Source organism: Malaclemys terrapin, chromosome 20, assembly GCF_027887155.1.
Source record: "Malaclemys terrapin pileata isolate rMalTer1 chromosome 20, rMalTer1.hap1, whole genome shotgun sequence".
NCBI lineage: Eukaryota > Metazoa > Chordata > Testudines > Emydidae > Malaclemys > Malaclemys terrapin.
Genome location: NC_071524.1, coordinates 8,427,133 through 8,715,490, shown reverse-complemented (window position 1 = coordinate 8,715,490; position 288,358 = coordinate 8,427,133). Strand labels below are relative to the sequence as shown.

General features: G+C 43.5%; 2 protein-coding genes across 11 annotated transcripts; both read left to right on the top strand.

Annotated features, from left to right (window-relative positions):
• The first annotated feature begins 123,816 nt into the window (after nt 1–123,816).
• On the top strand, nt 123,817–159,854 carry LOC128826652 (butyrophilin subfamily 1 member A1-like). Of its 6 annotated transcripts, XM_054010053.1 has the most exons (15): nt 123,817–123,883; nt 124,849–124,967; nt 131,872–131,907; nt 132,980–133,000; nt 134,532–134,636; nt 142,011–142,124; nt 142,840–142,875; nt 143,735–143,848; nt 150,832–150,945; nt 152,238–152,351; nt 153,636–153,671; nt 155,092–155,112; nt 155,529–155,549; nt 157,012–157,038; nt 158,840–159,854. In XM_054010053.1, exons 3-15 carry the CDS (start codon nt 131,883–131,885, stop codon nt 159,367–159,369), a joined length of 1,278 nt encoding a protein of 425 aa, XP_053866028.1. In that variant the 5' UTR covers nt 123,817–123,883; nt 124,849–124,967; nt 131,872–131,882; the 3' UTR covers nt 159,370–159,854. The 6 variants fall into 6 exon arrangements, with proteins under 6 accessions (XP_053866028.1, XP_053866031.1, XP_053866029.1 ...); XM_054010056.1 differs by lacking the exon at nt 134,532–134,636; XM_054010054.1 differs by lacking the exon at nt 153,636–153,671.
• Nucleotides 159,855–167,225: 7,371 nt separating this feature from the next.
• On the top strand, nt 167,226–280,898 carry LOC128826533 (butyrophilin subfamily 3 member A1-like). Of its 5 annotated transcripts, XM_054009860.1 has the most exons (22): nt 167,226–167,331; nt 177,325–177,360; nt 183,172–183,213; nt 185,671–185,706; nt 192,993–193,106; nt 203,241–203,339; nt 213,952–214,050; nt 215,962–215,982; nt 218,946–218,969; nt 230,430–230,528; nt 233,686–233,784; nt 235,911–235,931; nt 237,385–237,408; nt 238,133–238,153; nt 240,837–240,860; nt 241,459–241,485; nt 261,914–261,934; nt 266,943–266,963; nt 269,335–269,355; nt 271,693–271,713; nt 278,305–278,331; nt 279,841–280,898. In XM_054009860.1, exons 2-22 carry the CDS (start codon nt 177,348–177,350, stop codon nt 280,365–280,367), a joined length of 1,401 nt encoding a protein of 466 aa, XP_053865835.1. In that variant the 5' UTR covers nt 167,226–167,331; nt 177,325–177,347; the 3' UTR covers nt 280,368–280,898. The 5 variants fall into 5 exon arrangements, with proteins under 5 accessions (XP_053865835.1, XP_053865837.1, XP_053865836.1 ...); XM_054009862.1 differs by lacking the exon at nt 192,993–193,106; XM_054009861.1 differs by lacking the exon at nt 261,914–261,934.
• The last annotated feature ends 7,460 nt before the right edge of the window (nt 280,899–288,358 follow it).

Below are 288,358 nucleotides of genomic sequence, written 5' to 3'. Positions count from 1 at the left end.
AAGGAACTTTGATATTGATTTATTGTCACAGCAGCATGGAATGAAAACTGAAACTTATGAAAAGCTGTGGGTATTCTAAGTTGCACACAGCTGGGGGTCGCTGCAAGGGGCATTACATAACATTTTATTGCGTACATTGCACATTGCTTGTGAAATATCTAGATTAGAAAAAATGAAAACTATGACCTTGACGTGACACATTCTTGCAATAAACCAATATATCAAGGCACAAAGCAAGCTATTATAATGCATTATTTGGCAAGTCTGGTGTTTCTATTTTATTTACATGATATAAATATATAATACCTCCAAACCCATTATTTTTTTCCATGTAGATTCTAGTTCCTTTAGCTAAAGAGGTTAAATTTGTTAAATAAGTCTTGATAGAGAACAAGGATGGTTTCTTTCAAAAGAAATCTGCCATTTTCATCTTTAAAAATTCTCATTAGGACCAGCTGTGAATGGGTGGGTGCAAGGTATTGCTGCTTTATGCTCAATTTGTGGCATGTCATTCAGGACAAAACCAGGGGACACAATGAAGTCTGTTATAATTAGACTTACTGACATGATACAAGTATTTTATGAGTGTGAAGTGTCTTTGTAACTGGTGTTATACAGCACTGACCAACATGAAGTTTGAATGATTTACAATGTATGTTCCTAGACAGATCTTTTTATTTGCCTCCTGGTGTCTGAATTTTAGGGTCCCAAGGGGCCATATGTTTCAGCTTTTCTCTGAAACCATGAGGGTAGAAACTTTTTTTAAAAAATGAAGCTGAAATTCTCATGATTCTAGGAGCTGGAACTTCAAGAAGAACAGGAAATATCAAGGGACTTGTAATAAATCCCGAGAGCTGGCAATACTGCACTAGCTCCCTTTATTGTCAAGAGACAAAAGCCTCAGGTTGTCTGCAATATGACCACTATGCCCATTCAATCTGTGCAAGTGAAATTAAGTCTTTGTCACAAATTGAGGATCCCCATCCACCATTGTTTCTAATAGGGATGAAACAGGCTACCCTCAGGAATGATGGTGGGTTCCTTAGTCACTTGGTATGGAATGTCCATGCAGAAGTGTTCAAGGCACATTAAAGATGATTTGAAAAAAAAAGTCATCTTATTTTAGTGTAGGAAATGAAATTTCCAAATTAAATCAACGCTTCTTGTAACCAATGAACAATTCTAACACAGATTAATTTACTAGCAACAAAATACTGACTTTATTTCTAACAATCATTTGATACACTAAAGCCAGAATATTACAAGCTCAATTGACAAGAGTACAATTAGTATAGCACACAGAACTTTGAGTTTTTCCACTCATCACTTTTTGTTGATGTGATTTTTATATCAATTTCCCAAAGTTATTGTTAACTGGAGACTTAAAAACCAAACGTGTGTGTGAGAGAGAGAGAGAGAGAGAATATTAATTTCCAATTTCAATAACTTTTTTAGATGAAAATGATACGTTGCCGAAGTTGAAAAAGCAAAGGCAGTCAGGCATCAGGTTTTATACAGTGCACTATAATGGATTTCCCCTCCTCCACTTGCTGAGATGCAGTTGGGTGGGGTTAGAGAGCTGTTGGGGGAATGGTAAATGAAAGAGAAAGTTGAAATGGGTGGGTGCTGCTGAGCACATGTGTACGAGAGCTCTGACTGCATTTGAGAATTATTGGATTTAAAGTCAGCATGCTCTCACCTCAGTCATGCAGAGATCTCTGATGCTACATTATCTATTTTACAGTATGGTCCATTTCTGATTCTGTTACATGCATATAGTAAAGAAGTTCATGAGACTCTTGCGTTCATCCCTAAAACACTGCAACTGACTTTGAATTGAAAATGTGAGCCTGTACATCTGAACTGCTTTTAAGCCCAATCCAATATGCATGTAAATATGCATTATGCAATATGCAGTGAAAGGAATCCCATTGATTTCAATAGGCACTGGATAGGGCCTTCAATGGAGAATTGACTTTTGCATTATTGTAAGCAGCAGATGCTCAGTCACCCCAATATGTGCAGAATAAAATATTGGTCATGTAGCCTGTGTCCATTGACTACCCACGGATGGCCCCTACTCTAGCACTGAATGTTGTGTGCAGGGAGGATGTGATGAGGAGACTGTGGATGCACATCATCTCCATCAACCTTTCACTTGTTCCACCTGCTGCAGCAAACTCAGTGGCTCTGATGTCTCAGTGGTCATCTGGTATCACACCTGGTTCATGTGAAAATATCCTGTAGTGATGCCATGCTGAGTGAAGCTGTCACTTCCTCAGTGTGTCCTGCCTTCAAAACCTGCAATTTCAAATGTTCAAATATCATCAATGAGACAGTCCCCCCAAAATCCAGCAGTTGGTTTAAGAGTAATAAAAAAGACTATTGTTAATAATAGTAAAATAATGTAAGGTTTCAGCATGAAGCAGCAATACTTTGCACCACCCACTCACAGCTCATCCTAATGAACATTTTTAAAGATGAAAAAGACCGATTTCTTTCTTAAAAGAAACCACCCTTGCCTGCTATCAAGACTTATTTAACAAATGTAACCTCTTCAGCTAAAGGAACTAGAATCTACATGAAAAAAAAGAAATAATGGGCTTGAGATATATATTTACATCATGTAAATTAAATAGAAACACAATTCAAACTTGCCAAATGATGCATTATAACAGCTTGCTTTGTGCACTGCTATACTAATTTATTGCAAGAATATATCACATCCGGGTCATAGTTTTCATTTTTTCTAATCTAGATATCTCACAATCAATGTGCAATGTACGCAATAATAATGTCATTTGAGAGTGGGACAAGGTCACTGCCAAGCTGCAAAAGTTTGGATAATCCAGTCTATCAGGGGTACATTTCCTTTGGGAAAATATTTATCCAAACTGGCTCTGAGAAAAGTCAAGTGATTCTTGATTGGCTCCACAACACTCAATAGTTCAGATTCTGTTTCAGCAAGAGCATCAGTTAACAACAGGAATGGAATGCTTAAACCATAGATCTTTGTTTTCAAGAGATCTAGCTTTCTTTTGAATGCTGATATCTTGTTGTGCTGGTCAAAAATAACACTTTCCACTTGTTGCAATGAGACATTTACAGAATTCAATTTGTCAAAAATATCAGCAAGGTAAGCCAAAAGCACAAGCCAAAGGGGATCACATAGTGTGTCTACATTCTGAAATTCAAATTCAAAAAATAAAGTTGAACTTCATTTCTCAATTCATAAACACCTTGCAACAATTCCCCCCGGATAGCCACCTGACTTCCATGTGAAACAACAAAGCTTTGTGCTTCTCTCCTATTTCTGCACAAAGAATTGCAAAGATACATGTCTTTGTGGGCTGTGTCTTGATAAAGTTTACAATTTTAATAACAGAATTTATAAAATCAGTAAGTTCCAGATCCATGTTTCGAGTTGCAAGGGCTTTGCGGTGTATCATACAATGAGTCCACGATATATGTGGAGCAATTTCAAATACTTTGGCTTCCAGTCCTGCCCTAATGTGACACTCTGTACCTCGGGAACACCCTACACCCCCATGTTCATCCTTATAATATGATTGTGTGGTATCCAATGCAAAGTTTCTCATGTCGGGTGTCTTCAGAAGGCTCATGATGCACTGAGCATTGTTGTTATAGTGATGCTATAGTAATTGTTGTTGCAGTAATGTTATAGTAATGTTACAGGTTATAATTTCATGTATGAGGCTGAAAATGCATCCTCATGGTTTAAAATAAGCCCAGGCAAAAACACTCTAAGAGCAGAAGGGCAGTTCACACCTCATCAAGGCATGTATGGGACAAACCCAGTCCAGCCTCACAGGAACAAAGGCTATGTCCAGACTACCCGCCGGAACGCAATCAATCTATCAGGGATCGATATATCGCGTCTTGTCTAGACACGATATATTGATCCCCGAACACCTCCCAGTCAACTCCGGAACTCCACCAGGGCGAGTGGCGGTAGTGGAGTAGACGGAGGAGCTGCGGCTGTCGATCCCACGCCGTGAGGACGGGAGGGAAGTCGAAATAAGCTATTCCCGTAGCTGAAGTTGAGTATCTTACATCAACCCCCCTCCCCCCCCCAGTGTAGACCAGGCCAAAGGACCCTGTCCTAGGCAGCAACAAAAGGATCTGTTGGACTCTCGAGTTGTTTTGGTCAGTTTGGGACTAAAATGAGGAAATGCTCACCTGACTCTGAAGGGGGTGGGCAAATCCAAGAGGGAAGAAATGAGGAGGAGAGATTAAAGAGGACTCTTCAGCTTGGAAAAGAGGAGACTAAGGGGGGGATATGATAGAGGTATATAAAATCATGAGTGATGTGGAGAAAGTGGATAAGGAAAAGTTATTTACTTATTCCCATAATACAAGAACTAGGGGTCATCAAATGAAATTAATAGGCGACAGGTTTAAAACAAATAAAAGGAAATTCTTCTTCACGCAGCGCACAGTCAACTTGTGGAACTCCTTACCTGAGGAGGTTGTGAAGGCTAGGACTATAACAGAGTTTAAAAGAGAACTGGATAAATTCATGGTGGTTAAGTCCATTAATGGCTATTAGCCAGGACGGGTAAGGAATGGTGTCCCTAGCCTCTGTCTGTCAGAGGGTGGAGATGGATGGCAGGAGAGAGATCACTTGATCATTGCCTGTTAGGTTCACTCCCTCTGGGGCACCTGGCCTTGGCCACTGTCAGTAGACAGGATACTGGGCTAGATGGACCTTTGGTCTGACCCGGTACGGCCTTTCTTATGTTCTTATGTTCTTAACATGATAAAAGGGAGAGACGTTTGCCATGCTCTTCCTCTCTCTACCACCTCCATCTACAGACATCACCACCAAGTGACTGAAGCGCTGATCAAATGGGACAGCCTGGCTGAAGGGCAACCAGACAGCCTGTGGTGAGAAGCATCCAAGTTTGTAAAGTCACTGAAAGTGTTGAGATCAGCTTAGAATGTGTTTTACTTTTATTTCATTTGACCAAATCTGACTTGTTGTGCTTTGACTTATAATCACTTAAAATCTATCTTTGTACTTAATAAATCTGTTTGTTTATTCTACCTGAGGCAGTGTGTTCAGTTTGAAGCATGTCAGAGACTCCCCTGGTGCACATCAATTTATTTGTTAAAATGACAAACTCATATAAGCTTGCAGCATCCAGCGGGCATAACTGGACCCTGGAAGACAGAGGTTCCTAGGGTTGTATCTGGGACCAGAGATATTTGCTAGTGTCATTCGATTGCACAATCCAAGGAGCAGCTTACATGCCAGAGGCTGTGCATGGACAGCCCAGGAGTGGGAGAGGGATATCACATTTTTCATTGTGTTTTTTTGTTTATTAATTTATTATACCTTTTGTTAGAAAAAAAATTCCCCTCTTTCCTACCAAATCTCAATGTTTTGTTTCTAAATGGCATCTTAATTTTGTTGGCTTCAGGCTATTGTTTGCTAAAGTTACTGCACACACTGAGGCCTAATTTCTTCATTAACTGCAATGGAAGTGAAACCAAAATCCAAATATGCTTCATCATGGTTTCATGTTTTATTGGATTTTTTTCTTTGTGTCAACTTTAGCCATTTCAAGCTTCTTTAGTTTTTGAACACTACCATGGTTTGGCAATAAGTACTCATCCATTTTTCACCACACAATTATATAAAAAAAATCAAACTCACCAGTGAAATGCACCAGTGGACAGCACATTATACTAAACTGGAAGGCAGGAAAGGTAGTTGTTGCTATAGAAATGATGGAATAGTGGCAGAGCTCCCGTTGTCCTCCCCAGGTGGCTAACTGTGGAGCTCCCACTGTCAGGTCCAGGGTGGCTCTGGCTGTATCTGTTAGCCCCAGAGTGGCAGGGGCATCTGCTCTCAGCCCCAGAGTACCGGGGCCTCCCGTTCTCAGCCCTGGGACACTGGGGGTTCCTGCTGTCTGCTCCATGGTTGCAGGGGTTGTCACTGTGAGCCCTGGGAGACTGGCAGCTGGGGTTCCCACAGCCCCCAAGCATTCCTCTACACCCCCCTGGGGGGATGCGCCCCCCACTTTGAAAACCTCTGTGCTAGACTGATATAAACATAAGGGAACTGAAAGCTGTGTAAAGGCAAATCTGCTGTGGACCATAGTCCATGAGTCTTTAGAGAACCCAAGTGGGCCCTCCAACTGAGGGCAGATGAGATCATCACTAACATGAGTGTTGGTTGAGGGTGGGCAAAGGAGTCATCCATGTCTTCATTGGCCAGACTTGTTCAACAGTCCAGGCAGGCAAGGACACGATTGTTCACCCTCACCAGCAAGTTTAGGTGGTGAGCTGAAGAATAGCTCTGCCTAAGCTTTAACGAGTGTCCCTCTCACCAACCAATGTTGGTTCAATAAAAAATATTACCTCACCCACCATGTCTTGCTAATATCCTGGGATTGATGTGGCTACAACACCACTGCATACAAGTTTAGATGGTGACAGCTCAGTGAGGAAAATGAAGCCAGCCAACTCTGTAGCACTCTAAGATGCAGCCTGGCATATTAGACCACATATGTGCAAGAGCCATATACCCCAGGAGCCTCAAACAGTTTTGTTCTGTCATAAGCAGGTGAAATTTGAGATCTATAATGATAGTGTGAATTGTCATAAACCTCGACTCTAGAAGGAATGCTGTGGCTTGAGATGAGTCCAATATTATTCTTATACACTCTATTTTATGGATCTTGTAGAGGAGAAATTTCTCTGTATTGACTCTGATGTTGTCCAACCCAGGACCAGGGCTGAGGGAACTGGGATTGTTTAGTCTCCAGAAGAGAAGAATGAGGGGGGATTTGATAGCAGCCTTCAACTACCTGAAGGGGGGTTCCAAAGAGGATGGAGCTCGGCTGTTCTCAGTGGTGGTAGATGACAGAACAAGGAGCAATGGTCTCAAGTTGCAGTGGGGGAGGTCCAGGTTGGATATTAGGAAACACTATTTCACTAGGAGGGTGGTGAAACACTGGAATGCGTTACCTAGGGAGGTGGTGGAGTCTCCCTCCTTGGAGGTTTTTAAGGCCCGGCTTGACAAAGCCCTGGCTGGGATGATTTAGCTGGGAATTGGTCCTGCTTTGAACAGGGGGTTGGACTAGATGACCTCTTGAGGTCCCTTCCAACTCTGATATTCTATGATTCTATGATTCGGAGAGAATGAGGAGTCAGTCAGGTCAGGATGTAGCTGAATATCTTTTGCAGGCTGCTCTGCTGGGTGTTTAGGCTGTTCCACAGAGACTTCCAGGTGCTTGGTACCCGGACATAGCTGGCTTGACCCTGTGTGATGATCCACATTACCTGGATGAGGACACAGAAGAAGGGGCATGGGGATGATGTAGAATCTGGGAGAAAACCCAGAGGCTCCAGAAATACCAGTGGTAAGGGACCAGACCCCAAGGCCTGCTGGCCACAGTCCCACAGCATGCCCTACTATAAGACCTCAAGTGTATGCTGGGTGATAGAATTTAAGGGGGAAATGTCAAGCCCTGCTGAGGGTGGGAGATATGTGATCCCACTTTAGAGTCAGAAGAAGGCTGTCCATCTGCTGACCGTGAAGGGGCCAGCCCTGTTGGCACTAAAGACTGGTGCCAGGATCTGGGAGACTGCTGAAGTCATGCCACCACAGCAGGCTTCTTCCTTCCCTGAATCGACAGGCAGACAGTCCTCAAAATCAAAGAGTAGTAAGGTACCAAATGCAGACTGCGGAAGGTCTCTGTTCCAGGTGATCTGTTATCACCAGAACACCTGTTCCCTATAGCACTGGAGGCACTGATACTGGCAGCCTTAGAAGGTCTCTCATCATGGCAAATGCCTCTGGTGTAGTTGGCACCTAGATCGTCTCTGGTGGTTGCAGTGCCAATGAAGTTGAGGGTGCCATTTCTGTCTCTGGACTCAATGCAGCCTCTTCCGGCACCAGAGTCAATGGTGCCAGTATAGCCACTGGCATGGAGGAGCAGTGCTTTGAACTGGCAGGCACTCTGTTCAACTCCTTTCCTCTGCGCCTAGCTGCCCTGGAGTGTGATGATCTCCCTTGAGCTGAAGATGCTTTAGAAGGCTTATGCCTCTTCTTAGGCACTGGTGAAGGAATCAGGTACCAGGATGCAGACAGTCTTGGAGGCATGTGTGGCAGGGCGCTGCTGGGGAAGCCCCAGTCAGCTTCTGCCACTCCAGTCGCAATCAGGGGAAATGGATTGGGGCTGCATAAATAGCCTAGGTTTGCCTAATCACTGACTGCACCTGCCAGCCTCATCAGGCAGGAGCTATAAGGCGGTGAGGAAGTGTGTGAAAGAGGGTTGGGGTGGAGTGCAGGAGGGAAGGGGGGCTCTGGGAGAGGTAGGGGCCTGCTACTCTGTTGCTGACCAGGCCTGTGTTAGGCCAAGATACTGTAAATAGCTTCTATATAGTAGGAAATGGACACGAATAAAGAACATGGGTGTTGCACCAGCTTGGAGCCTCCCTGAGACTGCGAGGAGCGGGCCAAGGGGCTAAATACACAGGAGCGTGGTATGCATCCCATCACAGCATGCTTCTGGCTGAAGCAGCAGCACTTGGTACCGATTCAGATTGGAACAGCTCCAATAGTGTTTTATTGACACCTCCATTAACAGGATTAATGTTCCCTGTCTTTCTGAGTCTTAACGTTAAAGTCCCCAGAAATTTTGCAGCTGTACTTTACATGAGTCTCACCCATGCTCTTGAGGCACAAATGTGTGGGTCACTCATGGGTATAGGCTTCTTACAAGAAACACAGGCTTTGAAGCCTGGTGACCTGGGCATATCCTGATACTGCGAACAGCATCCTCAGTGGGAAAAACAGGAAATATAGGGGATGGAGATTGTTTTCTTTGTTTTACTAACAACTACTAATAAAGTCAGTAAACTTATATGCCATCTATGTATAGGTAAGCACAGAACTATCCACACAAAGTCTGAAAGATATTGCCAGAGCAATAGAAAGCAGTTCTAACAACCATCACAGATGGTCAGAAGGAACTAAAAGGGGATGGGGGCACCTCTGCCCTTTATGCCTGGGCACAGTAGCACTCATCAGACATTTGAGCTTTCCTGTACTACTGAGGGGAAAAGATTCAAATTGCTGTATTCTGGGTATGCAGACACCAAGAGTGGAATGCACCTATGCAACAAGTCAAAGAAGAACTCGCTCTTTCCTCAATTGTTTGCAAGTCAAATTCAGATCTGCTGCACAAAGGACAGTCTCCAGCTTGCACTCTCAATGCTTAGCTGTGAAGAAGGAGTTCATGAGCCAGGACTCAGCACCAACAGGGGGTCCACAGTTGTGTAGTTTTAACCCTCATTTTGTGTCTTCAACCCCAGCAACTCAACAAAAGGGCTCTGTCACAACTTCTTCTCATCCCAGACCCCAAAAGGAACAGCAGCTTTCTGTTGCATATCCTTGCCCACAATTGGAACCAGCCAACCCCCTCCAGCAGTTTCTGACCCAGGACACTCAGTCCAGTCCCAGAGGGTGCCCACCACTGCATCATGGTGCTGGTAGTCCTTCAAAGTCAGCATACTGTGCATAGAAGTCTGTCTAATGACAATACATCTGAAAAGATTCAGGGGCTCCTCAAATAGGGTGGCTATGCCAGAATCTGACTGTAGTGCCAGGACCAGGTAGCAGCATGCTTGGCAAAGGACCTTTTCTTGTTGCTGGCCATAGCTAACTGTAACCAATTAGCTCATTTTATCATTTAATTGTGTTATCTATTGTCATTGTTAACTCATATGTAATTTCATATGTAATCAATGTGTGATGAATAGTTTAAATTGTAGGATTATAGGAGTACAAAACTGACAAGTCTTTAGGAGTGATGAGTGTGTATTAGGTATATAACTAAACTAAAGTCATAATGCACCCCTACAGGTTAAGGCCTGTAAGATTTCAGTTTAGCCACACTAAGCCTCAGGCTTCAGGAGACTTGATATGAGTGGGTAACTTAAGACTGACCCTATGCCATAAAGCATAAGATTACTGTAAAGGATGTGCTAATAGGTGATATTCTAAGAAAATATGTCACCATGTACCATGTACCAGACAGCAAGACACCTGATTGTAACATTACAGAAAGTTCTGTTCTGACTGCAGGTTACCATGGGAACATGTTTATGTCAATGTTAATAACTTATTAATAAGAAAAGGGGAACTAAGAGAACAAGCTATAAAAAGTGGTACCACAACATTTATTGAGTGTGGAAGTACAGATAAGGAAAAGGAAGTTGGAATCCTCATGCATATGCATAGGGTATTAGGCGTGGTCAGAACAACAAGATTAAAGAGGTTTTCTAGTATGGAGAGGGTTGGAAGACCCCAAGGGAAGTTCTCATTGGGAAGATACCACCAGGAACCATCCCTCTGTCGCTGACCACTTGTTGAGAGATCTACCAGACTCTAGAATATATTTGGGTGAGTATGAATATGCCATTGGCTATTGTTTGGTTCTCTCAGGTTGTGTAGATGTGTGTGTGTGAGTGGTAACTTATAACACAAACAACATTTTTTACTTGTAACTGTGTTTGTGGTCACTGTCCTCATTCTTTGTGTACTCCTAGAGTCTCCCAAACTAAGAAAATTGCTCAGGATACCACTCACCCTGTTGATCTTTAAACTGTAGCCATAGAAGTTGGACTCACTATAATCTACCACAGAATTATCAATTCACCCAATTAAATAAAGACTAGATAATACAGGAAACAGTTCACTCTGTTCAAAGATCAGCTAGTAGAATAAAGTGGAAGAGTTAAACACCAAGCAGCTGTACTTGAACTAGGAGGATTTCTTCCATTTCCTTGGAGTCAATTGTCTAGCCATGGGATAGAGAGGACAAGGAACACTGGCTCATGGGATTATGACATAAAACTGGTGGACTCTCAGGACATAAGTCTGGGGATCTCGGATCGAGTTGCAGCTGCACTACCAAATGATGGAGTTTGGATGAGAGTCCCAGTCGGTCTCTAGTTCAGACCCCCACCCTCTCACACAGTCCTAAGGCCCAGATCTTGAGGGCTTACTGGCCCAAGTCAGACAGATTTGTGTGTAGACATAAGGCGGGTTGGGGCTCAAGCCTGAGTCTAAGCCCAGGCTTACACTGAAGTGTAGACATACCCAGTAACACTGGGACTTCATGCCAACTGGGTCTAAGTTGGGATACCAGCCAAAGGCATGTTACAAATGGGAAGAAACCAAAGCAAAATCTAAAACTGATGTTTGAAACACAATTCACATATCAATAATGAGCTACCTCTGGGATTTCAGTGGTTAAATTATAGTCATCTTTATATGATCACATAGAATCTTCCAATAAAATTCATAATAATACAGCTTGTTATATTTAACTAGAAACCAATTGTAAATAAAATGACAATTTCTTATATTTTAAACTAATTTCTAGCAGACAAGTGACTCGAAGTTGAAGCTAGATGAATTCAGGATGAAAATAAGGTGAATATTTTCAACAGTGACGGTAATTAACGTTGGAACAATTTATCATCAGTCATGGTAAATTCTCCATCACTAACAATTTTTAGATTGGATTTTTTTTTGATACATGCTCCGGTTCTAAGGGAATTCTTTTGGGGAAGTTCTCTAGCCTGTGTTATACAGGAGGTTACACTAGATGACAACAGCCTTGCCTTGCAATCCATAAAAAAAAAAGACTGTCCCCAAGATATAACATATACATGTGTGATCTTTTAGACATGGAAGAAGTGAACTTAGGGCTGATTTAGATGTTTGAAAACCTATTCCTGAGGTGTCATTCTTAAATAAACTCTGCGTATTGTATCCTGCACTTCTACATACCCGCATGCGCTTACTCACTACCAGTAAAGACCAGAGGTGTTAGAAATAACAAGGATAAGAATGCTGAGCAAGTAAAGGCACCCCTTTGCTGAGGAAAATAAAAACAAGAAGTTCTGAGCTTCCCAGGGATGTGTCTCTGTGATGTCCAGTCCCTGGCACTGGGCATCCTCAGACAATATCAAGTTTGATGCCACCAAAGAGACAATTAAATACGCAGAACTGTTACGATTTATAATAAAACCATGAGTAAGTTTATTACTAAAGGACAGAGATTTGTAATACCAAGCAATAGTAAAAGAGACCCAATGGTTACATGTAAAACCAAAGTAAAACACACTTTTTGTTGTCTAAAATTTAATAAAGTACAACCCATGTCTCGGACAATTTCTCACCTAGAGTCAGTTCTCAGACTATTCAACCTGCATGGCTGGGAGAAACCCTTTCACAGGTTGCAAGAGCACTGGCCTCTTTGTCCCCAAAATGTTGGACCACAAATGAGTCCCATGTCTTCTCTGTTATTGTAGAACCTTGGAAATGGATTCTTTGTAAAGTGAACCCAAAGTTACACTTCCCAGCTGCTTGTTCCTCGGGGTGCAGTTGCCAGCTTCTTCCTCATCCTCTGGTCAATGTGCTTTTTTAATTGACTTGATCACTTTGTTTATCTTAGATGCAAATGCATTTTCACTGTCTTTAACTTTTTATCAAGCCCTCCTGTTTTCTCATCTGCCTGTTAGCTTGGACCTTGTAGGGAGGTAAATGCACATCCCTTAGTCTAGGACAGGCTTGTTTATCAACTGCCTCCAAAACATATTTTAAGAACACATTTCCAGAACATGTTCATAACTCTGTATACATACCCCATAGATACATCATTCAATGATATTCATGGCCAATGTATCACCATTTCATAGATACCTTACAAGACACTGTTTGGGTACATATTCTGACAACAGTGTGTTGGGTGTACTGAGTTTGTCAGAGCAGCTGGGATTTACTTTTACAGAACAGTGTTCCCTTTGCCAGCTAGCACAAAGTGGCTCTTAGGGTCACACTGCAATTAAAAAAATTAGCTTGGTGGTCTTCTTGGCTCAGCTGATTAACAGGCCTGTTGAGATTCTTGTGTGTATAAAATCTCCAATGAATAATGATTATCTACCTTCCTCCTGGGAAACTGTGAAGATTTCTTAGGAATGTTGGCACAGTACTTTGAAGAGCTATATCTCCAGTCGTGTTACTAATAAGTGTGTCTCTGCTGCTTCAAGAAGCCAAGAGCACAGAGAACCAGGCCTGTCTCTCTCCTGAGTCTTCTAACTACAGGAAGTGCTCCCAGGTTAGAAATTTGATGTCTCAATCAGAGGCCACCAAAAAGTCATCTGAAGTTTTTTAAATCAGATTTCTCCCATTCAAATGCCCTATCATGCACATTAGAGGCAGGTAAGGGCCCATCAGTTTTTTCATAGTCTAGATTTCCTTTTTTTATTTAGCCCTTAGGGCCGCCATGATATTGTCCTTTATATGGCCTCATGCAAGGAAATAATTGTAAAGCTGTTATTACTATAAATCTTTGAGCAGCATTTGCTGACAGTAATCATATATCCAGTGCCTTTCCTATTCTAGTAATGAGGGGAGTGCTAACAGCAGTGGAGCTGCACCAATGATAGTACATGGTTTGAAAATTTTTGAAAAACAAACAAAACTTTTGCAGACAAAGCCTAAAGTTCTCTCTGCAAAGTCCAGTTATCCAGGATGTGTGTGTGCAGACTGGGTGATGGCAACAGCATTTGATCCTAAAAGAGATTATATCTCATCAGTTGAAGTTGATTCTGAAGACTAATTATGACTATTGACATGTAAGCATTTGTCCTGCTAGATATTTTAGCCCAAGTTTCCAGTACACTGGGGTGGCTAGTGGATCTTGGGATCCACTTGGCACAGTTTGGATACAGTACCAACACTTTAACACCACCCTCCCTAGCACCTAGCAGTACAAAAAAGTGTTCCATGAAACAGTCAGGCTGGGCCTTGGCTGTGTTTCCTTTCCTGGGCAATTTCAGCAATACTAGGAGTGGGGAATAGTGTAGCTCCCAGCCTGCCTTCCTGCTTCCCATTCCAATCAGATCATTTCCTAATTCCCTTCACAGATCCAGGCTCACAAACAGCTGTTCATGCATTCCTGGAAAGGGAAGAAAGTCAATGAAAGGATGACATCAATGAATTTTTGCACTTAAAATCCACACTTGTCCCCATCTGGGCCCACATGTCTACATACTTAAAGAAAAAGACCAGAAGAGTATTCTTATATTTTGAAGGACTGGAAATCAAAACAGAAAAAATACAGCCCACCTGCTTAAAAAGAAGACCCCCCCCAACTTCCATAAAAGATAGTTAACTCCCCTAACTCAAGAAAGTTAAGTCCCAAGGAGACTGCAAAGAGCTACAAAGGAGTCTCACAAAACTGGGTGAGTGAGCAACAAAATGGTAGATGAAATTCAGTGTTAATAAATGTAAAGTAATGCACATTGGAAACATAATCCCAACTATACATAGAAAATGATGGGGTCTAAATTAGCTGTTACCACTCAAGAAAGAGATCTTGGAGTCATTGTGAATAGTTCTCTGAAAACATCCACTCAATGTGCAGCGGCAGAAGCAAACAGAATGTTGTGAATCATTAAGAAAGGGACAGATAATAAGATAGAAAATATCATATTGCCTCTATATAAATCAATGGTACAGCCACATCTTGAATACTGCATGCAGGTGTGGTTGCCCCATCTCAAAAAAGATATATTGAAATTGGAAAAGGTTCAGAAAAGGGCAACAAAAATGATTAGAGGAATGAAACAGCTGCCATATGAGGAGAGATTAATAAGACTGGAACTTTTCAGCTTGGAAAACAGACGACTAAGGGGGGATATGACAGAGGTCTATAAAATGACTGGTGTGGAGAAAGGAAATAAGGAAATGTTATTTACTCCTTTTCATAATTCAAGAACTAGGGGTCACCAAATGAAATTAATAGGCAGCAGGTTTAAAACAAACAAAAGGAATTATTTTTTCACACAATGCACAGTCAACCCGTGGAACTCCTTGCCAGAGGATGTTGTGAAGACAAAGACTATAGCAGGGTTCAAAAATGAACTAGATAAGTTCTTGGAGGATAGGTTCATAAATGACTATTAGAAAGGGTTCCTATCCTCTGTTTGCCAGAAGCTGGGAATGGGTGACAGGGGATGGATCACTTGATGATTTCCTGTTCTGTTCATTCTCTCTGGGGCGCCTGGCATTGGCCACTGTCGGAAGGCAGGATACTGGGCTAGTGGACCTTTGGTCTGACCCACTATGGCCTTCTTATGTTCTTATGTAATAAAAACAGCAAATAAGTGCCAGTACAGAGAGAATAGTGTATGCAGGCTGCTTTTTACAAGGTTCTGTTAAAAACTTCTGCAACCTAGAATCCACCTAATTTTTGCCCTCCTTCATAATGCAGAAAACAGTTTGCTTTTTAAAAGAGCCTTTTAAAGTGTGTGGAATGTACATATAAAATTGTTCAAGATTAAATTTACCTGAAAATAACAAAAGAATAATGTATTTGTACATTATACTTTTGTAACTTAGTCATTCCTCTGTTCCCCTTATAACTCAGTTATGATAGAGTTACTTGCTAGTTGGGTTTGTGGAGGTGGCACATCCACAGACAGTCCCTAAAAGGGTATGGCTTCTCCAAGAGGGAATGATCCATCTCTCAAGAAGTAACTCTGAGAGGAAGCTCAGGATAGGAGTGTAATTCCTGCTGCGGGGGGGGGAGAGAACAAAACTGGTTTGTACCAGCAGCAGGAACAGAGCTGCCTTTGTATCCTGTTCCAGGAGTAAATGACTGTTGGTGTCCTGTTCGCTGAGCTTGTACCTGTGTTGTCATTCTGAGGACTCTGCCTGTTTGGACTAATGAGATCTAAAACTGCCCTAGTTACCACTATAAATAAAACTGTTTTTTAAAGGTGCTTTGATATCTGAATGCATAATTTGACACATTACCCAGTGTGCAATGAACTTTGCACTTTTGTACCTTTTCACTTCTTACTTATGATGTTTTTACTTTCTTTTTCCAAAGTTACCCATTAACTGGAGCCTCAAAATGAAACCTGATTTTGTCCAGGGAGCAACCAGTAAATGACTTAATAGTATCATAGTTTCCAGCCCTGGTTAACAAGCACCTTCATTATTCCAGGCTTCACAGGGAAATCCTTAGCGCTGCCCCAAGGCGTGGTCTGTTCGGATGTTGCAGGTGACATTGCTCTTTCCCTTATTATTTACATCTTCATAGTGATCTCTGTCATGGTGACAGCTAGCTTTCCAGTCCCTCTTACCATCCAGACAAACTAGACTTTGTGATAATGGTCCCTTCTACCAAATATCACATCACATTAGGTTACTCCCAACCCCAAAGGGTCAGTCACTCACCCCCAGATCAACTGGTACTCTGGCTTTTACCAAAGACAACGCTGGCAGCCAATTTCTCTATTAAACTAAATAAAGCTAAGAAAAAGAAATGAGAATTGTTGGGAAGCTAAAGCTCGTAAAATACATTAACAGGTGAATCTAAGTTTGCACGTCCAAGATGATGACTTTTCCATAAGTCTCTAAGGGTTACCCAAAAATAACTTTGGGGATCTCTGTCTGTTCATTCAGCATTCCACCCTGCTAGAATCCAACAGGCCAGAGATACATAATCCTTCCCTGGATCCATTCTTATAGCTGCTTTCAGTGGAAAGCAATCTAGCAAGTGTTTTCATCACAGCATGGGCTTTTCCTTTGTTGACTAAATGCAGACTGACACCAAGGATTTCCATTTTTGAACACAATGACCCATGCTTTGAAGACAACATGCTTCTTCATTTACAGTTCCAAAGCTCCAATCCTGTTTCATGGACAATTCAATTACGGAGATATACGTAATGCAATTGCCTTCCATTACATTATAATAGGGATAGATAAGTTAAATCAATGCAAGTAACATTTTGTTCATTTTCATGCAGTTTACACATCGAACATCTTCTCATGTGTGCAGACTGAAAAATCTATGGGTGCAGGGACCTCTAAGTCAAGTCAAAGAAGATTACACTGTATATTGTGATCCTGACCCTACTGCAAAGGACTCAGAAGGACAGGATAACGGAATTATTCCTGTAGGACTGCATTAGGGGTTGTGGGATTTGGGAAATGCTCTGTACCATATCTGAATTTGTGTGTTATATGAAATGTTTTATAGAATTTTTTATTATGTTAAATGAGTGCAGGGAATATTTTGGGGGGAAATGTGGGGGTTTACTTTGAGGGGGAACCTGCATAATTTTAGGAATGTTTTGTGAAATGGCTGTATGGAATGTGAAGCATCTCACAAGTCAAAAAAGCAAAAAAAAGATTTTGTTCTGAAAAGGGGGGAGGTGTGCCACACAGAATCGCTGTTCCCTATGAGTAGACCAGCCCAGCACCCCTGTGTCAGAGCAGGTGGGCCCAAGTGAGTTAATTAAATGGGGCAGGGCTACACCTGCAGCTAAAAAGGCATGTCAGAAGGCAGGAAGAAGGGAGTAATTGAGATGAATTGTGCCAGCGAGTTAAGCCATAGATGAGTGGAGTTAACTCCTGTGGTGGGGCACTGGACCAAGATGCCAGGTGCCCACTGCCCAGGAAAGTTGCCCTGGTTCTGCTGTTCCAGAAGCTGTTCTGCTGTTGTTTGGGAGCACTGATGGTTGAATAAGGACTGGCTGAGAAGGGTGAGCTGAAGAACTTTTTGTGTTTGTTTTACTTATGTTTGGACAGTAAACCTGGGCAAGGCAGGGCAGTGTATGCTTGAAAGCTGGGGAGAAGCCCCTTGCATGGTAGGATGATTGCAGGCAGTCCCTGAAATAGAGTTGATGGGAGGGTAGTACCCAGGGAGTTTGTAGAGAGATATAGGGAGCCTCAGGAGTGTGCATTGTCCTCAGCCAATGACAGATACTACAATCAGTCATCAAGAAACAAGCATCTAAGATTGTGAACTCGTTGGGGTGAGGGTTTCCCTTATAATGCGAGTGCACAGATCACCGCACAATGGCACCCTAATCTCCACTGGGGTCTACAGGTGGGAATATCAAAATTACAGTCTGTCAGGAAGTTTTCAACCAAATGTCTTTTAATCAGAAAATGCCACTTTGTTGTAACCAAAACTTTTAATGGGAAATGTTCAGTTTTGATAAATTTGTCTATGTGATTTTGTTTAAATTTTTCCTAATATTAAATTTTTTTGTTTTGACTTTTTTAATTTAAAAATTTCATTTTCCATTCCAAAATGACTTTTCATTTCCAAATGGAATCTAATTATAATAAAATAAAATGGTCAAAATCAAAGTAAAACAGTTGTGAATTATACAAATGAAACCCTTTTATTGTCCCTAACCAAATTATTTGGGGGGGTGGTGTGTTATTTTTGGTTCACAAATATTTCAGAGCTTTTGACTTTTTGGCCTGATGCTGGACTTTTTGAACTCTCAAATATTTTCATGGAATAGGAAAACCAATTCCTGCTGAGCTTTAGCAATGACAAAATAATAGACTTCTGAGAGTTTTGAAGACTACATTTATTCCATTATTGGATCAGTGGTTAAGAAAGCTACAAGCAACATGATGTTCATTACACAGTGTCAATGTCCTCCTTAGTGTTAATATCCTGCAATAGTTTCTGGCCATTCTGCTCCTCTATTACTCTTTATTCTTCTTCATTTTACTCTTCTTTATTCTCTTTGGTGAGGTTTTCCTGTGACCTTGGCCACCTGTTCTGAATTTCCCTCTTCATTTTCCCTTTCCTATTACTGTAAAAGAGGATGCGTTAAAAGCAGGTTGGCATAGGGGCTTTCCTAAGTTAATACCCTTTTAAACTTAGCAGGTACCCCACAACTTGGAACTTGGGAAGAACCAAAATAACCAGCTAGGACAGAAATAACAAATGTGATACTTAATCACAACAGGCCATGGTAACGAATTGACGTATATGATAAGAAGTTGAAATCATTGATATACTAAACTATAGGAAAAAGACACTCCAATGTTAGTAAGGTGAGAAAATACAAATAAGGAAAAGGGGGAAAGTTCCCTACTGAATATGCATTAAAGATAGCAGCGTCAGCCTTACATATTATAAAAGTGGCATCCTGGGGGCACTAGGAGAAGAAGATGTAGTCCTTGGGAGGAGACAGAAGGATGGCCACTGGTGATGATAGGGAAAGTAATGGTGATAGGAAGATGATGGCTAGCATTTCAGGTTGTTCTAAAGGAGATGGTGTCAGTATAAGGATGTGCAGATGTACCCATTAACCAGCCTGCCTCTGATATTTTCATGTTATGCATTCCCAAAATCACAGTTTTCAGCCAATTTATACACAGCTCCTAGAAAACATTCAACTTTTTGGCCTGGTTTTTTACTTCCCTGGTGGAAACATGGTTTTTCATAAGCCACATGTCTCTGAGGTATAAAGTATGCATCAAACATAAGCAGAACCCTTTCATAGACTTTGTGACTGTCTTAAGAAAATTCCAAGGATTTAAAGATATGCTCAGCCTCTCCCACCAACATAGCACTGGTGTGGACAGAGCTTAGCTTGCCATAATTTGTGTTGCTCAAGGCAGTGTATTTTTCACACCCCTGAGCGATGTAAGTTAGATTGACATAAGTGGTAGTGTAGACCTGCTCTGAGCTGGGATGCCTCCTTTTACCTATCCTTTCCATCTGGAGTATCTGCAGCAGAGGTGAGGGGCCCATGCTCAGTGCATCATGAGCCTTCTGAAGACACCCAACATGACAAACTTTGTATTGGAAACCACACAATCATTTTATAAAGATGGACATGGGGGTGTAGGGTGTTCCCCCAAGGTACAGAGTGTCACAGGGTGTTGTGCATGTAAGCAGAGTCCATTTGTATCTGTCTTCAGATTTTAGCACTGTACACACACACACACACACACACACACACACACACACACACACACACACACACACACACACAAAAGGAATACTTAAGATTAACCTGTTCCCTCTTATTTTCAGGCTTGACTTGTTTTCCCTCCTACCTTTCCTGGAGGGCCATAATCTGAGTCTTCTTGCTTAGAAGTAGCTTGTTTGCTGACCAAGTATATTTATTAATTGCAGTTCCTTTGTACTGCCATTTATGGACAGTTCTCTCCTTCCCCTATCAGCTAGGTAATTTGCATCCACACAGATGCTTTCTGGCTTGCTTTTCCATCCAAAACTATTATCAGCTCAGCGACTCTGTCTTAGAGGGATAGTTTAGTGGTTTGAGCATTGGTCTGCTAAACCCAGGGTTATAAATTCAATCCTTGAGGGGCCCACTTAGGAATCTGGGGCAAAATCAGTACTTGGTCCTGCTAGTGAAGGCAGGGGGCTGGACTCAATGACTTTTCAAGGTCCCTTCCAGTTCTAGGAGATAGGATATCTCCATTAATTTAAAAGGGACACAATTAATTTCCACCAGAGTTTTGATTACTTTTCACTTTTAATTCCTGCTTCTAAAACACACAGCCATCTGAAAAAGAAAACACAACCTAATGTGGCTCCTTTTAGAGCCCTAATAGGATTTTAATTAAGTAGCATGTTTTGTTTGCATTTCTTTTACCCTTTCTACAATATACACTGCACATGTTCTGGGAAAATGCACACCACTTCCACAGTTCAACTACAACATTACATTAGCCACATCAACTTTCACACAAGGTGTAACTGACTCCCCCGTGCCCACAGAGTTCTCATGCACCCCTCCCCAAAGCGACAGTCTGATCACCCAGAGCCACCCCAAGGCTCAGTGTTCCCATCATTGCTCCCCTTTTCCATCTCTTTTTTCCTGTGCACACATAAGAAAAGATCCAGAATGTCTCCCCCATCCCCTTGCCTCAGTTGCCTGCCACCACAGCCACGACTTTGATCTTTATTTAAAAATATATTAAAATTTATAAAGCATTGAGATACCTTAAGTGTTAAATGCATAATACCAAAGCCAAACAACATTAGTTACCTGTGTCTGGCAAAATGTGTCTGTCAGTTTTGCAACTTTCAATGAAAGATTCAAATGGATTTTTAGTGGTATTATTTAAAAACAAAACAAAATTAATTCTTAAACCTATAAAACAAGAGTTTTACAAACTCAAGATTTAGGTCCTTAAAACCTCACATATTAACACAATATATATTTACACACACACAGAGATACATACATATTCTTTCTCTTAACATTCCTTGTACTGCTATTACTTTTTACATAACTGTACCCCAATTAGACTCCATCTTGTACAATCAGAGACAGTCAAGTTCCAAAAGAAACCCCTTATGTTCCTTTAGTGATTTTGATTACATCACCCAATAATCAAATAATTTTCATCACAGTATCTCTCTGCCTGCTGCCTGTAGCAGTCCCTTACAGACCATTTCTGTGGGAAAAGGACCCCCTTTCCCCCAGAATAGCTATAAAGACTCCTGGGGACAAAAACATAATGGTGGTAGTAGCCACCTGACCCCACTGTATAATGCGTTTAACTACCAGGGTCCCACCCAATGTGACTGTACTAAGTTGCACAAATAATTACATGTACATAACTGGGTTTTATCATCAAACCAAAAACTTCCTTCTTATAACACCACAACTGTTACTCTTTAACACCTTCACAACCATTATCTTTAAAAAAAGAACAGGAGTACTTGTGGCACCTTAGAGACTAACAAATTTATTAGAGCATAAGATTTCGTGGACTACAGCCCACTTCTTTGGATGCATATAGAGTGAAACATATATTGAGGAGATATATATACACACATACAGAGAGCATGAACAGGTGGGAGTTGTCTTACCAACTCTGAGAGGCCAATTAAGTAAGAGAAAAAACTTTTGAAGTGATAATCAAGATAGCTCAGTACAGACAGTTTGATAACAAGTGTGAGAATACTTACAAGGGGAGATAGATTCAATGTTTGTAATGGCTCAGCCATTCCCAGTCCTTATTCAATCCTGAGTTGATTGTATCTAGTTTGAATATCAATTCCAGCTCAGCAGTCTCTCATTGGAGTCTGTTTTTGAAGTTTTTCTGTTGTAATATAGCCACCCGCAGGTCTGTCATAGAATGACCAGACAGGTTAAAGTGTTCTCCCACTGGTTTTTGAATGTTATGATTCCTGATGTTAGATTTTTGTCTATTTATTCTTTTGTGTAGAGACAGTCCGGTTTGTCCAATGTACATGGCAGAGGGGCATTGCTGGCACATGATGGCATATATCACATTGGTAGATGTGCAGGTGAACGAGCCCCTGATGGTATGGCTGATGTGATTAGGTCCTATGATGATGTCACTTGAATAGATATGTGGACAGAGTTGGCATTGGGCTTTGTTGCAAGGATAGGTTCCTGGGTCAGTGTTTTTGTTCTGTGGTGTGTGGTTGCTGGTGAGTATTTACTTTAAGTTGGGGGGCTGTCTGTAAGCGAGGACTGGTCTGTCTCCCAAGATCTGTGAGAGTGAGGAATCATCTTTGAGGATAGGTTGTAGATCTCTGATGATGCACTGGAGAGGTTTTAGTTGGGGGCTGAAGGTGACAGCTAGTGGTGTTCTGTTATTTTCTTTGTTGGGCCTGTCCTGTAGTAGGTGACTTCTGGGTACTCTTCTGGCTCTGTCAATCTGTTTTTTCACTTCATCAGGTGGGTATTGTAGTTTTAAGAATGCTTGATAGAGATATTGTGGGTGTTTGTCTCTGTCTGAGGGATTGGAACAAATATGGTTGTATCTTAGAGCTTGGCTGTAGACAATGGATCGTGTGCTGTGTCCTGGATGGAAGCTGGAGGCATGTAGGTAAGTATAGTGGTCAGTAGGCTTCCGGTATAGGGTGGTGTTTATGTGACCATCTCTTATTAGCACACTAGTGTCCAGGAAATGGACCGCTTGTGTGGATTGATCTAGGCTGAGGTTGATGGTGGGATGGAAATTGTTGAAATCATGGTGGAATTTCTCAAGGGCTTCTTTTCCATGGGTCCAGATGATGAAGATATCATCAATGTAGTGCAAGTAGAGTAGGGGAGTTAGGTGATGAGAGCTAAGTAAGTGTTGTTCTAAGTCAGCCATAAAAATGTTGGCATACTGTGGAGCCATGCGCCACCAGGTGGCATTGCATGTAAAATACCAAATTTAATGCAACCTCAGACATACCAGTCAGAGCATTAAAGGATCTTATGCTGAAGAAACTCGGTGTGGATAATAAGCAAGCTCTGGGACCAGTCCATATCTGGTACAGCTGAACAGGACCAGAGATACATATCAGAGATTGAGGGGTGAGCGGTGTATGAGGTGCAATAGAGGTACACTGGTGGGTCTCAGTGGATAGAAGCATATGCAGACACTGATGGGGGTCAGAGGCAGGTGGAGGGTATTAGGGGTTTCTCAGGACCAGTCACCTTGTACGGGACAGGGCGAGTTTGAGGACTCTGGGGTCCTCATCTCCTGATGTGTGCCTCTTTGACAGAGTCCAGGGCCTTCCAGTGGGGTAGGTGTCTGGAGGAGTGAGCAGCTTGGGTGGAGTGGGGTGGGGCTGCTGAGGATCTTTGGGGGCCCAAACTTAGCGGACTTTCATGGCAAGGGGGTAAAGTGGGGATTTAGGGTTTAAGGGGGGATTTTCTGGACAGGGAAATATGACCCAGGCATTAGAATTGAGAGACCACAGTGATGGATGGTGCAATGAAGGTAAGTCTTCCTAAGGCATGATGGAATGCAATGCGGCGAACCACTGGCCAGACGGTCCGGGCAAAGGGCCTTCAGAGGTAGTACAAGCTTGAGAGTGCACTCCTGAGCACATGGCCCCTTCCCCTGCTCCTCATGGCCTGCAACTAGAGATGACTTGGCCATGTCTGGTTGGTCACACTCCACCTCGGGTAGTGTCCATGCAGTGTCCATGCACTGGGTGTGTGATCACTGCCTAATTAGAGTCCCAGAGACCTCGTCTACCTGGAAGCTCTTCTGATTTTCCAGCTGTTCAACCAGCCCATTCATCCCACAAGCATTCCGGGGGGTGGGAGGGAAGCCACTTCACAAGTATTCAGAGAGGGAGAAGAGACAAAAGGAGGGGGAGTGTAACAGACCTTTTGAGCATACAGGTTACACAGAGCATACAGGTCACTGGTGCTCCTACAACAACTATGAGATATTCCAGTGTGGGGCTCTCTCATTCTCGCCTGATGAAGCTGTTCCACTGTGGATAGCTAATGAGTTATTGGGTGAGTGAGAATGAGAGCGCACCCACACGTGAGAATGACCGTAGCTTGGTGGTCAGATCACTCACTCAAGACATGGACAGCCCAGGATTCAGTCCACCTGCTCTGATGATGCTTATTTTGGCAGAGTGGAACAGCTTCAACAGGAGACACTGAGGGTGGCCCCCCAGTGAGAGTGCTCCACATTCTGGTGCTTGGGGCACTCTCCTGAGGGGTGGGAGACACCTGTTCAAATATCTTCTCCTATGAGTTGGGGGGGGGTAGGGTCTTCCACATCTCAGGTGAGTGCCCTATCCACTATGCTAAAAGTTAGGGGGGAGGGCCTCTTTCTCCCCACACACCAACACCTGTTTGGAATGAGCTCTCTTGCATGGCTATATCTGGTAAGTGGCTGTTGAATATGCCTACTGCATCAGGCCCTGTACGTGATTTGCGGGAGGAATACTTATCTTCCCCAAGTCCATGAAAATCTCTGGGGTTTGAGCATCTGGTGCCTGGCATGGGGCTGCAGTGTGACTGTTCAGAGGCAGAAACATAGGCACCTTGACAACTGCTACTGCAAAAATTTAGGTACCAAGTGAATTTAGGCAACTACAGGGTTTGGCAGCAGTTGAGCAGGGGTTTTGCAAAACCTAAAGGGACCTGATTCTGGGATGTTGGTGCCTAAAAAGGCAATTAGGTGCCTAAAGCCTTGTGTGCCAGCATACGTTCTGTAGGATAGTCATAGGCTCAAATTTTGATCGGGGGCCAAATTTTAATCTGAACTACTCCCAAAGTAGTTTAGTTCTCACTGCCATGGCCATTATGGAGACAGGTCTGATTAGAGATGGTTGAAATTTTCTCATCAGACTTTATATAGAGAGAAACAATTCATTGAGAAACTGGAAATTGAAGACTGACGGGTTTATTTTTTCTTTAAATAAAACAGCTTTTGAAAACTAAATATTTGGGGGTTTAGATTAGGCAGCTTCTTGCCTAGCATCATGGTTTGTGTGAACCCAATTCTTTGGTGCCTGTTTTCCCTACCATTCATTGTGTAGGTGATTAATACACTAATGTTTAAAAACCAAGTGCCTGCGAAAAGGTCACTTACATTTTTGGAGCAAAATTCATCCTTCATATTCATGTAATCATCATTAAAATTAAATATCTGAGGGCATCGATTGTTGCAACAAATCTGCTGTGAAGATAAGTTTTTTTGATAGAGCTGATAAAAAAAATGCATGAAACATTTTCAGTTACAAAATGTGGTTTTGTCAAAATCAAAATTGTTCATGAGAAAAATGTCATCTTTTATTACTTTTTTTATTCTTGATCAGGAAAAAGGAAATGATTTTTCCTTTATAAATTTAGAAATGTTGATTCAATACAAAAAATTAATTTCAAATTGACATTTTAATGTAAAGTGTCATTTTAAATGAAAATGTCAATTCAAAATGAAAAAAATTGTATTTCAAATAAACATTTAGACATAAAATGACATTTAGATGACATTTGAAAATTTTCATTTTGAATTAATATTTCAAAATGAAATATTTCATTTTGATAAAAAACTTTAAAATAATTCATTTTTACATTACAAAAAATGTCAATGTTTGGGACAAAAACAACTGCTGGAAAAAAATCTGAATTTCCCGGAGAATGGAAATTTCATTTTCCAACCACGTCTAGGTTTTAACAAAGTTTTTCTGAGTAGATGAATTTCTGAATATGCATTTTGATTATGGTGACTGTGCACTTACGTGGTTCTCTCTCCCACTCTGGGTAGGTTCTGGCCTTTGAGTCATCTTTTGAGAAAAGACTGGCATTGGATTTTTACGCTTGACAAATTTTTGGATTTGCTTTTATTCTTGAATAGAAATCCATAAGTAACATACACTCACACTGAGCAGTTGACCTGCAGTTAACAGAAATATATTCCTTTGCTGACTGTAAGGGCTAGATACACAAAGGGGACTTAGGCCTAGTTTATGCTAGAAAATTGCTGGTTTAACTACATCCAACAGGAGTGTGAGAAATCCACACCCTTGAGTGGCATAGTTAAGCCAACCTAAATCCATGTGTACTTAGAAATATGCAAGAGGAGAAAGACAAGGCCAGCAGGAATGCAGAACAGTATAGGAAAGAGTTAACACAAAAAAAAAGTTGTTAGAAGAAGTGAGAGCAGCAACTCGCTTCCTTGTAGATGAGAATAAGGCAGACAAGGCAGCAGCAAGCCATCAGGAGTGTGAGGCAGAGATTAGGAAATTGCGTGCCCAACGTAACGCCCATAAGGGGGTGGTAGCGGCTGTATAGTTGAGAGAGGATTGCAATTTGGAGCCCCCTGGGAAAATAGAGATGCCCCCTGATGCTGACCCCAAAACCCCATTCAATCCCAATTGGCCACACATGCATAATGTAGTCCCTGTTTCCACAAGGGAGGTTAAAAACATAGTTGCAGGAGCTGATCTTCCCACAACAGAGCTGGTCACAGATGTAGTAAGATGGTCTCCTAGTCAGGCCAGGGCTATTGCAGAGAGACTGAGGCCACTGAACCGTGACACTGCCGTGGCATGGCTGGCTCGCATTTGTCAAATGAACCCCTCTGCTGACAGCATGGACTTAACTCAGAGGTGGGCAAACTACGGCCTGTGGACCACATTGGGCCCCCAGGACCATCCCGCCCGGCCCCTGAGCTCCTGGCCCAGGAGGCTACCCCAGCCCCTCCCCTGCTATTCTCCCTCCCCTACAGCCTCAGCTCGCTCACTCTGCCGCCGGCGCAATGCTCTGGGTGGTGGGGCTGTGAGTTCCTGGGGCAGCGCAGCTGCAGAGCCTGGCCTGACTCAGTCTCTATGCTGTGTGGTGGCAGTGGTGGTTGCAGTGTGGCCTGGCTCCTGCTGGGCGGTGCAGCTGTAACGCTGCCAGCCACAAGTGCTCCAGGCAGCGTGGTAAGTGTGGCAGGTAGCGGGGAGGTTGGATGGAGTGCAGGGGAGTTTGGGAGGTGGTAATGGGGTGGGGGGTGGATAGGGTTTGGGGCCGTCAGGGGGGAACAGGGGGTTGAATGGGGCAGAGGTCCTGGGGAGGGCAGTCAGGAAGGAGGGAGGTTGGATGGGGTGGCAGGGGGCAGTCAGGGGACAGGAAAAAGGGGTGGTTGGATGGGGCAGGAATCCCAGGGAGCCAGATAGGAGGTGGGGGCCGTGCCACGACCCCCTCCCCTAACCGGCCCTCCATACAATTTACGAAACCTGATGCAGCCCTCAGGCCAAAAAGTTTGCCCACCCCTGCGTTAGCCCAATTGGCTCAGTTATGCACCTCTCCTTGTGATGCAGATGCTCTGGACATAGGCATAGGTTCTTGGAGCTGACTGCCTCTGGACCCCGGAAATTAATGATAAGTGCTCTCAAAATATTACTGCCTGCTTCTTCCCTCAAGAAACTGTATATAACGGAAGAAAAGAAACCAGGAGAGGTCCCCAAAGCTTACCTAATTCAAAAAAAGTTGCTGGCAGCTCTCTCTGATTCATTACCCCAGACAGAAGAGAATGGGATTATCACTTTCCATTATCAGGGACCCGAATTAGTACAGAGCATTTATGCAGGACTAAATTCTCAGACAAAAATGACCATGGGGGCTGTGGATAGAGAACACCTATCTTGGAATGAACTAGTGGCAAAAATCAAACAGGCAGGGGAGTTGCTGCAAGAGGCTGGTGTCTTACAAAGACTAATCAGCAAAAAGACTACCTTGGAGCCAGTACAGGCTATCACATTTGTGAATAATGGTCCTCAATCTGCCAGTCACCCTCCCAATTCTAATCCCCCTACCTCCCACAAACCTGGGCAGTGCTGACCCAAGGAGACCATTAGGAACATGATTTGGATGGAGCTGGTGAAGTTAGTGGAGGATATGTGAAAATATGATCGTCAGCCCCTCAGCATCCTGATTAATGCATTGTCTCAGGTCTTGCAGAGAACAGAGTTAATGCAGGGAGCCCTCCCCTCCTTGCCCCACTGCCCCAGTATGCCCACTCTCTTTCAAAACCAGATCCCTGCCCCCTCTTCTGAGTGGAGGCTCTTGAGGTTCCCTGCGGGCCTCCCCAGCTGATTGCAAGACTTCAGTGCAACATATGGAGGAGACCCACTGTGAGGGCTACAGTGGGGAGCCCAGGGATGTTAGCCCAATTGCTAGTGGACATTGGAGCATCAGTAAACATTCTAAGTCCTCGGTGGATCTCCAGAGGGAGACCCACTGATAAACAGGTTATCAAGAAAAGAACTGGAGACACCTGGGTGACTCACACAAAGGGACATCAGAAAAATCACTCAGAAGAAGCAAACTGGAACAATAGAGCTGAAGCCTTAGGCAAAGCTGCTGCTACTAGTAACCACACTAGAGACACAGACCAGGTAGAACAAATAGAGGCAGTAACTACCTGGGAAAAGCAACAGAGGGTCCTGTGGCACCTTTAAGACTAACAGAAGTATTGGGAGCATAAGCTTTCGTGGGTAAGAACCTCACTTCTTGAAGAAGGCTTGCATCTGAAGAAGTGAGGTTCTTACCCACGAAAGCTTATGCTCCCAATACTTCTGTTAGTCTTAAAGGTGCCACAGGACCCTCTGTTGCTTTTTACAGATTCAGACTAACACTGCTACCCCTCTGATACTTGATACCTGGGGAAAAAAACTTTAGGCAAAGGAATAGATACCTTGGACTTAAGTACTCTTAAAGATGGGGATACAGATATCCAGTCCTGACCTTACCCAAGACAGGGAAAGATCCCACAGAAAAATACAGGATTGAGCAGGTTGGAGATATCTGGTGGGCAGTGGATGCAGGTGGTCAAAGGCACTGGATAGTCCCCAGCCAGGTACGGGGGGGACCTGATTCAGTTTGTGCATCAGCTAGGGCATAAAAGAAAACAGTATGCTTTAAATAGAGTTAAAGATACAGGGTGGTGGCTAGGCATGAAAGCGGATATAGATCAGTGGTGTGATATTTATCTGCCGTGTGTCATGGTTAATGGTGATCTCCAGGTGCGATAAAATGCATTGGGGCACCAAAGAATAGAGCATTCCTGGTCCCAGATTCAGATAGATTACATAGGTCCTTTACCCACAACCTGAAGAGGGAATATATACTACCTAGTAATAGTAGATCCCTTCTCCAAATGGGTGGAAGCCATACCTACTAAAACCAACACTGCCTCCATCACTGCTAAGCAGCTCTTTAACATAGTTTTCTCAAGAATGGGAATTCCCAGAGTAATTGATTCAGATTTGGGATCCCATTTTATGGGAGATGTTATGCAAGAGCTATGTAAGGCTTTAGGCATTAAGCAATGTTTCCACATAGCTGGACACCCTGAGTCCTCTGGACAAGTTGAACGAACCAGTCACACACTAAAGGAAGCTTTGAAAAAAAAGTAAAGCACTCAGGGAGGGATTGGGCTGAAAAGCTACCAATCATCTTAATGGCTCTAAGAGGCTCTAAGGTAATACATGGGTACACTCCCTTTGAAGTTATGACTGGAAGGCAAATGCGCATGCATGAAAGTTGGTGGTTGGGAGTGGAGCTAGGATTCATTTTGGTCCTAATGTTTAAATCTATGTCAATAAGTTCAGAAGCACCTCTGCATTCTACCTCTTCAATTTTTGTATAGGCTTATACATAATTAGAAGTGACAGAAAGGTGTACAATAAACCAGATAGCTTAGGCTGAGGGACTGTATTTGTGGCTGCTGCTTTCAGATCCCTGCTCCTGGAAAAGGACTGGGGATGCTTAGCATTCATGCTTATCAGGGGAGTACCAAAAGGAGAGATCAGCTCACAGATCTCCTCTGGGTGGAAATTCTATTGCATCTGATCTTGTCACTGATGCAAAGAGCTCACAGTGATGAAAGGAAATTTTCTGCACCCCAAATAGCATATTTTGGATCCATTTCTATAGAGGTGGATTTTTTTTAAAGTTCAATTTCACCCCATTCATTTGTAAGGTTTGGCCCAAAAGACAAGAATCAATTAGAGATCCTTCTACAAATAAGAGAGTTCTGTTGCCCTAATCTGCTGAAGGTGCCAGATGGCCCAGTCTTGGTGTTCCCCTTGGACCAGTCAAAGGGATAGGCATGCTGCTTACTTTTGAAGGAGTGGTGAGCGCCACGGGACTCTCTGTTCAACCTTTCCCTGGCACACTGGGAAAATCTTCTATTTACTCTACATAGAGCCATGAAAGCAGCACCTGGACTTCCTATAGGCCCTTCCTGTACCTCTTGACAAGAGTGAGAAACTTCTTGGATGGTTGGTTTCAGCCATGACCTTATCCAATGACTCAACAAAAAGATGGCCACTGGAGTTCTTGAAAAGGCAATGAGCTTATTGCTTAGGGCTTCATCCCTCCCGTCTAGGGGAGACATGTACATGTGATAATACAGAGCTCGACCTCATAACTCAAGCTAAAAATCTGAGTACAGCTATGGAGTTGTGCAAGACAAATGCTTAACATGAGGACAGAGCCAGGGAGAACACCAGCCTGCCAGTGGTCTTCTGAAACAGGAGGCACTCAGGATTGGAGTTGGTCCTCCCTGTAATGAGGGAACCAGAAAAAATGCCTGGGCAAAGCTTGGCAGAGGACTGGGAAAGGCAGGAGCCCCGACCTGAAAGAGGCATTCTAGGAAGTGGCCCTGGAAAATAGTGGATCAGGACAGCCTTGAGTTCAGGTCACACTGCTGCCTCACAGTTTAGATCCCACAGCTGGTAAATGTTGACAAGGAAGGGCACAGCATGACCAATGATTTCACTTCAAGAAGTTACATAGAAACCTTTGCAGTGAGAGTAAAGGAATGGGCGACAGGGGGTGGATCACTTGATGATTACCTGTTCTGTTCATTCCCTCTAGGGCACCTGGCACTGGCCACTGTCAGAAGACAGGATACTGGGCTAGATGGACTTTTGGTCTGACCCAATATGATCATTCTTTTGTTCTTATGAATATAGAGTCCTGCAATAGGAACTGTGATTAGCCCCTGATACAAAGGGAGAAGGGAAGCCCTGCGCTTAGGGTTGAAAGACTGTTCAGCTTGAGGAGGCCGAAACACTCTTAGCTCTGCCAGAGTGTGAGGAAAGGGATTTTAGTGCTTTGACTTCTTGTTTTGCCCTGGAAGGGAAGGATTTATAATTTGGCTGGAGGACAAACTCACTTTACTAGGTCAGGGAAAACTGTCTCCAAAGGAGAGAAATTGAGGCATGGATGCTTCTGAAACACAGAAAGGTACTCTGCACCCTCACATGTGGTGCTATCTGTGAGGGAGGGTAGGGCAATAAAAGCATAAGACACCTTTGCAAACAGGCATATTTTTGTATAACTGTTGCCACTGTTCAATTAAGGCATAATTTTGTAATAGTGAGATTAATTAACGATTGGAACAATTTACTGAGGATCATGGTGGATTCTCCATCATGGATGCCCCCTTTATTAATTAAAACCTATATTTAGGGCCCTACCAATTTCACAGTTCACTCTAGTCAATTTCACCCCCCCCCCCTCTTAAAATTGGTCAATTTCATGATTTCAGATATTTCCATCTGAAATGTCATGGTGTTGTAATGGTGAGTATCCTGATGCAAAAGGAAATTGTGGGCGGGTCCCAAAGATGTTGTAGGGGGGGTTTCAGCATTGCCATATTCACTACTGTACTTCCTTCATAGCCCAGCTCTGAGGGCAAGAGCTGTGGAGTTTCCTGCAGCTGGACGAGGCTCCCGGAGGTGGAGGAATTCTGACCTCCCCATTGCTGCTGGGAGGGCCCCAAACAGGGGCTCCTAGCTGCTAGTCAGGGCCAGTGGTGGATTAAAACATGGGCCCATAGGGCCCATGCCAAGGGGGCCTAGACAATTTGAAAGCCCTGGGCCCCCACTGGAGTCATGGGGGGGGGGGCAGCCCTGAACCCAGCAGGAGCCATGGGGAGGTGGGGCAGAAGCATGGAGTTCAGGCAGGAGCTGTGAGGGGCAAAAGCCCCGGGAGGTGTGTGTGTGTGTGGGGGGGTGGCAGCCCCCAGCCCACATCCCTGAGTCCTGACAGGAGCCACAGGAGGTAGAAGCCCTGAGCCCAGGCAGGAGTCAAAGGGGGGAAGGGCAGCAGCCCTGAGCCTGGACAGGAGTCACAGGCACTGGAGCTGTGGGGGGTGGCAGACCCCAGACCAGGTCCCTGAGCCCAAGCAGGAGCTGCAGGGGGTGGAAGCCTCGAGTCCCAGCTGGGCCTTGGGTGCCCCCAGCCCCCGCAGGAGCCTCTGGGGGGAGGCAGCAGCCCTGAGCCCGGGCGCCCAGAGCCTGTGGAGGAGCCATGGGGTACAGAATCCCCCGAGCTCTAGATCCCAGAGCCAGGGCAGGAACCGCATGCGGGCAGGGGAGGCAGAGTTGCGGCAGCTCTGGAGCTTGGGCATCCTGAGCTGGGCAGGAGCTGCAGGGGGTGGCAGTCCCGAGCCATGGCTGGAGCTTGGGTGAACCCCAGCCCCAGCAGCATTCGCAGTGCAGGGAAGCAGCAGTGTGGGTCTGCGGCAGGAGCTGCAGGCATCTGTAGCAATCCACAGCTCGGGTGCCCTGTGCCTGGGCAGGAACCGTGGGAGGCAGAAGCTCAGAGCCCAGCTTTGGGGCTGCTGCACTGCAGAAGTGAGGGTGGTATACCCTCACTTCTCCCTCACTTCTGCACTGCTTGTGGAGGTGGGTCTAATCTCCCTCCAGTAACAGCTGAGCAGGGGAAGGACACGTCCTGTCCCTCCCCAGCCCAGCTGATTTTGGGGAGATCAGATTTCATGGGGTAGGGTTATTTTCTTGGTCCATGACATGTTTTACACATCCGTGAAATTGGTAGGGCCCTACCTATATTGATAGATCAGAGGGAAGTTTGAATCACCACTAAGGAAGAGACTGTGATCTGCCTTTACATCAGCTGGCACGGGAGCAGGATGTGCTGGGCCTGTCAGACCACTCCTGACCCTTTTATGGGGTTCCCTAGGACTATTTTTATACCTTTGCCTGTGGACCTCTGCCCTTGGGGCTTCCGTTCCTCTCCCTTCTTTCTGTTTCTTTCCTGTTTTCCCCCATCTGGCATAGTATAAGGCCAAGATCTGTGTGGTTGCCCAGACAACGCCAGAAAAGAGATGGCTAAGAAGGGATCTGACAGGTGTATAAAATCATGAATGGTGTGAAAAAATTGAATAAGGAAATATGATTTACTCATTCTTATAACAAAAGAATAAGGGGTCACCCAATGAAATTAAGAGGCAGCAGATTTAAAACAAACAAAAGAAAGTATGACTTCATAGTCAACCTGTGGAACACTTTCCCAAGGGATGTTGTGAAATCCAAACTGTAAAGGGGTCCAATAAGAACTAGATAAGTTCATGGAGGATAGGTCCAGCAATGGCTATTATCCAGTATGGGCAGGGATGAAACATTATGTTCTGTGAATCCCTAGCCTCGGTTTTCCCAGAAACTGGGAACTGGTGATGGGTTGGATCACTTGATGCTAGATAGCCTGTTCTGTTTGTTCTCTCTTAAGCACTTGGTATTTGCCACATTTGGAAGACAGAATGATGGGCTAGATCGGGGTGGCCAACCTCTGGTTTTTGAGCCACATGTGGCTCTTCAGAGGTTAATATGCAGCTCCTTGCATAGGCGCCAACTCTGGGGCTGGAGCTACAGGTGCCAACTTTCCAATGTGCTACAGGGTTCTCACTGCTCAACCTCTGGCTCTACTCCAGGCCCTAGCCCCACTCCACTCCTTCCCCCAAGGTCCCCACACCTTCCCCTGAGTCTGCTGTGCCCTTGCTCCTCCTCCTCACCCCAACCCCAAGCCTCCTGCACACCACAAAACAGCTGATCGTGGCAGATGGGAGGCACAGGGATGGAGAATTAGGTGCTGATTGGTGGTGCTGCTGGTGGATGAGAGACACTGGGGGTCGGGGGGAGCTGACGGGGCACTGCTGATGTATTACTGTGGCTCTTTGGCGATGCACATTGGTAAATTCTGGCTCCCTAGGTAACCCATTCCAGTGCTTCACCACCCTCCTAGTGAAATTTTTTTTCCTAATATCCAACCAAAACCTCCCACACTGCAACTTGAGACCATTACTCCTTGTTCTGTCATCTGGTACCACTGAGAACAGTCTAGAGCCATCCTATTTGGAACCCACTTTCAGATAGTTGAAAGAAGCTATCAAATCCCCCCTCTTTCATCTCTTCTGCAGACTAAACAATCCCAGTTCCCTCAGCCTCTCCTCATAAGTCATGTGCTCCAGCCCCCTAATCATTTTTGTTTCTCTCTGCTGGACTCTTTCCAGTTTTTCCATATCCTTCTTCTAGTGTGGGGCCCAAAACTGGACACAGTATTCCAGATGAGGCCTCACCAATGCCGAATAGAGGGGAATGATCACGTCCCCTCTGGACTCCTTTGGAGTCCCCTTTGGACTCCTTCTAAATTCTGTCCCAATAAAGAGATTACTTCTAGCTGACTCGACCTGATATTTGCCTTCAGATTCTCTCTCTGTGAGGAAATTTCTTCCAGCTTCTGGTCTAGTATTTAAAAGGACAATACTATTAATAAGGCAGCTATCTCTACTATAAATGGATGGGGTGGGAATCACTGCATTTCCTCTAGAGTGTGGAAGGAGAACTGCAGTGGCACACTTCTACCAATATCCCAGTATTAAAATATTTTTAATGGATAAAAAAAAACATGTTCCCCATTGGATCTTGGATACAAGTGAGTCAAAAAAGAGAGATTAATTATGGCTGGCAAAGAAAGGAATTCACACAGTAACTTTAAACCATTAATTTGCAATCAGTCAGGATTTGAGCCTATCTCTGTTCAAAACTCAGTTTACAAGAAAATAATTTAGTCTCTATTTAATCAACGATGTTCAAAAACTTTTTGTGCTTCAGTCAGTCACCTACAGGGGTCAGAAGGGAATTTTTCACCTGATTCACCATAGTAAACTGGGGAAGGGGTGGGAACAGTTTTGGATTCCTCTGAAATATCAGAAATAAGATGCTGCTAGAGATAGGCTAGTGGTTGAGTGGCTGGTGTAGTGAGGTGCTATTGAGGCTGTATTTTAAAAATATGGAAGGTATATTTTGATTACATGCTGAGGCTCCCACTGATTCCCAGATTCAGGGTGAGGAAGCAGTCTTCTGCTAGATCATATTGACAGGCACTATTGGCAGGGGGAGGAGGTTGCGTTCCTTTGCATGTGGCCTTGTTTGCCTGCTGGGATCATGTCAGTGTGTCCTTTCCAATTGTTCCCTGCTTTAGTGTTCGTGAGCCTTTGATGTCTCCTGCTAACTGCCTCTGGCACAGTCAGAGGACGATTAAGATTTTTTGGGGCACTGGGCACAGAGAAACAAATATTTACCCCTGTGAGATCCTGCCCCTGGTCCTCCCCTTCCCCTCCTCCCAAGACCCTACTTCCATCCTGGACTGCTCTGGGGAACCTTGTACCCTCCACCTGCCCTAGGTGGCATGCACTGTTGGGGGACAGGGACATGGGCTGAGGGCTTCTCTCATGCACTCCGTTACCCAAACCAGAGCAAGTGGAGGGTACAGAGCTACTCACAGCTGCTTGGGCTCTCTGGGTGGCTGTTTCCATTTAGCTGGGACAGTACCCTTTTTAAGACCTGCACAAGATGTGCTGACTTTTTTGGCAAAACTGGGAATTTGTCCCATTTGCTCTTGCCAACTGACGATCAGTTTTGCCAAAAATGCACTTGGGGGGGTGACCAGTGGGTCTTGGGATGGGAGAGCAGCAGGACTTGGATAAGTCCCCTGCAGAGGAAGAGGGGGATCAGTGGAATGTCTCATGCTAGCTTCGCAAAGAGCGGAGGAGAGGGGCAAGGGGCCAGTTTATGTGGAAGGGGGAAGAGGGGCTCGGGCGAGCTCTGAGTAGGGGGGCCACTGGGAATGTGCTCACCAGGCCCTGGCTTCCAGCCTGACCAGGGAGTGGGGCCTCAGGGGGAAGAGGAGGAGCAGCAGGCGCTCCTTCAGGGCCCCCAAATTAGCCAAGGCCTCTAGGCATAGGCCTTGTGGGCCTGTGCAGTAATCCGCCACTGCACACAGCATTTTGGCCCTTTGGTGTCTCCTGTTATCTGCCTCTGGCACACAGCAGTTTACTATCCTGCAGACTAAAGTACTTTAGTTTAACTGAAGCCATTGGTCACAACATTTGGGTGAAATATATGGGCTGTGCTGTGCAGGAGGTCAAGCTTCATTGTGCAATTCTTTCTGGCCTTTCACCTTGCAAATATGAACAGGTGTTCCCTTCTCAGTGTCTTTATGATGCCTAAGGAAGGGTGGAAAGTTATATACCTCCCTGACTGATTCCAACTTATATATGTCAGGAGTGGAATTACTGCAGGATATGTTGGGAATCTCTGAGACTGTTCATTCTTAGGTGTCTCTCTTTCCCACAATGGTTGGATGTGAAGAATTGTTAGGAAGAATGTCATCTCCACAGTGGTATTAATTTTGCTCTTGAAGCTTTGGAGAAGGAAACAACAGAAAGTGAAGCAGGACAATGACACGTGGATTTGAATGAACATCTCTTCTCTTCCCACTTGAAAATTTTCCCTCTAGGTTTTGTGATATCACCATTTCATTAGTCTGGTTTTCTAGTCACCAGAGAAACTTTTCAAGCAGACAGGATCTGAATTTCAAACATATAGCTACAAAGGGTGGAGGGACCTTTCAAGCCTCCTTCGGATATAAAAACAAACACAAATAAAATATAAAGTAGAAGGCAATGAAATGGCACAACTCCACACCCTTCTCCCTGTTCAGGTGATCTATCAATTGAGCCAAAGAAGCCTCCAAAGAAGGTGGTCCCTCACAGTTTTGTTGCAGGCTTTGTATTACTGCAGCTAGTATAATGTGGTCTTGCTTTTCGGGAGATCAGGGATGTAGAAACAAATCAGAAAGGCATTTTCAGTGCCCTCTCTTACCCAAAGCCTCTAGTTGCCCCAGCTTCTCATTCCAGCTGTTGCCTCTCAGGACGGACATTGGCCCTGGCATTTTCTCCACTAGGCAGATTTCCAGCTGCTTTGGATCATTTCTGGTAGCAAGTTCCATGCTGACTAAAGCTTTCTGATTCCTTCCCATTGTTAGGACAATCTGATCATCTCTGGAAGTCAAGCTGATGCTCACCACTTCAATCTGTTTAGCCAGCCAAGAGAGGGGATCCTGTCGCTGGCTTTGGACTCCTTTTAACTTCAGATGAAACAAGGATCTTCTTTTTACCTGACTGGGGCTGATGTCGGCTTTCAGAGTCTTTCCCCTTTTGGAAAGTTCTTCCATTTTCCAGTCTAGTATTAAAAAATAGAATACTATTAATGAGGCAGCTACCTCTGCTACAAATGGATGGGGTCAGGGTCAGTGAATTTCCTGCAGGGTGTGCAAGGATGACTGTAGCGTCGCACTTCTATCAATATCCCAGTACTACAATTTTTTTTTCAATGGGTGAAAATATTTGCCCCATTGGATCCTGTAAACAATGACTCAAGAAGAGAGATTGATTTTGGCTGGAAAAGGAAGGAATTCACAGAGAAAATATAAAATGATTCATTTGCCCTCTATCTATATTTGAGCACATTTCCAGATTAAACTTTATTCAAAAGTGCCCAATCTATTCTTTTTTTAATCAGCAATTTACTTTTTTTAACATCTCATGCTTTGGGACTTCAGACTGCCACATGGGGGTATTGGAAAGAATGTTACCACCTGATTCACAGTTGTAATCTCTGAGGAGAGTGAAAGGGGCAGTTTCACTTGCCCCTCTAGCATTGGAGATCTGCAGCAGTCAGAGATGGGATACCAGTTGAGGTGTCTCATGCTGTTAGGTGCTACAGAGACTCTTTCTTAGAAGTCTGGATAGTAGATTTTGTTTAGATGCTAAGTGTCTTACTGATTCCCAGATTTGGAGTTGGTAAACTATTTCCCCCCAGATCATATTGCCAGGGGGTTCGTGTATGTGTCTTCCAGTGCAGCAAGCATCATGGTTCACCAGCTGGAATCATTTAGGCATGGCTCATTAAAGATTTCCCCTGTATAATGGTTCTCAGGCATTGGTGTGACTTTGATCTCTCCTGTTCTCCACCTCTGGTGCACTGCACTTGATTCCTCACTCACCATGATCAAAGGAAAAGCACATGTAAGTAGTGACACTTTCAGGTGGTTTTCTGAGAGAAGAAACTATAAGTATGAATTCAAGGAAGGATCCTATATCTTGACTATTTGGAGCCTTACATGGGAGAGTATCAGATGCAATGTGATACTCAGAAAACATTTGAAAACCCAAGAAACCATTTGGGAACCTTAAAAAGACTTTTAGGAAACTAGCAGTTTAGCACATCACTGCCACTATTTGAAATTACAAACTGGGACTCACCTTTCATAGAATCATAGGACTGGAAGGGACTTAGAGGTCATCAAGTCCAGTCCCCTGCACTCGTGCCAGGACCAGCATCATCTATAACATCCCTGACTGGTGTTTGTCTAACCTGCTCTTAAAAATCTCCAAAGATGGAGATTCCTCAACCTCCCTAGGCAATTTATTCCAGTGCTTACCCACCCTGACTGTTAGAACATTTTTTCTAATGTCCAACGTAAACTTCCCTTGCTGCAATTTAAGACAATTGCTTCTTCTCCTATGATCAGAGGTTAAAGAGAATAATTTTTCTCCCTCCTCTTTGTAACATCCTTTTAGGTACTTGAAAACTGTTATCATGTCCTGTCATAACTATAAAGGGAAGGGTAACAACCCTCCTGTGTACAGTACTATAAAATCCCTCTTGCCCTAAGAAGCTCAGGTATCCTGGCTGACACCTGACCCAAAGGACCAATAAGGGAACAAGATACTTTCAAATCTTGGGGAGGGGGAAGGCTTTTGTTTGTGCTCTTTGTTTTGGTGGGTGTTCGCTCTTGGGACTAAGAGGGACCGAACATCAATCCATGCTCTCCAAATCTTTCTGAACAAGTCTCTCATATTTCAGATTTGTAAGTAACAGCCAGGCAAGGTGTGTTAGTTTTATCTTTGTTTTCTCAACTTGTAAATGTTACTTTGCTAGAGGGAGGTTTATCCCTGTTTGCTGTAACTTTGAAACTAAGGCTAGAGGGGGTTCCTCGGGGCTCTTTGAATCTGATTACCCTGTAAACTTATTTTCCATCCTGATTTTAAAGAGATGATTTTTACCTTTTTCTTTAATTAAAATTCTTCTTTTAAGAACCTGATTGATTTTCCTTGTTTTAAGATCCAAGGGAATTGGATATGGACTCACCAGGAATTGGTAGGGGAAAGGAGGGAGGATGGTTAACTTCTCCTTGTTTTAAGATCCAAGGGTTTGGATCGGTGTTCACCAGTGAATTGGTGGAGGAATCCCTCAAGGCTACCCAGGGAAGGATTATAGTACTTTGGAGGGAACAATTTTTTTGGGGGGGGGGAGACAGAGATTCCCAAATGACTCAAACTATTTGGGTGGTGGCAGCATACTGATCTAAGCAGATAAATAAGCTTAGGGGGCTTTCCTGTGGGTCCCCACATCTGTACTCTAGAGTTCAGAGTGGGGAAGGAACCCTGACATGTCCCCTCTCAGTCTTCTCTTTTCCAGGTTAAATAAAACCAGTCCTTTAAATCTTCCCTCATACATCATGTTTTCTAGACCTTTAATCATTTTTGTTGATCTTCTTTGGACTTTCTCCAATTTGTCCACAACTTTCCTGAAATGTGAAACCCAGAACTGGACACAATACTCCAGTTGAGGCCTAATCAGCATGGAGCAGAGTGGAAGAATTAAATTGCAGGTCTTGCTTTCAACAATCCTACTAATACTTCCCAGAATTATGTTTGCTTTTTTTACAACAATGTTACACTGTTGACTCATATTTAGCTTGTGGTTCACTATGACCCCTAGATCCCTTTCTGCATTACTCCTTCCTAGCAAGTCATTTCCCATTCTGTATGTGTGCATCAAATTGTTACTTCCTAAGTGGAGTACTTTGCATTTGTCCTTATTGAATTTCATCCTCTTTACCTCAGACCACTTCTCCAGTTTGTCCAAATCATTTTGAATTTTCATCCTATCCTCCAAAGCACTTGCAATCCCTACAAGCATGGTATAATCTGCTAATTTTATAAGTGTATCACAAAGTACAACTTGTCTGGGTGACAAGGTAGACTGGAGAGTCCAAGGACTCCGTGGTAAGACTCGTATAATGATCTAGGAATTCACATTTGATACTGCCTTGGTAAAATCTAATAGAATACACAACCAGCTTATGGTGCTGGTCTTGTTTTCTGACAGTCTATCCTGAGGTAGGTACTCACAGTTGTGAGCCACTCCAGACAGCATGACAGAGAGAAGAAGGCACACCTCAGCCCTATGAGGTGGGGGAAATGCTGCTGCTGAAACTTAGGGGAAAAAAGAGGGGAGTTGATGTAGTGATGAGCAACAGGGAAAGAAGTATGGGGAGGACTCAATGCTACCCTTGCAACTTACCTTAAATGAATCACTCCAATCCCTGCCCCCATATGTCCTTTCCCACCTAACACCTGGTGGAAGATTGCTGGCACTTACCAGGGCTTTTCCTCTCTCCTGATGCTGGGAATATTTTTTTTAAGGTTATCGCTGTAAGAAATGTTCAAAGAATAATATTAACTCAACACTGGGACAGGAGCTGCCAATAGAAGACTAGAATTCTAACAAGAATGGTATTACAAATGAGTACATTGAAACATCCCACTCTCACCCATGTGAACAAGGAATTTAAATGGAAAATAGAACAGATGGGCATATGTTCCAGGATACTTTTTTCTCCAAAGTTTCATCATTTCTTTGGCTGGAACTCTCTGCTCATCTGCATCTAGTAATTTTTTTCCATAAAAAAGGAAAATAAATCTGCAACAACAGTGGCCTGATTTGCAAACTGGCTTATTTTATCTGTTTTCCATTGAAACCAATGGAAGCAGCAGCTTCTCAGTATGTTCAGCATCAGGACATAAGATACTAAAGTTCAGAATAGTGCTGTGCTTGAATACATGTCACCTGCACGCAAACTATACGAATTTGAGATGTAATTTTCTGCTCATGGGAAAACATGTCCATTTGAAATATGTGTCAGTAGTGTGACTGTGACTCTCTAATGAAGATGAGTTTGTCCCCTGATTTTAATGGCTGTAGACCTGGGATCATTAATAAATATTATGAAATGGTGTTATTGTTTTCAGAGGATGGCAGGATGACATAGGCCTTTACACACATTCCTACCATTCATATTCCCACCACTATTTCTCCCACCTTCTCTGTGGTGTATGAGAAGGGATTCTGTGAGGTCAGTGCTGAATGTCCTCATGACCAATGGCCTCCTTTTTCCTCCAGCCCTGTAACTCCGGAGAGGGATGCTCAGCAACACTTACCGGAGCTCTGAGACATTTCTGTTCTCTCTTTTGATTTTCTGAGCTCACTTCCTATTGTTTTAACTGTAAGAAAACAACAAAGTCTTTGATTAGCTCCAGTTTGCGTGCCACAAATTACCCTGCTAGAAAAGTACATCCCATTACTATCACACCAGCACAGTACTGTGCCCTGAGATTGTGGGAAACATCTTAGGGTTGCATCATGAGATCAGGAAAATGTCCCAGAACTGTCCCAAGTTAACTGGAAGAACAATGAGCTAGTCTCAAATCTGAATGGGGTGGTGGGTAGGGGGACAGGTACTGTACTGGTCCATGCTAACAAGGGAGAGTCCCTACACTAACCCAAGTGTATCAGAGAAATGCAGAAGAACTGACTGACGTGAAAATGGGAAACATCCCAGCACTGATCTTGTGTATATAGTGGGAATACTGCACAGGGCACAGGGGAATGACGCAGCAATAACTCACATGAATAAAAGAACTTCCATTTTGCTTAGCCGCACAAATAGCTATGCCACTGTTCTCCCCTAAACAGATGAGGAGATGTCTAAGCATTGATCTGTAGGGATGGCAAAAATGTACTAGCATAGACAACCAAATAAGAAAAAGACCTCAGTACTGAATGATGGGAATGGGGAAAGAAGCACAGTCCTGAACCAAGGTTTATAGAATTGTAGAGAGCCAAAGTGCTGGCCCATAGTGGAGTAGAAGGAAATGCCTGAGTACAGCCTTCTGGGGATATAGAGAAAAAATCACTCTAGTTCTTTGCCATGAGGTTGGAGGGGAGCTTCCCTATAGATGACTAGTTGGAACCAGGTAGAGAAGTCCCAGCAGTCACATGTCGGAAATGTAGGAGACACATCACACTGACCCATAAACACCAAGTGGGGAGACACACTCTGGCTTTGGGCAGTGCAGACACAGTAGAGTCCATGACCCTACAATGCCTCTCCAACTCTCGTTAAGTACCACCATTCTTCCGCTGACCCCAGTTGGTTCCTTTCCTCTCAGTGTCTCGTGAATAATCCCCAGCACTTTCCAGGTCTGAGAAAAGTTCCATGTCACTCTCCATACATTGATTGCTCAGTGCATATTTCACAACAGTGAGAAAAATACAGTAAGTAAAACCTACCCCGGTTCTATGCAGAAATGGCTCTGGAAATTATGGTAGCACATGACTCTGATGATCTATTTGGATAGTTATTAGAAGAATGCAATCCAGCAGAGAACTGAGACAGTTTAACAGTTTATCCCCATATATTTTATTAATTTAAAGTTTGCTTTAAATATAAATTGATTCCTTAATTATTTGCTCTATTATCTTTCCTGGTACAGAAGTGAAGCTGACTTGTCTATAATTCTGGGGTTGTCCTTATTTCCCTTTTTCTAAATGGGCACGATATTTGCCCTTCTCCATTCTTCTGGAATCTCTCCCATATTCCATGACTTTTCAAAGATGATAACTAATGGTTCGGATATCTCCTCAGTCAGCTCCTTGATTATTCTAGTCTGCATTTCTTCAGGCCTTGGTGATTTGAAGACATCTAACTTATCTAAGTAATTTTTAATTGTTCTTTCCCCTATTTTAGCCTCTGATCCTACCTCATTTTTCCTGGCATGCACTATTTTAGGCATCCAATTACCACCAACCGTCTTGGTGAAAATTGAAACAAAGAAGTCATTAAGCACCTCTGCCACTTCCATATTTTCTGTTATTGTTTTTCCCTCTTCCCTGTCCTTCGTCTTCCCTTTTCTTCTAACGTATTTGTATAATGGTTACTTGTTACCCTTTATGTCTCTAGCTTGTTTGATCTCGTTTTGTGCCTTGGCCTTTCTCATTTTGCCCTTACATACTTGTGTTATTTGTTTATATTCATCGTTTGAAATTTGACCTAGATTCCACTTTTTGTAGAAATCTTTTTTTTTTATTTTTAGATCATTGAAGATCTCCTGGTTAATCCATGGTGGTCTCTTGCCTTATCTCCTATCTTTTCTATGCCTCCATCCTAGTCTTCAAGGGCTGGGCCTTGGAATACGGTGCATGGACATTAACATGCACCCCACAACAATTCAGGGTTAGAGACAGTTTGTCAAACTTAGAAGCAAAGAATAATTTTCATTGCTTGCCAGTGGAAACTAATTTATTCTGACTTTTTGGAAATCTATAAAAATATTCTCAAAGTTTTAAGCCTTCACAAAAGATTTCATATACGTTTCTTCAAGTGGTGACTTCTGGGGACTGGGGTTGAACTCGGGTTCATAATGCTGTGTGAATTCAAACTCCACTCTGGAGCCAAAACCAGCAGAGCCAAATTTTAAAAAATGAAAATAAAAAACCCCTAAATGCTCTCCATTGGCCAAGAGGGAAAATCTGAATCCACCCACCACTCCTTCAATCAGCCACAAACCACCCAGATCCCCAGCCCTTACCAGGACTCCCAGACGTCCCTTCCTGATCTCGTGGTATTAGCTGCATTTTTCCATCTTTCATATCTGCATGGGTAGAAAAGGACTCCGATTATTAGGAAATACCATTATTATAGAATCAAAGTGCTAAACCATAAACCATTGCATTTATCCAATCTGACCTCCTGGAAACAGAGGCCTCCCACTATCCCTGCATCAGTTCTATAACAATTGTCTCTATTTCTCCTGGCTCTTCCCTCAATGCTCATCCAGTGTAATAATGTAATTGCCCCACGTATGAAGTGGAGTGGCCTCCCTCTGATCTGGAGAGTGAGGGACCACCACACTCCCCCTGGTGGGCAGAGCCAAATCCACCGCACCCTGACACTGGAAATCCCAGGGCAGGACAGGAAACGTAAAAAGAGAGCTCTGGAGCTCAGTTAGGGCTGGACCACTGGAGGGAGCAATCTTCTCTTAGAAGGAATGAAGATCCTTGCAGGATCCCGTACTGGCCTTGACAGGAGCCACACTCTGCGGTCAGAGGAGGCAGACGAACATATGAGCTTTGGCCTGCAGAGCCCTACACCCAAACTGTGGTAGGATATAGCCCAGGGATCCAGACTTTAGTCCGGTTCTGGTGCCAGAAAATGAGTCAGAGTGTTTCCAGAGCAACCCTGCTGACCCGGTGGCAGACACATCGGCCACATTTTGGGCACTGGAGAGTTAATTACTGTTTGCCACAGACAGGTGGTGGTGGAGTAAAGACTGCTCATGTTTCTGCCCTGCAAAGAGGGCCAGAGCTCCCTTATAGACTGTTCTATATTACCTGCCCCAGCCAGAATGCTCTGTTTTTGGCTCTGCCTCACCCAGAGGGCCAGAGATCCTCTCCCCCTGCCCCAGACTATTTGTTGTTGTTTGCCCCAGCCAGGCAGCTGTCAGCTAAAGACTGTGGCACAACCCCACCCAGATGGCTGGAGTTTACCTTGTTACTTGCTGTCTGCCTGTAGTGAGATGGAGTGGCCTCCATTCCCACTTGAGAGTGAGGGACCCCATTACTGCATGTGGGAGTTGGGGGAGTGTCACAACACAGTTTGAGAGGGTATGTAGCAGAAGGGCTGTTGTTGACTCTTGAGGAGATGAAGAGACATCCTACACTGACTGATATGGTTTGAAGAGACGAACAACACAGATGCCCCAACAGGGAGAGAAAGGAGAAAACCCTAATCTCACACCCTCTAAGAGGAGAGAGTGAAATGCCCCAGCAGAGGCCTGAAAGAATAGGAAGGCTTTTTACCAAGGGAAGGGAATGCTGAGGTTGGAGACACCTATTGCTGAGCTTTATGGATTGAGGAAGTAGCATCTACCCTGGAGGGCACATAGGGTGATGTATTCTAGGTGAATAGTTGAGGTGGTGGGAAGAAGCTCCAGTGCTTTCTTATGGGGTGAAACAAAAGCTGCACGCTGACCCATGGAAACAAAGGGGTGGGGATTCCAACTCTAGCACTGAACCCTGGAGTCAGACTTGTGGGGGATGGGCCAGCACCCCCCTTCCAATTCATTGGTGTCCACCCCCTCCAATCTCCCAGAGTCTCTGCTCTCCCCATATCCTGTTTGTCTACCCCTTCCCAGTTTCATGAGGGACACTGTCTTCTTTTCCTCACTACAAAATACATTTCCTCCTCCATCCTATCCCCAGAACTTGTCAGGTCTTTGAGATGTCTGTCTTCTCTTTTCTGGTTTTGCTTACTCTTTTCCTACTGTTGTCACTGTAATGCACAACAGGGGCTCAGTAGGGATATTTCCTGCAGTATGATTCCCACTGGGGGTCACCCCAATTATCCATCAGGCAGAGGAGTGCACCACCACTGGCTCACTGCAGAGGGGGAAATGTCCACTGCTGCCTTGCAGGGATGGATGTGATAAATATTCCAAAACCTATTTGTGGAGATGCAGGATACATTTCAGCATGAACAAGAGGGGTTAAGGAAGAATGCTGCATGCTCCCCCATTGGGTGGGGTGGGAAGAATGGATACAATTGTGCTATACCATGAGACTTAATGATGTCATCTGAAAGACCTCCTTGTAGGAATAGCAAGGGAAATAACTGCACTTCCCTGGGGAGGAAACAGGGAAAATGCTCCTCCACAGCTGCATAGAGCTGGAGGACCAGATGCTTGAGCAGGGCCACATGCAGATCCAGGTTATAGAAACACACCTCTGTCAAGCCCTGAATATGTAAGGAGGAGTCATTCCTGCAATGACCACTGAGGTTGCAAGAGGAGATATACATTAGAAAACCCATTTGAATGGAGAGTGTGACTCTGGCTGACCAGGTATCAGCTCATGCCAAACCTCAGGGCCAGTTTACTTGTGTATTAGGTAGAGATTAAGGTGATTGTAAAATATATATGAATGTATGTCATGTTTAAACTTCATGAAAACTATTGGCCTGTTTCTTGCATTGTTTTCACTTATCTGCTTTGCATTATCATGTAGTGGTAAACATTTATATAGCATATAGCGCTGTAACTGTATATCCCATCAAAGGAGAAAGAAGCCTTATGGAATGCAAATGAAGAACTTTAACAGAAAACTCTAATTTCAAAGCAAATGGCCATTCTGTGTGACGTTTGGAGGTCTAAGTGTGTTCCTCACTCACTGCTCACGTAGCTGGTGACACTGTCAGATTGTTTTCTGTGAGAAGAAAATATAAGTATGGAATTAAGGAAGGATCCTATATCTCTGGACTGTCTGGATTCTTACAAGGAGGACCAGTTTCAGAGGGGTAGCCATGTTAACCTTTTTCAGCAATAACAACAAGGAGTCCTGTGGCACCTTAAAGACTAACAAATGTATTTGGGCATAAGCTTTCATGGACTGGAACCCACTTCTTCAGATGCTTCCTCATTGTTTTTACAAGGAGGAGAAGTAGCTGCAAAGCAGCAATCCCAAGAAACCATCTGGGAATCCCGAAAAGTATTTGGGAAACTGGCTGTTTACTACATCACTGCCACCATTTGGAATTAGAACAGGAGTACTTGTGGCACCTTAGAGACTAACAAATTTATTAGAGCATAAGCTTTCGTGGACTACAGCCCATTTCTTCGGATGCATGCATGTAGTCCAAGAAAGCTTATGCTCTAATAAATATGTTAGTCTCTAAGGTGTCACAAGTACTCCTGTTCTTTTTGCGGATACAGACTAACACGGCTGCTACTCTGAAACCTGTCATTTGGAATTACAGACTGTGACTACCCTATGCATATATTTTACCTGCTTTAACCTTTGATCTGTAGGGGTGGCAGACATGTACTAGCATAAACAACCAAATAAGAAAAAGACCTCAGTGCTGAATTATGGGTCTGGGGAAAGATAGCACAGTTCTGACTCACGGTTTATGGAATTGTAGAGAGCCAAGTGCTGGCGCATGGGGGAGGAGAAGGAAAGGCCAGAGCACAGCTTTATTTGGATACATAGAAATAAATTTACTCTAGTTGCTTGACAGAAGGTTGGCGCGGTGCTTCCCTGTAGGTGACAACTTGGAACCAGCTAGAGAAGCCCCAGCATTGAGGTTTTGGAAGTTTATGAGATATATCAAATTAATTCATAAACACAAAGTGAAAAAACATGCTCTGGAATTGGGCAATGGAGACCGAGTAGGGGCATGACCCCATACTACCTTTCCAATTCAGGTTAAGTACCACCATTCTTCTGCAGAGCCCAGTTGGTTGCTTTCCTCTCAATGTCTCATGAATAATCCCCAGCAATTCTCAAGACAGAGAGAAATGATGTGTCACTCTCCCGACTTTGCATATTTCACAACCATGAGAAAAATACAAATACAAATACAATACTACCCTGGTACTCAGCAGAAATTAGGATCTCCCATTGCCCCTGAAAGCTAGAGTAGCACAAGACTCTGATGTTTTGATGTTTATTAGAGGAAGATGCAAACCAGTAGACAAGTGAGACAATTTAGTGTTTCATCCCATAACATGTCATGGATGTAATGCTTCAGAAGCTAAACAGAGATGTGAAAATCACAGATAGAGTACAATCTAGCCATTACATGAAAAACAAAGTTAATTTAATTTTATTTCATAAAAAATTTAGTCATATCTGTGCCATGCAAGACAGACTGTGGATACATAAATATTGTTGAATTATTAACTGTGAAAATTATTGTATTTTGAGACAGAAATGGTCAAAAAGCTGTGAGATGCATTAGGCTGATGTGACGGGGTGTACCAGGCCCTTTGAGCCCCCTGTTAGAGGCCTTGCCATCCTACCACACTCCGGTCCAGAAAAGGTGGCTCCACCAGCTCTGCCTGGAAAGGCTGCAGGGAAGCAGCCAATCAGAGCACAAATGGGACCATAAGGGTGAAGAAGGATTAGAAGGCTGGGAAGCTTCACATGTAAACAGATTGGGGAGAAACCCTGCTTAAGCGGGGACAGATCTGTGAAACTCTCCAAGGCACAGAGTCCTGGGAAAGTGAACCTTGACCAAAAGGGGGAGAGACTGCTAGAAGCTGTCCAGATAAAGAGGCCCAAGAAGATCCTGTAAAATCCCGATAGAGATCAGAGAATCATATAATATCAGGGTTGGAAGGGATCTCAGGAGGACATCTAGTCCAACCCCCTGCTCAAAGCAGGACCAATTCCCAACTAAATCATCCCAGCCAGGGCTTTGTCAAGCCTGACCTTAAAAACCTCTAAGGAAGGAGATTCTACCACCTCCCTAGGGAACCCATTCCAGTGCTTCACCACTGTAAAAGTTTTTTTCTACTATCCAACCTAAACCTCTCCCACTGCAACATTACTCCTTGTTCTGTCACCTGGTACCACTGAGAACAGTCTAGATCCATCCTCTTTGGAACTCCCTTTCAGGTAGTTGAAAGCAGCTATCAAATCCCCCCTCATTCTTCTCTTCTGGAGACTAAACAATCGCAGTTCCCTCAACCTTTCCTCATCAGTCATGTGCTCCAGCCCCCGTATCATTTTTGTTGCCTTCTGCTGGACTCTTTCCAATTTTTCCACATCCTTGTTGTAGTGTGGGGCCCAAAACTGGACACAGTACTCCAGATGAGGCCGCACCAATGTCGAATAGAGGGGAATGATCACGTCCCTCAATCTGCTGGCAATGCCCCTACTTATACAGCCCAAAATGCCGTTAGCCTTCTTGGCAACAAGGGCACACTGTTGACTCATATCCAGCTTCTCGTCCACTGTCACCCCTAGGTCCTTTTCTGCAGAACTGCTGCCTAGCCATTCTGTCCCTAGTCTGTAACAGTGCAAGGGATTTTTCCGTCCTAAGTGCAGGACTCTGCACTTGTCCTTGTTGAACCTCATCAGGTTTCTTTTGGCCCAATCCTCTAATTTGTCTAGGTCCCTCTGTATCCTATCTCTACCCTCTAGCATATCTACCACTCCTCCCAGTTTAGTGTCATCTGCAAACTTGCTGAGAGTTCAGTCCACGCCATCCTCCAGATCATTAATGAAGATATTGAACAAAACCAGCCCCAGAACACTCCGATTGAAACCAGTTGCCAACTAGACATGGAGCCATTGATCACTACCCATTGAGCCCTATGATCTAGGCAGCTTTCTATCCACCTTATAGTCCATTCATCCAGCCCATACTTCTTTAACTTGCCGGCAAGAATACTGTGGGAGACCGTATCAAAGCCTGCTAAAGTCAAGGAATAACACATCTACTGCTTTTCCCTCATCCACAGAGCCAGTTATCTCCTCGTAGAAGGCAATTAGTTTAGTCAGGCATGACTTGCCCTTGGTAAATCTATGCTGACTGTTCCTGATCACTTTCCTCTCCTCTAAGTGCTTCAGAATTGATTCCATGAGGACCTGCTCCATGATATTTCCAGGGACTGAGGTGAGGCTGACTGGCCTGTAGTTTCCCGGATCCTCCTTCTTCCCTTTTTTAGAGAAACTCTCCATGCAAGAACACCTGGGAGAGACCCTGGTTAAATGGGTAACAGGCAGGGAACTCAAGAAGGTCATGGGACAGAGCTGGAAGTATCCCAGGCAATGCTGCAGCAGCAGCATCAACTAGTAAAGGAAGCAGAGCATGACTGCTATTTGTAGAGTCCCTGGGTTTTGACACAGAGTGGGGGTGGGACAAAGAGTGATTGTCCCATGAGTACATGTGGGAGTTGAGGGCATGCCACAGCACAAATTGAGATGTGATAAAGTATAAGGATTTGTGCTGACTGTTGAGGAGGTGCTGAGATACCCTACACTTACTGATATGGTTTGAAGACATAAACAACTCAGACATCAAAACAGGAAGAGAAAAGAGCAAATTTAACCCACGTGCTAATAGGGAGATATCTCTTTAAGAGACCAATTGGTGGATGGGTAGGAGTGAGTTGTGTCTGGCTCATTTCCCAGAATGATGTTTGCTTTTTTGCAAAAATGTTACAGTGTTGACTTGTATTTAGCTTGTGGTCCACTATGACCCCTAGATCCCTTTTTGCAGTACTCCTTCCTAGGCAGTCATTTCCCATTCTGTATGTGTGCATCTGATTGTTCCTTCCTAAGTGGAGTACTTTGCATTTCTCCTTATTGAATTTCATCCTCTTTGGCCTGGTCTACACTACAACTTTAATTCGGATTTATCAGCTTTAATTCGAATTAACCCTGCAACCGTCCACACAACGACGCTATTTATTTCGATGTAAAGGGCCTTTTAAATCGATTTCTGTACTCCACCCCGACGAGCGGAGTAGTGCCAAAATCGATTTTAGCAATTCGAATTAGGGTTAGTGTGGCCTCAATTCGATGGTATTGGCCTCCGGGAGCTATCCCACAGTGCATCATTGTGACCGCTCTGGACAGCAATCTAAACTCGGATGCATTGGCCAGGTAGACAGGAAAAGCCCCGCGAACATTTGAATTTCATTTCCTGTTTGCCCAGCGTGGAGAGCACAGGTGACCACAGATAGCTCATCAGCACAGGTAACCATGCAGGCTGATAATCGAAAAAGAGCACCAGCATGGACCGTGAGGGAGGTACTGGATCTGATCGCTGTATGGGGAGAGGATTCAGTGCTTGCAGAACTTCGTTCTAAAAGACGAAATGCAAAAACTTTTGAAAAAATCTCCAAGGGCATGATGGAGAGAGGCCACAATAGGGACTCTGAGCAGTGCTGCGTGAAAGTCAAGGAGCTCAGACAAGCCTATCAAAAAACAAAGGAGGCAAACGGTCGCTCCGGGTCAGAGCCGCGGACATGCTGCTTCTACGCCGAGCTGCATGCAATTCTAGGGGGGGCTGCCACCACTACCCCACCTGTGATCGTGGATTCTCGGTCGGGGATAGTCTCATCAGCGACGCCTGAGGATTCTGCCGATGGGGGAGAGGAGGAGGAGGAGGATGAGGATGAGCTTGCAGAGAGCACACAGCACTCCATTCTTCCCAACAGCCAGGATCTTTTTCTCACCCTGACTGAAGTACCCTCCCAAGCCTCCCAAGCCAGGACCCAAGACTCTGACCCCATGGAAGGGACCTCAGGTGAGTTTACCTTTTAAAATATAAAACTTGTTTTAAAAGCAAACAGTTTTTAATGATTACTTTGCCTGACTTTGCATTCGCGGTCAGTTCAGCTACTGGAAAAGTCTGTTAACATGTCTGGGGATGGAGCGGAAATCCTCCAGGGACATCTCCATGAAGCTCTCCTGGAGGTACTCTGAAAGCCTTGCCAGAAGGTTTCTGGGCAGTGCATCCTTATTCCCTCCTCCATGGTAGGACACTTGACCACGCCATGCTTGCAGCAAGTAATCTGGTATCATTGCCTGACAAAGCCTGGCAGCGTATGGTCCCGGTGTTTGCTGGCATTCAAGCAACATCCGTTCTTTATCTTGTTGTGTAATCCTCAGGAGAGTGATATCACTCCTGGTAACCTGGTTGAAATATGGGAACTTAATTAAGGGGACAGATGTGGCCGTTCCTACTGGGCTGTTTGCCTGTGGCGGAAAATAAATCCTTCCCTGCAGTTAGCCAAGCGCAGATGGGAAATTGGCCCTGAGTTTTTCGCGTTTGGCTAGCAGGGATCTTCCCTGTTACCAGCCACGCGGTGGGGGGAGGGGTACCGTGATCATCCCAGAGAATTCATGGCGGGAGGGGGGCGGCGGCGGGGGGGGGTGGTTAGTTTGGTGCCTGCAGGGATCTTCCCTGATACCAGCCACGCGGTGGGGGGGAGGGGTACAGCGATCATCCCAGAGAATTCATGGCGAGAGGGGGGGGTGGTTAGTTTGTTTTCTGGTGCTGCTGAATGTTAACAGAAAAACCGCAGCACTCTACAAGCTATGCTTGGTATGTGGGAAAGGAGGGCGCAGAAGCTGTAAGACAATGGCTTACCATGGCCGCATGCAAGCCGAATTCTGTTGCCCAGACCTGTGATCTCTAGCAGCAAAGCCACAGGCACTCAGCATTAAGAGGCAAAATGCGACCTTGCACAGAAATCACATGTGCTATGTAATGTGAATAGTGTTGGTCACCATGAAAGAGTATAAGCATTGTTCTGCAAAATGTAGCTTTTTAAACAATTCTCTCTTTTTTCCCCTCCCTACAGCAGCTGCAAATTCCTCAAGCCTCCCTCCTCCATCCCGAAGGTTATCACAGATAAGGCGTCGTAAGAAGAGAACGCGAGACGAGATGTTTTCTGAAATTATGGAATCCAGCCGCAGTGACAGAGCTCATCTGAATGAGTGGAAGGAAACAGTTTCAAAGTATAGGAAAGAAGCCAGTGAACGTGAGGACAGGAGGAACCAACGTGAGGACATGAGGGACCAACGTGAGGAGAGGAGGGACCAACGTGAGGAAAGGAGAGACGCTCGAGATGAGAGGTGGCGGCAGGAAGACCAGAGGAGGCAGGATGCAACGCTGGGGCTGCTGCGTGAGCAAACAGACATGCTCCGGCGTCTGGTGGAGCTTCAGGAACGGCTGCTGGAAAACAGACTGCCGCTACAACCCCTGTACCCCCCCTCCACCCTCCCCATGTTCCATATCCTCCTCACCCAGACGTGTAAGAACGCGGGGGGTGGGGGGGAGGCTCCGTACACCTTCCCATTCCACCTCAGTAGACAGCCCAAGCAAAAGGCTGTCATTTTTTTAACCTTTTCTTTGTGGCTTTTTCCTTCCCAGCAATCCTCCTCCCAAATACCACCCGGGTTCCCTCCCTCTTTTTCTAATCTATTAATAAAGAATAAATGATTTTTAAATGATAGTGACTTTATTTGGTTTGAAAGAAAGCTGGGGGAAGGGGGAGGGTGGGTTCCTTACAGAAAATCAGTCAATAAAGGGGGCGGGTTTTCATGAAGGAGAAACAAACAGATATTTCACACTGTAGCCTGGCCAGTCATGAAACTGGTTTTTAAAGCTTCTCTGATGCACAGCGCTTCCTGGTGTGCTCTTCTAATCGCCCTGGTGTCTGGCTGCGCGTAATCAGCAGCCAGGCGATTTGCCTCAGCCTCCCACCCCGCCATAAAGGTCTCCCCCTTACTTTCACAGAGATTGTGGAGCACACAGCAAGCAGAAATAACAATGGGGAGATTTCTTTGGCTGAGGTCAGAGCGAGTCAATAATGATCACCAGCGACCTTTTAAACGGCCAAATGCACATTCTACCACCATTCTGCACTTGCTTAGCCTGTAGTTAAACAGCTCCTGACTCCTGTCCAGGCTGCCTGTGTACGGCTTCATAAGCCATGGCATTAAGGGGTAGGCTGGGTCCCCAAGAATAACTATTGGCATTTCAACATCCCCAACGGTTATTTTCTGGTCCGGAAAGTAAGTCCCTTGCTGCAGCCCTTTAAACAGAGTAGTGTTCCTGAAGACGCGAGCGTCATGAACCCTTCCCGCCCAGCCCGCGTTGATGTTGGTGAAACGTCCCTTGTGATCCACAAGTGCTTGCAGCACCATTGAAAAGTACCCCTTGCGGTTTATGTACTCGGTGGCTTGGTGCTCCGGTGCCAAGATAGGGATATGGGTTCCGTCTATCGCCCCACCACAGTTAGGGAATCCCATTGCAGCAAAACCATCCACTATAGCCTGCACATTTCCCAGAGTCACTAACTTTTGTAGCAGCACCTGAGTGATTGCTTTGGCTACTTGCATCACAGCAGCCCCCACAGTAGATTTGCCCACTCCAAATTGATTCCCGACTGACCGGTAGCTGTCTGGTGTTGCAAGCTTCCACAGGGCTATCGCCACGCGCTTCTCAACTGTGAGGGCTGCTCTCATCTTGGTATTCTGGCGTTTCAGGGCAGGGGACAGCAAGTCACAAAGTTCCATGAAAGCGCCCTTACGCATGCGAAAGTTCTGCAGCCACTGGGAATCGTCCCAGACCTGCAACACTATGCGGTCCCACCAGTCTGTGCTTGTTTCCCTTGCCCAGAATCGGCGTTCCATGGATAGAATCTGCCCCATTAACACCATGATCTCCAAAGCACCGGGGCCCGTGGTTTCACAGAATTCTGTATCCGTGTCCGTGTCCATGTCCATGTCAATGTCCTCATCATGCTTGTCGCTGCGCTGCCGCCGCCGCTGCCTCCTCGCCTCGTTTTTCTGGTCCTGGCTCAGCATAAACTCCACGAGAACGCGCGAGGTGTTTACAATATTCATGACTGCTGTCTTGAGCTCAGCGGGCTCCATGCTTGCCGTGGTATGGAGTCTGCAGTGTTCACCCACCCAGGAAAAAAGGCGCGAAAATGGTTGTCTGCCGTCCGTTGCTTTCATGCAGGGAGGGAGGGAGGGAGGAGGTGAGGCTGTACCCAGAACCACCTGCGACGATGTTTTTTGTCCCATCAGGCACTGGGATCTTAACCCACAATCCCAATGGGCGCGGGAGACTGCGGGAACTATGGGATAGCTATGGGATAGCTACCCACAGTGCAACGGTGCAGAAATCGACGCTAGCCCCGGTACTTGGACGCACACCACCGAATTAATGTGCTTAGTGTGGCCGCATTCATTTCGACCTGTTTTTCAAATCCGAATTATATAAATTCGGATTAATCCCGTAGTGTAGACATACCCTTTACCTCAGACCACTTCTCCAGTTTGTCCAAATCATTTTGAATTTTCATCCTATCCTCCAAAGCACTTGCAATCCCTCCAAGCATGGTATAATCCGCTAATTTTATAAGTGTATCACAAAGTACAACTTGTCTGGGTGACAAGGTCTGGATATGAGTCAACAGTGTGCTCTTGTTGCCAAGAAGGCTAACGGCATTTTGGACTGTATAAGTAGGGGCATTGCCAGCAGATCGAGGAACGTGATCGTTCCCCTTTATTCGACATTGGTGAGGCCTCATCTGGAATACTGTGTCCAGTTTTGGACCCCACACTACAAGAAGGATGTGGAAAAATTGGAAAGAGTCCAGCGGAGGGCAACAAAAATGATTAGTGGTCTGGAGCACATGACTTATGAGGAGAGGCTGAGGGAACTGGGATTGTTTAGTCTCCAGAAGAGAAGAATGAGGGGGGATTTGATAGCAGCCTTCAACTACCTGAAGGGGGGTTCCAAAGAGGATGGAGCTCGGCTGTTCTCAGTGGTGGCAGATGACAGAACAAGGAGCAATGGTCTCAAGTTGCAGTGGGGGAGGTCCAGGTTGGATATTAGGAAAAACTATTTCACTAGGAGGGTGGTGAAACACTGGAATGCGTTACCTAGGGAGGTGGTGGAGTCTCCTTCCTTGGAGGTTTTTAAGGCCCAGCTTGACAAAGCCCTGGCTGGGATGATTTAGTTGGGAATTGGTCCTGCTTTGAGCAGGGGGTTGGACTAGATGACCTCTTGAGGTCCCTTCCAACCCTGATATTCTATGATTCTATGATTCTAAGGTAGACTGGAGAGTCCAAGGACTCCGTGGTAAGACTCGTATAATGATCTAGGAATTCACATTTGATACTGCCTTGGTAAAATCTAATAGAATACACAACCAGCTTATGGTGCTGGTCTTGTTTTCTGACAGTCTATCCTGAGGTAGGTACTCACAGTTGTGAGCCACTCCAGACAGCATGACAGAGAGAAGAAGGCACACCTCAGCCCTATGGGGTGGGGGAAATGCTGCTGCTGAAACTTAGGGGAAAAAAGAGGGGAGATGATGTAGTGATGAGCAACAGGGAAAGAAGTATGGGGAGGACTCAATGCTACCCTTGCAACTTACCTTAAATGAATCACTCCAATCCCTGCCCCCATATGTCCTTTCCCACCTAACACCTGGTGGAAGATTGCTGGCACTTACCAGGGCTTTTCCTCTCTCCTGATGCTGGGAATATTTTTTTTAAGGTTATCGCTGTAAGAAATGTTCAAAGAATAATATTAACTCAACACTGGGACAGGAGCTGCCAATAGAAGACTAGAATTCTAACAAGAATGGTATTACAAATGAGTACATTGAAACATCCCACTCTCACCCATGTGAACAAGGAATTTAAATGGAAAATAGAACAGATGGGCATATGTTCCAGGATACTTTTTTCTCCAAAGTTTCATCATTTCTTTGGCTGGAACTCTCTGCTCATCTGCATCTAGTAATTTTTTTCCATAAAAAAGGAAAATAAATCTGCAACAACAGTGGCCTGATTTGCAAACTGGCTTATTTTATCTGTTTTCCATTGAAACCAATGGAAGCAGCAGCTTCTCAGTATGTTCAGCATCAGGACATAAGATACTAAAGTTCAGAATAGTGCTGTGCTTGAATACATGTCACCTGCACGCAAACTATACGAATTTGAGATGTAATTTTCTGCTCATGGGAAAACATGTCCATTTGAAATATGTGTCAGTAGTGTGACTGTGACTCTCTAATGAAGATGAGTTTGTCCCCTGATTTTAATGGCTGTAGACCTGGGATCATTAATAAATATTATGAAATGGTGTTATTGTTTTCAGAGGATGGCAGGATGACATAGGCCTTTACACACATTCCTACCATTCATATTCCCACCACTATTTCTCCCACCTTCTCTGTGGTGTATGAGAAGGGATTCTGTGAGGTCAGTGCTGAATGTCCTCATGACCAATGGCCTCCTTTTTCCTCCAGCCCTGTAACTCCAGAGAGGGATGCTCAGCAACACTTACCGGAGCTCTGAGACATTTCTGTTCTCTCTTTTGATTTTCTGAGCTCACTTCCTATTGTTTTAACTGTAAGAAAACAACAAAGTCTTTGATTAGCTCCAGTTTGCGTGCCACAAATTACCCTGCTAGAAAAGTACATCCCATTACTATCACACCAGCACAGTACTGTGCCCTGAGATTGTGGGAAACATCTTAGGGTTGCATCATGAGATCAGGAAAATGTCCCAGAACTGTCCCAAGTTAACTGGAAGAACAATGAGCTAGTCTCAAATCTGAATGGGGTGGTGGGTAGGGGGACAGGTACTGTACTGGTCCATGCTAACAAGGGAAGAGTCCCTGCACTAACCCAAGTGTATCAGAGAAATGCAGAAGAACTGACTGACGTGAAAATGGGAAACATCCCAGCACTGATCTTGTGTATATAGTGGGAATACTGCACAGGGCACAGGGGAATGACGCAGCAATAACTCACATGAATAAAAGAACTTCCATTTTGCTTAGCCGCACAAATAGCTATGCCACTGTTCTCCCCTAAACAGATGAGGAGATGTCTAAGCATTGATCTGTAGGGATGGCAAAAATGTACTAGCATAGACAACCAAATAAGAAAAAGACCTCAGTACTGAATGATGGGAATGGGGAAAGAAGCACAGTCCTGAACCAAGGTTTATAGAATTGTAGAGAGCCAAAGTGCTGGCCCATAGTGGAGTAGAAGGAAATGCCTGAGTACAGCCTTCTGGGGATATAGAGAAAAAATCACTCTAGTTCTTTGCCATGAGGTTGGAGGGGAGCTTCCCTATAGATGACTAGTTGGAACCAGGTAGAGAAGTCCCAGCAGTCACATGTCGGAAATGTAGGAGACACATCACACTGACCCATAAACACCAAGTGGGGAGACACACTCTGGCTTTGGGCAGTGCAGACACAGTAGAGTCCATGACCCTACAATGCCTCTCCAACTCTCGTTAAGTACCACCATTCTTCTGCTGACCCCAGTTGGTTCCTTTCCTCTCAGTGTCTCGTGAATAATCCCCAGCACTTTCCAGGTCTGAGAAAAGTTCCATGTCACTCTCCATACATTGATTGCTCAGTGCATATTTCACAACAGTGAGAAAAATACAGTAAGTAAAACCTACCCCGGTTCTATGCAGAAATGGCTCTGGAAATTATGGTAGCACATGACTCTGATGATCCATTTGGATAGTTATTAGAAGAATGCAAACAAGCAGAGAACTGAGACAGTTTAACAGTTTATCCCCATATATTTTATTAATTTAAAGTTTGCTTTAAATATAAATTGATTCCTTAATTATTTGCTCTATTATCTTTCCTGGTACAGAAGTGAAGCTGACTTGTCTATAATTCTGGGGTTGTCCTTATTTCCCTTTTTCTAAATGGGCACGATATTTGCCCTTCTCCATTCTTCTGGAATCTCTCCCATATTCCATGACTTTTCAAAGATGATAACTAATGGTTCGGATATCTCCTCAGTCAGCTCCTTGATTATTCTAGTCTGCATTTCTTCAGGCCTTGGTGATTTGAAGACATCTAACTTATCTAAGTAATTTTTAATTGTTCTTTCCCCTATTTTAGCCTCTGATCCTACCTCATTTTTCCTGGCATGCTCTATTTTAGGCATCCAATTACCACCAACCTTCTTGGTGAAAATTGAAACAAAGAAGTCATTAAGCGCCTCTGCCACTTCCATATTTTCTGTTATTGTTTTTCCCTCTTCCCTGTCCTTCGTCTTCCCTTTTCTTCTAACGTATTTGTATAATGGTTACTTGTTACCCTTTATGTCTCTAGCTTGTTTGATCTCGTTTTGTGCCTTGGCCTTTCTCATTTTGCCCTTACATACTTGTGTTATTTGTTTATATTCATCGTTTGAAATTTGACCTAGATTCCACTTTTTGTAGAAATCTTTTTTTTTTATTTTTAGATCATTGAAGATCTCCTGGTTAATCCATGGTGGTCTCTTGCCTTATCTCCTATCTTTTCTATGCCTCCATCCTAGTCTTCAAGGGCTGGGCCTTGGAATACGGTGCATGGACATTAACATGCACCCCACAACAGTTCAGGGTTAGAGACAGTTTGTCAAACTTAGAAGCAAAGAATAATTTTCATTGCTTGCCAGTGGAAACTAATTTATTCTGACTTTTTGGAAATCTATAAAAATATTCTCAAAGTTTTAAGCCTTCACAAAAGATTTCATATACGTTTCTTCAAGTGGTGAGTTCTGGGGACTGGGGTTGAACTCGGGTTCATAATGCTGTGTGAATTCAAACTCCACTCTGGAGCCAAAACCAGCAGAGCCAAATTTTAAAAAATGAAAATAAAAAACCCCTAAATGCTCTCCATTGGCCAAGAGGGAAAATCTGAATCCACCCACCACTCCTTCAATCAGCCACAAACCACCCAGATCCCCAGCACTTACCAGGACTCCCAGACATCCCTTCCTGATCTCGTGGTATTAGCTGCATTTTTCCATCTTTCAGATCTGCATGGGTAGAAAAGGACTCTGATTATTAGGAAATACCATTATTATAGAATCAAAGTGCTAAACCATAAACCATTGCATTTATCCAATCTGACCTCCTGGAAACAGAGGCCTCCCACTATCCCTGCATCAGTTCTATAACAATTGTCTCTATTTCTCCTGGCTCTTCCCTCAATGCTCATCCAGTGTCATAATGTAATTGCCCCATGTATGAAGTGGAGTGGCCTCCCTCTGATCTGGAGAGTGAGGGACCACCACACTCCCCCTGGTGGGCAGAGCCAAATCCACCACACCCTGGCACTGGAAATCCCAGGGCAGGACAGGAAACGTAAAAAGAGAGCTCTGGAGCTCAGTTAGGGCTGGACCACTGGAGGGAGCAATCTTCTCTTAGAAGGAATGAAGATCCTTGCAGGATCCCGTACTGGCCCTTGACAGGAGCCACACTCTGCGGTCAGAGGAGGCAGACGAACATATGAGCTTTGGCCTGCAGAGCCCTACACCCAAACTGTGGTAGGATATAGCCCAGGGATCCAGACTTTAGTCCGGTTCTGGTGCCAGAAAATGAGTCAGAGTGTTTCCAGAGCAACCCTGCTGACCCGGTGGCAGACACATCGGCCACATTTTGGGCACTGGAGTATTACCTGGTGGGCCTGGTGGGCCTGGCTCCACCTATTCTCCCCCCCTTGCCACTGACTCCACCCATTATGGAGCTATAGATTGTTTGTTCTTTACCCCAGCCCAAAGGCCTGAGCTCTCCTATGGAGAGTTAATTACTGTTTGCCACAGACAGGTGGTGGTGGAGTAAAGACTGCTCATGTTTCTGCCCTGCAAAGAGGGCCAGAGCTCCCTTATAGACTGTTCTATACTACCTGCCCCAGCCAGAATGCTCTGTTTTTGGCTCTGCCTCACCCAGAGGGCCAGAGATCCTCTCCCCCTGCCCCAGACTATTTGTTGTTGTTTGCCCCAGCCAGGCAGCTGTCAGCTAAAGACTGTGGCACAACCCCACCCAGATGGCTGGAGTTTACCTTGTTACTTGCTGTCTGCCTGTAGTGAGATGGAGTGGCCTCCATTCCCACTTGAGAGCGAGGGACCCCATTACTGCATGTGGGAGTTGGGGGAGTGTCACAACACAGTTTGAGAGGGTATGTAGCAGAAGGGCTGTTGTTGACTCTTGAGGAGATGAAGAGACATCCTACACTGACTGATATGGTTTGAAGAGACGAACAACACAGATGCCCCAACAGGGAGAGAAAGGAGAAAACCCTAATCTCACACCCTCTAAGAGGAGAGAGTGAAATGCCCCAGCAGAGGCCTGAAAGAATAGGAAGGCTTTTTACCAAGGGAAGGGAATGCTGAGGTTGGAGACACCTATTGCTGAGCTTTATGGATTGAGGAAGTAGCATCTACCCTGGAGGGCACATAGGGTGATGTATTCTAGGTGAATAGTTGAGGTGGTGGGAAGAAGCTCCAGTGCTTTCTTATGGGGTGAAACAAAAGCTGCACGCTGACCCATGGAAACAAAGGGGTGGGGATTCCAACTATAGCACTGAACCCTGGAGTCAGACTTGTGGGGGATGGGCCAGCACCCCCCTTCCAATTCATTGGTGTCCACCCCCTCCAATCTCCCAGAGTCTCTGCTCTCCCCATATCCTGTTTGTCTACCCCTTCCCAGTTTCATGAGGGACACTGTCTTCTTTTCCTCACTACAAAATACATTTCCTCCTCCATCCTATCCCCAGAACTTGTCTGGTCTTTGAGATGTCTGTCTTCTCTTTTCTGGTTTTGCTTACTCTTTTCCTACTGTTGTCACTGTAATGCACAAAGGGGCTCAGTGGGGATCTTTCCTGCGGTATGATTCCCACTGGGGGTCACCCCAATTATCCATCAAGGCAGAGGAGTGCACCACCACTGGCTCACTGCAGAGGGGGAAATGTCCACTGCTGCCTTGCAGGGATGGATGTGATAAATATTCCAAAACCTATTTGTGGAGATGCAGGATACATTTCAGCATGAACAAGAGGGGTTAAGGAAGAATGCTGCATGCTCCCCCATTGGGTGGGGTGGGAAGAATGGATACAATTGTGCTATACCATGAGACTTAATGATGTCATCTGAAAGACCTCCTTGTAGGAATAGCAAGGGAAATAACTGCACTTCCCTGGGGAGGAAACAGGGAAAATGCTCCTCCACAGCTGCATAGAGCTGGAGGACCAGATGCTTGAGCAGGGCCACATGCAGATCCAGGTTATAGAAACACACCTCTGTCAAGCCCTGAATATGTAAGGAGGAGTCATTCCTGCAATGACCACTGAGGTTGCAAGAGGAGATATACATTAGAAAACCCATTTGAATGGAGAGTGTGACTCTGGCTGACCAGGTATCAGCTCATGCCAAACCTCAGGGCCAGTTTACTTGTGTATTAGGTAGAGATTAAGGTGATTGTAAAATATATATGAATGTATGTCATGTTTAAACTTCATGAAAACTATTGGCCTGTTTCTTGCATTGTTTTCACTTATCTGCTTTGCATTATCATGTAGTGGTAAACATTTATATAGCATATAGCGCTGTAACTGTATATCCCATCAAAGGAGAAAGAAGCCTTGTGGAATGCAAATGAAGAACTTTAACAGAAAACTCTAATTTCAAAGCAAATGGCCATTCTGTGTGACGTTTGGAGGTCTAAGTGTGTTCCTCACTCACTGCTCACGTAGCTGGTGACACTGTCAGATTGTTTTCTGTGAGAAGAAAATATAAGTATGGAATTAAGGAAGGATCCTATATCTCTGGACTGTCTGGATTCTTACAAGGAGGACCAGTTTCAGAGGGGTAGCCATGTTAACCTTTTTCAGCAATAACAACAAGGAGTCCTGTGGCACCTTAAAGACTAACAAATGTATTTGGGCATAAGCTTTCATGGACTGGAACCCACTTCTTCAGATGCTTCCTCATTGTTTTTACAAGGAGGAGAAGTAGCTGCAAAGCAGCAATCCCAAGAAACCATCTGGGAATCCCAAAAAGTATTTGGGAAACTGGCTGTTTACTACATCACTGCCACCATTTGGAATTAGAACAGGAGTACTTGTGGCACCTTAGAGACTAACAAATTTATTAGAGCATAAGCTTTCGTGGACTACAGCCCATTTCTTCGGATGCATGCATGTAGTCCAAGAAAGCTTATGCTCTAATAAATATGTTAGTCTCTAAGGTGTCACAAGTACTCCTGTTCTTTTTGCGGATACAGACTAACACGGCTGCTACTCTGAAACCTGTCATTTGGAATTACAGACTGTGACTACCCTATGCATATATTTTACCTGCTTTAACCTTTGATCTGTAGGGGTGGCAGACATGTACTAGCATAAACAACCAAATAAGAAAAAGACCTCAGTGCTGAATCATGGGTCTGGGGAAAGATAGCACAGTTCTGACTCACGGTTTATGGAATTGTAGAGAGCCAAGTGCTGGCGCATGGGGGAGGAGAAGGAAAGGCCAGAGCACAGCTTTATTTGGATACATAGAAATAAATTTACTCTAGTTGCTTGACAGAAGGTTGGCACGGTGCTTCCCTGTAGGTGACAACTTGGAACCAGCTAGAGAAGCCCCAGCATTGAGGTTTTGGAAGTTTATGAGATATATCAAATTAATTCATAAACACAAAGTGAAAAAACATGCTCTGGAATTGGGCAATGGAGACTGAGTAGGGGCATGACCCCATACTGCCTTTCCAATTCAGGTTAAGTACCACCATTCTTCTGCAGAGCCCAGTTGGTTGCTTTCCTCTCAATGTCTCATGAATAATCCCCAGCAATTCTCAAGACAGAGAGAAATGATGTGTCACTCTCCCGACTTTGCATATTTCACAACCGTGAGAAAAATACAAAGAGTATAACTACCCTGGTACTCAGCAGAAATTAGGATCTCCCATTGCCCCTGAAAGCTAGAGTAGCACAAGACTCTGATGTTTTGATGTTTATTAGAGGAAGATGCAAACCAGTAGAGAAGTGAGACAATTTAGTGTTTCATCCCATAACATGTCATGGATTTAATGCTTCAGAAGCTAAACAGAGATGTGAAAATCACAGATAGAGTACAATCTAGCCATTACATGAAAAACAAAGTTAGTTTAATTTTATTTCATAAAAAATTTAGTCATATCTGTGCCATGCAAGACAGACTGTGGATACATAAATATTGTTGAATTATTAACTGTGAAAATTGTTGTATTTTGAGACAGAAATGGTCAAAAAGCTGTGAGATGCATTAGGCTGATGTGACGGGGTGTACCAGGCCCTTTGAGCCCCCTGTTAGAGGCCTTGCCATCCTACCACACTCCGGTCCAGAAAAGGTGGCTCCACCAGCTCTGCCTGGAAAGGCTGCAGGGAAGCAGCCAATCAGAGCACAAATGGGACCATAAGGGTGAAGAAGGATTAGAAGGCTGGGAAGCTCCACATGTAAACAGATTGGGGAGAAACCCTGCTTAAGCGGAGACAGATCTGTGAAACTCTCCAAGGCACAGAGTCCTGGGAAAGTGAACCTTGACCAAAAGGGGGAGAGACTGCTAGAAGCTGTCCAGATAAAGAGGCCCAAGAAGACCCTGTAAAATCCCGGTAGAGATCAGAGAATCATAGAATATCAGGGTTGGAAGGGACCTCAGGAGGACATCTAGTCCAACCCCCTGCTCAAAGCAGGACCAATTCCCAACTAAATCATCCCAGCCAGGGCTTTGTCAAGCCTGACCTTAAAAACCTCTAAGGAAGGAGATTCTACCACCTCCCTAGGGAACCCATTCCAGTGCTTCACCACTGTAAAAGTTTTTTCTACTATCCAACCTAAACCTCCCCCACTGCAACATTACTCCTTGTTCTGTCACCTGGTACCACTGAGAACAGTCTAGATCCATCCTCTTTGGAACTCCCTTTCAGGTAGTTGAAAGCAGCTATCAAATCCCCCCTCATTCTTCTCTTCTGCAGACTAAACAATCCCAGTTCCCTCAGCCTTTCCTCATCAGTCATGTGCTCCAGCCCCCGTATCATTTTTGTTGCCTTCTGCTGGACTCTTTCCAATTTTTCCACATCCTTGTTGTAGTGTGGGGCCCAAAACTGGACACAGTACTCCAGATGAGGCCGCACCAATGTCGAATAGAGGGGAATGATCACGTCCCTCAATCTGCTGGCAATGCCCCTACTTATACAGCCCAAAATGCCGTTAGCCTTCTTGGCAACAAGGGCACACTGTTGACTCATATCCAGCTTCTCGTCCACTGTCACCCCTAGGTCCTTTTCTGCAGAACTGCTGCCTAGCCATTCTGTCCCTAGTCTGTAACAGTGCAAGGGATTTTTCCGTCCTAAGTGCAGGACTCTGCACTTATCCTTGTTGAACCTCATCAGGTTTCTTTTGGCCCAATCCTCTAATTTGTCTAGGTCCCTCTGTATCCTATCTCTACCCTCTAGCATATCTACCACTCCTCCCAGTTTAGTGTAATCTGCAAACTTGCTGAGAGTTCAGTCCACGCCATCCTCCAGATCATTAATGAAGATATTGACCAGCCCCAGAACACTCCAATTGAAACCAGTTGCCAACTAGACATGGAGCCATTGATCACTACCCATTGAGCCCTGTGATCTAGGCAGCTTTCTATCCACCTTATAGTCCATTCATCCAGCCCATACTTCTTTAACTTGCCGGCAAGAATACTGTGGGAGACCGTATCAAAGCCTGCTAAAGTCAAGGAATAACACATCTACTGCTTTTCCCTCATCCACAGAGCCAGTTATCTCCTCATAGAAGGCAATTAGTTTAGTCAGGCATGACTTGCCCTTGGTAAATCTATGCTGACTGTTCCTGATCACTTTCCTCTCCTCTAAGTGCTTCAGAATTGATTCCATGAGGACCTGCTCCATGATATTTCCAGGGACTGAGGTGAGGCTGACTGGCCTGTAGTTTCCCGGATCCTCCTTCTTCCCTTTTTTAGAGAAACTCTCCATGCAAGAACACCTGGGAGAGACCCTGGTTAAATGGGTAACAGGCAGGGAACCCAAGAAGGTCATGGGACAGAGCTGGAAGTATCCCAGGCAATGCTGCAGCAGCAGCATCAACTAGTAAAGGAAGCAGAGCATGACTGCTATTTGTAGGGTCCCTGGGTTTTGACACAGAGTGGGGGTGGGACAAAGAGTAATTGTCCCATGACTACATGTGGGAGTTGAGGGCATGCCACAGCACAAATTGAGATGTGATAAAGTATAAGGATTTGTGCTGACTGTTGAGGAGGTGCTGAGATACCCTACACTTACTGATATGGTTTGAAGACATAAAAAACTCAGACATCAAAACAGGAAGAGAAAAGAGCAAATTTAACCCACGTGCTAATAGGGAGATATCTCTTTAAGAGATCAATTGGTGGATGGGTAGGGGTGAGTTGTGTCTGGCTCACTTCCCAGAATGATGTTTGCTTTTTTGCAAAAATGTTACAGTGTTGACTTGTATTTAGCTTGTGGTCCACTATGAACCCTAGATCCCTTTTTGCAGTACACCTTCCTAGGCAGTCATTTCCCATTCTGTATGTGTGCATCTGATTGTTCCTTCCTAAGTGGAGTACTTTGCATTTGTCCTTATTGAATTTCATCCTATTTACCTCAGACCACTTCTCCAGTTTGTCCAAATTATTTTGAATTTTCATCCTATCCTCCAAAGCACTTGCAACCCCTCCCAGCCTGTATCATCATCTGCAAATTTTATAAGTGTATCACAAAGTACAACTTGTCTGGTTGACAAGGTAGACTGGCGAGTCCAAGGACTCCATGGTAAGACTGGTATAATGATCTAGGAATTCACATTTGACACTGGCTTGGTGCAATCTAACAGAACACATAACCAGCTTATAGTGTTGGTCCTGTTTTCTGACAGTCTACCCTGAGGTAGGTACTCATAGTTGTGAGCCACTCCAGACAGCATGACAGAGAGAAGAAGGCACACCTCAGCCCTATGGGGTGGGGGAAATGCTACTGCTGAAACTTGCCGGGGTGGGGGGGGGAAGAGGGGAGATGCTGTAGAGATGAGCAACAGGGAAAGAAGTATGGGGAGGACTCAATGCTACCCTTGCAACTTACCTTAAATGAATCACTCCAATCCCTGCCCCCATATGTCCCTTCCCACTTAACACCTGGTGGAAGATTGCTGGCACTTACCAGGGCTTTTCCTCTCTCCTGATGCTGGGAACATTTTTTTTAAGGTTACAGCTGTAAGAAATGTTCAAAGAATAATATTAATTCAACACTGGGACAGGAGCTGCCAATAGGAGACTAGAACTCTAACAAGAATGGTATTACAAATGAGTACATTGAAACGTCCCACTCTCACCCATGTGAACTAGCAATTGAAATGGGAAATAGAACAGATGGTAATATGTTCCAGGATACTTATTTTCTCAAAGATTCATCATTTCTTTGGATGGAACTCTCTGCTCATCTGCATCTAGTAATATTTTTTTTTTTACATAAAAAAAGGAAAATAAATCGGCATCAACAGTGGCCTGATTTGCAGACTGGCTTATTTTATCTGTTTTCCATTGAAACCAAAGGAAGCAGCAGCTTCTCAGTATGTTCAGCATCAGGACATAAGATGCTAAAGTTCAGAATAGTGCTGTGCTTGAAAATATGTCACCTGCACGGAAACTACAAGAATTTGAGAGGTAATTTTCTGCTCATGGGAAAACATGGCCATTTGAAATATGTCTCAGTAGTGTGACTGTGACTCTCTTATCTGCCCCTAATTAAGGTGAGTTTGTCCCCTAATTTCAGTGGCTGTAGATCTGGGATAATTAATCATTAATTCAAATTTTAAAAAAAGAAAAAAAAAACCTAATGTTCCCCATTGGCAAAGAGGTAAAATCTAAATCCACCCCCCACTCCTTCAATCAGCCACAAACCACTCAGATCCCCAGCACTTATCAGGACTCCCTGACATCCCTTCCTGATCTCGTGGTATTAGCTACCTTTTTCCATCTTTAGGATCTGTATGAGTAGAAAAGAACTCCAATTATTAGGAAACACCAAAATTATAGATTCAAAGTGAGAAACTATAAACCATTGCATTTATCCAGTCTGATCTCCTGCAAACCGAGGCCACGCACTGATCCCTGTATCAGTTCTATAACATTTGTCTCTATTTCTCCTGGCTCTTCCCCCAGTGCTCATCCGGTGTCATAATGTAATTGCCCCATATATGAAGTGGAGTGGCATCCCTCCAATCTGGAAACATAAAAGGAGAGCTCTGGAGCTCAATTAGGGCTGGACCACTGGAGGGAACAATCATCTCTTAGAAGGAGTGAAGATCTTTGGAGGATCCTGGACTGGCCCTCGAGTGGAGCCACACTCTGCAGTCAGAGGAGGCGGAAGAATAGATGAGCTTTGGTCTACAGAGCCCTACACCCAAATTGTGGTAGGATATAGCCCAGGGAACCAGACTTTAGTCTGATTCTGGTGCTGGAAAATGAGTCAGAGTGTTTCCAGAGCATCCCCGCTGACCCGGTGGCAGACACATCGGCCACATTTCAGGCACTGGGCTATTACGTGGTGGGCCTGGCTCCCCCTATCCTCCCCCCTTGCCACTGACTCCACCCACTGTGAAGCTATAGCCTGTTTGTTATCTACCCCACCTCAAAGGCCTGAGGTCCATATTGAGAGTTAATTACTGTTTTCCAGAGATCAGGTGGTTGTGGACTAAAGACTGCTCATGTTTCTGCCCTGCCAAGAGGGCCTGAGCTCCCTTATAGACTGTTATTTACTGTCTGCCCCAGCCAGAATACTCTGGGCTAAAGATTGTTTGTGGCTCTGCGTCACCCAGAGGGCCAGAGATCCTCTCTCCCTGCCCCAGACTATTCAATGTTGTTTGCCCCAGCCAGGCAGATGTCAGCTAAAGACAGCTGTTTTTCCACTGACCAGGTTTGGGAATCAATCTGGGAGACAAATAGTTCCTGCCATATGCCAAAGCTATTTAAGGCAGGTGAGTGGCATCATCTGAGTTCTTCACTGACTCCCCATCCAAGAAGATTGCTGCAAACACCTAAGGAACAAGGACTTGACTGGGGAAGATGAGCTGAACCCAGGCTAGAGGGATTTCTAACCTGTATAAGGAATACCTGGGGGTTTAAGCTGCAGGCAAGTGCAGCTTGCCCTCAAGAATCTCTACAAACTTTCTAAGACAACAGTTAGGCTGAGAATTTACTACTCATATACAATCTCTTTAGTATATTATATTTAGATTGTGTTTTGTTTATTTGTTAGGTAATCTGCTTTGATCTGTTTTCTGGGTCTTATAAACACTTTAAAACTATTGTTTATAGTTAATAAACTTTGGCTAAAACCAGTAGTGGAAATCATAACTGGGGACATAAAATTGTTGCATATCTTCCTCCACATTGAGGGAGAGGGCAAATTTCATGCTATGAAACATCAATAAGCATTCAAATATCTGATCTGAACTAAATGTGTTTGAAAGCACATGCGGTGAATTACAAAACTCGCATTAAAAGTCCGGGGGGGGGGGGGGGAAGATGCTGTATTATATATATATTCACGTATCTGCAAAATTGTTGTGAGGCTTCTTTTTATTACTGAGACTCAAATATGTTTAGAAATTGTACAGTTCATAGTGTGAAGTAGGGTAACTGCATAGGCAAATTAAGTGTTGATGGCTAATTTTATGTGAACAATTGCATGTCTAACTATTTAAAAACCCCTAGACTTTTAATTAGAGAGACAAGGTGGGTGAGGTAATACACAGAGCTCTATGAGGCTTGAAAGCTTGTCTCTCTCACCAACAGAATGTGGTCCAATAACAGATATTGATTCATTCACCTTGTCTCTCTAATATCATGGGACTGACACAGTGACACCACCACAACATACATAGATCTTAAAGGCTGCACAGCTAATATTTAAACTCATGTCTAGCTGAGCCATTGGATTTTGCACTCTGAATGATTATTTCTTCAAGCTCCATTATTTATTTATCATGAAATTAAGAAATTCTGCATATTATTATTACTATTGATCACAACTGATACACACCAGCGACCTCCTTACCAAATGTAGAAACTATGTATTTTAAATAGTTTAAGAGTTGATGCATGTTTGTTACAAACGTACAATAATACATGGTGATATTTTATGTATTCCAATATACTTACTTATTTTAGGGTAATGATTCTTCAATATACTGATGGCTGATGTATCTGCTGGTTGCTCCACGATGTCTTGTAGTGTTTGGGATTCCTTTGCATTAAAAAAAAATAATTTTGGTTACTCATTACAATATTTTTATTCTCTATGATTCCAAATTAAACAAAGCACACATGGATATATATAAAGTTAAGCCAGTGCTTATTTGCTTCGCTATAGGAAAGTTTAAATATGTTTAAATTTTAAGTGCTTTCTGGGATCAGGACCTATACAATTTACTAACCTGAACACAATATTGTCCAGTGCCAGCTGCACACAGGGATTTGAGTCTATAGCTGCGATTTAAGTATCCAAATGCAAAATTTAGATCCAACAAATGCACACTTAGCTTCAACCTAACTCTATGGTGCCCAAGTTGCCATGACAAAACCTCTCAGGCATCTAAAAATCTGCCACTGAGCATGTCTGCAGCCTCCTCCATCTAGGCACCAGGGGCTTAAGTCCCAGTACAATCTTCAAACTAGGCATTGCTCCTCACGTTTAGTCTGTGGAGCCTAACAGATCAGACCCCATACAAAACAACAGAGATGGAGGCAGTGGTGAATCCAGTATAACCTTTAACCCAGTGGTTAGAGGGATATGATGTCTGAGAATTTTTTTGTAATTTTTTTGTGAACTATATGTATGACTCAGTGTACCTATCCACTTTGCATTATTACACATTTAATGGGAAAAGTTTCATACATGTGACAAGGTAGATAAGGGCTAGGGTGGGTAAATATGTAAGCTGTCTGGATTTGAACGAGACACATTAACAAGAACTGGCTGGACTTGTGAAAACAGTGTGTCTACAGTGGAAAACAAAGGCATGAAATGTGAATGGACAGTCTTTTAAAATTGCTGCTAAGAACACACGACCACAGAGACAAAGACACAGAGAGATTGAGAGTCAAGATGGAGTGTAAAGAGATCAGGGTATTTTGGGTCAAGGCTTTTACCAACGCGGATGGTAACTGAGCTTGGCTTTCCCATGCTGAACTAAGGACTCTCCAGTGCTGTATTCCATTTGACTAATAAATGCTGCCTTGTTGTGAAAAGGCTGCGCTGTGTCTCTTCAGACACTTGCTCAGTTGCATTACTCCCTAAGAAGGTAAAGTTTCTTGGACTTGCTGGAGAGAATCATGATGAGAAACAGGGGTGCTGGAGCTTGAAGACACACTCTCAGAGGTGCAGAGGTGCAGGGCTCACCCTCTGAAAAGTATGTACGCTTGGGGTTGGGCACACAAAAGGGGCTACTCCCAGGAGACTGTTCAAAGGCCAGCTCACTGGGCAGACCCAATCAATCTGTTAGAAGTACTCATCCAGGAAGCGGGAGTTACAGGCTCAGCTCCCCATAGGGATTTGAAGACACATATCCTACGTCTGAGGTGAGAGCACTAATCACTGGTCTATAAGATATTCTATGGCACACTAACTCTCTTCTGTTGATGCTGTTCCTCTATATATTTAAATAGTCACTGGAGCAGGGACTTGGCTATACCAAGTGAATGCCCTAACCACTGCGCTATAGAGTATTACCCCGACTTTGGCCTCATGAATACTTAATTATTTTTACACAGTGGAACAGTTTTAACTGGAGAGACTGAGACAGAACTACATCAGAATATCCCATAGTCCAGTGGTTATAGTCCAGTGGTTAGGGCACCCTGGTTGGAGATGGGAGTTTAAATCCCTGTTCCACATCAGCCAATATCCAAATTAAGATAATGCCAGAGACAAATCGATGCTTGAAAGAGAACATGTTCCAGTGTGAAATAGCTGATAGTGACAAGAGGCTGGATCCTGATCCCATTAAATTTGAGTTTTGTGGGTGAATTAATGACCGTCTGACTGCTGTTGAAACTGCTGTAGCAATAGCAGAAGTCAGACCAGGTTCCCTTGGCACCCAGCACATGTACCTCAGCAGCCCACTGCTCTCTTGGGGTACAGCATGGGGCCCAACCCACCTTCCTAAGAGGTGATGTGGTAACCTCTAGGAGCAGAGACTTGACATGGCTGTTGTTAATGAACATGTGGAGGAGGTGGCAGAGAGAGCACGCATCTTACAACTTCCCAGACATGGGGCCATCATGGCAAACTTATCAAACAAACAAACCAACAAACCAGTCTCAATGTCATTTGATCTTTGCTCATTTTGTCTGGGGAAGAGAGCTATCTCTAAGGGGAAGGGCTGAGTAGAGTGAGAGTTCTTTGGGCTAACAATGGTGGTGCAGGCTGTTTGGGGCACCTGTATGAAGTGTTGGGGATATGAGAAGGGTTGAGAAAAATAGTAAACAAAAACACACAAGAACATTTGTACCTTTTAATGTTTTGCTTGTTTGTTAGCTGTGGATTATTGTTATTCTGTCTTGTCTATTTAAACTGTAAGGGAGTATCTCATACTCTCTGTTTGTACAGTGCCTAGCACAGTGTGATCCCAATTCCAGATTAGGGACTTTAGGCATAATAAAATAATAGTAGCTTCAGGGCCACTCTTAAATATTATTAAGTATTGTTACTAATCTTTTATAGAGCACTGCAGGTTTCCACACCTATACATAGATATATAAGAAAACAAACACTATCCCTGAGAAACTTGCAGTGTGAATTAGGTAGATTACAATGTAATATGATGACAGACCAATTTAGGGGATGAGTAAAGAGGGAAAAGAAGCAGATAAAAATGTGTATAAGAATACTGAACAGATACATTCTTGGTTGTCTGAGTCTCTGTTGTTTTCCTGCTTTTTAGGTAAGGAGAGAGTGACTATTCTTAAAATTAAAAAAAAAAATCTCTGTCAACTCTTTATTAGCACTTAGAGTTTTACTTTTCTAGAGGGGCAGCTATTTTAGCTATGATGCTGAAAAATAACTAGGAAGTGATTAGGAGTCCAGTGACACCTTAAAGACTAAGATTTATTTGGGCATAAGCAAGGAAATGGTTGTGAATCTGAAGGTGGAAGACAACATGGGTGAAAGTGACTGTGAATACACAGAGATAATGATTCTGCAGAAGAGAAGGCACAAGAGAGGTTGACTAAAGATAAGAAAGTAGTCTTCAATAAATTCAGAGAATTGACAAGTACGATCTCATGGGAAAGGTATCTAAGGGGAAAAGAGGTTTAGTGGGGATGGCAGTTTCTAGGAGAGGTTCAGCCACTAAGATTGTTGGACCATGTGGTAAGAGAGACTTTGCTTTGAATACACTCAGCTTGTTAAATTAGGTGGTAGTTGTGTTTTATTTTTATTTCCTTGTAACCAATTCTGACTCTTCTGCCTCATTACTTGTAATCACTTAAAATCTATCTTTCTGTAGTTAATAATTTTTTTTAGTGTTTTATCTAAACCAGTGTGTTTGTGTTGAAGTGTTTGGGAAACTCAATTGAGGATTACAAAGCATGTGCATATCACATATATAAGAACATAAAAACTGCCATACTGGGTCAGACCAAAGGTCAATCTAGTCCCGTATCCTGTCTTCCAACAATGTCCAAAACCAGGTGCCCCAGAGAGAATGTACAGAACAGGTAATCATCAAGTGATCCAGCCTTTGCTGCCCATTCCCAGCTTCTGGCAAACAGAGGCTAGGGACACCATCGCTGCCCATCCTGGCTAATAGCCATAAATGGCCTATCCTCCATGAATTTATCTAGTCCTTTTTTGAACCCCGTTATAGTCTTGGCCTTCACAACATCTTCTGGCAAAAAGATCCACAGGTTGAAATACTTCCTTTTGTTTGTTTTAAACCTGCTACCTATTAATTTCATTTGGTGGCCCCTAGCTCTTGTATTATGAGAAGGAGTGAATAACACTTCCTTATTTACTTTCTCCACACCAGTCATGATTTTATAGACCTCTCTCATATCCCTCCTTAGTCATCTCTTTTCCAAGGTGAAAAGTCCCAGTGTTATTAATCTCTCCTTATACTGCAGCTGTTCCATACCCCTAATGATTTCTCTTGCCCTTTTCTGAACCTTTTCCAAATCCAGTATATCTTTCTTGAGCTGGGGTATACATCTGCATGCAGTATTCAAGATATGGGTGTATCATATATTTATATAGAGGCCATGTGATATTTTCTGTCTTCTTATCTTTCCTTTCTTAGTGATTCACAACATTCTGTTTTTTTTTTGTTTTTTTACTGCCACTGAACATTGAGTGGATGTTCTCAGAGAACTATCCACAATGACTCCAAGATCTCTTTCTTGAGTAGTAACAGCTAGTTTAGATCCCTTCATTTTATATGTATACTTGGGATTATGTTTTCCAATGTGCATTACTTTGCATTTATCAACATTGATTTTCATCTGCCATTTTGTTGCCCAGTCACCCAGTTTTTGAGAGATCCTTTTGTAGCTCTTCGCAGTCTGCCTGGGACTTAACTATCTTGAGTAGTTTTGTATCATCTACAAATTTTGCCACCTACCTGTTTACCCCTTTTTCCAGATCATTTATGAATATGTTAAATAGGACTGGGCTCAGTACAGAACCTTGGGGAACACCCTATTTACTTCTCTTCTTTCTGAAAACTGACCATTTAACCTTTGTTTCCTATCTTTTAACCAGTTACCAGTCCATGCAAGAACCTTCCCCTCTTATCCCATGACTGCTTACTTTGTTTAAGAGCCTTTGGTGAGGGTTCTTGTCAAAGCCTTTTTCATGGATTTTATATGAGCTTGCATTGTCCAGGAGAGTGCTGGGCAACACAAGATGCACATTGTTGGAGGTAAAGTGTGGGACTAGGAATTTGTTGGTGTTACTCTGCAGTGTATTTCATGAGTGGCTGGCTATAGCACTCATGCAGTGTAGCCGGGAGTCATTTACACACTGGCAGCTGTGTGTGAGCAGACCAGGAGTGGTAGCTCTCACAGTGAAGCAGTGTAAAAGACACCCCAGGTTGGAAGAGTCATGGGACACCACTGTTTATGTACCCTGGATAATGTCACACTGGGTCTTATATGGTCAGGCTTAGTGGTGGGAGAAGGACTGTTCAGTTTTCAGAATCTGAATGTCAGAGCCAAAGGGTGAAAACCAGATTATCAGGATTTCTGGAACAGCCTGGGAACATGGCTGGGTGCAGGTCAGGGTCTTGGCTGGCACTGTGGAGGAGCACAGCGGAAGCCAGGCTTACAGAGGTGAACACATGGAGGCAAAGTCTGTGGGCATATGTGCTGAGCAGCCAGCTAGTTACTGCTGCTGCATTTATGAACTGTCCTGTTGGCTTCCTCCACCACTCAGGCACAGTGGCACATCATGAGTAGGGCCCTACCAAAATTAAAAACACATCACAGACTGTGAAATCTGATCTCCCTCCATGAAATCTGGTCTTTTGTGTGCTTTTACCCTGTACTATACTGATTTCATGGAGGAGGCCAATGTTTCTCAGACTGGAGGTTCTGACCCAAAAGTGAGTTGCTGGGGAGGGGGACACAAGGTTATTTTAGGGGTGTTGCAGTACTGCCACCCTTACTTCTGCGCTGCCTTCAGAGCTGGGCAGCTGGAGAGCAACAGCTGCTTCCTGGGAGCCCAGCTCTGAAGGGAGAACTGCCACCACCAGCAGTGCAATTACAATACCATGACATTTCAGATTTAAATAGCTAAAATAATTAAATTTATGATTTTTTAAATCCTATGACCATGAAATTGACTAAAATGGGTTGTGGATTTGGTTGCACCCTAATCATGAGGCTGGCTTATTAGGATGTCAGGCGAACTGAACAGATGCTGCTCAGGTCCTTCCTTCTGACTAACAATGAACAGGATTTTTAAAATATATATATTAGGAATAACAACAAAAAATCCGGACAGTGGTATTGGTCTATTACTAGATGGAAATGGTAAAATTATCAATAACACTGCAAAAAAAGGAGAAGTGTTCAAAAATATTTCTGTCCTGTATTTGGAGAAAAATCTGATTATGTAGTCATATCCTATGATTAACACTCTTTCCATTCCATTGTTATCTCACACTTTTTTCTGCTTCTCATGTCTAAGTTATTTTCTCCTTTCATTTCCTCAGTCAGCATGACCTTCTGCAGAACAGTCCTTTGTATATATTTAAATATATATTCCTTGGAATATTCAGTGTTAATACAGTATTAAAATTGGGAAACCAAAGATTAAAAAGGAATGGAAATTTATTACTATCTTAGAAATCTCACCATTTTAGGATGATCAAGGAATGAAAGACACTCTACTGGAAAGTGGAAAGCTGATATTGCTGCTAAGTGAACCCATAGAAAGTCCTGATCTTTTCCATTCCAACAGGTAACCCAAGACAGTGGAAAGAGAAGAACACACATGTGAAATCTGTCAATGATTACATCAAAGATTATACTATTTCCATTTCTAGAGGTAAGTGTGGCTTATAGATTTCTTTCTACTCTTTAATAATACCTATTGCACTTCTGATTAATAAGAAGTCGCTAACCTTGAGAACTATTAAGGAGCCATGCTTACAGCTGCAGAACCTACAAGTATAAACGAAGTATTTGATCAACATCCTGAGACAACAGACTGGAGTGCATTGAAAGCCGCCATAGTGGATGAGAGGAGAGTTGGATGTGTAAGAATACAAAACCTGTCTTGGCAAATTGAAGCAATCAAAATGATTCTGGCAAAATCTTGCTTGATCTTGTTGAGAACTCTTAAAAACAATGACATTGGTGCATATGCATAAAGAAGGCCCCATCTGTGAAATGAGAAACATATCTCCTAGACCTTTCCTGGAACAGTCCTTGTTTCACTTTTTATTGCCTGGTATGGCAAGAAGATCAACCTCTGGGAATCCTCAACCTAAGACTATTCTACTGAGGACCTGAGAGTCCAGCTCCCATTTGTAATTTAGGGAGAAATGTCTGATGAGGTTGTCTGTTATGGTGTTTTGGATCCTGGGGAGGTAAGAAGCTGAGATGACTATCTGGTTGGCTATTCACCAATTCCTAAGTTTTATCATTTCAGCACAGAGAGAGGAGGAAGAAGTACCTCCCTGATGACTGATGTGACACATACAGGCTATGTTGTCTATCAGTAATTTGATTCACTAGGTTCTGATTAGAGAGAAAAAGTGAAGACCAGCATTTCTGACCACTCAACTCTAGAAGGTTGATGTGAAGGAGCTGCTCTTGCAGTAACAGATATCGCTGAATTGTGTAAAGTCCCAGATGTGTTAGCCACATCCCAGCTGATGTGTTTGATGTCAGTACAACCAGTACAGTTGATGTACACCAGTGATCTTACTGGATGTTTGGTATAAATGTACAGTATTATATGGATATTCTTTGTGCCCCGATATAATTACATATTTTAACATAGCCTTTATCCTGTATTTAGATAACTGGTGGGTCTGTGGGCTGCCTGTGGGTCTGTGGGGCTCGTCCTTAAGGTCTTGCAATTTATTTTCACATAATAATCCTGTCTATCCTATTTTATATTTGTATAGAAGAATTTGCTTAACTTTTAATATATGCTTAAAGATAAGCATGCATGTCAGTGCTTTTTTCAAAGTGGACTTTTGCACATGTTTAAGGTTTAGGTGCTTTGTTAGATAAAGGTATGTACAAATTAATGATCACTTTGAAATGGGAATAAATAAAAGTACACTGAAGAACTTTAAAGCATGGTAATAGCATCTACATGGACGGTTAGTGCAACGCATACTAGTTCAAGGTAGATTTATACCCCAGCTTGCCACAAGCTAACTGTTAATGTAGAAAAGCACAAAGGTAATGTCGGACAAATGCTTCCACGAAAATATAGTGCAGTGTGAAAGAGTTCTTAGTCATAAGAGGCTTAAATCTGCCCCCACTGAAATCAGTTCAGTTCTGCCTGCTGTTGAAGCAGCTACAGCTCAAGAGGAAGAGAGAACTAGGCCAGACCATCCCTGCATCAAGCACAATTACACTACTAGCCCATTCTCTCCACTCCTCACAACTCCAGCACCACACCCCTGGGGAGGAGAGACTCAGCAGATGGACTGGAGGAAGGTCAGAGGGCACAGGTGAAAATGGTTGAGCCACTTACCAAACTGTTGCCTTATGGGCCAGGTTGACATGACCACCACAGAAAAGAGGGGGACACGTAGTCATTCTTAAAGGAGTGGATCAGCAATGATTTAGATCATGGCATAGAGAGTGAACTTGTAAAGTTTGCAGATGATACCAAGTTCAGAGGGGTTGCAAGTGCTTTGGAGGAGAGGATTATAATGCAATGTGATCTGGACAAACTGGAGAAATGATCTGAGGTAAATAGGATGAAATTCAGTAAAGGCAAATGAAAAATAATCCACTTAGGAAGGAACAATCAGTTGCACACGTACAGAATGGGAAATGACTGCCTAGGAAGGAGTTCTGCAGAAAGGAATCTAGGGGTCATAGTGGACCACAAGCTAAATATGAGTCAACAGTGTAACGCTGTTGCAAAAAAAAAAAAAAAAAAAAAAAAAAAAGCAAACATCTGTGATGGGTTGGATCACAGAAACCCCCTTGGGAGCTGCCAAATAATGTGCCAAGACTACTTCTATTCCTGTCTTCCCTGCCAGCTCAGGACTCCAGCCCCTGTCTTGCTGAGCCAGACACTCCCATTTGCTCCAACACACACCCAGGGTCTGAATTACTTGCCCCAAAGCTGCAGGTTTACCTGAAAACAGCTCACAGAAGTGTGCTTGTCTTTAGCACTCATATGCCCAACTCCCAATAGGGTCTAAACCCAAATAAATCCTTTTTACCCTGTATAAAGCTTATACAGGGTAAACTCATAAATTGTTCGCCCTCTATAACACTGATAGAAAGATATGCACAGTTGTTTGCTCCCCCAGGTATTAACACATACTCTAAGTTAATTAATAAGTAAAAAGTGAATTTACTAAATACAGAAGGTAGGATTTAAGTGGTTCCAAGTAGTAACAGACAGAACAAAGTAAGTCACCAAGTGAAATAAAATAAAATGTGAAAATCTATGTCTAATCAAACTGAATACAGATAATCTCACCCTCAGAGATGCTTCAGTAAGTTTTTTTCTCAGACTGGACACCTTCCAGGCCTGGGCACAATTATTTCCCCTGGTACAGCTGTTGTTCCAGTTTAGGTGGTAGCTAGGGGATTCTTCATGATGGCTCTCCTCCCTTTCTGTTCTATTCCACCCCTTTATATATCTTTTGCATAAGTCGGGAATCCTTTGTCTCTCTCTGGATTTCCACCCCCCTTACTGGAAAAGCACCAGATTAAAGATGGATTCCAGTTCAGATGACATGATCACATGTCACTGTAAGACTTCATTACCCACTTGCCAGTACACAGGTATACAGGAAGACTCACAGGTAAAACACAGCCATCTGGAGTCAATGGTCCTTGTTAATGGGAGTCATCAAGTTTCCAAACCACCATTAATGGCCCACACTTTGCATAATTACAATAGGCCCTCAGAGTTATATTTTATATTTCTAGTTTTAGATACAAGAGTGGTACATTTATACAAATAGGATGATCACACTCAGTAGATTATAAGCTTTGTAATGATACCTTACAAGAGACCTTTTGCATGAAGCATATCCCAGTTGCATTATATTCACTTATCATATTTTTATAAAACCATATAGACGGCAACGTCACATGATACCAAGTTTGGAAGGGTTGCAAGTGCTTTGGAGGAAAAGATTATAATTCAAAGTGATCTGGACAAACTGGAGAAATGGTCTGAGGTAAATAGGATGAAATTCAATAAAGACAAAAGAAAAGTACTCCACTTAGGAAGGAACAATCAGTTGCAAACGTACAGAATGGGAAATGACTGCCTAGGAAGGAGTACTGTGGAAAGGAATCTAGGGGTCATAGTGGACCACAAGCTAAATATGAGTCTACAGTGTAACACTGTTGCAAAAAAAAAAAAGCAAACATCATTCTGGGAAGTATTAGTAGGATTGTTGAAAGCAAGACCTGCAATTTAATTCTTCCGCTCTACTCCATGCTGATTAGGCCTAAATTGCAGTACTGTGTCCAGTTCTGTGTGCCCATTTTCAGGACAGATGTGGACAAATTGGAGAAAGTCCAGAGAAGAGCAACAAAAATGATTAAAGGTCTAGAAAACATGAGGAGGGAAGATTGAAAGAACTGGGTTTGTTTAGTCTGGAGAAGAGAAGACTGAGAGGGGACATGATAACAGTTTTCACGTAGCTAATAGGTTGTTACAAGGAGCAGGGAGAAACATTATTCTCCTTAACCTCTGATGACAGGACAAGAAGCAATGGGCTTAAATTGCACCAAGGGAGGTTTAGGTTGGACATTAGGAAAAAAAACTTCCTAGCTGTCAGGGTGGTTAGGCATTGGAATAAATTGCCTAGGGAGGTTGTGGAATCTCCATCATTGGAGATTTTTAAGAGCAGGTTGGACAGACACCTGTTAGGGGTGGTGTAAATGGTGCTTGGTCCTGCCATGAGTGCAGGGGCTGGACCTGATGGCCTTTTGAGGTCCCTTCCAGTCCTACGATTCTATGATTGATTATCACCATCATCTTTACATCAAAAGCCAGTAGTATCACCTTCCTGTAAGTTCTCTGACCTCTTAGGTAAGTCCAGTGTTTCCTAAGGAGGCAGACTCCAGCCTGGGAACAACTTTACCCAACCTTTTCCCCAGGTGATTCCCTCTCCTCCTTCTCCTCGTGAAGCTGTTTCTACTTGTAAATCTTTCAGTATCCAGTGGTGCCAGAACTGGGGGAGAGGAAGGGGCACCATAGCCTTCCCACTTTTTGAAAATGGCCGGGCCTGACCTGCCCACTTTTTACCTGGGCGGACACCTTCCCTTACTCCCCGCTCAACCCTCCCCCGCACCAGGCCATTGTGGAGCCCAGCCGGGGAGCCCGGGCAGTTGTGACTGGGAACCATGTTGGACCCTCCACCTGCCCGCGGTGTGTGTGATGGGGTTGGGGGGGCTGAAAGCACCCCCTGGCCTGTGTACATGCCCAGTCCAGGGCAGGTTGAGGTGGAGGGTCTGTGACTCCGCGGCAGTTCCCCACAACTGTCTGCATGGCTCCCCACACCTGGCTCTGGGGGGATGGGGGATAGAAGGGATCAGAGGCACAGCCCGGCCATGATAAGAGCCACATGGGCAGTTGGGGGAAGCTGCCATGGACCCTCCACCTGCCCTGCGTAGGAGGGGACATGGGCCAGGGTCTGCTCTCGGTGGGCCCCAGTGCCACGGGCAGGTTAACGGTCCACCATGGTTCCCCACAGCTGTCCACGTGGCTCTTATAATGGACAAGTTGTGGCTGTGTCTCCGAGGCCTCCCACCCCAGCCAGAACCAGGTTGGGGAGAGCCAAGAGGACAATTGTGGGGATCCTAGGTCCCTCCATTGGGAGGCAGGGACACTGGCAGGGGGCTGCTTTGCCCCATGCTGGGTGAGGGAGGTGGGCTCCCCAGACCTGCTCCAGCTTCCAGCTTGGCTGCGGACAGGGGCTGAAGGCCTCTGGGGGAAGAGGAAGGCAGAGGCGGGCTTGGGGGTGTGGTTGGGGGCCCTCAGCCCCAACTACTTTTGGGAAGGATCTGGCTCACTTGTCAGTTTCCCAGTCCCCTTAGCTGTTACCTTTTGTTCTAGAATGAACTGAGTTTGACTTACAGAGACGTCAGACCCCACCCAAATCTATCAGCAACTGGTAGGGTCAGTTAATTTGAGACAAGTGCTTGTCTGTTTGGCCCCCCCCCCCCCGCCTTTGCATGTGATGGCTCACTCTGTCACAGACCCATCTAAAAGAATTTACAAAAAAAAACCCAACTTTCAAATGTCATTGGGCCGCTGCTCATTTTATCTGTTGATCGGGGCTATTGCTCTTAGGTGACCTGATTAAAGACCCGGCTCTTTAATTCATGAAATCCGGTGAAGTTGTATGATGGTAGGAGAGGAGAATGGTTTTGGAGAAATAGTTCACAAAAGAGAACACACAAGAAACCACTATTAATTTTATGAGAGTCTTTTATATGGCACTGCAGGATTACTTTGCTGTCCACTTACATTAAAGTGAACAAAATTCTCACTTTGAGAAACTTACAATATAAATTAGGTTGTTAACCTAGTGTGAAATGATCATAGAATCATAGAATATCAGGGTTGGAAGGGACCTCAGGAGGTTATCTAGTCCAACCCCCTGCTCAAAGCAGGACCAATCCCCAACTAAATCATCCCAGCTAGGGCTTTGTCAAGCCGGGCCTTAAAAACCTCTAAGGAAGGAGATTCCACCACCTCCCTAGGTAAGCCATTCCAGTGTTTCACCACCCTCCTAGTGAAAAAGGTTTTCCTAATATCCAACCCCCCCCCCACTGCAACTTAAGAGCATTACTCCTTGTTCTGTCATCTGCTATGACTGAGAAGTCTAGATCCAGCCTATTTGGAACCCCCTTTCAGGCAGTTGAAAGCAGCTATCCATTCCCCCCTCATTCTTCTCTTCTGCAGACTAAATAATCCCAATTCCCTCAGCCTCTCCTCATAAGTCATGTGAACCAGCCCCCTAATCATTTTTGTTTCTCTCTGCTGGACTCTTTCCAATTTTTCCACATCCTTCTTGTAGTGTGGGGCCCAAAACTGGACACAGTACTCCAGATGGGGCCTCACCAATGCCAAATAGAGGGGAATGGTAACATTCCTCAATCTGCTGGCAATGCTCCTACTTATACAGCCCAAAATGCCGTTAGCCTTCTTGGGAACAAGGGCACACTGTTGACTCATATCCAGCTTCTCATCCACTGTAACCCCTAGGTCCTTTTCTGCAGAACTGCTGCCTAGAATACTGTGGGAGACCATATCAATAGCTTTGCTAAAGTCAGGGAATAACATGTCCACTGCTTTCCCCCAACTCACAGAGCCAGTTATCTCATCATAGAAGACAATTAGGTTAGTCAGGCATGGCTTGCGCTTGGTGAATCCATGCTGACTGATCCTGATCACTTTCCTCTCCTCTAAGTGCTTCAAAATTGATTCCTTGATGAACTGCTCCATGATTTTTCCACAGACTGAGGTGAAGGTGACTGGCCTGTAGTTCCCTGGATCCTCCTTCTTCCCTTTTTTAAAGATGGGCACTACATTAGCCTTTTTCCAGGCATCTGGGACCTCCCCCGATCACCATGAATTTTCAAAGATAACGGCCACTGGCTCTGCTATCACCTCTGCCAACTCCTTTAGCACCCTCGGATGCAGTGCATCTAGCCCCATGGACTTGTGCTCATCCAGTTTTTCTAAATAGTCCTGAACCACTTCTTTCTCCACAGAGGGCTGGTCACCTTCTCCCCATACTGTGCTGCCCAGTGCAGTAGTCTGGGAGCTGACCTTGTTCGTGAAGACAGAGGCAAAAAAAAGCATTGAGTATATTAGCTTTTTCCACATCCTTGGTCACTAGGTTGCCTCCCTCATTCAGTAAGGGGCACACACTTTCCCTGACCTTCTTGTTGTTGTTAACATACCTGTAGAAACCCTTCTTTTTACTGTTAACATCCCTTGCTAGTTGCAACTCCAATTGTGATTTGGCCTTCCTGATTTCACTCCTGCATGCCTGAGCAATAGTTTTATACTCCTCCCTGGTCATTTGTCCAATCTTCCACTTCTCGTAAGCTTCTTTTTTACGTTTAAGATCAGCAAGGATTTCACTGTTAAGCCAAGCTGGTTGTCTGCCATATTTACTACTCTTTCTACACATTGGGATGGTTTGTTCCTGCAACCTCAATAAGAATTCTTTAAAATACAGCCAGCTCTCCTGGACTCCTTTCCCCCTCATGTTATTCTCCCAGGGGATCCTGCCCATCAGTTCCCTGAGGGAGTCAAAGTCTGCTTTTCTGAAGTCCAGGGTCCGTATTCTGCTGCTCTCTTTTCTTCCTTGTGTCAGGATCCTGAACTCGACCATCTCATGGTCACTGCCTCCCAGGTTCCCATCCACTTTTGCTTCCTCTACTAATTCTTCCCTGTTTGTGAGCAGCAGTTCAAGAAGATCTCTTCCACTAGTTGGTTCCTCCAGCACTTGCACCATGAAATTGTCCCCTACACTTTCCAAAAACTTCCTGGATTTTCTGTGCACTGCTGTATTGCTGTCCCAGCAGATATCGGGGTGATTGAAGTCCCTCATGAGAACCAGGCCTGTGATCTAATAATTTCTGTTAGTTGCCTGAAGAAAGCCTTGTCCACCTCATCCCGTTTGTTAGGCAAGAGTTAAAATTCAGTTTGCAGCTGAGACAGAAACCCACGTAAGTAACAAACAGAAATACTAGAGGCCCAAGGACATGACAGCTGTAAACACTTGATAAACTTATACTCTAAAATTTCTGCCCAGTAACTTGGCTCTTAGAACAGTACAAATCCCGCTCCTACGCCCCACACACTGCTCCCTGGCTATCTGTGAACACTCAACCACACCACCCCTTCGTCTTACGGGTAGTCATAGATAATTGATGTAATTAGAATAGCTTCTATGCATATGTTCTCTTCCTGGCATTATTATGTTATATGTTCTCTGCTCTCTCTGAAACAATGTTTGTCTCTGTAAGTATAAGATATAGGCAAATGGAGTGATAATAAAAGCTATATAATTGGTCACTGTAGCACTACACCTTTGAAGCTGTTTATCAGTCTTCCTGGTACTGTGAATAAACCCCTTCAGTATTGTCTGTGCCTGCCTGATTCTTGGGGAAAAGAATCTCCTTGCTTCACACCCTGGTCTGGTGGTCTATAGCAGACTACCATCACCACATCACCCTTGTTGCTCACACTTTTAAACATAAACCAGAGAACATGAAAATGGTTCCTCACCTGTATCTGCATTGCTGGTACATGGATGCTCCTCTTTCTTTTTCTGGAGGTCACATGCTGCCAATTTTCCTCACCGTCTTTCTGTCCCCGCTGCACAGCCTGCTCTGATTCTTCAGAATGTTGTGCTCGCAGAAACATATCCTGACATCTGTCCAGGAAATCTTCATTTTCTCTTATGCAACGCAGGGTTGATACTTGTTTCTCCAGTCCTTGAACCTTCTCTTCCAATATGGAGACCTGCTTGCACTTTGTACAGACAAAGTTGCTTCTGTCCTGTGGAAGAAAGACAAACATGGCACAGCCTGTGCAAGGCACAACAGCTGATCACTCACCATCCATATTACCTTCCTTCTAAAACTTCAAAAACAGACTCCAACGAGAGACTTCTGAGCTGGAATTGATATGCAAACTAGACACAATCAACTCAGGATTGAATAAGGACTGGGAATGGCTGAACCATTACAAACATTGAATTTATCTCCCCTTGTAAGTATTCTCATACTTCTTATCAAACTGTCTGTACTGGGCTATCTTGATTATCACTTCAAAAGTTTTTTTCTCTTACTTAATTGGCCTCTCAGAGTTGGTAAGACAACTCCCACCTGTTCATGCTCTCTGTATGTGTGTATATATATCTCCTCAATATACGTTTCACTCTATATGCATCCGAAGAAGTGGGCTGTAGTCCACAAAAGCGTATGCTCTAATAAATTTGTTAGTCTCTAAGGTGCCACAAGTACTCCTGTTCTTTTTGCGGATACAGACTAACATGGCTGCTACTCTGAAACCTTCCTTCTAAGAGCTTCCTCAGCTGCTGCAGTTACCACTCAGAGAAGCCTGTAAGATGAAAGACCCAGTGGGCTCTCCCCAGGCAAACTACCAAGCAAACTCCCTTTGTTATCCACTCTGCTGGTTCGCAACCAGTGGGCCTTTTTATAACAATCAGGCCCACTCAAGGCCCATCTGCAACAAAGCACTCCCAATTCACATTTTTCAAACAATCAAGCACACGGTCAAACTGACAAACTGTCTCCACAATAGACACTAAGATACTCCTCCCCCCCAGCTCCTAACACAGCCCCCCAATGAGGCACTTAGCTTAGCTCCTATTGGACAGATCCCAGGCAAACTCCCTCTGTTAGTCTCTCGGCTATAACAGACCAAGGAAGGTGAGAAGTGAGAAAAGAAAAAAAGGAGATACAGGTATGTGTGCATGAAAGTTTATAAACAGATAGAGTCTTATCTCAGAATGTACAGCATTTGAAATGGACACATAGGTCCAAACTTTTCCATGGATGGGAAAATGCTGCTTAAAACAGGAAATTAAGTAACCATCTGCATGAGCTGTAGCCAATGTATTATTTGGTAAAAAGATAGAGAAAATGGTTAAAGTCAAACTGGGAGTTGATACTTCCTTCTTTGTCTTAATTAGGCAGGAATTGCTGACAAAATGTATCAGATGCATTCAGTGAGCTGTTTCTCTTTGTTCCCCACCCACCTTCTGGCTAAACCTGAAATCAGAGAAAATTCCTCAACATAAGCTTGTATTTTATTCTTTCAAGACCAAGATTTTTTGCACTATATTCTGATCTCCTTTATATAAAATTCACATAGACTGATTAAATAAAGCAAGGATTGTTCCATTATTAGCTTTTGCCTCAGAACATGGATAATATATTATTTTAAATGAATGGCCCTAAAAACCTACACAGACTCAAATATTTCATAAAGCAACAAACCTTGAAAAAAAACCATGAAAATACTGAAACAGAGACCAACAATCCTACCTTGTAAGTTATCACCTCTCTGCGTTAGTTGTGCTGCAGAGTGGTATGTTTCACCTTCCCACAGTAAATCATGTACAGTACAGCCAGTGCACTCTATCTGTGGACTTTATTCAAGTTACTGCTGATAAGGGCTGATCTGTGCTTCCAGGACACTCCCATTCTTGGGGGGGATGGTGCAGAGCTCCCTGCTAGACAGTGGGAATAATCCCTTTCTATGTCCCATCAGAGGGCACAGAACACTTCTTTTCCCATCTCCCTCACCTGAGGTGTATTGGGCATGTTGTAAAAGAAAAACAACAGGGTCATGGACCTGTCTCTTCACGTCCCCTACAGATCAGAGCCACATGAGCACTTGCACTTCAGTGTGTGATCCGTGCTTGCTTCACAGAAGAGGGAGTGTGGGGCAAGGCAGAGAGGCTCATGGCACCGTAGCCCCCAACGCTTTTGACATTGTGCATCCACAGAGTGGCCAGGCCCGTTCTGGCCCTGAATCAATTCCACATTGCTTTTCCAGTGAAACCTGCTCAATTGTACTGAGCAAAATGAGGTGGGCCAACACAAGTGATGGGTGGCTGCTGAGTTCCTAGTGACTGCTTTCTGAACCATTGTTGGTATCTACCCGAACATTGTTTCAAAGCCTTCTCCTAAGGAGTGAGATAACTGGATTCAGTGAACTCTGATATTGATTTATTGGCACAGCAGCATGGAATGAAAACAGACTTTTCTGAACAGCTGAGGGTGTTCTAAGTTATACACAGCTGGGGGGTGACTGAAAGGGGTATTACATAAGATTGTATTGGGTACATTGCCCATTGCTTGTGAGATATCTAGATTAAAAAAAAATTGAAAACTATGACCCTGACGTGACACATTCTTGCAATAAATCAATATAGCAATGCACAAAGGAAGCTGTTATAATGCCTTATTTGGCAAGTCTTGCATTTTTATTTTATTTACATGATATAAATATATAATACCTCAAACCCATTGTTTCTTTTTTTCTATGTAGATTTTAGTTCCTTTAGATAAATAGGTTAAATTTGTTAAATAAGTCTTGATAGCGAAGAAGGGTGGTTTCTTTAAAAAGAAATCTGCCATTTTCATCTTTAAAAATACTCATTAGGACCAGCTGTGAGTAGGTGGGTGCAAGATATTGTGGCTTTATGCTCAGTTTGTGGTCATAAGTTGGCATGTCATTAAGGACAAAGCCAAGGGACACTATGAAGTCTAACTGTGTGATACAAGTATTTTATGTACTGACATGATACAAGTATTTTATGAATATGAAATATCTTTGTAACGGGTGTCATACTGCACTGACCAACAAGAATTTTGAATAATTGATAATGGATGTTGCTGGACAGATCATTTTATTTGCCTCCTGGTGTCAGAATCTTCAGGGTCCCAATGGGCCACATGTTTCAGTTTTTCTCTGAAACCATGAGGGTAGAAACTTTTTTTATAATGAAGTTGAAATTCTCATGATTCCAGGAGCTGGAACTTCAAGAAGAACAGGAAATATCAGGGGACTTGTAATAAATATATCCTGAGAGATGGCAATCCTGCACTAGCTCCCTTTATTGTCAAGACACCAAAGCCTCAGGTTGCCCACAATATGGCCACTATGACCATTTGACCTGCGCAAATGGAAATGAGGCTTTGTCCCAAAACCATGATCCCCACCCACTATTGTATCTAATAGGGATGAAACAGGCTATCCTCAGGAAAGATGATGGGTAACTTAGTCACTTGTCCATGCAGAAGTGTTCAAGGCACATTGAAGATGATTTGAAAAAAAAAAACCCTTCTTATTATTTTAGTTCAGGAAATGAAATTTCCAAATTAAGTCAACTCTTTAGCCAATGAACAATTCTAACACAGATTTATTTACAAGTAAAAAAATAGTAATTTTATTTCTAACAATCATTTGATATGCTAAAGCCAGAATATTACAAGCTCAATTGGCAAGAGTACAATTATTATAGTTCTTAAAACTTTGAATTTTTCCACGCATCACTTTCTGTCAATATGAGTTTACATCAATTTCTCAAAGTTATTTGTTAACTGGAGACTGAAACCCAAAGTTTAGTGTGTGCGTGTGTGAGTGCGTGTGTGTGTGTGTACGAGAGACAGAGAGAGAGGCAGTTAATTTCCAGTTTCAATAACTTTTTGACAAGAAGATATGTTGCCAAAGTTAAAAAAGCAGTGGCAGTTAGGCATCAGGTTTTATGCAGTGGACTATAATGGGTTTCCCCTCCTCCACTTGCTGAGACACAGTTAGGTGGGGTCAAAGAGCTGGTGGGGGAATGGTAAATGAAAGAGGCAAGTGTCCGTGGGTATGGTTCTGCTGAGCATTTGTGTACAAAAGCTTTGACTGCATTTGAGAATTATTGAATTTAAAATTGGTGTGCTCTCACTTCAATCATGCAGAGATCTCTGATGTCATGCTATCTATTTTACATTATGGTTCATTTCTGATTCTGTTACATGCATATTATAGTAAAGAAGTTCCCGAGACACTTTCGTTCATCCCTAAGACACTGCAACTGATTTTGAATTGAAAATGTGAGTCTGTACATATGTACTGCTTTTAAGGCCCAATCCATCATGCATTAGCCCATGAAAGGAATCCCATTGATTTCAATAGGCATTGGATAGGGCCTTTAAGGAAGAATTGTCTGCTGCATTGTGGTAAGCAGCAGATGCTCAGTCACCCCATCATGTGCAGAGTAAAATATTTGTCACATAGCCTGTGTGCATTGAGTACCCACCGATGGTCCCTACTCTAGCACTGAATGTGCTGTGTGGGGAGGATGCGATGAGAAGACTGTGGATGCACATCATCTCCACGGTAGAACCTTGCTCTTGTTCCACCTGCTGCTACAAAATCAGTGGTTCATGCAGGCCCTCAGTATAATTCTCCTTCCACAGAAATGGAGTAACTGAATCTTGTCCTCTTCTGGGTAGGTAGAAGGAACCAGCCAAGTCTCATAGACTCATAGACTCATAGACTTTAAGGTCAGAAGGGACCATTATGATCATCTGGTCTGACCCCTGCATGCTGCAGGCCACAAAGCCATCCCTACCCCTTCCCTTGACACTGCTGTTGAAGTCCCCAAATCCTGTGGCTTAGTGACTTCAATTGGCAGAGAACCCCCCTGCTAGTGATCCCTGCCCCATGCTGCGGAGGAAGGCGAAAAACCTCCAGGGCCTCTGCCAATCTACCCTGGAGGAAAATTCCTTCCCGACCCCAAATATGGCGATCAGTAAAACCCCGAGCATGTAGGCAAGAGTCTCCAGCCTGACCCTTGTTAGCCATTATACTATTTACCTGCCATGGCACGGTATTCCTTTGGCTAAAATCATGTTTTTCCATTAAACCATTCCCTCCATAAACTTATCTAACTTAATCTTAAAACCAGACAGGTCCCCACCGTTTCCCTCGGAAGGCTGTTCCAATATTTCACCCCTCTGACGGTCAGAAACCTTCATCTAATTTCAAGCCTAAACTTCCCCACAGCCAGTTTATATCCATTCGTTCTTGTGTCCACATTAGTACTAAACTGGAATAATTCCTCTCCCTCCCTTGTATTTATCCCTCTGATATATTTAAAGAGAGCAATCATATCCACCCTCAGCCTTCGTTTTGTCAGACTAAACAACCCAAGCTCCTCTAGTCTCCTTTCATACGACAGGTTTTCCATTCCTCTGATCATCCTAGTGGCCCTTCTCTGTACCCATTCCAGTTTAAGTTCATCTTTTTTAAACATGGGAGACCAGAACTGCACACAGTACTCCAAATGAGGTCTCACCAGCGCCTTATACAACGGAAGCAGCACCTCCTTATCCCTACTAGATATACCTCGCCTAATGCATCCCAAGACCACATTGGCATTTTTCACCGCCACGTCACATTGCCGACTCATAGTCATCCTGCGGTCTACAAGGACCCCAGGTCCTTCTCCTCCTCTGTTACTTCTAACCGATGCATACCTAGCTTGTAACTAAAATTGTTGTTAGTCATCCCTAAATGCATCACCTTACACTTTTCACTATTAAATTTCATCCTATTTCTGATACTCCAATTCACAAGCTCATTCAAGTCTCCCTGCAGAATATCCCTATCCTCCTCCGAATTGGCAACGCCTCCTAGCTTCATGTCATCTGCAAACTTTATCAGCCCACTCCTGCAATCGGTTCTGAGGTCAGTAATAAATAGATTAAATAAAATGGGTCCCAAAACCGAACCTTGAGGAACTCCACTGGTGACCTCCCTCCAACCTGACAGTTCACCCTTCAACACGACCCGCTGCATTCTCCCCATTAACCAATTCCTTATCCACCTCTGGATTTTCATATCGATCCCCATCTTTTCCAGTTTAACCAACAATTCCTCATGCGGTACAGTATCAAATGCTTTACTGAAATCAAGGTATATTAGGTCCACCACATTTCCCTTATCTAATAAGTCTGTTACTTTCTCGAAGAAGGAGATCAGATTCGTTTGGCACGATCTGCCCTTCGTAAAACCATTTGTAATTTGTCGCAATTGCCATTAACCTCAATGTCCTCAACTACTTTCTCTTTCAGAATTTTCTCCAGCACCTTGCACACTACAGATGTTAAACTAACAAGCCTGTAGTTACCCGGGTCACTTGTTTTCCCTTTCTTGAAAATAGGAACCACATTAGCTATTCTCCAGTCTAATGGAACCACCCCCGAGTTTACAGATTCATTAAAAATTATCGCTAATGGGCCTGCTATTTCCCGCGCCAATTCCTTCAATATTCTCGGATGAAGATCATCCGGTCCGCCTGACTTAGCCCCATTAAGGTGTTCAAGTTTTGTTTCTACCTCGGATACGGTAATCCCCCCTCCTGTATCCCCCTCTTTCACGGTGCTAATATTCCTAATCCCTTCATTGGCCTCATTAAACACCGATGAAAATATTCGTTGAGATATTGCGCCATGCCTAGATTATCCTTAATCTCCTCTCCGGCTATAGTCTTCAGTGGTCCGACTTCTTCTTTCTTTGCTCTCTTCCTATTTATATGGCTGTAAAACCTCTTACTATTGCTTTTAATTCCCCTCGCAAGGTCCAACTCTACACGGCTTTTGGCCTTTCTCACTCTATCTCTACATTCTCTGACTTCTCTAAGGTAAGTTTCTTTACTGATCCCTCCCCTCTTCCACTCTTTGTACGCTTTCTGTTTTTTCCTAATTGCCCCTTTGAGATGGTCACTCATCCAGCTCGGTCTAAATCTCTTGCTTACTAATCTTTTTCCCTTTTTTGGGATACAGGCCTCTGTCAGCTCATGCAGCTTTAACTTAAAGTAATCCCAGGCATCATCTGCCTTTAGATCCAATAATACATTTGCCCAATCCACTTCCCTTACCAGTCCTCTTAATTTGTTAAAATTAGCCTTTTTAAAATTATAAACCCTAGTCTTTGATTTATTTGTGTTACTCCTTCCATTTAGTTTAAACCGAATTAGCTCATGATCACTGGAGCCCAAGTTCTCCCCTACAACCACTTCCTCAACGAGGTCCTCACTACTCACCAAAACCAAATCCAAAATGGCCTCCCCCCTTGTCGGTTCAGCTACTACTTGATGAAGGAATTGATCAGCAAGCACATCTAGGAACATCTGAGCCCTATTATTGCTACTAGCATTTGTTCCCCAATCTATATCTGGGAAGTTAAAGTCCCCCATAATTACACAGTTCCTATTAGTATTTACTTCCCTAAGCGCATTAAATAGTTCTTTATCCATATCCTGGGTTGATCCTGGCGGTCTACAGCACACCCCAAGCAGAATCCCCAGAGAGGCTCTAGTAGTTCTTTTACCCAGTGTGAGTATTGCCCAGATGGACTCAGTGTTATCTATTCCATCAACTTTTATTTCTTTACAGCTTATCTCATTATTGACATACAATGCCACCCCCCCCCCTTTACCTTTGTTCCGGTCTTTCCTAAACAGCACATACCCTTCCATACCTGTATTCCAGTCGTGACTGCCGTTCCACCACGTTTCGGTTATTCCTGCGATATCCGGTTTCAATTCTCGGACCAGGAGCTCCAATTCCTCCATTTTGTTACCTAGGCTTCTCGCATTGGTGTATAAACATCCTAATGTATGTCGTTTAGCCTGTCTCCCATTAGTAAAGCAATATGTTAGAGGCCTCTTTGTGTTCGTCCCCCCTCTCCTTCTTATGTCCAATCTCATCTCCCCGGCTATATCGCCTCTTATCTCATCACTCGCCTTTTCAATGTTGGAATCTGGCGTGGAGATTAACTGTACATCTCCCAACCGTCTCCCCAAACTTCCTAGTTTAAAGCTCTTTTGATAAGATGAGCCAGCCTCCCTCCCAGAAGTCTATTTACTTCCCTATTCAGGTGAAGTCCATCCTGTGAGAACAGCTGTCTGTCCCCAAAAGCCTCCCAGTGGCCATACATCCCAAAGCCCTCCTTATAGCACCACTCCCTTAGCCAACTATTTATTCTCACAATTCTATCAGCCCTTTGCTGCCCTTCTCTAGGAACAGGCAGAATCCCACTAAAGATAATCTGAGCCTCTATCTCCTTCAGTGTCTTCCCCAGCCTGGCATAATCTCCCTTGATTCTCTCTAACGAGAACCTAGCCATGTCGTTCGTTCCTACATGAAGGATTATCAATGGGTTCTTACCTGCTCCTTTTAGGATCCTTTTCAACCGCAGGTCCACATCGCGTATCTTTGCGCCTGGTAGACAGCACACCCTTCTGTTCTCCGGGTCCGCCCTGGTCACAGGCCTGTCTAATCTCCTCAGTAAAGAGTCCCCAATTACATACACCTGCCGTTGCCTGGCAACAATCTGATCTAGTCATGTGATGGCATCCATTATTTCCAGCCCTGGCGAATGGCATCAATATTATTCTATTCCCCAGTAGGAACCTGTCTCCTCTCTACTTTTTCTCTGGTGTCACAGTGGTCTATCGGATATCAGTGTCAACATTGTCCTTGCCTTGGTTAGTATGAAAATATCCTGTAGTGATGCCATGCTGAGTAAAGCTGTCGCCTCCTCAGTATGTCCTGCCTTCAACATCAGCAAATTCAAATGTTCAGATATCATATTATCATATCAGCCCCAAATTATTGCTAATAATAGTAAAATGATGTAAAGTTTGAGCATGAAGCAGCAATACTTTGCACCGCCCACTCACAGCTCATCCTAATAAGCATTTTTAAAGATGAAAAAGACAGATTTTTTTCTTAAAAGAAACCATCCTTGCCTGCTATCACAACTTATTTAACAAATTTAACCTCTTCAGTTAAAGGAACTAGAATCTACATGGAAAAAAGGAAATAATAGGTTTGAAATATTATATATTTACATCATGTATTTTAAATAGAAACACCATTCAAACTTGCCAAATGATGCATTGTAACAGCTTGCTTTGTGCATTGCTATATTGATGTATTGCAAGAATGTGTTCCATCGGGGTCATCGTTTTCATTTTTTCTAATCTAGATATCTCACAAGCAATGTGCAATGTATGCAATAAAATCTTATGGGTTTCTAGTAAAGTAGTAAAACATGACAAGTGATCAACCTAAGATTGTAAACTCTTTGTGACAGAGACAGAATTTTCAATATCTGTTTCTATCGTGCTTGAAGAAGAGCTCTGCCTAAGCTTGTGAGCTTGTCCTTCTCACTGACCATTGTTGGTCCAATAAAATATTATTAGAGAATATTTAGAAAAAATAAACGATACAGAAAATTGAAGCGTTAGTTATTGGTCATTGGGGGTAACATACAGAGTATAGGGGTATGTTGGTGTTTTGGGGCTGGGCAGCACACATAGTATATACACACTGCAATGTCCCCAATGAGGGGTGGGTAACTGGTGGGCGGGATCAGGAAACAGTCGATAAGCGGTGAGGGTCTAACACCCATACGGGAGGTAGAGACAGTCATGAGTATAAGTAAGCGGGCTGGGTAGTGGGGGTGGGGCGAACCTCACGTGGCGGGATTCAGCTAGGTTTGGTGGGTTTAGGGCTCAGGGGATAGGGTCCATCAGGGGGTGTGTGTGGGTGCACGAGGTCTCCCCGGCTCACTCTCGGTATTGGCAGTGGCCGGTGATGTGCTCGATGTAGATGTCCCGGGACCAACGGATAGTGTCCGAGACCATTAGGCGTCTCATGAGCCGCGCGTAGTGACTATTACCTCACCCACCTTGTCTTGCTAATATCCTGGGATTGACATAGTTACAACAACACTTCATACAAGTTTAGATGGTGACAGATCAGAGAGAAAAATGAAGCCAGCCAACTCTGTAGCACTGTGTATGCAGCCTGGCATATTGGACCACATATGTGCAAGAGCCATATACCCCAGGAGCCTCAAACAGTTTTGTTCTGTCATAAGCAGGTGAAATTTGAAATCTATAATGATGGTGTGGATTGTCAGAAATCACAACTCTAGGAAGGATGCTGTGGCTTGAGATGAATCCTATATTATTCCTATAAACTCTATTTTGTAGACCTTGGAGAGGAGAAATTTCTCTGTATTGACTCTGATGTTGTCCAACTAGGGACCACCTCATTCAGAGAGAATGAGGAGTCAGTAATGTCAGGATGCAGCTGAATGTCTTATGCAGGCTGCTCTGCAGGGTCTTTAGGCTCTTCCATGGACACTTCCAGGTGCTGGCTACCCAGACACAGTAGCTGGTTTGACCCAGTGTGATGATTCATGTTGCCTGTATGAGGACACAGAAGAAGGGGCATGGGGATGATGTAGAGTATGAGGAAAACCCCAGAGGCTCCAGAAAGACCACTGATAAGGGACCAGACCCCAAGGCCTGACAGTCACAGTCCCATAGCTTGCCCTATTATTGGTCCCAAGTGTATGCTGGGTGATAGAATTTAGTGGGGAAATGTCAAGCCCTGCTCCAAGGGTGGGAGATATGTGATCCCACTTTAGAGCCAGAAGAAGGCTCTCCATCTGCTAACCATGGAGGGGCCAGCCCTTTTGGCACTAAAGACTGGTGCCAGGATTCAGGAGACTACTAAAGTGATGACACTACAGCAGGCTTCCTCCTTCCCTGAATCAACAGGCAGACAGTCCTCAAAGTCAAAGAGTAGTGAGGTACCAAATGCTGACTGCAGGACCTGGTGCCAGGTTATCTGTTGACACCGGAACAGCGGATCCCTATAATGCTGGAGACTCTGCTACTGACAGGCTTAGAAGGTTTTTCATCGGTGCTAATGCCTCTGGTATAGTTGGCACCGAGATTGCCTCTGGTGGTTGTGGTGCCAATAAAGTTGAGCATGCCATTTTGTCTCTGAACTCAGTGGAGCCTCTACCAGCACTAGATTTGATGGTGCCAATATAGCCACCGGCATGGAGGAGGAAAGCTTTGATCTGGTATGCACTCTACTTGACTCCTTTCCTCTGTGCCTAGCTGCCCTGGAGTGTGATGATCTCCCTTGAGCTGAAGATGCTTTAGAAGGCTTATGCCTCTTCTTAGGCACTGGTGAAGGAGTCTGGTACCAGGATGCAGACAGTCTTGGAGGCATTTGTAGCAGGGTATTACTGGGGAAGCCCCAGTCAGCTTCTGCCACTCCAATGAGGGGAAATATATTGGGGCTGTGTAAATAGCCTGTTTGCCTAATCACTGACTGCACCTGTCATAGGAGCTATAAGGCTGGGGAAAAGTGAGTGAAAGAGGGGTGGCAACTAGGAGGGAAGGGCAGGTGTTCAGGCAGGTGATCAAGCCAGCAGGCAGGCAGGCAGGCAGGGTGGCTGGCTGGCTGGCTCTGGGAGAGTTAGGAGCCTGCTCGGGGTTGGTGCAACCCATTAGGTGATCTAGGCGGTCGCCTAGGGCGCTAGCATTTGGGGGGTGGCATTTTCTTTGGCAGCGACCGCAGTGGCCAGATCTTCGGACACCCCGGTCATCGTTGGCATTTTGGCAGAGGGAGCTGGGGCACGGGGGCGCAGGGAAGTCTGCCTGCAGCAAGTAAGGGGGGGCGGCACGCAGGGGAACCGCTACCCGCACCAGCTCACCTCTGCTCAGCCTCCTCCCCTGAGAATGCCGCCCTACTCTGCTTCTCTCCCTTTCAGGCTTGCGGCGCTGATTGGTGCCGCAAGCCTGGGAGGCGGGAGAAGTGGAGCAGAGACGGCGTGCTCGGGGAGGAGGTGGAGCAGAGGTGAGCTGGGGTGGGGAGCTGCCACACGGCTCCCCAGGCAGGAGGGGAGCTGACATGGGGGGGCACCTCAGGGTGGACGGGGTGGGGAGCTGCGGTGGGGGGGTGCCTCAGGGCAGGGGGGGTGGAGCTGCCGCAGGGCTCAGGGAGGGGGCGGAGCAGAGGTGAGCTGGGCCGGGAGCTGCTGTACGGCTCCCCTGGCCGGGGGGGAGCTGCTGCGGGGGTGGCACCTCAGGGTGAAGGGGGGAGAGCTGCCGTGGGGGGGGGCGCCTCAGGGCGGGGGGGCGGGGAGCTTCCGCAGGGCTCAGGGAGGGGGGAAGGCACAAGGTGGAAGTTTCGCCTAGGGCGCTAAACATCCTTGCACTGGCTCTGAGCCAGCTACTCTGTTGATGACCAGACCTCTGTTAGGCCAAGCCATTGTAAATTGCCTGTATATAGTAAGAAACTGGTGGTGAGAAACAGACACAAATAAAGAGCATGGATGTTGCACCAGCTTGGAGCCCCCCTGAGTTTACAAGGAGCGGGGCCAAGGGGGTGAATATTCAGGCGCGTGGCATGCACCCCATCACAGCATGCTTCTGGCTGAAGCTGCAGCACTTGGTACCAATTCAGAGTGGAACATCTCCAATAGTGTCTTATTGACACCTCAATTAACAGGAACTTTGCTTAAGGTTACCTGTCCTTCTGAGTCTTAGCCTTAAAGTCCCCAGAAATGTTGCTGCTGTACTTTACATGAGTCTCTCTAAAGCACTTGAGATACAAATTGTGTGGGTCACTCACGGGTATGGGCTTCTTACAAGATGCACAGGCTTTGAAGCCTGATGAGCTAGGCATATTTTGATACCAGGAGCAGCACACTGAGTGGGAAAAACAGGAAATATAGGGGGCAGAGGTTCGTTTGTTTGTTTTACTAACAGATGCTGATAAACGCATTAAACTTTTACACTATTTACAGCTAAGTACAGAACTATCTACAGAAAGGCTGAGAGATACTGCCAAAACAATCAAAAGCAGTTCTAGCAAGCATCACAGATGGTAAGAAGGAACTAAAAAGAGATGGGAGCACCTCTGCTTTGTATATCTGGGCACAGTGACACTCAGCAGCAGAAGGCACTTGAGCTGTCCAGACCTGTGCCACTGAGGGGAAAAAATTCAAATTACTGTGTTCTGGGTATGCAGGCAGCAAGAGTGGAATGCACCTATGCAACCAGTCAAAGAAGAACTCATTCCTTCCTCAACTGTTTACAAGCCAAATTCAGATCTGCTGCACAATGGATAGTTTCCAGCTTGCACTCTCAATGCTTAGATGTGGAGAAGGAGTTCATGAGTTAGGATTCAGCACCAACTGTTGTGTAGTCTTAATCCTGATTTTTTTGTCTTCAACCCCAGCAACTTAACAAAAGGGCTCGGTCACAGCTTCTTCTCATCCCAGACCCCAAAGGGAACAGCAGCTCTCTGTTCCTGGTCCTTGCCCACAGTTGGTGGCAGTCAACCCACTGCAGCAGTTTCTGACACAGGATATTCAGTCCTGTCGCAGAGGGTGCCCACCCCTGCATCATGGGCCTGGTACTCTTTCAAAGCCAGCATACAGTACACAGATCTCCATCTAATCACAGTACCTCTGGAAAGATTCAGAGGCTCCTCAAATAGGGTGGCTATACCAGAATCTGATTGTTGTTCCAGGACCTGGTAGCAGTGTGCTTGGCAAAGGACCTTTTCTTGTTGCTGGCCAGTTAACTCAAACCAAGTAACTCATTTTATCATTTAATTGTGTCATCTATTGTCATTGTTAACTCATATGTTGTTTCATATATAATCAATGTGTGATTAATAGTTTAAGTTGTAGGATTATAGGAGTACAAAGCTGACATGTATTTAGGAGTGATAAGTGTATATTAGGTATATAACTAAACTAAAGCCATAATGCAGGCCTGTAAGATTTCAGCTTCACCACACTAGGCCTCAGGCTTAAGGAAACTTGACATGAGTGGGTAACTTCAGACTGACCCTATGTCATAAAGCCATAAGAATACTGTAAAGGATATGCTAGTAGGTGATGTTCTAAGAAAAGATGTCACCGTGTACCTCTCCAGAAAGTAAGACACCAGATTGTAACATTACAGAAAGTTCTGTTCTGACTGCAGGTTACCATGGGAACATGTTTAGGTCAATGTTAATAAGATATTAATAAGAAAAAGGGGAAAGAAGAGAACAAGCTATGAAAAGTGGTATCAAAACATTTACTGGGTGTGGAAGCACAGATAAGGAAAAGGAAGTTGGAACCCTCATGCATATGCATAGGGTATTAGGCGTGATCAGAACAACAAGATTAAAGAGGTTTACTGGTATGGAGGGGGTGGTAAGACCCCAGGGGAAGTTCTCATTGGGAAGATACCAGCAGGAATTACCCCTCTGTCGCTGACCACTTGTTGAGAGATCCACCAGAGTCTATAATATATTCAGGTGAGTATGAATATGCCATTGGCTATTGTTTGGGCTCTGTAGGGTTGTGCAACACATACAAGATTTTTTCACTTGTAACCGTGTTTGTGGTCTGTCAGGGTTTCCTCCCCACTCTGAATTCTAGGGTACAGATGTGGGGATCCACATGAAAGACTCACTAAGCTTATTTCTACCAGCTTAGGTTAAAAACTCCCCAAGGTACAAATTCTCCCTTGTACCTTGGATTAGGTAACGCTGCCACCACCAAGTGATTAGACAAAACTCAGGGAAAGGACCACTTGGAATTCCTACTCCCCCCCAATATCTCCCCAAGCCCTACGCCCCCTTTCCTGGGGAGGCTTGAGAATAAACAAGATGAGCACAGACGAACCATGAGGTTTTTTTAGGACACTAGAAAAACCAATCAGATTCTTAAAAAAGCAGAACTTCATTAGAAAGAAAAAAGGTAAAAGAAGCACCGCTGTAAAATTAGAATGGAAGATAATTTCACGGGGCAATCAGATTCAGCCAAAGGGGAGGAAACCAAAGCAAAAGCTAAAGCTGATTTTTGAAACACAATTTACATATCAATAATGAGCTACCTCCAGGATTTCAGTGGTTAAATTATAGTAACCTTTATATGGTCATATAGACTCTTCCAATCAAATTCAAAATAATGCAGCTTGTTATATTTAACTGGCAACCAATTGTAAATAAAATGACAATTTCTTAGAATTTAAACTAATTTCTATCAGACAAGAGTCAATAGCTGGATACTAGTAACTCAAAGTTAAAGATAGATGAATTCAAACTGAAAATAAAGTGAAATTTTTCAACAGTGAGGGTAATTTAAATTGGAACAATTTACCATGAGTCATGGTGGATTCTCCATCACTAACAATTTTTAGATTGGACTTTTTTTTAGATACATGCTCCAGTTCTAAGGGAATTCTTTTGGGACAGTTCTCTGGCCTGTGTTATACAGGAGATTACACTAGATGATCACAGTGTTACCTTCTAGCCTTCCAATCCATTAAAAAAAAGACAGTCCCCAAGACAACATATACATGTGTGATCTTTTAGACAATGAAGATGTGAATGTGGGGCCATTTTAGGTGTTTGAAAACCTATTCCTGAGATGTCATTCTTAAATAAACTCTGTGCATTGTATCCTGCTGTTCTGCACACCAGTGGTATTAGAAATAACAAGGACAAGTATGGTGAGCAAGAAGAGGCATCCCTCTGCTGAGGAAAAACAAGAAGTTCCTGAGTTTCCCAGGGATGTCTCTATGTGATGTCCAGTCCTTGTCACTGGGCATTCACAGGCAATATCAAGTTTGATGCCCACAAAGAGAAAGTATGCACACCAGCCTGTTGGCTCAGCTGAGGCTACACACTTGAATACCCAGAATTGTTATGATTTATAGTAAAACCATGAGTAAGTTTATTACTAAAGAACAAAGATTGTGATACCAAGCAAGAGTAAAAGAGACACAATGGTTACACATAAAAGCAAAGTAAAAACACACTTTCTATTGTCCAAAATTGAATAGAGTACAACCCAGGTCTCCGGCAATTTCTCACCTAGAGTCAGTTCTCAGCATACTCAGCCCACACAGCTGGGAGAACCCCCTTTCACAGATTGCAAGAGCACTGGCCTCTTTGTCCCCTAAGTGTTAGACCACAAAGGAGTCCCTTCTCTTCTTTGTTATAGTTGAGAGAACCTTGGAAATTGATTCTTTGAAAAGAGAAACCCAGGCAAAGTTACACTTTCCTGCTGTTTGGTTCTCAGGGTGCAGGCACCAGGCCCTTCTTCATCTTCTGGCCAATGTGCTCTTTCAGTTGGCTTGATCACTTTGTTTATCTTAGATGCAAATGTACTTTGTTATCCTTGTTGTAATCAAGACCTCTTGTTTTCTCATCTGCCTGTCAGCTTGATCCATACAGGGATATAAATCTACATCCCTTAGTCTAGGACAGGCTTGTTTATAGACTGCCTCCAAAACATATTTTAAGAACACATTTCCAGCACACATTCATAACTCTGTAAACACACCCCATAGATATATCATATATTCATGGCCAGTGTGTCACCAGTTTTCATATGATACCTTACAAGACACTGCTTGGAAAAATATTGTGTCAACAGTGTATTGGGTGTAGTGAGTTTGACAGACCAGGTGGGATTTATTGTTACAGAAAAGTGTGCCCTTTGCCAGCTGGCATAAAGGAGCTCTTTGGGTCACACTGCAATTAGAAAATTAGCCTGTGGTCTTGGCTCAGCTAATTACCAGCCTGCTGGGAATCTTGTGTGTATGAAAGCACCAAATAATAATGATGATCTGCTATATACAAGGTTCTGTAAAAAAAATTCTGCAGCCTAGAATCCACCTATTTTTTACCAGCCTTCATGTAAGCAAAGTCAGACGAGCTCTACCCTGACATCTGGTGGTGAATTATGGCGAGTGTGGAAAAGAATTTCAGGGGCTGATCTTGTTTGCATAGGCACACCCACCCTGCCTAACATGAGCCCACAGCAGCCCAAAATGGTCACTTTGGCTGCTGGGGGACCCCCAGTTTCTCTGTGTAGACAGAGACAGATTGGGGCAGGAGGAATAAAGTGTTGTTATCCTGATTATGTGAATCAAGGACAATGAAACTGTTTTATGACAGAGGGTTTCACCATCATCTAAGTAGCACTTGCTAGACAAGGGTTATGGATTCCAATGCCCAGTGAGGAGAGAATGGCTGGGGAACAGGTATTTTTATATGATAGTATGGGTCCTTTTTGAGGGCCTGAAATACCAATTGCCCCATCTTTTCTCTGTGCTGTTGATTAGCAGAGCAATTTTTGATTAGATTAAGACTCTAGTTATGGGCTGCTTTGGGTTAATAGTGCACCAGCACTGAGGCTCCCCTACTACAAGCTGTAATCACTGAGTGCTGTGTTAACTAGTGGGGGAGCTTGAAGATTTATTGTTAAGTGGCTGGCAGAGTAGAACAGTTTGTGGAGTAGTAGAACACTAGTGGAGTGGAGCAGCTCATGGTGAAGGCTGCAGCAGAACCCCATGGAGAGGTGGGCCTTGGACCACATAGAGTGCCCCTTGCTTCTCCCCCCCCATTTCCACCCAGGCTGCGGGTGGGGGGGGAGAAAGACTCTGCAGATAAACTTTTGAACTCTGGGGCTGCTCTGACTAGGGACAGAGACTTTTGGATTGTTGGACTTTTGGGTGATTTTTGGGTTGCTGGACTCGAGACTTTTGGGGTGTTGGACTTTTGGGACTTTGAGGGTGGGTCTTTTGCTCATGGTTTGTGTTATGAATCCTGTTTGTGGTGTTTCTCCTCATTGTTTCCCTCCTTTATTAAAAGGATTTGCTACACTCAGACTCCGTGCTTGCGAGAGGGGAAGTATTGCCTCTTTGAGGCACCTGAGGTGGGTGGTATGTAATTGTCACAGGTCACTGGGTGGGGGCTTGAGCCAGTTTTGGATTGCGTTATTGAAACTGAACCCCTACTGAACCTGGCCCTTGTTGCTGCCAACTCAGATGGGCAGAAGGGTTACATTCATAATGCCTAAAATATTTTGCTTTTCAAAACAGTCTTTTAAAAGCCTGTTTTACATATAGAAGTGTTCAAGGGAGATTAAATCTACCTGAAAATAGCAATAGAATAACTTCTATAAAGTTTTAATACAAATAACACTTTCCTAACTTAGGCATTCTTTTCTTCCCATTAAAACTCAAGAAGTAACTCTGAGAGGAAGTGCAGAGTGAAGGTTTAATTCCTGCCGGGGGGTGGGGGTGTGGGGCAGGAAGCAAAACTGGTTTGTACCAGCAGCAGAAGCAGAGCTACCTTTGTATTCTCTTCCAGGAGTAAATGTCTGTTGGTGTCCTGTTTGCTGAGCTTCTACCAGTGTTGTCATTCTGAGGACTCTGCCTGCTTGGGCTAATGAGATCTAAAACCTGCTCTAGTTATCAGAAATAAAAGTTGTGATTTTAAAGATGCTTTCATATGTGAATGCATAATCTGACCCGTTACTGAGTGTACAATGAACTTTGCACTTTTGTACCTTTTCACTTCTTACGTATGATGTTTTTACTTTCTTTTTCCAAAGTTACCCATAAATTGGAGCATCACAATGAAACCTCTTTCTTAGGAGAGGGAGTGAGATGCCAGAGGCAATTCCTTTGGACTATGATTTACTCTTCCTGCGGTTATAAAAAACAGCAACAGAAAAAGCACTGGTATCAACTTTATATTGCAGAAGTGAGACTGAAATACTTGTAATGAGGCATTTGACATTGCTTTTTAGTGTATATATATATATATATATATATATATATATATATATATATATATATATATATAAAACACACATACACACACACACACACATATTAGTATGATGAAAGTGTACAAAGTAAATATATGTGTTATAAAATGCCTGCATTGCAGTAAATCTTGACCCCTACAGAATGTTCTGATGGCAGAGAGTATTCTACAGATTCATACCCTTTGCACAACACTACTTTATATGAAAAGGTTTTTATCTAGTGTTGCAGGCCAGCGGTTCTAATCTTCCACCACAGCAACTAGGCAACTTCCATTGTCTGATCTCGTCCAGGGAGCAACCAATAAATGACTTAAAAGTATCATATTTTCCGGTTAAAAAGCATCCTCACTATTCAAGGCTCCATCAGGAAATCCTCAGCACTGCCCCAAGATCTGTTCAGGTGTTGCTGGTGACATTGCTCTTTCCCTCATTATTTACATCTTCAAGGTGATGTCTGTCATGTTGACAGAGCTAGCTGCACCTCTGACCATTCCTTGATCTCAGACCTCATGTCTTTACCTTTTCCCACAGTGCTCCCACTCTGAGATCAGGTCCCAAGCTACAGTACTCTGTGGATCAACAAGAGTGCTTGCCCAGGAGGTCTGATTGGGTACAATATCTATGGTTCTTCTCCTTGGGCATTTGTGAGCAGAGGTGAGGATAGTGACCCAAAACAACTTTCTAAAGCCTGGTCTACACTACGATTTTAGGTCGAATTTAGCAGCGTTACTTCGATTTAAGCCTGGACCCATCCACACGATGAAGCCCTTTTTTCCGACTAAATCTTTAAATTGATTTCTTTACTCCACCTCTGATGAGTGGATTAGCGCTAAAATCGACCTTGCCGGGTCGAATTTGGGGTAGTGTGGATGCAATTTGACGGTATTGGACTCCGGGAGCTATCCCAGAGTGATCCATTGTGACCGGTCTGGACAGCGCTCTCAACTCAGATGCACTGGCCAGGTAGACAGGAAAAAGCCCGCAAACTTTTGAATCTCATTTCCTGTTTGGCCAGCTTGGAAGGGTGCAGGTGAATGCAGATCTTATCAGCAGAGGTGACCATGATGGAGTCCCAGGATCACAAAAGAGCTACAGCATGGACCGAACAGGAAGTAAGGGATCTGCTTATCCTATGGGGAGATGAATCCGTGCTAGCTGAACTCCGTTCCAGTAAACGAAATGCCAAAACATTAGAAAAAGTCTCAAAGGGCATGAAGGACAGATGCCATAACAGGGATGCACAGCAGTGGCACATGAAAATTAAGGAGCTAAGGCAAGCCTACCACAAAACCAGAGAGGAAAATGGAAGGTCCGGGCAGAGCCGCAGACATGCTGCTTTTACGCTGAGCTGCATGCCATGCTAGGGGGTGCAGCCGCCACTACCCCAACCTTGTGCTTTGACTCCGTCAATGGAGAATCATGCATCTGGGAAACGGGTTTTGGGAACGAGGAAAATGATGATGAAGATATTGAAGATAGCTCACAACAAGGAAGCAGAGAAACTGGTTTCCCCAACAGCCAAGATATGTTTTTCACCCTGGACCTGGAGCCAGTACCCCCCGAACCCACCTATGGCATGCTCCCAGACCCTGAGGGCAGACAAGGGACCTCTGGTGAGGGTACCTTTGTAAATATTACACATGGTTTAAAAGAAAGCGTGTTCAATGATTAATTTGCCCTGGCATTCGCGGCCAGTACAACTATTGGAAAAGTCTGTTAACTTGTATGGGGATGAAGCGGAAATCCTACAGGGACATCTCCAGAAAGCCCTCCTGGATGCACTCCCAAAGCCTTTGCAAAAGGTTTCAGGGAAAGGCTGCCTTATTCCGTCTGCCATGATAGCACACTTTACCATGCCAGGCCAGTAGCATGTAGTCTGGAATCATTCCATAACAAAGCATGGCAGCATATGGTTCTGGTGTTTGCTGGCATTCAAACAACATCCATTCCTTATCTCTCTGTGTTATCCTCAGGAGAGTGATATCATTCATGGTCACCTGGTTGAAATAGGGTGCTTTTATTAAGGGGACATTCAGAGGTGCCCGTTCCTGCTCGGCTGTTTGGCTGTGGCTGAACAGAAATGTTCCCCGCTGTTAGCCATGTGGTGGGGGGAGAGGTGAAGTGATCATCCCAGAGAATTACATGTGTGTGTGTGTGGGGGGGGCTATTTGGGTTTGTGCTGCACGCCAACCTGCAAACCGCAGCCCCTCCTTTTAAATTGCAAACCCATTTTAAAAGACCAACCCAATGGCCGCTGGGTATGGGAAATGAGGGCACTACTGTTTGAAACCATTCCCACATATTATGAAGGTTAAAGAAGCGAAAAGACTGTGACTTACCATGGCTACCTGCAAGCTGAATTCTGTTGCCTGGCACTGTGAGAGTGATCTCTCACACCAACTGGCAGGACATCAATATAAGAGGCAAAATGCAACCTTATAACAAAAGCACATGTGCTGTATAATATGAACAGCAAGGTTTAATGGGAAAGAGTGATCCTATTGTTCTCTAAAATGTGTCTTTTTAACTACCAATCTCCCTTTCCCCCCACCAGCTGCAAATGTTTCTCCTTCGCAGAGGCTAGCAAAGATTAGAAGATGAAAAATACGCACTCAGGATGAGATGTTCTCAAAGCTCCTTCTGTCCTCCCACACTGACAGAGCACAGCAGAATGCGTGGAGGCAGACGATGTCGGAGTGCAGGAAAGCACAATGTGAACGCGAGGAGAGGTGGTGGACTGAAGAGGATAGGTGGCGTTAACCAACAGCCCACCTCCCCAAGTTCCATAGCCTCCTCACCCAGACGTCCAAGAATGCGGCGGGAGGGCCTCCGGCCACCCAGCCACTCCACCCCAGAGGATTGCCCAAGCAACAGAAGACTATCCTTTAATAAGTTTTAAAGTGCAGTGTGTCCTTGTCCTTGCCTACTTCCCCACCCCACTCGGCACTTCCCTCCGCCCCCACCCCTCCCGACCTATCTTGGCAGTTATCTCCCTATTTGTGTGATGAATTAATAAAGAATGCATGAATGTGAAGTAACAATGACTTTATTGCCTCTGCAAGCGATGATCGAAGGGGGGAGGGGAAGGTGGCTAGCTTACAGGGAAGTAGGGTGAACCAATGGGCGGGGAGGGTTCATCAAGGAGAAACAAACTGAACTTTCACACCGTAGCCTGGCCAGTCAAGAAACTGGTTTTCAAAGCTTCTCTGATGTGCACCGTGCCCTGCTGTGCTCTTCTAACCACTCTGGTGTCTGGCTGCAGGTAATCAGTGGCCAGGCGATTTGCCTCAACCTCCCACCCCGCCATAAAGGTCTCCCCCTTACTCTCACAGATATTGTGGAGTGCACAGCAAGCAGTAATAACAATGGGAATATTGGTTTCGCTGAGGTCTATCCGAGTCTGTAAACTGCGCCAGCGTGCTTTTAAACGTCCAAATGCACATTCTACCACCATTCTGCACTTGCTCAGCCTATAGTTGAACAGCTCCTGACTACTGTCCAGGCTGCCTGTGTATGACTTCATGAGCTATGGCATTAAGGTGTAGGCTGGGTCCCCAGGATAACTATAGGCATTTCAACATCCCTAACGGTTATTCTCTGGTCTGGGAAGAAAGTCCCTTCCTGCAGCTTTTGAAACAGACCAGAGTTCCTGAAGATGCGAAGGACATGTACCTTTCCCGGCCATCCCACCTTGATGTTGGTAAAATGTCCCTTGTGTTCCACCAGTGCTTGCAGCACCATTGAAAAGTACCCCTTTTGGTTTATGTACTTGCTGGCTTGGTGCTCGGTGCCAAGATAGGGATATGGGTTCCGTCTATTGCCCCACCACAGTTAGGGAATCCCATTGCAGCAAAGCCATCCACTATGATCTGCACATTTCCCAGAGTCACTACCCTTGATATCAGCAGCTCTTTGATTGCATTGGCTACTTGGATCACAGCAGCCCCCACAGTAGATTTGCCCACTCCAAATTGATTCCCGACTGAACGGTAGCTCGCTTCTCAACTGTGAGGGTTGCTCTCATCTTGGTATTCTGGCTCTTCAGGGCAGGGGAAAGCAAAACACAAATTTCCATGAAAATGCCCTTACGCATGCAAAAGTTTTGCAGCCACTGGGAATCATCCCAGAACTGCAACACTATGCGGTCCCACCAGTCTGTGCTTGTTTCCCGGCCCCAGAATCGGCATTCCACGGAATGAACCTGCCCCATTAACACCACGATGTACACATTGGTGGGGCCCGTACTTTGTGAGAAGTCTACATCCATGTCTATTTCCTCATCACTCTCGTCACCGCGCTGCCATCGCCTCCTCACTGGTTTTGCTTTGGCAGGTTCTGGTTCTGCATATACTCCAGGATAATGCGTGTGTTGCTTATAGTGCTCATAATTGCCGCGGTGATCTGAGCGGGCTCCATGATCCCAGTGCTATGGAGTCTGGGCTGAAAAACGGTGTGAAATGATTGTCTGCCACTGCTTTCACAGAAGGAGGAAGGGAGTGGGGTCCTGATGATATGTACCCAGAATCACCCATGACACTGTTTTTGCCCCATCAGGCATTGGGATCTCAACCGAGAATTCCAATAGGTGATGGAGACTGCGATAACTGTGAGATAGCTACCACAGTGCAACACTCTGGAAGTCGACGCTGGCCTCGGTACTGTGGACGCAGTCTGCCAACTTAATGCACTTAGAGCATTTTGTGTGGGGACACACACAACCGACTGTATAAAAATTATTTCTAAAAAACTAACTTCTATAAATTCGACCTAATTTTGTAGTGTAGACATACCCTCAGCAGGAACAAAATTTAGCATCGGATAAAAAGGGCTTTAAAAACAAAGGGGCCATAACCTGGGCATGGCAACTAGCCACCCAATGTGCAAAGCCACAGGGGTGGAAAAATGGAGAAGAAATATTGTTTTAAAAATGGTAGGGGATGCAATTATTCCTGCTCACCCCAGGCACTAAAATGCCTAGTTATGGCTATGCAAAGCAACAAAAGGTCTGTGTGCATGTCTGTCTTACATAAGCCCTTCCACCCTGTGATGGGAGCTAAGGAAGACCTAGATTCTTTTGACAATCCAGCAGGTGTCAGTATGTTCCCCCTGACCAACTCCCCAACAGCTCCCTTCCTGCAATGAGAGTGTCTCTTTTAAATAAAAAGAACAGGAGTACTTGTGGCACCTTAGAGACTAAAAAATTTATTAGAGTATAAGCTTTCGTGGACTACAGCCCACTTCTTCGGATGCATATAGAGTGGAATAAATATTGAGGAGATATATATACATATATATATGGATGGACTACAAGCTATCAGGAACAGTATCCCCAATAATATCACACCTACAAGATCTCTATCAAGCATTCTTAAAACTAAAATACCCACCTGCTGAAGTGAAAAAAACAGATTGACAGAGCCAGACGAGTACCCAGAAGTCACCTTCTACAAGACAGGCCCAACAAAGAAAATAACAGAACACCACTAGCTGTCACCTTCAACCCCCAACTAAAACCTCTCCAGTGCATCATCAGAGATCTACAACCTATCCTCAAAGATGATCCTTTACTCTCACAGATCTTGGGAGACAGACCTATCCTCGCTTACAGACAACCCTCCAACCTAAAGCAAATACTCACCAGCAACCACACATCACTGAACAAAACCACTGACCCAGGAACCTATCCTTGTAACAAAGCCTGATGCCAACTCTGTCCACATATCTATTCAAGTGACATCATCATAGGACCTAATCACATCAGCCATACCATCAGGGGCTCGTTCACCTGCACATCTACCAATGTGATATATGCCATCATGAGCCAGCAATGCCCCTCTGCCATGTACATTGGCCAAACTGGACAGTCTCTACGCAAAAGAATTAATGGACACAAATCTGACATCAGGAATCAAAATACTCAAAAACCAGTGGGAGAACACTTTAACCTGTCTGGTCATTCAATGTCAGACCTGCGGGTGGCTATCTTACAACAGAAAAACTTCAAAACCAGACTCCAACGAGAGACTGCTGAGCTGGAATTGATATGCAAACTAGACACAATCAACTCAGGATTGAATAAGGACTGGGAATGTCTGAGCCATTACAAACATTGAATCTATCTCCCCTTGTAAGTATTCTCACACTTCTTATCAAACTGTCTGTACTGGGCTATCTTGATTATCACTTCAAAAGTTTTTTTTCCTCTTACTTAATTGGCCTCTCAGAGTTGGTAAGACAACTCCCACCTGTTTATGCTCTCTGTATGTGTGCATATATATCTCCTCAATATTTATTCCACTCTATATGCATCCAAAGAAGTGGGCTGTAGTCCACGAAAGCTTATGCTCTAATAAATTTGTTAGTCTCTAAGGTACCACAAGTACTCCTGTTCTTTTTGCGGATACAGACTAACACGGCTGCTACTCTGAAACCTGTGTTTTAAATGTAATCAGTCTTTGCTCTCCTTGGTTTCCCAGATGGCCTAAACCAGTTTGGTGTGATTTTCAGGGAAGAGGCATCGAGCCAACCTCCTCTGGTGACTTGCTCTCCCATTTTCTTGTAAAGACTGCAGAGTGTTTGCTGAGGGATGGCTCATCTGGAAAGGTTATGTTGCCTTCCTGCTTGTTTATGTCAACAGCCTGCTATTCATACAGTAAACACCCCACACAGCAATCAGAAACTATTTAAAACATATTACAAAGCAACTGAAAATTGCCACACTGACTTGCTGGATGAAACTGTGGCCACTTCATTCGTCTTTCCTCATACCACCTTCTTCCACTCTTGTTAACCTATTCCAAAGGAGCAAAGCTCTGCCCTCCTGGTTTTGCTGTGTAATCTGCCATCCAGTAACATCACAACAGTCACTCCTTCTTATGTGCCCCATTAGTTGTTTTTGCTGTGGCCACAGGGCTCTGTACCTACAGAAGTATGCTATCAAGCACCCAGAGAATGATTCACTTTGTACAATGCTTACACCTTTGGTCTGTGCACAAACTTAGTGGAATCATGTCATTCAGAGGATTATAGTGTGTCCATGTCCTTTTTTGGTGTCCAGCTGCCAACGCTCCTCTTGCACAGCTGTGTACTCAAGGAATAAATGATCACCCGATGGTCTGAAATATTGATTTGACATCTGCCCATCATGTAACATTCATTAGCGAATATGCATCCATGATGACATATTCTGAAAATGTCATATCAAATTTCATTGAAGACCTTGACAACTGGAAGTAAGTTCATCAGCATAAGCTAATCGTCTTAGGCAACTTCAGCACTGAAGTTGTTTGCAATAATGAACCTTAGCCTAAAGTAATTGGCAAACATGGTGTAGTGAAAAATAACTCAAAGGGCACACTACTACTCACAAAGTGCATGGAGAACTAGATAGTCATCTGATGACTATTATATCAATATCCTCCTTTAACACAAGGCACTCTAGTTCATTCATCTTATTATTTAGGCTTCTAGCATTTGTGCACAAGCATTTTAAAAACTTGTCACTGTTTAGTTATTATGAATAAGTTGAATGGCTATTAGCCAGGATGAGTAAGGAATATTGTCCCTAGCCTCTGTTTGTCAGAAGAGAGATCACGTGATCATTATCTGTTAGGTTCACTCCCTCTGGGGCAGCTGACATTGGCCACTGTCGGTAGACAGGGTACTGGGCTGGATGGACCTTTGGTCTGACCCAGTATAGCCATTCTTATGTTCTTATGTTTGTGATAATGGTCCCTTCTACCAAATACCACATCACATGCATAGAATCATAGAATATCAGGGTTGGAAGTAACCTCAGGAAGTCATCTAGTCCAACCCCCTGCTCAAAGCAGGACCAACCCCAACTAAATCATCCCAGCCAGGGCTTTGCCAAGCCAGGTCTTAAAAACCTCTAAGGATGGCAATTCAACCACCTCTCTAGGTAACCAATTCCAGTGCTTTACCACCCTCCTAGTGAAATAGTCAAATACTTGTACTCCAGTCATGACTACTGTTCTACTATGTGTTTGTTATCTACATAAGGACACTAAACTGTCTAAACTGCTACGTGTCACAAGAAGCCACAACAGTAGCTCCCTTACCCCACTCAACAATATTGTTAATCTTTCCAGCTATTCTCTTAGCCCAGCAGAAGAATCTGTCCTATCTCAGGGCCTTTCCTTTTGTCCTTCCAGACCCACGAACATGATACAGTTCTGCGGTGACCTAGAATCCTACTTTCGCCATCTCCAATTCAAAGAATCCTTCCAACACACCTCTGAACAACATACTAACCCGCAGAATCCTCCCTACCAACACTACAAAAAGAAGGTTTCAGAGTAGCAGCCATGTTAGTCTGTATCCGCAAAAAGAACAGGAGTACTTGTGGCACCTTAGAGACTAACAAATTTATTAGAGCATAAGCTTTCGTGGACTACAGCCCACTTCTTTGGATCCATATAGAGTGAAACATATATTGAGGATATATATATATATATATATATATATATATATATATATCCACAATATATGTTTCACTCTATATGCATCCGAAGAAGTGGGCTGTTGTCCACGAAAGCTTATGCTCTAATAAATTTGTTAGTCTCTAAGGTGCCACAAGTACTCCTGTTCTTTTTACAAAAAGAAGGATTCTTCATGGACTCCTCCTGAAGGTCAAAACAACAGACTGGACTTCTACATAGATTGCTTCCGTCAACGTGCACGGCTGAAATTGTGGAAAAGCAGCATCACTTGCCCCATAACCTAAGCTGGGCTGAACACAATGCCATCAACGGCCTTGGGAACAACTCTGACATGATAATCAGAGAGGCTGACAAAGGAGGTGCTGTCGTCATCATGAATAAGTTGGAATATGAACAAGAGGATTCTAAGCAGCTCTCTAACTCCACATTCTACAGGCCATTATCCTCTGATCCCACTGATGATTACCAAAAGAAACTACACCATCTGCTCAAGAAACTCCCTGAGAAAGCACAGGAACAGATCTGTACAGACACATGCCTAGAACCCCGACCAGGTGTATTCTATTTGCTACCCAAGATCCATAAACCTGGAAATCCTGGATGCCCCATGATCTCAAGCATTGGCACCTTAACAGCAGGATTGTCTGGCTATCTGGACTCTCTCCTCAGGCCCTACGCTACCAGCACTCCCAGCTATCTTCGAGACACCACTGACTTCCTGAGGAAACTGCAATCTATCGGCGATCTTCCAGAAAACACCATCCTGGCCGCTATGGATGTAGAATCCCTCTACACCAACATTCCAAACGAAGATGGACTACAAGCCATCAGGAATAGTATCCCCAATAATATCACGGCTAACCTGGTGGCTGAACTTCGTGACTTTGTCCTCACCCACAACTATTTCACTTTTGGGGACAATATATACCTTCAAGTCAGCGGCACTGCTATGGGTATCCGCATGGCCCCACAGTATGCCAACATCTTTATGGCTGACTTAGAACAACGCTTCCTTAGCTCTCGTCCCCTAACGCCCCTACTCTACTTGCGCTACATTGATGTCATCTTCATTATCTGGATCCATGGAAAAGAAGCCCTCAAGGAATTCCAGCATGATTTTAACAATTTCCATCCCACCATCAACCTCAGCCTAGACCAATCCACACAAGCGGTCCATTTCCTAGACACTACTGTGCTAATAAGCGATGGTCACATAAACACCACCCTATACTGGAAACCCACTGACCGCTATATTTACCTACATGCCTCTAGCTTCCATCCAGGACACACCACACGATCCATTGTCTACAGCCAAGCTCTAAGATACAACCGCATTTGCTCCAAACCCTCAGACAGAGATAAACATGTACAAGATCTCGATCAAGCATTCTTAAAACTACAATACCCACCTGCTGAAGTGAAAAAAACAGATTGACAGAGCCAGAAGAGTACCCAGAAGCCACCTACTACAGGACAGGCCCAACAAAGAAAATAAGAGAATGCTACTAGCCGTCACCTTTAGCCCCCAACTAAAATCTCTCCAGAGCATCATCAAAGATCTACAACCTATCCTGAAAGATGATCCCTCACTCTCAGAGATCTTGGGAGACAGACCAGTCCTCGCTTACAGACAGCCTCCGAACCTGAAGCAAATACTCACCAGCAACCGCACACCATACAACATAAATACTAACCCAGGAACCTATCCTTGCCACAAAGCCCGATGCCAGCTCTGTCCACATATCTATTCAAGTGACATCATCATAGGATCTAACCACATCAGCCACACCATCAGGTGCTCGTTCACCTGCACATCTACCAACGTGATATATGCCATCATGTGCCAGCAATGCCCCTTTGCCATGTACATTGGCCAAACCGGACAGTCTCTATGCAAAAGAATAAATGGACACAAATCTGACATCAGGAATCATAACATTCAAAAACCAGTGGGAGAACACTTCAATGTCTCTAACCACTCAGTGACAGACCTGAAGGTGACAATCTTGCAACAAAAAAAACTTCAAAAACAGACTCCAGAGAGAGACTGCTGAACTTGAATTAATATGCAAATTAAATACAATTAACTTATTTTTAAACAGAGACTGGGAATGGTTGGGTCATTACACTAATTGATTTTTTTCCCCATGTTTAGTTCTCCTCACACCTTCTATGGGTCATCTTGGTTATCACTTCAAAGGTTTTTTTTCCTCTGCTGCTGATAGCTCATCTCAATTGATTGGCCTCTTACAGTTGGTATGCGCACTTCCACCTTTCCATGTTCTCTGTATGTATAAATATCTTCTGTCTGTGTGTTCCATTCTATGCATCCAAAGAAGTGAGCTGAAGCCCACAAAAGCTTATGCTGAAATAAATTTGTTAGTCTTTAAGGTGCCACAAGTACTCCTGTTCTTTTTACATAATATCTGGTTTCACTTCCTGCACCAATAGTTCTAGTTCCTCTGTTTTGTAACCCAGGCTCCTTGCTTTGGTGTACAAACATCTTAGTTTGTTTCTGCTTGGCTTCTCCCTGATTTTCACCTGATTAGGTACACTCATTCCACCACCAATATTGCCTACTTCACTGTTAATGTCACTGGGGTGGGCACTATCTTTCCTCTTAGACTCATAGACTTTAAGGTAAGAAGGGACCATTATGATCATCTGGTCTGACCTCCCGCATGATGCAGGCCACAAAGCTGTCCCTACCCTTTCCCTTGACTCTGCTGTTGAAGTCCCCAAATCCTGTGGTTTAGAGACTTCAATTAGCAGAGAATCCTCCTGCTAGCGATCCCTGCCCCATGCTGCGGAGGAAGGCGAAAAACCTCCAGGGCCTCTGCCAATCTACCCTGGAGGAAAATTCCTTCCTGACCCCAAATATGGCGATCAGTAAAACCCCGAGCACGTAGGCAAGATTCTCCAGCCTGACCCTCATTAGCCATTATACTATTTACCTGCCATGGCACGCTGTTCCTTTGACTAAAATCATGTTATCCCATTAAACCATTCCCTCCATAAACTTATCTAGCTTAATCTTAAAACCAGACAGGTCCTTCGCCCCCACTGTTTCCCTCGGAAGGCTGTTCCAATATTTCACCCCTCTGACGGTCAGAAACCTTCGTCTAATTTCAAGCCTAAACTTCCCCACGTCCAGTTTATATCCATTCGTTCTCGTGTCCACATTAGTACTCAGCTGGAATAATTCCTCTCCCTCCCTGGTATTTATCCCTCTGATATATTTAAAGAGAGCAATCATATCCCCCCTCAGCCTTCATTTGGTCAGGCTAAACAACCCTAGCTCCTCGAGTCTCCTTTCATACGACAGGTTTTCCATTCCTCTGATCATCCTAGTGGCCCTTCTCTGTACCCGTTCCAGTTTGAGTTCATCTTTTTTAAACATGGGAGACCAGAACTGCACACAGTACTCCAAATGAGGTCTCACCAGCGCCTTGTACAACGGAAGCAGCACCTCCTTATCCCTACTAGATATACCGTGCCTAATGCATCCCAAGACCGCATTGGCTTTTTTCACCGCCACGTCACATTCTCGACTCATAGTCATCCTGCGGTCTACAAGGACCCTTTCTTTTTTTCTTTCTTTCTTTCTTTCTTTCTTTCTTTCTTTCTTTCTTTCTTTCTTTCTTTCTTTCTTTCTTTCTTTCTTTCTCCTCCTCCGTTACTTCTAACCGATGCGTCCCCAGCTTGTAACTAAAATTGTTGTTAGTCATCCCTAAATGCATCACCTTACACTTTTCACTATTAAATTTCATCCTATTTCTGATACTCCAATTCATAAGGTCATTCAAGTCTCCCTGCAGAATATCCCTGTCCTCCTCTGAATTGGCAATACCTCCCAGATTTGTGTCATCCGCAAACTTTATCAGCCCACTCCTACAATTGGTTCCGAGGTCAGTAATAAATAGATTAAATAAAATGGGTCCCAAAACCGAACCTTGAGGAACTCCACTGGTGACCTCCCTCCAACCTGACAGTTCGCCCTTCAATACGACCCGCTGCAGTCTCCCCATTAACCAGTTCCTTATCCACCTCTGGATTTTCATATCGATCCCCATCTTTTCCAGTTTAACCAGTAATTCCTCGTGCGGTACAGTATCAAATGCTTTACTGAAATCAAGGTATTAGGTCCACCGCATTACCCTTATCTAATAAGTCCGTTACTTTCTCGAAGAAGGAGATCAGATTAGTTTGGCATGACCTGCCTTTGGTAAAACCATATTGTAATTTGTCGCAATTGCCATTGACCTCAAGGCCCTCAACTACTTTCTCCTTCAGAATTTTCTCCAGGACCTTGCACACTACAGATGTTAAACTAACAGGCCTGTAGTTACCCGGGTCACTTTTTTTCCCTCTCTTGAAAATAGGAACCACATTGGCTATTCTCCAGTCTAATGGAACCACCCCCGAGTTTACAGATTCATTAAAAATTATCGCTAATGGGCCTGCTATTTCCCGCGCCAATTCCTTCAATATTCTCGGATGAAGATCATCCGGTCCGCCTGACTTAGCCCCATTAAGGTGTTCAAGTTTTGTTTCTACCTCGGATACGGTAATCCCCCCTCCTGTATCCCCCTCTTTCACGGTGCTAATATTCCTAATCCCTTCATTGGCCTCATTAAACACCGATGAAAATATTTGTTTAGATATTGTGCCATGCCTAGATTATCCTTAATCTCGTCTCCAGCTATAGTCTTCAGTGGTCCCGCTTCTTCTTTCTTTGCTTTCTTCCTATTTATATGTCTGTAAAACCTCTTATTATTGCTTTTAATTCCCCTCGCAACCTCCAACTCTACACGGCTTTTGGCCTTTCTCACTCTATCCCTACATGCTCTGACCTCACTAAGGTAAGTTTCCTTACTGATTCCTCCCCTCTTCCACTCTTTGTACGCTTTCTGTTTTTTCCTAATCACCCCTTTGAGATGGTCGCTCATTCAGTTTGGTCTAAATCTCTTGTTTACTAACCGTTTTCCCTTTTTCGGGATACAGGCCTCCTACAGCTCCTGCAGCTTTAACTTAAAATAATCCCAGGCTTCTTCTGCCTTTAGATCCATTAATATGTTTGCCCAATCCACTTCCCTTACCCGTCCTCTTAATTTGTTAAAATTAGCCTTTTTAAAATTATAAACCCTAGTCTTTGACTTAATTCTGTTACTCCTTCCATTTAGTTTAAACCGAATTAGCTCATGATCACTGGAGCCCAAGTTGTCCCCTACAACCACTTCCTCGGCGAGGTCCTCACTACTCACCAAAACCAAATCCCAAATAGCCTCTCCCCTCGTCGGTTCAGCTACCACTTGATGAAGGAATTGATCAGCAAGCACATCTAGGAACATCTGAGCCCTATTATTGCTACTAGCATTTGTTCCCCAATCTATATCTGGGAAGTTAAAGTCCCCCATAATTACACAGTTCCTATTAGTATTTACTTCCCTAAACACATTAAATAGTTCTTTATCCATATCCTGGGTTGATCCTGGCGGTCTATAGCACACCCTAAGCACTATCCCTGGAGAGGCTCTAGTAGTTCTTTTACCCAGTGTGAGTATTGCCCAGACGGACTCCGTCTTATCTATTCCATCAACTATTATTTCTTTACAGCTTATCTCACTATTGACATACAATGCCACCCCCACACCTTTACCTTTGTTCTGGTCGTTCCTAAACAGCGCATACCCTTCCATACCTGTATTCCAGTTGTGACTGCCGTTCCACCACGTTTCAGTTATTCCTACGATATCCGGTTTCAATTCTCGGACCAGGAGCTCCAATTCCTCCATTTTGTTACCTAGGCTTCTCGCATTGGTGTATAAACATCCTGGTGTATGCCGTTTAGCCTGTCTCCCATTAGTAACGCAATTTGTTACAGACCTCTTTCTGTTCATCCCCCCTCTCCTTTTTATGTCCAATCCCATCCCCCTGGCTATATCTCCTCTTATCTCATCACTCGCCTTTTCAATGTTGGAATCTGACGCGGAGATTAACTGTACATCTCCCAACTGTCTCCCCCAACTTCTTAGTTTAAAGCTCTTTTGTTGAGATGAGCCAGCCTCCCTCCCAGAAGTCTATTTCCTTCCCTACTCAGGTGAAGTCCATCCCGTGAGAACAGCTGTCTGTCCCCGAAAGCCTCCCAGTGGCCATACATTCCAAAGCCCTCCTTATAGCACCACTCTCTTAGCCAACTATTTATTTTCACAATCCTATCAGCCCTTTGCTGCCCTTCTCTAGGAACAGGCAGAATCCCACTAAAGATAATCTGAGCCTCTATCTCCTTGAGTGTCTTACCCAGCCTGGCATAATCTCCCTTGATTCTCTCTAACGAGAACCTAGCCGTGCCATTCGTTCCTACATGAAGGATTATCAAGGGGTTCTTACCTGCTCCTTTTAGTATCCTTTTCAACCGCAGGTCCACATCGCGTATCTTTGCGCCCGGTAGACAGCACACCCTTCTGTTTTCTGGGTTCGCCCTGGTCACAGGCCTGTCTAATCTCCTCAGTAAAGAGTCCCCAATCACATACACCTGCCGTCGCCTGGCAACAGTGCTATCTACTAATCTAGTCTCTGATCCCTCTAGTCCTAACCTGTGTCTGTTCCTATCTTCCCTTATACTCCCCCTTGTGCCTTCCCGAATCCTCTGGGGGCCCAGATTTGGTGCTGTCTCCATCAACTCCTCCCCTCTCTCTATTGGACTAGCTGCTCTTCTCTTCTTCCTCACCCTCCCACCTTCAGTCATCACCTGCTGCCCCCCCACCTTGTTATCCAAACACCCAAACCTGTTCCTGAGTTCTATTTCCCCCTCACTAGCCCTCCTTTTCCTTGGCCTGCTTCTCACGGTTACATGCTTCCACTGCCCTTGTTCTCCCCCTAACATTCCCCCCCTCACTGTCCTCTACCTCTGCTTCCACCTGCACCCCTGAGCATTCCCCTTCAGTCCCTTGCCTGTCCTCCATCAGCTGCTCAAACCCCCGTCTAAACTCCACCAGGGTATCTACCTGCATCTGCAACCCCTTAATCTTTTCTTCCAGTAACGCTATAAGGCGACACTTCATGCAAACATACCTCTGTTCCGGCTCACCTGCTAGGACTATATACATACCACAGCTTCCACATGCAGCCATCTGCATCCCATTTGCTGCTGCTTGGCTCATGGCTGCTGCAGTCTCTGCCCACAGCACCTGGGGACACAGAGCACACAACACACCGCGCCCTCCCTCTTGAAGTCCATTCTTTTATGCTCTGTTGTTCCTTTCTCCATTGTTATATCATATTTTACTTGTTTTTCCTCCCACTCAGTATTAGAATCAGGCCTGGAGATTACATTAGCATCTCTCTACTGTCTCTCCAAAATTCCTAGTTTAAAACATGTTTATTCAGTTGTGTCAACCTCCATTCCAGACGTCTACTTCCCTCTCGCCTAACGTGGAGTCCATCCCATGAAAATGATTCTCTGGCAATGTGAGTGCCTCCCAGTGGATGAACATCCTAATACCCTCCTTATAACAACCATGAGCTATCTGTTGATCATCATAATCTTCCCTTGCATTCAGTCTGTTATTCTATGGACAGGTAGAATACCACTGAAATCATCTGAGTTTCCATTTCTTCAAGTGTCTTCCCCATCTGGCATAATGTCCCTTGATACATTCCAGTAAGAATCTAGTAGTATCAATTGTTCCCATGTGAAGGACAATCAGTGGATTCTTTCCTGCTCCCATTAAGATCCTCTTGAGCCTCACGTCCACATCCCATAGCTTAGCTCCTGGCAGACAGCACACCCCGGTGTTCTCTGAACCAGCTCTGTGACAGGCCTGTCTGTTCTTCTTAGTAGGAAGTTCCCAGTCATAGACCTGCCTCTTCCAGGTGTTGATGTGATTCTCTGGCCTTCCTCTTTCTGTTCTTTCTGCCTGCAAGTCATCTTGTCTTCTGTTCTCATTTGAAATCTTTTGAAAGTCATCTTCTGTACTCTTGGGGTTCTGAACTCATGCTATCTCCACTGACTCCTCCATTCTTCTTGAAGGCCTAGCTGCTCTCTCTCCTTCTTTGCCCCCTGACCTTCTGTTTCTGCCTGCTGTGCCCCTCCTTTATTTTCCAACTCAGAAAATTTGGTCCTTAGCTCTATTTCTCCTACACTAGTTTGTCTTTTCTTCTGCCTGGTTCTCATATTCACATGCATCCACTGCCCACTGTCCTCACCCAGAAGCCTCACGGTTTTCCAGTCCAGCTTGCCTCTGCAAAGCTTGAGTTTTTCCTTCAGCCTCTGCTGCCTTTCCTTCATCATCTGCTTGAATCCCCTTTGAAGCTCAACCATAGTTTCTACCTGCAACTCCAAACCTCAGATCTTCTCTCCCATCAGCTCTTTCAGGCAGCACTTCATATAAATGAACCACATTTTGTGTACCCGCTCCAGGATGATATATATCCCACAGCTTGCACATCTGTTCATTTTCATTGTCTTTTCCATTCCTTGGTTTACTGCTGCCTCAGTACCTGCCATAGTCTTCACTTTTAGGCTGCCGTCAAGAGAGAGAAAAACAAAAACAAAAACACCAAACCCCTCCCTCAAACAAACAAATACACAACAACAAAAAGACTTCCACACACTCTCCTCCCCAATCTCTCCTTTCCAACTCCCAGTCAAACTCCCCTGTTTCAACTCTGTTTTCTGGCTTCTATTTCACTGCTCTTTTGGTTGTTCATTCATTCCTTGTGACTCTGAAAAGTGGGGAAGTACGCAGAAGAACTCAGCTTCAGGGCTGAGAACACATTGCCACGTAGTACTCCCCAATGGAATGACTTCCCCCGAATGAGTATACAACCCTGTCAACACCCCCAAATGGGTGCTAGGTAAGGATCAGTTCCTTTACAGGATCTTATAGAAAACAGCCTCATTTATTTCATAACCTTGATTCATTCTTCAAGCATAATCCATCCTGCATACTCACTGAGGCAAGGATTCTGTGAAAAAAATCATAGCTGATCATGGCCCTGCTGAAATTTCTCTTAGGATATTTAAAGAATCATAGAATATCAGGGTTAGAAGGGACCTCAGGAGGTCATCTATTCCAAAGCCCTGCTCAAAGCAGGACCAATCCCCAACTAAATCAACCCAGCCAGGGCTTTGTCAAGCCTGACCTTGAAAACCTCTAAGGAAGGAGATTCCACCACCTCCCTAGGTAACCCATTCCAGTGCTTCACCACCCTCCTAGTGAAAAAGTTTTTCCTAATATCCAACCTAAACCTCCCCCACTGCAACTTGAGACCATTACTCCTTGTTCTGTCATCTGCTATCATTGAGAACAGTTTAGATCCATCCTTTTTGGAACCCCCTTTCAGGTAGTTGAAAGCAGCTATCAAATCCCCCCTCATTCTTCTATTCTGCAGACTAAAAGAACTAGCAGATACAATCTCAAACCAGTTTGTAATCATCTTTGAGAATTCATATAGGATGGGTGAGATCCCAGGGGACTAGAGAAGGGCAAAAATAGTAACTATCTGTAAAAAAGGGGAATAAAGAAAACCATGGGGATTATATACCATAGACTCATAGACGTTAAGGTCAGAAGGGACCATTATGATCTTCTCTAGCCTGACGTCCTGCACAACGCAGGCCACAGAATCTGACCAACCCATTCCTGTAAAAAAAAAAACCCCGACTTATGTCTGAGCTATTGAAGTCCTCAACTTGTGGTTTAAAGACTTCAAGATGCAGAGAATCCTCCAGCAAGTGACCCATGCCCCATGCTGCAGAGGAAGGCAAAAAACCCACAGGGCCTATGCTAATCTGCCCTGGAGGAAAATTCCTTCTCGACCCCAAATATGGCAATCAGCTAAACCCTGAGCATGTGGGAAAGACTCACCAGACAGACACCCAGGAAAGAATTCTCTGTAGTAACTCAGATCCCACCCTACCTAGGGTCCCATCATAGGCCATTGGGCATATTTGCCATTAATAGTGAAAGATCAATTAATTGCCAAAATAAGGCTATCCCATCATACCATCCCATCCATACATTTATCAAGCTTAGTCTTGAAACCAGATATGTCTTTTGCCTCCACTGCTCCCCTTGGAAGGCTATTCCAGAACTTCATTCCTCTGATGGTTAGAAACCTTCATCTAATTTCAAGTCTAAACTTCCTGATGGCCAGTTTATATCCATTTGTTCTTGTGTCCACATTGGTACTGAGCCTAAATAATTCCTCTCCCTCCCTGGTATTTATCCCTCTGATATATTTACAGAGAGCAATCATATCTTCCCTCAGCCTTCTTTTGGTTAGGCTAAACAAGCGAAGCTCTTTGAATCTCCATTCATAAGACAGGTTTTCCATTCCTTGGATCATCCTAGTAGCCCTTCTTTGTACCTGTTCCAGTTTGAATTCATCCTTCTTAAACATGGGAGACCAGAACTGCACACAATATTCCAGATTAGGTCTCACCAGTGCCTTGTATAACAATACTAACACCTCCTTATCTCTACTGGAAATACCTTTCCTGATGCATCCCAAGACCGCATTAGCATTTTTCACAGCCATATCACATTGGCAGGTCATAGTCATCCTGTGATCAACCAATACGCCGAGGTCCTTCTCCTCCTCTGTTACGTCCAACAAGAATAACAAAAATTCTTGTTATTAATCCTTAAATGCATGACCTTGCACTTTTCACTATTAAATTTCATCCTATTACTATTACTCCAGTTTACAAGGTCATCCAGATCTTCCTGTAGGATATCCTAATCCCTCTCTGTATTGGCAATACCTCCCAGCTTCGTATCATCCGCAAACTTTATTAGCACATTTCCACTTTTTATGCCAAGGTCAATAACAAAAAGATTAAATAATATTGGTCCCAAAACCGATCCCTGAGGAACTCCACTAGTAACCTCCTTCCAGCCTGACAGTTCATCTTTCAGTATGACCCATTGTAGTCTCCCCTTTAACCAGTTCTTTATCCACCTTTCAATTTTCATATTGATCCCCATCTTTTCCAATTTAGCTCATAATTCCGCATGTGGAACCATATCAAATGTCTTACTGAAATCGAGGTACATTAGATCTACAGTGTTTCCTTTGTCTAAAAAATCTGTTACCTTCTCAAAGAAGGAGATCAGGTTGGTTTGGCATGATCTACTTTTTGTAAAACCATGTTGTATTTTGTCCCAATTACCATTAACCTCAATGTTCTTAACTACTTTCTCCTTCAAATTTTTTTCCAAGACCTTGAATACTACAGATATCAAACTAACAGGCCTGTAGTTACCCAGATCACATTTCTTTTCCTTTCTTAAAAATAGGAACTATGTTAGCAATTCTCCAGTGATATGGTACAACCCCTGAGTTTACAGATTCATTAAAAATTCTTGCTAATGGGCTTGCAATTTCATGTGCCAGTTCATTTAATATTCTGGCCCCCATGATTTAGTCCCATTAAGCTGTTCGAGTTTGGCTTCTACCTCGGATGTGGTAATATCTACCTCTATATCCTCATTCCCATTTGTCATCCTACCATTATCCCTAAACTCCTCATTAGCCTCATTAAAGACTGAGGCAAAGTATTTGTTTTGATATTGGCCCATGCCTAGATTATCCTTAACCTCCACTCCATCCTCAGTGTTAGTGGTCCCACTTCTTCTTTCTTTGTTTTCTTCTTATTTATATGGGTATAGAACCTTTTACTAGTGGTTTTAATTCCCTTTGCAAGGTCCAACTCTATGTGGTTTTTGGCCTTTCCCACTTTATCCCTACATGTTCTGACCTCAATAAAATAACTTTCCTTGCTGATCTCTCTCATCTTCCACTCCTTGTAGGCTTGGATCAACTTCAATACCTGGAAAGATATTGGGATGAATTTTTAAATCACTTACAGAACAGATCTTATGGAGCAGTTGATTCTGGGAACCCTATCTGGATGGAATAGGGTGCAAACTCCAAACACACACACACACAGCATTTCTCATATTCCCCATCCCCCTTCCCATGAAAGCTCACAGCAATCTCCTCCCCTGTTTCCTGACTGTTTGTTCATACCTTTGCCCATGCCCATGTTTTATAGTCCACAAGGCTTATTTGTGCCTGCTGAGAGAGTTCTGAAGAGAGTACACAAATCTGCTGTGCGTGACTATAATTTATAACCCAGGGAAGTGATTCTAAAATATATTTATTATATTTACTGTAGATTTTGGATTTCTCTGGTTTCTGGAGAAATTGGAATGACTGAGGTGAAAGTTTAAATGAATTACAGTAGTGATTTAATAACTGTTGGTAGGAAAATTTACAATTCATTCATAAAACAGTAGTATAAGATCAGAAGTAGTTTTGGATGCCGTGCTTCACAGGTGGCTGCTGGCCAGTTGCTCAGAGCCCTTTTTACGAGCCTTTCTGGGACGGGGGGGGGTCTGCTGGTGGGTTTTTTTTCCCTCTCCTTTTCATGAATCGATGCCTTTTGAAGTGAAGGCTCTGGGGATGATCCTGGGTCAGCACCAGAGTCCCCTGCAGACAGAAGTGTTTTCTCCATAGGGAGGAGTTTTAACTTCATCTCCCAGCTCCTGTGAGGTTGCCGTTTTAGCTGGGGCAGGTAAAGCACTTCTGTGGGGCTCTCCCAGGCACAGGGAGAGTGTCAGTCCATTACAGGACTCCTGGCAGAAGAGGTACCGTTTGGAGCAGAGAGAGCCAGGCCTGCCCCTGGGCAGGGGGTTGTCATCCTCTAGCAGTGAGGAATGCAGAAGAACGTCTAAGCCCTGTTCTACATGGGTACATGGGAGGGGGGTCGACCAAATCCCTGGAATCTGGCAACCTCAACTATGGAATATTTGCCACCACTCCACAATATCATTTAAGATACTGGGCCTGAACAACCATGTTGTTACATCAATTTTGCCCTGGTGGTCTAATTAAACCATTGTAGTCACATCAGCATAAAATTCTATAATGGAGTAGTGAATCACACCCCAGGTATTCAAAGAGTGAGCTCAAAGTTCACTTTTATCTTCTGTAGTTCGCTTTCGTCTCTAATGATCTTTGAACCTTGTCATGTTGACTTATTGTTGATGTAACATGTACTTTCATTGTCCAACAGGAAAACTGTCTTCTGTCTGAAAGGGACAGATAAAAAGAGAAAGAGTGTGAACTAGGTCCCTTTCTCAGCTGGAAGTTAAAAGGCAGACACAGAGACCGGATTCCCTTCAAAGAGCAAACGTAAGTCTGAACATGAGCACTATTGGTAATAAAAACATCTTCTGTTTGATTGTATTGTGAATGCAATGGTTTGAAACTCTAGTCAAATTATGATTTTTCAATCATTTTTCTTCATCTCTTTGCTTAATTTCACTTTCCTCTATATAAAGGTTTGTTGATCACATTATTTGACTAGCATCATCCCCCATCACTGATATAAGAGAGGTCAAAAGATTGTTCTGAGGCGGATCGAGTTATAGCTCTACAAAGAGAATTTAAACTAAACTGTTACTGATTTCTCCAGTACCTAATCTTTGTTCATCCAGAGTGACTAGAAAGTAAGTAGCCCGTTACAATGTCATGCTGGTACCAAGGTGGAGGAATACTGTATGCTTCCCTTAGTTCTTTCCTTCACAAAAGGTAACACAAAAACTGATGACTTTTATTTGCCCATTTTAACCTCCTCATTTGAAGGAACATGTAAGGATTTTGGTGAAAATTGGTTGGAAAAATAATTAATCTAATTATTTCTTTAGAAAGGATTTGTAGCAATACTATTTAGTAATGTGCTTATTTAAGTCTGCTCAAGTGTATTGATGAGCACTACAAGCAATGACAAACAAAGAAATCAGAAACTGAGTCTATGTCATGCCCATCAGAACCAATTGCCAAGTAGTAACTCAATATAGTCATCACACTCCATCACACCAACATACCAACAACCTCTATAACACACTCCATTTCATTTCAACATTACTACACATTAAAGAACTGAAAGCACACAATTCTAAGCCTGTGTATAGGGATTGTGTAGTGTCCCTTTAAATAGTTTGTGAGCCTGTACTCTATACATGTTACTTTGTTACACAACTTCTTATGACTGTACAAATGCAATATGTTTGTATGTACTTTAATAATGTGTGATGTATAATTATTTTCTGAGTCTTTCAATATCTAAATATAAATGTCTGTGTTTTTTATAAAGTAAAAAAAAAGTTTAATATGTGATCAACTTTGCATCCTTTGCTTGCCTTGTATATGATATGACTATAAATTTAAATCAAGAGCCAGATCCTTCCCCCCCTATTTTACATGAACTGCTGTATTTCACCACACAAAGCACGGAGAAAGCTGGATTAACTGGTGAGATGGGGCTTCTCCAACTATAACCCTATACCACCTTCTCCCCATCTCTGGTGTCAAGTGCATATCAGGAGTGTGGCCAGGAAAGGGAGCCTGGCTGAACCCCTACAATATGCTCAAGATTACGGGTTGATGGAGCAGTCCCTTGGGGGCATTAACAGCTAGCACAGTTTATTGGATCCCTGATGCAGCCCCCTCTCACCACTAACCCCCAAAGTGGATTAGGATGTAAAAGGAAGCTTAAAGTCACCTTTGAAACCCATCATCTTCTGGATTCAGCCTAAATTTTGTTATTAAGTTCTAAATACAGTATCACTCCAGCTAGTGTCTGGCCACACTCAAGTTGTCTGAGCATCATTTGTCCAATGGTGCAGGACAGGGGGTGACATCTGGGGCATGAGGGCACAAACAGGATGTTTTATAAGGACCCTTTGGGGGTTCAAGGGCTACCCCAGGTGCCCATGAGTGAGTTGGATGAGAGTCCCTGCTAAAGCTGGAGGCGCAGCGTAATATGCCTCTTATTGTCTGCTGTGCACCCTGAAAACAGACACCATTAGGGTAATGATCTCTACACACACACTTGTGCCTGAGTGAAAAACAGAGCGTCAGAGATAGACAGCATTTAGTGAAGGTTAATAAGATCAGTACATGGAAGGAGGAGAGCCAGGATTTATTCAGAGGCCAGGAAAAGGAAAGTAAAGGCTAGAGGCACATAGACCAGAGCCTAGGAGCATGGGAGCAGTAGGTCGATGTTGCAAGGTGTCATCTGACTGGGTCTATACAGCATGAGGCAACATAAGTGTCAGGGAGAGGGAGGCCAAAGCCCCTTCAATCCCCATCACAGTCTACCACCTCAAAGGACTTTATTCATAGTCTATGTCTATCTATAGTACTTGTGTGGCTTCCATCACCACAGTATCTGAGCACCTCACAACATCCCTGTGAGCCAGGGAAGGGCACTGAGGATCAGAAGCACTAAGGCCCAGATGTGTAAAAGTATTTAGGAGTTGTGGCGCTCAGTATTGCAAAGTCTAACTGACTTAGAAGCCTTAATCTACTTTTCAAAAGAGATTAAGACAGGAAGAAGCCAAAATCCCATCCCTAGCACACTGACTACTGGCTATACACAGATTCCAGCTCACCCTAACGTCATCCCTCTGAAGTACTGAAAGGTGGAGCTAATAGACTGAGCTGGAGGAGCCATGCCGTGTCCCTGCTGCTCAGGGTCAGCACTTAATCCATGCCACAAGGGCCTTGGAAAGGACCATCAGGACTCTACAGATAGTGGACACTCTGCTGCATCTCTGACACTTGGATGTTTTCTAACTGCTCTGATCCATAGGGTCACAGACACATCGACTTCCCTAGAGACAGCACCACAGTGTACCGTGATTCTGAGCAAGAGAGAAATCCCCCTTGGTATTACACACTACAGACACTACTGACATTCCCAAGAGAAGCCAAGGGGAGACAGCATAGCCTGGACAAGTAGGCGATGGCTATTACAGATGTGTGTGACACAGAGATGGCATTCACAGCTGAGCATGTGGATACCCAGGATCAAGCCATTAACCCCCCATGATGGACTCACATGCTGTCTTGACTCCATACAGTCACTGGGAGGAACCCTCCTTCAGTGTGACAGACCTTCTCAGGGGTCTACTCTCTCTCCAGGGGTTAAGCTCAACCACCTCCTGGAACCGCACCTCTCTGAGCCTCCAGAACACCTGTCTCTTGCCATGGGCCCCCTCAGGGAATCCACTCACTTTGGACCCTCATGTACATCATAGTCTGGGTGCTCTGAAACTGCTCTGGGAGAAGCTTAGCCAGGATTCTAGTGCAGTGTGACTCCCCTCATGGAGTGCTGGCAAGAAGCCTCTTCAGATTTGGCATTTCCTGGGTCCAACCTTGGAGCGTTCAGCATCCTCTGTTCACACCGTGAGCGCTCTGCAGCGAGTCCATCTGAATGGGACACCTGGGGAAGCCTTGCACGCCCCCAAAGTGCCCTGCACCCCAACTTTGCAGTCAGCAGTGACTCTCAGCCAGTGTTGTAAAAGAGAAGGTTTATTAGTTGACAGGAACACAGCAAAGAACAGAGCTTGTTAGAACAGAAATCAGAAACTTTCAGCAAAGTCTATTTTGGGGGTATCCAGGGCCTGGTGCCCTGGACTCCCCCCTCCAAGTCCCAAACAGAAGACTTATCAGTTCCAGCTTCCTGACCCCAGACACACCTGTTGCCCTTACTCATTTATTTGTCTCTTTCCCAAGCCAGCACGTCACCTGGTCTGCATCAACACCTCCAGCTGATTCTTGCAGAAGACGGGGGTCCAGCCATTAGTTGTCAAGCTACAGAGTGTTGGCCATTCTCTGTCCCGGGGAGCCAGTCAGCAGTCATACCTGCCCTCTAAGGATTGCTGCAATAATCACACACTCTTATCCCACCTCCTAAATACATGAGTTACACATGGGGAATCTGAGACACACACTGTGTTCAGAGAAAACATTAAGAACATTCCCACTTCCTCACACCCCCCTCAGCATTCATCCAATTCACAACCAGCTCACAACCAGCTCACAGCTCCTGCTTTTGGGAGGGGTGGAGGGCTTTCATGGAAGCTCATTTTCTATTGGGGCATTTCCATAATGACTGTATTAATTTCTGGCTTTTTTTAGTAGTGCAACACATAGTCTCCCCGGTACTGGTCCCCAGCCCAGCAGGCAAGGCCTCCATTGCCACTGTAGATCAGACAAACTTTACCCCAGTGAGAGTATTGCTGCACTTGGGTGATTTGTCACTTATCCTGTGAACGCTGAACTTCATAATTTCACCTGGACTGTGCCCTTATCAACTGGGGATTTATTGCATAGCTGGCTTTATTATTTAACTATAGAAACATCTTGGGGTTTCTTTTGCCTGTTACAAAGATTTTTGAGAAGAGATGAGTGAAAATCCCAGCCCACAGGGCAGATTTTCAAAGGCACATATGGAAGTTGGTATGGAAATCCCAGTGACTTTCTGTTAGGCTCCTTTGAAAATCCAACCCTTAATCTCCTTAACAGTTTCTACTAACCCCCTCTGTTTTTAGTTGCTTAAAATAGCAAACTTTAATTGTTTGGGATGAAATAATCTATGCTTGGTCTTTCCTTAGGGTTACATTAGTTTTTGGAAGTTTCAACAAAAGATATGTATCCTTTCTGAGAATGAGGCTGGGGAAAATATGATGTCATCACATAATTAGAGATTGAATTATAAAGTTAGAGGAACAAGAAGGCAGAATTAAGATTGCACAGGCAAATTTAAACGTAGTATTTCTAAATCTGTAGTGTTTTCATTTGCTGTCTTCTTTCGTTCTTTCACTCTTTTGCATGCATTACAAAATTAAAGAGACCGGGGTGGGGGGGAACCCACCCCACAAAGATCGTATTCACCCAGGGCTAGCTCCACAAAGGGACTGAGGTGGCAGCTAGTGGGGATTTGGAAGCTCTAAAAGTTGCGCTTGGTGCCTGAAGTGGCAATTGGGCACCTAACTTGGTTGGCAGCTAAATTTCCACCAGTATAGTAATCCAGGCCCCTAAATTTCTTCTGGTGGATATGTATAAAACTGCCTTAATCTGATGGGATCCACAAATCTGGCATTTCCCTGTGGGCCCTGACCCAGCGTGCAGCATGATGGTAGTGATGCTTCCCCTCTTATACCCAATAGCCCAGTGGTTTGAGCACTCACCCAGGATGTGGGAGAGTGAGATTTAAACACCCACTCTGCCGAATTTAGAGTAGGAACTGTACCCCTGTCTTTCACTTTCCAGCTCAGTGCCATAACCACAAGGATATCAGGCATCACAGGGTGCTGATTTCTCAGTCTGTCCTATTGAAGCTGTTCAATTTTGTATTACCTAATTAAATACTTATTTAGGCCAGAGAAAGTAAGAAAGATAAATTGACTCTATAGCCCAGTGATTGGGCCATGTCCTGGGAGAGGGGAAAAGTATGTTTCAGTTCCAGTAAATTGTTACGTATTTTATGAACAGTTGAACAGCTTAAACATGACAGACTGGGGGAGGGAGGGAGATCACACCAGAATAGCCTATGGGCCAGTGTTTAGGACATTCAGTGGGGAAAGGGAGCAAGTCCCTGAGTTCAAGTCCCTGCTCCAAATTAGGCAGTGTGGGATTGTGACCCTCATTCTTTCACTTCTAGGATGAGTGTGCCAATCAGCAGATGTTTGAATAACCATGGCAACACAGCCTTGATTTTTTTGTGAGAAAGAGTTGACCCAGCTCAGGTGACTAACTCCATGAGAGGATTGGTGGCTGTGAATCCTGAGCAGAGAAAGGTGCCTTACTACCTTTGAGGGGTTGGACTTATTATTATTTGTATCACCACAGTGCCTAGGAGCCCCATCCCTGAACGAGGACCCCATTGTGTTAGGTGATGTACATTATGTATTAAGGGTGTTACAGTAGTGCCTAAGTGCCCAGTCACTGAATAGGACATTGTCACAGGGCCTGGCTTCTCTCCCACCTTTCTCTGAGCAGAAACTGAGCAGACTCCAGTGGCTGTGCCTTCACCATACCATTTTATTTACATTGCCTCCCACTTCCACAACAATCCCCATGCTATTTTTAGCACTGATAGGGCCTTTTGGCCCTCTCCCCAGGACCTGGGGGAAGAGAGGTCTCCCTCCTTGAGGTCTCCATGTAACTTGGCTCAACTAGCCCTCGTCCCCTCTCTCTCTCTCTTGCTTTGGGGCTCCCTTCCTGCCTCTTTATCAGCCTCGGGCTGATAGGGCAGTTGGCTCCTTATTCCACCCAGCTGGCCAACCTGATTTCTAATTACCTGCAGCAGCTTTCTCAAGGGTAACAAATTAACATCTGACTGGTCAGAGTGCAGGCTCACCTACGTACCTCCTGCCCTCTGTCTCAGATCCCATTGTGCTAGGCACTGTACATTATTTATCAGGCATATTACGGTAACACCTAGTGCCCCAGTTGTGGACAGTACCCCATTTGCTAAATCCTGTGCATCATTTAGTAGGTGTGTTATAATAGTGCAAGCAGAGATTTATCATGAAAGTGTTTGGCAACCTTATTTATTAGGTTATTGATGTGGTGACTCTAATGACATATTAGTAATCTCTTTAAAAAATAAACATTTAAAACAGTAAATCATAACATAAAAATGTATGTTGAATAATGGCCCTCCCCTATCATATCTTGGTAAACTGTTTTGTTGCTTAAATAAATCTTCTGGCTATGATTTAAACAACATGTATGCTTTAAACAAAAATGAGAAAAAACAATAGTCAAGTATGCACTGATTTCCAAAAACTTCACTGAATTTTATTATGCTTTATATTCCTTGGTGTCAATACACCCTCTACATCTTGTCTGTTATAGTTAACAAGGTTTTTATAAGAACTCTCAGTCGAACTTTAGACAAATAAATTAGTTACAAGAAAAAAGGATGAACTAACAAGACTTATTTATCCTTTTGAAAGGCATAATGCTCCATAATGAATGGAGTTCATATCTGAATTTTAATGCTAAACAATTAATTTTAATGGAAAATAAACATCAGAAAATCTTATATTTTATTTTTTACTAATTTATCTGCTAATTTAATAATCTTTTGTTGATAAAATGTGTACATTATATTATCTCTGTTTTGAAGAAGAATGAAAGAGCTGCACAATGGTGCTAAACTTAGACTCTGACAAAAGGAGTTTTGCTCATATACAGAATACACATAACAGATAAATATGAAGACTTTTTTCTTTTATAGGAGGAGCCAACATGACAGAACCCAGGAAAGAAATGGGTAAGTCTCAAAGGATTTTTACCACTTTCACTGAAACACAGAAATTCTCTATGAATTGGAGGTGGACACAGCATTGTCAAAACAGTCGGGTTTATTAGTCAAGTGGCACACAACCTAGGAAGTCCTCAGTCTAGCACAGAGGAAGGGACGTTAAAGCAGAGCCCATTCCGGTTAACCCAGAGTCCAGCCAAGCTGTAGTGACCCCCTTGGTTCAAACTTTGTCTGTCTCTCTGTCTGATCTCCTTTGTCTGACTCCAGGTCAGAGCCCTGACTCCTTCCAGCTAACTCTGATTCCCACACTTCACACCTTCCCAGTCCTTTGTTCTCCAGCTGGGAAATGTTGCTCAGGCCTGGTCTACACGACAGAGTTATGTCAATGCAACACAGCTTCAGTCGCGCTAGCTGTGCATGTGTCTACACTTAAATGTGTCTCCCACTGATGTAAGTGCCCCTTTGTGCTAACTTAATAACACCACCTCCCTGAGCACTACAGAGCCACACTCGATGTACTTAGGTCAACACAGTGCAAGTGTAGACATTGTGTAACTTACGTTGATCTTCACTGACCTCCAGCAGATGTCCCAAAATGTTCCACACAGACCGCTCCAGTCTCCTCCACTTCTAAAGGTTTATGGTCATGCCTCATCCTTCCACTGAACTCCACCTTTGGAGTACTTTCATGAATCAGAATAAGACACTCCCCCTGGAATTCTTACACCTTTCATCTAATCAGGTTCAATTAAATGATATTTTATGAAGATCAGGGTTTTTTTTTCCCCAGCTCAGCACAGAATTATGGAAAATTCCAGCAGACACAATAAATCTATAATGGACATTGCAGACTGTCGGCTATCATTTTGGCAAACCTCAAATATCCAGCATTCTAGACAGATTGTCACTTGCAGAGGCTGATCACAAGATGTTCTAATCATGAATTTGCTGAAAGGCTGAAGAAGATTATTGATTATGCTCTAAAATTTCTGATTTAAAATCCATGAAAACTTTCAACAAAATAAAAAATAAATATTTTAAAAAATATTTATTATTTTGTCCATTTCTTTTTCCCTTACAGACAATGTCCTGCTGAGGAATGGTAAGTTTGCTTTGATATCAAAGTGGTGAAAGGCCCATTATGAAAATTCGCACTGTATCCTTCCTGAAATTACAGTCCCTCATTCCAAACATAGTCCACTATTTTAACTCCTGCCTGAAGTCTGAAGTGTAAGTTTATTTGTGTATACACCTATTGGGTTTGTGTCTATATGTCCCCGCCAAGTCAGAGATACGTTGTGGTCTCATTCCGTAAACGAATTGGTGCTAAGTCTATCTGAGCTAGCTATGTAATTCTGGATAAATTTAGGGACAAAGCCTTGTGAAAGGGTACATGATCTTCTGTGGTCAGTTCTACCAGTTGCAGAGTGGTAGCTGTGTTAGTCTGTATCAGCAAAAACAATAAGGAGTCCTTGTGGCACCTTAGAGACTAACACATTTATTTAGGCATAAGCTTTTGTGGGCTAAAACCCACATCTGATGAAGCCCATTGCTTCTTGTTCTATCTTTAGGGGCTAAGATGAACTAGTTTTCTCCCTCCTCCTTATGACACCCTTTTAGATACCTGAAAACTGCTATCATGTCCTCTCTCAGTCTTCTCTTTTCCAAACTAAACAAACCCAATTCTTTCAGCCTTCCTTCATAGGTCATGTTCTCAAGACCTTTAATCATTCTTGTTGCTCTTCTCTGGACCCTCTCCAAATTTGTCCACATCCTTCCTGAAGTGCGGTGCCCAGAACTGGACACAATACTCCAGTTGAGGCCTAACCAGTGCAGAGTAGAGCAGAAGAATGACTTCTCATGTCTTGCTCACAACACATCTGCTAATGCATCTCAGAATCATGTTTGCTTTTTTTGCAACAGCATCACACTGTTCACTCATATTTAGCTTGTGGTCCACTATAACCCCTAGATCCTTTTCTGCTGTACTCCTTCCTAGACAGTCTCTTCCCATTCTTTATGTGTGAAACTGATTGTTCCTTTCTAAGTGGAGCACTTTGCATTTGTCTTTATTAAACTTCATCCTGTTTACTTCAGACCATTTCTCCAATGACAGTACCTCTTGGTATATGGCAGTTTCATAGATTCAAGGACTGGAAGGGACCTTGAGAGGTCATCAAGTCCAGTCCCCTGCCTGCATGGCAGGACCAAATATTGTCTAGACTATCCCTGATAGACATTTATCTAACCTACTCTTAAATATCTCCAGAGATGGAGATTCCACAACCTCCCTAGGCAATTTATTCCAGTGTTTAACCACCCTGACAGTTAGGAACTTTTTCCTAATGTCCAACCTAGACTTCCCTTGCTGCAGTTTAAGCCCATTGCTTCTTGTTCTATCCTTAGAGGCTAAGGTGAACAAGTTTGTATAACAGTCTATTATGACTGTCTAAAGCAAGTTTATCTAAAGAAACATTTTTGATATATTTCTAACTCTGCATTTCCTCCCTGTACAGGGTCTCATAACTTATAATGATGTTTAGATGGAAAGTCACTTGACATTCCTCTTCTGACTAAAAAGTTTTCAGGCTATATATGTCTGTTTATCTAATCTCAACATATCCCATTCTCAGATAACGAGAAAGCAGAAGTTAGTGAACACAAAGGAATTATTGCAAATGTTTTGGCTCTCGGGAGTCGGCCCATCAAGAAGATGATCCAAACCTTAAATCCTTTTGGTGAGGAGTGGTAACTTTTACTTAGGGATAGAACGTAGAAATGTTTCTGGTGTGAAAGGAGTCAGCAAGGGTGAATTGAAGTGTCAAGGATTCCCGCTCTTGTGCCAGGAAGAGGAGAAAAGCAGAATCTATTACCTCCTCCACCCCCCAACAGAAATATTTAATTATTTTTACAAAGTGGAGCAGCTCCAAAAGAGGAGATCTCCCTGGTGAATGTGGGGTGGTCCACATTCAAGTCCTTGCTCTGCATTAGGCAAAAGAGGGGTTTAAATTTGGGTTTTCCACACCATGGTAGAGTACCCTAACCACTGCACTGTTAGATATTCTGGGTTTGGGCCTACTCTGGTTTTAACCAAAAATTTCATGCTAGACCTCAGAAACCTTCCTGACAAAATACGTTCCTGTGAAATATTTTAGTTTTGACAAAAACGTATTTTCAGACACATACAAGCCATTTGAAAATGTTTCCCTCAGCTCAAATTCCAGATGCCTTTGGGAGAGAGGATGGATGGAATGCTTCTGGTGGGTCCTAAAGGCATTGCAGGAGGGGCTACATTTGTGGGGTTAGGGAGGATAACAATGAATTCAGAGGCCAAGTGCCAGGACTGAGATTTGTGGTTGTGATGGTGAAAATGAGTTAAAATCTATACACTGTGAACTAGTGAAATATTAATTGTGTAGAGACAGAGAATGGATGTTGGGATGTGTGTGTTAGGCTGGACTGATGTTAGGGGAGGTGGTGGGCTGAGGATGCAATAGGCTGATTTGTGGAGGCAGATAAGTTACTTAGTGGCCTGAATGGAAACTGATCAGATTAGTGAATTTTCCAGGGGATAAGGAAAAGTGTGTGTGGGGGAAAATAATGAATTATTGGTAGACACCTGATGACTGAGGAGGCTTGGGGTATGTGTGCAGAGAATACACTAAGGGGCAGAGGCACAGGATAGACTTATAGAAATTTACGGCTGGAGGGTCCTCAAGAGGTCTAGTACAGCCCCGTGAATTGGGGCAGTACCAAGTAAAGCTAGACAATCCATAACAGGGGTTTATCCAACCTGTTCTTAAAAAACTCTGATGATGGTGATTCAACAGTCTCCCTTGAAAGCCTATTTCGGAGCTTAACAACCCTTCTTATTAGAAAGTTTTTCCTAATAACTAACCCAAATCTCCCTTGCTCAGGGCCGGCTCCAGGCACCAGCGGATAAAGCACGTGCCTGGGGCTGCACATGCTAAAGGGCGGCATTCCATCCATTGTTGGGACGGATAATCTGTCTTGCTACAGATTAATCACATTGCTTCTTGTCCCACTTTCAGTGGACATGGAGAATTCTTCATCACATCCCTCTTTATACCATCCCTGTACAGATTTGAAGACTGTTATCAGGTCCCACTTCAGCCTTCTTTTCTTCAGACAAAACATGCCAGGCAGCTTTTATAATCTTTTCTCATAGTCAGGTGTTGTTTTTTTTTTTTTCATTTTTGTTGCCCTCCCCACCTGATCGGTAAGCACATGGTAAAAAGTGAATAAAAAAGCATTTAAAAACATTAAAAACTAGGTTTAAAAAGGGAATTTACTAAGGCAGAGCCTGTTTAGTATGCACATGGCCAAAAAGTATGAAGGGGTACTAAGAAAAAAGTATTTACAATTATTAAAAACTAGGTTTAAAAAGGGAATATACAAAGGCAGAGCCTGTTTGGTAAGCACATGGTAAAAAAGTGAATAAAAAAGCATTCAGTATCAGGGTAGGTTAAGAAAAAAAGAGGTTCAAAGAAAGAACAGGGCAAGAAAAGGGAAAAGAGAGCCCCCTTTGCAAAGGGCAAAGATAGACAGCACATGGTTGAGTCGGAGAGAGAGAAAATGAGAGAGAGAATTCTCACCTTTTAAATCTTTCTGTCCCTGGTTCAGACCCTCTCAGACTTGTTATCACCACCTTTGAATCGGACCAATTAGAGTTTGTTTTACAACAGCATCATAGAATTCATTTTTTTTAAATCAATTCTAGAGTCCCAAGAATTTAAACAAGAGCCAACTCCCTCCTCTCCCCCTCCCCTCCTCCCTTTTAACTGTTTTATTCTTATCTAAAGAAACAGATCTTTAGCTCTTTTATCACCATGTAGCCCTTTTACAGAGGGTTTTTTTATAAAATTTAAAACCATAAGCTTTTAGTAACAAGCAAATTTTAAAAGTTCTCCCCTAGGTTTTAGACTAACAGGTGTTATTTTTTAGTAAGCATAGGGTGACCAGATCACCCAAGTCAAATATCAGGACGCGGGGGGAGGGGGAGCAGGGTGATGCGGGGGGGGCGTGACGGGGGGGCAAAAAAAACCCACCCTTCCTCCGCAAGCACTGGAGGGAGGCCCGGGAGACTCAGAGGGAGCGTGGGGCTGGGGTGAGTAAGAGTCCAGCCTGGTCCTGAGCAGGCAGGACTCAGTTGGGTGGTAGGGAGAGGAGGGGGGCGGCCCGCGGGGCCAGGCGGCAGCTGTTCTCCCCCCCGTGCAGCGGGACTCGGGAGCAGCCACTGCTGCAGCTCCCACTGCCGCGGGGGCAGGAAACGGCCATGGCGCTTGGCAGCTGCGGCTCTGGCGCCCCCGAACCCCCCGAGCCGGGGCCTGCTGCGGGGACCCAGTAGCGCGCACGCTGCGCCCAGCCCCTGGCCAGTCGCGTCTGGGCTGCTGCCCAGCTGGTACTATCCCGCGGCGGCCCCGGAGTGGGGGCAGCAGGCCCCAGCCCCCCCGTCCCGCTCGGGTCCCGCAGGGGAACGAACGGGGCTGGGGTGCCGATGCCTCCGCCCTGGGGCCGCCAGGATTGCACCAGCTGGGCAGCAGCCCAGACGCAACTGGCCAGGGGCTGGGCCCAGCGTACGCGCTACTGGGTCCCCGCAGCAGGCCCCGGCTCGGGGGGTTCGGGGGCGCCAAAGCCGCAGCCGCCAAGCTCCATGGCCGCTTCCTCCCCCGCGGCAGTGGGAGCTGCAGCAGCGGCTGCTCCCGAGTCCCGCTGCCCGGGGGGGAGAACAGCCGCCGCCTGGCCCCGCGGGCCACCCCCCTCCTCTCCCTACCACCCAACTGAGTCCTGCCTGCTCGGGGCCAGGCCGGACTCTTACTCACCCCGGCCCCGCGCTCCCTCTGAGTCTCCCGGGCCTCCCTCCAGCGCTTGCGGAGGGAGGAGGAATGGTGAGCCCGGGGAAGAGGCGGGGATTCGGGGAGGGAGCCAATCGGGGGAGGAAGGGGTGGAGTCGGGGCGGGGGGGGTGCGAGCACTTCCGGGCTCCAGGCTCCGGCGCATTTCCTTGTTTGTCCAGTGTCCCGACCGCACGTCGGTCGGCACGCAGGACAAACAAGGAAATATCGGGACAGTCCCAATAAAATCGGGACATCTGTTCACGCTAAGTAAGCACAATGTGAAACAGGCTTTTGCAGCAAAACTCCCATTAGCAAAGCAGCCTCTGTGAGTCAGTGGATCACAGAGAAGGAGTTTACTTCTTTACCTGATTTTTAACAAACACATGTTAAAGTTACATTAAGTTTTGCAAAGGTATAATGACTTGAAAAGACAAACCTAAGACACATCCCTTTTGTATGTGTTGTAATAAAAAATTATGCAGAAGCACCCTAGGTTTAAAACCCCAGGTTTTTAGTGACAGACGGTTTATATTCTCCTTATTTTGTAAACCAGTGGATTAGATAGAAGCAGATTGCTTCTTCCCCCACTTTTTAACAAATAGAGGTAAAAGGCTTGTAAAGGAATAAACACTTGAAAAGACAAGCCTACCTGAAGTCCAATATCTTCATTTAGTCCCTTAGGCATAGGTGTTTCAATAACATGTAAGTTTGCAGAAACAACCCAGGCTTAAAAACACAGAAAGCCTGTTTATAAAAGTTTTCCCCTAGGTTTTAGGCTAGCACTGGTCTTTTATTTTTTTTTTTAGTAAGGACAGCAGGCTTTTGCAGCAAAGCAGCTGTCAGCAAAAACATCCTCTGTAAGCCAGTAGATCAGAGATAAGAAGGCTGCTCCTTTGCCTGCTTTTTAACAAATACAAGTGAAAGTTATATTAAGTTTTGTAAAGGAATAAACACTTTAAGAGACAAGCTTATATGAAGACAGAGCCCTTTATTTAACATTTTCACATGCGTGTTTCAATTAAAAAAGAGAGAGCATGCAGAAAACACGCCGAGGTGAAAACCACAGAACCTTAGTAACAGCTAGTTTATATCCCCCTTATTTTGTAATCCAGTGGATTAGAGAGAAGTTTAGTTTTCTTTTCACTTTTTAACAAATTTATGTGAAAGTTATAGTAAGCTTTTATTTTCCTAGAGCTTTTAGATTTAAGTATCAGTTAATTTTTTTGTTGCATTATTAGAAGGTTTTTGTTTTTAAATGTTTGCAACCCGTGTGCTGAGACACAGGTACAAGGTCCTGTGTTTGTTTTGGGTTCATAGATTTTATTAAACACAGGCTGGAGCTGGAGCTTTCTTTACATTTTAAAAACAGATAAGACTAATTAGGCTAGCCAGTGCTTCATGCACTATAGTCTGCCTTAGCAAGGCTCTAGGGGTCACTCCTTTAGTTTGCTTGTTTTTTTACACAGACTTTTTTCCTAACTTTTTAAACGCTGTTAAAGTTTTAAAAAATGGGGAGATTGCATTGAAAGATACTTTATGAAAGTCATAACAAGTATTTTATTCCATTTACTGACTGTAAAAGACAAAAACCACCTCTTTGTGACTGCATGAAGCTTAGAGATAGCCTATCTGAAGAATACCCTCAGCCCTTGACTTTCCCTCATACTTTTAACACTTGCTAACCATGCAGTGTTTTATTATATAAAGGTTTTTAACATTTAACACAAAAATACAGAATTGACTGAGATGTAACATAACATGACCTTTTTAAAGGATATTCTGTATGCTGTGAGACCTATTTGAAGCATTATGTTTTTTTAAAGTTTATTATGAAAAAGCAGTTTTGCCTGAGCTGTAACAAAATAAGTCCCCTTTTAGGGATATTTTGTAGAAGTTTAGTGAACTAAAAAGGCTTAAGATACTAGCCTGTTCTTTTAAAAATAGTGGTTTTAAAGTACCAAACCAACAACTGGGTAAGAATATGAAAACTAGCAATTGAGGGGAGTTTACATATGTGTTTTAATTAAAAAAAAAACAAGCTTGCTTTTTAAAGTTTGGATTTATAAAAAAACACAAGAAAAAATAGCTTATGTAAAAAAATTAGCTGTTTTTTACCAGAGATATGGGAGCCTTCCTCATCTCCGCTCTCCACACACACACTTTCCCCCCCCCCTTCTTCTTTTTTTAATGTTGTTTTTTTTTTAATTTAAACCAAGGACAAACAATTAAAAAAAAAAAGCCAGAGCCACAGAGATCCCCTTAGTAAATTCCCCCTTTTAAACCTAGTTTTTAATGTTTTGAAATGCTTTTTTCTTAACCTACATTGGTCTTGAATAGTTTAAATGCTTTTCTATTCACTTTTTACCATGTGATTACCAATCAGGTTTTGCATTTCCCTTTTTAAACCTAGTTTTCAATATTATTTAACTCTTTTCTTAAACTAACCCTTTAAAAACAAATATTTCCTTTTTTCTTTAAGTTCTATCTTTCTATTCTTTCATAACCTGCCTTTACCAGCCTCTTTTCTTGAATAACTTACATCTCTTCTTTCAAATATCCTTTTTTCTCTAAACCTTACTCAAACTTTCTTTTTTCATCTTTAAACTCTCTCACTCCTTTCAAGCTTTTTCTCTCAATGTAACTGTCATAACTATAAAGGGAAGGGTAATAGCTGTCCTGTGTACAGTACTATAAATCCCTCCTGGCCAGAGACTCCAAAATCCTTTTCCCTGTAAAGGGTTAAGAAGCTCAGGTAACCTGGCTGGCATCTGACCTAAAGGACCAATAAGGGGACAAGATACTTTCAAATCTTGGGGGGGGGGAAGGCTTTTGTTTGTGTTCTTTGTTTGGGAGTGTGTTCTTTCTCGGGACTGAGAGGGACCAGACATCAATCCAGGTTCTCCACATCTTTCTAAGCAAGTCTCTCCTATTTCAAACTTGTAAGTAAATAGCCAGGCAAGGCGTGTTAGTTTTCCTTTGTTTTCTCAACTTGTAAATGTACCTTTTACTAGAGTGTTTCTCTTTGTTTGCTGTACTTTGAACCTGAGACTAGAGGGGAGTCCTCTGAGCTCTTTAAGTTTGATTACCCTGTAAGGTTAATTTCCATACTGATTTTACAGAGATGATTTTTACCTTTTTCTTTAATTAAAAACCTTCTTTTTAAGAACCTGATTGATTTTTCCTTGTTTTAGATCCAAAGGGGTTTTGGATCTTGAGTCACCAGGAGTTGGTGGGAGGAAGGAGGGGAATGGTTAATTTCCCCTTGTTTTAAATCCAAGGGGTTGGATTTGTTTTCACCAGGGATTTGGTGAAGGTTTTTCAAGGTTTCCCAGGGAGGGAATCCATTGAAAATGGTGGCAGCCGAACCAGAGCTAAGCTGGTAATTAAGCTTAGAAGTTTTTATGCAGGCCCCTACATTTGTACCCGAAAGTTCAAAGTGGGGATCTCAGTCCTGACAGTAACCAAGCACAAACACACACAACACATCCCCTATTCAAACACACACACACAATTTTTTTTAATGTTTTTAAAGGTTCTTTTCTTAAACCATCGCAATAATAAATAGTTTAAACGCTTTTTTATTCGTTTTTTTTTACCCTGGGCTTACCAAACAGGCTTTGTCTTAGTAAATTTTCTTACCCTACCCTGGTATTAAATAGTTTAAAGGCTTTTTTGTTCATTTTTTTACGCTGTGGTTACTAAACAGGCTCTGCCTTAGTAAATGCCATTTTTAAATCTAGTTTTCAATATTATTTAACTCTTTTCTTAAACTAACCCTTTAAAAACAAATATTTTTTTAAGTTCTATCTTTCTATTCTTGAATAACCTGGTTTTACCATCCTTTTTTCTTGAATAACTTACCTCTCTTCTTTCAAATTTCCTTTTTTTCTCTAAACCTTCCTCAAACTTTCTTTTTTTCATCTTTACACTCTCTCACTCTCTCCTTTCAACCTTTTTCTCTCCATGTACCCAAGCACAAACACACACAACACTTCCACTAGACAAACACATACACACACACATTTTTTTCAGAATGGCCGACGGCGCCAAAGTTTGGCGCTACCGGAAACGGGGTGGAAAGGTGGGGCATAAGCCCTAAATGGGCCCTAATTGGGCATACAGACCTGTCAAAATTGCATGGTGATGAATACTATCAAGCAGTATACTACTCACCTGACACTCCATTTCTGTCTTAAAAGTTTCCAGGCTATACATTTCTATCTATTTATCTAATCTTGATATATTTCCTTTTCAGACAATGAAAAAGCAGGAGTCAGTGAACACCAAGGAATTATAGCAAATATTTTGGCTCTCAGGAATCGGCCCATCCAGCTGTACAATAAGATGATCCAAACCCTTAATCCTTTTGGTGAGGAGTGGGAACTTTTACTTGGGGGAAGGGTGTAGAGATGTTGCAAGTATGAAAGGAATCAGCAAGAATGAATTGAAGCAACAAGGATTCTTGCTTGAGAGGATAAAAGCAAAATCTATTACCTTACTCCCTCCCCAAACAGATTCCTTCCTGCCTCTTTATCAGCCTTTGGCCGATGGGGCAGATGGCTCCTTATCCAACCCTGCCAGCCAAACTGATTGTTTAAATACCTGCATCAGCTTCCTCAAGGGGAACTAATTAACATCTGACTGGTCAGAGTGCCGGCTTGCCTCTTTGCCCCCTGCACTCTGACTCATATCCCATTGTGCTAGGTGCTGTGCATTATATATTAGGTGTCTTATGGTAGTGCCTGGAAGCCCCAGTCATGGAAAAGAACATTTTGCTAGGCACTGTACATTATTTATGAGGTGTGTTACAGAAGTGTAAGCAGAGACTTTTAATGATAGTGTTAGTCAGTCTTACCCATTAGGCCACTGGTGTGGTGACTATAATGAAATATTAGTAATCTGTTTAATAAAAAATAAAAATTTCAACCGTAAATCATAACATCAAAATGTGTGTGAATAATGGCTCCCCCTATCATAACTTGGCAAACATTTATGTTGCTTAAATAAGCATCCTGGTTATGAGTATGGAATTGAATACGTAACAGAGATAAATTTAATATCTTTTTTTAAATTTTATTTTATAGGAGAAGCCAGCATGACAGAACACAGGAAAGAAATAGGTAAATCTGAACTGAATTTCAACACTTCAACTGAAACACAAAAGGAGAGCTGGACAATATATTTCTTCAAATCAACATTTCACATATAAATATTTGTTCCTGGTTATGTTAGGGTCCAAGAATTGCTATTAATAAATTTCTAGACTTTTCTAGCTCTTTCTTACTCTTTTTGAGCAGTTTGTTCCATTGGGAAGGTGATGTTTAGTAAAGAGATTTGTATGGAAGGATGGGGAAAGGCTGGAAGTCTGGCATTCATAAGAGGTAGAGCTAAGGTTGTGATGCATAATGTGTGGTGTACAGAAATTATAGTAACGATAAAGTGTGATTTTTTCGGATTTTGATTTCTTATAATCTACAATTTTGATAATTTATTGAGATATGTAGCTGCAAAGTCATTTTACATTTTAAAACTTGTAATACAAGACTGTGCAAGGCTAAATATATAGCATTTCTTTTCTTGTACCTGAGAGATGATGAGTAAAGTCCATCATACCGTTTACTGTGGATGGTCCTGTAAGTAAAGGAAGTAAACCAGAGAACCAGGTTGGCAGGGAGCAATACATTGGTATGGTGATAGGTATAATAGGGATGTGTGCTGGGCCAGCATATCAAATGACGATGGTACCTCTTAGTATATGGCAATTTCAACAGCAGTCTATTATGTCTCTGTCTAAAGCAAGCTTATCTAAAGAAACATTTCTATTAGCTTTCTAATTCTGAGTTTTCTCTATTGTACAGTATCACACAATTTAAAATGATGGTTAGATGCAAAGTCACCTGACACTCCATTTCTGACTTAAAAGTTTCCAGACTATACATGTCTATCTCTTTATCTAATCTTGATATATTCCCTTTTCAGACAACGAGAAAGCAGAAGTCAGTGAACACCAAGGAATTATAGCAAATATTTTGGCTCTCAGGAATCAGCCCATCCAGCTGTACAATAAGATGATCCAAACCCTTAATCCTTTTGGTGAGGAGTGGGAACTTTTACTTGGGGGAAGGGTGTAGAGATGTTGCAAGTGTGAAAGGAATCAGCAAGAATGAATTGAAGCAACAAGGATTTCTGTTCTTGTGTCTGGAAGAGGAGAAAAGCAGAATCTATTACCTTATTCCCTCCCCAAACAGAAATATGTAATTATTTTTACAAAGTGGACCAGCTCCAAGAGAGGAGATTGACCCCATAGTCTGAGGGTGAGGAGATCTCCTTCATAAATGGGTGACACACATTCAAGTCCTTGCTCTGCATTAGGCAGAACAGGGACTTAACTTGGGTTTTCCACACCATGCTGGAGCTCCCTAACCACTGCACTGCTTAAAAATATTGTTGTTTGGGCCTCTTCTGGTGTTGACAAGAAATTTCACTCAAGACCTCAGAAATCTTCCGGACAAAATAAATTTCTTTGAAATATTTCAGTTTTGACAGAACAGTATTTTCAGCTAGAAAGAAGCCATTTAAAAATGTTTCCTTCAGCTCGAATTTCAGATGCTTTGGGGACAGAGGATGGCTGGAGTGCTTCTGGGCTGTCCTAGGGACATTGCAGGAACGTTGCATTAGTGGGATTAGACACGATAACAATGAATTCAGAGGCCAGGTGCCAGGACTGAGGTTTCTGGTTGTGATGGTGAAAATTAGTTAAATGCATACACTGTGAACTAGTGAAATATTAATTGTGTAGAGACAGAGAATGGATTGTTGGGATGTCTGTGTTAGGCTGGACTGTTGTCAGTGAAGGTGGTGGGCTGAGTGAAAACAGAAGGTAGACTGTGGAATTGTACGGCTGATTTGCGGAGGCAGATAAATTCCACTCAGTGGCCTGAGTGGAAACTGATCAGGTTAGTGAATTCTTCAGAGGCTGATGGGTTCACTTGGGGAAGTGGCGGGAAATAATGAATTAATTGCAGACACTTGTCTGAGGAGATTTGGGGTATGTGCTCAGAGAATACATTAAGTGAAGAGAAACAGGATACACTTATAAAAATGTAGAGCTGGTAGGGGCCTCAAGAGGTCATCTAGTTCAGCCCCGTGTTCTGGGGCAAGACCAAGTAAAGCTAGACAATTCCTGACAGGTATTTGTCCAGCCTGTTCTTAAAAACCTCCAGTGATGGTGATTCCACAGCCTCCCTTGAAAGCCTATTTTGGATCTTAACAACCCTTCTTGTTAGAAAGATTTTCCTAATATGTAACCTAAATCTCCCTCCTGCAGATTAAGCCCATTGTTTCTTCTCCTATTTTCAGTGGACATGGAGAATTCTTCATCACACTCCTCTTTATACCAGGCCTGTAAACGTTTGAAGACTGTTATCAGGTCCCACTTCAGTCTTCTTTTCTACAGACAAAACGTGTCAGGCAGTTTTTATAATCTTTTCTAATAGTCAGGTTTTTTTTTTCCCCATTTTTGTTTCCCTCCACCCCACACGACTCAATCCAGTTTGTCCGCAATTTTCTTAGATTGTGGTGCCCAGAATTTGACACCGTATGCAGCTGAGGCATCCCCAGTGCCAAGTAGAGTGAGACAATTTCCTCCCACATCTAACATACAACACTTCTATTAATACACTCTGGATGACAGTAGCCTTTTTTCTCAACCACATCATCTTGTTGACTCATATTCAATTTGTGATCCACTCTAACCCTCACATCCATTTCTGCATTATCACCACCTACCAGTTATTCCCCATTTTATAGTTATGTATTTGATTTTTTCTTCCTAAGTGAAGTGCTTTGCTTATTAAATTCCATCTTATTAATTTCGGACCATTCTCTAATTTATCAAACTTATTTTGAATCCTAACTCTTTCCTGCAAAGTGCTTGCTAACTCTCCTAGGTTGTCATCTGCACGTTTTATAAACATATATGTCACTCTATTTTCCAAGTAATTTATGAAACTTTTGTATAGTAGTAGTCCCAGGACTGACCCCTGCAGGACCCCACTAGATATAAACTCCTTGTTTGGCAGTGAACATTGATACCTACTTTTCTGAGTATGGTCTTTCAACCAGTTTTGCACTCACATTATAGCAACTTCATCTGGACAGAATTGTCCTAATTTGTGTGTGAAAATGTTATTTAGGACTCTGTGAAAAGCCTTACTAAAGTCAACATCACATCTACAGGTTTCTCCCATCCAGTAGGCCAGAAACCTGTCAAGGAGGGAAAATGGTTGGTTTGTCATGATGTGTTCTTAATAAATCCATATTGACTGTTACTTACCACCAAATAATCTTCTAGCTCTTTACCAATTGAGTTTCTCTGTTTGCCCTTCTCCAGTCCTCTAATCTTTCATCTGTCTTCCAGGAGATCTGTAAAATAATCACTAAGAACTCTGAGATTACTTCAGTTACTTCCTTATGTACCCTAAAATGAATTTCATCAGGCCCTGCTGACTTAAATACATCTATATTATCTAAATATTCTTTAACCTGTTCTCTCCCTATTCTGGCTCGTGTTCTTTCTCCCTTATTGCTAATATTAATTATATTAATCTGGTCACAATTAAACATTTATTAAAGGATGGTTGAAGGCAGAGGATAAATTTAAGTGGTTGAGAGACATTGCAAAAGAAATAGAGGGAGAGGACAGGAGAGCTGAGGGAGTGCTAAGGACAGCCAAAGAAAGATAAATCTTAGGGAAGCTTTGGGATGGAGAACTACATATAAGATGTGGGTGAGGGTAGGGACACAGAAGAAGTGGGACAGAAAAGGGGCATGGGGTGACTAGAAGAAGGGTGAGTAAGCAGGAAAGAGAACAAGGAAAAATAACTAACAACATGAAACGGACAAAGAGTGAGGAAGATGACTGAGAACTTATGGGGAAGTTGAGGGCAGAGTTGAACGTGATGGGAAGATAGGTAGGAGAGAGAAAACTGTGATGGACAAGCATGGAGGGAGAGATTTGGAGAGGGAATGGGGAGAAAGATAGATATCTGTAGGAAAACAGGGTAAGGGAAAAGGGAGACAGGCCAGGAAAGAAAAGAGGTTGAGTGAAGAAAAAGGGTCTGATTTTGAGTGTCTGCTGGTCCCTTTAGAGTCCTCCAGCAGTCAAGAACTGTCCACCCAGTGATAACCCAGCTATAGGGATACTCCTCAGAGGCCTAGCTTTGGTAGAATGACTCTATTCCATCCTCTTTAGAGACATTGGTGTTAAGGTATTGATGGGGCATGGCCGAGGTTATTTTGAGGACATGAGGGTTTATGGCACGAGTTCAGTCCCCTCCAATTTACCTGTAGCATACACCGAGGACTGCTCCTATCTCTGAAAGGCCCCTAAATCCAGGAGGTGCCAAGACAATACAGTCACCATTTGTTCCCATCCCCTTAATTTTTCTGGGAACTATGACTCAGTTTGAACTAAGAATTAGACCTGGAATATTATTTAGGAAGAACAGTAGCTTAAGTAGCGTTAGGTAATTTAATATATTAAAAGTATCCTTTTTTTCCAGACCAAATCCAAGAAGGAAATGGTGTGTTTACACTGCTTTCTGAAATGCAACCTCACACAAAGGAGTTCTATAATCTATCTATCTATCTATATACATTGGGGTATCCCAAGTGGAAGCTAGCCCAGAGAGTTAAGTTTGCTTAGATATTTAATCAATGTGTTGAAAACTCCATGCAGGAAATTGGCACCCTACTGTTTTGAAGTCACAGTCCCTCTTTCCAAATATAGTACATTATTTAGCGGACATTTCGTATAACTTCCAACTGAACTCTGCAGTGGAAGTCTATGTCTATATAGTTTTTTGAGTGTTTTTGTCTACTGATCCCAGCCACAAGAGGGGCACCTTGTGCTAGGTAGTGTGTAGGTAGTGTGCTAGGTAGACATGAAAGATGTTGCTGTGAGTGCCTTAGATCAAACACTAATAGGTATTAGATCCACCTGAGACACCAAGTAATTCAGGATGCATTCAGTGACAAGGCCTTGTGAAAGGACAGGAATGGCCCATTGTCCGCAGTGTTTAGGCCTGCTCTGTCATGTCTTCAGCCTCACATCCCAGACCTGTTGCTTCCCGAAGAAAAGGAGAGTCTTCAGATCAGGCACCCAGAGTAGGCCAATGTTTAATGGAGCCTTGATAATTCTGCTCCTCCTCCCCAGTAATTCACCAATCATTCCCCCAACCATTTCTCCTTCTTCACCCCTCACTTACCTTCCCATCTTTCCCAGGCTTTCATTCCCCCAGTGTGTGCACAGTGAGAACTTCCCTAGAGTGCAACCAAATTACTGGGCTTCTCTGGAGAAGGAAGAGCTGTTTCCTTCCTTCATGGGATAGCAGATGGTGAAGACCAACTGTTGAGACACAAAGACCAGTGAGCTGAGTGAGGTGGCCATGGGGGTAGAGGATAGACAAAAGCTGAGGCAGGTGAATGGGCAGCCAGCAAGTGGCTACTTTCACATGTGCTGTGACTGCATAGTAACGTATGGAGGTGGTGCAGTACCCCTAGGAATATGGCAATTATTAGCATCCTACTGTGTCTGTACCCAAACAGACCTGGAAAAACAGGCTTGTGAAATCTCCATCATTAAATTCTGTATTCTGTACAGTGTGTGATAATTTACTATGATGTTTAAATGCAAAGTGGCCTTTCCATTCCTATTCTGTGTTAAAAGACACCAGGCTCTATGTGTCTAGTGTGTGGGTCTATTCATATCTTAATGTTTCAGGTTGTGGGAAGGCAAAAGACAGTCCATTACATTCCCCAGGGGTACCCAGGTTTGTGCGGCATGTAAACCCCCGCCCCCATCCTTAGTCTTGTCTGTGCCTTCCTGCAACTGTCAACCTCTGGCAAAACAAGCACAGTCTTCCAAGCCCCATCAGGCTTTGCTTCATCTGTACAGATAGAGATTGGCGCACACCAACCTCCTTGTCTTTGGAGTGTTCCCAGCATTGTACAGTCCCTGGTCCGCTGAAGGCTCACAGGATTACCAGACCTGCTCTTTTCAAAGGAACAGTACACCCCAGTTTGTGAAATTCAACTCAGGACTCAGGACTAGCCTTTTGCTTAACACCATAGTAGAGATATATTTGTAGTGAAAACTAGTATTAGTTTATTATCATGTAATAGAGATTCAAGGAATAGTAAGTAAAAAACAAATGGTTACATATAAAACAAAACCACAATATGCTTTCTAGAAACTAAATTTAACTGCCAGGTTATCCTATGGGCTAAAGAAATTTTTCACACTAAAAGTTTTCTGTAGAATTTTCAAGCAAGCCTGGCTGATACCCCTTTTTTCATGAGGAAAGGCTGCGGTCCTTTTGCTTCCTCAGTGAAGGGTTTCTGGGTGTATTCTCTACACTTTAAAGGGCACGGCACCTCCAGATAAGATTAATCATAGAATCATAGAAGATTAGGGTTGGAAAAAGCAACAGAGGGTCCTGTGGCACCTTTAAGACTAACAGAAGTCTTCTGTTAGTCTTAAAGGTGCCACAGGACCCTCTGTTGCTTTTTACAGATTCAGACTAACACGGCTACCCCTCTGATACTTGACACCATGCTAGGGTTGGAAGAGACCTTAGGAGGTCATCTTGTCCAATCCCCTGCTGAAAGCAGGACCAACACCAACTAAATCATCCCAGCCAGGGCTTTGTCAAGCCGGGCCTTAAAAACCTCTAAGGATGGAGATTCCACCACCTCCCTAGGTAACCCATTACAGTGCTTCACCACCCTCCTAGTGAAACAGTTTCCTAATATCCAACTTAGACCTCCCCCACTGCAACTTGAGACCATTGCTTCTTGTTCTGTCATCTGCTCCTTCCTCCCCTACTGTTTCTTTTTCTCAGTTCCTCTCTGAAATTCTTCTTATTCAGTTCAGCCTAATGAGAGGGATCTCATTGTGAATAAGACAATACTCAATTTACATACAAAATTATAGATGATCAAACATCTCTTTGTCTGACAGAAGACCTTTTCCCCCCCAACTTTGCTGATGACCAGTCTCTACAGACTTTAAGGACATATTTTCAGTGTGTGTATATATATAAAAATAAAAGAGCAGGACCAATCCTCAGACAGATTTGTTGCCCCACATCCCTGAATGGTCTCTTCAAGGATTGAACTCACAGTCCTGGATTTAGCAGGCTAATGCTCAAACCACTGAGCTATTCCTCCCCCTTGCCTCCTTCTTCTTAAATAGCTTATAGCCATTGATTTTAACTTCCCAGTTGTGTGAATCATTCCTCCAGGTCACATGGAGACCAACTAGATTGAATTTATGCTCATAAATGAGCAATTCCAAGTAATCTTGTTTGTTTCTCAGGCTCCTAATGTTATAATACATTTAGAGTGCTGTTCACAAAAAAAAAAACCAAACAAACACATGAGGTGAGGAGCTGCCTAAGCTACCTAATGGGAAATGCTGACAAGAGGGTTGTGTACTGATCCCTGCCACTATCATGGAGTTTGGCCCCTAAATCCAGGCTACAGGGAGGTATCTATCTCTGCTGGCAATCCACTGCTAGGAACTATCTCTGAGAGTCAGACATCTTAGGTGCCTAATGTTTTTCTTGTGAGAGTGATGTAGGCAGGCATCTAACTTCACACAAAACTGTCAGAGGAAGTGCTGGGGTTCCCCACTTGCCAAGTTTTAGCCCGGTGGTTAGAGCCCTCATCTTGGGTGTAGGAAACCCAGGTTCCTTTCCCCAATCTGTCTGATGGCAAGAAAGGATTTGAAAAGGGTTCTCTTGCTTCTCAGGTGAGTGTTGTAAGCACTGGGCTATGGGATATTCTGAATTAGGGAATCCCTCAGTCTCTCCTACAGAAGCTGTCCCACTGTGGATAAATAATAGTCACCTAAGTCCAGGATTTAGGTGTCTAAGTACCTTTGTGAATCTTGCCCAGGATCTGACAAAGTATTGAGGTTTACATGTAAAGTGACCTTACTTTCCTTTTGTTCCTTAAAATACAACAGGCTATACATGTCTAAATATACATCTCTGCACATGTCCCTTTTTCAGGTATTGCAAAAGCAGAAGACGATCGATCCACAGGGATTGTTGCACGGATTTGTGAACGTGGGAGCCAGCCTTTTCAACTGTTCGAGAAGTTCAGACGATTCTCAGTTAACCAAGGTGAGGGGTCAGAGTTTTATGGGGGGGGACAAGCGTGAAAAAGGTAGGTAGGCTGAACTGCAATGCTGAGTGTTTCTGCCCATTTGCATAGAGGAGGAGAAGAGCAAAGTCCCTTTTCAACTCCAGCAACAACACCTCTGTTAGCATGGGAAGTGGGAAAAGAAAGGCAGCTTGCAGAAGAACTGAGGAAGAGGCAAAGGATCTGTTGGGTGTGGGAAGGCAGGCAGGCAGCTGGCTGGGGTGGGGAGAAAATCAGTTTAATGTGGCTGAACAGAAAGCACAGCTGGTGTGGTGCTGATGTCAGTAAATGGTGGGCAGCAGATGCATTAGGAATGACGGCAGAAAGAAGACTAATAAATTGTTATCTGGCCAGTTGTCAGGGCTGGTCCATGGGCTGCCTGTGTGTGTGGGTCAGTTACCAAATCACAGTCAGGAGATGATGGCAAACTTGGGGCTGAGCTGCATCAGGAAGCCAGGAAATCATGGTCACTTGCTGAGCTGCAGCCAGGAGCCGTATAGCGGAGACAGGAATGAACTGGGGTGAGAAGCCAGACTCTGGCACAGCAAGGCAAGTTCTGGAACAGAAGCACGCAGATAGTCAGCATCCCCATTATGACTTCCTTATTTATATCCAGCATAGCCCAATCATTGGGCTGCAAGGGGCCTCCACTCCTAACCTACTGGTTGGTACTTCCTGTAGTGTCTGGCTTCACCAAATTCTCCACCAGAAACCCAGCTGGAGCTTCTGGTGGTGATGTGGCAGTGTTGGTGTCCTGAAATCTCCATAGTCCCCTCACTCACCTTTCCATCTGTCCCAGGCTTTCATTCCCCCAATGCATGCACACTTAGAACTTCCCTGGAGTCAAACCAAATTACTGGGATTCTCTGGAGATATTTTTTCCTTCCTCACTCAGCTGGCAGATAGAGGAGACCAACTGGTGAGATACAGACACCAGTAAGCTGAGTGAGGTAGTCACAGGAGCCCAAGAGAGAAGAAAAGATGAGGGAGGTGTATGGGCAGCCACCTGGTGGCAACTTACACATGTGCTGGGCCTGTATATCAAATGATGATGGTACCTCTTGGTATATGGAAATTTAGACTTCGTCTAAAGGAAGCTTATCTGAAGAAATATTTCTGATAGATTTCTAATTCTGAGTTCCTCCATTGTGCAGTGTCACACAATTTAGAATGATGTTTAGATGCAAAGTCACCTGACACTCCATTGGACTTAAAAGAATCCAGGCTCTACATGTCTATCTATTTATCTAATCTTGATATATTCCTTTTTCAGACAATGAAAAAACAGAAGTCAGTGAACCGCAAGGAATTATTGCAAATATTTTGGCCCTTGGGAATCGGCCCATTCAGCTATACCATCAGATGATCCAAACCCTAAATCATTTTGGTGAGGAGCGGGAACTTTTATTTGAGCTGAGGGGGATGTTGCAAATGTGAAAATCCATGAGGTGCCAAGATAATGCAGTCACCATTGATCCCATCCCCTTAATTCATGTGGGAAGCATCTCTCAGCTTTAACTAAGCATTAGGCCTGAAACATATTTAGGAAGAAAAGTAACATAAGTCGAGCTAGGTACTTCAATATATTAAACACAACATTTTCCCCAGACCAAATCCAGGAAGGAAATGGTGAGTTTACACTGTTTTCTGAAATGCAACTTCACACAAAGGAGTTCTATAATCAAAGGACTCTCTCTCTCTCTCTCTCTCTCTCTCTAAAACATTGAAGTATCCCATGTGAAAGCTAGCTCAGTTAAATTCTCTGGTTCTCAAGGAACCCAAACATATTTTTGAAGGAACACAGAAATAAGAAAAGTTTCACTTTATATATTATATATAAACTGACCCTAATAACTAACGTAACACTATGAAAATGTATTACAGAATTATTCCCAATAATTAAAATAAAAATAAAATGTATTTAATTGAAATCCAGTAAAATCCCAAATTAATATATGATATGCAATATTCCTTATAACCAAAGGCTGGTGAGTTGGTAGTATATAGTCTAAATACATATCTTTGGTGCCAGGAAGTTATGCAAGCCAATTCTGTATTTAAACATCTTGGTCAAAGAAAGACTGATGTAGGGGAAAAGGAAAACAATTCCCAATTTAATTTGCTATGGTTTACACTATTCTCAAGAAATCTGCCATAGTAGTTTTTGCTTAAACCAATATTCTGTCTTCCTCTCCAAAGAGCTAGTCACGGGACAATTTTTGGTACTATTTATGAAGAATTTTTTCCAAGAAACCTAATTTGTAATTATTGGTGAAAAAAATTTTTGGTGAAATCAACAAAAGTTTCTCCAGACCATAAATACAGTTTTCTTTAACTCCTTCACATGAACATGTGCATTTTGCTAGGCACTGTACATTATTTATGAGGTGTGTTACAGAAGTGTAAGCAGAGACTTTTAATGATAGTGTTAGTCAATCTTACCCATTAGGCCACTGGTGTGGTGACTATAATGAAATATTAGTAATCTGTTTAATAAAAAATAAAAATTTCAACCGTAAATCATAACATCAAAATGTGTGTGAATAATGGCTCCCCCTATCATAACTTGGCAAACATTTATGTTGCTTAAATAAGCATCCTGGTTATGCGTATGGAATTGAATACGTAACAGAGATAAATTTAATGTCTTTTTTTTAATTTTATTTTATAGGAGAAGCCAGCATGACAGAACACAGGAAAGAAATAGGTAAATCTGAACTGAATTTCAGCACTTCAACTGAAACACAAAAGGAAAGCTGGACAATATATTTCTTCAAATCAACATTTCACATATAAATATTTGTTCCTGGTTATGAAACAACACAGAAGAACATTTGTGAAAGGACTGGGAAGACCCGTGGTCTGCAGTATTGTATTCTGCCAGGACTTAGGGCAGTTCTGGTGTGTCTTCAGCCTCACACCCCAGATATGCTGCTTCTCCAGGAAAAGGAGGGTCTTCAGGTCAGGAACACAGAGTAGGCCAAAGTTTAATGCAGCCTTGATAATTCTGCTCCTCCTCCCCAGTAATTCATCAATCATTCCCCCAACCATTTCTCCTTCTTCACCCCTCACTCACCTTCCCATCTTTTCCAGGCTTTCATTCCCCCATTGCATGCACACTGAGAACCTCCCTAGAGTGCAACCAAATTACTGGGCTTCTCTGGAGAAGGAAGAGCTGTTTCCTTCATCCATGGGCTAGCAGATGAAGAAGACCAATTGTTGAGACACAAAGACCAGTGAGCTGAGCGAGGTGGCCATGGGGGTAAAGGAGAGACAAAAGTTGAGGCAGGTGAATGGGAAGCCAGCTAGTGGCTACTTTCACAAGTGCTGTGACCTCATGGTAACTTATGGAGGTGGTGCAGTGCCCCTGGGAATATGGCAATAGTCAGCATCCTATTGTACCTGGGAGAAAAGAAGATCAGAGTCCATCACCAAGTCCATGATATATATATAACTCTCCTACTCCATGTCAGATCATTGGTATACTTTGTCCTGTGTCATGCCTCAAACACTTACTTTTATTGAATTTCATAGTGCTGCAGAGCAAATTACATCAAGCAAAATTTGGGCTTTGAGCCTTTTACATCTCATTATTAACTGCTCATTAACACAACATTTTTCACATTCCACAGAAAAGTGATGTTAGTCATCTTCAGCTGAGTTTTGAAACACTGCTTCGATTCCAACATTTCTTCATGTCCCATAGGTGATCTTCAGTAAAAAATATATAAGTTTGTGAACAACTTCACTCACACAGAAGCAGGCTCTGTGCTGAAACTAAAAATAGCAGGGTGGACACAGTGGCAAAGGCATCAGTTCAGGCTAGCCACTGAAGTACAATACCACCTGACCATCTGGGTACTTACCTAGGCAGATATGCCAAGCCACTGTCTGGGCTGCTGCGGCCACCCAGCTGTTCTTAGGTACTAACTCAAATAACGCTGACTCATGGACATGAACCCAATCTGGGACTCGCACCACACAGCTGTTGTGTAGAAATACCCTGCATGTCAAAAAGTAAGTGAAGCCAAGCAGGGAATCCATCCATTACTGTAAATTGGGATACTACAGTACATACTGAAAGATTTGTATTATTTTGATGTAAATTTTATTTTTATGTTTTTCAGACAAGCTTGAGAAAGAAAATGGTAGGTTTACTCTGATTTTGAGTTTATATTTACTCACATGGAGCACAAATTACTTGTACATTGTGGGTGTCACTATAGGTTCTTCAAAAGATGAGGGTTCAAGTCATTGCCCATAAGGTATCTGTGGTGAAGGGTGGCTGGGAGAAGGAAATTTGTAAACAGGAGTCATTGGGGTAAGGGCTTGGTCTTCAGTTTTGTGAGAACATAGGACCTTGATTTTATTTAGTTATGGAATGCAAGATTCTGAGCTGTGACTGAATCTAGGTGATGTGTCACGTATGGTGTGTAAGAGAGAAGATAAATGAGAAGACTGATGATTGGGGAGGTCTGCAGGGACAGCTCCCTCAGTGAGGTAAGGTAGAACCCGTACACCCAATTTCTAATTGAAATTACACTGTGTTGTTTTTTTTTTGCAGACGAACTCCGGAAGGAACTTGGTAAGTTCTCTTTGATTTCTTAGCTGCTACTGTCCTTCAGAAGAACGTTCTTAAGTGAAAAGAGATTTTTTTTTTCATTTCATTGCCTTTCCTCAGTCCAAGGAGAGTTCATTAGCCATTTCTTTTTTTAACGGCATAAGAGAACTGTAATGACTTTCTCTCACAGGAAGTTGGTTGGTTACCCTAGAATATTTGTACTTCTTTTCTTTCGTCATTAATGCCTTGCCTCCTCTTCTCTCCATTTTAACTTTCAGTGTGTGCAGGAGCCCAGCATAAGTTTTCTATAGTAGTTATTTTTTCATGATGTAGTTTATTTTCAGGATATGGTATTTATTATTAATTAGGAAAATCATTTTCAGAGGAAGGCAATTATATAAGAACATAAGAGGCAGGAGAGGGATATCTATTTTAAATGTTGCATACTACTGTTTTTAGTAACCCTTTTAATTAAAAAAATGCTTATTTCAGATGCTTAGCCACACAGCAGCTTGTCCCTGCTGCTTTGACTATGCAAACCTCACAAACAATGGAAACCAAATAAATAATAAATAATAAAATAATAATAATTTATAAAACAATGGATCTGAGCAATATGGGATTCACCTTGGACTGGGAATCTTTGTATGTGTACAGATACTATATATGCTCCTATATCATCCTTCTGGCCTAGTGCAAGGGGCGTGGCCAGGAAAAGGAGACACGGCAACCCTAGCAATACCCAAAAGAAATAAAGAGAGACAGGGCAGAGGCGGAGGCTCAGATTAGCCACCCAAGTACAATGGTGACCAATCCCCTTGGTACGTCTATGTAGATATACAGTGAGTGTCACAAAGGGAGTACAGCAGTGTACTACATCACATATTGAATAGTTAAATGACTGTACTTTTTTTCAAATAAATTTTAATTTTATGTTTTTCAGAAGAGTTTCAGGTTTGCTTTGATTTTTGAGATTATTGTTAATCAGATTGAGCGTGATTATGTTTTCTTTAATATTCTCAACCACATTGCAGCATCTTCATGCTGCTTTGACTACACAGACTTCTCCAAAAACAATGGATTAGAGCACTAAGGGATTCCTCTTGCACTGGGAAATCTTTGTACATGTACAGCTACTATTTCACCCTCCTTCTGGCCCAGTGCAAATGGTGCAGCAGGAAAAAGGGGCATGGCTCAACAACCATACTACCTGCTTTCTGTTGGTTACCAAAACAGTTTAGAGCATCCTTTAAGCTGCTGTATTTTGCACAGTGTGGACATCTCATGTAGATGTGGTGTACTATATCTGCATGTGTGCATCCTAGGAACATTTTTGTGCATATAAATATCTACATTTCTTTCTGCTGAACATTAAACAGCCATTTAATGCTTCCTCAGTCTGAAGCTTACTACTGCCTGAGGCAGGAAAATCTTTAATAAGGGACTCTTTTAATTCAAAGTCTGTTATTTCTCATTCTAATTGCAGAATGGAGAAGAGCTCGTAATAAAACAGGTAACAGAAAAAAAAATTCTTCCAGACTGAAGAAATCATTGTGTGAATACAGCAACCAAATCAGAAACATCCCATAAAATGATGTTATCCTGAGAACAAATCCTGAGAGCCATACTCAGTTCCACAGAGTATTTACTTGGGGGGGGGGAAAATCACATTTATATCAGGGCCTGTTTCTGACCTAATACCAATTTCACACCAGTGTAATTTCATGGATTTATGTGGAGTCACTCCTTATTTACACTGATGTGAGGTCAGGATCAGCAATAAATTAGAGTTTTTTTCTGAGGAAACACTGAGTCAGGGACTCAGAATTTGGAGCAGGGTAAAAGCACAGATCAGGTGGCGGAGGTAATGATGATTCCTTTGATCATAGTAATAAGAGTACTGATGAGAAGGGCTACAATGTTGCGTAGTTGTGGCCAAGAATGAAATGTGTGAGATCGTGATGGCATTCAGTACTGATGAAGACAGTGGTGAAAAGTTACTCTGGGAGTGGTGGTGTTGAGTTCAGATTGATGCTGATTATGGTGATGGTGGAAAAAATGAATATGGTACTGAGTGATGATCATTAAGGGGATGATGAAAGACAGTTGCAATCATGGTGATTCATGCCAGATAAGAATATGTCAGTGGTTATAGTAATTTTCATTGTATTGCAGTTTTCTTCTGATCATCTCAAAGCTCTTTGAAAATATTAGTCCAGCTGGATCTGTCCCTCAGTGAAGCTGGTATTATACACAGTCTATTGAGACTACTTAAGAGATTTGAACAACTCACTCAGTGAGTCAGTGTCAAAGAGAGGAATAGAACTCAGGAGTGCTGATGCTCAATCCCCACCTTTGGTTTCTAGACAAAACTATTTTAATTACAAAGATAGTCCATTATAACATTGATGGTACAGTAATAAAGACAATCGAGAATGACAGTGATCCAATATAATAGGTGAAAGAATTTTTTTCTCTACAATATGATTGGCTGTTTGGAGATTAATGTTTGTTTTTGTTTTTTCTGAGGCCCTAGTTCATCAGGGTACTTAAGCCAAGGACTAAATATTAAGCACACATGAGAATGGTGCCTCCTCATCTGAGCACATCTACTGATATATAGCCGTGTCAGTCCCAGGATATTAGAGAGACAAGGTGGATGAGGTAATCTTTTATTGGATGAACTTCTGTTGGTGATAAGAAGAGCTCTGTGTGGCTCGAAAGCTTGTCTCTCTCACCAACAGAATTTGGTCCAATAAAAAATATTGCCTTACACACCTTGTCTCTCTCACATCTATTGGATCAGGCCCCAAAGGCAGGCTAGACAGAGGACCACCTACTTTGTCAATCCTGCTGGAGCGTGGGCATGAGTTAGGTGCCAAGCTGCCAGGCAATGTCAGGACTCAGGGGGCTGGGTGCATGCCCAGTTGTGAAAGTTTAGGGAACTTGGGAACTTTAATGGTGGAAATCTAGGTGCTTAAGGAATGTATGTGCCTGCAGGGTTAGGCAGCAGCTGGGCAAGGGATTTGTGAATGCCAGTGTCACCTAAAAGCTGGATGTAGGTGGCTATATCCTTCTTATGAGTGCCACCCAAATAATTCAAAATCACGTCCAGTTTCATGTGAACCTCAAACAACTGTCATGTATCTGAACTATTCCAATACAACAAAAAAACATTGTCAAGTAGGCTTCAATCAAGCAAAATTCCCACCTAAGAAAGGAGTGCAGGATGGGGTCTACCCTGTAAAATTCTCTTAACCCAGCTCAGACGGACATTAGACCAGTGCTTTTGAAAACCCAATCTCTCTTTGCAGATGACATCACTCTCAATGCAGAGACAGCCCACCCCTACCTCTCCATTGCTGGGGATAAGAAGAGCTTGAAATATGAAGTGCAACAGCAGAAAGTTCCACCAACTCCAGAGAGGTTTGATTCGACTGTCTGTGTGTTGGGCTCTGAAGGATTCTCCTCTGAAGAGCACTACTGGGAGGTGGATGTTGGGAGTAGCACTGACTGGGATCTGGGAGTGGCCAGAAAATCAATACAGAGAAAAGGAAAAATTTCCTTGTCCCCTAAAGAGGGATTCTGGGCTCTGGGTCTGAAGGGGAGAGATTACTGGGCAAAAACAGATCCTTGGACCCGGGTCACAGTTCAGAAAAAGCCCAAGAAAATTGGAGTTTACCTTAGTTACCAAGAGGGGCGGGTGACCTTTTTCAGTTTGGCTGACATGTCTGTGTTGTTCACATTTAATGATTGTTCATTCTCAGAAGTGGTTTATCCGTTCTTTAAAAATTCCCACAAAGAAACAGCAATAAGAATTTCTTCAATTAAAGAAGAGGAATAAATTTAAAATAGCCCAGTCTCTGTTTTGGTGATCAAACTAAGCCAAAGCTCCTGATGTGTTATGTAACCGTTGACCAATCCAAAGTAACAAAATGCTTTGGAGCCAGAAAGGTGATCTGAAAAATCATTGCCTATGAAATCATAGTTACATACATTGCTAATTCTGCAGGAATGGCTTCCCATAGGAAGAATGGAACTGAACTGGAATCTGTAAAACTGAGCTCTCCCAAACAGAACTAGAAATGTCATTTATTTCCATTGCTAACTACTAGTTTATCTGGGTAAGGTATATTAGCAGCTAAGAGTAAACAAACAATAACCTACATTATACTACTGTATCTGTGCTAAATTGTATAACCAGTCTTTGAGTTAGGTATAAATACAGGTGGGTTATGTTCACAATTTAATGTCAGCATATTTCTGTTCAATAAATGGACCAGATTCATGTCTGACTAATAATAATAATCTGGGTCTATATTCAACTGAGTAAGTCTCTCTGCATGTGCCCCTCCCCATGCCATCAGAGATCACAGAAGCTCAGCTACCATCTGCTCCTGGATTTGAATATATCAGCATTGTTGTGATGTTACTCCAGAAGCCTTATAATGTGCCTGGAGCAGCTGCTTGGAACCTTGCCAAGACCCTCAATCTGATCACCATCTGGGTAGAAGAGCTGGTGCAGCAAGCTCTTTTGGTCAACCATTGGAACACAAGATTTTTGTGTGCACATTGCTAAGCAGTTGTACATGAAGGGTGAAAACTGGGATTCCTACCATCACCAGGTAAAGAGCTAACATCTCAGGAGCCCTCACATTAAAACAAAGAATACCAGGAAAAGGTCCAGCAGTGGAAATGTAGCCTGCTCATTTTTGAAGAGCCAGACCAGATTTTGATCAATTACACCATTACTGAACTCAAGGAGATTGGGGACCCTGTTATCATAGAATCATAAGTGAATCCTAGTGAAATAGTGTTTCCTAATATCCAACCTAGACCTCCCCCACTGCAACTTGAGACCATTGCTCCTTGTTCTGTCATCTGCCACCATTGAAAACAGCCAAGCTCCATCCTCTTTGGAACCCCCCTTCAGGTAGTTGAAGGCTGCTATCAAATCCCCCCTCACTCTTCTCTTCTGAAGACTAAATAAACCCAGTTCCCTCAGCCTCTCCTCAAAAGTCATGTGCCCGAGCCCCCTAATCATTTTTGTTGCCCTCCGCTGGATTCTCTCCAATTTGTCCACCAGCTTTCTGTAGTGGGGGGGCCCAAAACTGGATGCAGTACTCCAGATGTGGCCTCACCAGTGCCGAATAGAGGGTAATAATCACTTCCCTTGACCTGCTGGCAATGCTCCTACTAGTGCTGCACAATATGCCCTTAGCCTTCTTGGCAACAAGGCTACACTGTTGACTCATATCCAGCTTCTCCTCCACTGTAATCCCCAGCTCCTTTTCTCTTTAGCAGTCGGCAAACTTTTTGGCCTGAGGGCCATATCAGGGTTCTGAAATTATATGGAGGGCCAGGTAGGGGAGTTTGTGCTTCCCCAAACAGCCAGGTATGGCCCGGCCCCTGCCCCCGACCATCCCCCCAGGACCCCAGCTCCATCCAACCCCCCCCCCCGTTTGCCACCACCTGACTGTCCCCCCAGAACCCCTGCCCCCTATTCAACCCCCCTGCTTCCTAACCACCCCTGGGACTCCTCTCCCTATCCACCCCCCCTACTCCCCACCCCTTGACCATGCCTCCTGGAGCACCGGGGATGGTGGAGCATCAGTGCTGGGGGCATGGCGAGCTGAGGTTGTGGGGGGTGGGGGGGACAAAAGGGGTGGAGCTGGGGACTAGCCTCTCTGGACAGGAGCTCAGGGGCTGGACAGGAGAGTCCTGCGGGCCGGACGTGGCCCATGGGCTGTAGTTTACCCCCCAGCCTGTAGTAGTGCCTGTTGCCCGCTCTGTTGCTCCCCACCCCTCCCACTTCACTTCAAGGACAAGCTGCAAGAGTTTTTGGAAAAGACACATGAGGGAGGTCAGAGAACAGCTCTTCCCAGAAAGTCAGGATCTCTTTGGGACTCAGGAACCTGATGCCGGCCAGGTAGGAAGTGAGCCTGATTCCTGCCATGTAGAAACCGAGCTTGATTCCCAGCCAGAAACACATCTGGGACTGAATAGGAAGATCCTACTGAGGGAACCTCATCATGTAATTGTCTTCAATATGTTTATTATTATTATTAATTATTATGTTACACTGTAATTCTAGCTTGCAATGGTTGTAGCTGTTTTTAACAGATGTGAGCTAGGAGCCTTTCTGAGTCTCTGGCCCCCACTTCCCTCCCTCTTTTCATTCACACTCCTCATTTGGCCCCCTGTACAGGTTTACAAAATAGCAGCGGCTTCAGCCAGGCAATCAGTTTGCTAATGGTCCAACTACTGACCGCATTCAAGTCCACGCCACAGAGGCACATGCCCATCTACCCATTTACCTTTCCCCTCCCTGCATCTGTCATGCCTGGCAAATGCTCCTCCCACTAAACCCCATTTACCAGCTCAAAATGGTGACCAGTGGGATGGTGCAGCTGCAATCTGTATCCCACCTACCCTCCTATGGCAGAGTTGCATAATGAAAACATTCAATTATGAAGAATTCAACAGTTTATTGAGACTGTGGTTACAGGAAAAGAAAATGAGTACTTGTGGCACCTTAGAGACTAACAAATTTAGTATTTTCAGATTCTGTGAGGTAGACATGGACATTGCATTCCTGTAAAGGTATAAAGACTACAGATCCCTGCTGTGGTATAAATGCACTGAAACTCACATTCTTACAGGAAAAGAGCTTTACTGTTTTTATTGTAGGGATAGCAAAGCTTTAAGTGTCTTAAATTTCAAAGGCTTGCATAGAGAAAGAGTAAGCAGTTAAGGCTTCGGACAATCAGTGCATAACCCAGTCTATTTTTATCTGCACTTTCACCATGATTTTAGAGGATATAAAGCAAAATCGAAGTCTGAGAAATTGCTTAATTTTGATCCACGCATTATGAATGGGCTGCCTACAGGGGAGAAAAGGGGGCAGCTGCCCTGGGGGGGCCCAGCAATTTAAAATGGCCCGGGGCTCTTGGCCGCTGAGCCCCAGGCTTTTCAAATCACTGCCAGAGCCCGGGGGCTCCCATCTGCCACCGCCGCAGCACCAGGGCTCCTGGCCACCACAATAGCAGCATCCATGAAGGGCTGGCTGGGGGAGTATGGTCCCCACTCCCCAGTCCTGCCCCGTCTGCCTGAGACCCCATCCCTTCCAGGGGTCAGAGCTGCCCTCACACCTTGGCCAGGAAGGACCCGGTCTACCGGTAAGTCCCTCTATGTACTTTCACCCCTGCTCAAAGTTAAAGCTTAAAGTTAAATGTTTTGCTGAATAACAGCTTTCATTGCAAAAACTAATATTTGTAACCTCATAGACTCATAAACTTTAAGGTCAGAAGGGACCATTATGATCATCTAGTCTGACCTCCCGCATGATGCAGGCCACAAAAGCTGGCCCACCCACTCCTGGAATAATTCTCTCCCTTGACTCAGCTGTTGAAGTCCCCAAATCATGATTTAAAGACTTCAAGTCGCAGAGAATCCTCCAGCGAGCGACCCCTGCCCCATGCTGTGGAGGAAGGCGAAAAACCTCCAGGGCCTCTGCCAATCTACCCTGGAGGAAAATTCCTTCCCGACCCCAAATATGTCGATCAGCAGAACCCTGAGCATGCGGGCAAGATTCTCCAGCCAGACCCACATTGACCATTGATACTAATTACCAGCGATGGCATGTTATTGACTTATTGACTAAAATCATGTTATCCCATCAAACCATCCCCTCCATAAACTTATCAAGCTTAATCTTAAAGCCAGAGAGGTCTTTTGCCCCCACCGTTTCCCTCGGAAGGCTGTTCCAGAACTTCACCCCTCTGACGGTTAGAAACCGTCGTCTAATTTCAAGTCTAAACTTCCCGACGGCCAGTTTATATCCATTTGTTCTCGTGTCCACATTAGTACTAAGCTGAAATAATTCCTCTCCCTCCCTGGTATTTATCCCCTGGTGGAACATAAACTATTCAAAGCAAATTTACTATTCCCAGAGAATAGCAGTAATGTACTTGTTATGTATTTGTACTCATAGGTGGCAGGTTTGTAGAAATTTTGGTGGTACCCAGAACCTGCCCCCCCAAAACTCTGCCCCCCACCTGCCTAAGGCTCTGGGAGGGAGTTTGTGGGGGGGAGGAGGTCTGGGATGTAGGCCCTGGGCTGGGGGTTAGGGTGCAGAGGGGTGCAGGGTGCAGGCTCTGGGATGGAGTTTGGGTGGGGGAGAGGCTCTGGGGTGCAGGATGTGGGATGGAGTTTGGGTGCTGAGTGCAGGCTCCGGGCTGAGCAAGGGGGTGTGGGTGAAGGAGGGAGTGAGGGGTGCAGGCTCTGGGGTGGAGTTTGGGTATAGGCTCTGGGCTGGGACAAGGGGTGAGGGTTCAGGAGGGGGTGAGGGGTGCAGGCTCTGGGAGGGAGTTTGGGGTGGGAGGGGTGCAGAGGGAGGGGGTGTAGGCTCTGGGAGGGAGTTTGGGCGCAGGAGGGGGTTCAGGGCAGTGGGGCTGAGGATGAGGGGTTCATGATGCAGGAGGGGGCTCAGAGCTGGGGCAGAGGATTAGGGTGCAGGGGGATGAGGACTCTGGCTGGGGCTGGGGATGAGGGGCTTGTGGTGTTGGAGGGGGCTCAGGGCTGGGGCAGAGGGTTGGGGTGTGGGGTGGAGCTGGGGATGAGGGGTTAATGATGCAAGAGGGGGCTCAGGGCTGGGGCAGAGGATTAGGGTGCTGGGGGATGAGAACTCTGGCTGGGGCTGGGGATGAGGGGTTTGGGGCTTTGGAGAGGCTCAGGGCTAGGGCGGAAGGGCAGGATAAGGGCAGCCTGCGGCAGCAGTTGATGCCGGGAACCAGCAGAGCAGAGTCAGCGTGAGCTGCAGGTTCCGGGACCAGGGGGAGGTGAGCGGGGGCAGCAAGTGGGGGCCGGGGGACCCTCGGGGGAGGCGTGCAGGGGTGGCATATGGAGCTGGGGGAGAGACCCGGCCCCAAACATTCGTGGAGCCGGGTCCCTGGGCCGTGAATATTGCTGGAGCCCAGCACTAGGAGAGTATATAACTCACCGCCCCTGTTTGTACTTGGAAGTGTCTAATTTTAATTTCAGAAATCAATCAGGGCCTATTATCACCAAACTACTGAGCCAGCATTCATCTCAACATCAACACAAATATGAGTTTTATACGTATTTTAGCTAAAATGTGAATTTTTACTTGAAAATGGGATCCAATAACCTATTATCTATACCTGCATTACAGCTCTTGTGACCTGTGTATCTTTACATATATCTTTTGTTGGTGATGAAATTTGTACCTTTATTTCCAGTATTAATGCATGCTGATCACAGTTCCAGTGTGAAGTCTGGTCAGACATTTTCAACTTAACAGGAGTTTTAAGCTTCTGTTTTGTAAAAATCTCATAGAAAAGGCAACAAAAAATAGAATTGAAACTCTGAGCAGAACTATTTGAGTTTCTTATGGTGGTGTGATAAAAAAATGAATTGATGCAGAGAGAATAATAAAGAGTTCAAAAATTGCCCAGTTAGCAATTTGTCATCAGTGTGTCTCACTTTTCTTTGGCTATCAAGCTAGCGGGAGCAAAAATAGCAGTGTAGCTACACAGGTAGCAGCAGTGGAGGCATGGTTCAGCCATGCCCAGTACAAACTTGCCTGAAACTTTCTCTATTCAGTCCAGGATTTTCAGTGTATAGAAAATGTATGTGCACTAAATGCCTCAATAACAGCTATGTGGGTGAAACAAGACAATCACTACATTCTTGAATGAACTCATACAGGAAAATGATAAAAAACAAAAATACTCTGTATCTGACCTGTCAGTCCTCATCCTCAAAGGAAACCTGCACAACACTTTCAAAAGACAATCCTGGGAGCTTAAATTCATAACTTTACTAGACATTAAAAATCACAGATTTGATTAGACACACTGGATATAAGGTGTATTACAACAATTTATAACCCACTATCAAACACACATGCCCAAGCTGCCTTTCCCACCCCTCCCTTCCTTTCTCCCCTATGACAGGAGGGGTGTTAGTGGACCATTTCACCTTAAATGTTGCCTTGAAATATGTGATAACTACTTATGATAGACAATCTGTCCCACCATGTATTTAGTTGTGACATTCTGATTACATTTCCAAAACCTGAAGAAGGTCTCTGTGTAGCTTGAAAGCTTGTCTTTCTCACCAACCAAAGTTGATCCAATAAAAGATACTACCTCACCTAGAAGTCTTGTGGCACCTTAAAGACTAACAAATTAATTAGAGCATAAGCTTTCGTGGGGTTCAGCCCACTTCTTCAGATGCAACAGTGCAAGCTGGAGTTTGGCAGGTGACTAAATATATATTTACAGAGATGGGTTTGTAGCATTATTATGCAGAGGACCAGTGCTAACGAGGTCAAAACAATCGGGGGGATGTGGCCCATTAGTAACTGTTGGTGAGAAGTTGTGAATACCAAAAGAGGGAGAGAATTTTTTCTAGTGAGCCAGCTATTCCCAGTCTTTATTCAGGCCCAGTCTGATACAATCAAACTTGCAAATGTATTCCAGCTCAGCAGATTCATGCAGAAGTCTGTTTTTGAAGGTTTTTTTAACCTTTTGAAGGTTTTTATGGCAACTTTCAAGTTTGTCACTGAGTGTCCAGAGAGATTAAAATGTTCTCCCACTGTTTTTTGAATGTTCCCATTCCTGATATCAGATTTGTGTCCATTTATTCTTTTGTGTAGAGACAGTCCGGTTTGGCCAATGTACATGGCAAAGGGGCATTGCTGGCACAAGATGGCATATACCACATTAGTGGATGTGCAGGTGAATGAGCCCCTTATGATGTGGCTGATGTAGTTAGGTCCTGTGATGATGTCCTATAGTATTAGTGAATAATTAACTAGGTGAGGTAAGTTTCAGAGGGGTAGCCATGTTAGACAGTTTAAGCAAAAACCTACAGACCCCACCTAAAGCCTCTCCAGCACATCATCAAGCTATCCTGGAAGACCTATCCTGGAAGATGATCCTTGCTCTCACAAACCTTGGGAGGTGGACCAATCCTCGCTTACAGACAGCCCCCCAACCTGAGGCAAATACTCACCACACACAGCACAACAGAAACACCAACCCAGGAACAATCCCCTGCAACAAGCCCCGTTGCCAACTCTGTCCACATATCTACTCAAGTGACATCATCACAGGACCTAACCACATCAGCCACACCATGCTCATTCACCTGCACATCCACTAATGTGGTATATGCCATCATGTGCAAGAAATCTCACTGGACACTCAGTGACAAACTTGAAAGTTGCCATACTTAAAAAAAAACAAAAACCTTCAAAAACAGACTTCTGCATGAAACTGCTGAGCTGGAATACATTTGCAAGTTTGATTGTATCACACTCCTCCTGAATAAAGACTGGGAATGGCTGGCTCACTAGAAAAAAATATCTCCCTCTTTTGGTATTCACAACTTCTCATCAACAGTTAGTAATGGGACACATCCCCCCTGATTGTTTTGACCTCTTTAGCACTGGTCTTCTGCATAGTAATGCTACAAACCCATCTCTGTAAATATATATTTATTCACCTGCCAAACTCCAACTTGCACTGCTGCATCAGAAAATGAAAGCTTATGCTCTAATAAACTTGTTAGTCTTTAAGGTGCCACAAGACTCCTTGGTGTTTTTGCTGAAGCCGGCTAACACGGCTACCTCTCTGAAACTTACCTCACCTAGTTAATTATTCACGAATACTATAGGACACCTGAAAACAATTTTCTAGGAAGGGGAGACAGTCATGATAGAGAAAGCTGTTTGATTTCAAAACACAACAGGAGACCTTAAAACGTCCTAACTGCAAATGTAAGTTTAAACAAATATTTTGCATTTTCATATGTCCTATGTATTTTCTACTTGAGAATTGCACAAAACTATTTTCAGGGGGTTCCTTTTATTTCTGCTCTTTGGTCTGACCGTTTTCTGTCTCTGGTCCATTCAGCCTAACATATGCTCCCGTCTCCTTGGTACTTCAGAATTATGTAGAAAGAAGGTCATTTTAAAGAGCCTTAATATGTGAATGTCCAAGTTTCTTACAATACTTGTTATTATAATAAGCTGTCATTAACTTACACATTATTATTAATTTTTTTCTTCTGAAAAGGCAACTGAGTCATTCAACCTGTGTCATTCTTTGACCATAATAACAGATTCAGTTTAGGGAATATCTAATACCTTAATTGATATAAAGATAAAAGCCTACATTTCTAAAAGTTACTTGTGATTTTTAGTGCCTAATAAGAGACACTGTAGAGGTGCTTGATTTTCAGCTAGGGGGGGCTTAACACATTCTCAAAGTCATGCCCTTTTAAAGAGTCTACAGATTGGGTGCCCAAAATCTGAAGCACCAAAAGTCACTACTCACTTAACTTAATTTGTAATATGCAGGCATGGCAAAACTCATATATCCAGCAACTAGAATTTAAAATACAGGTTCTGTGGCAATCACTATTTTGTTCCAGTGAAATGTATTTTGCAAAAACATTTTTAAATACTCCCTAGCTCTATATTAAAATTTCTCCATCATTTTGTTCTTTGTGAAGAAAATTAATAAAGGGGTATGCTAGGGAGAAAGGCGGGAAGAATATGTATTAAAAACACTTACAGGGAGCAATAAAAAACACATTGCATTTTCTATAAGAGTGTGTATAAGAATGTAGGTGTTCAGGCTCCTAACTTGTTTGCTAGTCCAAAGGTCTTGGAGATTAAAGCGATAAAACCCAACGGGCCTTTTAATTAAACAAGAAAACAGGAGAAACTGAGTATCTAATAATGATTAAACTCAGGATAGGGAGTGCTTGTGTGTCAAGTAAAGTACATGGCAAGAAGCTGAGTAATTTTAGTCCTACAAAGTGAACAATAGTTCTTAAACTTGAATCCCTGAAACTATTCAGTAATATGTATTGTTAATATATAGCAGTCCTGTTAAATATGTGTGCAAAGCAAACAGATCTGCAAATGACTGCATAGGAATAGCCCATTTATTCTTTAGTTTTAAGGGACTGTTGATGAAGGTTTAGTCTACACTTAAAACTTAAGCTGCCATAGGTATGCAGGTCACAAGTGTGAAAAAACCCCTCATGTCTCATGTTAAAGATAAAGTAGTAACTTCTCTGCAGCTTTTGTGTCTAATACTTTGCATCCTTAATCTCTCTAGCTTCTCTGAATGTTCTTTTAATACTTTGGTGAAAACAAAACAAATTCAAGAGTCCAGTTAATTTACTTTTCTAGCAGGGCAAATTATTTCTGAGACAGCCATTTTGAAGACTAGCACCACTTTCTCTTTCCAGAGCACCTGCTGCCGAAGAGATTGCCATTTTCTTATACACTTTTATGGCCTAATAAAAGCCAGTGAGAGTTTCCACTGATTGAATCAGGCCTTTATGACTGCAGCATTAGACTTTGATCCTGCAAATATTTATGTACATGCTGACACTTGCACATTGTGACTTAAGCCAACGGGTGTACATTTTTGAAAAATGGGGACCAATCGTACTACTCACATGTTTGAAGTTAGTTCCGTGTTAAAGAACTTGCAAAATTGAGGCCTAAAACTGCTGCAGTTTTGTGGAGCTTTCTCAGATCCTGCTTTCCTAAATACAGCTTTATTTTTAATACATATATTTTAAAGTTTTTGATATGTGAAACATAACACTTTCAATTAGATGCATTTCATTTGCACATTGATTAATGAAGACATTTACTTTACATTTAATCATTTACATTTTATTTTATTCCTTGATATAGTTTTTTCCACATTATTTATAATATTGCAATGCTATATATTTATTTATACTCAAAAACATTCAATTTTAATTGGTTTATATGGAACAAGAATACAGCAGCTTTCCTAGTTTCATCTTCATACAAATTTGATTTTGTAAATTATCATTGATTCAATATGAGGGAGATTTTCAAAAGTACAAAAGGCAATTTGGTGTCCCATTCCTCTTGACATTGCTGATGCTGTCACTGGGAGCTGGGTCAGGCCTACAGCAAGAAAGTTTCAGCTGTACTGTCACCAATATGCTGGTTAAACACCTCCCTTTCATCCAGTCTGGGTGGTGTGGGGATTCTCAGCTTGCCAGTGTCCACCTGAGGCTACATCTACACTGCACACCTTTTGCAGCAGCATGTAGGGTAAGTGTAGCTGCACATCACACTGAAAGTCAGGCTGAATCCACACTCTAGCATGTAGTTACACGTGTCAGTGAAAGGCTTTGGCAAGTGGGAGGAAGTGGGGAAAGGTCGGCAACAGGGAGGTGCCGGAGCCTCTGCCTGCTGCCTCCTCCCTGCCAGAGTTTTTCCCTGCTGCTGGAGTCCCCAGTTGCAGGAGTCTTTCCCTGGGGCAGGGAAAGGCTCCAGCTATGGGGAGCTGTTGTAGTCTTTTTCTGCTGTCTCCCCATTGCCAATGTCTTTTCTCACTGCTGCAGCCTTTCCCTGTAGTGGGGAAAGACTCCTGCAGTGGGACCATACACTGCTAAAAATAACAGGGTAGACAGGGAGGCACTACTTGGGCAAGTAGCGAGCCCTGTAGGTTGCAAACCTAGGGACATATCCAAAGGATGCAGGAGTGTCTTTCCTCACCTAAGCAGCACCTCACTTGTACATGGATTGCCAAACCTCCAGGATTACCCTGAACTGTCCCCAGGAAATAAAAATTAATCTTTAATTAAAGATTATATCATGTGATGAAACCTCCAGGAATACATTCAACCAAAATTGGTGACTCTAGTTTATATCTGTGGTAGGGGTGCAAGCTGTGTGTGTCCTCTACACATGGCTGAAAAGAATGTGCAGTGTAGACGGACCCTGAGACTGGGGACTGGATGAAGGCTGCAGTGTTCATTGATCACTCTGAACCAAGGTGTCTGATGGAGGTCAGCTTTATTCAGGGTCTAAGTTACAACTGATCAGCATGCCTAACATCAGCCTCTGCATAACATAACAAACGGATCCAACTAGCTCTTGCCACAGACTTTTAAGTCTCCACAAAGGCTACTGCGTAGCTGGCTGAAGTTCAGCCCAGCCAAGGTGGCAATCATGCTACCTGGTTGGGAAAAAAAAATACCTGGAAGAGATTACAGGATTGAAGCTGGCCTACTGTAGAGAGGTTTTGCCCAATTTTGTAAGTAATGTGAATAATCTGGGCTTCCATTGGAATCTCTTCTGATTTTATAAGGTCAGGTAGCTAAGAGTACTCATTTTCATCTAGGACTTGCAAGGAACTTCTGACTTTTCCTATCCATCTTCCTACCCTTTGTTACCCACAGACTCAATTGTGCAATACACTCCACACAGAGCTATATCTGTATACCACCTAGAAGCTACATCTATTGTAAAATGCAGCCGTGAAACTTATCTAGTCGTGCTTTCCATAAGCAGCATATTACATTTTGTGCTCTGTAGTCTACACTCGCTTCCAGTTCATACCTGGTGGCAACTCAAGTTACTAACAGAGTGGCCAGTGGTGTAGTTAACCCCTGAACTGTATGTAAAGTGTGCCATTGCACGTGCAACAGTAAGAGCTCTTTCAAATTCATTCTGACTTGGGTAATTATCTGGGCTAGTCACTATAATGTGGAACTGCCCTGTCACTCATCGCTGTCAAGGTGACCATGTGTGGTTCTCATGTTCTTCATGGCTAGCTTAGGTGACTACCTGCTCACCTTGCTGGTTTCTGAAAATCCCACTTGTGGACTCCCAACACATTGTACAGGAAGTCGATGTCGCTTAGGCAGAGGAGAGATTTGAACCTGGGTCCCCCACACCCTGGTTGGTGCTCTCACCATTGGCCTATTGGAGAAAAGAATGGCCCCTTCTCTTTCATTTTTAGTGAGAAAGAATCAACCTGGCTTAGTTGCTTAACACCAGGCTAGTGTTCATGGTTGTGAATCTTGAGTGGAGGGAGTCTCCTCCCTCTAGTCCAGACTTAGGTTTCCCTTTTAGGCATGGGAATTAGGTCACACCCTGTCTGATTTAGGCATCTGCTCACTCAGTATGCTGGCTTCTGTGGATCCCATTTTTAGATGTCTAATTCTCCCCAAAAAGAAGAACAGGAGTACTTGTGGCACCTTAGAGACTAACAAATTTATTAGAGCATAAGCTTTCATGGACTACAGCCCACTTCTTTGGATGCATATAGAATGGAACATATATTGAGGAGATATATATACACACATACAAAGAGCATAAACAGGTGGGAGTTGTCTTACCAACTCTGAGAGGCCAATTAATTAAGAGAAAAAAAACAAAACAAAACACCTTTTGAAGTGATAATCAAGCTAGCCCAGTACAGACAGTTTGATAAGAAGTGTGAGAATACTTACAAGGGGAGATAGATTCAATGTTTGTAATGGCTCAGCCATTCCCAGTCCTTATTCAAACCGGAGTTGATTGTGTCTAGTTTGCATATCAATTCTAGCTCAGCAGTCTCTCGTTGGAGTCTGTTTTTGAAGTTTTTCTGTTGTAATATAGCCACCCGCAGGTCTGTCACTGAATGACCAGACAGGTTAAAGTGTTCTCCCACTGGTTTTTGAGTATTTTCATTCCTGATGTCAGATTTGTATCCATTAATTCTTTTGCGTAGAGACTGTCCAGTTTGGCCAATGTACATGGCAGAGGGGCATTGCTGGCACATGATGGCATATATCACATTGGTAGATGTGCAGGTGAACGAGCCCCTGATGGTATGGCTTATGTGATTAGGTCCTATGATGATGTCACTTGAATAGATATGTGGACAGAGTTGGCATCGGGGTTTGTTACAAGGATAGGTTCCTGGGTTAGTGGTTTTGTTCAGTGATGTGTGGTTGCTGGTGAGTATTTGCTTTAGGTTGGGGGGTTGTCTGTAAGCGAGGACAGGTCTGTCTCCCAAGATCTGTGAGAGTAAAGGATCATCTTTCAGGATAGGTTGTAGATCTCTGATGATGCGCTGGAGAGGTTTTAGTTGGGGGCTGAAGATGACAGCTAGTGGTGTTCTGTTATTTTCTTTGTTGGGCCTGTCTTGTAGGAGGTGACTTCTGGGTACTCGTCTGGCTCTGTGAATCTGTTTTTTCACTTCAGCAGGTGGGTATTGTAGTTTTAAGAATGCTTTATAGAGATCTTGTAGGTGCTTGTCTCTATCCGAGGGATTGGAGCAAATGCGGTTATATCTTAGAGCTTGGCTGTAGACAATGGATCGTGTGGTGTGTCCTGGATGGAAGCTGGAGGCATGTAGGTAAGTGTAGCGGTCAGTAGGTTTCCGGTATAGGGTGGTATTTATGTGACCATCGCTTATTAGCACAGTAGTGTCCAGGAAATGGACCGCTTGTGTGGATTGATCTAGGCTGAGGTTGATGGTGGGATGGAAATTATTGAAATCATGGTGAAATTCCTCAAGGGCTTCTTTTCCATGGGTCCAGATGATGAAGATGTCATCAATGTAGCGCAAGTTGAGTAGGGGCATTAGGGGACGAGAGCTAAGGAAGCGTTGTTCTAAGTCAGCCATAAAAATGTTGGCATATTGTGGGGCCATGCAGGTACCCATAGCAGTGCCGCTGACTTGAAGGTATATATTGTCCCCAAATGTGAAACAGTTGTGGGTGAGGACAAAATCACAAAGTTCAACCACCAGGTTAGCTGTGACATTATGAGGGATACTGTTCCTGATAGCTTGTAGTCCATCTTTGTGTGGAATATTGGTGTAGAGGGCTTCTATGTCCATAGTGGCCAGGATGGTGTTTTCTGGAAGATCACCGATGGATTGTAGTTTCCTCAGGAAGTCAGTGGTGTCTCGAAGATAGCTGGGAGTGCTGGTAGCGTAGGGTCTGAGGAGAGAGTCTACATAACCAGACAAGCCTGATGTTAGGGTGCCAATGCCTGAGATGATGGGGCGTCCAGGATATCCAGGTTTATGGATCTTGGGTAGCAAATAGAATACCCCTGGTTGGGGTTCTAGGCATGTGTCTGTACAGATTTGTTCCTGTGCTTTGTCAGGGAGTTTTTTTAGCAGATGGTGTAGTTTCTTTAGGTAATCCTCAGTGGGATCAGAGGATAATGGCCTGTAGAATGTGGTGTTAGAGAGCTGTCTAGCAGCCTCCTGGTCATATTCCAATTTATTCATGATGACGACAGCACCTCCTTTGTCAGCCTTTTTGATTATGATGTCAGGGTTGTTTCTGAGGCTGTAGATGGCGTTGTGTTCTGCATGGCTGAGGTTATGTGGCAAGTGATGTTGCTTTTCCACAATTTCAGCCTTTGCACGTCGACGGAAGCAATCTATGTAGAAATCCAGTCTGTTGTTTCAACCGTCCGGAGGAGTCCACGCAGAATCCTTTTTTTTGTAGTGCTGGTAGGGGGGATTCTGTGGCTTAGTATGCTGTTCAGAGGTATGTTGGAAATATTCTTTGAGTCGGAGACGTCGAAAGTAGGATTCCAGGTCACCGCAAAACTGTATCATATTCATGGGTCTGGAGGGACAAAAGGAGAGGCCCCGAGATAGGACAGACTCTTCTGCTGGGCTAAGAGTATAGCTGGAAAGATTAACAATATTGCTGGGTGGGTTAAGGGAACTACTGTTGTGGCTGCTTGTGGCATGTAGCAGTTTAGATAGTTTAGTGTCCTTTTTCCTTTGTAGAGAGGCAAAGTTTGTCTTGTAAATAGCTTGTCTAGTTTTTGTAAAGTCTATCCATGAGGAAGTTTGTGTGGAAAGTTGGTTTCTTATGAGAGTATCCAGTTCTGAGAGCTCATTAGCCAGGGTTCCTAATGCATTGTCATGGGTTCCACCAGGTAGCAGGACTACAATTCCAAAAGGATAACCTGTTTACCTGAACACAGATGGTCCCTCAAGGGCATGCCCAGGAAGTGTGAGTTAGTGAGGGAAAATGCATGTAGAATTGTGGTGGGTTTTTTTGTTTGTTTGTTTGTTTGTTTGTTTTTGGTATGGGTTTGTGTATTTCTTGTGTGAATAAGTAAAGAGCAAAAGCACTCTATGAAAAACATCTGTGTTTGTTATATGCTACCACATGACCCCTGAGAGAATTTAACTGTCCCAGACAGAGGGGGGGACTTGAACTGGAGATCTCTCATGTCTAATCACTGGATTAAAAGTTATAGGGGAGCACCTTCTTCCTCCAGCTTTTTGCAAAAGCAGTGTAGGTGCTGAATGCCAAGAGAACATTTGCAGCTAAGAATGCCAAGTAGAGGAGATGCCTCCCTGCAGCGCAGACTTATGTGCCTATTTATGATGGAAGGAGGGGTTTAGGGCACACCCCTCTTCTTGGCATCTCCCATTGGCTAGTTTAGGCATCTCACCTAGCATGCTGGCTTTTGTGGATCCCATCCTGGGCACCTATCCTCCCTGTTAATTGTAGAGGGAGCCTGGGTGCCTAACCCAAGCCTTGTGAATCTCAATGATTTTCTAATTGCGTAAAATTTAAGCACAGGGATGCTGAGCTTTCCACACCTAAGTTCCTTTGTGAATTTAAACACTATGTACAATTTAGATCCTCCAAACTCCACCTGCTGGGTACCCCTGTAGGTGCCTAAACTTCCTAGGTGCCTAAACTCCCTAGAAATTCAAGTTTCCACTCCTAGGCACGTATAAATCTGCTGATGGACATGCATGCACAGTGCCACCTACATTGAGTTGCTCATTACTTAGCTCATGCCTAAGCTCTGGCAGGATTCACAAACTAGACATGTCCCAGGCTCTCTCATCTGTGAGGTCCGATTTGGCAGATGTGCTCTGAGAATTCGTAGTTGCACAAAAGATAGCTTGAGGAATTTGTGCTATCTTTTACCCAATAGCCCAGTGGTTAGCGTACTTACCCAAGATGTGGGAGAACTTGGTTCAAACCTGTCTACCACCTGCTTTAGAGCAGGGATTTAAACCCGGCTCACCCTATAACCCAGGAGAGAGCACTAAGCTACTGGATAGTTTATGGTGCAGTGTTCTCTGTTTCTCCTGTGGAATCTATTCTACTTTGTATAAAATACGTAATTAGTCAGTGGGTCAGAGAGAATTATAATGACTCTAAATCTTGATGGTTAGGACGCTCTCCTAGAAGGGGTGACATGCTCCAGTCCCTGGTCTAGTGAATCTTTAATTATTTCATTCAAAGTGGAACAGCTTCAACAAGGCACATTGATAAAGACCCATGCTATAATATTCAACAGCTGAAATGTTTGGGCATCCACCTAGTATATAGGAGACCTGGATTCAAATCTTCCCAAGTGAAAAAGTTCATATGGAAAATGAGTGAAACCAAATGAGGCAGATACATAAGGCCACTGATAATAACTCCAGCTCCAGACATAAAGTCTGAATATGGCACAATACTTTGATGAAACATACTAAGGAGTAAGCTGCTACCAGTGCAGCCATTCTGCCAGAGAAGACCATTCTCTGAGTCAAGCAGGAGATGTGGTCGACAGTTAACTGCAGTCCAAATCAACAAGAATCTCTTTGTGTTGTGTAACAGGGGATACAGCTTGTAAATAATAGTTTCACTCCAGACTTTCAAGTACAACACGTAGGGCAGGTAGCATATAGGGTACATATGGTAAAAGGCAGTACAGCACAACACTCCCAGCCAGAACTCAACCAGTGCATGGTGGAAGTTCAGATTTAATGGTACAGCATACCTCCGCATGGACGCCAGGGCCAGGGCCAGCTCCAGGCACCAGCCAAGCAAGCTCATGCTTGAGGCGGCAGATTCCACGGGGCGGCATTCCGTCCAATCCTAGGGCAGCACGGCCACTTTTTTTTTTTTTTTGGTTCGCCGATCCAGCCACCCTGTAGGGGGCGGCGGCGCAGAGGAGGGGAGCACCCTGCTGGGTGCGGGCTGCGCACTCCATCTGCCCCAGCCGGTGCCAGTTCTGTAGCAAGCCCGGCAGGGCAACCCGCGTCCTTCCCTTCCCGCCGACCGGAGCGGCGCGGAGCCCTCCCGGCAGGCGGAGCGGCGGTCGGGGTCGCATGGCGAGCGCCCCGCTGAAGCTCTGGCCACCCCCATTCTCTCTCTCCCCCTGCTCCCTCCCCCTCCCCCCGCTAGCCGGGGCACGTCTGCAGCGCAGGGAGTCCCCCTGCACCCTGGCTCTGGCCACCCCGCAGGTTTTTTTTTTTTTTTCCTGCTTTGCCGCTCCGGCCACCCTGATTTTATTTATTTTTTTTTTTGCTTGGGACGGCAAAAAAGCCAGAGCCGTCCCTGGCCAGGGCTCTGACTGCTTTGTGGCCTTCCTTATCCCCTGTTAGGGCACCATGTGCCTCCTGAGATGTAGTCCCATTATTCAGTGAAACTGACACTCTTGGCCCCTCCCCCCACCTTTTGGGGCTTTGCAAGAGGCTAAGGAAAATTTTCAAATTCTTATCATGAAATTGACTCAGTGTGGACAGAGCTCTGTGTCCTTGCTGCACCCTATTCACAGGACCCCCACTGACACAGAGGTCCATCCTCACAGAGTCACTTGCAGGTCTGAGTTCTTAGTCCCCACTGCGACCTGTGTTATAGCTAGACTCTTCCATGCCCTTAATTTATTTAAAAGTGCACCTTTTATTATAACTTTAGAACCACATATACAACATTACATATTATTTTGTCCAGGTTAAGTGAACTGTCCATTAAATAACTCAACACATAGAGCAAAGGCACCACATTAAAATGCTGTAGGACCCTCGACTCTGTACCTTTTGGCTTTGGTTCCATTCTATTCCTAACCTTGGTACTCCAATAACATATCTTCATTCAACTGGGAACTGGAAAAGTTACTAACTTATACATAGTATGTATTTTGACCATTGTTTTATCCCATGTTTTTCAGCTCAGACTGCATAATACAAAATCATGAATTCACTAGGTAAGTTCTCATAAAGAGTTCAATATGTATTACAAATGAGTTTGTCTGCATTTGATTGTTAGAAACAGATGCATTTCGTCTGGAAAAAATTCAAAACTACCAGTATTTTTGCCCATCAAGTGATAAGTGCTATACCAGAGCATAGCAGGGCATCTGTGCTCTAGTTAAGACTTATTTTTTATCTGCTTATTCATAATACCCCGATTAGAATGGCCTCTGGAGTCATTACATACATAAAAATAAAACACTAATCTGTTCAAGCCTCTTGTAAATCTAACACGGTCACATTTCTGTTGTGAATCATAAATTGTAGAACTAGAAGGGACCTCGAGAGGTCATCCAGTCCAGACCCCTGCACTCACGGCAGGACCAGCACCATCTAGACCATCCCTGAGAGGTGTTTGTCTAAACTGCTTTTAAAAATCTCCAAAGATGGAGATTCCACAACCTCCCTAGGCAATTTATTCCAGTGCCTAAACCACCCTGACAGGAAGTTTTTTCTAATATCCAACCTAAACCTCCCTTGCTGCAATTTAAGCCCATTGCTTCTTGTCCTATCCGCAGAGGTTAAGGAGAATAATTTTTCTCTCTCCCCTTTGTAACAACCTTTTAGGTACTTGAAAACTGTTATCATGACCACTCTCAGTCTTCTCTTTTCCAGACTAAAGAAACCCAGTTCTTTCAATCTTCCCTCATAGGTGATGTTTTCTAGACCTTTAATCATTTTTGTTGCTCTTCTCTGGACTTTCTCCAATTTGTCCACATCTTTCCTGAAATGTGGCGCCCAGAACTGGACCCAATACTCCAGTTGAGGCCTAACCCTTAGTTTAAAAAAATAAGTTTCTATCTGAAAATAACTATCAGATTTAAAAGTGTCAGAGAAAAAAACCCTCTACTTTTTTAAAAAGCAAAAAGGTTACTTTTTGAAAGTAATGCTTTTTAAATATGAAAGTGTTATATTCTCTCAATTTTAATTATTCTTCCTCTCCTTCCACACACACATACTTTTCTAAGGGAAAAAAATAAAATTTGAGAAGGGGTGGTCATTTCCTTAAAATTTAAAAATGAACATTTCCAAAATACTAAACCATGTTGATTTTCCCTCTTAAAATTGAAAATAAAGCCTCAAAAATTAATTGCAAGTTATTTTTCGTCATTTTTTTTCTTTCTTTTTTTACAAAACTCTGTTTTAATGTAAATCTTTTTGTTGAAAAAAAAACCCAACTAGCTCTGTTTCAAATAAAATAATTTATTCATTATTTCTACATTGATTTGCACCTTTGAAACTCTATTGAATTTAATGGGTTAAACAATTTATTAGTCTCAACAGGATTTGGCCCTATATATATACATCTTTGCTTAAAGTGTGAACTGCACCCCTGATCAGAGCGCCAGTTGAAGACCTATGCAATACTTTAGCACTATTACCAACGTTCAAAATTTTATCTCAAATATAGCAATATTTTTAAAGTGTTCTCATTAATTTTGTCTTGAACCTGTTTCTGGAAAAGCTATCTTTTTTAATTGAAGACACACAGAGAGAAGAGGGATCAATCTCCTTCCCTAGTGCCATCTTCAAGACAGCCAAGTCTTCTCCATCTTGGGAAAGAAAGACGGAATCAAGACTAGAGCTGGGCAAATAACAATTCAGAAAAAAAAATCATTTTGGGCTGAACCAACAGTTATATATATAATAATATATATAAAAATGGGTTATTTGGAAAGTTGTGAGGAGTCTCTCATTCAAAGAATGGATGCAAAATTCTCTCACATTGCTTCCACAAGATCACCAATAATCCCTGAAAAACAACATAGGGAGGAGAGTATTTCACAACTGGGGATCACCATTTCTGTTCTGGTCTACTATGGCACTACTTTTTGTCCAGGGCTTACTATTAGAGACCCAGGGGCCAAGTTGTTCACCCCAGCTCTCACAATCTCCACCTCACAGAATAGATGTTGAGCAACTGAACACATCTGAAAAATTCTTCTCTCAAGAGATTCGAAACATTCTCACCTGTGGCAGAAAGATTTCTGATAGAGAGACATACCTTGCAAAGTGGATTTTTTTTTCTATTAGGGCCATTAGGCACTATCTCTCCCCTTCCAGAATGCAGATTCGGCATATCCTGGAATATCTAATGCAATTGAAAAAGTGAGTCCTCTGAATGAGCTGAATAAAAGTTCGGTTTTCAGCAACCCATCCTCACGTTTTTCTTTCATCCCATGTCTTGTTGATATCTGAAAGGTTTTATGAGGATTTCTCTCTCCTATTAGAGAACATGTCCCTCCCTGGCACCTTACCTCATTATCTACCCTCCACCCCCGCTTTATTTCTAACAAAAGATTACAAGACTTCCACCTGAATCCAACAATTCACATTCTTTCCAGTTTCACAAAATCATGAGGACAAAGAGAGACTGTGCACACTAAACATGTGCAGTGCTCTTTCTTTCTAGATCAATAGGACAGAACAATTTAGATTCTCTCTGAGACGATTTGTAATGTATGCAGAAGGAATGAGAGGTCCAGCAGTTTCGGTGAAGAGAATTTTGAACGGGGTCTCTTCCTGCCTAAGGACTTAGAATCATAGAATCATAGAATCATAGAATATCAGAGTTGGAAGGGACCTCAAGAGGTCATCTAGTCCAACCCCCTGCTCAAAGCAGGACCAATTCCCAGCTAAATCATCCCAGCCAGGGCTTTGTCAAGCCGGGTCTTAAAAACCTCCAAGGAAGGAGACTCCACCACCTCCCTAGGTAACGCATTCCAGTGTTTCACCACCCTCCTAGTGAAATAGTTTTTCCTGATATCCAACCTGGACCTCCCCCACTGCAACTTGAGACCATTGCTCCTTGTTCTGTCGTCTGCCACCACTGAGAACAGCCGAGCTCCATCCTCTTTGGAACCCCCCTTCAGGTAGTTGAAGGCTGCTATCAAATCCCCCCTCATTCTTCTCTTCTGGAGACTAAACAATCCCAGTTCCCTCAGCCTCTCCTCATAAGTCATGTGCTCCAGACCCCTAATCATTTTTGTTGCCCTCCGCTGGACTCTTTCCAATTTTTCCACATCCTTCTTGTAGTGTGGGGCCCAAAACTGGACACAGTATTCCAGATGAGGCCTCACCAATGTCGAATAAAGGGGAACGATCACATCCCTCGATCTGCTGGCAATGCCCCTACTTATACAGCCCAAAATGCCGTTAGCCTTCTTGGCAACAAGAGCACACTGTTGACTCATATCCAGCTTCTCGTCCACTGTGACCCCTAGGTCCTTTTCTGCAGAACTGCTACCAAGCCATTCGGTCCCTAGTCTGTAGCAGTGCATGGGATTCTTCCGTCCTAAGTGCAGGACTCTGCACTTGTCCTTGTTGAACCTCATCAGGTTTTTTTCGGCCCAATCTTCTAATTTGTCTAGGTCCCTCTGTATCCGATCCCTACCCTCTAGTGTATCTACCACGCCTCCTAGTTTAGTGTCATCTGCAAACTTGCTGAGAGTGCAGTCCACACCATCCTCCAGATCATTAATAAAGATATTAAACAAAACCGGCCCCAGGACCGACCCTTGGGGCACTCCGCTTGAAACCGGCTGCCAACTAGACATGGAGCCATTGATCACTACCCGTTGAGCCCGACGATCTAGCCAGCTTTCTATCCACCTTACAGTCCATTCATGCAGCCCATACTTCTTTAACTTGGCGGCAAGAATACTGTGGGAGACCGTATCAAAAGCTTTGCTAAAGTCAAGGAATAACACATCCACTGCTTTCCCCTCATCCACAGAGCCAGTTATCTCATCATAGAAGGCAATTAGGTTAGTCAGGCACGACTTCCCCTTCGTGAATCCATGCTGACTGTTCCTGATCACTTTCCTCTCCTCTAAATGTTTCATAATTGATTCCTTGAGGACCTGCTCCATGATTTTTCCAGGGACTGAGGTGAGGCTGACTGGCCTGTAGTTCCCCGGATCCTCCTTCTTCCCTTTTTTAAAGATGGGCACTACATTAGCCTTTTTCCAGTCATCTGGGACCTCCCCCGATCGCCATGAGTTTTCAAAAATAATGGCTAATGGCTCTGCAATCTCACCCGCCAACTCCTTTAGCACCCTCGGATGCAGCGCATCCAGCCCCATGGACTTGTGCACGTCCAGTTTTTCTAAATAATCCCGAACCACTTCTTTCTCCACAGAGGGTTGGTCACCTTCTCCCCATGCTGTACTGCCCAGTGCAGCAGTCTGGGAGCTGACCTTGTTTGTGAAGACAGAGGCAAAAAAAGCATTGAGTACATTAGCTTTTTCCACATCCTCGGTCACTAGGTTGCCTCCCTCATTCAGTAAGGGGCCTACACTTTCCTTGATTTTCTTCTTGTTGCTAACATACCTGAAGAAACCCTTCTTGTTACTCTTAACATCTCTTGCTAACTGCAACTCCAAGTGTGATTTGGTCTTCCTGATTTCACTCCTGCATGCCTGAGAAATATTTTTATACTCCTCCCTGGTCAATTGTCCAATCTTCCACTTCTTGTAAGCTTCTTTTTTGCATTTAAGATCAGCAAGGATTTCACTGTTTAGCCAAGCTGGTCGCCTGCCATATTTGCTATTCTTTCTACACATCGGGATGGTTTGTTTCTGCAACCTCAATAAGGATTCTTTAAAATACAGCCAGCTCTCCTGGACCCCTTTGCCCTTCATGTTATTCTCCCAGGGGATCCTGCCCATCTGTTCCCTGAGGGAGTCAAAGTCTGCTTTTCTGAAGTCCAGGGTCCGTATTCTGCTGCTCTCCTTTCTTCCCTGTGTCAGGATCCTGAACTCGACCATCTCATGGTCACTGCCTCCCAGGTTCCCATCCACTTTTGCTTCCCCTACTAATTCTTCTCTGTTTGTGAGTAGCAGGTCAAGAAAAGCTTTGCCCCTAGACTTGTTACAAACTGGCAAATGTTGCACCTCCAAAAAGAATTCCAGTTTATTCCACTTGACCTTAAGCTACTTCTCCAAAATTTTTAAGTAACATCCTGATCATAAAGAAGCAAATAGTCCTGTGGCACCGTATAGACTAACAGACGTATTGGAGCATGAGCATGCATGCATCCGAAGAAGTGGGTATTCACCCACGAAAGCTCATGCTCTAATACGTCTGTTAGTCTATAAGGTGCCACAGGACTATTTGCTTCTTTTACAGATCCAGACTAACATGGCTACCCCTTTGATCCTGATCATAGACATCTGCAGAACAGCCACATGGTCTTCAATTCACACTTTCACTAGACATTATGCCATCACAGTAGTTTCTAAAGCTTTTGTGGACTTTGGCATAGCTGTTCTTCAGTCTTTGTTCTGATAGACTCTGAATTGCTTCCACCTAAATGAGTACTGTTAATCAATCACCTGAAGTGGAATGTATCAGTCAAAGGAGAAAAATAACATTACTTACCTGTACAGTAACTGTTCTTTGTTCCACAATCTACCTACCTCTTCCACTGGTTTGAGTGTAATGACCCTGTATGCTGTCAGTTAAAGGCATGAGGACAGACAGAGAGCACGCATTGCCCAATGGGTACTGCTGCCTACAAGAATCTGACTCAGGTGCATAGGGTGCACACATATCTGAAGTGGAATATATATGTGCATAACACATATCCAAGAACAACAGTTATTGTACAGGTAAGTAACCATTTTGTTTGTTTTGTTTTTGTTTTTTTCTGTGTATCCTTATCTTCTGCTTGGGTATAATTTCTTATGAGTTCTAATATATTAGTGAAAAAATACACAGATCAACATATATGTTGCTTACTTTCTCATCCATCCTGTTTTCAGATCCTCATCCACATTCTGTTATGAAGAATTCCATACATTCTGGTAAGTCATATTTTAATTTCTGAAGAATATCATAGTTTCAGTCACAAATGCCAGGAAATAGAAGATAAAGTGGGTTAGGAATTAATGCATTTCATTTTGGAATTCAGATGTATTAAAATACTATGATTACACTGTAACTACTTTGTAGTTTTATTGTAAAATATACATACTCTTATAGGTTGGGCTAAACCTTGTTATGGGGCATGCTTGGCTGTTGCTTTCTGTTCCAAATAATTATAAAGACAATATTTTAATTGGGTGGCTGAAATGATGGCAGTAGCACCCCAACACACACACAAATGGAAAGATTGAGGAGAAGCAGCCTTTCAAATGTAGGGGGTAGGGCTTTTATTGGGGGTGTAGTTAAGTGCTGAAGAATGTTGTTACTGCAGTAACGCTGTCAAGGCTGCTAAATTGTTACAACTGATCAGTGCTTCTGTTCTTAAACTGCGTGTGTGCCTCAGAGGGAGTCTCAGGAGAAGCAGAATCTAGACAGCCTGTGACAGACAAGAGAGACAGCCTGGTTGAGCATTATGTATGACTCTGGAAGAAGGTAGACGGGGCTTTCTGTGTCTGGTGCTGACTAGAGAGGTTTTAGACTGTTTCTGGTTACTCCTGTGTTCAGAGAAGCAGGAATTTGTAGATGTCCAGTTATAAATAAACAAGATTGCATTAAAAAAAATCCATACTCCCTCCATCTACCCATCAATTTTCCACACAACAAGTAGTCCCACAGAAGTGAATTAAACTAAAGTAAAAATAGGTGTTATTAAAATTAATGTAGTCCCAGTGAAGTCAATGAGATTATATGCACAGCATAATTAACCAAGTACGTAGATCTTGGTAAGATGTGGGTTTTATACATGAAAAATAGGGCAGGTTGGAGAATGGCAGAAATTTTTTACGAAGAATGTTGTAGACAAATTCTTATATTTTTCATTCTTATATTTTTCACCTACACCTGTGAAAATCTGAACTCAGATTCAGATCTACATGTGTCCTTTCCTCCTTTGACAGGATTACTAGTGGACGGGGAAGCACTAGAGGTGATCTATCTTGATTTTAGGAAGGCTTGTGACAAAGTGCAAAATGACATTCTCATAATGAAACTAGGGTAATATGGGCTAGATGAAATTAATATAAGATGGGGGCACAACTGGCTGTACTCAAAGGGTAGTTATCAACTGTTTGCTGTCAAACTGGGAGGTCATATCTAATGGAGTCCCACAGGGGTCAGTCCTGTGTCTATGATTAATTGTTCTCCATGTTCTCTGAAGTTAGGAGAAGAAGTAATGGGCTTAATCTGAAGCAAGGAAGATTTAGGTTAGATATTAGTAAAAATGTTCTAACTATAAGGGTAGTTAAACCCTGGAATAGTCTTCCCAAGGAAGGTTTTGGGATTCCTATCAGTGGAGGTTGTTAAGAAGACATTGGACAAACCCATGTTTACTTGGTCCTACCTCAGTGCAGGTGGATGGACTTGATTACTTCTCAAGGTCCTTTCCATCCTGACATTTCTAGGATTCTATGGTTTCATTCTTTTTTCTGTAATAGGAAAAGCTAAGACTCTGGTGTAGCGATGTGGGATTCACCCCTGTGGTGCCTCCTGCTGGTTGTCTCTGGGAATTAGCTCATCCAGCCTCTGGAGCACTCTATGCAGGCCGGTGTCCCTCCCGGACCAGGTGCCCCGTTATCTGGGGTGCTGCCCCTTGACAGTAACCCCTTTCTCTCAGGGTCTCCCCTCTCCAGGGAACCCCCACCCACTATCCCCACCTCACCTCAGTATAAGGCTACTGCCAGTCATCGTCTAGCCCCCACACTCTGGGGCAGACTGCAGTATCAGCCTACTCATCACTGGCAAGGTTGGGTTTGGACCTGCTGCCTTCGCCTACCCCTGTGCTACCCTTTGCAACCCCCAGTACTCGTTGGCCTTCTGCTAGGCTGCAGCCTGGGGCTTTCCAGACTGGAGCTCCCCAGCTCCTCTGCCTTTCCTCAGCCCTGCTCCACTCAGGTACTCTGCTCAGGTCCCTGCAGCCAGGTCCGTCTCCCTCTCAGCTAGGGAGAGACTGTTAGCGCCTGGCTCCCAGCCTCTTATATAGGGCCAGCTGAGGCATGATTGGGGCATGGCCCAGCTGCGGCTGCTTCCCCAATCAGCCTAGTAGCTGCTTCCCCCGGCAACCACCCTCTCCCAGGGCTGTTTTAAGCCCTTCAGGGCCGGAGCGGGATTACTGCCCCGCTACATCTGGATACAAACTCCCAACTTTTAGAGTGTTCAAAGTTTAGATCTGAATTTTACAGATCAGGTCCATCTTTATTTTTAATTAAGTATAACCATTCGGTCCTCCAAATATATGCATCTAAGGAGATCTGGAATGTCGAAATTGAATGTATAATGTCAATATATATGATTTTGAAAAATAATGTTTTTCTAATCTTTTTATCTCTTTTGGGTTTCAGTGTGTGATTTATCAAAGAAGTGGATGAAATCCCTATGTAAGTCTAACCACTCATTTTATTGTATACATTGGTGTTGGGATGGCAGACATGTAGATCTGTGGAGTTAAAAATTGAATCTCACAATTATGATTTGTGGGAGGAAGAGAGAGTTTATTATGACAGAATTAACGACTAACCTTTCACATACATTTTGTGTCAAAAATACTCTTCAAAGTTGAGATACTGAATACCAAAATATAAAAGGGACATTTTAATTATCTGTCGGAAGAAAGAGAAACTTTCCTTTGTGTACATGTCTGAGTGAATACATGATTAGTGTTTTCCTATTATTTCAGTTCCAAGATTTTGCTAGTTTTGCATTTATTTTCAACTTATTTTTTACTCAGGACTTTTATAAGATGGTTGAGATAATGTCTGTGGAGTGACCCAGGACCTCAAATATCTCAAAATATTCAGACCTGCTTGTTACAACCTGACTTAGTATCTCTCTATATAGTCACCACTCTGTTGTGAGTGAATCCAGTTGCAGGGTCTCATGTGCACCCAAGCCAACTGGGTGTGGGCAGAAACACTACTTCTTGTTCTGGGCCTTGTAGGCACTCTCCTGATTGCTTCTTAGGGATTTGGGACTCTGCAGTCCAGAAGTTCTAGACCCTAAAATTAGTGTCTCAGACCAGTCAAGCTCCCCAGTCACTTATATCCACTTCTCCAGAGGTCAACTGATACTGTGGGCACACTGGATTTCTTATTTTACCTTTTCAGGGACAATGTGGTGGGAAAGCAAGAACACAGGCTTAGGAAGATAATTTCTTAACCACAGTTGCCTTGCTATGAAAAGTGAACAAGACGTTTGAAAAATAGCTGAAGTCCTGAGGCTCACCATCCTGTGGTATGATCTCATCCCTTCTGTGAGTCTGATATTTGCTAGTGTTTTCGGGCTGTGTAGAAGAAACATTGTTCAATACGGCTGGGCCAGCAGTTGAGAGATGTCAAAGTTGATCAGCCTAGAGAGGTATCCCACAGCTCTCGATAACAGTCCGTCAGTGGGATGTCAGGTGTGTTTTCTTCGTAGGCCCTCTCTAGAATGTAATGCAGTAAGCTGCCCTCAGGCCATCTTGTGAGGCATGTGTTCACCCTATAATAGAAAATAGAGTTCACAACCTGATACAGACATATCCCACTGTGTCACACTGCTGACGGACTGTACAGTTATATTTATAAATCCATGGACTTTTAACCCAGAAAATATTGAATGAACGGGTTTCCATTTTGATAAAGGTTACCTAAACAAGCCCTCTCTGAGTCTCCATTGCTATCCACTTAGTATTGTCAGGACTTACTGTCGCTGACGACTTCTGTAGGATCAGCCCCTACACAGGAAGATGGAGTAGTACTTTTCTCCTCTTCTGACAGTGAAGATGTCTCATATGCATATTCTCCAAGATTGTCATGCTATTATTCATCTATGTTGGGGGGCAGACTGTGGTTAAAGGCAAATGAAAGCAGGTTAAGCCAATACTTGCTAAGTGGTATCCATCCTGCTAGCCATTTTCTTTTCACCCATGTGACTTATAGACACTATGATGGGGAGGCAGGCTTGTGGTAGCACCGGGGGCAGTAACTCCACCTAGTGGGTACAGTTCAGGGGGTGGCAACTCCACCTAGTGGGCACAGTTCAGGGGACGATGCAGAGGAACTTGGTCTGACTCACTCCACCGGGGATTCCGACCTAGAGTCTAGGAGGCTGATTTGGATTCGCTTAACCTGTGGTGCCTTGCGTCAGCCTAAAGTCAGCTTCCCTGGATCACTTTCTACCTCCCTCTGCATCCCAGTCACCTGCCATCTGGGCTCCCAGCTCTGGTCCCAGACCCCCGTAGCTGTGACTCCTCTATTCCCTGGTTTTGTGAGGGTTCAGGTCCTGCCCTGCTCTGAACTCCCAGAACTCCCAGAACACGTCTTCCTCCCTGCCCTGCCAGCCCGTGACTGAGCTGTCTGGCTGCTTTTTAAACCCTACCTTCAACTAGAGCAGGCTCAGCATGAGCAGAAGGGTGGGGCCTCCTTAACCCAGAGTTGCTCCTTAACCCGCTTCTGTCCAGTGATAGGTTTATACACCTCAACACAGACTCATAGATTTTAAAGCCAGAAGGAACCATCATGATCGTCTAGTGAGTCTGACCTCCTGCACAATGCAGCCATGGAACCTTGCCTATGACAGTAATGGACTCATATCCTCTGGCTACATAGAATGGCCATACTGGATTAGACCAATGGTCCATCTAGCCCAGTATCCTGTCTTCTGACAGTGGCCAATGCTAGATGCTTGAGATGAAATTAAGAGGAGAATAGTCTTTTTAATCTCTCCTCATATGGAAGCTGTTCCATACACTTACTATTTTTGTTGTCTTTTTCTGTTCCTTTTCATCTTTTTTGTGAGATGAGGTGACCAGAACTGCACACAGTATTCCAGGTGTGGGCATACCATGAATTTATATAAGTGGCATTATGATATTTTCTTTCTTATTATTGATCTACATAAGACCATAAGAACATAGAATCATAGAACCATAGAATTAGAAAGGATAACAAGGGTCATCTAGTCTAACCCTCTGCCAAGATTCAAGATTTGTTGGGTCTAAACAATCCAAGACAGAGGCTATCCAGTCTCTTTGAAAACCTCTAGTGAAGAAGCTTCCACAACTTCCCTAGACAGTTTGTTCCATTGTCCTACTGTTCTTACAGTTAGGAATTTTTTCCTGAGATTTAATCTAAATCTGCTATGCTGTAGTTTGAACCCATTGCTTCTTCTCCTGTCCTCTGTGGCAAAAGAGAACATTTTTTCTCCAACTTTATGTATTAGCTTTTCAAATATTTGAAGACCGCTATCATGTCCCCCTTAATCTCCTTTTTTCCAGACTAAACATACTCAGTTCTTTGGTCCTTTGCTCATAGTGCTTGCATTCCATCTCTTTGATCATCTTTGTCACTCACCTCTGGATCCTTTTCCAGTTTCTTTATGCCTTTTCTATACCTTGGTGACCAAAACTGGACATAGTACTCCAGCTGAGGCTGAACCAGCACTGAGTAAAGTGGTATTATAATCTCTCATGACTTGTGTGGCCTCTGTTAATGCAACCCAAAATTACATTGCTTGTTTTGTAACAGCAATACATTGTTGACCTTGAGGTTGTGATCCACCACAACTCCCAGATCTTTTGCAACAGTGCTGCTGCCAAGCAAATTATCTCCCATTCTATGTGTGCATTTGTTTTTTCTTCCCTAAGTGTAGCACCTTACATTTGTCTTCAGTAACATAAGATACCAAAGTCCTCAAATCATGATTTAAAGAGTTCAAGTTACAAAGAATCCACCACTTACTCTAGTTTAAACATGCAAGTGATCCCCACCCTATGCTGCAGAGGAAGGCAAGAAATCCCAAGGGTCTCTGCCACTTCACTGGGGGAAAATTCCTTCCCAACTACAAATAAGTTAGATGCTGAGATTGTCTGCAAGACCCAACACCCGAGAAAGACACCTGAGAAAGAATTCACTGTAGTAACTCATAAACTTCTCCATTTAGTCTCCCACCTCCAGTTGCTGGAGGTATTTACTACTAGTAGTCATAGATGGGCCATGGGCCATTGTAGACAATCTCACTTTAAAAACCCCTTCATACATTTATCAAGCTCAGTCTTCAAGCCAGTTAGTTTTTTTCCCCCAGCTCCCCTTGGAAGGTTGTTCCAGAACTTCACTCCTGTGATGGCTTGAAACCTTTGTCTAATTTCAAGCCTAAACGTGTTGATGGCGAGTTTGTATCCATTTATTCTTGTGTCAAAATTAGTACTTAACTTAAATAACTCTTCTCCCTCCCTGGTGTTTATCCCATCTACTTCCTAATACAGGTCACCTATACCTCAGGACCCATCTGCAATTATATCAGCAGATTAAGGCACTGCATCCTCTCCTGACCCACACATCTCATTGAGGATGTTGCCCTGCATCAGGGTGTTGATATTATCCTGACACAGACATCCCCTTCATCATTGGACAAAGCTGCTGTATTGCCTCAGACTTAGGGCAGGTCTTCACTACAGCGGGGAGTCGATTTAAGATACGCAAATTCAGCTACGCGAATAGCATAGCTGAATTAGACGTATCGCAGCCGACTTACCTCGCTGTAAGGACGGCGGCAAAATCGACCTCCACGGGCTTCCCGTCGACAGCGCTTACTCCCACCTCCGCTGGTGGAGTAAGAGCGTTGATTCGGGGATCGATTGTCGCGTTCTGACGAGACGCGATAATTCGATCCCCGAGAGGTAGATTTCTACCCGCCGATTCAGGCGGGTAGTGTAGACCTAGCCTTAGCCTCCTGATTATTATAAAGGAGTTAGTTTGGTGAATGGCAGAGTCACAAATCCCAATTCAAGCTATCCAACATCCTTTCTCTCTCACATTGTAGGACAACATATTTAAATTATAAGCAACAATACTGTGTCACTGTTTCATGTGAACAAGCAGATACACTTTCTTATATAGGGAAGTACTCTTTCTATGGAACTGGTGTATCTGGCACAGCATAACAATATCTGTTGTTCATCTGCCAGGTCGTCACAATTTGCTAGCAGACTATCTAAGTGGATATTTCTCTAGATGAACACATATGGACTACAAAGGACTTGGTCATCAAATCTGTATTCGGTTAATGGGGTGTAACACATGATATATCATGTTATATCACCAAGCACAATGAGAAGTATATGGCTTTCTGCTCAAAAGGGGGATAGAGTCTGGATTGTCAAGGGGATACATTTGATTCCATTTACCCAGAGTCTGTTTTATTCTTACTCTCTGATTCCCTTAATTTTATGAGTGTTGAGGAAAATCTAACAAGACAGAGCCTTGTTTTTTCTTCTATGTCCAATTTGGCCCAGACAGAACAGGTTCCAGGAGCTCGATACAGTGTTAGTGCTTACTCTGATGCCTCTTCCTCTGTATGCAGACTTGTTCAGCAGAACAATGGAACCACTCTTCATCCATCTCTATATCCCATCATTTCATGGCATGGAAGCTATCTGGCTGACATATGGAGAAAACTGTTCTTCTGTTGATGTTCAGTAGATATGGATTGAATGTAGGAAACCTCATACTAGGCGCATTTACAAGGAAAATGGAAATGTGTTTCTATTTGCTCAACACAATGCTAACTTTCTCCAATACAAATGATGATTCCTGAAATTCTTGATTACCTTTCAGTTTTGGAAACCTCCAGTCTTTCCAATAGTTCTCTGTGTGTACATATGGATGCTATTCCAACTCATCATCTGCCAGTAGTGGACTATTTTTTTTTCTCATCCTTTGGTTGAATTTTTTTTAAAGGCCCCCACCCTCCCTGTCTGGCATCCTACCCCTTTGTGGAATCTCAATGTTGTTCTTACAGATTTGTGGGTCTTTTTTTAGAACCATTGATGCCTGTACCTTGATGCATTTCTCCATAAAGCAGTTATTCCTCATGGCCATTACATTGGTGGGGTGTGGTAAATGAGTTGCAAGCACTTATGGCAGAGTTGCTATATATGATTTTACACAGAGAAGGTTACTCAGAACACCTAAAATTCTTCCTAATGTGCTGTCTGATTTTCATGTAATTCAATCTATACATCTAATGGTGTTCTTTCTGAAACCAACTTCAACCAAGTAACACTGCACACATTAGATGTCCTACAGTCTATGTTCTTTGATTTAAATACAACAAATCCATTTAAGTCACCCCCTAGAGGATGTGTCTATTGGTGAAAGATCTAAGGGTACATCTACAATGCACCTGGGAGCCACCTTCCCAGCTCTGATAGCCAGACACATGATAGCTCTGACTGAGCTAGAATACTAAAAATAACATGGCTACAGGGGCAGGAGCTCAGGCCAGCCACCTATGTACCCAGGCGCTCAGGCAGGTTTCTACTCAGGCAGTTACCCTGTGCCATTGCAGTCCCACTGATATTTTTAGCATGATAGCTTAAGCAAAACTAATGCATGTCCCTCTATTCATGCTGGGAAGCATGCTCCCAGCTACACTGAAGACATACCTTAAGGATCAGGGAATTTCCAGCCAATGAACTTCTAGATGGGTGTCAGGTTGTATAAAGTTATGTTATGAAATGGTCAATTTACAGCTCCCTGAGAATATTAGGCTACATTCAACCAGGGCATAGGCATCCCCCATAGCTTTGTTTAGAGGTGTTCCTATAGTTAACATTTGTAGGGCTGCTAACTGGAATGATGTTCATGACTCTGTTGTGCAGGAATCACATGCAGATGCTCAGTTTGGCAGGGCTGTATTAAAATATCTATTTAATTAGACTTGGGGTACGTCTATACTTACCTCTGGGTCCGGCGGTAAGCAATCGATCTTCTGGGATCGATTTATCGCATCTTGTCAAGACGCGATAAATCGATCCCGGAAGTGCTCGCCGTCGACGCCGGTACTCTTGCTCCGCGAGAGGAGTACGCGGAATCGACGGGGGAGCCTGCCTGCCGCGTGTGGACCCGCGGTAAGTTCGAACTAAGATATACGCAACTTCAGCTACGTGAATAACGTAGCTGAAGTTGCGTATCTTAGTTCGAAGTGGGGGGTTAGTGTGGACCAGGCCTTGCAGTACCCTCTGCCTTTATGGAATACTGCTGGGGAGTCACCTGATATTGAATGCACACAGAAAAGCACTCAAAAAAGGAAGAGAAGGTATTTACCAGTTCTATAACTGGAGTCCTTTGAGATGTGTTATCTGTATGCTTCCAATGACCCACTGTCCTTTCACTGCTACTTCTCAGTCTAATACTTGTAACTGGACATCTGCAAAGGACTTGAAGGTCGATTGGTCACTCTGCCCCCTTTTATACTGGTAAGGGGAGAATAGTTTGAGGCTATGAAAGGAGCAGGTGCAATAAACAGATACTACTAAGTGAAGCATTGCAATCTCCAGAGCATGGAGCCCATGCACACCAGTGAAACTCATATAGGCAACACATAATGAAGCACTCCAGTTACTTAACAGGTAAGTAAATTCTCTTTCCCTTTTCAAAAGAAGAGTGGATGTTGGGTACTGAATATTTTTACATTCTGGCCAGTTCCCTAGAGGAACCTATAAAAGAGTTCTATATCTACACCTATTGTAATGTTCTCTCCACATTTCTGTCCCTTAGTACCTAGGAAACATATAAAATCTTATTTTTAAAGCAGAAGAAGCAGTGAGACTTATTTTCTTTGTTTAAAATGAAGATAATTTTTGAAAGGAAGATTAAATATAATTGAAAACTTCAAACATTTTTAGATTCTAGCGTCCTTGGCTTGGTAAAATCGCACCCCCGGATAAGTACAATCACCATCATCGGAACTGGCACTGGCACCGTTGTCTACCTTCTGTATCGTATTTGGAAATCAAAAGGTAGGAATTTCAAAGTTCATCAGTATTTCATTAGTGATCCATTCACCGATTTTATGTGGATTTTGAATAAATAATGAATTGGGAGTCTTGTCTCTGTCCCACTATAGGGCGGAGAATGGAGCAAAGGCATAGAAATAGGACAAAAGGACATTAGTGAACAAAATGGGGGTGGGAATGTATAATGGAGCATCTACCCACTACAGAAAAAACAAACCCTCAGATCTGCAATCTGGGGCCCATGTCCATCTAGTGCAGGGGACGCAGTTAGGCTTCTTTACAAGAACAATGGCTGAGACTTATTAAGTAGCTTGCTGTGTAGACAGTTATCAAATTACTGTTCCCTCCAAGGTTTCCAAAGACCAGCAGAGGGGGTAAGCATGCACAGTAGGTGAGAGTAGGTGATATCAGTCGGTCATCTCAGCCAGCCCTGCTGCTAGTGATGAAAGTGGCAAAACAGGCTGGGAGGGTGACTGTGGGATGTCAGTATTGTGGAGCTGATTCTCCACTGCCTGGTACCTTGTGTTATCATATAGACTTTTGCAAAGTGCATATGCATACCTATTAGGGGGCTTTCCCTTCACCCCACCCTGGTTCTTGTCACACAGACATAAGAATGGCCATACTGGGTCAGACAAAAGGTCCATCCAACCCAATATCCTGTCTACCGACAGGGGCCAATGCCAGGAACCCCAGAGGGAGTGAACCTAACAGGTAATGATCAAGTGATCTCTCTCCTGTCGTTCATCACCACCCTCTGACAGACAGAGGCTAGGGACACCATTCCTTACCCATCCTGGCTAATAGCCATTAATGGACTTAACTTCCATGAATTTATCCAGTTCTATTTTAAACCCTGGTATAGTCCTAGCCTTCACAATCTTCTCTGGCAAGGAGTTCCACAAGTTGACTGTGTGCTGTGTGAAGAAGAACTTCATTTTATTTGTTTTAAACCTGTTGCCCATTAATTTCATTTGGTGGCCCCTAGTTCTTTTATTATGGGAACAAGTAAATAACTTTTCCTTATTCACTTTCTCCACACCACTCATGATTTTGTATACCTCTATCATATCCCCCCTTAGTCTCCTATTTTTCCAAGTTGAAAAGTCCTAGCCTCTTTAATCTCTACTCATATGGGACCCGTTCCAAACCCCTAATCATTTTAGTTGCCTTTCTCTGAACCTTTTCTAATGCCAGTATATCTTTTTTTGAGATGAGGAGACCACATCTGTATGCAGTATTCAAGATGTGGCGATACCATGGATTTATATAAGGACAATAAGATATTCTCCATCTTATTCTCTATCCCTTTTTTAATGATTCCTAACATCCTGTTTTGACTTCCACTGCACACTGCATGGACATCTTCAGGGAACTATCCATGATGACTCCAAGATCTCTTTCCTGATTAGTCGTAGCTAAATTAGCCCCCATCATATTGTGCGTATAGTTGGGGTTATTTTTTCCAATGTGCATTACTTTACATTTATCCACATTACATTTCATTTGCCATTTTGTTGCCCAATCACTTAGTTTTGTGAGATCTTTTTGAAGTTCTTCACAGTCGGCTTTGTTCTTAACTAGCTTGAGCAGTTTAGTATCATCTGCAGCTTTGCCACCTCACTTTTTACCCCTTTCTCCTGATCATTTATGAATAAGTTGAATAGGATTGGTCCTAGAACTGACCCTAGGGGAACACTACTAGTTACCCCTCTCCTTTCTGAGAATTTACCATTTATTCCTACCCTTTGTTCCCTGTCTTTTAATCAGTTTTCAATCCATGAAAGGATCTTCCCTCTCATCCCATGACAACTTAATTTACATAAGAGCCTTTGATGAGGGACCTTGTCAAAGGCTTTCTGGAAATCTAAGTACACTATGTCCACTGGATCCCCCTTGTCCACATTTTTGTTGACCCCTTCAGAGAACTCTAATACATTAGTAAGACATGATTTCCCTTTACAGAAACCATGTTGACTTTTGCCCAACAATTTATATTCTTCTATGTGTCTGACAATTTTATTCTTTACTATTGTTTCAACAAATTTGCCTGGTAATGACGTTAGACTTACTGGTCTGTAATTGCCAGGATCACCTCTAGAGCCCTTTTTAAATATTGGCGTTACATTAGGTATCTTCCAGTCACTGGGTACAAAAGCCGATTTAAAGGACAGGTTACAAACCATAGTTAGTAGTTCCACAATTTTACATTTGAGTTATTTCAGAACTCTTGGTTGAATGCCATCTGGTCCCAGTGACTTGTTACTGTTAAGTTTATCAATTAATTCCAAAACCTCCTCTAGTGACACCTCAATCTGTGATAATCCTTCAGAGGAAGGTTCTTCCTGAAAACAGACAATTCTTCAATTCGTTGTCTTTCCTCAATTCAAGAAGATTCATTACCCAGCAGATTTAGCCTCCTGATGACTATAAATTGTACCAGGAGTTACTTTGTATCAATGGCAGAGATTCAGAAATCCCACTTCAAAGTGTCCAAATCCTTGCTCTCTCACATTGCATGACTACATATTTAAATTATTAGTGACAATGCTGTGGCAATCTTTCATGTAAACAAGCAGGTGTATTATCTTATATAAGAATGTACTCTTTTTATGGAACTGGTATTTGGCACAACATAACAATATCTGCTGTTCATCTGACAGGCCTTCGCTATTTCCTGGCAGACTATCTAAGCAGGCATTTATTGAGATGAACCACAAATGGACTATAACGGAGTCAGTCATCAAATCTGTATTTGATCAATGGGGTGTACCCACATGGTATGTCATGAAGCACAACAAGAACTACATGACTTTCTGGTCAAAAAGGGCATATGTAGGTGGCTTAGCAGTGATGGATGGGGAGGAGGGATAGCTCAGTGGTTTAAGCATTGGCCTACTAAACCCAGGGTTGTGAGTTCAGCCCTTAAGGGGGCCATTTAGGGAACTGGGGAAACAACAACCAAAACAAACAAACAAACAAACAAAACACACACCACGCAACCTGTCAGGGACAGTACATGGTCCTGATAGTGAAGGCAGGGGACTGGACTCAATGACCTTTCAAGGTCCCTTCCAGCTCTATGAGATAATATATGGAGATATACCTATTAATATCATATGGGCCAACAGGGCCCTGGCCAACTGAGGGGCCCCCTGCAGGGTGGAATTCTAGCCCCACCCCCTGCTCCTCCTCTTCCCCCTCAGGCCCTACCTCCTAGCCAGGCTGGACATCAGAGCTGTAGTAGGGTGAATATATTTTCCCCCCCATGAGGAGCTGGTCCTCCAACCCCCCCCTTTCCTGCACAGAGCTGGTTTCCCAGCCCCTTTCCTTCCCCCTCCCTCTCATGTGGAGCTGACCCCCCAGCCTCTCTTTCCCCCCCCATTTTACACGAGTGTAGTGAAACATACAGAGATTAAGTGAATTGCCTACAGTCAAGCACAGAGTGAATGAAGTATCACTGCCAGTTAGAGAACTCAAGAGTCCTGAGCTTATCAATAGTCAATACTGTTTTAGAAAAAAACCCCTCATGTCTCAGCTATTATAATATTTCGCATTAGGGCAGAGTTCTCTGGCATAATGCTGTATTATGTGTACAGACAGCCGCAACTATCCACACTTAGTCACCTGAAACTACATCTCCAAAACTACCATCACAAGGATCAGCGGGGTTATTAATTCAAAACCAAACAATTTATTGACAAGATGACAACTTTAAGATAGACACATTTTTTAGTGCCTTGAACCATTTATTTTCATTCATATTTATATTCTTTGACATGTAAAGAGACAGGGCTCCTGCCATGAGCAGTTTACAATCTAGTATTTTTCTAATAAATCCATAGCTTATATTTAGTGTTTTTAAACTTCAAGCTGCTTTATAAAATCTAAATAACTAATCCTCACTATCTGCTTGGAGCTAAGTAAATAGAAAGTCATTCTATGATGTGGAAACTCAGACAATACAAAGTTATGCAATAAGCAAAAATCACCTATTGAGGAAGAGAACTCATTTTTCTGGCTCCACAGCTTGTGCTCAGACACTCTGACTACATCAGCTTCTCAAACCACTTAAAAAGGAACATTTACATATTGTATTTAAGTTAAACAGGAATAATTGAAGTATTTTAAATTACATGTTTTTCTTTATTAAACCAGTTGCAATAAGACAGGCAGTTCTAACTCATTTAAAACAATAAAGTAGTAAAATAAAGTATAGCAACTGTACACAGTTACTTTGTTGTCTTCAATAAATAGCTGGTTTTCCCCCTGAGTTGTTTGTTTGTTTGTGTTTGATTTTAAAGAGACTTTTCCAGCCAGCCCAGCACATTATATATAAACTCTCTTGGCTTTTCAGTGTTCCCCTCAAACCCTCACTCAGATTCATTCCTTCCCTATTTGAATGGACCTTTTAGACAGCTAAAATTTTCCCCCTCTTATATATATATATATATATATATATATATATATATATATATATATATATATATATATATATATATATATATATATATATATATATATATATATACACACACACACACACACGACTCCTTTGCTCCCTGTATTTGTAAACAGACCTTCCCTTCTAGGGACCCCCAAGCCTCTCGCCCCCCCACCCAGCTCCTTTTTGGCAAAACTGGGTATTTGTCCCTGTGACGGGATCCCCGGGTTGCAGCCTGGGACCGTGGGACCACTGTGCCCCCTTAACTCTCTCCAACCTGTGCGGTCTCTCACAGTCCCTTGCTAGTGACCAGCAGCAAACCCCTCCAGGTGCTGTGATCATTCAGCCCAACTGTATGTGGAGCCCCCACACCCAGCTAGATTGCATGAATGCTCCCAGAGCCACTTATGAATCACACAGACAAAGGCACCAGAGCCAAATCCCCGCAGCTCCCAGCACTGTACCTCAGGAATATGCTGTCCTGCACTCCTCAAGACAAGCAATGCAGATTTATTAATTGGTTCACCACTTCATCAGTGGTGAACCAACCTTTGCAAAACCTGGGCAGATATACACCAGACTTTGGCAAATCTGCTCAGGTTTTGCAAACACTTCATACAAACTCACTGGTAAAGATAAACAGTAAAATAAGTGTATGGACTTCAAAAGATAGATTTTTAAGTGATAGGCAAAAAGTCAGAATTAGTTACCAAAAGAAAACAAAATATAAGCACGCAGTCTAAACTCTCAACCCTATTAGACATCTAGATTAAGCAGTTTCTCACCCCACTGGATACTGCAGTCCATAATATCTCCCTTGAAATCTGGGCCAGTCTCCTGAGTTGGAGTCTTCTAAGTGTCCTTGTTGCTTACAGTGTAGGTGGATGAAGGAGAAAGGTCCAGCATGTGTTCTGTTTTATATCCTCAGTCCTATGTGCTTGCGGAGCACAAGTCCAGGCATGTCTGGTGGGCATTGCTGAGTCTCCAGGCAAAGTTGAGCAATTCCCCTGGTGTGGCCTCATGTAGGTGAGTCATTGCATTGTAGCTCCCTTGCTGGACAATGGTTGTTGATGGGTTGTTTCACACCCTGCCCGAGCGTTGGTTACTTTCCTTGATGTTGCCTCCGGGGAGCTAATATCTGGCTGAATCCCCAATTTACAGTATGTTTTAGTGACAACCATACAACATAATTCACATAACTTCATATGCATTAATGATATACATATGTGGATAGAAAAATGACTATCAACAGATCATAACCTTTCCCCTGATACCTTACAAGGCATGCTTTATATGTTAGATCATGATTATACAAAAATGAATATGGGGGTTCCAAGACACTACCCCAAGGTATAGAATGTCACGGTCCCGTTTACTCTTGCCAACTTATGATGGAAAAAATGCCCAGTTTTGCCGAAAAAAGTCAGGATGTCTGGGGCAGGGCTTAAAAAGGGGACTGGCCTGGACAAAACATGACATATGGTCACCCTAGACTGTTGTAATAGCCACCCAGGAAGCCTGGGCAGCTCTGGGATGTCCCAGACCTTCCACCTGTCCTGGGCAAGGAGCCGGGTGCCTGAGATCAGCCCCTGTCCCATGTTCCTGCCCCTCAGAGCATGCCGTCCAGGACAGGAGGAGGGTCTAGGGCTCCCTAGGGCAAACCAGGCTCCGTGGATGGCTCTTACCACAACCCAGCTTTCGGACAGGCCAGGAGGCAGGGCCAAGGAGGAAAAGGGAGGAGCAGGGGGTCGGAGCCCCATGGCGTGGGTATGTGTGTGTGTATGGGATGCAAATGTTCTTTTTGTCCAGGGCCCCCATAAATCTTAATCTGCCTCTGAGCCCATGCTGACATGGCCACAATGATATTTCTAGCACATTAGCTCAAGCCGAGAGACCACATGTCTATCACGTGTGGGACTACCTAACTGCACCTGGAGGATAAAAAGGAGCAAGCCCCTGATGTGCTCTACAATACATTGGATTGTCAAGGGGACACATTTGACTCCATGGACTCAGGGTTTGTTTTATGCTCACCCTTTGACTCCCTTATTTCTACGGGCGTTGAGGAAAATCAAACAAGACAGAACCTTGTTTTTTCAGCTATGTCCAATTTGGCCCTGACAGAATGGGTCCAGGAGCTCTGTACAGCGTGGGTTTTTATTTCGATACCTCTTCCACTGTGTGCACACTTGTTCAGTCAGAACAATGGAGCCACTCTTCACCCATCCCTTGCATCCCATCATCTCATGGCATGGAAAATATGTGGCGGATAGATCTGGAGAAAACTGTTGTTCTGTTGACGTTCAGTGGATATTGATTGAAAGTAGGAATTCTCTTGGTAGGAGTATTTACCAGGAAAATGGAGAAGATTTTCTATTTGTCAACACAATGCAAACTTTCTCCCATAGAAATGATGATTCCTGATTATCTTTGTAAACCACTAGTCTTTGGATTAGTTCTCTGTGTGTACATTTGATTGCTATTTTGGCTCCTCATTTGCTGATTCAGGACAATACATTTTTCCCCCCTCATCCTTTGGTGAATTTTTTTTTTAAAAGGACTTGTTAGAATTTTTACCCTGTGTGGCAGCTTACCCCTTTGTGGGATCTCTTGTGACACTTATGGGTCTTCCCTTTGAAACATTGGGTTCCTGTTCCTTGTTACACTTGTCCATAAGGCAGTACTCCTCCTGGGCATTACACTGGTGTATAGGGTATATGAGTTGCAAGCACTTATGGCAGAGTTGCTATATGTGATTTTCCACACACAAGGTTACTCTCAGATGACACCCTAAATTCTTGCAAATCTGCTGTCTCATTTTCATTTAATTCAATCTATACATTTATTGGTGTTCTTATTGAAACCAATTTCAACCAAGGGTGAAACAGCACTGCACACAGATATCCTACAAGCCTTGTCCTTTGATTTAAACATGACAATTCCATTTAGGACATCCTGTAGGCTGTTTGTTTCTATTAATGAAAGATCATAGAATATCAGGGTTGGAAGGGACCTCAGGAGGTCATCTACTCCAACCCCCTGCTCAAAGCAGGGCCACTCCCCAGACAGATTTTTTTTTGCTCCAGATCCCTAAATGGCCCCCTCAAGGATTGAACTCACAACCCTGGGTTTAGTAGGCCTGTCATAACTATAAAGGGAAGGGTAACAGCCCTCCTGTGTACAATAATATAAAATCCCTCCTGGCCAGAGACACCAAAATCCTTTTACCTGTAAAGGGTTAAGAAGCTCAGGTAACCTGGCCAACACCTGACCCAAAGGACCAGTAAGGGGACAAGATACTTTCAAATCTTGGTGGGGGGGGGGGAAGGCTTTTGTTTGTGCTCTTTGTTTTGGGGGTTGTTCGCTCTTGGGACTAAGAGGGAACAGACATCAATTCATGCTCTCCAAATCTTTCTGAACAAGTCTCTCATATTTCAAACTTGTAAGTAACAGCCAGGCAAGGCGTATTAGTCTTATCTTTGTTTTCTCAACTTGTAAATGGTCCTTTTGCTAGAGGGTTTACCTCTGTTTGCTGTAACTTTGAATCTAAGGCTAGAGGGGGTTCCTCTGGGCTCTTTCATAGAATCATAGAATCATAGAATATCAGAGTTGGAAGGGACCTCAAGAGGTCATCTAGTCCAACCCCCTGCTCAAAGCAGGACCAATTCCCAGCTAATTTGAATCTGATTACCCTGTAAAGTTATTTTCCATCCTGATTTTACAGAGATTATTTTTACCTTTCTTTCTTTAATTAAAAGCCTTCTTTTTAAGAACCTGATTGATTTTTCCTTGTGTTAAGATCCAAGGGGATTGGATTTGGACTCACCAGGAATTGGTGGGGGAAAGGAGGGGGGATGGTTAAATTCTCCTTGTGTTAAGATCCAAGGGGATTGGATTTGGACTCACCAGGAATTGGTGGGGGAAAGGAGGGGGGATGGTTAAATTCTCCTTGTGTTAAGATCCAAGGGGATTGGATTTGGACTCACCAGGAATTGGTGGGGGAAAGGAGGGGGGATGGTTAAATTCTCCTTGTGTTAAGATCCAAGGGGATTGGATTTGGACTCACCAGGATTCACCTAATTTCAGATAGATTTGATTACCAAATCTATAAAGTCTGCTGAGACTAAAACAATATCTTCCTTCCACTTGCTTGTAGGAATATTCAGTTGTAATCCATGCAGATTCTTCCTCTGCTTCAAATCACTGTTAGCCAGTCAGCAAACTGATTAACCAATCACTCAGTTACATGTATAGATTTAAAGAAAACCCTGTTACAAGAAAATACAAAACTGAGAATAGCAAAATATAAATGACTCTTTTCCTATTACTACAGTTAAAGAAAAGTTGGTGAATCACACTAATTGAGACAATTTAACTAGAACAGTTTGGCTAAAATCAAACAACATTCAAAGCATACAATTAAAATAGAAGTTATTTTTCCCTCCCAATTTCCCCTGTTATTAACATTGTCCATGATTCCCTAATAGAGGGTTAACAATATCTCTAACCTGCTGCAAAATGCTTCATAGTTAGGAACAGCCTGCTTTCTGCTCCTGAACTCAGCTTCTCCCAACTCACACAGGGCACACTGTCAGGGCCCTTGTTAAGCAGACACAACTCACTCCTACCTCCCACACACTGGGTCTCTTAAAGAGATACCTCCCTATTAGGCACATGGGTTACACATGTCTCTCTAACCATGCTGGGAAGCATGCTCCCAGCGGCAGTCTAGACATACCTTACGAATAAAGCAACTTCAACCCAATGAACTTCTAGATTGGTGTCAGGTTTAAAATAGCCAATTTTACAGATCCCTGGGAAGATTAGACTACTTTCAAAAAGGGCACAGGCAGCCTCCATAGCTTTGGTTAGAGGTGTTCCTATACTTAATATTTATAGGGCTGCTAATTGGAGTGATGTACATACTGTACCTTCATGAAACGTGACTATGTTGTGCAGGCATCACATGCAGCTGCTCAGTTTGGCAGGGCTATATTAAAATCTCTATTTAATTAGACTCGCAATGCCCTCTGCCCTTATGGAATACTGCTGGGGAGTCACCAGACATTGAACACATATAGGAAAGCACTCAAAGAATGAAGGGAAGGTACTTACCTGTTCGATAACTGGAGATCTTTGAGATATGTTACCTATATCTGTTCCATGCCCCACTGTCCTTTCTCTGCTACTGCTGAGTCTAATACTTGGAACTGGATGTTGGCAAAGGACTAGAAGGTCAATTGGTCACTCTGCCCCCTTTTATACTGGTGAGGGGAGAAGGGTTTGATGCTATGCAAGGAGCAGGTGCGACCAATGGACAATAAGTGTAGCATTGCAATCTCCAGAGCATGGAGCCCATGCACACCAGTGAAACTCATAAAGACAACACATATTGAAGAACTCCAGTTGCTGAACAGGTAAGTAAATTCTCTTTCCCTTTTCAGAACAAGAATAGATGTTGGGCACTGAATATATTTACATTCTGGACAGCTCACTAGATGAACCTATAACAGAGATCTAGATGTACACCTATTCTAATGTTCTCTCCCCATTTGTATCCCTCAATACCTAGAAAGCATAAACAATCTTATTGTGAAAGCAGAAGAAGCAGTAAGACTTATTTTCTTTGTTTAAAATGAAAATAATTTTCTAAAGGAAGATTGAATATAACTGAAAATTTCAAACGTTTTTAGGTTCTAGCATCCTTTGCTTGGTAAAATCGCAACTCCGGATGAGTACAATCACCACCATCATCATTGTCTTCCTTTTGTATCGTATTTGGAAAGCAAAAGGTAAGAATTTCAAAGTTCACCAGTATTTCATTAGTGATCCATTCAATGATTTAATGTGGATTTTGTACCAATAATGAATAGGGGGCCATGTGCTCTGTCCCACTGTAGGGCAGAGAATAGAGCAAAGGCATAGAAATAGGACAAAATGACATTAGTGAACAAAAATGGGGGTTGGAATGTATAATGGAGCATCTCCCCACTACAGAAAAAAACAACCCTCAGCTCTCTGCAATTTGGGGGCCCATGGCCATCTAGTGCAGAGGACACAGTCAGGCTTCTTTACAAGAACAATGGCTAAGACTTATTAAGTAGCTTGCTGTGCAAACAGTTATCACCATACTGTTCCCTCCAAGGCTTTCAAAGACCAGCAGAGGGGGTGAGAATGCACAATAGGTGAGAATAGGTGATATCAGTTGGTCATATTAGCCAGCCAAGCTGCTAGTGATGAAAGTGGCAAAACAGGCTGGGAGGGTGATTGTGGGATATCAGCATTGTGGAGCTGATTCTCCACTGCCTGGCACCTTTTGTTATCATATAGACTTGTGTTTGCATAGCTACCAAATCAGACTGGAATCAAAGATTACACTAAAAGAACAGGAGTACTTGTGGCACCTTAGAGACTAACAAATTTATTAGAGCATAAGCTTTCGTGGGCTACAGCCCACTTCTTCGGATGCATCCTATGCCTTTGCTCTATTCTCTGCCCTACAGTGGGACAGAGTCTGTATCCGCAAAAAGAACAGCAGTACTTGTGGCACCTTAGAGACTAACAAATTTATTAGAGCATAAGTCCACGAAAGCTTATGCTCTAATAAATTTGTTAGTCTCTAAGGTGCCATAAGTACTCCTTTCAGAGTAAGTACTCCTGTTCTTTTTACAAATACAAGGAACCTTTCAGACATAGATTGAACAGTGTCCACATCACATGCAGGTGTTAAACACAGCTGAGTGTCTGAGTGTTGAATCTCTTCCTCACACAGATTGTATAATGCTTCCCCAGCTATGGTGCTACATTAGGAGCCCAGGACCACCTGGAGGGAGCGGCAAAATAAGCTCCCCATTTGAGAGACCCTCCCTCAAATTGAGTGGTATTGCAAGCTGGCACATGGATTAACATCACCACTCAGATTTGACCCAGCTGCCCCTCCATCAGTCAGGCCAAATCTGAATGAATGTCATTGTGACCTGAGACAGAGGGTTACAATCCCGTGCAGATTTGGCTCAGCCATCCGTCCATCAGAATCAAACCTGAACAGCACTGTGACCCTGTGTGCCAAATTATAACATCCAGAGGGGAAGGCTGGGCCCAGCCCCATAGGACAGGAGCTGCCACTGTGGGGTGAGTTCAGGGCAGGCTCACTCTCCAGCCTGCTTCCAACCCCTGGAGCTTCCCCTCAGTGTTTTCATGGAAGAGCAGAGGGTGTCAGTTTCAGATTTTGCCCCAGGCCCCCAAAAACCTCTGTGTGACCCTACCAGCAAGATATGATTCCTGGAAGGAAGGTTAACAATGGCATCTGCACTCAATAACCAAAACATACCACTTCCCACAAACTTCAATAGAGCAGCCTCAACAGTGAACCATTAAAGATGAGATGCAAAGAAACAGTGCTGTCTGTGCACCCATTACTGCTTCTTTCCCTTGTATGAAGATGACTTCATTTTTTTTTCTTGAATGACCCTTTGAGAGATGTTGCTTCTTTTATACCTTAGATCATGGTTAACAACAATGGGAATATCTATCCCAAGGCAGATTTAAGAGGGGCTTTATTCTCCTTTCCTTTCTGCCCTTTACCCTGCAAGCAGGACCAGGATAATAGCACTTCTTCCCTCTAATTCCTTAATTAACAAACAATCAAAAAAACCTCACCAGTTGAGCCTTATGAAGGGTTTGTAATTCCACTGTGGCTGGTGGTGTGTGAAAGGGGGATAAATGACACCTGACCTTTGTGGTGTTCCTTGGGTATACCGATGGGATCACCCCCAGCAGCAGCACTCTGGTTCTGCCTCTGTGGGTCACCATTTCCTGGCACCATCTCCTCCTCTTCTGGCCAATGAACCCTACAATCATCCTTAGTAGCTTCAGGGGATGCATCCTATAGCCAGGCTGAACTTTTATCTGGTAACATCCAATTAATGGGCCTTTTCATTATCTCCTGCCCCCATTGTACCTCTACCAGATATGTAACTGGACCCAATATCTGCTTTCCTACACGTTTTCCCCACTCCATTCCTCCCCCACAATTTCTTACCAGCACGTCTGCCCTTGACTGAAATACCTGGGAGGTTTATGTTGTGTATTTTTCACTGTTTGTTGTGTTTCCTTGAGTGTTTCTAGAAAGTCTGGTCTAAATAAATCAAATCTAGTATTTAATTGACATCTTAAAAACCACTTTGCAGGAATTTTCTGAGAGGTAGACATAGTTCTTTGTTTCTCTCTATGATGCTGTACTACACTCCAATCCAATTTAAGCTTGTTTAGTCTGTTCCCGCCGATCAGTGGGGTGCCATTTCCTGCCCTTTTAATTAACTCTAATGGTGAGCAGATACATGTAAAAATTACAGTGACAGGGAGAATGCGATCTATTTCTATCTGCCATATTCACTTCATGTCTGGGCAGTTCCAGCCATGTGCAAGCTGTTGGACGCTGGCATGCCAGTTAGACCTCTGGTCAAGTAACCCCTTTTCTTTTTTTCTCTGTTCTAGTCCCCAACCTGGGGTGGGTCTCAAGCTGAGACTTGTAGGCAATTGAAATTCCTAGCCTCTCCTCTGCTCACTGTCTCTGGGAGGTGCTGGGAGCTGCATTTCTCACATCCCTAAAGTGGGAATGACTAAAACAAATCTAACAAATATAAATTAATAACAAAATACTCCATCCAGAGGTTTTACCTTAAAAATGGAGAAGAGACAGAAACACCATATAGTCCACCAGGGACTTCACTATTAATTTTACATGAATGATGATAGGTGAATAGATAATATACCTATAGGTCTGAACCTGACTGGTCTCTCTCCTACTAATCTCACCTATTAGCCTCAGAATATCTTAATTTAGAATCTTAAATTACAAAATGGAACAAATTTCCTTTCTGATGTGGAGAAGAGATTTGAACTTGTATCTCCGGCATTGTAAAAGAGCATCTAAGGCAATAGGATATTTTCCACTGCATGCATCTGATGAAGTGGGCTTTAGCCCACGAAAGCTTATACTCAAATAAATTTGTTAGTCTCTAAGGTGTCACAAGTACTCCTTGTTCTTTTTACAATAGCATCAGTAAATCCTTGGTTGATTCCTGCTGCCATTCACAACAGAAAACTAAAAACAAGATTGCCTGTGCTGTTAGAAACTGTTCTCAGTGGCACTAGGGACTTGCACATGTATAAAGAGACAAATAAGGCAAAAAACCCCAAAAACAATATGATTTGATGTCCTGGTAGTTGCCAGATGAAAATGATGCTGTGCGTATCTATGATGGGAAGCAATGGTAGCAAACAACAGAGGTGTCACAGGAGGTACTTCTGGGTTTGTACAAGGTTGTCACTCCAGAAGGACAAATATTCCAGAGAATTAGGTGACAGACTCCAAATCTAAGAAGGGATGGAGCGAAGGAGTCCACTCCTTTGCCCAAGATGGTCTCAGTCCGGAAATAACCACAGTAGAATGAAACAGTGGAATCCCAGGACAAGGACCTACCAGAACAAGTAGACTTTCTGCCTACAGGCAGTAGTCATTCTGATGTTCCAGGAAAGACCCACAGGGCCAAATGAGAGCACAGGGCACCTCACAGACAAATTAGACATTGTTACTAATTGTGTGCCATGTTAACATTGGGGGTTTCAGTGTTTAATGATGAGTAATATTTATGTTGGGTGATTGTTATGAACTTTTGCTTTGAAGGAATGTTGTGGTATAGGGAGTCTGTCCCTTTAAAGGCTGAGAGTCCCAGACTGTCTGGGGAAGGAGCTGTGAAGATCTTGCCATTTAGCACAGTCAGTTGGATCCAGACAGATGATAAAACAAAGCTCTTGCAAGCACTTTACGCACTGGGTAATCTACAAACTCCACGATTAGTTGTAGTATATTAGTCTTGAGAAAAGATGAATATGGGGGGACCGGATAATACTTTTAAAATATGTTAAGGGCTACTATAAAAAGAATAATGATCAATTGTTCTCTATGTCCACTGAAGGTAGGGCAAGATGTAATGGGCTTAATCTACACCAAGGGAGATTTAAGTTAGATATTATGAAACCTTGTTAATAATAAGGGTAGTTAAACTCTGGAGTAGGATTCCAAGGGAGGTTGTGGAATTCCCATCACTGGAGGTTTTTAAGAACAGGTTGGACAAACACCTGTCAGGGAGGGTATAGGTTTACTTGACCCTGTCTCAGCACTGGGGGCTGGATTTGTTGGGGTCTCAATGTACCTTTCAGCCATGCATTTCTCTGATTGTATGATAAGTCTGATATTTTTTGTTATCTGTATAAATATTTAATCCTTTTCAATATTGCTAAGTTATTGGCCTCAACAACAGCATGTAGCAATGTGTTCTACAGTATAATCACACATTTTATGAACACATTTTCCTTTTATCAGTTTTGAATTTTCCACTTTTTCTTATAATGTGCTTGAACATCAGTAATTACCTCAGCAGGCCAGGGCACTGCATCCTCTGCTGACTCCCACCTCTCACTGAGGATGTTACCCAGCATCAGGGTGTTGATGTTATCCTGACACAGACATTGGCTGAAGTTACTGCATCACCTCAGATTTAGCCTTCTGGTGATTATAAATTGTACCAGCAGTTTCTTTGGTGAATGGCAGAGATTCAGAAACCCTTATTCAAACTGTCCAAGTTCCTTTGTCTCTCAGATTGAAGGACAACATATTAATTATGACCAACAATACTGTGTCAGTTTTTCATGTGAACAAGCAAATCCACTCTCTTATATAAGGAAGTGCTCTTTTTGGGGCACTGGATTATTTGGCATAGTATAACAAACAATTTGTTGGCAGACTGTCTAAGCAGGCATTCCTCAAGCTTTACCATAAATGGACTATAAAGGATACAATCAACTCTGCATTTGATCAATGGGGTGTACCCACATGATACATCACCAAGCATAGCAAGAACTATGTGAGTTTCTGCTCAAAAAAGGGACAGAGCCTGCATTGTCAAGGGGATACCTTTGATTCCAAGGACTCAGGGTTTCTTTTATGCTCACCCTCTGATTCCTTAATTCCACCCGTTTTGAGGAAAATCATACAAGACAGAACTTTGTTATTTTTTTTCTGATATCTCCAGGTACTCACAGACATTACTCTTTCCAGGATTTCAGTACACTGTTAGTTCTTACTCCAATACCTCGTCCACTGCATGTTGACTTGTTCAGCCAGAACAATGGGGCCACTATTCACCCATCCCTTGCATCCCATCTTCTCATGGCATGGAAAGTACTGGAGATTGCTTTTTTTCTGTTGATGTTTGGTGGGTATTGATTGAACGTAGGAAGCCTCCTACTAGGAGTACTTATAAGGAAAATAAAAAAGGTTTTCTGTTTGATCAACATGATATAAATTTTCTCTAATAGACATGATGATTCCTGATAGTATTTGTGACGAGTTGGATCACAGAAATCCCCTTTGGGACTGCCACCTGATGTGCCTAGACTACCTCTGAGCCTGTTTTCTCTGCCACTTTGGGACTCTAGTACCTTGCCTTGTTTGAGCCACACATGCTTGCCTGCTGCAAACACAGATCCAAGTCTGAACCATGTCCCCTTACAAGCTGCAGGCTTAACTGAAAACAGCTTAAGAAGTGCTCCTGTCTCCAGCAATCAGATACCCAACTCCCAATGGGGTCCAAACCCCAAATAAATCTGTTTTACCCTGTATAAAGCTTATACAGGGTAATCTCATAAATTGTTCACCCTCTATAACACTGATAGAGAGATATGCACAGCTGTTTGCCCCCCCCCCCAGGTATTAATACTTCCTTTGGGTTAATTAATAAGTAAATAGTGATTTTATTAAATAGAAAAAGTAGGATTTAAGTGGTTCCAAGTAATGACAGAACAAAGTGAATTACCAAGCAAAATAAAATAAAACACACAAGCCTAAGCCTAATACAGTAAGAAAACTGAATACAGATAAAATCTCACCTTCAGAGATGTTTCAATAGGCTTTTTTCATACTGGATGCCTTCCTAGTCTGGGCCCAATCCTTTCCCATGGTACAGTCCTTGTTCCAGCTCAGGTGGTAGCTAGGGGATTTCTCATGACTGCAGCCCCCTTTGTTCTGTTCCACCCCCTTATATATCTTTTGCATAAGGCGGGAATCCTTTGTCCCTCTTTGGGTTCATAGAATCATAGAATATCAGGGTTGGAAGGAACCTCAGAAGGTCATCTAGTCCAACCCCCTGCTCAAAGCAGGACCAATTCCCAACTAAATCATCCCAGCCAGGGCTTTGTCAAGCCGGGCCTTAAAAACCTCCAAGGAAGGAGATTTCACCACCTCCCTAGGTAACGCATTCCAGTGCTTCACCACCCTCCTAGTGAAATAGTGTTTCCTAATATCCAACCTAGACCTCCTCCACTGCAAATTGAGACCATTGCTCCTTGTTCTGTCATCTGCCACCACTGAGAACAGACGAGCTCCATCCTCTTTGGAACCTCCCTTCAGGTAGTTGAAAGCAGCTATCAAATCCCCCCTCATCCTTCTCTTCTGGAGACTAAACAATCCCAATTCCCTCAGCCTCTCCTCATAAGTCATGTGCTCCAGACCCCTAATCATTTTTGTTGCCCTCCGCTGGACTCTTTTCAATATTTCCACATCCTTCTTGTAGTGTGGGGCCCAAAACTGGACACAGTACTCCAGATGAGGCCTCACCAATGTCGAATAAAGGGGAATGATCACGTTCCTCGATCTGCTGGCAATGCCCCTACTTATACAGCCCAAAATGCCGTTAGCCTTCTTGGCAACAAGAGCACACTGTTGACTCATATCCAGCTTCTCGTCCACTGTGACCCCTAGGTCCTTTTCTGCAGAACTGCTACCTAGCCATTCGGTCCCTAGTCTGTAGCAGTGCATAGGATTCTTCTGTCCTAAGTGCAGCTCTCTGCACTTGTCCTTGTTGAACTTCATACGTTTTTTTTTTGCCCAATCCTCTAATTTTTCTAGGTCCCTCTGTATCCGATCCCTACCCTCCAACATATCTACTACGCCTCCCAGTTTAGTGTCATCTGCAAACTTGCTGAGAGTGCAGTCCACACCATCCTCCAGATCATTAATAAAGATATTAAACAAAACTGGTCGCAGGACCGACCCTTGGGGCACTCCGCTTGAAACCGGCTGCCAACTAGACATGGAGCCATGGATCACTACCCGTTGAGCCTGACGATCTAGACAGCTTTCTATCCACCTTACAGTCCATTCATCCAGCCCATACTTCTTTAACTTGGCGGCAAGAATACTGTAGTAGACCGTATCAAAAGCTTTGCTAAAGTCAAGGAATAACACATCCACTGCTTTCCCCTCATCCACAGAGCCAGTTATCTCATCATAGAAGGCAATTAGGTTAGTCAGGCACGACTTCCCCTTGGTGAATCCATGCTGACTGTTCCTGATCACTTTCCTCTCTTCTAAGTGTTTCATAATTGATTCCTTGAGGACCTGCTCCATGATTTTTCCAGGGACTGAGGTGAGGCTGACTGAGGTGAGGATTCCCCGGATCCTCCTTCTTCCCTTTTTTAAAGATGGGCACTACATTAGCCTTTTTCCAGTCATCCGGGACCTCCCCTGATCACCATGAGTTTTCAAAGATGATGGCCAATGGCTCCGCAATCACATCTGCCAACTCCTTTAGCACCCTCGGATGCAGCGCATCCAGCCCCATGGATTTGTGCTCATCCAGTTTTTCTAAATAGTCCCGAACCACTTCTTTCTCCACGGAGGGCTGGTCACCTCCTCCCCATACTGTGCTGCCCAGTCCAGCAGTCTGGGAGCTGACCTTGTTTGTGAAGACAGAGGCAAAATAGCATTGAGTACATTAGCTTTTTCCACATCCTCTGTCACTAGGTTGCCTCCCTCCCACCCCCTCCTTTTAAATGGAAAATCACCAGGTTAAAGATGGATTCCAGTTCAGGTGACATGATCACATGTCACTGTAAGACTTCATTACCCACTTGCCAGCACACAGGTATACAGGAAGTCTTTACAAGTAAACAGAGCCATCTACAGTCAGTTGTTCTAGTTGATGGGAGCCATCAAGATTCCAAACCATCATTAATGGCCCACACATTGCATAATTACAATAGAACCTCAGAGCTATATTTTATATTTCTAGTTTCAGATACAAGAGTGATACATTTATACATATAGGATGACCACACTCAGTAGATTATAAGCTTTGTAACGATACCTTACAAGAGACCTTTTGCATGAAGAATATTCCAGTTACATTATATTCACATTCATTAGCATATTTTCATAAAAGCATATAGAGTGCAACGTCACAGTATTGATTACCTTTTATCTTGACAACCTCTAGTCTTTTGATTATTCTCTGTGTTTATATTCAGTTGTAATCATGGCTCATCATCTGTCAGTTCAGACTATTCATTTTTTTTGTCATCCTTCGATCAAATCTTTTTTTAAAGGACTTGCTAAAATTTCCCCCTGGGCAGCATCTTGCCCCTTTGTGGGATCTCAGTGTTGTACTTACAGACTAATGAGTCTTTCCTTTGAACTACTTGGATCCTCTTCCTTGTTGCATTTGTCCATAAGGCAGTATTCCTCATGGCCTTTACATTGATGTGTAGGGTGAATGAATTGCAAGCTCTTATGGCGGAGTTCCTGTATTTGGTTGGTCCTGCTAGTGAAGGCTGGACTCGATGACCTTTCGGGGTACCTTCCAGTTCTATGAGATAGGTATATCTCCATATATTATTATTATGTATTATTATCACAGACAAGGTTACTCTTGGATCACATCCTAAATGTATTCCTAATGTGCTGTCTGATTTTCACGTAATTAAATCTATACCTTTACTGCTCTTCTTCATGAAACCATGTTCAATCAGGGTGAAGCAGCACTGCACACATTAGGTGTCCTACAGACCTTGTCCTTTTATTTATATAGGACAAATCCATTTAGGTCATCCCCTAGGCGGTTTGTTTTTATTGCTGAAAGACCTCATGGTATGTCTACACTGCAGCTGGAAGCATCCTTCCGAGCACATAGAGAAAGACGTGATCACTCTGCTTGAGCTAGCATAATAAAAATAGCAGTGTGGCCATGGCAGCATGCACAGCAGTTCAGGCTAGCCACATCAGTATGTATCTAGGGGATCAGGAGGTTTACTTTCAAGCAGCTAGCCTGTGCCGCAGCACCCACACAGCTATTTTTATCATGCCAGGTTGCATAGAACTAATGCATGCCTCTCTGTCTGTTCTGGGGATTATGCCCCCAGCTACCTTATGGATCAGGCAATTTCAAACCAGTGAATTTCTAGGTGGTGCCAGGTTGTATAAAGTTATGTTATGACATGGCAAATTTATAGCTCCCTGACAACATTCGGCTACATTCCACCTGGGTGCAGGCAGCCTCTACAGCCTCGTTTCTCAGTGTTCCTATAGTTAATATTTGTCAGTTTGACAAGTTTCAGAGTAACAGCCGTGTTAGTCTGTATCCGCAAAAAGAAGAACAGGAGTACTTGTGGCACCTTAGAGACTAACAAATTTATTAGTTATTAACAAATTTATTAGTTATTAACAAATTTATTATTTGCTAACTGTGTTAATGTACGTACCTTCATGTAACATATCTCTGTTGTGAGGGCATCATGTGCAGATGCTCAATTTGTAAGGTCTGTTTTAAAATCTCTATTTAACTGGACTTGCAGTACCTTCTTCCTTTATAGTGTACTACTTGAGAATCACTAGACATTGAACACATACAGACAAACACTCAAAGAAGGAAGGCAAGCTACTTACCTGTTCAGTGACTAGCATTCTTTGAAAAGTGTTATCTATATATGTTCCACGACCCACCCTCCTTTCCCTGCTACTGCTGAGTCTAATACTTTGAACAGGATGTTGGCAAAGGAACTGAAGTTCAATTGGTCGCTCTGCCACCCCTTTTATATTGAGGAGGGGTGAAGGGTATGTGGCTATGTTAGTTACAGGTGTAACCAATGGACACTGATAAGTGAAGTGCCCTAGTCTCCGGAGGAGGGAGCAGATGCACACTAGGTGTGCAACTCATTCATACACCAGATCTTGAAGAACTCCACTGAAGAGGTATTTAACTTCCCCTTTCCTTTCCTTTCCTTTCCTTTCCTTTCCTTTCCTTTCCTTTCCTTTGAGAACAAGAGTAATCAATTATTGGGTAATCAATATCTTTTACATTCTGGCCAGAAACCTAGAGGAACCTAAAATAGAGTTCTCTATCTCCACCTATTCAAATGTTCTTTCCACATTTTTGTCCCCCAATATCTAGAAAGCATAAAAATTGTATTTTAAGCAAAAGCAGCTAGACTCATTTTCTTTGTTTAAAATGGAAATAATTTTCTAAAGGAAGTGTAAAAAAAACTTAAAATTTCAAACATTTACAGGTGCTAATATCTCTAGCTCAACAATGTTCCCTGACTGGATGGATATCATCATCATCAACAACACTGGCACTATTCTCTTCATTCTTTGGAATGCAAAAGGTAAAAAATTAAAAGTTAAATAATATTTCATTGGTGATTCAGTCACTAATTTAATGAGACATTTGGATAAATAAGGAACTGCTGCCTTATGCTCTGTCCCACTGCATGTCAGAGAATGATGCAAAGGTATAGAAATAGTAGAAAAAGACATTAGTGAACAAAAGTGGTGGTGAGAATGTATATTTTAATATCTCCCCACTACAGAAAAGATCAACCCTCAACTCTCCGAAACCAGGGGCCCATGACCATCTACTGCAGGGGACAGAATCAGGCATCTTCACAAAAACATTAGCTGTTACTTATTAAGTAGCTTGCTATGTAATTATGTTCAGACATTTATTACATTATTGTACTTTACAAAAATTCCAAGGACCAGCGGAGGTTGAGGACAGGCACAATAGGTTAGAGCGAGCGATATGAGTTGGACCTAGCAACCCACCATATTCTTGCCAGCAAGTTAAAGAAGTATGGGCTGGATGAATGGACTATAAGGTGGATAGAAAGCTGTCTAGATCGTTGGGCTCAGTGGGTAGTGTGATCAGCAGCTCAATGTCTAGTTGGCAGCCGGTATCAAGCGGAGTGCCGCAGGGGTTGGTCCTGGGGTCAGTTCAACATCTTCATTAATGATCTGGATGATGGGATGGATTGCACCTTCAGCAAGTTCACAGATGACACTAAGCTGGGGGGAGAGGCAGATACACTGGACGGTAGGGACAGAGTCCAGAGTGACCTATACAAATTGGAGGATTCGGCCAGAAGAAATCTGATGAGGTTCAACAAGGACAAGTACAGAGTCCTGCACTTAGGACGGAAGAATCCCATGCACCACTACAGGCTTGGGACCGACTGGCTAAGCAGCAGTCCTGCAGAAAAGGACCTGGGCATTACAGAGGATGAGAAGCTGGATATGAGTCAGCAGTGTACTCTTGTTGCCAAGAAGGCGAATGGCGTATTGGGCTGCTTTAGTAGGAGCATTGACAGCAGATCGAGGAAAATGATTATGCCCCTCTATTTGGCACTGGTGAGGCACATCCGGAGTATTGTGTCCAGTTTTGTGGCCCCCCTCCCACTAAAGAAAGGAAGTGCACAAATTGGAGAGTGTCCAGCGGAGGGCAACAAAAATGATTAGGGGTTTGGGGCACATGACTTATGAGGAGAGGCTGAGGCAACTGGGCTTGTTTAGTCTGCAGAAGAGAAGAGTGAGGGGGGATTTGGTAGCAGCCTTTAACTACCTGAAAGGGAGTTCCAAAGAGGATGGAGTTCAGCTGTTCTCAGTGGTGGTAGATGACGGAACAAAGTACAATGGTCTCAAGTTGCAGTGGGGGAGGTGATGAAGGGTGTGGAGAGGGGTTGCAAAAGTTGGACAATGGAGGGATAGCAGAGGGGTACAAGGAAGGATCTAGGTGGTGGTGAGGGAAAGGAGAGCAGAGAGGGAAAGGAGTAAAAACTAGGTTTGGGGGTCTGGATTGAAGCAGAGGGGGACTAGGCAGGAGGTGGGGGTGTGGCAGATATGAGCAGAGTGCCTTCAGTTTTCATAACGCTTAGCAGGATGTTACCCCATACTGTATTTTTCCAGACACTAATCTACTACATCTTGTTAACTGCTCAGGAACCCTACTCAAACAACACAGATAATGATTCCCTATTTTTGAAATATGAAACAAATATTCATTGACATATGAGACTGCTGTTATTCTCTTGCAGATAATGTTCAGAAGGCGAAACATGTGTCATTTTTAAAACAAAAATAACAATGCAGAAGGAGAAAGTTCTGAAGCTGAATATGCCAGTAATGATACAATAGACAGGGCCTGGCAAAAAATTCTGGGTTAGGGCTCCAGAAAGAACTGCTTCTTCACTTCATGGTGATAATGTTAACACAGTAACTTAAATTTTGTTCTTCTCTTGCAGATCAACTTCAAAAAGAAATTGGTATGTGCTCCTTTTTTTTTAAACCTGAATGTTGTTCTTTACCAGAATAAAATACTTTTAATACGTTTCTGGCTCTCCCCCTCTCCTCACCTCCATCTCTTCCCTAACTGCAACAATGGCCACAAAGATTGTGTTTCATTACTTATCCAACTAGAACAAGTGATGACAAGTTCAATTAATCTCAGTGATGCAATAAGATCAATGGCCTGACTGATTTGAGCTGTAATGCTGCATGCCAGAAAACTTTGAGACACTGATTCTGGCCATTATCTTCATTCCAATTGTGAAAACAATCATGGGATAAAAAAAGTTGTAGCTGCCTTATATGAGAAAATAACTCTGAAACATAATATTTGGGCATGCCTGTCTCAGACATTTGTGCATAAATTGTCATTAAATTCATGTGGGTGATCATGAGGAGAGATAGCACAAGACATTTTGCCACCCAACCTGCTTATTCAGTAATGGTGGGATTTTGAGACAGCCTGAGTGATTTAGGAGCACAAGCCCCTTGAAAGTTTCTGCTTCTCACTCACTTGGGTGTTTTTTAAAATCCTACTCCTCAACTATGAACTACTAACCGCCCAGGCCTTCAGCAGTGCTATGGGCCAGACTTGTTCATACTTTAGTGCAAGTCTGGGGCCAAGAAGAAAGAAGTGAGGTTGATCGTGTCTTTTGGATTTCAGAGGGAGTTAGGCGCCTAAGCACTTTAAAATATCCAGCTAGATGTCTATCTGCATTTTGAGGTGATAAATGCCTTCAAAAATCTGCTTTTGCTTCCTAAATAAGAAGCCCCATCAGGGCATCACTCCCTCTAAGTTCCAGCAGTTTCTCTGGGCAGGGAGGTATTTCATCCCATCACAATCAGCCATCATCAGAAAAAACTGAAAGCACACTTGCAACATTAATGGAAGGAACCTCCTACCACCGTGTGAAACCATATTATTGATTCCATTCTACTGATGGGGAAAGTGAGTTACAGGGAGCTCTGGTTGCTGTCCCAAGGAGATATGGGATTTTTTGGCAGAAGTGAGAACACTAATGTCCTGACTCATTCTCCAGGCAAATAGCTAAAGCAGTCACACTAACATTGGTTCTTTGCTTTCAAAAGATCCCATTGTTTTGAAATCCCCTTTATGTCAAAGAGGGAATACAAATAGAACCAGGGGTGTCTCTCAAGCCAGTGGACAGTGTAACATTAAAGTGGATACTGTTCTCTATATTTACTTTTCTTTCTTTCATCTCTCAGAAATCACATTTCTAAAATTCATGTCTAGACTCAGAAAATAGTGGGTGATAAAATGTAGTTGCTAGTCACAGTCAAACCTAATGCATTTTTAAAGGTGTTAAATCTTTATAGAATCATAGAAGAAGGGACCTCAGGAGGTTGGAAGGGACCTCAGGAGGTCATCTAGTCCAACCACCTGCTCAAAGCAGGACCAACACCAGCTAAATCATCCCAGCCAGGGCTTTGTCAAGCCGGGCCTTAAAAACCAATAAGGATGGAGATTCCACCACCTCACTAGGTAACCCATTCCAATGCTTCATCACCCTCCTAGTGAAATAGTGTTTCCTAATATCCAACGTAGACCTCCCCCACTGCAACTTGAGACCATTGCTCCTTGTTCTGTCATCTGCCACCACTGAGAACAGCTGAGCTCCATCCTCTTTGGAACCCCCCTTCAGGTAGTTGAAGGCTGCTATCAAATCCCCCCTCACTCTCCCCAGCTTAGTGTCATCTGCGAACTTGCTGAGGGTGCAATCCATCCCATCATCCAGATAATTAATAAAGATGTTGAACAAAACGGGCCCCAGGGCCTTGTCTATGTTAGATACACAGCTGTGTTTTAAAACACATGTTTTACATTTATGGTCGTGATAATGAGAGAGAACAAGTCACTTTGCCCCCAACCTTCTTATTCAGTGATGGTGGGATTTTGACACAGTCTGTGTGATTTAGCAGCACAAGTCCTCTTGAAAGTCTGTGCTTTTCAATGATTGTTTTAGGAAATCCTACTTTTTGGCTATGAGCTACTAATTGTAACGTTAAGGCTGATACTGTCTTATGTACCAACATTCCTTTCCTCCTTCTCTCAGGAATCACATTTCAAACGTTCATGTTTGATTGAGTGATAAAATTTAAAAGCTGGTCGTGGTCAATGCTGATGTATTTTTAAAGGTGATAAATTTTGTCTATGCTAGATACACAGCGGTGTTTTTAAAAAATGTTAGCTAACACATTTTAATTAATACATTTTAGTACACTATATATGAAATTCTGGTCTCGTTGTGAGTTCATTGATTTCAGTGGAACCAAGACTTCACCTCACCTATTTCCTCAACTAAGCAGGATGTTACTGAGTAGTTTATGTGTCAGAATCTGGAATCATTCAGTACACCCCAGTAAAGTTCTTGTAATTTTCGAATGTTCAAGGATCACACAGTCATACCTCATAAATCAAGTAGGATTTTATAATTGGGTACTTGTACTGCTAATAAGATGCTAATTTTTTTTGTTTGTTTGTCTCTCTCGCTCTCTCTCTCCATGTAGTCTGTGCTCACCACTAGGGTTTCTGGGTACTTTACAATTTCCAAAAGTCACCATAATAAAATCTCTTTTTCTCCCTCTTACCCCAATCCCAAAGTTGAAACTTTCATGCTGTTAGTGTTTGATTTGGTTTCACTGTTCTGTTAAAGCAGGAAGGCTAATTCAAAGAAAAAGGTTTATATTTTGAGCTGAAGAACAAGATTTGTGGGGATTCTTTTAGTCAGTAAAGTATGGACCTAACCCTGCTTCCACTGAAGCTAAGAAGAACTTGACATACACATCAGTGGGAACATGACTTGGCTGTGTGTGTGTATATGTATGTATGTATGTGTGCATGCCATTTTGTAGCACTGACAAAAGAATAAACATACAGTTAATGATTGAGAAATGTTATCTCTTTACTTTTCTTATTTAGAAGAAGCAAAAGCTTTGGAAGCAGGTAAGATTTCCTATATACCTTCTCAAACATTATTGATGGTTCACTCTCACTCAGCCATATTGACAGAAAAGAGATGAAAGAGTACTTGGTTATTTCAGGCCCCAATTGCAGAGAGCTGTCATTGAGGAAGAATTTTTTTTTAAAATGTGTTGTTGTTTTTATAACAATGTCAATCCCAGTGGAATTTGAAATGTTTCTGGGCTGTTAGTTTTCAAGCCATCTTACACTATTTTAGTGGTAGTTGTAGAAAAGGGCTTGGTATGCACACACATGCACAAACACTCCAACACACAAAACAGATTTGTCAATATTGCTAAAACATGGTATTAAAGTGGTCTACTACAGAACAACATCCACATTTCAATAATATTAAATGAGCTGGGGAAATTCCAGTATGTGTTCGGAGTCTCCAGAGTGGGAGATGGCTCCTTATGTGTTCTAACATCCTGCAGATTGTAGATCATTGATGATGCGCTGGAGAGGTTTTAGCCAGGGGCTGTAGGTGATGGCCAGTGGTGTTCTGTTATTTTCCTTGTTGGGCCTGTCCTGTAGTAGGTGACTTCTGGGTACCTGTCTCACTCTGTCAATCTGTTTTCTCATTTCCCCAGGTGGGTATTGTAGTTTTTAGAACGCTTGATAAAAGCAATTTTCCCTCTCTTGGTATTGACACCTCCTCATCAGTTATTGGGAGTGGACCACATACACCCTGACTAAATTGGCCTTCAATATTGGTTCTCCACTTGTAAGGTAAATCCCTTCTCTTCATATGCCAATATATATTTATGCCTGTATCTGAAATTTTCACTCCATGCATCTGAATAAGTGGGGTTTTTACCCACTAAAGCTTATACCCAAATAAATCTGTTAATCTTTAAGGTGTCACCTGACTCCTCATTGTTTTTGTGGATACAGACTAACACAGCTACCCATCTGATACTTTCACAGGCCAGACACTTTTCCAGCCCGGGCTCAGGTCTTCTCCCCGCCACAGTCCTTGTTTCCTAGGGCTTGGTTACTCTTGCGAGTTACAGCACAATAAAGCAGCCCCAGGCACCCTAGCTCACTCCCCGTCCCCACTGGCAAGGCACATAGAGCACTATGCGTCCGCAGCTACAGGGCTGCTGGTACTCCACCTCGGCAAGTGGAATAATGTTTGCTGTGCCCCCGCTGGAGCTCCGCAGCACCAGTGTGGACGAGGTGTTGCATTACTGTACTGTGCTTGGCCTCTGGAAACATCCCATAATCCCCTTAAGTCAAGTGGCCACTCTTGTCATTGTTGTGAAATCGGCTGCAGGAATACAGAAATGCCCTTTCAAAGCTCTGTTCTGGAGAAGCCGTCTGCTTATCAGCTCTGAGATACTTTGAGTGAGTGAGCGAGAGGTGGGGGGGGGAGGAGAAAGTGAACTTACAAGACAGCATGCTGACAAACTCTCAGCACCCCAAAAACCCACTCTCTCTCCCCCCATACACACAACACACTCCCTGTCACACTCCACCCAACCCCCCCATTTGAAAAGCATGTTGCAGTCACTTGCATGCTGGGATAGCCCATAATGCACCGCTCCCAATGCCGCTGCAAGTGCCACAAATTTGGCCATGCCAGTGCACTGTCAGCTGTCAGTGTGGGCAGACTGCAGTGCTTTCCCTACTGCGCTGTACGAAGGCTGGTTTAACTCACAGTGCTCTACCTCTGCAAGTGTAGCCATGCCCTAAGATCTTCTCAGCAGACATCCTGGACAGGGATTCAGTGAAAAAAGGGGCTTGATTAACTCATTTCTCTGCCTTAAATAGGATTTACATATGGTGGGAATCCTTTCTTTCCCATTTTGGTCTCCACCCCTTTTGTGGAAAAACACCAGCAGGCCAAGATGGGGTCCAATACCAGGTGACATGATCAGATTACCTTGCAGTGTCAAAGCAGTGTCCCAGGAAGCTTCTCATGAAGATGGGAGATTAGCATCTTCAAAGTCCTATTGTCCTCCCTAGTGGCCTACTGACTAACCAGCCAGACTGATTGTATTTTGTCTGGTGGACGTTCCCCAGGTGCAAACCCTTTTGTAATTGTTACAGTGTCCATATTTCTAACTGCAGATACAGAAATGATACATGCATACAAATAGGATAATTATATTCAGTAAATCATAACCTTTCCAATGATACCTCATATGGCCCATCTTGCATAGAACACATCTTCGTTATGCCCTATTCATATCATAACAATATCTCTGTGAAGCATATGAGGTATAGGGTCACAATGATGTCACATACTGGGTGAGGTTTTTTTGTTTTTGTTTTGCAGGAGGTCAGATGACATTATCATTACAGCTGGCTGGAAAATGCAATTTCCACCCTGAGGAAACTTTTGAGGTTTCAGAAAAAAAGTCCTGATTTCAGGGAAAAAAAATTGAAAACCTAATGAAATTTTGAGGAACAGAAATTAAAAAAAAAAAAAAATCTGTGTTCAGGATAACCAGTTTTTCAGTTTAGGTAGCCATCACCTGGAAGACTCATGCCAATTTCACTTACTGAAGGATCTTGTTAATTTTATAAATTGCTGTGCAATTTTCAGTGCATCCTTTAGTCAGCACTGGGAAAAGAGAAAGGAGAGTTGGAACGTTGGTGGGTGTAGAACACTGACAGACTTTCAAGAAAAAAAAAGCCAAAAACCTGCCTAGGATGAGTGACCAGATGGAGAAGAGTCAGGTAGGAGTTAGTAAGGAAAAGCTGGGGAAAGAAGCTCCTTACCACTCCAGGTGACGTTGCTGCTTCAGCATTTGGGAGCACTATTCAATTGTGGCTGGGCACCCAAATGTGGCTGCCTGAGTTCACTGTGAAGGGGGTTCCCTACATGCTCATGGGGAAAGGGAGTCTGGGAACAGTGCTCTCTGGTTCCACCTGAGGAGACAGCACCCAGAGGTTCTGGGGATGCCCCAAGACCCCCTGACACACCTATTCCAACTGGCTGGTTCACCAGTCCCTGGTCCCATGCAACTCCAGCCATACTCCACAAAATCTTCCCCAGTTCCCATGAGTCTCATCCTTACTCAACGGAACTAGCATGGATGCACCTCGAGGATGCAAAGGAGCGAGCCTGTGAGGTGCTTTCCTCTGTGGGGTGACAGGGTGAAAATTTCTTCCTGACCCCAAATATGGTAATCAGTTGGACCCTGAGCATGTTGGCAAGACCCAACAGCCAGACATCTGGGAAAGAATTCTCTGAAATAACTCAGTCCTCATCTAGTGTCCTGTCTCTGGCCAATGGGGATATTTGCTACTAGCAATTGCAGATGGGCCACATGCCATTGTAGACAATCACATCATGCCATACACTCCATAAACTTATCAAACTCAGTCTTGAAGCCAGTTAGGTTTTTTGTCCCCCACTCCCACTTCCCTTGGAAGACTGTTCCATAACTTGATTCCTCTGAAGGTTAGAAACTTTTTTCTAATTTCAAGCCTAAACATGTTGATGTGCAGTTTATATCCATTTATTCTTATATCAGCATTGGTGCTTAACTTAAATAACTCCTCTCCCTCCCTGGTATTTATCCCTCTGATATATTTATAGAGAGCAATCATATCTCCCCTTGGCTTTCATTTAGTTAGGCTAAATAAGCCAAAATCCTTGAGTCTCCACTTGTAAGGTATATGTTCCATTCCTGTGATCATCCCAATAGCCTTTCACTGAACCTGTTACAGTTTGAATTCTACTTTCTTAAACATGTGAGGCCAGAAATGCACACAGTATTCTAGATGAAGTCTCATTTATGCCTTGTATGATAAGAGCTCTTGGTTTTATTGGTCCATTTGGCCCTATCAACTCACCACCAGACACACTTCAGCATTTGCTTTCAGAGACAAGTCACCTTCACATCTATATCCATCTGTGCTTCCGCATCAGCAATTACATTAGCAGATCAGGGCACTGCTTCCTCCCCCAACCCACACCTCTGACAAGGATGTTACCAAGCATCAGGGTGCTTATATTATCTGACACAGACATCCCCTTCATCATCTGATGATAGGCTCCTGTATCTCCTCAGACTTAGTCTTCTGATGGTGTTTAATTGTACCAGAAGTTGCTTTGGTGATTGGAAGAGATTCAGAAATCCCCATTCAAACTCTCTGAGATCCTTCCTCTCTCACTTTGCTGGACAATATATTTACATTATGACCAAAAATACTGTTGCAATCTTTTATGTGAACAAGCAGGTCCACTCTCTTATATAGGGAAACACTATTTCAATGGACCTCGTGTATTTGGCACAGCAAAACAATATCTGCATTTCATCTGCTAGACCTTCACAATTTGCTGGCAGATTACCAAAGCAGGCATTTCTCAAGATGAACCCCAAATTGACTATGAAGGACTCAGTAATCAAATCTTTATTTGTTCAATGGGGTGTACCCACATGGTATGTCACTAAGCACCAGGGCCGGCTCCAGGCACCAGCCGACCAAGCATGTGCTTGGGGCAGCACCTTGTAAGGGGCAGCCAATCTTCGGGTGGCAGGGCGGTGCTCAGGGTTTTTTTTGTTTGTTTGTTTCGTCCGGGCAGCGCTCGGGGGTTGTTTGTTTTGGCAGCACGGCGCTAGGGGGGGGTTGTTTCGGCGGCGCAGGGTGGCACTCGGGGGGGGTGTTTCGGCGGGGCAGGGTGGTGCTCGGGGGGGTGTTTCGGCAGGGCAGGGCGGCACTTGGGAGGGATTGTTTCAGTGGAGCGGCACTGCTTTTTTTTTTTTTTTTTTGGTTGGGGCGGCAAAATAGTTTGAGCTGGCCCTGCTAAGCGCAACAAGAACTACATTGCTTTCTGCTCAAAAGGGGGATAGAGTCCAGATTGTCAAGGAGGTACATTTAATTCCATGGATTCAAGGTCTGTTTTATGCTTACCCTCCGATTCCCTTAATTCTGTTAGTGTTGAGGAAAATCAAACAAGACAGAGCCTAGTTTTTTCTGCTATGTACAATTTGGTCCAGACAGTACAGTCTCCAGGAGCTCAGTACAGTGTTGGTGCTTACTCCGGTACCTCTTCCACTGTTTGCAGACTTCTTCAGCTAGAACAATGGAGCCATCTCTATATCCCATCATCTCATAGCGTGAAAACTATATGACTGACAGATCTGGAGACAAAATGTTGTTCTGTTCATGTTCAGTAGATATTGATTGAAAGTAGGAGGCTTCCTGCCAGGAGTACTTACAAAAAATATGGAAAAGCTTTTCTATTTGGACAACATGAAGCAAAATTTCTCCAATAGAAATGATTCCTGATATTCTTGATGACCTTTTATCTTTGCCACCAGTCTTTAGGTTAGTTCTCTTTGTGTACATTTGGTTGCTATTTCAGATAGCACTTCATGTCTATACATTTTTGTTCTCATCCATCTCATTCTTTTTTTAAAGGACTTGCTAGAATTTTTCCTATGTGCGGCAGCCTACCCCTTTGTGGGATCTCAGGGTATGTCTACACTACGGGATTAATCCGAATTTAGATAATTCGGATTTGAGAAACAGGTTGTATAAAGTCGAAATGAGTGCGGCCACACTAGCACAGTAATTTGGTGGTGTGCGTCCAAGTACCGGGGCTAGCGTCGATTTCTGCACCGTTGCACTGTGGGTAGCAATTCCATAGCTATCCCATAGTTCCCGCAGTCTCCTGCGCCCATTGGGATTGTGGGTTAAGATCCCAGTGCCTGATGGGACAAAAAACATCGTCGCAGGTGGTTCTGGGTACAGCCTCACTTCCTCCCTCCCTCCCTCCCTCCCTCCCTGCATGAAAGCAACGGACGGCAGACAACCATTTTCGCGCCTTTTTTCCTGGGTGGGTGAACACTGCAGACTCCATACCACGGCAAGCATGGAGCCCGCTGAGGTCAAGACAGCACTCATGAATATTGCAAACACCTCGCGTGTTCTCGTGGAGTTTATGCTCAGCCAGGACCAGAAAAACGAGGCGAGGAGGCAGCGGCGGCGGCAGCGCAGCGACAAGCATGATGAGGACATGGACACGGACACGGACACAGAATTCAGTGAAACCACAGGCCCCGGTGCTTTGGAGATCATGTTGTTAATGGGGCAGATTCTATCCATGGAACGCCGATTCTGGGCAAGGGAAACAAGCACAGACTGGTGGGACCGCATAGTGTTGCAGGTCTGGGACGATTCCCAGTGGCTGCGGAACTTTCGCATGCGTAAGGGCACTTTCATGGAACTTTGTGACTTGCTGTCTCCTGCCCTGAAACGCCAGAATACCAAGATGAGAGCAGCCCTCACAGTTGAGAAGCGCGTGGCGATAGCCCTGTGGAAGCTTGCAATGCCAGACAGCTACCGGTCAGTCGGGAATCAATTTGGAGTGGGCAAATCTACGGTGGGGGCTGCTGTGATGCAAGTAGCCAAAGCAATCACTCAGGTGCTGCTACGAAAGTTTGTGACTCTGGGAAATGTGCAGGCTATAGTGGATGGTTTTGCTGCAATGGGATTCCCTAACTGTGGTGGGGCAATAGACGGAACCCATATCCCTATCTTGGCACCGGAGCACCAAGCCACCGAGTACATAAACCGCAAGGGGTACTTTTCAATGGTGCTGCAAGCACTTGTGGATCACAAGGGACGTTTCACCAACATCAACGCGGGCTGGGCGGGAAGGGTTCATGACGCTCGCGTCTTCAGGAACACTACTCTGTTTAAAGGGCTGCAGCAAGGGACTTACTTTCCGGACCAGAAAATAACCGTTGGGGATGTTGAAATGCCCATAGTTATTCTTGGGGACCCAGCCTACCCCTTAATGCCATGGCTTATGAAGCCATACACAGGCAGCCTGGACAGGAGTCAGGAGCTGTTTAACTACAGGCTAAGCAAGTGCAGAATGGTGGTAGAATGTGCATTTGGCCGTTTAAAAGGTCGCTGGCGTTCATTATTGACTCGCTCTGACCTCAGCCAAAGAAATCTCCCCATTGTTATTTCTGCTTGCTGTGTGCTCCACAATCTCTGTGAAAGTAAGGGGGAGACCTTTATGGCGGGGTGGGAGGCTGAGGCAAATCACCTGGCTGCTGATTACGCGCAGCCAGACACCAGGGCGATTAGAAGATCACACCATGAAGTGCTGTGCATCAGAGAAGCTTTGAAAACCAGTTTCATGGCTGGGCAGGCTACCGTGTGAAATATCTGTTTGTTTCTCCTTCATGAAAACCCTCCCCCTTTACTGACTGATTTTCTGTAAGGAACCCACCCTGCCCCTTCCCCCAGCTTTCTTTCAAACCAAATAAAGTCACTATCATTTAAAAATCATTTATTCTTTATTAATAGATTAGAAAAAGAGGGAGGGAACCCGGGTGGTATTTGGGAGGAGGATTGCTGGGAAGGAAAAAGCCACAAAGAAAAGGTTAAAAAAATGACAGCCTTTTGCTTGGGCTGTCTACTGGGGTGGAATGGGAAGGTGTACAGAGCCTCCCCCCCCCACGTTCTTACACGTCTGGGTGAGGAGGATACGGAACATGGGGAGGGGGGAGGGTGGAACAGGGGCTGAAGCGGCAGTCTGTTTTCCAGCAGCCGTTCCTGAACCTCCACCAGACGCCGGAGCAGCCCCAGCGTTGCATCCTTCATCCTCTGGTCTTCCTGCCGCCATCTCTCATCTCGATCGTCTCTCCTCTCCTCACGTTGGTCCCTCCTCTCCTCACGTTGGTCCCTCCTCTCCTCACGTTCACTGACTTCTTTCCTATACTTTGAAACTGTTTCCTTCCACTCATTCAGATGAGCTCTGTCACTCCTGCTGGATTGCATAATTTCAGAAAACATGTCCTCCCACGTCTTCTTCTTACGACGCCTTATCTGTGATAACCTTCGGGATGGAGGAGGGAGGCTTGAGGAATTTGCAGCTGCTGTAGGGAGGGGAAAAAAGAGAGAATTGTTTTAAAAGCTACATTTTGCAGAACAATGCTTATACTCTTTCACGGTGACCAACACTGTTCACATTACATAGCACATGTGATTTCTGTGCAAGGTCGCATTTTGCCTCTTAATGCTGAGTGCTTGTGGCTTTGCTGCTAGAGATCACAGGTCTGGGCAACAGAATTCGGCTTGCATGCGGCCATGGTAAGCCATTGTTTTACAGCTTCTGCACCCTCCTTTCCCACATACCAAGCATAGCCTGTAGAGTGCTGCAGAAGCCTGGCCAATCTCAGCCAGTTGGGGGGGGGCAGTGTGGGGGGGCTTGTCTGGGCCCCTTCAGGCAAGTAGAGTGCTGCGGTTTTTCTGTTAACATTCAGCAGCACCAGAAAACAAACTAACCCCCCCCCCCCCGCCATGAATTCTCTGGGATGATCACGGTACCCTCCCCCCACCGCGTGGCTGGTAACAGGGAAGATCCCTGCTAGCCAAACGCGGAAAACTTCAGGGCCAATTTCCCATCTGCGCTTGGCTAACTGCAGGGAAGGATTTATTTTCCGCCACAGGCAAACAGCCCAGTAGGAACGGCCACCTCTGTCCCCTTAATTAAGTTCCCGTATTTCAACCAGGTTACCAGGAGTGATATCACTCTCCTGAGGATTACACAACAAGATAAAGAACGGATGTTGCTTGAATGCCAGCAAACACCGGGACCATACGCTGCCAGGCTTTGTCAGGCAATGATACCAGATTACTTGCTGCAAGCATGGCATGGTCAAGTGTCCTACCATGGAGGAGGGAATAAGGATGCACTGCCCAGAAACCTTCTGGCAAGGCTTTCGGAGTACCTCCAGGAGAGCTTCATGGAGATGTCCCTGGAGGATTTCCGCTCCATCCCCAGACACGTTAACAGACTTCTCCAGTAGCTACAGACTTTTCCAGTAGCTGAACTGACCGCGAATGCAAAGTCAGGCAAAGTAATCATTAAAAACCGTTTGCTTTTAAAACAAGTTTTATATTTTAAAAGGTAAACTCACCTGAGGTCCCTTCCATGGGGTCAGAGTCTTGGGTACTGGCTTGGGAGGCTTGGGAGGGTACTTCAGTCAGGGTGATAAAAAGATCCTGGCTGTTGGGGAGAATGGAGTGCTGTGTGCTCTCTGCAAGCTCATCCTCCTCCTCCTCCTCCTCTACCCCATCGGCAGAATCCTCAGGCGTCGAGACTATCCCCGACCCAGAATCCACGAACAAAGGTGGGGTAGTGGTGGCAGCCCCCCCTAGAATTGCATGCAGCTCGGCGTAGTAGCGGCATGTCCGCAGCTCTGACCCGGAGCGACCGTTTGCCTCCTTTGTTTTTTGATAGGCTTGTCTGAGCTCCTTGACCTTCATGTGGCACTGCTCAGAGTCCCTATTGTGGCCTCTCTCCATCATGCCCTTGGAAATTTTTTCAAAAGTTTTTGCATTTCGTCTTTTAGAACGAAGTTCTGCAAGCACTGAATCCTCTCCCCATACAGCGATCAGATCCAGTACCTCCCTCACGGTCCATGCTGGTGCTCTTTTTCGATTATCAGCCTGCATGGTTACCTGTGCTGATGAGGTATCTGTGGTCACCTGTGCTCTCCACGCTGGGCAAACAGGAAATGAAGTTCAAATGTTCGCGGGGCTTTTCCTGTCTACCTGGCCAGTGCATCCGAGTTCGGATTGCTGTCCAGAGCGGTCACAATGATGCACTGTGGGATAGCTCCCGGAGGCCAATACCATCGAATTGCGGCCACACTAACCCTAATTCGAATTGCTAAAATCGATTTTGGCGCTACTCCGCTCGTTGGGGTGGAGTACAGAAATCGATTTAAAGGGCCCTTTACATCGAATTAAATGGCGTCGTTGTGTGGACGGTTACAGGGTTAATTCGAATTAAATCTGATAAATCCGAATTAAAGTCGTAGTGTAGACCAGGCCTCAGTGTTATACTTAAAGAATTATGGGTCTTTCCTTTAAACAATTGGTTTCCTGTTACTTGTTCCATGTTTTCCTTAAGCAGCATTCCTCATGATCATTACATTGGGGTGAATGAATTGTAAGCACTTATTGCAGAGTTCCTGTATATGATTTTCCACAGACAAGGTTACTCTGAGACCACACCATACATTCTTCTTAATGTGCTTTCTGATTTTCATTAGATTCAGTCTATTTATTTACTGCTGTTCTTCCTGAAACCACACTCAATGAAGCATGAAGCAGCACTGCACACATTAGATCCTACAGTCCTTGTCCTTTGATTTAAATATGATAAATATATTTAGGTCATTACCTAGGGCTAGGTTGTTTGTTTCTATTGCTGAATGACCTAAGGATACATCTACATTGCAGCTTGGAGCATCCTTCCCAGAACACATAGATACATGATTTATCTGCTTGAGCTAGTGTGTTAGAAATAACAGTGTGGCCATGGCAACATGGGTGGCAGCTCAGACAAGCCACTTAAGTATGTATCCAGTGGGTCAGGTGGCTTTGTACTTTGGCAGGTAGACTGAGCTATGCAATCATGTTGCTATTTTTAGCATGCTAGTTTGAGCAGAACTAAAGCATATCTCTTTATCCATGCTGGGAAGCATATTCCCAGCTGCAATGTGACATACCTTATGGATCAGGTAATTTCTAGCCAATGAACTTCTAGATGGGAGTCAAGCTGTATAAAGTTATGTTATGAAATGGCCAATTTATAGCTCCCTAGGACCATTAGGGCACATTCAACTGGTTAATGGGAGCCTCTACAGCCTCATTTAGTGATGTTCCTATCATTAATTTTGTAGGGCTGCTAATTGTCATGATGCACATGCGTTCATGGAATATGACTCTATTGTGGAGGCATCACGTACAAATGCTCAATTTGGAAGGGCTATATTAAAATCTCTATGTAATTAGATTTGCAATACCTTCTTCTTTTATGGTATATTGCTGGGGTGTCACCAGACATTGAATGCACACAATCACTCAAAGAAGGAATGTTCAATAACTGGAGATCTTTGAGATCTGTTATCTATATGGGTTCCATGATCTTCTGTTCTTTCTTTGCCAGTGCTGTGTCTAATACTTGGAACTGGGTGTTGGTGAAGAAACTGAGGGTCAATTGGTCACTCTCCCTGATTTTATACTGGTGAGAGGAGAAGGGTTTGAGACTGTGCTAGGAGCAAGTGTGACCAAGAAACACTGCTAAGCTAAGTGATGCTGTCTCCTGAGCATGAAGTGCATGCACACCAGATATGAAACTCATTGAGACCCCACATCTCAAAGAACTCCAGTTACTGAACAGGGAAGTAACTTCCCTTGCCCTTTGAGAACAAGAGTAGTCATTGGATACTCAATATTTTTTACATTCTGGACAGCTCCCTAGATGAACCTAAAATATGGTTCTGTATCTCCACCTATTGTAATGTTCTCTCCCCATTTTTGTCCCTCAATATCTAGAAAGAATAAACAATTGCATTTTTTAAGCAGAAGCAGCTAGACTTATTTCTTTGTTTAAAATGGAAATAATTTTCTAAAGGAAGTGTGAAAATAACTTAAAATTTCAAACATTTATAGGTGCTAGTATCTCTAGCTCAATAATATTGCATCACTGGATGGATAAAATTATGATAATCAACAGTGGCACCATTCTCTTCATTCTTTGGAATGCAAAAGGTAAGAATTTTAAAATTCAACAGTATTTCATTAGTGATCCTTTCACTGATTTAATGTGAAATTCAAATAAGTAATGAACTGGGTCCTTGTGCTCTGTCTCACTGTATGACAGAGAATGGAGCAAAGGCATAGACATAAGATAAAATCCAATAGGGAACAAAAGCAGGGATAGGAGTGTATATTGTAGCATCTACCCACTACTTAAAAAAATATACTACCACTCTGTAATCTGGGGCCCATGGCCATCTAGTACAGGAGACAGAGTCAGGCAACTTCAGAAGAACAATGGCTGAAACTCATTAAGTAGCTTGCTGTGTAATTCAGTGCGGACATTTATTACATTTATGTTCCCTCAAGACTTTCAAAGACTATCACAGTGGGTGGGTAGGCACAGTAGGTGAGAGCAGGTAATATCAGTTGGACATACCAGCCAGCCATGCTCCTAGTGATGGGTGTGGCAGAGAGTCTGTGAGGGTCACTGTGGGATGTCATCATTGTGGAGCTGATTCTCCACTGCCTGGCACCTTATGTTGTCATATACACTTGTGCAAAGTGCGTGTGCATAGCTACCAAATCAGAGCAGAATCAGAGATTTGATTGATCTAAAAGGAAATGTTGAGACACAGATTGCACAGTGTCCAAATCACATGCAGGTGTGAAACACAACTGAATTGTAAATGTCACTGCATTGAATCTCTTCCTCACAGAAATAGTATAATGCTTTCCCAGCTATGGTGCTATACAGGAGGCCAGCAAGAAGGACCATCTGAGGGGAGGGGACAATGGGGCATTTGCCCCAGCTCCCCATTTGAAAGTCCCCCTCTCCAAAACTGAGTGGCATTGCTATGTGGCATGTAGCATTGCAGAGCCACTCGGGTTTGGCCCTGCTGGCTCTCCATCAGCCAAGCCAAATTGGAATGAGTGGCATTGTGACCTGGTACATGGGGACACAGTCTCACTTAAGTGTGGCTCAACCATCTCTAACCATGACCAAACTTAAGTGGCCCAGTCTTTCAAAACACAAGTTCAAGTTCGAGTTCAGGATCCTGACACAAGGAAGAAAGGAAAGCAGCAGAATATGAACCCTGGACTTCAGAAAAGCAGACTTTGACTCCCTCAGGGAACTGATGGGCAGCATCCCCTGGGAGAATAACTTGAGGGGCAAAGGAGCCCAGGAGAGCTGGTTGTATTTTAAAGAATCCTTATTGAGGTTGCAGGAATAAACCATCCTGATGTGTAGAAAGAATAGTAAATATGGCAGGCAACCAGCTTGGTTTAACAGTGAAATCCTTGCTGATCTTAAACACAAAAAAAGAAGCTTACAAGAAATGGAAGATTGGACAAATGACCAGGGAGGAGTATAAAACTATTGCTCAGGCGTGCAGGAGTGAAATCAGGAAGGCCAAATAACACTTGGAGTTGCAGCTAGCAAGAGATATTAAGAGAAACAAGAAGGGTTTCTACAGGTTTGTTAGCAATGAGAAGAAAGTCAAGGAAAGTGTGGGCCCCTTACTGAATGAGGGAGGCAACCTAGTGACAGAGGATGTGGAAAAAGCTAATATACTCAATGCTTTTTTTGCATCTGTCTTCACAAAAAAAGTCAGCTCCCAGACTACTGCACTGGGCAGCACAGTATGGGGAGGAAGTGACCAGCACTCTGTGGAGAAAGAAGTGGTTCAGGACTATTCAGAAAAGCTGGGTGAGCACAAGTCCATGGGGCCGGATGCACTGCATGTGAGGGTGCTAAAGGTCCTTTTCTGCAGAACTGCTGCCTAGCCATTCGGTCCCTTGTCTGTAACAGTGGATGAGATTCTTCCATCCTAAGTGCAGGACTCTGCACTTGTCCTTGTTGAACCTCATCAGGTTTCTTTTGGCCCAGTCCTCTAATTTGTCTAGGTCCCTCTGTATCCTATCCCTACCCTCCAGGGTATCTACCTCTCCCCCCAGCTTAGTGTCATCTGCGAACTTGCTGAGGATGCCATCCATCCCATCATCTATATCATTAATACATCTGGAGTACTGTATCCAATTTTGGTCACCAATGTATAGAAAGGATGTAGAGAAACTGGAAAGGATCCAGAGGTGAGTGACAAAGATGAACAAAGGGATAGATGAAGCCATATCAGCAAAGGCTGAATGAACTGGACATGTTTAGTTTGGAAATTAGGAGATTAAGGGGGGACATGAGGGCGGTTTTCAAATACTTGAAAGGCTGCCATGGAGAAGATGGAGAAAGTGTGAGGTGTATAAAGCTATTTTATGAAATGACCAATTTACAGCTCCCTGGGAACATTAGGGCATATTCAGCCAGGGTGCAGGAAGCCTCTGCAGCCTCATTTAGTGGTGTTCCTATAGTTAATATTTGTTGGGCTGCTAACTAGAGTGATGCAGTGGCAGCATCATACATGACAATATTGTGGCAACATGACGTGCAGATGCTCAGTTTGGCAGGGCTGAATTAATTAATTAATATTTAATTAGACTTGAAGTACCCTCTGCCGTTATGGTACACTGCTTGGGAGTCACCAGACATTGAACGCATACAGACAAGTACTCAAAGAAGGAAGGCAAGGTACTTACCTGTTCAATAACCGGAGATTTTTGAGATGTGTTATCTATATGTCTTTCATGACACACTGTCCTTTCTCTGTTACAGCTGAGTCCACTACTTTGATCTGGGTGTTGGTGAATTGGTCACTCTCCCTGCTTTTATACTGGTGAGAGGAGCAGGGTCTGATGCTATGCTAGGAGCAAGTGTGAAGAAGAAAAACTGCTAAGTTAAGTGATCCTGTCTCCTGAGCATGAAGTGCATGCATACCAGATGTGAAACTTATTGAGACCCCACATCTCAAAGAACTCCAGTTACTGAACAGAGAAGTAACATCCCTTGCCATTTGAGAACAAGAGTAGTCATTGGGTACTCAATATTTTCTACATTCTGGCCAGCTCCCTACATGAACATAAAATAGAGTTCTGTATCTCCACCTATTGCAATGTTCTATCCATGTTTTTGTTCCTCAATATCTAGAAAGCATAAATAATTGTATTTTTAAGCAGAAGCAGCTAGGCTTCTTTTCTTTTTCTTTTTTTTTTTTTGAAATGGAAATAATTTTCTTAAGGAAGTGTAAAAGTAACTTAAAATTTCAAACATTTACAGGTGCTAGTATCTCTAGCTCGACAATGTTCCATCACTGGATGGATATCATCATCATCAACAACACTGGCACTACTCTCTTCATTCTTTGGAATGCAAAAGGTAAGAATTTCAAAGTGAAACTGTCATAAACATACAGCATAAAATCCCTCTTTACCCTGTAAAGGGTTAATTCCTCTTTTACCTGTAAAGGGTTAAGAAGCTCAGGTAACCTAGCTGACACCTGACCAAAAGGACCAATAAGGGGACAAGATACTTTCAAATCTGGGAGGGGGGGAGGCTTTGTACTAATAAGGGAATGCATTAGCTTACTTTTATTTTGGCTTGTGATTTCCTTGTCTAGAGGGAGGTTTATCCCTGGTTTTGTAACTTTAAGGTTTTGCCTAGAGAGGAGATTCTCTATGTTCTTGAGTCTTTTGTTATTCTGTAAAGTACTTACCATCCCGATTTTACAGAGGTGATTCTTTTACCTTTTCTTTAATTAAAATTCTTCTTTTAAGAACCTGATTGATTTTTTCATTGTTTTAAAATCCAAGGGTTTGGGTCTGTGTTCACCTGTACCAATTGGTGAGGATATTATTCTCAAGCCTCGCCAGGAAAGGGGGATTATTCTCAAGCCTGTCCAGGAAAAGGGGTGTAGGGGCTTGTGGGGATATTTGGGGAAGGACGGGCTCCAAGTGGCCCTCCCTAAATGTTTGTTTAAATCACTTGGTGGTGGCAGCATTACCTAATTCAAGGTACAAGGGAGAATTTGTGCCTTGGGGAGTTTTTAACCTAAGATGGTAGAAAATAAGCTTAGGGGGTCTTTCATGCTGATCCCCATGTCTGTACCCTAGAGTTCAGAGTGGGGAGGGAACTCTGCAAGAAACAATATTTCATTAGTGAGCCATTCACTAATTTAATGTGAAATTTGAATAAATAATGAACTGTGGCCTTATGCTCTGTCCCACTGCAAGTGAGAATGGAACAAAGGCGTAGAAGTAGGCCAAAATGACAATAATGAACAAGATCTGGGATGGGAGTGTATATTGTAGCATCTCTCCACTACAGAAAAAAACAAACTCTCAGCTCTCTGCAGTCTGGGGCCCATAGCCCCATAGGAATCTTCACAAGAACAATGGCTCTGACTTATTAAGTAGCTTCCTATGTAATTTGGTGCAGACATGTATTACATTAATGTTTCCTTCAAGACTTCCAAAGACCAGTAGAGAGAGTGGGCAGGCACAGTATGCGAGAGCAGGTAATATCAGTTGGACATATCAGCCAGGCATGCTGTTAGTGATGGGTGTGTCAGAAAGGCTGGGAGAGTCACTGAGGGATGTTATCATTGTGGAGCTGATTATCCCCTGCCTGATACCTTCTGTTGTGATATAGATAAGTGCAAAATGTGTGTGCATAGCTACCAAATCAGACTGGAATCAAAGGTTGGACTCATCCAAAAGGAACCTCTTACAAAGGGATTACTTAGTGTCCATACGGCATAGAGTCATGAAACACAACTGGATGCTTGTTTTGTTTTGTGTATAATAACCCTATTTTTTATTACTCAAATGCATATAGTGGGAGGAGTGGTGTCGAGAGGGGTTGCAGGAGCTGGACAATAGAGGAACAGCAGACCTAGGTGGTGGTGAACAAGCAGAGAGGGAAGGGAGCAGAAACTAGGATGGGTGTCTGGATTGAATCAGAGGGTACTAGACAGGAGGTGGGGATGGGGCAGTTATGAGCAGAGGTAGGCAGAGGCCACAGACTCTGGCCAGTAGAAAATATGACATATCCTGCAATTGTTGAGAGCACAAGGAACCTTGACTGGTGCTATGCCTGAAAAACACTTTCCAGAGTGCCTTTGGTTTTTATAAAGTATAGCAGGGTGTTAGCCCATGCTGTATTTCTTTAGGCACTGATCTACTTATATCTTGTTAACTGCTTAGAAACCCTGATCATACCACCGATAATGATTCCCTGTCTTTGAAATATGAAGCCAATGTGCGTAATCTTAGACTGCTGTTATTCTCGTTCAGGTAATGATGAGGAGGGGAAAAGAAAGTAGTTTTAATACCCAAATTGTCACAATAGAAAAGGAGAAAGTTCTGAAAATTAATCTGTCAACAATGCTACAATAGTGAGGATCTGGCCAAAGATTCTTGGTTTGGGCTCCCGAAGGAGTTGCTTCTTGACTTCAAGGTGATAAATGTTAACATAGTAATTGAGATGTTGTTCTTCCCTTGCAGAGCAACTGGAGAAAGCAATTGGTATGTTCTCCCTTTTTTTATTTTTCATGTGAATGTTGTTCCTTACCAGAACAAGTGCCTGGATGACTCCCTCTCCTCACCTCCATCTCTTTCCAAACTGTGCCAATGGCCATGAGGATTGAGTTTAATTAATTCCCCAAGTACACCAACAGATGACAATTTCAGTTTGTCTTAGCAATGCAGTAAGATCAATTGCCTGAGTGATTTTAGCTTCTGAGATTCTAATTCTGGCCATTAACTTCATTCTAATTATGGAGATCATCATAGGGTAAAACAAGTTGTAGCCACCTTATATGAGATAACAGATTTTAAACCTAAAATATGGGTACATCTGTCTCAGACATTTGTGCATATATTCTTATTAAATGTGGGGAAAATGTGGAGAAAGGGCACAATCAGCTGTGACCCAAACCTTCGTATTCAATAATGGTGGGATTTTGCGACAGCCTGTGTGACTTCATATTCTCGGTTTCTTTTGGGGTGTTTTTGAAAATCCTTTTCGGCTATGTGCTACTAATTGTAATGTTAAGATAGATACTGGGCTGAGTATGAACTTTTCTTTCCTACATCTTGCAGGAATCATAATTCTAATTTTCATGTCTAGGCTTAAAATAGGTTGAATGATAAAATTTAGTAGTTCATAGTAGTTGGTGCTAATGGAATTTTAAACGTGTTAAATCCTGGTTATGCTAGATTAAAAGCTGTGTTTTAAAATGTTAACTAACCATTTTGAATTAATATGTTTTAAACACTATACTTGAAATTCTGGTCTCCTTGTGAGTGTTGTGAGTGTTGCCATTCATTTAACAGTGTTTCACCTCACCTGTTTCCCTCATCTAAGCAGGACGTTACTGAGCAGTTTATGCTTCAGAGTCTAGAATTGCTGCATGCTCAGGACTCCTAGTAAAGTCCTTGTGATTACTGAATATTCATACCTCATAAATCAAAAAGGAGTTTATAGTTGGGTACTTTTACTATTAATAAGATGTTAATTTATTTTATTTGTTTAATCTAGTCTCTCTCTTTTTTGATATTTAGTCTGTGTTCACCTCTAGTGTTCTGGGTACCTTAGAATCTCTAAAGTCACCACAATAAAATCTCTTTTTCTCTTTCTTTACTCCAATCCCAAAGTTGGAACATTCTTACTATTAGTGTTTGATTAGGTTTTGCTATTCTGTTATAGCAGGAAGGCTAAAGCAGATAAACAGATTTTTATTTTCAGTTGACGAATGAGATTTGTTGGGATTCTTTCAATTAATAGTCTGGATGCCACCCTGCTTCCACTGAAGTTAAGAAGAGCTTGGCATAGAAATAAATGAAAATGTGATTTGGCTCTCTCTGCGTGTGTGGGTGTGTTTCGATTCATGCACGCACATGCCCTTTTGCAGCACTGACAAAAGAAGAAACACAGTTAATGATTGAGAAATGTTTTCTGTTTACTGTCCTTATTTAGAAAAAGCAAAACCTTCAGAAGCAGGTAAGATTTCCTGTATACCTTCTACCAGGTCATCCAGGGTTCTCTTTCATTCAACCATATAGACAGAAAAGAGGGGAATGAGTACTTGGTTATTTCAAGCCCCAGTTACAGAGAGTTATCATTGAAGAAGAGGAAACTTTAAATATCTGTTGGTTTTTTTAATGTCAATCCCAACTGGATTACAAATGTTTCTGATTCACGAGTTTTCAAACCATTCTTATACTATTTTCTTGGTTATGGTAGAAAACAGCTTAGTATTCACACACACAAACAAACTCTCTCTCACACACAAAAAACAAAATTGTCAGCATCATTAAAAAAAAGTATCAACATGGTCTACTACAGAACAACATCCACATCTCCATAATATTAAAAAAGCTGAGGAAATTCCCAGTTTTGTTGGGAATTTCCAGAATGGGAGGTGGTTCGCTATGTGGTCTATGATACTGCAGTGTCTTTTGAAAGATTGAGGTGATTGGGTAATGGTTCACACACACACACACACACACACACACACACACACACACACACACACACACACACACTGTCCTTAGTTCCTGCTGGGTTGTGGTTACCCTTTCTTGTGGAATTACATAAAACCCCTGGCCCAACAGGATTCATAAATTTAATACATTAAAATCTCCTAAGTACAAGGGAGAAAATTGCCATATCTGTCACAATGTTTGCACAATTAGTAACTGAATGTTTTGTTCTTTTCTTGCAGAGCAACTCCAGAAAGAAATTGGTATGCATTCTAATTTTTTTTCTCCTGAATTTTGTACTTTACCAGAATGAGACTCTGAGAATGAAATGAATACTTGGAGCACCCCGTCACCCCACTGTGACAGGTTCAGTCACAGAGATCCCCTTTGGATTGTCACCTTATGTGCTCAAATTACTTGTGAGCCATTTTCCCTGCCAACTTGGGACTCCAGAACCCTGTCTTGTTGAGCCAGACACACTAGCCTGCTGCAACACAGATCCAGGGTCTGGCCCACACCCTCAAAGCTGCAGACTTAACTGAAAATAGCTCAGGAGGTTACCTGTCTCCAGCGCTCAGACACCCAGTTCCCAATGGGATCCAAACCCCAAATACATTTATTTTACTCTGTATAAAGCTTATAGAGGGTAAATTTGTTAATTGTTCGCCCTCTATAACACTGATAGAGAGATATGCACAGCTGTTTGCTCCCCCTGGTATTAATCACTTACTCTGGGTATATTGATAAACAAAAGTGATTTTATTAAATATAAAAAGTGGGATTTAAGTGGTTTCAAGTAATAGACAGAACAAAGTAAATCACAAAGCAAAATAAAACAAAACACGCCACTCTAAGCCTAATACATTAAGAAACTGATTACAGGTAATATCTCACCCTCAAAGATGTCCCAATAAGCTTCTTTCTCAGACTAGAGTCCTTCCTAGTCTCGGCCCAATCCTTTCCCTGGTACAGTCCTTGTTAGTTCAGGCAGACATCTCAGGTAGTAAGCAGGGGTTTTCTCATGACTGGCAGCCCCCTTTGTCCTGCTCCATCCCCTTTCATAGCTTTGGCACAAGGCAGGAATATTTTGTCTGTGCTTGTCCCCACCCCCGCCTCATCAATAGAAAAGTACAATGATTAAGATGGATTCCAGTGTCATGTCACATGGTCACATGTCACTGTAAGACCCCTAGTCTCCATTCTTCCTGGGTTGGCCCACACATACACAGGAAGGTTTGCAGGTAAATAAACCATTTACAACCAATTGTCCTAGTCAATGGGAGTCATCAAGATTCTAAACCACCATTAATGGTCCACACTTTGCATAATTACAATAGGACCTCAGAGTTATACTTCATATTTCTAGCTTCAGATACAAGAATGATACATGCATAGGAATAGGAGGAATATATTCAGTAGGTTATAACCTTTGTTATGATACCTTACAAGAGACCTTTTGCATAATGCATATTCCAGTTACATCATATTCACACTCATATGCATATTTCCATAAAACATATGGAGTGCAACATCATGCCCACCTCCTTCTCTTTCTCAAATACACAAATGGCCCTGAGGATTGTGTACAATTAATTCCCCCATTCAAAAAAAGGCTAACAATTTCAATTTATCTTAGGAATGCAATCAGATCGATTACCTGATTGATTTTAGCTTTAAAGCTGGATACATAAAGCATGGAGACTTTGATTCTGGTATTATCTTTATTCTAACTGTGAAAATAAGCATGGGGTAAAACAAGTTATGGCTGTCTTATACGGAAAATAACTTTGAAACATAAAATACAGGTAATTCTTTCTCAGACATTTGTGCATAAATTTCCATTAAATTTATGGTTGTAATAATGAGGAGAGAGAACAAGTCACTTTGCCTTCTTATTCAGTGATGGTGGGATTTTGACACAGTCTGCGTGATTTATCAGCACAAGTCCTCTTGAAAGTCTGTGCTTTTCAATGATTTGGGTGTTTTAGAAAATCTTACTTATTGGCTATAAGCTACTAATGTAATGTTAAGGTTGATACTGTCGTGTGTATGAACTTTCCTTTCCTCTTTCTCTCTTCTCTCAGGAATCACATTTCAAACGTTCATGTCTAGACTTAGAAAATAGATTGAGTGATAAAATTTAGTAGCTGGTCGTGGTCAATGCTAATGTATTTTTAAAGGTGATAAATTTTGTCTATGCTAGATATTCAGTTGTGTTTTAAAACGTTAGCTAACCTATTTTAATTAATACATTTTAGTACACTATATATGAAATTCTGGTCCCGCTATGAGTGTTTCCATTGATTTCACCTATTTCCTCAGCTAAGCAGAATGTTACTGAGAAGTTTATGCATCAGAGTCTGGAATCGCTGCAGGCTTATGCTCCCCATAAAGTCCTTCTGACTGTTGAATGTTCAAGGTTCATAGAGCCATACCTCATAAATCAAGCAGGATGTTATAGTTGCGAACTTTTATTATTTATAAAATGCTAATTTCTATATTTGCTCAATCTAGTGTCTCTCTTTCTATCTCAATGTTTAGTCTGTTCTCACCACTAGGGTTTCTGGGTACTTTACAATTTCTAAAATTCATGACAATAAAATCTCTTTTTCTCTCTCTTTCTTCCAACCCCAAAGTGAGAATGTGCTTACTGCTAGTGTTTAATTTGGTGTCACTGTTCTGTTAGAGCAGGAAGGCTAAACTAGAGAAACAAGTTTATCTTTTCAGCTGAAAAATGTGATTTGTGGTGATTTTTTCAATCAGTAGAGTATGGCCCAGACCCTGCTATCACTGAAGTCAAGAAGAGCTTGGCATAGAAATCAATGTGACCATGATTTGGCTCTGTGTGTGTGTGTGTGTGTGTGTGTGTGTGTGTTTTCATAAGCATGCCCTTGTGCACCACTGACAAAAGAAGAAAAATGTTTTCTGTTTCCTTTCCTTTTTTAGAAAAAGCAAAACCTTCAGAAGCAGGTAAGATTTCCTACAAGCCATCTCCCACATCGTACAGGGATGCTCAGCAATATTGATAGAAAAGAGATGAAATAGCACTTGGTTATTTCTGACCCCAATTACAGAGAGTTGTGACTGAAAAAGAGGACATTTAAATATGTGTGGGCTTTTTTTTTTAACAAGGTCAATCCCAAATGAATTAAAAATGTTAATGAGTTGCTAGTTTTCAAAGCATTTTACTTTATTTTGTTGGTAATTGTAGAAAGGGGCCTAGTATTCACACACACAAACACACACACTCAAAACAGATTTGACAGCATCACTAAAACATGGGATTAATACGGCCTACTATACAACAACATCCCCATTTCAATAATATTAAAGGAGCTGGGGAAATTCCAATTTATGTTGGGAATCTCCAGAGTGGGGTGGGGTTCTCTATGTGTTTTGTGATACTGCAGAGTCTTTAGAAAGATTGAGGTGATTGGGTACTGGCTCCTATTGACTTCACTGGGAATTGGATGAAACCTAGAGAGGCCCGGGCAAGAAGGTCTTTGAGGAACCAGAAAACTCACGCATAAATTAATCTTTTCTGACAATTTTCATGTCTGTTTTTCAGAACATGGTGAACTGAGAACTCAAATAGGTAAGAAGAATGTCTTCTCACTTAATGAAGTAGACCACTACATAGTCCTCCTATTTCAGAACACAGCCAACACAGAAGTAACCAATAGAATGGTGGAAAACGGGGCCTATTTTCAAATGCTGATAACTTTGTGAAACAGCAACCGTTTGGGTGGAAAATGTCAAGCCTTTTTCTATGAACAAAGCAGATTTTTAAATATTTTTTTATGACTTTCTTTTCACTGAGAAGACTGTGACAATTCACTGTGTATCTACATTATTTTCTAAATGTTCTTAGTAGCCCTGAGGTCAACTTTTCTGAGGTTTAAATTTTGTACGTCAACTGCCTTCACTGATGAGTTTTGCTCCAGGACAGGAGGTTGATTTGGACTATTACAAGTTATGAGATTCTGAAAATCATTTGTGGAGTTTGAGGAGTAAGTTACTCAGCTAAACATTTCAGTTCAGTATTGGAGTGACGCATATGCAACTATCATAGCTTTGCATTAACTTTTCCATCACTAAAACAATTTGAGACAGGCCTGTATTGCTACTGTACTAGATACAGTCCAGCTACAGAGCTTCCTACTTAGCAAGGGACACACCAGATGTGGTCATCATATTTTTAATCCTCTGTTAGGTATGGTGGTGACCTTAAATAAGGTATTTTATACACAGTGCCACCTAGTCACTGAAAAGTATAATATAGTTGACTTTTCACTAAATCTCCCCCTTTAAGAGCTACATTCCTACCATTTACAAAATTTACACTCTCTCTCTAACTTTGAAGTTCACTATATATCATTTAATTAAGTTTCAGTGAATCATAGCAGTTTTCTAAAAAAGGGGAAAAGGAGAACCCAGTGAACTTCAGACTGGTCAACCTAACCTCAGTCTCTGGAAAAATCATGGAGCAGGTCCTCAAGGAAACCAGTTGGAAGTACTTGGAGGAGAGGAAGGAGAACAGGAACAGTCAACATGGATTCACCAAGGGCAAGTCATGCCTGGGGCACATGACTTATGAGGAGCAGCTGAGGGAACTGGGCTTGTTTAGTCTGCAGAAGAGAAGAGTGACGGGGGATTGGATAGCAGCCTTCAACTACCTGAAGGGGGGTTCAAAAGAGGATGGAGCTCGGCTGTTCTCAGTAGTGGCAGATGACAGAACAAGGAGCAATGGTCTCAAGTTGCAGTGGGGGAGGTTTAGGTTGGATATTAGGAAACACTATGTCACTAGAAGGGTGGCGAAGCACTGGAATGGGTCACCTAGGGAGGTGGTGGAATCTTCATCCTTAGAGGTTTTCAAGGCCCGGCTTGACAAAGCCCTGGGTGGGATGATTTAATTGGTGTTGGTCCTGCTTTGAGTGGGGGATTGGACTAGATGACCTCTTGAGATCTCTTCCAACCGTAATCTTCTATGATTCTAATTACACAATCACAATTCATAACAGCTTGCTCATCTGGTTGTCCATTAGTAGCAATGACTGGCTGTGTGTGGTCTAGAATCCTTGAGTCATTTTCTTTTTATATCTTTGCCATGTGTAGAGTTTGCTGTGTTGATTATTTTTTGTAAGGAACAAACTATAGATGCTCATGGATTTTGTTGATCTCTCCACTATTGTTCTCAATCACATACTATCTAGGTACTGAATTCTTTTTCTTTACCACAGCTGGATCTTTCCTTCTATATTCTCCATCCAATGAGACACACACACGGTCACCAGGTTCTAGTCCCAGAAGGTCTCAGAGTGACATGTGTTGTAAAAATGTCCATACGCTCTTTTAGCCTTTCTATCAAATTTCACTGTGCTCTTCATGTATGGCACTTTGGCAACTGTTCCAAAGTTACAACAGTCATACGGAGTTGTCTTCCCTTGTGCATCTAGGCATTTGTCCCTCTTAGCTTGAGAGTTCTCTCTCCTTGCCTCAGGGGTCTTATGGTAATAGCTTTTAGCATTCCTGATGCATCTGTTAACAACTTCTAAGCTAATTTCTTGATTTTCAGGTTTGGTCAGTTATTTCTGGTTTTTCTGTCTCACTAGCTCAGACTTCTTTGCTATTTGAATAGCTGTGTATAGGGTTAGGTCTCTTTTATCTGAAGCTGCTGCAAAAGCGTTTTGTCTGTAACCGTATAACCAGCCTCTATCTGATATTTTCACGTTTTGCATTCACAATATCAGCCTATCTATTCAGAGTTCTTATAAAACATTAAATATTTTCCCCTGGTTCCTAACTTCTCTGGTGGAAATATGCTTTTTCATAAACCACATTTCTTTGAGGGGTAAGGTATACATAATAAATAGCCAAAACTCTTACATAGTCATCTTTCTGACAGTCTTTAATACAGTAAAAGGATTTAAAGATATGCTCTGCCAGCTTCCGCATAGCATAAAGTAAAGAAAATACCTGTGTATCTCTTGTTTCCTTATGAAGGTTTTTTACATTTTGAAATCTTGCAAAACACTGCTTCCAGTCTGTCCATTCTGAAGGTTTGTCAAAGCTCAAATTCTCTGGGGCATTGAAGAGTGGCATATGGATGAGATAATACAACATTTTTTGGTGTTCCTTCTGTCTCCAACCTTCTGTTTTCATAGATTCATAGATTCTAAGACTGGAAGGGACCTCGAGAGGTCATCGAGTCCAGTCCCCTGCCCGCATGGCAGGACCAAGTACTGTCTAGACCATCCCTGATAGACATTTATCTAACCTACTCTTAAATATCTCCAGAGATGGAGATTCCACAACCTCCCTAGGCAATTTATTCCAGTGTTTAACCACCCTGACAGTTAGGAACTTTTTCCTAATGTCCAACCTAAACCTCCCTTGCTGCAGTTTAAGCCCATTGCTTCTTGTTCTATCCTTAGAGACTAAGGTGAACAAGTTTTCTCCCTCCTCCTTATGACACCCTTTTAGATACCTGAAAACTGCTATCATGTCCCCTCTCAGTCTTCTCTTTTCCAAACTAAACAAACCCAATTCTTTCAGCCTTCCTTCATAGGTCATGTTCTCAAGACCTTTAATCATTCTTGTTGCTCTTCTCTGGACCCTTTCCAATTTCTCCACATCTTTCTTGAAATGCGGTGCCCAGAACTGGACACAGTACTCCAGCTGAGGCCTAACCAGAGCAGAGTAGAGTGGAAGAATGACTTCTCATGTCTTGCTCACAACACACCTGTTAATACATCCCAGAATCATGTTTGCTTTTTTTGCAACAGCATCACACTATTGACTCATATTTAGCTTGTGGTCCACTATAATCCCTAGATCCCTTTCTGCCGTACTCCTTCCTAGACAGTCTCTTCCCATTCTGTATGTGTGAAACTGATTTTTTCTTCCTAAGTGGAGCACTTTGCATTTGTCTTTGTTAAACTTCATCCTGATTAACTCAGACCATTTCTCCAATTTGTCCAGATCATTTTGAATTATGACCCTGTCCTCCAAAGCAGTTGCAATCCCTCCCAGTTTGGTATCATCCGCAAACTTAATAAGCGTACTTTCTATGCCAATATCTAAGTCCTTAATGAAGATATTGAACAGAGCCGGTCCCAAAACAGACCCCTGTGGAACCCCACTCGTTATGCCTTTCCAGCAGGATTGGGAACCATTAATAACAACTCTCTGAGTATGGTTATCCAGCCAGTTATGCACCCACCTTATAGTAGCCCCATCTAAATTGTATTTGCCTAGTTTATCGATAAGAATATCATGCGAGACCGTATCAAATGCCTTACTAAAGTCTAGGTATACCACATCCACAGCTTCTCCCTTATCCACAAGACTCATTATCCCATCAAAGAAAGCTATCAGATTGGTTTGACATTATTTGTTCTTTATAAATCCATGCTGGCTGTTCCCTATCACCTTACCACCTTCCAAGTGTTTGCAGATGATTTCCTTAATTACTTGCGCCATTATCTTCCCTGGCACAGAAGTTAAACTAACTGGTCTGTAGTTTCCTGGGTTGTTTTTATTTCCCTTTTTATAGATGGGCACTATATTTGCCCTTTTCCAGTCTTCTGGAATCTCTCCCGTCTCCCATGATTTTCCAAAGATAATAGCTAGAGGCTCATATACCTCCTCTATTATCTCCTTGAGTATTCTAGGATGCATTTCATCAGGCCCTGGTGACTTGCAGGCATCTAACTTTTCTAAGTGATTTTTAACTTGTTCTTTTTTTTATTTTGTCTGCTAAACCTACCCCCTTCCCATTAGCATTCACTATGTTAGGCATTCCTTCAGACTTCTCGGTGAAGACCGAAACAAAGAAGTCATTAAGCATCTCTGCCATTTCCAAGTTTCCTGTTACTGTTTCTCCCTCTTCACTAAGCAGTGGGCTTACCCTGTCTTTGGTCTTCCTCTTGCTTCTAATGTATTGATAAAAAGTCTTCTTGTTTCCTTTTATTCCTGTAGCTAGTTTGAGCTCATTTTGTGCCTTTGCCTTTCTAATATTGCCCCTGCATTCCTGTGTTGTTTGCCTATATTCATCCTTTGTAATCTGTCTTAGTTTCCATTTTGTATATGACTCCTTTTTATTTTTTAGATCATGCAAGATTTCGTGGTTAAGCCAAGGTGGTCTTTTGCCACATTTTCTATCTTTCCTAACCAGCGGAATAGCTTGCTTTTGGGCCCTTAATAGTGTCCCTTTGAAAAACTGCCAACTCTCCTCAGTTGTTTTTCCCCTCAGTCTTGATTCCCATGGGACCTTATCTATTAGCTCTCTGAGCTTACCAAAATCTGCCTTCCTGAAATCCATTGTCTCTATTTTGCTGTTCTCCCTTCTACCCTTCCTTAGAATTGCAAACTCTATGATTTCATGATCACTTTCACCCAAGCTGCCTTCTACTTTCAAATTCTCAACGAGTTCCTCCCTATTTGTTAAAATGTGTGCAGTTCTGGTCTCCCATGTTTAAAAAAGATGAACTCAAATTGGAACGGGTGCAGAGAAGGGCCACTAGGATGATCAGAGGAATGGAAAACCTGTCGTATGAAAGGAGACTGAAGGAGCTCAGGTTGTTTAGTCTGACAAAACGAAGGCTGAGGGGGGATATGATTGCTCTCTTTAAATATATCAGAGGGATAAATACAAGGGAGGGAGAGGAATTATTCCAGCTTAGTACTAATGTGGACACGAGAATGAATGGATATAAACTGGCCGTGGGGAAGTTTAGGCTTGAAATTAGACAAAGGTTTCTGACCGTCAGAGGGGTGAAATATTGGAACGGCCTTCCAAGGGAAATGGTGGGGGCGAGGGACCTGTCTGGTTTTAAGATTAAGTTAGATAAGTTTGTGGAGGGAATGGTTTAATGGTAAAACATATTAGCTGAGGAATACCGAGCAATGGTAGGTAAATAGTATAATGGCTAACAAGGGTCAGGCTGGAGACTCTTGCCTACATGCTCGGGGTCTTACTGATTGCCATATTTGGGGTCGGGAAGGAATTTTCCTCCAGGGTAGATTGGCAGAGGCCCTGGAGGTTTTTCGCCTTCCTCCGCAGCATGGGGCAGGGATCGCTAGCAGGAGGATTCTCTGCCAATTGAAGTCACTAAAACACAGGATTTGGGGACTTCATCAGCAGAGTCAAGGGAAGGGTAGGGACGGTTTTGTGGCCTGCAACATGCAGGGGGTCAGACCAGATGATCATAATGGTCCCTTCTGACCTTAAAGTCTATGAGTCTATAAGTCTAGAACAGCTTCCCCCCAGTAGCTTTTTCAACCTTCTGAAATAAAAAGTTGTCTGCAATGCAGTCCAAGAATTTGTTGGATAGTCTGTGCCCCGCTGTGTTATTTTCCCAACATATATCCGGATAGTTGAAGTCCCCCATCAGAACCAAATCTTGGGCTTTGGATGATTTTGTTAGTTGTTTAAAAAAAGCCTCATCCACCTCTTCCACCTGGTTAGGTGGCCTGTAGTAGACTCCTAGCATGACATCACCCTTGTTTTTTACCCCTTTTAGCCTAACCCAGAGACTCTCAACACTTCTGTCTCCTATGTCCATCTCTACCTCAGTCCAAGTGTGTAAATTTTTAATATATAAGGCACACCTCCTCCCTTTTCCCCCTGTCTATCCTTCCTGAGCAAGCTGTACCCATCCACACCAACATTCCAATCATGTGTATTATCCCACCAAGTTTCAGTGATGCCAACAATGTCATAGTTGTATTTATTTATTAGCACTTCCAGCTCTTCCTGCTTATTACCCATACTTCTCGCATTTGTATATAGACATCTAAGATACTGGTTTGATCTTTCCTCCCAGTTTTGTCCTGACCCTCCTTTCTCTCTGCCAATATAGCCCACACTCCCTCTCGTTTCCGACCCATCTCCCAGGTCTCCATGTTCCCCACTTACCTGTGGGCTTTGCTCACCTGTCCCCGTCGAACCTAGTTTAAAGCCCTCCTCTGGTTTTAGTTAGGAACACCATGTCATGTTCCTTTCGTAGATAGGGATTGTCCCCAAGGCTTTCTTCTGAGTCAGGAACACAAGAGATGCACCAAATTCCTTTCTCTACCCCACCTGCTAGGAGATCCAGACACAGGATCCTGGAAGCCTAAACTCAACTTCTCTGGTGGGAGGGAGAAGTATATTAACCCCGCAACCCCATAGGGGTATCCTTTTGTTGCCCACGCACTGAGTCAAGGGCAGAAGAATCTCCTCTGCCACCCGGCTCAGGTTCCTTTACATTTTCACAGCCCATCAGGCAGTCAGAGGCTCCCTCACTGTAGTTACCTTGGTTATCGCCAAACATCTGTCATATACTTCACTTGGGCATTTCCCACCCAGGGGTGTTCGTCACAGATTGGGTAGTGCACTGCAGCTGCCTCAGTGTCCCTACTTTTGACTGGAGACACTGCCACCCCCATTGTACTGCCCCTTGGTCCCTGGTGATGGCAGGCAGAGTCATTATTTCCCTGATCTAGGCTGTAGGACTCAGAGAATTCCCCTTCATGTCAGTAAGTCTTGTCCCTCCCTTGGAGAAGGATGCAGGTCCAACCCCTCTTTCCTCCAGTGTTTGTCTGCATACACTGGAGGTGGAACTTGACTCCTCTTGGATACTGGCGGGGGCATCCCACACCATCCACCTTCCCCCCATCAGTCACTCCATTTGCGTTTTGGCTGACACAATCCCATGCAGGACTAGAGCTAATTGAGGAGGCCTAATCACCCCCTTTGCTTTCAAACCCATCATATCATTCCACAAAAGCAAATAATAGGGACTACCTGACAATATGCCTACAGCCAGTGTTATACCAATAGAATAAAAACCAGCAGGATCTTATTAAGAGGGATAAGGCAAAGATGCCACATTTATTGTAAATATATTGATAGAGCAAAAGATAAGTAAACAACGTTGTTTGACTACTTATTCCTAACACATACACACACACACACACACACACACACACATATTCATTCACACAATCATTCATTCAAGTTCTGTATAGGTGTTATAATTACCAGCCTAGAAGTTGCTCATGCCAAGTTACTAGCCAGGTATCTTGGTAATGAGAATGGAGTGGAGTCTGCGTCAGGTGCACCTGATACTCCTGGAGGTTGGCAGCAGAACCAGAGACTCAAAATCATCAGTCTTTAGAGTCCATTCTTATAGGAATTAATTCCTATGTTAGTCTATGGGAGCTGTTTCATCCTGCTGTTGCTGACTCAATCAGCAAATGGCACATTCCTGTCCAAAGTGGCACATTCCTGGTGACTCCACACTGTCCAAAGTTTGTGTTTCTCATCCTTCCAGGTGATGGGGTGGATCCCAGTTTACACCCTCCCTGTGTTGTCTGGTCATCCACTTGACACATTCTTCGGCCGATGGATACTCCCTATCTAGGCTGGCACCTCTCTAACCATTCATGGACATCAAGCATTGATCAACATACATTCCATATCTTAACCATATTTTAATTTACTATCTCCACCACTTTCGGGGTGTGTGCTAATTCATTTGAGACTCCCGGCCCTTTAATCACAGAGGGTGGGAGTCTGTTCCTAGGAGCCGTTGCTGTTACAATGAAGTGAAAGTCACTTAACAGCTTATAGTGTTTGTTTACATTGTATCAATTACTTCAAGAATAAAGTCAATTAACTTGTTTGTAAGTTTTACATAGTAATAAAGTATCTTTCATAGGATAGATACAATCAATGGTTTCTACAGACAGTAGCTTACAAGTTTTAACAGAAGACCCAAGAGATTTTTGTACTTGGTGAAACTGTTGGATTTTAAAGTGTGGGGCACAAATTATGAGGGGTCACTGTCACTTGGGGGAATCACTGTTAGTACCTTCTTTACTATCCCTACACCAGCACCCTGACCCTTTATTGGTCCATATAGAAATCTGTGTTGTAGGCAGAGTGAAGGCTTTTACACCAGAAATTTTAATCTGCAATACATGCCCTGGGAGCATTTGATGGGGTTCCATGACATGGGGCTTAACTATAGTCTTAGCTGTCCCTGTATCTCTCCATCCAATAAATGCCTCCCCACTTTCCTCTCTCATGGTCAGTCAAATGGATATGCACCCAGGAGGGTGCAGCACAATCTTTAGGCAGTGGTTGTTCTTCAAGAGTTTGCACATGTCCATTCCGATATAGGTGTGTGCATACCCCAAGCACAGCTGTTGGAGACTTTTCCCCTAGTGGTATCCGTTGGCTCAGTTCTGGTGCCCCCTGGCTCCATGCACTCATAGTGTCAGTATAAGCGGGCCTCACCAAGCCTGCATTCCTCAATTCCTTCTTACCATCTATGCGGCTATTGGAACTCCCCCTCTTTGCCTTGAGCAAAGCATTTTAGTTGTTTTCCATTGGTTTTTGCCTCAAGTGTTTGGAAGAGGGTCACAGAAAAGAGCACTGCCACATTTGTTGGGAATTTAAGCCCCACACACAGATGGACAGAACAGTGAGACTGAAAGTGTTCCTCATGGAGTCAGCACTGAGACCTGCCTTGGAGCTGAGATTGGACTCAGTGCTGAGTACTTTGGTGTCAGTGCACAGCACTCTGCCGGCCGCTAAGAGCTCTCAGCACCGTTCCTCCTCACCAGTGCCAAAGAAGAAACACCAAGTTCACTGGGAGAAGACCCGCTCTCCAGCACTAAAGGGAGAAAAGTGGGCAGAACAGGATAGCGTGAGGCCCGTGCCACGCCGCTCTCCCTCCCCAGCACCGTGGCAACCACCAACAGCAACATCAGTGCTGGCACCACAGACTCCAGGAGGAAATGATCAACCAGTTGGCCAGCACCAGGCAGACCAGTTCACGGTACCATTGACCCCAGAAGCCTTTGCAGCCACTAAGAACTTGATGACGTTACCGGTACAGAGCCCGACTGGGAGACAGGATGTGGCACCACCGGCACCACCCAGAGGCACCAAGGCATAGACCAGCTTCAGGCTTGTCTCAAGACCAGCCTACAAGGGGAAGCCTCCTTTCATTGCCTCACCAGAGATGTCCCTGAGGCATCTATCTCCAGCACCAGGAGGCTCGTCTCTGTCATGGTCACCGCAGTCTTCCAACTCCTCCTCCTCCTCAGGTTTGGACTCGGGATCTGACTTCTCAAGAAGCCGGCACCGACAAGAGGATCCCCATCAATCCCCACATCCAACTTTGTCTTTGGGGGCTCTGGGAACAGGGATGACCCAGATTGCCTGGACCATGGGCCTGTGGGGTACGGCACCTCTACAGTGGCCCTTTTGGAACCCTTGGGGGTTTCCCCTTGGCCAAGACACCAGCTCACAGTGCTCCTATTTGGTGCACTTGGAGACTATTGTGGCACCAGGGGTGTACTGAGAAACTCCAAAGCTGATCTCCAGTACTGATACCAGAGCAGGTCCCCACACCAAACCCAGCACCAAACCAGGACTACTCCCCGGTACCAGAGTTGGCACCAGAACAAGTACTGGTCTCCAAGGTCAGGCTCCTCAGGGGGAGGTTGTATTGGAGGCTATGGCAGCACATGCCTCCTCCTCCTCTTCTCCAGAGGACGAGCTGATGCTCAAAAGGTCCTCCCCACTGCAGGATGACTTAAGAGCCCACCAAGATTTACTAAAGCAGGTGACCTCTAATCTAGGGTTGCAGATGGAGGTCGTCCGGAATCACACAACTGAAACCGACAGCAGATTTTGTTCCTTTGCCCCCAACTATGAAAAAACATGACCCAATTAGACAAAATATAGGGTCCTATTTTTCAGTGTTTATTTCAGAAAAAAACCTTCCTGTAGATATAACTTTGTGAGAGTAAGGGGACTTACTCTATACTTAAACTGAGAGCAAAATTGTCCCCAAGGTTTTATATTTGGAGTGCTTTTATTCTGATTATGTATGGAATACTTTAGTAATATATTTCGCAAAACAACCTTTACTATTAGTTTTCCCAGTGAAAAGAATAAAAATAAAAAAGGAATATGTAAAAATGTAGTGTTCTTTTGGAATCTGAAACCTTGATGAAAACAGTAAGTTCTTCTTCAAGTGCTTGTTCATGTTCAGTCCAATCAGGTGTGTGCGGGTGCACATGCACGGTGTCCAGAAGATTTTTCCCATAGCAGCATCCATTGGGTAGGTCTAGGTGCCCCCGGGAGTCGTGCCTTCATGGCGCTCAATATAAAGCCCTGCCAACCCACCACCCCTTCAGTTTCTTCTTACCACCAGTGACGGTTGGCTGGAACTTCCTGTAGCCCTTGCTTACCAAGGGCATTCTGCAGTTCTTTGTATATAGTTTACCTTAGTTGTTAGTAATTAGAAATTAGAGTTGTTGGGGTCCCACCCCCATTTTGACTCCCCGGAGCTGTGGTATGCCACGGTCCCTGGGGTTTAAAAACTGTGTGACCTGCGTGAAGCACATGCCAAAGAGTGATCCACACTCCTTGTGCTTACGGTGCCTAGGGGAGGGTCACCAAAAGGATCGCTGTAAGATCTGCCACAAATTCCACCTTAGAACTCTTAAAGAAAGGGAACAGCAGCTTAAGGTGAGGCAGCTTTATGCCCCCATTCAGACCCAGGCTCCTAACACATCCTCCTCGACGTGGAACAGCCTGGTGCTGTTGTCAAGCTTGGCGCCTATAAAAGACTCGTCCCAGGATGCTTGACACCGGCACTGCACCTCCCGAGGCCCAGCAGAGAGCAGGCACCAATCCCACTCACCGGTGCCTCGGAAGAAAAAGAAGCCGGACAGTCACTCATCTCCAGCTAAATCCAGAGAAGTGAGACCCCGGGCAGGCCACAGCTCCAGATCCCCTACTGGGGCCGCATTGACTCCTGCCCAGGTGAGGCAATTGAGTCCACCCCCCCCCCCAATGGTCACCGGTCCCTACAGGCCCGCAGCTACAGCTCCCTTCGATGCCGGAAGCTTTCGAAGCTGCTCGGGACCTGCTGCACCTTCAGTGCTGGCGGTCCCACCACGCCCCCAGTTGCAGTCAAGCGGGAAGCTGGCAATGATGTCCAGGCACTCCCCCTCTCCATGTCCTTTGGCACTGGCTCACTTGGTCAGAGAACCTACTAATTCCCCAAGCTCTCGACGCTCAAGGCACCGAAGCTCTGCTCCTCCGTGGTCTTCAGTCTCAGAGAACTCAGAGTCTGACTCCTACAGATCTAGGAGGAATAGGAGCTGAATATCAAGGTCAGGGAGAGACAGGAGTGAGCCCCAAGCATGGCCACTGCAGTGGCAGAATTCACCGAAAGCCAAAGGTGGCCTCATGCCTATCCTGGACCTGTGAGAACTCAACAAGTTCATGAAGAAACTCAGGTTCCACATGGTCTCCATGGCCTCCATCATCTCCTCACTAGATCCAGCAGACTGGTATGACGCCCTCGACTTGAAGGACGCATATTTTCAAATTGCAATCACTCATCCCCACAGGAAGTACCACAGGTTTGTGGTCAACAATACTCACTACCAATTTACCATCCTCCCGTTCAGCCTGTCAGCAGCACCTTGAGTCTTCACCAAGTGCATGGCAGTCATCACCACATTCTTATGAAGGCACCAGGTACAGGTATTTCCATACCTCGATGACTGGCTGATCAAAGGCTGCTCCAGGACCCAAGTGGAAGCTCAGGTCAGATTCATCAGAGCCACCTTCAGCAGCCTGGGTCTACTTCAAAATGAAGCAAAATTGACTCTGTCTCCCATCCAGAGGATAGAGTTCATAAGGGCAGTACTGGACTCGACCTAAGCCAGGGCACACCTGCCAGAGGCAAGGTTTCAGGCCCTGAATGATAGAATTCAAGGCCTCAGACAGTTCCCTACCACTACATTGAGGAACTACCTGAAACTCAGACACATGGCTGCCTGTACCTACATGGTGCAGCACGCCAGACTCATGCTTTGACCACTTCAGTCGTGGCTTGCGTTAGTGTATCGTCCAGCACAGAACAGGTTGGACAGGATCGTGATCTTGCCTCGCCTGGTCCTCGACTCCCTTCTGTGGTGGATCGATGCGCAGCAGGTGTGCTCAGGGGTTCCCTTTGCTGCCCCACAGCTGTCTATGTCTTTGGTGATGGACGCATCAGGCTTGGGCTGGGGAGCTCATCTGGGAGAACGCAGGACTCAAGGCCCCTGATTACAAGCAGATCTGGGTCTCCATATCAGTGTCAGAGAGCTGAGAGCGGTGTGCCTAGCATGCCAGACCTTCTCTCCTTACCTAACTGGACAATGTGCATCAATCATGATGGACAATACAACACCAATGTTCTATATCAACAAACGGGGGTGCATGCTCCTCTCCCCTGTGCCAGGAAGCCCTCATGCTTTGGGACTTCTGTGTAGAACATTCTATTCACCTGCAGGTGTCAGACTTCCCTGGGGTACAGAACATGCTGGCAGACCACCTCAGCAGGTCGTTTCACAGCCACGAGTGGTCCCTTCGCCCGGATGTCACAATTTCAATGTTCCAGAGGTGAGGTTTCCCCCGATAGACCTTTTCACCACGTGACGCAACAGGAAGTGCCAGCAGTTCTGCTCCTTCCAGAATCACAGCCTGGGTTCCAGCGCGGATGCATTCCTCCTACTTTGGGAAGGTTCTCTCCTATATGCCTTTCCAACGAATACTGCTCGTCACAAGGTGCTCCTCAAGATCCTCAGAGATTGAGCTCAGGTCATACTGATAGTACCATCAGCACTGGTACACATCTCTCCTAGATATGTCCGTGGGAGCCCCGATTACCCTGCCGCTCTTCTCGGACCTTCTCACACAAGATCACAGACGTCTCCAACACCCGTACCTCCAGTTGCTTCATCTCACGGCATGGAAGCTCTATGGTTAAATCTGTTGGCGCTTTCTGTTCAGACCAGGTTAGACAGGTCCTCCTTGGCAGTAGGAAACCCTCTATGAAAGACACATACCTTGCAAAGTGGAAGAGATTTTCAATCTGGTTGGCGCAGCACCATTCACCCCCAACACCAACTTCAGTGCTGCTCATTCTGGACAACCTCCTCCATCTGAAGCCGGACGGTTTCTTGTTTTCTTCAATAAGGGTGCACTTAGCCGCCATCTTGGCCTTCCACCCAGGTGTCAGGGCCGCTCTGTGTTTGCTAACCCCATGGTCAGCCGATTCCTAAAAGGGCTCAACAGGCTATAGCCTAACATCAGCCTGTCCATCAGCTGGGACCATCAGAAGTCCATCAGTCTGTCCCTGACTGGGACCTCAACTAGGTCCTTTCTAGGCTCATGGCCCCCGCCCTTTGAACCCTTAGCAACATGCTCCCTGCTCTACCTCTCTTACAAAGTGGTGTTCCTGGTAGCAATAACCTCAGCCAGGAGAGTGTTTGAGCTCAGGGCCCTAACATCAGACCCTCCCTACACCGTGTTCTATAAGGACAAGGTTCAGCTCAGGCCTCACCCTGCTTTCCTCCCGAAGGTTGTGTCACAGTTTCACGTCGACCAGGACATCTTTCTTCTGGTATTCTACCCTAAGCCTCATTCCAGTGGCAGGGAGCAGAGACTCCACTCTCTGGATGTCCTCAGGGCGCCGGCCTTTTACAATCGAGAGAACAAGACCGTTCAGAAAATCAGTCCAGTTATTCATGGCTATGGCAGACAGGATGAAAGGTCAGCCTGTGTCATCCCAATGCATCTTGTCATGGATAGCGTCCTGTATTCGTGAGTGCTACAACCTGGCAGATGGTCCTGCACCTCCGAACACTGCACACTCCACCAGGGTGCAGGCTTCATCTACAGCGTTCCTGGCTCAGGTTCCCACTCAGGGAATCTGCAGAGCGGTGACGTGGTCCTCCATACACACTTTCGTCAAGCACTATGCGATTACCCAGCAGGCCAGAGACGATGCAGCCTTCGGATGAGCAGTACTCCAATCAGTTGACAACTCCGACCCTGCCTCCTGAACTTGGGCTTGTGAGTCACCTGATTGGAATGGACATGAACAAGCACTCGAAGGAGAAAAAACAGTTACTCACCTTCTTGTAACTGTTGTTCTTCAAGATGTGTTGTCAATATCCATTCCAATACCCACCCTCCTTCCCCTCTGTTGGAGTAGCCGGCAAGAAGGAACTGAACGAGTGGCGAGTCAGCAAGGGTCTATATTGAGCACCATGAAGGGGACACCCAGGCCAACCTGACGGATGCTGCTATGGGAAAAATCTTCCAGCCATGATGCATGTGCACACGCACACACCTGATTGGAATAGACATGAACAACACATCTCGAAGAACAACTGTTATGAGAAGGTGAGTAACCGTTTTTACCATTGAATTCTGAGTACTTACATTCACCCAGCACAGAGGTTTAAAAGGAAAATTCAATTGTTTTGAACTAAAAACCTTTTGAAAACTATACCTTAACCAATCATTTTACTCAAATTTAACTAACCAATCCTAACACATTGTAACATGGTTATCTAATCAATTATATCCCACCACCTTAATTGGTTTACACCCAACAAAATTAATTATACAGCAGACAGAAACAATCACAGAACCAGACAGATTATACAGACAAACAATAGGGAAGTGGAGACTACAGTGATAGAACAATACAGAAATTAGTATTTCACATCCCAGCTATTGATAAGTGAGTCCTTGCCAGACAGGATGCTATCAAACTAAGTTTCCTTTTACATCTTCTAGGCTCTTCCCTTTCTCTGGAGGTGATAGGAATATCAAGACAGGATTGTATACCTAACAGCCCAATAGCACCTTATTTCAATGCGATTAGTTTGGAATGTAAGGATATGACCATACACTTCCCAGTTTATGGCTGGCCTCTGCTGCTTAGCTGAAGGCCTTAGCCTAAGAACAAGGCCTCAGACTATCACAGTAAGAGAAGGCCCTTACACAGACAGACAGTGATTTTGATTCTGTCTTTTATACACCTCTATAACTAGCTAAGTGATAAGAATACACCTAAATTCTTAAAGTATAGGCCTTTGCAGATATGCCTGAATATCTATATATCTTAACACCAGTCACTAAAACTGTTCCAGACAGGCCTGTCATGCTACCGTACTAGATATGGTCTAACTACAGAGCTCCCCTTTTAGCGAGGTACACACCAGATGTGGTCATCATAAGATCCTTTAATGTTCTGCCAGGTATTGGGGAAGTTAGCTTAAATAAGTTAATTTACTTACAGTGCCACCTAGTCGCTGAAAGGTACATCTCCCCCTTGAAGTTCAACATTCCTGCCATTTACAGAATTTACTCTCTCACTATTTTTGAAGTTCACTATGTATCAGTCTCAAGTGTCTCTGAATCATACCAGTTTTCTAATTATACATGCAGAATGCATAGCAGCTTGGTCATCTGGCTGTCCATTAGTGTCAGTGAGTGTCTGTGGGGTCTTCTTCATGTTCTGTCTTCACCATCTGTAGAGTTTCCTGTGTTGATTTTTCTTTCTAAGGAACAAACTGTAGATGTCGATCTCTTCTTTTGAACTCTCCACTGTTGGTCTCGATCACATATCATGTGGTTGCTGAATTCTTTTTCTTCCGTTCCTTTATTAAGCTTGTTTATAATTCAAAATGATGTAAACATTTGTTCCAGTCTGTCCATCGTGAAGGTTTGTCAAAAAGCTTCAGTTCTCTGTGGCATTGTAGAGTGGCATGTTGATGAGATCGTGCAACCTTTCTTCTTGTTCCTTCTTTTTGCAACTGTTTGTTTTCCCCTGGTTGAGTTCTCCTCTGCCACTAGTTTATTTCTGACACGTCATGTCCAGTGCCAGATTTGGACTGGCCACATGTCTTCCTTCTGACCCAGGTACACACCACATGTGTTCATCATAAGATCCTTTCACGCTCTGCCAGGTATGGCTCAGGTTAGTTTAAATAAGGTATTTTGCACACCATGCCAATTACTGGCTGAATAGTATAATACAGTTGAACAGTCCATTACAAGGCATGGAAATTCAGGTTCTAGTAAAAATCATCTTCTTCCTTTGACTGTTTCACCCATTAAAATGCCTGCAGCTCATAGGAAAGTGTGCTGGAGTGGGAATCAAGAGACCCAGCTGAGGAAATAGTGTCAACTTGAAATCTATATAGGCCTGTAAATCATGACTGGCACCCAATTTACAGTTGTGTTCCTGATATCTGTCACAGAGTACGCTGCTTAGAAGTCACTAGTTACATCAATAGAAAACAGGAGTATGTGAGAGAAGAATTAGACCTAACTGCTATTTAGATAGCTAAATCATAATATTAATATCAATAATAGTAATAATATTGATTAATTTCAACTCTAGATGAGTAAATTATGACTAAACTATTTAATTGGAAGGGCTTAATTCTCCTTATTATGGGGCAGTGGTTGACATTACAGGAGTAAAAAAAAATGCCTAAAACTTATTCTAATGCATTCAGTATGATCTTATACTTCTATAATCTTATACCCCAGTCTTGCAAGTGGGTCTGTGAAGGTGGACACTTTTGTCTACACAAATCCCCACTGACATCAGTGAGGATCCAGTCAGTCAAACATCTGCACATGTGCATTTATTTACAGGACTGGGGACTTATCAAGAACCACAACAAAAAAATGAAATAGTGATAGACACAAGGAGCTCGGTCTATTTGGCTTAACAAAGCAAAGGGTAAGAGGTGGCTTGATTTTCTATAAGTAGCTACGTGGAAAATAAATATTTAATACTGGGCTCTTCAATCTAGCAGAGCAAGGTGTAACATGACCCAATGGCTGGAAGTTGAAGGTAGGGAAATTCAGGCTGGAAATAAGGCATACATTTTTACACTGAGGGTAATGAACCATTGCAACAATTTACCAAGGGTGATGAGAGATTCTCAATCACTGACAATTTTTAAATGAAGATTGGATGTTTTTCTAAATGATCTGCTCAAGGAATTATTTCTGGGAAGTTATATGGCCTTTGTTGTTATACAGGTGTCTTCTGGCTTTAGATTCTATTAATCTATTAATTTTAAAAAGGTGGATTCTTCTTTGAGTGATTGCACATATTGATTCTACTGTACATGTGTGTGTGCACCTCGTGCAGAGATGCTGGAGATTTTTTTCCCCTCAGTGGTACCTGTCAGGGTGGCTTGAGCATACTCTTACTATGTGCGAGTATAAGAGGCCAGAGCCACCTTGGACCTCCTCAGTTCCTTCTTACTGCCAGTGATGGTTCATGGAGCGACTTCACATATGTTTATTCAAGTGCCTTCCTCACTCATTGTAAATAATTGTGCTTAATTATTGTTTGTTGTTGGGTAGTTGCTTATATAACTTAGTGTTAGGTTTCTGTTTTTCTTTGACTTTTCTTCTTCTTTTTTTCTCCTTTGGAACAATTTCTTTTGTTTCAGTATTGAGTTTGAATTCAATGGGAGGGGTAGAGAATGTTCTGTCAACAAAATCAGCAGAGTTGAGTACCAGTATTGAAGAGACCACACCAGTGCTATAAGGATAAGACAAGCATGATCCTTTTTTATTTTGGATATGACTCTGGGGAGCAAAGGAATTGGAGGGAAGGCACAAAGAAGCGTTTGCTTGCAATCCTTGAATAATTTGTCCTAGAATTTAGCAATGTTCCCCAGTTCACGTAGCCATATTGACTCAGGGGTGCCTACTGGATTGTGATCCTGAGTTGTAGGTCCCCGAAGGAATAACATTTATGATCGAACAGGTCTACTCTTTTTGAGTCTTTGTTCTTAGATGTGAAGGCTTGCTGTAAGAACAGTAGGACAATGGAACAGGCTGCCTAAGGAGGTTGTGGAAGCTCCTTCATTGGAGATTTTTCAAAAAGGAGCTGCATAGCCATCTGTCTTGGATGGTTTAGACACAACAAATTCTGCATTTTGGCAGGGGGTTAGACTAGATGACCCTTGCAGTCCTTTTTAACCCTATGGTTCTATGATTCAATGACATGTGCAACACATCCCAAAGAACAACAATTAGGGAAAAGTGGAAAACCATTTCTTACATCACTTTGTTACCATGCATATGATATCTTACCAAATTCTTTCTTTGAAGAGAGAGGAGTCATTCTTTGGGCCTGACCCTGTGAGAGACTGAGTGTCCTCGACTCCCACTTAATTCAGTGAGAATTGATGGGAGAGCTGACAATTTACTGACACCTATGAAATTAGAGTAATAGTCCTTTCATTTTCCCACCCCGTGTCTGCCTTGTTTATGGAAACTGGGAGCTCTAGGGCCAAAGACTTCCTCTTACTATCTGTATGGAGAGCATCTTGAACAGCAGGGCATTGATTGCATTGTTCTAGATGTTCGTGTTATACAAATAAACAATAATAATACTCAGTGATTGTCTTTACCTCTTTAGTTTAAAATGCTTAAAGACTACATTTGTTAGGTCTGCAGAGTTTAATCTTCTTCCACGAAAAGTATCTGGTTCATGAAGCTTAGAAAACATGTCAAGTATATCTGAGGCTTCTAAGTATCTCAAATTTCCGGTTGAAAGGCAATTTTTTAAAAGAATGTATATGCTGTAGTTCGTTTGGGCTTGGATCCAGGATCTTTGTCCATGTTATTATCATGATGAGACCATTTTCAATATATGGATCTATCTCAGGGTTCAGATTTCAAAAACCACCTGTTTTGGTTCAGTCACAACTCTAATACTAATTCTAATTTATAATGGAATCCTCACTCTCCTACCACATCTATTTCTCTCAAAGATTTGAATAATTAGTAATATAATTACATGATTCAGAAGTTTTCTATAAAGTTTTACTATGATGTTTAAGAGTCAATAATTAAATGAAAATGTAAGTCCAGTGGAGGGCAACAAAAATAATCAGGGGGCTGGGGAACATGACTTACGAGGAGAGGCTGAGGAAACTAGGCTTGTTTAGTCTGTAGAAGAGAAGAGTGAGGGGGGATTTGATAGCAGCCTTCAACTACCTGAAGGGGGGTTCAAAGGGGATGGAGCTCAAGCTGTTCTCAGTGGTGGCAGATGACAGAACAAGGAGCAATGGTCTCAAGTTGCAGTGGGGGACGACTAGGTTGGATATTAGGAAACATTATTTCAGTAGTAGGGTGGTGAAGCACTGGAATGGGTTACCTTGAGAGGTGGTGGAATCTCCATCCTTAGAAGTTTTAAGGCCCAGCTTGACAGAGCCCTGGCTGGGATAATTTAGTTGGTGTTGGTCCTGCTTTGAGCAGGAGGTTGGACTAGATGACCTCCTGAGATCTCTTCCAAACCTAATTGTCTACGATTCTAAGGTAATTTCTGACCAATCTGCCATCTCACAAATTAGGAAGATAAGGAAAGAAAACCATTAAACCCTGCCTTGTTGGCATTCTCTAGAATCTAGAATAATTAAACATATTATTAGTTCTTCTGGTTTTGAAAAGTAAATAATAGGTATGCTAAAACCATTCTGGTCATTTCTTTATACTGCAGACCAGGAAAAAAAATTGAGTGTAAAAAGTATAAAACTCTTCAGTGTATCTGAGGTATGTTATTTTGTTATGTGGCTTCTGGAATATTGACACAATCTATAAGGAATACCCACAACATTAATTTTCCTATAAGTTTTGTCTCCTGAGCTTCATAGTTAATACTCAGATTTCAACCGTATTGAAAAATGTAGGCATAAAACACATGAGGTGTTGCAAATCCATCATTTGTTCTGAAGGATCCATGCTGCAGCAGCATGTTTGCCACATATGCAGGGAGTTCAGGGAGTTCTCAAATTCTTGCCTTTCCCAGCTTCATTGACTGGTGTGGAGAAGTCTTTGGCCCACCATACTGTATTCACTTTTGAACAACTACAGAGGTGCTAAACATGAGCAGGGACTATGCTCTCCATGGAGAATGTGCCTAGTCCTGGTTAGAGATGCCTTCTGTGTCTGAGTAGGAAGGCATTTAGCGGAGAACAGCAGTTACATACTTTCTCCATTTTTTGAAGAAAAGAACAATTCTGTTTCAACTAATTCTCTGTGCATTTCCACTGACTTTCATCAGAGCCATTTGTGCTTATTCAAGAGAGAGTTTGGCCTCTTTTCTGAATTCTCAAATATTGATTTTCAGAAACACTCCAGGGAAAAGATTGTAAGTATTTATGGGGCTGTCTCATAGTTTCACATAAATGAAATAAATAAAATGATAAGGGAAAATGTCATAATGGCAAATATATATATATATTTATTTCTTGAACTTTGCCTTCTTCCTTCCTTCTCCCTCAGCTCACATATGTCTTCTACTGCCTAGGGATCACATTTTTTTTATTTGCTATTGGTACTTGCCAGCTTCAGACTGGGGCATCATTTTCAGACCTTCTGAGCATTCATGACTCCAGATTAATACAACAGGAGATACAGGTTCTCTGAACACAAAAGGTTTCATATTACACACTGACAATCAGTAGCCGCTACTGAAAATTTAATTCCTAGCTGGTGTAGAGGAGCGGACTCACCCCTGTGGCGCCTCCTGCTGGTCGTCTCGGGAATTAGCTCTTCCAGCATTCTGGAGCACCCCCTGCAGGCTGGTGATCCGCCTTGCCACTGCTTGGCCCCCCATGTCCCTCCCGGACCCAGTGCCCTGTTGTCTGGGGTGCTGCCCATGGCAGTACACCCCTCAGTTCTGGGTCTCCCCCTCCCCAGGAAACCCCCACCCACTATCCCCACTTCACCTCAGTCTTGGCTACTGCCCAATATCCATCTAGCCCCCGTTCACTGGGGCAGACTGCAGTATCAGCCACTCATCATAGGCAAAGGGGTTCAGACCTGCTGCCTCTGCCTACCCATGGGCTGCCCCCTGCAACCCTACACCTACTAGGCCTTGCCAGGCCCGCAGCCTGGGGCTTTCCTATGCCAGAGCTCCCAGCTCCTCTGGCCCTTCCCCAGCCCTGCTCCCAATCTAGGGGTCTGGTAAAGCTCCCTGCAGCCAGGCCCTTCTCTCTCTGAACACAGAGAGACTCCTGAGCTCCTGGCTCCCAGCCTTTTTATACAGGCCAGCTGGGGCCTGATTGGGGCGTGGCCCAGCTGCAGCTGCTTCCCCAATCAGCCCAGTTTTTAGAGCTGCAGCCCTCTGCAGGGCTGCTTTTAACCCCTGCAGCCCTCTTTCAGGGCTGGTTTCAAACCCTCCAGGGCAGGAGTGGGTGTCTACCCCGCTACAGATGGACAACAGCAAAAAGGAGCTCATCTTAGACTCTGAATAAATTTTTCCACTGTACTTAATTATAATATTTCTGTTAATGTTTACTAACATTTTTTACTTTTTTTCTCACATTCCAAATATTTTCTTCATCATTTCCTTTTAATCTTTCTATCTATGTGCTATATTCTCTTTCTCCCAGTCTGTTTTAGTCTTCTAATTTCTCATCTTATGACACAATATAACAATGGATGGAGTATAAAAAAAATCTAGATATAATCTGTTTTAAGGCTATCTTTTCATTATTAAGATATTAGATATAGATACAGATATGGATATCCCTCACACCCTAGGTCAAATATTTGGTGTACTTTGTCTTGTGTCACGTCTTAAGCACTTGCCTTAATTCTGGATTTAATAGTGCTGCAGAGAAAGTTACATCAAGCTAAATTTGGGCTTTAAGCTTCTCACACCTAATTTTTAACTGCTCAGTAACTATATTCACACTCCATAGAAAAGGGGGTTAGTCATTTTCAGCTGAATTTGTAAACATGGCTGCTTTGATTCTAACCTTTTTTTCTTGTTTCCTGGGTGATCTCCAGGAGACATTGAGTAAGTTGCAATTGATTTGTGAACAAATTCACTCACACAGAAGCAGACTTTGTGCTGAAATTAAAGTATTCATCTCACTGTCCTTAAAAAAAAATCATCCCTGATTCAGATGGCTCTCTCTTTAAATGTGTGGAAGAAAAACCCACACAACCCAGGAAGTGAATTAATGTAATTAGCTAATTATCTTTCTTGACAGAGCTCACTAAAAATTGAAGTGTGGGCATCATGGAGGAGGCAGTGGCTCAGGTTAGACACCCAATTAAAATGCTGCCCAACCCCATTGGTATGTACTTGGTCAGAGGGCTCATTCACTCCCCTGGGTCACTGTGGCCACACAGCTGTTTTTAGGCACAACCTCAAGCAGACCTGTCATGTGTACATACACTGAAGCTGGAAATCACACCTCCCAACTACTATGCAGATTTCAACAAATTCAGAAAAATAGTAGTCAAGGTCCCATGCAGAGACCAATTAGAAAGAAAAGGAGTCAAAGGAGGACTGGCAGTTGTTAAATGATGTAATACCAGAGGCTCAATATCAAGCTATTCCGATTCAGAGAAGAGCCAAAGGAGACCAATGTGGCAGCACAAGGAGCTTTTTAGCTCTCTAAAAACTAAAAGGGATACACACAGGAAATGGAAGGAGGGGCAAGTCACCCAGGAAGTATACATGGGAATAGCGCAAGTGAGTAGGGACAAGATCAGGAAAGTCAAGGCCAGGAATGGGAGATAGCTGGCAAGAAATGTTAGCAACAACAAGAAGGGGGTTTTCAAATACGTCAGCTAAAAAAGAAAATTCAGGGATGATATGAGTCCATTGCTCAATGAAGAAGGTGAGCTGGTAACAGAAAATTATAAGAAGGTGGCACTGTTCAACACCTTCTTTGCTTCAATTTTCACACACAAAAATGACATGTGACCTGGTGACTAGCGAAGTTACCATAGATAATAAAGGGGAAGGAATGCAGATCAGGATAAGTAAAGAACACATTAGAGATATTCTGACTAATTTGAATGAATTCAAGTCAGCAGGGTCTGATGCTACTCACCCCAGGATGCTGAAGGAATTAGCTGAAGAAATCTCAAAGCCACTGGTAATAATATTTGTAAGTTCAAGGATGACAGGAGAGGTCCCAGAAAACTGGAGAAGGGATAAGTTAGTGCCCATATTTAAAAAGGGAGGAAAGGAAGAGCTGGGTAACTATAGAACAGTCAGCCTGACATTGATACCTGGGAAGATATTAGAGCAATGTATAAAATATTTAATTTGCTAATACCTGGAGGATGAAGGAGTAACCACTAGCACCAAGCATGGATTTACTAAGAATAAATCATGCCAAACCAGTTTGGTTTCTTTTTTGACGGGGTAACTGGTTTTATGGATAGGGGAAATATGGTGGACATAATCTACCAGGGCTTTAGCAAGGCTTTTGACACAGTCCCACATGACATTCTGACAAGTAGAAATGACCATTAAGTGGATAAATAATTGATTAAACAATCACAAAGTGTATTAATGGAATGAGTGGAAGGAGATCCCAAGTCGAGTTCCACAGGGATCTGTTCTGGGTCCAGTGTTATTTAACATCTTTATTAAAGATGTGGATGTACAAATATAGAGCATACTGATCAACTTTGCAGATGACACAAAGCTAGGAGGGTTTCAAACACTTTGGAGGACAGAGCTAAAATTCAGAGGGATCTGGATAATTGGAGAACTGGGATATAGACAACAAAATGAAATTCAACAAAGACAAATGAAAAGTGCTACAAAGGGAGCAAAGGGTGAAGGAACTGGGTATGTATAGTTTGGAAAAGAGGAGATGAAGAGGGGAAAGGATAGCAGTCTTCAAATCATAGAATATCAGGGTTGGAAGGGACCTCAGGAGGTCATCTAGTCCAACCCCCTGCTCAAAGCAAGACCAATCCCCAACTAAATCATCCCAGCCAGGGCTTTGGCAAGCCTGATCTTAAAAACCACTAAGGAAGGAGATTCCACCACCTCCCTAGGTAACCCATTCCAGTGCTTCACCACCCTCCTAGTGAAAAAGTTTGTTTTTAATATCCAACCTAAACCTCCCCAACTGCAATTTGAGATCATTACTCCTTGTTCTGTCATCTGCTACCACTGAGAACAGTCTAGATCCATCCTCTTTGGAACCCCCTTTCAGTTAGTTGAAAGCAGCTATCAAATCTCCCCTCATTCTTCTTTTCTGCAGACTAAATAATCCCAGTTCTCTCAGCCTCTCCTCATAATTCCTGTGCTCAAGCCCCCTAATCATTTTTGTTGCCCTCCGCTGGACTCTTTCAAATTTTTCCACATCCTTCTTGTAGTGTGGGGCTCAAAACTGGACACAGTACTCCAAATGAGTCCTCACCAATGCCGAATAGAGGGGAATGAACACATCCATCAATCTGTTGGCAATGCTCCTACTTATAAAGCCACAAATGCCATTAGTCTTCTTGGCGACAAGGGCACACTGTTGACTCATATCCAGCTTCTTGTCCAATGTAACCCCCAGGTCCTTTTCTTCAGAACTGCTGCCTAGCCACTTAAGTCTGCCATATAAAAGATGGAAAACAATTGTAAGAACAGTAGGACAATGGGATAAAATGTCCAGAGAAGTCATGGAAGCTCCTTCACTGGAAGTTTTCAAAAGGAGGCTGGATAGTCATCTGTCTCGAATGCTTTAAACAAAACCAATCCTGCATCATGGCCAGGGTTAACTAGATGATCCTTGTGGTCCGTTCTAACCCTGGTGTTCTATGATTCTATGTAGAAGTACCCTGAGTGTCACAAAGGAAGTACAGGAGTGTAGGGAATCTATGCATTACTTTAGTTTGGGATCTACAGCAAATTTTCATATTGAAAGACTTACATTATTTTGAAAGAAAAATTATGTTTATGTTTTTCTGACAAGCTTAAGAAACAGAACATTAGGTTTACTTTGCATTTTGAGTTTAGTGTTAATCAGACTGAGCACAAATTACTGGTAGATTTTGGGTATCACTATAATACCTTAAACAAACTCCATGTTTAAGCCTTTGTCAATAAGCATTCTGTGGTAATGGGTGGTTGGGAGAAGAACATGCGTAAAGAGGAGTCAGTGGGGTGTGGGCTGGTTCTCCAGTTTTGTGAGATCACAGGGCCTTTGCTTTGTTTAGTTCTGAAATGCAAGACTCTGAGTAGTTAGTAGATCCGGGAGATGATTCAAGAGTGGTTTGTAGGAAAGGAGATGAAAGAGAAAAATGGCAGTTGATGATTGGAGAACTCTGCAGGGACAGCTCCCTTAATGAAGTAAGGTAACACCTGTTCCCGAATTTGTAATTGAAATCACAGTTTTTTTTTGCAGACCAACTCCAGACCGAACTTCGTAAGTTCTCTTTGATTTCTCACCTGCTACTATCCTTCAGAATAATGTTATAAATCAAAGCAGATAATTCTTCTGTTGATTTTATCTTTGACTGTATGTAGGAGGCTGGCAGAAATTTTCTATGGGGTTAATATTTTCATGGTGTATTTTTATTTTCATGATATGGTGTGTGTTAGTAATTGGGGAAATCATTTTGAGTTGATAAAATTATATCTATTTTAAGTGTTGCACTCTATAATGTCAGATTATGAGCCACATTTCATCTTCTTCATGCTGCACTAACTACACAAATGTCCCCAAAAATCAATGGATCTGAGCTCTAGGATTTTCATTAGTCCTCCTCCCCACACACAAAGTTTCACTGAGAGTTCTTTAGCCACAGCTCCGGACTGCCAATACAATCTTGAGCCCAGTGATTAGGGCACTCAGGTGAGAGGTGGGAAACCCAGGTTCCAATCTCTGATCCATTACAGATATAGGGTAAGAACTGGGTTGCCCACATCCTGGGTGAGTGCTGTAACCAGTGGCCCTGGTTAGACATGGCTTTTCTGTGTATGTAGGAGGATCTTGAGCTGAGAAGAGCACTTACATCCTCTATCCATTTTTAAAGGAAAGAACAATTCTGTTCCAAGTAACCCTGTGACCATCTCTGCTAATTTCCATAGGTGCTATTTGTGCTTATCTGAGGCTGAGTGTAGCCTATTTGTGAATCCTGAAACACTGATTTGTTTGTCAGAAACACTGAGGGAAAAATATGGTAGATATGGGATTGCCCATTGGTTTCACCCAAATAAAATAAAATGAAATAAACAAAAGTATAAATAAACAGAAAGAAAAAAAAAAAGAAAACCTCTACAACTGACAAAAATAATAATTTATTTCTTGGAATTTGTATTATTCCACCCACCTCTCTTAGCTCAGAAATGTTTTTTACTGCCTAGGGATCACATTTTTTTGTTATACTTACCGTTTGTTGGGCATCTCCCACTTCAGACACCTTTCCCCTGATTTTCAGATGAGTGAGCTCCCAAAACTCCAAATTAAGTCAACCGGAGATATAGGTTGTCTGGACACAGGACGTCTCAAATTACACACTAACAATCCGTGTACACTATTGAAAATTTACTTTGAGATGTGCAACAGCAAAAAGGAGCTCATCTTAGACTCTGAACAGGTCTTTCCAATTTACTTAGTTTAAATGATTGTTATTTTTTTCTACATTTTTTTTTTACTTTTTCTCACATTCCAATGTTTCTTTCATCATTCTCCTTTAATCTTGCTATCTATGTGTCATGTTCTCTTTCCCAGTCTCTGTTTTAGTCATCTCATTTCTCCGCCTATGAGATGATATAACAATGAATGCCATATAAAAATGTAGATAGAATCTGTTCTCAAGGCTATCTTTTCATTTTTAAGATATTATATACATAGATCTAGCTCCCTCCCATCTCAGGTCACATCATTGGTGTACTTTGTTCTGTGTCATCCCTCAAACAGTTGAGTTATCGTTGGATTTCTTAGTGCTGGAGAGCAAGTTACATCAGGTTAAATTTGGGTTTTCAGCTTCTCACCCCTCATTTTTAACTGCTTAGTGACCATATCCACACTCTAAAGAAAAGTGGTGGTAATCACTATCAGCTGAAATTTGTAACATGCCCGATTTGACTCTAATGTTTCATATCTCCAGAACATAATGGGAAAATGAGGATTGGTTTGTGAACAGTTTCACTCACGCAAAAAGCAGGCTGTGTGAAATTAAGAACCATCAATGTACCCTGTATTCATCTCACTGACCTCAAAAAAATTGTCCTCAATTTGGATGTCTGTCTCTCTCTTTAAATTTGAAAAAGAAAAACCCCACACAGCTGAAGATGGGGATCCTGTCAATTTTCTTGCTCAAGCTAGTGAGCTAAAAATAGCATTGTGGACATAGTGACAGAGGCAGAAGTTCAGGCTAACCACCCACGTACAGTTCCTCCCATTCCTCTGGGTACATACTTGGGCTGATAGCCCAAGACATAGCCACTGTACAGTGTGGACTCACTGCTATTCTTATGTAGAAACTGAAGCAGAGTTGTTGCATCCACCCAAGCTGGAAATCACATCTCCCAGCTGCTATGGAGACCTACCCTGAATGTCACATAGGAAGTACAGGAGTGCAGGGAATCTGTCCATTCCTTTACATTTGGATGCTACAGCATGAATAGCATATTGAGAGACTTGTATTATTCTGACAGGTTTCAGAGTAGCAGCCTGTATTATTCTGAATTGTTACTAGATCTGGATGATGGATCAGGTGTGGGTGTAGGAAAGAGAAAACTGGTAGCTGATGATTTGCTGTTCTAATGGAAATCGCACTGTTCTTTTACAGACCAACTCCAGACCAAACTTCGTAAGTTCTTTGATTTCTCACCTGCTACTATCCTTCAGAATAATAGTAATAAATCAAAGCAGATAATTTTTCATATCATTGCCTTTGCTCAATCTAAGCAGGTTACTTTTTAATCCCATAATAGAACTGTGATGACTTTCTCTCATAAAAAATGATTCATCATGCGAGAATATTCTTATTTATTTTCTCTCTTGTCTAAAATTGAAAGAGTGATTTTCAGAATAACTATACTATATAGACATACAATAATGCCACGCCTCCACTTCTGTTGATTTTGTCTTTAAGTGTATGTAGGAGGCTAGCAAAAATTTACTATGGGGTTAATATTTTCATCGTATAATTTTCTTTCATGATATGGTGTGTGTTAGTAATTGGGGAAATCACATTGAGTTGATAAAATTATATCTATTTTAAGAATAGCACACTATTGTGGAATAGTTTCAGAGTAGCAGCCGTGTTAGTCTGTATCCGCAAAAAGAAGAACAGGAGTACTTGTGGCACCTTAGAGACTAACAAATTTATTAGAGCATAAGCTTTCGTGGATGCACCCGAAGAAGTGGGCTGTAGTCCACGAAAGCTTATGCTCTAATAAATTTGTTAGTCTCTAAGGTGCCACAAGTACTCCTGTTCTTCTTATTGTGGAATAGTAGCTCTTTGAATTAAAAAAATGCTTTCTGTCAGATTCTGAGCCACACTGCAACTTCTTCATGCTGCTCTAACTACATGAATGTCCCCAACATCAATGGATCTGAGCTCTAGGGGTTTCCCCTTGCACTGGGGAACCTTTGTTTGGTGTACAGGCACTATACATGCTCCTATATCACCTCCTTCTGGCCCAGTGCAAGGTGTTTGTCCCGAAAAGGGGGGGCATGGTCAGGGCTGGTGCAAGGATATTATGCGCCTTAGGCAAAACTTCTACCTTGCGCCCTCTCCCCTCCCCCCAGAGCATCGCTTATTATAAACTTTCAAAAGTGAATACAGTGGAGTCACATCTTACACGCGGGTTAGGTTCTAAGGTCAGTGCGTAAGAGGAGAATTGCGTATAGTGAAAATCCCCATAAAGTACAGTACACACAGTACACACTAGAACAGGGGTCCTCAACCTACGGCACGCATGCCAAAGGTGGCACGCGAGCCGATTTTTTTTAATGGCAGGCTGCGGGTCCCGGCCGCCGCTGATCCCGCTGCCAGCCTGGGGTTCCGTTCACTCAGCCGGCAGTGGGCTGAGCGGGGCCGGCAGCTGGGACCTCAGCCCGCTGCTATCCACGGTCCCAGCTGGCGGCTCTGCTCAGCCTCCTGTCGGCCTTGGTGATCGGAACCCCAGGCCAGCAGTGGGCTGAGCGGGGCCAGCAGCTGGGACCCCGGCTGGCAGTGGGCTGAGCGGGGCTGGCAGCCGGGACCCCAGCTGGCAGGAGCCGGCAGATGGAACCCCAGCTGTGTGGGGTTCTGTCTGCCGGCTCCTGCCAGCCGGGGTCCCGGCCACCGGCCCATTCAGCCTGCTGCCGGCTGAGTGAACGGAACCCCAGGCTGGCAATGGGCTCAGCTGTGGCCAGGACCCACAGCCTGCCATTAAAAAAAAAATCGGCTCACGTGCCACTTTTGGCACGCATGCTGTAGGTTGAGGACCCCTATTCTAGTGTATACAGTGTATACTCTGTGTACTGTACCTATGGTAATTTTCACTATATGCAATTTTCCTCTTACACGCTGACCTTAGAACCGAACCCCCGCATAAGATGTGACTCCACTGTAGTGGTGCCAAATTTTGGGGCACCGCTTTTTGGTGCCCCCAAATCTTGGCACACTAGGCGGCCGCCTAGTTCACCTAGTGGTTACACCAGCCCTGGGCATGGCTCCACATTCATACAATCTGTTTTCTGCACTACTCCAGGTATCTATTGGTAAGCAAAACAGTTTAGAAGATCTTTCAAGCTGTTGTATTGGTCACAATTGAAATATCCCACTGCAGAAAAAGCTCAGAATTGGAAGATAGGATGCAAACAGAACCTTTCATTACTCCTCCTTAACACCATTTACTTGTATTTGTTGGTACCCCAGTGGTTTCTTCAAAACACTGAGGGTTTAAGCTGTAGCCGATAAGGTGTGTAGTAATGAGTGGCTGGGAGAGGGGAATTGGTAAAAAGGAGTCACTGGGTGAGTCTTCAGTTATGTGCGAACACAGGTCCTTTTTTTTGTGGTTAGTTATGGAATGCAAGATTCTGAACTGTTACTAGATCTGGGTTATCTATCAGGTATGGTGTGTAGGAAAGAGAAAACTGGCAGCTGATGATTGGCTGTTCACCAATTTCTAATGGAAATCACACTGTTCTTTTGCAGACCAACTTCAGAATGAACTTGGTAAGTTCTCTTTTATTTCTCAACTGCTACTATCCTTCAGAAGAATGTTCTTAAATGAAAACAGATATTTCTTCATTTCATTGCCTTTGCTCAATTTAAGGAGGGTGAATTACTTTGCAGATTTCTTTTAAACCCCATAAGGGAACTGTGATGAGTTTCTCTCACACCAAGTTGATTTATTGCCCTAGAATAATTGTATTTATTTCCTCTGTGGTCTAAAACTGAAGGACGGATTTTCCAGAATCACTGGAAATTATGGACATTCCATAATGCTATGCCACCTGTTCTGTTAATTTTATCATTGAGTGTATGTAGGAGGCTAGCAAAATGTTTCTATGGGATTATTTTTTTCATGATAGGATATGGTGTGTGTTAGTCATTGGGAAAATCATTTTGAGTTGATAAAAATATATCTATTTTAAATGTTGCATGCTACTGTGGAAGAGTAGCTCTTTGAATAAAAAAAAAATGTCAGATTCTAATCCACGTTATAGCCTCTTCATGCGGCTCTAACTACACAAATGTCCACAAAGATCAATGGAACTGAGCTCTAGCGATTTCCCCTTGCACTAGGGAATCTTTGTATGGTGTACAAGCACTATACATGCTCCTCTATCAGCTCCTTTTGGCCTAGTGCAAGGTGTTTGGCCAGAAAAAAAAAGGGGGCATGGCTTGGCATCAATTCTACGTGCCTTCTGTATTTGCCATGGGATTTGCTGGTAATGATTACAGTTTAGAGAATCCTTTAAGATGATGTATTCTGCACAATGGGAATATCCCACTGAGGAGCCAGCTCAGAATTGAAGTGTACAATAGAAACAGAACCCTTCATTACTCCTCTTCCCACCCCAACCCGAAGAGTCACTGAGTGTTCTTTAGCCACTGCTCTGGACCTCCCTTATAACCTTCAGCCCAGAGATTAGGATTGAGAGGTGGGAAAGTCAAGTTCTAATCCCTACTGTACCTCGGGCAGAGGGTGAGAACTAGGTCTCCTCCATTCTGGGTGAGTGCTGTAACCACTGGGCTAAAGGTTAAAAGGGAGGTTGTCCTCCTCCCCAGCCATTTTGTGTGCAGATAGGCACACACTGCTGCTTTTCTTGTGAGATATGGCTTAGGTACCTCCCTCCAGCCCAGACTGAGGTGCAAAACTCCCTGAGGGGCCAGGGCTTAGCATAGCTCATTCACTCAATTAAATGGCACCCTGCTTAGTGCACTGGCTTTTGTGGAGCCCATTGTTAAGCACCTATCTCTTCACCATGTCAGCTAGCATCATTGTGGGAGACTTGAGGAGAATGCAAGAAACAATGATCACATTTAATCAGATCTACCTTTATTAAAGTCTTTTCATATAGAAAACCACAACTAATATAACTGTTGCATAAATGGAAATGGCTAGAGAAAACAAAGTCTCCAGCACCAGTATTTCCAATTCTTTCATATTCATATGGAATCCTGAAGAAGTGCAGTGGTGTTCGGCTGCTGTTGAGGGTCAGGAAATGAAGACCTCCAGCCATCTGCCAGGTCCTATTCATAATAAGTTATGCATATAGGTTTGAACCTCACATGTCCATCTTTGGGAGTGTCACTGTGATAGTCTCGGGGGACTCTTCACCTGATAGGGCACGTGGATATTTCTTCTTTTAACTTGCTAACATTTATGTCACTTGATCACCATAGTAACATGTGGATACCTTAAAGATGTCTCTAACATTACACCCTAGATACCAGCAGTTAGTTTGTGGTTTCCTCAGACATTATTATCCAAACTCAGCAGTTATTTTTCAGAAAATCCGCATACAAACATAGACACAAGCTCAACAGATTTATTATTAACTTACTTGTGCTCATTTTTATAATATGACTTATCCTAAATCCTTAGGTCTAATTTGGATAAGCTAAATATTTTACAGGCCTAAGCCTTTAAGTTTCTTGATTTCAGCTTTAAACTTTGCAATATTGGTTAACCCAATACTATCATATAATAGATTAATTTATTAATTACAGGCTACACCATGCAGTGAATAGGGAGGCTGGCACCTAACTGATGCCTTGTAAATTCCATTACATGGCTAGGTGCCTAAAAGTGATATGTTGCTGTAAGGGGATAGTTGGCCCCTCACTAAAACTTGGTGGGTTTGTTTGGCTGGCCTCTCCCCATGGCAGGAGAGAGGAGGGGGTCAAGGAGGAGTCAGGTCCCTGGGATTGAGAGGACCTCTGGCCAATCAGAGAGCTCTGAAACAGGGCCACTCTGAAGTATTCCACAGCCCAAGTCAGTCTGATTGACCAGGCAGACAGGCCAATCAGAGACCCCAGCTCAGGTCCCAGCCTCCGTGCATGCTGGGGAAGGAGACAGTGAGAGCAGCAGCAGGGGAAAGGAGCTGGGGGGAAGGCGAGGGAGAAAAGAGTCACATGAAAGAGTGGGGAGTGGCCGAGTGAGCTGGCGGGGGTCAGCAGTGAGAGAAGAAAACCTTCATAACACAGTGACAGACCCAGACTTTCAGGGCCCTCTGTAAGTCAGTGAACCCAGCACCAGAGACAGGACTGCAGGCATGGGTCAAAGGGTGGGGCAAGGGGAAGCATGGGCAGGGTGAGTGGCAGTGAGGGTTCTGGGAGGGATGGGGTAAAATGTGGTGGGGAGGATGGGGTAAGGGGACTGGCTAAGGGGTGGTGAAGAGATGAGGCCAGGGTTGCTGAGGGAGTGGGGCTGGTGAGCAGGGGAGGGTCAGTAAGCAAGGTAGCATGAGGGCCGATGAGGGGGCAGGGCCAGGGGCAATGAGTGGCTGGGGCAAGGGGTGGTGATTGGTTGGGCCTGGTGAATGGGGTTGGGGTCAGTCAGGAGGGAGGGGCCATGGGCTGTGAAGGGGCGGGGCCCCACCATGACACAGGGACAAACCTACCCAGGCTGAGTCCCATGGAAGGGAGAGAAACCACCACCAGAGACAAGGGCTGCAAGGAGGGGCTGGGGAATCAGGGCTCACTGTGAGAGAGCAGAGACAGGCACAGAGACTCAGCGGGGGGAAGTGTGTGGGGTAACTTGGAGGGCCCGAACTGTGGGCCACCAGAAATCCCCAGTACTGCCTTGAGACACACCATGACTGGCCCACCATGGGGGATTCCCAGAAGCCCCTGAGCCAGGAAGAGGTGCGAGTCCTGTGGGGTGACTGCAATCAAATCTGCAGCTGATTGTCAGATCTGGTCCCAAGGCAAGGCCCTACGTGAGCCATGCATGGACCAAACAAAGGCAGGTCCACCTCGCAGCAGGCTGGGGAGTCTGGAGATCAGACTAAGATGGGGTCCGCCCCCCCCCCCCCCAATTTCTCTCCTTTTCAGTTGACCCTGGGCTACAGGGGAGTATGGAGAGACATTGCTGTGGTAATTTGTGTAACACCATTACCCAGTGGGTGGGGCATTAACCCCATCACATACCCCTTCTGGGGCTATCAAACCAAGGAGCCAAATTTCATCACCACACATAAGGAAACTGTTACTGCTTAAAGTGTGTTGGTTTGTGTGTGTACATAGACTCATAGAAGATTAGGATTGGAAGAGACCTCAGGAGGTCATCTAGTCCAACCACCTACTCATAGCAGGACCAACCCCAACTAAATCATCCCAGCCATGGCTTTGTCAAGCTGGGCCTTAAAATCCTCTAAGGAGGGAGATTCCACCACCTCCCTAGGTAACCCATTCCAGTGCTTCACCACCATCCTAGTGAAATAGTGTTTCCTAATATCCAACCTAGACCTCCCCTACTGCTGCAACTTGAGACCATTGCTCCTTCTTCTGTGATCTGCCACTCCAGAGAACAGCCTAGCTACACTTTCTTTGGAACTCTCCTTCAGGTAGTTGATGGTTGCTATCAAACCCCCCCCCCCCCACACACACACACACTCTTTTCTTCTGCAGACTAAATAATCCCAGTTCCCTCAGCCTCTCCTCATAAATCATGTGTCCCAGCACCCTAATCATTTTCATTGCCCTCCGCTGGACTCTCTCAAATTTGTCCACATCCTTTCTGTAGTGGGGCCTCCAAAACTGGAGGCAATACTCCAGATGTGGCCTCACCAGTGCCAACTAGAGGGGAATAATCACTTCCCTTGATCTGCTGGCAATATTACTAATACAGCCCAAAATGCCATTAGCCTTCTTGGCAACAAGGGCACATGGTTGACTCATATCCAGCTCCTTGTCCATTGTAATCCCCAGATCCTTTTCTGCAGAACTGCTGCTTAGCCAGTCGGTCCTCAGCCTGTAGCAGTGCATGGGATTCTTCCATTCCATGTGCAGGACTCTGCACTTGTCCTTGTTGAACCTTATCAGATTTCTTTTGGCCCAATCCTCCAATTTGTCTAGGTCACTCTGGACCCTATCCCTACCCTCCAGCATATCTACCTCTACTCCCAGCTTGGTATCATCCGTGAACTTCCTGAGGGTGCAATCCATCCCATCATCCAGATCATTAATGAAGATACTGAACAAAACTGGCTCCAGGACTGACCCCTGGGGTACTCCGCTTGATACCAGCTGCAACTAGACATTGAGCCATTGATCACTATCCTTTGAGACCGACAATCTAACCAGCTTTCTATCCACCTTATAGTCCATTCATCCAATCCATACTTTTAACTTGCTGGCAAGAATACTGTGGGAGACCGTATCAAAAGAAAGATATATCACATCCACTGCTTTCCCCATATCCACAGAGCCAGTTATCTCATCATAGAAGGCAATCAGGTTGGTCAGGCATGACTTGCCCTTGGTGAATCCTTATTGACTGTTCCTGATCACCTTCCTCTCCTCCAAGTGCTTCAAAATGGATTCCTTGAGGACCTGCTCCATGATTTTTCCAGGGACTGAGGCAAGGCTGACCAGTATGTAGTTCCCCGGATTCTTCTTCTTCACTTATTTAAAAATGTGCACTATATTTGTGTTTTTCCAGTCACCCTGGACCTTCCCCATCCCCACGAGTTTTCAGAGATAATGGCCAATGGCTCTGCAATCACATCAGCCAACTCCCTCAGCACCCTCAGATGCATTGCGTCCGGCCCCATGGACTTGTGCATGTCCAGCTTTTCTAAATAGTCCTTAACCTGTTCTTTCAGCACTGAGGGCTGCTCACCTGCTCCCCATACTGCGTTGCCCAGTGCAGCAGTCTGGGAGCTGATCTTGTTTGTGAAAACCAAGGCAAACAAAAGCATTGAGTACTTCAGCTTTTTCCACATCACTTGTCACTAGGTTGCCTCTCCATTCAGTAAGGGTCCCACACTTTCCCTGACCTTCTTGTTGTTGCTAACATACCTGTAGAAACTCTTCTTGTTACCCTTACCATTCCTTGCTAGCTGCAACTCCAGTTGTGCTTTGGCGCTCCTGATTACACCCCTTTATGCTCAAGCAATATTTTTATACTCCTCCCTAGTCGTCTGTCCAAGTTTCCACTTCTTGTAAACTTCCTTTTTATGTTTAAGTTCACCAAAGATTTCTTTTTTAAGCTAAGTGGTCACCCGTCTTATTTGCTATTCTTTCTGCACATTGGGATGGTTTGTTCCTGCAACTCCAATAAAGGCTTCTTTAAAATACAGAGTGAATAGTTCAGTATGTTTCCCATCCAGGCGTAGGCAATGGTGTGACAATTGCTATTGTGCATTTTAAAATCTTTGAGCTGCTTAATATATTTTTGAAACCAGTTAACAAGTTTTATCCCATTTTCAGGCTGTTCCTGAGAGAGAAAAATCTGTTCTATTTTAGTTAGCATTTTGTATGTGCCCTTTTTAACAGCTTTGTTGTAGATAAAGCTCCTACCCCAGTTAGGAGAATGTTACTTATTGGGAATCTATCTAGTAGCAGGGTGGGAGCACTCCAGCTCATAGACAAATCCAATGTGGGTAAGAGGAGCAACTGGAGGGGAGGTACTATGATGAAAGGGAGAGGCGATTTGAAAGCTACTTCATTATAGCCTCCATTGTTCAGGCTCCATCACGGGGTCTCCCAAGCTGCTGAGAGATCCCTGAAAAGGGAGGGTAATTGGTGATTGGGTTGCAGCCTTAAACCCAATCCCAGTGTGTCCTGAGGATCTAGGAGTCAAGGGCCTGCTCGTGTAGCCTCACTAGGTAGATTAGGGGAAAGGAAGTCTCTTTGTGGACTTGGGCCCTAGTCCCAATCTCATTTGGTGCATATTGCTGCACCCAAACCAACAAATTAAATAATAATAGCAGTGTCCAAATTGTTGTTAGAGAGAATCTGGTGGTCTGAACAGTGTGTGTGTGAGGGGTGGAGGGAGTGTGAGGGAGTTTGGTTTATGTAAGAAAAAGTTGAAAACATACCAGCACCCCAAAAAAAGACAGGTTACATGATGAGATGAGGCATTGGCTTCTCTGCAAGACAGATTTTAGGCAGAACACGACCCTTGCTCAGGTTTCTAACAATTGGAGTTCAGTAACGCCCACTTGTACGTATGGTGTACTACATCTATCTGTGTGTACATTCTAGGAACATTTTCTGTGTGTATTTTAATATTCTACTGCCAGAAGCAGGAAAATCTTTAGTATGGGCCTCTTTTAATTCAATGTCTGTTCTTTCTTATTCTGATTTCAGAATGGAGAAAGGCTCGTAATGAGACAGGTAACAGTATACACATTTCTTCCAGTATTAAGAAATCATTGTGTTAATGCATTAACCAAACTAGAAATATATAATAAAATATTCTTATGCTGAGAACAAATCTTGAGATCCATACGCAGTTTATACACAGTCTTTACTTAGGCAAAACTCCCATTTATATCAGGACCTGATTCTGATCTTGTACTAATTTCACACTAGTGTAACTTCATGGATCTATGTGAAGTCACTCCTAATTTGCACAGATGTGAAATCAGAATTAACCCTCACTGAGAGATGTGGGTAAGGACTGAGGAAATCCTAAATCAGGGCCTCAGGATTTGGAGCAGGGTAAAAGCACAGATAAGGTGGTGATGGTGACTCCATTAATCATACTAAGATGAGTAATGCTGTCAGGGGTTATGAAGGTGGGTAGTTGTGACCAGGAGTGAAATATGTGGGATTGTGATGGCATTGATACTGATGAAGACAGTGGTGAAAAATTAGTAGTGGTGTTGACTTATGATTGATGGTGATGTTGGAAAAAAAGAATATGATACTGAGTGATGTTCATTAAGGGATGATGAAAGACAGGTGCAATCATGGTGATTTATGGCAGGTATGAGAATGTGACAGTAATTTGCATTTTATTGCAATTTTCTTCTGATCATCTCCAAGCTCTTTCCAGTCCGATCTATCCCTCATTGAGTTTGAAAGTATACATAGTTTACAGAAAATGTTTAAATTATTTGAAGCTCATTGAATGGGTCAGTGTCACAGAAGGGAATAGAATTTATGAGTCCTAATTCTCAATACACACCTCCAGCTAACCGACAAAACATTATTTTCATTACTAAAATAGTCCATTATAACACTGATAGTACAACTGTGAATGCAACGGGGAAGTATAGTGATCCAACATAACAGGCACAGTAATTTTCTTCTCTATAGTCTGATTGTCTGTTCAAAGATTAATATTTCTTTTTTCTCAAGGTCCCAGTTCAGCAGGGTATTTAAGCAAGTACTAAACTTTAAGCACATATAAGAGTTTCACCTCATCTGAACACATCTACTGGATCAGGCTAGGCAGGGCTGCACCTAGTTAAGTGCCAAGCTGCTGGGCAATGTCAGGTGGCTGAGTGAAGGTCCAGCTGCCAAAGTTTAGGCACCTTGGGAACTTTAATCGTGGACACTTAGGCGCTTAGGGAATTTATGTGCCTGCAAGGTTAGGCAGAAGCTGAATAAGTGTTTTGTGAATTCCAGTGTTGCTAAATGTTGGATGAATTTGGCTATATCCCCCTTGAGAATGCCACCAAATAGTTCAGAATCACTTTCAGTTTTGTTTGAAATTCAGACAACTCTCATATATCTGAAGAATTTCAATACAACAGAAACATTGCCAAGCAGGCTTCATTGAGGAAAACTCCCACCTGAGAAGGGTGTACAGGATGGGGCCCACCCTGTAAACTTCCCTTATCCCAGCTCAGACTGACATTAGACCAGTGCTTTTGACAACCCAATCTCTCTTTTCAGATGACATCACTCTTGATGCCGGAACAGCCCACCCCAACCTCTCCATTGCTGGGGATAAGAAGAGTTTGAAACATGAAGCCCAACCTCAAAAAGTTCCAGCAAGTCCAGAGAGGTTTGATTCGACTGTCTGTGTGTTGGGTTTTGAAGGATTCTCTTCTGGAAAGCACTACTGGGAGGTGGACGTTAAGAAGATCAGTGACTGGGACCTGGGAGTGGCCAAAGAATCAATACAGAGAAAAGGAAAACTTTCCTTATCCCCTAAAGAGGGATTCTGGGCTCTGGGTCTGAGTGGGAGAGATTATTGGGCAAAAACAGATCCATGGACCCAGGTCATGGTGCAGAAAAAGCCCCAGAAAATTGGAGTTTACCTTAATTACCAAGATGGGCGGGTGACCTTTTTCAATGTAACTGACATGTCTGTGTTGTTCACATTTAATGATTGTTCATTCTCAGGAGAGCTTTATCCATTCTTTAAAAATTCCCACAAAGAAACAACAATGAGAGTTTGTTCAATTAAAGAAGAGTAATCAATTTAAAATGCCATGATGTTCCGTTTTGTTGACCAAACACAGCCAAAGCCCTGTGCTGCTTCATGGCACTGTTGACCAAACTGAATCAAAGTAACAGAACACTTTGCAGTTAGAAGAAAGGTGATCTGGAATAACATTCCCTGTGAAATTATAGTTACAAATATTGCTAATGCTGCAGAGGTGGATCCCCAAATAAGGAATGGAACTGTACTGGAATCTCACAAACAGAGCTATTAATGATGAAAGCAATTTTTTTCATTGCTAACTTCCAGTTTATCTGGATTAGGTGTATTAGCAGATAAGAGTAAGCAAATAATGTCCTATACTAATGTTTCTCTGCTAAACTGAATAACCAATCTTTGAGTCAGGTATAAATACAGATGGGGAATGCACCTGATCTTGAGAAAGCTTGACCAGTTGCACTGCTGTCTTCAGGATGGGTTGGTAATTGATTGACTTTTCTTTTCTGTATTATGTTGTACTAATTTTGATTAATAATTTTTGATTAATAAAAGTTGATTGAGCCTAGTTTTTTGACATCTCATTATTGGTTTATGTCAAACCCATAACAATTTGCACTGATGTTTCTTTGGAAAATAAAAGATTAGCTGTGTATTCAGGGGTGCTGGAACAATTTTTATAGTGGGCATGCTGAAAGCCATTGAACCAAACTGTAACCCTGTATATAATGGAAACCACTTCAAGCTAGGGGATGCAACAGAACCCCCTGCATCCCCGCACCCCTAGTTCCAGCACCTATGCTGTATATTGTTTGTGGTGCCATCATATCTGTATGTTTTCCAAAAATTAGTGTTCAGCCTCTTGGCAATTATCGATATCTGTAATCTGTGTAACCTTTTCAGAACATGATGTTTCTGACACAGAATACGAGGATTTTACTGAGGAAAACAGAGCCCCGTTTCATATCATTGGTTTTGGAAACACTATAACACCAAGCTTATTACTAAATTTCAGATTAATGTCTGACTAATAACTATAATCTGGGTCTATAGTCAGCTGAATAAATCTATTTGCATATGTCCCTCCCCCTGTCAGCAGGGATCACAGGAGCTCAGCTCCTGCCAGCACTGGCCAGTAGCCTTTAAAAACATTTTCACACTTCACAAGTAAATACTGTTCAGAGGAAGTGGGTAGCCATCCTGTTGTTCTTCTGATACAGAGGATGTTCCACCTATGGATGCAACTATATCACATCCTTCTTTCCATAGCATCTGTTGATAGATGTTTGGCTGTGTGTGTGTTTCTTCACTCTATATGCTGCCCCAGCTCTGCGCAGATAGCAGAGACAGCAGACTTTGATTGAACTCCCAAATAAATCCACAGACTTGGTCTTCAGCTAAGGAACTTGGTCAGGTTTATGGCAGATAAAGAACAGTGCTAATGCTCCGGCTCAATGGTTACAGGTACACTAACACATGTATGCTCGTGACAATGGACCAGCTCAGTTACTGGTGGGATTTTCCACTATTCCCTTGGTTAGACCTTGACACCCCTTTATGATACCTCTTTATACCCCTATACAAACAAGTTATGCATTGCCCCCTTACTTATCTAGGTGCCACCCTTTGACATATCTATGTGCCACCCGTTACCTTGTACATGTTGGTTCGATCGGGAGTGATAGCTCAGTGGTTTGAGCATTGGCCTGCTAAACCCAGGGTTGTGAGTTCAATTCTTGAGGGGGCCATTTAGGGAACTGGGGTAAAAAGCTCTCTGGGGAATGGTCCTGCTTTGAGCAGGGGGTTGGACTAGATGACCTCCTGAGGTCCCTTCCAACCCTGATATTCTATGATTCAGGTCTCTGATACATGGGCTTATGTTTCAGGCCCTCTTCCTACTACAGCATGTAGTGTACATACAAAGGTAGTCTCCCTATGATAGCAATAAATAACAGCCTAGATAGTGAGAGACACTTTAGGCAAGTGGAGTAAAGACACAAATGAAAGATGCCAGTATATACACTACACCACTCTTTACTTGCCCAAGCTGTGCTGGAACCTTTCACTGACACTTGTAGCTACACTCCACAGTGTGGATGTGCTGAGTTTTTCACTGCCAACTGTAACTACATGTCTGCTATATGGCACCGCCAGTGGCATATGGTGTAACAAACATGTGACTATCTCTATGTGATCTGCAGAGCACAGGTTCAGATACTCGTAGTTACGTACAGCACTCCAGATGGAAAAATACTATCAACCCGAGAGGAACTCATAGAACTGCTCCCCAAAACGACACTGGAATTCCCCATATTCCTTGTCCTCGGACACATCTACCTTCATTTACACAATACAGATTGTACCATAGTACTTGATCTCATTGTCAACATGGGACTTGCCAAGGCAGTCTCTGAACCAACTCTGTACCTGCAGATGTACATTCAATTATATCTTCAATCTAGGACTGGAAATTTGAGTTTTCAAAAGTGTACCACACTCCTGATCTGATCACCTCCTCATCCAGGCAGAGGTCAGAGATTTCCATCCTTTCCACCTCGGTAGCAAACATTCAAAGCTCGTCACCCCTGAAGACTCCTGAACTCTAAGTTTTCAACTTACCCTAAGAGACCAAGCTCCACAATTACAAGGCCAAGGTGCTGATGACTTAACACAATCACCGGATGTCCATTCTCAAATGCCTTGGTCCCAAGCTGCCCACTCCCCCCACATCAACTGGGATGACCACAATGCTTCACAGATGAACTTCAGCAGATGAAGTGAACAGGCAGAAAGTTAGAACATCACTGGAGCAAAAAACTTTCTGAATCCCTCCACCAGCAGCACAAATAACACTCACAGAACCAGGCCTCTGCAACAAAGCAGGTGAAATAACCCTTCAACTCCCCGTCAGTGAAGGCAGCAAGGGAATGGCTGACACCCCCTCTGTGATACCTCTTTATACCCCTATACAAACAAGTTATGCATTGTCCCCTTACTTATTTAGGTGCCACCCTCTGACAAAGTTTAGCATCCCTGTGTTCCACACTAAGACCCTGACTCTGGTCCCTTGGAAGTCAGTGACCAATCTCACTTCTGGGACTTGGGCAAGTCTGACTCACTGCTTTGGAAAATCCTCCAACCCTGTTGACACCCTCATTAGGAGTGCACAGCTATACAGTTTGCCAGTGCAAAGTGCATTTGTAGAAAAATTGACTTTGTGTATTTATTTTACTGATATGCCTTAGGCAGAAAAGGGTGAGTTCACCTTATTTTATATGGTGGCTGTCAAATTGATGAATAGAGGGGACTGGAATATATGGGGATTCTAAATATGATTAATAATGTGACAGCCATGGAACCTCTATATTATGTGTTCAAATCTGGCATAGATTAGTGGTGACAAAACCTTTTCCCATCTGAGGGCAATTTTGTGGCTTGTTGAAAATTAATTTCAGTCCAACTCATGTGAAAAAGATTCATATATCCCCTCACACATACACACACTGCCACTGTATCGGCTTTATAAATTGTGACAAAGTTCCTCCTCTATCTTGGTAGGTCCTGCGCTTATTGGCGGATTTTCTTGCCTCAGAGATTCACCATGTGGGTTGGGGAACAGCCCAGAGACCTTCCCCTCTGGAAGAACCCACAGTCCAGGTCAATTGGGAGGTTTGGGGGGAACCCGGGCCCGCCCTCTACTCCGGGTTCCAGCCCAGGGCCCTGTGGACTGCAGCTGTCTATAGTGCCTCCTGTAACAGCTGCATGACAGCTACAACTCCCTGGGCTACTTCCCCATGGCCTCCTCAAACACCTTCCTTATCTCACCACAGGACCTTCCTCCTAGTGTCTGATAACGCTTGTGCTCTTCAGTCCTCCAGCAGCACACCCTATCTCTCTCTCAGCTCCTTGCGCCTCTTGCTCCCAGCTCCTCACACTCACACCACAAACTGAAGTGAGTTCCTTTTTAAAGCCCAAGTGCAATGATTAGCTTGCCTTAATTGATTCTAGCAGCTTCTTCTTAATTGGCTCCAGGTGTCCTAATTAGCCTGCCTGCCTTAACTGGTTCTAGTAGGTTCCTGATTACTCTAGTGGAGCCCCTGCTCTGGTCACTCAGGGAACAGAAAACTACTCATCCAGTGACCAGTATATTTGCCCTCTACCAGACTCCTGTACCCCACTGGTCTGGGTCTGTCACAAAATATATATATTTATATGTTCGCTTTACATGTAAATTTCGACCCTCAACCTTCTCCAGCACCTGTCACTGTCTCAACTACTCTGAGGTTGGCCGCTTTCCAATAGTTTGAGATAACATCTTGATTTCAGTGATCACCACTGGGAATCTGGGCCATATGTACATGGAATCACAAAAGCCTGTGCACAGGAACATTGTTGTGTCAAGTGTCTGGCTGAGAATGATGATGTTGGGATAATGGATTATAGGATGTTCTGACTTTCCATGATCGTTCAGGTCATACACCTCTACCCCGATATAACGCTGTCCTCAGGAACCAAAAAATCTTACTCCGTTATAGGTGAAACCGCATTATATCGAACTTGCTTTGATCCACCAGAGTGTGCAGCCCCTCCCCCCTGGAGTGCTGTTTTACCGCATTATATCCTAATTCATGTTATATCGGGTCATGTTATATCGGGTTAGAGGTGTATGTTCAGCACTGAGACAGGGATGCGAGATGTTGAGGGATACATGCTGAAGAATCAATTTTCTACTCCTCAGGGCATTCTGTGACAAAAAGTTAAAAATTCTGCACACGATATTTTAAAATTCTACAAAATTCTGAAAATTTTATTTGTCAAATAAATGTGGAGGCTCCAGCATGGCATTGAGGAGCACAGGCCACTGGCTGCGCAGAGGTGGGAGATCACTGTGCAGCTCCTCCCCTGGGACATGGACTCAGTGGTGAGGCTTCACCCAACCCTGACACAGTGCAAGGGCTGGGTCTGCCCAAGAAACACACCCCAGGCTCTGTCCCTCCATGGCAGGTGCAGGGCAGGCAGGCTCTGCAAGGCAGGATCCAAGTGTGGAGGGTCTTAGTGTTGGGGAATCCATGTGTGGGTTGAGAGGGTTCTGTGTGGGGCAATCTGGGTGCAGGCGGCTCAGTGGAGGATCCGGGTGTGGGGGGATCTGGATGCACTGGGGCTCGTTGCGGGTTTCTGGGTGCAACGGTAACAGAACTCTGCCGAGGGGTCCAGGTGAAGGTGGGTGGGGCTCAGCAGGAGGGGTCTGAGAGTGGGGGGGATAGAGTTTGACAGGGTGGTCTGGGTGTGGGGGGCTCAGTGGGGGGTCTAGATGCTGGGGTAGTGGGGATCAGTGGAGTGGGGATCCAGGTGCAGCTGGATGGGGCTCAATGGGGTGGGGATTCGGGTGCAGGTGTCTTGTCAGTGTGGTCCAGGTGCAGGGGGAGTGGGGTTCATCGGGGAGGTTCTGAATGCAGGGGGGTGACGCTCAGTGGGAGGGACTGGGTATGAGGGGGTCTGGATGAATGAGGGTGGGCAGATGAGGGAGAAGATCCCTGTAAAGTGATCGCTTCCCCTCCAGCTGAGGAGCAATGGGTGCAGGAAGCAGAGGGGGGAGAGTTTTCAGAGATTCCTGCAGCAGGGGGAGAAATCTGGGGGTGGGTCTGACCCAGCCCCAGATGCCGTGTAGGGGAAGAGGAAGTCCTGTCCTCCCCAGCTTTGCCGGGACTAGCATCTAGATTAGCATCTAGATTAGCTCACAGGAGAGTTAGTTAGCATAGCCTAAACAACAAGGAGTCCTTATGGCACCTTAGAAACTAACAAATTTATTAGGACATAAGCTTTTGTGGGCTGGAACCCACTTCCAAATAAATTTGTTAGTCTCTAAGGAGCCACAAGGACTCCTCGTTGTCTTTGCTGATACAGACTAACATGGCTACCACTCTGAAACTTAGCATAGCCTGTGTCTCTGAGTCTCAGAAGGATACTGATGCAGGATGCATTTAAGTGCAGCAGAGGGAATGATTAATTAGCTTTTGAATTGTATTTTATTCTATTTTATCAAGAGTGTGAGGAGTTATGATTAATGTTTTTTATTTGCCTTTATTCTTCTAAATGAAAGTTTATTCATCAGCATATGCTGATTGCTGAAGGATAATATTCATTAAGGAAAAAATAGCTGCAATCTCCAATTATTCTCAACAGGAGCAAAGTCACCATGCCCTGAGCACAGGATGCACAGGATGCGGAAGAACACTACATCACTGCTCTAAGATGATTGTGTGGAACCAATATATACAATATATACAAGAAAAAATAATGCCCAGACTGTGCCACCCCAAGAATGCTGCCCCTTAGCATGTGCCACCCGAGGCACGTGCTTCCTCCGCTAGTGCCTGGAGCTGGCCCTGAATGTAGCTCTAGCGTTTGCTCTTTGTTTCACCTTTCACACAGATCTTTTATTGGCTGTATTTGCAATATCCTGAAGGAGAGTAGTTCTCCAATCTAGAATGAGATATATTATATTCCAGAGCCTATAGAAGAGCCAATTGGGAATTATCTATGCTAGAGAAATATACCATGCTAAGAACCATGGATTCCCTCCCTTAACACATGTACAAAATTAACTGGGGCACATTATCTTTCTCTGTTCAGATTATTCACACAACTCAGACAGGGAGAAATGGCAGAATCTGGTCTGATTCAGAATTATCCTGGCAGATAGGGGCTTTCTGTTGTCACAAAGCTTCATTGCCAGCTCTTACACCCCTCGTGTAGGGGGTATCTTGAGGGCAAGAGTGAGCATTGAGGGATTGTTGGAGCTCACCTGTGCTCTAGCAATTCTTGGGCACATCTAGGGCACCTACCCAGTTGATATATTTTAGAGCAGCAATGGCTCTGAGCTAATACTCTGTAGGGTTTGCCACATGACATTCCACAAACCCTGCCATCTGTTTGGTCTCATGTAGATTTGGTCCCAAAAGGCATTATTTCCACAGAAAATTTCACCTCCCTACACTACATCTCCTATGATGAACCATGGTATCCCCTTGTCATAGGTTTCACCCCCACTCTGGACTTTAGAGTACAGATATGGGGACCTGCCTGTGAACACCTAAACTGGATTACCATCTTAGATCTGGTTTTGCTGCCACCACTCCCAAATACTAACTCCCTTCCCTGGGTAGCCTTGAGAGACTTCTTCACCAATTTCCTTGTGAACACTGATCCAAATCCTTGGATCTTAACACAAGGAGAAGTTAACCATCCCCCTCCTTTCCCCCACCAACTCCTGGTGAGTCCAGATCCAATCCCCTTGGATCTTGACACAGGGAAAAATCAATCAGGTTCTTAAAAATAAGACTTTTAATTAAAGGAAAGAAAGGTAAAAGAGAACCCTCTGGGAGATAGCATACCAGCTGATCTCACAGACAACAGATTCAAAACACAGAGGATGTTCCCCTGGGCAAAAACTTAGTTACACAAAAATTACCCAATTTGATTATTCCCTAATGCCCAAGACAAGTTACGAAAGAAAATAAACATAAACCTATTTATTCCCTTCACTAATACTCACTACTTGATAAGAGGCTGATTTCTGGAGCTTTTTCACTCTAGGCAAAACTGAAACTAAACTCTAAACAAAGGAAACTTCCCTCCTTCCTTTTGAAACATTTTATTCCCCCAATTGGTTCCTCTGGTCAGGTGTCAGCTAGGCTAGGTGAACTTCTTAACCCTTTAAAGGTAAAAGAGGCATTAGCCCTTAACTATCTGTTTATGACACCCCTCTTGTTGATGGTTGACTGTGCATCATGGTCTCTCTGGCCATGGTGCATCTTGGGATATATCGTCCATCTAGGGAGCCCAGACCATATAAGAGATTGAAGGTATGAGATAACTGAAGCACAGTTCCAACCAATTTTCCACCAAAATTTCAATTTTCAGCTAAACCCCAAACTTTTGGGGGGTTAGGTAAATTTTTGAATCCATCTAATTTTCTTGAAAACCCAATCTTCTACTGAAAGCCAGTTTCAAGAGAGAATGTTTGAC

Excerpts from the sequence above, each read along its gene's own strand:
- LOC128826652 (XM_054010053.1), top strand. The coding sequence starts at position 131,883 with ATGACAGAACCCAGGAAAGAAATGG. Across the intron at positions 150,946-152,237 it reads ACGATTCTCAGTTAACCAAG|ACAATGAAAAAACAGAAGTC; the intron begins GTGAGGGGTCAG and ends TTCCTTTTTCAG. Across the intron at positions 157,039-158,839 it reads AAGAGCTCGTAATAAAACAG|ATGACATCACTCTCAATGCA; the intron begins GTAACAGAAAAA and ends CTCTCTTTGCAG.
- LOC128826533 (XM_054009860.1), top strand. Across the intron at positions 183,214-185,670 it reads GAAGAATTCCATACATTCTG|TGTGTGATTTATCAAAGAAG; the intron begins GTAAGTCATATT and ends TTTGGGTTTCAG. Across the intron at positions 203,340-213,951 it reads TCGTATTTGGAAAGCAAAAG|GTGCTAATATCTCTAGCTCA; the intron begins GTAAGAATTTCA and ends AAACATTTACAG.